This window comes from Struthio camelus, chromosome 1 (genome assembly GCF_040807025.1).
Source record: "Struthio camelus isolate bStrCam1 chromosome 1, bStrCam1.hap1, whole genome shotgun sequence".
Taxonomy (NCBI): domain Eukaryota; kingdom Metazoa; phylum Chordata; class Aves; order Struthioniformes; family Struthionidae; genus Struthio; species Struthio camelus.
The window spans coordinates 55,109,318-55,396,598 of NC_090942.1; the positions used below are offsets into that span (position 1 = coordinate 55,109,318).

At 46.5% G+C, this 287,281-nt stretch overlaps 7 protein-coding genes and 1 long non-coding RNA gene across 14 annotated transcripts in view; 4 read left to right on the forward strand and 4 right to left on the reverse strand.

Moving 5' to 3' along the window:
- The window catches only part of DDX47 (DEAD-box helicase 47), a 10,832-nt gene extending 6,864 nt beyond the window's left edge, over nucleotides 1-3,968 (forward strand). The window contains exons 10-12 of the mRNA XM_068939858.1: nucleotides 1-28; nucleotides 556-685; nucleotides 778-3,968. The exon at nucleotides 1-28 is cut by the window's left edge and continues 43 nt beyond it. Of these exons, the coding sequence (XP_068795959.1) occupies nucleotides 1-28; nucleotides 556-685; nucleotides 778-900 (281 nt within the window). The 3' untranslated portion in view covers nucleotides 901-3,968. The remainder of the gene's footprint in view (nucleotides 29-555; nucleotides 686-777) is intronic.
- A 17,551-nt stretch (nucleotides 3,969-21,519) lies between these two features.
- On the forward strand, nucleotides 21,520-28,134 carry LOC104137937 (retinoic acid-induced protein 3). The gene is made up of 4 exons (XM_009665315.2): nucleotides 21,520-21,679; nucleotides 24,245-25,215; nucleotides 26,191-26,243; nucleotides 26,902-28,134. The coding sequence occupies exons 2-4, from the start codon at nucleotides 24,291-24,293 to the stop codon at nucleotides 26,992-26,994; spliced, it is 1,071 nt and encodes a 356-aa protein (XP_009663610.1). The 5' UTR covers nucleotides 21,520-21,679; nucleotides 24,245-24,290; the 3' UTR covers nucleotides 26,995-28,134.
- Nucleotides 28,135-43,123: 14,989 nt separating this feature from the next.
- HEBP1 (heme binding protein 1) lies at nucleotides 43,124-49,195 on the reverse strand. The gene is made up of 4 exons (XM_068939882.1): nucleotides 49,009-49,195; nucleotides 48,738-48,876; nucleotides 46,992-47,172; nucleotides 43,124-45,721 (listed from the first exon to the last, which is right to left on the reverse strand). The coding sequence occupies exons 1-4, from the start codon at nucleotides 49,084-49,086 to the stop codon at nucleotides 45,550-45,552; spliced, it is 570 nt and encodes a 189-aa protein (XP_068795983.1). The 5' UTR covers nucleotides 49,087-49,195; the 3' UTR covers nucleotides 43,124-45,549.
- An 18,746-nt stretch (nucleotides 49,196-67,941) lies between these two features.
- LOC104137936 (uncharacterized) lies at nucleotides 67,942-69,837 on the reverse strand. Its single transcript, XR_692842.2, has 3 exons — nucleotides 69,499-69,837; nucleotides 69,211-69,271; nucleotides 67,942-69,105 (listed from the first exon to the last, which is right to left on the reverse strand). It is a non-coding gene; the product is annotated as an uncharacterized lncRNA (long non-coding RNA).
- Nucleotides 69,838-69,883: 46 nt separating this feature from the next.
- On the forward strand, nucleotides 69,884-92,925 carry FAM234B (family with sequence similarity 234 member B). Its single transcript, XM_068939909.1, has 13 exons — nucleotides 69,884-69,957; nucleotides 75,300-75,692; nucleotides 76,655-76,753; nucleotides 79,153-79,341; nucleotides 80,870-81,000; nucleotides 81,706-81,853; nucleotides 82,197-82,338; nucleotides 82,999-83,142; nucleotides 87,181-87,262; nucleotides 87,491-87,646; nucleotides 88,261-88,378; nucleotides 90,074-90,300; nucleotides 90,709-92,925. The coding sequence occupies exons 1-13, from the start codon at nucleotides 69,921-69,923 to the stop codon at nucleotides 90,712-90,714; spliced, it is 1,872 nt and encodes a 623-aa protein (XP_068796010.1). The 5' UTR covers nucleotides 69,884-69,920; the 3' UTR covers nucleotides 90,715-92,925.
- Nucleotides 92,926-93,064: 139 nt separating this feature from the next.
- GSG1 (germ cell associated 1) lies at nucleotides 93,065-141,191 on the reverse strand. 6 transcript variants are annotated; one of them, XM_068939948.1, is made up of 10 exons: nucleotides 133,005-141,191; nucleotides 107,959-109,761; nucleotides 106,757-106,894; nucleotides 106,012-106,064; nucleotides 104,689-104,751; nucleotides 101,284-101,602; nucleotides 98,680-98,727; nucleotides 95,660-95,812; nucleotides 95,188-95,299; nucleotides 93,065-94,091 (listed from the first exon to the last, which is right to left on the reverse strand). In XM_068939948.1, exons 6-10 carry the CDS (start codon nucleotides 101,600-101,602, stop codon nucleotides 93,776-93,778), a joined length of 948 nt encoding a protein of 315 aa, XP_068796049.1. In that variant the 5' UTR covers nucleotides 104,689-104,751; nucleotides 106,012-106,064; nucleotides 106,757-106,894; nucleotides 107,959-109,761; nucleotides 133,005-141,191; the 3' UTR covers nucleotides 93,065-93,775. The 6 variants fall into 6 exon arrangements, with proteins under 6 accessions (XP_068796049.1, XP_068796035.1, XP_068796024.1 ...); XM_068939934.1 differs by having other exon boundaries at nucleotides 102,243-104,751; XM_068939923.1 differs by lacking the exon at nucleotides 106,012-106,064 and having other exon boundaries at nucleotides 102,243-104,751; nucleotides 107,959-108,027.
- EMP1 (epithelial membrane protein 1) lies at nucleotides 131,382-147,438 on the forward strand. Its single transcript, XM_009665314.2, has 5 exons — nucleotides 131,382-131,858; nucleotides 143,236-143,353; nucleotides 144,752-144,854; nucleotides 144,959-145,099; nucleotides 145,724-147,438. Exons 2-5 carry the CDS (start codon nucleotides 143,276-143,278, stop codon nucleotides 145,882-145,884), a joined length of 483 nt encoding a protein of 160 aa, XP_009663609.1. The 5' UTR covers nucleotides 131,382-131,858; nucleotides 143,236-143,275; the 3' UTR covers nucleotides 145,885-147,438.
- A 138,478-nt stretch (nucleotides 147,439-285,916) lies between these two features.
- Nucleotides 285,917-287,281, reverse strand: part of GRIN2B (glutamate ionotropic receptor NMDA type subunit 2B) — a 214,028-nt gene continuing 212,663 nt past the window's right edge. For both annotated transcript variants that reach the window (XM_068939985.1, XM_009665303.2), the window contains one exon: nucleotides 285,917-287,281. This exon is cut by the window's right edge and continues 4,106 nt beyond it. The gene's annotated coding sequence lies outside the window, so the exon portion shown is untranslated.

Genomic DNA, 287,281 nt, shown 5'->3' on the forward strand with positions numbered 1-287,281 from the left:
CCGGCAAATCTATCACCTTTGTCACACAGTAAGTGTTAGAACATGGTGGATTTATCTTTTCCTGCTGTGTTTCAGAGCAGACTGTATCTGATCGTCATCCTAGATGAGAAGAAAATTTTCAGGCAGCAGGTAGATTTACTTAAAGGGGAGAGCATTCAAAGCCTAGGGAGAGGAGAGAAAGATCTAGGATAAATTCTAGAAGCAGGCATGTAACTAGCAGAATTAATTGTTTATAACTGGATTATGTATTATATGTACATTTTTACAAGGCATGGTGCAGATTACATCAGAAATCTGTTTTCTTTATATATAAGTTTTTATGAATACTTTAAAGGAAGTCTTTGCCAAATAATTCTGAAAGGAGATGAGTTAAGTCAGTGAAATACCTGCCAAGGATGGCACCTTTTGGATGCAGATAGGGTTGTTTCTGAGACCATCAGCACAAACTAACGCTATCTATGGGCTGGAGACGAGGGGCGATGTCTGTGGGTAGAAACAGCTGAAGTGTTCTTGGGAAGACTGATTCAAGCTAGTGTTTGTCTTGTCTTTTCACAGGTATGATGTAGAGCTGTTCCAGCGCATTGAACACCTAATTGGCAAGAAGCTGCCAGCATTCCCCATGCAAGAGGAGGAGGTCATGATGTTGACAGAGCGGGTGGCTGAGGCCCAGAGATTTGCTCGAATGGTGGGTGGTGGCTTTTGTCCCTGTACTCACAGTTACAGTTTGGATTTCTTTGTCTAGCAGAACTCTTGGTCAATCTCCTGTTTGCATTGCAGGAGCTGCGAGAGCAGGGAGAGAAGAAGCGATCTCGGGATGGGGATGATGACGACACAGAAGAAGCTATTGGTATCAGGAATAGAGTGGCAGGCGGGAAAAAGAAGAAAAGGAAAGCCTTCTAGCTTGTGTTTGGACAAAACTTAACCTTCCTTTTATGGCTCTGTGAGGTTGGAAAAAGAAAAAAAGTCTACCAAGCCCTATCCAGTGGATTTTTTTTTTCCAGAACTGCATATCATAAATTGGGGGATCCAGCTGGAAAACAATTTCCCCTTCTCTGCTTCACCAGAGCCTGGTCTGTTGTGGTACCACTGGATCAGTCTTCCTTTCAGAGATGCCATACCATCCCCTCTGGGTTCGGAAGTAGCTGTGGTCTGGCCCAGCTCATTCCGAAAGAGGTGTTGAAGGGAAGTACGCGTGTATGCGGTGTGGGTGCAGCTTTCCCATTGTTTGCAGCTTCTGTCTCACTGTCCAGCTTGCTTGGAGCATCTGGTATCAGAAGAAGCAAGAGAGGAAAAAGTTAAAAGAAGCAACAGTTTCCATAGCACAGCTGTGATGTCCTTGCCTTAGTGAGGAGGACATGTGCTATGGAGAACTCCAAATATATTTTGCTTAATTTTCAAGCTACCTCATTTTCCTTGTCTTATCGCTGAGCTGTTCTCACTTTGAGTGTTTATCAGCTCTGCTAGAAAGTTGTCGTCTTAGATCACTCTTCTCAGCAGTTCAAACATGACATCAGTACTTTCTGTATCGGCTGAAGAGTGGCCCAGAACAGAGTAAGTCTGTTCCAGCTCGACTGGGCCATTCACTATCTGGCATTGGATCCAGAATCTGGCGTGATTGGCAAAGTTAAAAAGTGGTCAGGGCTTGGGAGCTTCTTGTGTGTGTGTGTGTGTGTTTTTTTTTTTTTTTGGGGGGGGGGGGGGGGCGGGCATTTGTTTATTTTTTGCTGATTTCTTGTAGTACCTGAAAACTAACGCAAGAGGGTGGTATTCACATAGTCAAGCAGCCTGCAGGCTGGAACTTGAGAGAAAAACAGACAACAAGTATATGTTGTCCTACTTATTCCCCCCGGCGGTTTTCTCTACATCTTATGCTGAATTTAGTGTCATATAAGTAGATTTTTGCAAGAATGGGAGAAACGTATTTTTCTTCATATCAGACCAGGAGTTTAGTGCTAGTTCCCCCAGCAATATAAGCTTTTATATTGGCCACTTTTCTTTGTGGGCACAGAAGGGTGAGAAGCTGCATATTGATCATGTAACATGAAAATTGACCATTAGAACTACTCACTGGTAGTAGTACTGGACTTTCTGCTCTATGAAAAATTGGATGTTCAGAAGTTTGGTGCTTTTTTAATGCGAATGAAAAGCAAAAATTTCTGCAATAGTCAAGACCAGCAGAATGGTTGCTTTCATAGTGTTGACAAATATAATGTATACACACATACACCAGTTTTTGTTTCAGGCCACACATTTTGCAAAATACATGTTTTAACAAAACTGCTGCTTTTTTTTTTTTTAATGAGTACAACATATGCATTTACTTTAAATAGCCTCTGTTTTCTACATGAGGGACAAATGTAGTCCCTGGTGTGAGAAGAGTGCCAGTGTCGTAAGCTTTTTGACCCTTTTTTTTTTTTTTTGTGGTAGTTTACTTAAATCTCTCAAATGCTGACCTTCAAGTCTGATACCTCCAAAGCAAGCTAAAGAAGGGAGGAGCAGTGGCAGATGAGTAAGGGTACATCCCTTGGACATGTTAAATACTGAAAGCATCTTTATAATGCAGGAAGACAATGTGTATCTTTTGTGAACATCTGCATCTTTATGCAGAGAGACAGGGGTGGAAACTCAGTAACGAGAATATGTTAATTCTGCAAGGTTATTCGATGACATTCCCCTGGGGTAGGAGGAAATGTCTGTTGAAAGAGGAATAAAACGAGCAAGTGTATGGTGGGGACATGTGAACACTTGTTCCCGAAAGAGCAGCAGTGTTCCTGACTGCTTTTCCTGCCTTCTGGATGCTTGAGCTTCCTTACATTTCACAGTCTAGACAGGGTTGGGCCTGCTATCAGCAAATGAAGATAAACCCCTCTAAAGCTCTGCGTCTATGGGAAAATCTGTCAGCACTGCTCCCAGCTACATAACTTGGGTGATACACATGTGAATCAGTCCTGAGTCAACCTCGTAAAGTGATGTGAAGGACAGCTATACTGCTGGGGAAGGTGGGGCAGGGTTATTTCTTTTAGAGTTAGTATGGGGGATCTAATGGAGTCTTCAGCATCTCTCCATGCTCTTCTGCGTGGATGGCTGCAACAGCTGTGGAGGTCTGTCTTCCCCCTTGATGGGATGAAAGATTCTCGGTCTCCTGTGCAGCTGCAAGAATAATACAGGAGAAATAGTAAAGCCTCTCCTTGTAAAAAGGGTGCAGAGCGTCCTTAAGAGGAGTGACTCCTAGACAGAGTTGGTCATCTCCCTTTAGTTGGAATGACAAGCTGTGGAAACCCTTAGCCCTAGAAAAGCAAACGTCTTTCCACACCCACATTCTCACTGGTGCCTCACCTGCCACAGGTATGTGTGTTCAGTTTCAGCTAAAAATATCTCAACAAGTTGGAGTGGCAGGAAATAGTTTCTTACTGTGGTTACACCATGCGAGCTAGATTGGAGAATGTTTACATAACTGAAGTGAAATAGGGAGTGTCTGAAGATGTATTTGGTTGTCAAAACAGAATTTGTAGTCAGACTAAAGCAAAGTTTGTAGCTGATCTAATGAAAAAGGAGGGGAAAAATATGAAGCGAGACCTGTTTCAGGGAAGGAAGTTCAGTAAATACCAGTACCAATAGATGTGTGAGTGCGTGCTTTTGTATGGCATCTGATGCCAATGTGTTCAGTCAGGAGGACTCTCGAGCAGCAATTCTGAAGCACGCCTCTCCATGCGTCTCTTGAGTCTCTGTACAGCAGGGAGCTGAGGTGGAGGATTAGCCTTAGTGATGTGAGGCTAAAACAACTTGCCGGTTTTTGTGGGTGAAATTCAAGTGAGGTTTCAGCAAAAGCTGTATTCCTCAGAGATGTTTAACGGGGATGTTCGCAGTTTGAAATAATTCTGCGCTTCACAAAGTCCATAGTGAAAAGGGAATTGTTCATGTACTTGCAATACATATTTAAAATAAACTTTTGTAGTTTTGTTTTCTAATGCTGCACAGGCATGTAGTATTTCCTTAAGCAGGGAAGAATGGGGATACAGTATATTTTGTTTACATATTGTGTGGCTAGCAGGGGGAGGGAGAGAAATAAAAGTAGAGTGCTAGTGCAAGTGATGAAAAAGAGACTGTGCGCAGGCCCTAGCAGTAGGAAACCAAAATTTGAGATTTCATTGTATCGTCATGCCAGATTACGGTCAATGAGGATAACTGCAAAAAGTAGCCCTCCTTGCAACCATATGGTGATCCAGGGCACAAGCTGAGCTGAACTGACCTGACCTGTCTGACCTGTCCTGGGAATGGATTTGGCCAGATACCAGTGTGGGACATCCTTTACCCAGGGGCTAGAAGGGGTGTGGGCAAGAGAGTGCAGCTGGGTACCAGGGCTCTTTTCTGTGGTTAAACCTGCTTAAAATAATCCCAGGACTGCAGCCTGAGATGTGTCAGCCTGACTTCAGGGCTACCTGAGGGATGCCCCAAGGACCAGACAACCTATTTCTCTCCCCCCACCCCCCCCTAAGATGACCAAAAGAGTGAGCTAAATATGCTGACTTTCTAGCAACTCCATGAACTTCTGCTGAGAAAAGGCTCAGTTTCTGAGTGAACTCTCAGAATACCAAATGATTGAGATTCAGGAAGGACTTAGTTTATGAAGTTAGGCTGGAATTAGTAAATTTTCCTTCTTCAGGGCTTGGCTAAACTAGGAACAAGTTTTAAATACTTAAAAGGCCTTGGAAGTACTTAAGAAGGAATGGCATTGACTGAATGACCTGTGAAAGACGCAGGCATGTACCAAGCATTTTGATCTTGCACGAATGTGAAGTTGTGGTTTGCCTGCAGTGGCATGTGAGGAGCTTCTGTAAACACTGAAGTGAGCAATTAAGTCTTGTAAATGTTGCAGAGCAAATGCTGTAAAAAATTTGTCTTTCGTGCCAGATGTACTCATGTAGTCATTCTGAATTCTCACTGTCTCCTGTTTAATCACTTGCCAGTTGATTTTGGGGAAAGGGGGGGGGGGACTTTTCACTATGTGAATTTGGAGATTGGAATATTACTTTCTGACATAAAATTCCAAAGTTTGGGGTTAACCCTCTGAGCTTCAGGGAAAAAAGTAGTTACAAGAAACTTTCTTAGTCTTCAGATAACTTATTTCTTGTCCAACTATGAAAGGTCCTTCTGAATAACGGTATTTGAAAGGGAGAGCTGAAGATGCTTCATTCCTCTGGCACTTAGGAAATGGCCTAGGGGCAGATACAGCCGTGCCCACAGCACGTTCCTTGCTGCATCCCTTCCTGAGGGCCGTTCAGATACAGGAACTTAGCATGATGATAACAGTGCTTTTTTACTGCTTCCAAAGCACCTTGGGACACAGGTACGTGACTTCCCGAACACGATAATGTCATGTTTCATGATGGGAAGTATGTTGGGCTGTGCTAAGGGCATGCCTAGTTGTCTAGTGGGAGACAGCAGCACTGTGCAGCCTTCAGGTGTTAACACTGTAGGCCCTGTTGGCCCCTCAGGAAGGGGTGGATGCTCTTGAAGCTCAACTATTTTTTTCAGGGAAGTGTCTAGAAGCCTAGAGCGGTGTTGACAAGCAACTGACATAGGGCCATTACGCGTGTCCAGGGGGAAGAGGACTGATTTGGCTTTACCACCTTTGTTGGAGCATCTGCCTCCGTGTGGAGGCTCTGTTGCCTGACTCTGAAATAAACTCTCTGGGTAGGACTCTGTCAAAAGCTTGTCTTCCACTATGCATTGGACTTGATGTTTGCATAAGGGTTTCTAAGGAAAGGAATATACAATTTAGGCTTTCTATGTAGAAAGTGGGAAAAGTTTTGTCTTCCGTTCAAATCCTAGTGAGGGAAGAAAAAGAACCTTTTTGCAGGCCACCTTACAGAGATTATTCCTTCTGTCCACCGCTTTTATATTCTCCTCAGGAAAGGCAGCTTTTGGCACATGCTGCTCATTTGAATTGATTTAAATCCCTCCCCTTTTCCTCCCTAAGATTTTCTTCTACAACCATTTCTCTGTGTAAAGAAAGGAGGAGCAAGTTTTTCTATTTGTAAGTCATCTGTGTGAGGTAGAGGCAGGGTGTGGCATGATAAGTGTGAATTGCATTGGTTATGCTGGCTTTCCTGAAAGTAACAATTCCTTTGTGTGTTTTTCTTGTACCTCTGACCCATCCCATAAGTAGGGCTAAAAAATTAAATCTCTTGGCTTTGACACAGAAAAAGGACTTTTGAAGAATGAAAGTTGGATTCACAAAAGTAACTTCTCTGGAATAGCAGTGGAATGGGGTGCAGGATTCATGGAGCAAGCCTGGCTGAGAATGTGTGGAGGCTCATTCAGTTCTATTTAAAGCAACAAAAATCAAGGTGCCCCAGTCAAGCATGTAATTGAATATACTTGGTCTTCTATTGTCATTATTGCAGCCCAGTTGAGGTGAATTTATAACAGGAGATGCCCAGCCTGATCTGTCCTTGCAGGCTTCTGTATTTAATGTATCATCAGCAGGGAAGTAATACTTACTCTCCCTCAGTATGTGTTCAGAATGATACATTTGCCACTGGGAACAGATTTCCTATTACTGCTGCTCACGTGCGTACTTGCAGGTGCATCAAACCGTTGGTGCATGCCAGAGAGGCTTTTTGGTTATTCTGGACTGATCTTCCCCAAACACAGTCAACAGTATGAAGCAGGCACCTGAAAGGTCTCCTTTGACAGAGCCTAGACAGAATCAGCTTTCCTTTCCTGACCTCTGCAATTGCTGGTCTCAAGATGCTTCATAGAGATTCTGCAGAACTATGGATCATTTTCCATTAGATATGCTCAAGTAATGTGTTGGGAAGCTGAGTACTTGTATCTCAGTTTAAAGCTGTCTGCATGCTTCAGAATTAGCCAGATATCTTGGAGTCACCTTTCCAAACTCCAAGACAAGTTCAGGTAAAAATGCAAACTAAAAGTACTAGCTGTGCTGCCCAAAAGAGACAATACAGCGAAGAATGTTTGTAAGAGGTCTATGTGAAGAAATGTCAAAAATGGATTTGCTAGTCTACTCACACTAAGATCCAAGCTTAAAGATAGTCTCCTCTCTGCCTGGGTTTAGCTGAGTGGCTGCAGCCAGTCTTGCTGGTCTCAGGTTGAGTTTGTTACACAAAGCCCCCTTCTTGTGAAGCCTGCTAGTGTTTTGTGACCCTTTGGTTCTTCCAAGGCTCCCACTCAGGTGTTACTTTTTTTACCCTAGCTACATTATTTCTGTCTAATTCAGAGGATGATTTTTTTGAAGGTCCTTGAAAGTCTCCCCAGTGAATTTCAGGCTACCTCTCCTCTTTGAAAATTGCAGTGCTGCTTTCACAGGCCAGGTGCTGTTGGCTGGTCTGGCCTAGAAACAGCTCCCTGTGTCAGGGCCTTCATCAAGTGGCTCAGCTGCACGTTTCAGAGAGAAATCTCCATCTACTCAGCCATAAATAAATACACAAATGCATGCGCACACAAACACTTGTATATGTGTGTGTATATGCCTCTATACACACATGTACACACACATATACATATGGATATTTGCATACATATTTTTAATGTCAACTCATAGGTTGACATGTGTACCTGATCAAAATAGTTATATGGTGTTAATAGAGGTCACTCATTCCTGGCTCTTGACCAAGACCAGAGTGATTCCTTTGAGCTGCTAATGAATTGGGAACAAGTCTTCCCTAACTTCTTCCATATCAGCCTTCGTGGTTACTGAGCAATCTCCCTCTCTGTCACGATTTAGTTACGCTTATGGAAGGGGAACTGCGGTAATTGCTATGATCTGTGGTCTGGCTGATCTTGTCTTTGTGTGGACTGTTTGAGAGCAGGTGATTGCTGTGTTCCTTTGAAAGTCCTATACTACACAGTCGAGGCTCTTCTGAATTCAGCAGAAGAAGCAAAAGCAGAAGAAGGCACAGCTAGTGCAGGGCCCTCTTAGCTTCCTGTTGATAAACCAGTTGTGCAAAGAGAAGGCAGTTTGCTGGAGGGCATAGTCTCAGTGAAATCCTTGGTGAGTGTCATTATCTCTTTATCTTTCACACGCAAAGAAGCCTTTTTTTAACGAGCCATTTGGGGAACTAATTACTGTGTTGAACCAGCAGTATTTGCCTGTCCTGTGCCAAGTAGTTAAGGACTGAGAGATGTCTCCTCTCTTGCCATGTTCGTTAGCCTTACTTGCCTGGGCCAGGGCAGCCTCCCAGGTGGAAGTGTTCAGTTTTACTGGCCGTGTCAGACTTTTGCATTGCGGAGCAGCCTGAGCTCTACAGGACTATGTATTACTGATTTACAAGCACAGAAAATGCGGTGGGGGAGGAGTGCTTTTCTCCTTCAGAGTGCTCATAGAGTGAAGACTTAAATATGCAGAAGTCTACAAAGAGGACTGTGCAGTTGTTATTGACATGTGAAGATACCAGCTTAAAGAGCAGGACTGATAGAGAAGTCCCTATTTTCAAGCTGGTTGGTGAGTTGAATGGAGCTGTTATCCTCTGGTGGGGAAAGACCTTTGACAGGCAGGTATCTGAAGCCAACCATAGCTGAGTGACCTAGCAATGAAGAGATCTAGTTTTCATGATTTGGACGCTGTCCTCCTTGGCAGCCTTCGCAGTGACAAAACAAATACGTCGTCATCTGCCTGCTTTGCTAAAGCCAAGGTAAGTCTCTGCACCAAAAGCCATGCTGAGCCTTAAAATGAATCCTGGGCACAAGGAAAGAGCCAGTGGCTTGGGCACTGCTTGAGTTCCAGCTTCAACTGTCACAGTCATCTTTTCTCCATGACTGAAATGGGCATTGGGCTGGGCCCTGAGGCAGGAGCAAAGGTTGCATGATGTATGAGCCTGTACTGACATATGAGAGCAGGTTAACCTGCCTGCTCAGCGCTTCAAGGAAATCTTACTGGCCAGAGAAGCAGAATTTACGTGTTTACTCTTCTGCACTTATCTGCAGGATCGCATTATTACCCCATCCCCTCCCATGTCTGGTCAGATAAAGCTGACCAGGGGCCTCCCTGAACTCGTGGAAGGGGTCAACAGCAAAGATCCTGGGACAGCAGTGCCTGCAAGGGAATACAGCCAGGGAGCCACCTGTCCCACTGCTGAGGGAGAGGGAATCTGCTGGTGTGGGCTGGGGTGGGGGACCCTGTCCACCCATGAGTGCCTGGGTGCAGCCTCCCTCCCTGTCTTCAGGCCTCTCCACAAGGACTGACTTATTCCTCTGAAAGCATCAGCTGAAGCCTCCCTTCCCATAACTAACCAGCACTCGAGTGCTTGGTTCAGCTGGCACAGGCCTCCTGAGCATTGCTGAGGTTCTTCCTGAGCAGGCTTCCTGGTGCTTGACCTGCCCCATAATATGTTGCCTATTGAGCTTCCATTTTTCGGTGCCTTTTGGTGACCTTCCATCTCCTCCCCCTAAGCCACGCCACATCTGTCTCTGTGCTGTCTCCCGAATGGCCTGATGTGTCCACCCCCCTGTCTATGTTCCTTCTGTGCCCTGTCTTGCCCCTCCAAGCAGCTCGTGACCATGTCTGCAGGCTGCCCTGGCACCAGTTCTCTGCTTTGGCTCTCCCACTGCCCTTTGGAATGGTCCTGCAGGCTGCTGTCCCAGCAAGCAGGCAGGTGCCTGCCCAGAGTGTTTGCCTCCAGCACTGCCTTCCTCTTCTTCTCCAGGTGGTGGGAAAGATGGGAGTTGTGCCAGCAGGTCCTGCATGGCTCTCCCCATCTTGCTAGGGCTTTAGGAAGCTCCTCTCTACCCGCTTTGAACCCTCTTGCCAGAGAAACCTGCTTCAGCCCCTGTGCAGGTGGAGTCACTCTGCTGCACACCTGCAGGCATGTCCTGTCTCATCCAGTCAGGAACCAACAAGGATCTGTGTTCACAGATGCCTTAGAAGATGGGTGGTAAATGATAAAGCAATTGAGATCCTGCTGAATCATTAATTGTGTTAGTCTTAAATCTATTTAGTGCATAAAGAAGAGTTTGGTTAGATTTAGGGCAAGCCTATCAATTTTGTGTTTTTTTTTCTGGAAGGTCAGAATATGTCCTAACCACTAACAGACTCCGTAGCACCTGTTCTGTGCTTAGTGATTATAAATGAGTAGTTGGGAAAGTCAGATTTTAATTGGCTAGCAGAGGTTTTAAGCATGTGTATGCCTATATTAACCACTCTGAAGACGGGGGATTATCAACTGTTATGCAATAGGAAACATTTTTGAACTGCAACAAGACTGCAACAGATGCTGGGATTGCTAAAGAAGCCCGACTGTCATGTATGGATATATTTATCCAGAACGTGTGGTTTGTTTGTTATGAGCACATGCATGGATTACCGCTTTCCTTTGTCTTTACTTGCGGTAAAGACATGCTGCTGATGAGAGAGGTGAATCATTTTAGGCTGAATTTTGTTTTTGTTTGGGTTTAGCTGAGACCTGAAGTTGGCCTAGTACAGTTGCAGTTCAACAAAGCTTCGAATCAACTGTGCAAGTTCAGTTCTTGGCTGGAGGAAAGCTATTACCACCGACTGGCTGGTAGGGTTGCAGATAGCAATGAAAGCCTAAAATGCTATGTCACAGGGCTGGTGATGGAGATGGAGAAATTCCTTTAGCTAACCCAACCTGGAATACTGTCCAAGCCCTAAACCCATGTAATACAAACTCTCGTGGTAACTTCTGCTCTTACATTCATTGTGTCCCTGTAACCTGGTAAAGCCCTTGGGGATCAGGGATAATCTTGTTCAAATCCACAGTATATATGAAATCCCTTCACTGAAATACAGCGCAGGCTTTTTTCCAAGTGTATACCTTAGTTCATCCCACACATGATAGGGTGTGTCATGTGTGAAGTAGACCAGAGCCACAATTTATTATGATCTCATTTACCTTTCAAAACCTAAAACAGAAAGGCAATGAATTTTCTGTCTAATAAAACAAACCCTCACTGCAGGTCACAGAGACAGGGGTATCGTGTGCTCCCTGAAGTCGGGTGGCACCGCTTGGTGCCCAGCAGCTGCTAGGTTTTACCCCAGGTTTTACCGTGAGGTCCCTTCTGTGACCAAGGATCCTTGGAAAAGCATTTTACAGCTCTTTCCAGGAGAGCGGCTCATGTGCAGGTTGATTGGTTGTTATGCCGTTAATAGTGTAGGAGGAAGGGACTACCAGGCAATGTCATAGCACTAGGTGGAGCAGCACCTGCTATGGGGTGGCTGCAGCTTCTTCCCTTTGCCCATCTCACACACACCACCAGAGAGGGCCCTCCTCTCTGCTGCTTCCCCAGGCTGCTCCTGCTGCTTGCCTCTGGTATTGTTAGTTGGAGATACACTTACATTTCTGAGGAGCTTAATGAGCAATTAAACATTCATTAAACCCTCTCCTGGGACATGGCTATCATTTAGGGGTGTCATTCTCGTTTACCAAGCAAAACAGCCTAGGGCTGCTGGCTCTAGAGACAGCAGCGGGCCCCAGGGCTAGCAGGTCTCCTGGGCAGAGTTTCTGGGGTCCTGCCCATCTGTGGGCAAGGGCAGAGGGAGGAAAGGAGCACAAAAAGGTAATTTCTAGCTTAAGAGGTTTTCTTTACTTGAAGCTATTAGTCCAAATCCAACCAAAATCCCCTAGCACGTGCTCTCTATTTCTATGCTGCAAATCAGAAGCTCTTTAAACCTTGCAGCTAGCACATCCTACCCGTTTTGCTACTAACAGCTGAGTATTGACGTTCTTTCCCCCTGGGTTAGGGGAGCTCCTGTCTGGTCAGGAAGGTTGGAGGAAAAATAGTCAGCGCCAGAGACTTGGCAAACAGCCCTTTTTTCTGTGTAGTTCGGACATCTTCCTGTTTTCCTTCATCTCCCCCTGGCCCCGGGCACAACACCCAGACTGGTAGTTCCTGGAGTATGACAGTTTTCATTTTACATTCAGCAGCGTAATGTTCTTTCCTAACCTGGCATTGCTGGTTGTTTTGATCCATGTAAACCTGGCACACTTACAACACAAAATCTTGAGTGACCCCAAAGCGAGGGAGGGGAACACAGCCAGCCAGCCAGCCAGACCCACAGTCTTATCTGAGAGCAGGAGGGAAGTTGAACAGAAGCTTGAAGTGAGACAGAAACTATCCCAGCAGCAGCTCAGGAGGCACTTTGAGTCCTGCCAGCTAGTCTGAATCACCAATGGAAATTACCATTCAAACTTTTGATGGCATGATGGCTTTTTGATTAAAAGAATGAGGGGGAATGTGTGTGTGTTCATCTGTATATGTGTGACTCTGTGTCTAAGGCTATGTATGCTAAAAGTTATTTTTTGATTGCCTTTATCAGAAAACTTAGGACAGTAGGAGTAGGAATTTTATGCACAGACTGCACTTTCCAGTTAGCTCTCCCCTTGAGATCTCCACTCTTTATTATAATGGAATTAAAAGGAGAATAATGAAATGGATTACATTGGGGGCCTCAGCGTCAGCTCTCAAATACTTAATCTGTCTGGCTAGGATTCACATCTATGGCATTAAGTGTTCCATCTTTACAAAGCGCATCCCCTGAATTTAGCGGCATTTAAAGAATGCAGATCTGTCAGACCTGGCTTCAGAAAGCAAATGAGCAGGTCCTGTCAGAGCGGAGCACTTGCTAAACACCCCGGGGGCTTGTTTTTTTTAGGGGAAGCTATTTTTGGTGGTGCTCCTGGCACATGTTTGCCCTCTGGCTTAGTCTGCCTGGCTGCCACTTTCAGCAACAGCACCCTTGCACCTTGCAAATCCTACATTTGTATCTATTTTTAATATGTATTACCACAACAGAAAGGCAAAAGTGCTGCAGGTGGTGTGAGGCTGGGTGCAGCCAAGCTGTTGTGTGTGTGCGTGCTTTCGTGCAAGTCTGCATGTTTGTGTGCAGCTTCATGCCCACTGAGATTAGCTGGAAACTGCAATGAAAGGCATAATTTTACAGAAGCAAGCATTTAGAGCAGGAATGTTATCAGGCCTCTTAAACACACCCTTTTGCATTTCTGCCTCTGTTAAGCAGATACAATAGAGCACTGTTTCGCCCCTCATCTTCCCCAAGTACAGCTATTTGAATGTGTATCATTACATCATAAATGTTTATGCTATTTAACCACCATGAGCAGCAGGCAAACTTTGTCCCTTGGGGAGCTTAATGTCACCAGTGATACTAGGAGGTTTAGAGGTCTCATAAGGCATCAGTTGTGATTAGCAGGTAGGACAGGAGAGCCTGTGTTGACGCAGCAGCTGATCACTCCCGGCAAATATTGGGGGTTTGGGTTTTTTTTGGTGAATTTTGTTGAATGAGGAAGGTCATTCAGGAAAGGATTTTGGAGGGAGGAGCAAAGTGCTGAACTCCAGTTTCAGGCCTCTAGCAAGGCACTGTCTGGGGATACTGAAGTGCCTGTGGTATCCTGGAGGTCAGAAGAGCGATCCACTGTCTTTAACTACAGCTTCATGGAAGGAGCAGTGGCAGGAGGCCTGCAGCTGGGAGTGAAACCTTTGCATCTTAATCTATCGAGCAAAAGGAAGGCACCCAGCACCATGCTGCCTTTTAACCTGGGGATGCCGGGCACTAATGATCAGCAGACTCCATCATCTCCACCCAGCATGAACAACCTGAGCCATGACCTGCACCCACCGTGCCATGCTGGGACCTGCCACCCACACTCCATAGGATCCATCAGTGTACAGCTGAGAAGCACTAGACCTCCAGACCCCCAAGAGGGTGGCTTGTGCCAGAAAGCAAGGTGCTTGTGCCAGAAACTAAGTGCTTCTAGGCCACTGCTGCCTTCAGAGCAATTCACTGCCTCCCACCTGACTCCTGAGTTGCTAAAGGGAGGGGGAGTCTCCAGGATTTAAGTGAAAAGGCATTTTGTGCACCCTGGAAACGTGGCCCTAGCCTTACCCTGACTGCGCTCATTACTCATTTAATTAGATTCTTCCTCTATCTTGCCACGGGCTTATTCTGTGAGCTCCACCCCCTGCAGTCACTGAACGTTCCCTTCTGGGACAGCTACTGCTAGCAGGTGGCATGGGGAGACCTACATCAGAGCAAAGGGCTTGCGGGACCCAGTGCCAATCTGAGCACGCAACAAAACGTGCAGGTGGCCAAGCAGCACCAGAGCCAGGATAGTGCGTGGGGAGGGGGCATACAGATGTGTGACTGCAGCCCCTCCAACATGATGGGTGGCTCTGCACTGTGCCAACAGGAGCTAATAGGAGGAGGAAGGGATAGGGAAAGAGAGAGGGCTGCTCTTCCCTGAAATCCTCGTCCTTATCCCTCCCCTCCAAGAACGCACACTTGTGTGCGCAGGTACATGCATGCATGCGTAAGCACATAGAGAAACATACACTCCACTTTCCTCTCTGTCTCAGCTCTCTGCATGCCTGTGAGGCTGCGGGGGCCCCTTTTGCACATCTGCTGTGCTGAGGAAGGACTGCAGCACAGGCTGAGCTAGCCTCCCTCCCACCTCCTGACACGAGTGCTTGACCTGCCCTGAGATGCACCTCAGGTGCTTTATGGCCAGATACTGTGCCCTCATATCCTGTGACTCAAGCAGTGAATTTTACCCTGGATGAATTAGGAAGCAGAACTGAGGTGTTGGCTTTATAATCTATTTATCTATATAACCTAGCACCTATTACTCACTGGCATTTCTGCTGGGTCTGCACTGGTATGGCACTGCCAGCAGCCTCCAGCTCAAGCCCAGAGGAATACAGACCAGCTCCTCTCAGAACAAGAGGACCCACAGACTAAAATGCTCCCAGCTGCTGGGAGCTGGCTGTATCTGTGGAGCAAAGCAGTGCTAGGAGCTCCCTCCTCCACCGACCTAGGCTTTACCATCCCAGCGCCACATACTCTAGAAGACTAAACTAAACAGAAGAGAAATTCCTCCTCCGCAGGCCACAATACGGTATTTTGCACCAGGGCTGACACCAAGGCCTTGCTTGTGATCAAGTCCCTTGGTAACATTTCCCTGAAACCATCATGGGTTGCCCATGGGCCTACATGGCTCCTCAGCAGCTCTCCAGCTCTGATGGGTGACATTGAGACTTCTGGCGCCCAGAGGTCAAGAACTGCCTGCCCTTAGGACCTGCTCTAGCATCAGGGCTCCCTCCCCTCATCAGAGAGAAATTCACAGTCTGGGAAGCTTTGTTGCCTGCTGCAGAGAAGCTACATTTAAAATACAGAAGTTTGCTGGAAGGCTTCCTTGAACTGGGCAAGGGGATGCACCTAAAGCCATGGGGAAAGAGCAAAGAGACAGGCACACAAGCTGGGATACGCTGTGCAACCTCAGGAGGGTCAATTGTGGGACGGCACACCTACCTCCACATTGGAGCACAGACAGCAATTCAGAACAGACTGCAAGGACATCTTCAGGAGCAATGGTCTGCAAACACAATTATTCTCCACCTTACATTTGTTGTCTTACATTTCTTTCTTTCTCTCCCCCCCGTTTCCTCCCAGAGAAATCACAGCACTTGATTAATGATTAGCCTTGGCTGGATAACACACGCAAAGCCAAACAACTGGCTGATTCCAAGCTGTGGTTCTGTGATCAACAGCAGATCTGTGCAGAGCTGTATCACTCAGGAGGATGCTTCTGATTCAGATTGAAAGTGCAAATACGATTTTGTTTCTGATAATTTAGCCAAGACACATGATATGGAGTTTATGCCAGATTTTGTGCTGGCTGTGTGCAGACAGACAAGATCAGTACCAGCACGAAGACTGCTGATTAAAAAAAGCAAAATCTATCAACCCTCTATTGCCTATAAAACGGAGGAGTGATTCATGTTACATCTCAGCTTTGCATTGTATCATTGCGGTGGTGTTTGATCTGCTACCAGGAGTTTCTAAAGCAGGATTTTCTGTATCATTGAGCAAAGACTTCATGTGCAACTTGACTACCAGAAATGCTTGTTGTGCAGAAGCAATGCTCTGCAGAACCTCTTATTAAAGAGGTCGACTGCTAGCAGGACAAATCGGTCTCAAACTCCAAGGCAGACTGGCTGTCTCAGAAAATCTATTGCCAACAGCCGTCCATGTCAGGGAGGCCCTGACTGCCTCTCAGCGAGCATCTCAGCCGCTTATCTCTTCCCATCAATGTGGAACAGAAAAGGAAAAATACTCAAAGCACGGTGGGCAAGGAATAACAAAAGGAACGGCATTAAATGCCAGGCAAGGGTACACAAAGAATGAGGATTGGCACACAAGAAAAGCGAAGGCCATCTCCTCTTGGAGTGCTTTGCTGAGGTCCTGTCAGGCTGCACCAGCTAAGGATGCGGCCAGACATCCCTTCTCTCCTAAACGATTTCCCCAGCCTCAGGATCAGCCTTTCTGGGAAAGGAAAAGCACAGGTTCTTCTGGGTCCGCCTTGACATGTCTTCCTTCCAGGGAGTATCAGACAACATCCACATGAGTTAATATGTTTAAAGATCCTGTTCCCTAGGAGTTATGCACTTCTCCCCAAACATATGTGTAATATAATACCCAGCCATGCATCCATACCAGTGCAGCTTAGCTGCTTTTGGAACACACGTGGTACCAGCACAAAGGCAGATGGGGCTAACAGAGTAAAGAAGGAATGGAGCCTTCTTAACTCCCTCGGTAAGTGGGGGGCAGAGAATGCCTCCAGCATACTCCATCTAGAGGAATGACTTTGTTGTCACCATTGAAACGTTGATCTGCCTATGGCTGAAAGTCCAAAAGGAAGGGATAAATCTATTTTTCATGGAACTTGCTCACAGTCATTGAGGGCTTTGCCACCAGTCCTGTTATATGAGAAAGCTCTTCCTAGCCAAAGTGATCACAACCATAGATACTCTTAATTCCTCTCTACTTATTTCTTCCTGTTCTTGTTCAGGCTTCCACAGTTGTGGAGAACGGAAGATAATGCAACATCTGACCCTCTAGGGTAGGGAGCAAGTCTAAGTCATGGAGCCAGGGCAGTTTCCTTTGGGTGCTCCAGGAGCCATCCCTTACCCCTGGGTTTCCAGGTACTAGGTTGTAAGCACCTGTGATTACACAGGGAAGTCATCGCTTTTGTAACATAGCAGAGCGTTATGTTTCTAGTGGAGAACAAGGCAGTCTGTTGCCATTGCATTTCCAGAAGTAGTGTCATCTCACCAGTTAGGGATGCTCAGGAAGAGAATTCACAGGTTTATATGCTTATATGCTTATACGACATACTCAGTAGTGTGGGTCTGAATATTTTAACAAGTCTCCTTGCCTTCTTCCTGCCAAAATCTCTCCCCCTCCCAGTAGGTGAACTCCCTGAACCAGGAATCTGGGTGTTTAGAAGCCAGAAGAAGAAAGGGGCTGACCAAAACCTACTTCTTCAAAGAAAAAAGCTTGTCTGAGAAGCAGGAAGCAATCAGTGTTCCCTGGCAAAGAGTCACATCACTGTTATATACTGAAAAAATGTTTATTTTGTTCCTGAGATTGAAAAAGGCAGGGAGCACAGCATACAATTTGGAAGAGCTGATGGCTGCAGAGACAAATGGAAGCTCTTAAGGACAGCCGTATGAGATTCTTCTGGAAACTTCTTTGGAAACATTCACTTTTTGGTGCCACATTTCATTCCCAAAGGAAAAGGATTTAACTCCTTAGATGGGGTTTTTTGGTAGTCTCTGGACTAACTTTCAGAGCCAGAGCGCAGGGAATTCAGAGACAAGACCCTGCCTCTCCCAGGACAATGCCAAGTGTTATGGAGAGGTGCCACATGTCCCCTTCCAGAATGACAGCCCCTGCCCTTGTCTTCACTCCTTTCTAAGTCAGAGGTACTCTGAGCTGGCTGCCTGGACTGAAGGCCCATCACCTGTGTCAGTCCTCTTCCTCATGATCGTTTCAAGGGTGTCATAATGTTTATACCTGAACTGATTTAAAACTGAAGGAAATGGAAGGAAAGGGTAGAGGCTGCTGTAATGTTAGCTCAGTGTGACTCTGCTGGCGAGAGGATCTTTCAAGGAGAGAGGTGGTTTCTGTGATGTCAATGTACTGTACAGGTAGCTAAACAAAAGGAATGACACAACATACTCAAGATGCAGACAATATCGCTGGCCAGAAATAAACACATTATCTAGATTCATTCCAGAGCACTAAGTGCCATCTCTCCCTAGACATCTTCTTACTTTATGAATGAGCCTAATAAAAAATATTAACTCACTCTCTGAACCTCTTAGTCATGCTCTCTCCTCCGGACCTGGCTGAGCTGAAATGGATTGCAGCTCTTTGCCCACTGCTGGCAATTCAGTCCTGCAACACTGCAGCCAGTGGAGCAGGGTTGGCCTGAGGCTCCTTTGCACCATGAGCAGCATTGAACATTGGCACCCCAATGATGAGGGAGCAGGGTTTGGTAATGCCTGCAGTGAGAAGGAGAAGGGCAGGGAAAGGAGTGAAGCCAAGACAGAGGGAGAGCCCAGCCCTCCTCCTGATGACGGAGGACGGGAAGTGGAGGTGTGAGCACATGCTGCCCAAAGGGTCGGTCCCTGCCACTATCCCTTCCTCTCCTTATCTGCAGTATCCGCTGCTCCTCCCCACTCACCAGCAGCCAGCTTGCCTGTCCAGGGCTGCAGTATGGCCAAAGCAAGCCATTTTGCTACCCACAGCCTCCCTTCAAGGGACCTGCCAACATTGCCAGCATTTTGCTACTGGATTGTGTTGTAATGATTTTGGAGACTTGCCATGCAATTGCCAAGCTGACAAATATAGCGATCTGTATCTGAATTCGTTACCTTATCTCCCTTCACTTCTGATGGAAAGAAAAGATACTTCTTGGGCATGATATGGGTTCATTCTCATTAGTCAACTGAAACTCCCCTGGGAAGTGCCTCTTTCTCTCCATCGACTGTTGTGGGAGTCTGGACAACCGGCTCAGCTGAAGATGTCTGCTCTGTAGACAGCTAGGATTCGGTTCAGTTGCCAACACATAGGTGCCTAGGACTGTCTGAGATCCCCTGGGCTCTTCAGTGTGAGCTGATGCTGCAGAGGGACAGTCTCCCGTAGCTCTTGTATGCAATATGTCAGCCCTGTGCTGATGTCTTCGTAACCCTAGAGCACCTTGAATGGACTATCCGCCTATGCTTGTGCACCAGAACAGAGCCCGCAATCATGTGGACATCTACATCTAGGTGCCTATATATATATAAGCTGGGCATCTCAGCTCCGAAATGGCCAGTGGAGACCCAGGCCACAAATGCATTTGCTCAAACAAAAGCCTCTAGAGCCTTTCAAGATGTTCAAGGTTATCTAAGACATCTGCATAGGGCTGGCGGGTCTGACATAAGAGATGGGTATGGTAGACCCATGTGATCCCAGAGCAGCCATTGGAAGCCAGGCAGGATACCCTGTGGCATCTTAAATAACACTAGATGCTGATGTACTAGCAATTGAACTAAGGCCCCAGGCAATTCAGCCAACCACACCTGGGAGCATTTCAGTACATGCAGAAATAGTCACCTGCATCCTATCAACTGGGCCTCTCCTTATGGCCTTCTGGCCATAATGGGAGCTCAGACACTCAGCTCATGTTTAGATGATAACCTGCAGACATCTAAATTTAGATGTCTGCATCTGCAAGTTATATCCCATCCCTAAAGCGAGGTGACAGTCATCTCACCCTTCCAGTGTGACAACTGTGTTGTTTGCATTCGTTCATGTAGACCAGCAACGTTTCTCCACCCTCCTCGGCACAATGGGAAGGCCATGGGCACCCATTTTCTGACTATCGTGAGTCAGCAGAACCTGGCATCCTAGGCAGCTTGGGATGTTTTTAAAAATATATCCCCATGTATTTGTGTCTTGAAAATACAGGGAGTGTTTGATGACTGACTCAAGGATTTCTCAGGCATTCTGGAAAATGTCAGTATTAATCTTCTTATCTTTATTCTTTTTCCCAAAAAACCTGATATAACTTGACACACTGCCTTCCATGGTGTTTTGTGTGTCTTTGTAAGTGTAGATACGTGCATGGTGGTTCATAATGTGCTCTGACAAGATGTAAGTGGGCTGGGGGGGGGGGAGGTGGGACTGGAGACCATTGAAAGGTTCTTGGGCTTTCTTTCCAGACCAGTTGAACCCTGCTGAGCTGCTGCTAAACTCCTTTCTTCCTCTCATTTTTCACAGCTGCCTCCCTCTTGGCTAGCTCACCAAACCTGGGACCTACTTTAAAGTTGAGTTTAGTGTAAACTCAACTTTAAAGATTAGTTTACTGTAAAGAAACCTGATATGCTCTTTCCTAAGAAGCCTCAGGATTTTACACTGAAATGAAAGTATGAGGGATGTAAGGAATTGTCCTGGGACTCAGCATGGCCTTTCCTGCAGTGATTGAACCAAGCATTGACTTTCACTTGGTGAGCCATGTGGCCCTGGAGTCCCTTGTGTATTTCTAGGGAATGTGCAAAAGAGAACTAAGAAAAGCACATTTATTTGTGTCTCATGGCTATCTCCACATGTGACGTTCAAAAGCGATCAGCACCTGAAATAAACTAGGGGCCCACAAACCTAATAATAATAATAATAATAATAATAATAATAATAATAATAATAATAATAATAATAATAATAATAATAGACAACTGCTGGGAGTCAGAACTCAGCATGAGATTGTACAGCTGCCCTCCCTGTGTCAGGAAGGAGCACATCCTCCACGAGGCAGGAGGACTTTCCAAATTTAGGGGCTGTGGGTAGGGACTTAGTGCTTGGCATGGGTGGGCCTTCATGTTAATCCCTGTACTCACAATAATAGAATATTCCCAGTGAGCAACATCTGAATTAAGCAGATGAAGCCACGAAGGCATTGAACATTTCCCTGGTGCTGGATGGGATTGCACTAATAGGCATATCAGGCCAGAGGCACAATGTAGAGCAAGAGGGGTTTGTCACTGCCTTCATTCACTAGCCGTTTGGGCCAGCAATTTGAACAAAGTGACTCAGTACCAGCGAGCAGACGGGACTGTGCAGCCAGAGAGCAGAGCCAGGGCAGAGATAGCAACCAGGAAAGGGAAACTGCCCTTTTCAGGAAAGGAGCACACAGCTCTCACGGGCATAGATGGAGCAATGAGAGAGGAGAGAAGGCAAGACACATCCTCGCATGTAGACGCAGCTCCCAGCAAGAACCCCTGCTTTCCTCTGCCTTCAGGGCAGGGCTCGCAGCCGGTCTCCCTCCAGAAGCTGCAGGACAGTTTGCCTCCCAAGACCTCCTCCACTTCTACCTTCCTCAGCAAGCAGTTACCTGGCAAGAAAGTATGCAGAGAGGCAAAGGGCTCAGAGCTGGGAGGGAACAAGCTGATATTCATAGCCCCCACCCACAGGTGCCAGGACTCAGACAGAAGAGCACCTTATCAGACGCTTGGCTGAGCCACATTCGGTTCAGTCGCAGGGCTGGGGCAGACGGAGGCTCCATCCCCACCCTGATGCGGGGTGAATGCCTTGCTGACGTCAGGAGGTTTTACTTCACTTCCTGGCACGGGAACCGTATTTTCATAACAGCATTGGTGAGGCAGTGTAACTGGAATAGGTGTGCTCAGCCACACCTCCCCAGCCCTCCAGCTTTTAAAGCTCCCTAGGAGCACAAGCACAGAGCTGCTGCTGCACTGTGGTGACAAGAGCGGAGGTGACTGTGTTACTGGAGCACTGGGAATTTGCCTCTTCCAGCCGCAGCCTCCTTGGGACTACAGGCTCTGGGCAGGACCCAGGAAGGTAATTCCAGGAAACGTCTTATAGGATACAGGGTGGATCAGCATCATCCAGCTGGCGTGGGATGGTCATGCAAGACTGTGGCTCTAAGGGGTGGGAAAGCAAGGAGCATGGGGCACCGTGGCAAATCCAGAGATTGCCTCCTACCCACAATTATAACTTAGGAGGGTCAGCTGGAGGCTGCGGAGTTGTGACAGACCATCATGGGAAAATGATTTGAAATTTGGGTCTGGATTGGCATAGATTATGCATGAGGACCAGTGAGAAAGGAGGCTCAGACCAGAGGGAAAAGCCTCAGCACAACTGCCAGAACCATGCTCCAGAGTAAGCTGTAATGTAGACCCGGTAGACCAGAAGGTAGTGAAGTTACCACAGCACAAGCTGCCTTGCACAGGCTGCAGAGCCCCTTGGAAATCCTGGATGCTGGTGTAGGTGTTAGATGGGCAGACTCAGCTCTGAGAGGCATCACTCAGCAAGGAGACAGGGCACAGACTTGTCGTGCCTAGTGGCACATCCACCCTGGGGGAAAAAAAAAGGGAGTAAAAAACAGAGCAAGTGACCCACCTCTCCAAAATAATGAGGTTCTTTCCATCCTGTTTGTTCCATGCATTGTGACAACTGATTGTGCGGCAAGTTTCACTTGTGGTCCAGTCAGGACCTAATGCTGTGAGTGCATTTGGTGCTGGCCTGGGGTCTCATGCAGGCCCTCTTGGCTCTCCAGCTGCCCAGAGAGTGGGTACAAGTCTGTATCTGCCAGAGCTTGTGAACAGGTAAACTAACCCGATCAGCAGTAACTTTCTGTGGATAGAAATGTAGCATTTGCACTCTGGATTTTCAGAGGCTATTATTCATTACTCACAGATGTCTGGATAACTCTCAGCTATTTGTGCAAGTGATCATGAGTCCCCAAAATTCTGTGAATGATGATTCATTAAAACTCCCCCAAGCATTATTCACTGATTCCATTCTCTGCACGAGATTCTAGAGTACCTGCATATTTTATGGCAGGCAACTTTTTCAAGAGCCCCACATCTCCTTTAACATAGTGAGGTTACCAGCTGGAGATACATTGCACCATTCACAAGCAGGTCACATCAAGTCATGTGTGGGGCTGAGTGTGAGTCAGTGATATTTCCCCCCTTCTCCCCTCATTCCTTGATTAGATCATGTACCATTTATTGAAGACTCCCCTTCCTGAAATCTGTGGTAAGGGTTTCAGAACAAGCCTCATAATTACAGTATGTTGTTCTAGAGGGGGAAAGTCAAGGCAAACGGCACAGAGAGAAGCAATAAGGGGCTTTTGCAAGATCAGCTAATTCTCTTTATATGTCAGAAAAGAAGATCTTTGGTTTTCCTATGCGATTCACAATTAAGGCCAGATTTTTTCTCATTTTTCCATGCCCATATTGTATCTAAGCTCCTGATCTGACAGACTGTAGAAACCTGAGTTTCACTGAGCAATCCTGGCACCAAGAAAGCAGTATCTAGCCCCCAGGATCTAAACTCAGTCAGTGCCTGCACAGTGGACCACAAAATGCCCAGCATCCCCATGCAGTGGTTTCTGCATACACTTCAAGCACCAGAGAAAGCAGACAACTTAATTCCACTCAGTGATGGGCAAAGCTCACCTAAACTGCCCTTTCACCCCCTGGCGAGACAGGCTCAGACCAGGCTTACTCAGACAATACTGAACTCCTTGTGATAAGACAGCAGGAACATGCAAGGCAGACTCTTGTCCTTCCTTGACTCATAGACTGCAGATACTCAAGCAGGAACTTACTGTTTACCTCTCATGCAATGCCAGCACTAGCTCTGACATCCTGTCAGGTCTCCAGCCACTTCATGGCAATAGTTTTGGGAGGGAACTGAGATCTTTGAGGTAGTTCTTACTGCTATGCTACCTTAAAGAAGGAGAAATGTGAGTTTGGGGCCTATGGTTGGTGGCCTATATCTGCTATTTAATTTGGAGTAAGAAGAGCCGTGCTGGAGGCATCCAGGATAATTATTTGCAGGTTAAAGGCAGTTAAAGTTTCCCTTCACTCTTACCCATAAAGCAAAGCCAAGAGTGTTTCAGAGAAGGTAACAGAGAAAAGAAATGGAGAAAAGAGCTTCCTGTTCTCTATCGCCCATCTCTGAACCTCCCTGGTACAAGGTACTGCATTGTTTGAATATGTCAAAAGAGCGTAAACTGTCTTATGACTAACATCTGCTCTTGTATTACCTGGGACAAAAGTGACAAGGCAGCTCAGTCTCTGTGCTTCAGGGCACCAAGGTAACACCTGCGAAAGAGCCTCACCTTCCGCCTCTCCCCATGCTCCTCGACATTGCGCAAACCAGGGACTGTGCAGAGGACTTATAAGGTGAATTGCTGCCTGCTGAGGAGCCTGGCTTGCCCCTGTGAGGGGGCCCACGCCAAACAAGGGGGCAGCTTTGCTCCCATAGTCCCCATGTCCTTAGCACTGTGGTCTACCTGCCCATTGAAGTGGGGGTGGACATCTGTCCTTCCTCTCCTGCAGCTGCAGTGCTCAGGTGGTTGATACAACAGTGTGTGTTTTATTTCTTCTGCAGCTTTTGGGAAACATACCCCTGGGAGGTCATCTGAGAAGGCACAAGGATGGCAACGGCACCTCCCCGAGGCTGCGGCAGCATCGCTGCTGACTATTACCTGCTCTGTGACATGGAGCAGGCCTGGGGGATCGTCCTGGAATCACTGGCTGCAGCTGGAGTTGTCGTCACCATCTTCCTCATCTGCTCACTCTTCTTCTTCATCTGTAAAGTCCAAGACAACAGCAAACGGCACATGATCGCCATCTATTTCTTCTTCCTCTTAGGCACACTCGGCATTTTTGGTCTCACTTTTGCCTTCATCATTAAACTCAATGACAGTACTCGCTCCACTCGCTTCTTCCTTTTTGGAGTCCTCTTCGCTGTCTGCTTCTCCTGTCTCCTCACCCACGCCTACAACCTCAACAAACTAGTGAAAGGAAGAAAGCCCTTCTCCTGGCTGGTGTTGCTGCTCCTCATCATTGCCTTTTCTCTGGTGCAAATTGTGATCAGCATTGAGTACCTAGTCACTATGCTAGTAAACCAGAGAGATATATTTCTGAATATGCCTGCAGAGAAGACCAACAAGGACTTTGTCATGCTTCTGATCTATGTGCTCTTCTTGATGGCTCTGACTTTCCTGGTTTCCATGTTCACATTCTGTGGGTCATATAAAAGCTGGAAGAGGCACGGAGCACACATCTTTGTCACTATCCTGTTCTCCATTGCCATTTGGGTGGTGTGGATCACTATGCTTATAAGAGGCAACAGAATTTTAAACAAACCGAGCTGGGATGATCCTGTTCTGGCCATTGCTCTGGTGTCCAATGGATGGATCTTCCTGATAATGTACATAGTCCCTGAAATTTGTTTCCTCACCGCTCCTCTGAAGCTGGAAGACTATCCCCCAGAAAATGATTTCTGCCAGCCCAGACTGATAAAGCAGACCTCTGGAGTGGACAACCATGCCTACACCCAAGATGAAATTCTGCAAGGTATGATGAAGTGATTGACTGCTCTGTCTCCCAGCCCTAAGCACACATGCACCGCTCATGAGCTGAAAGGGATAGGAGGGCTGCAAGAAAAGTTTTGAAGATAATGAACAATTTAGAGGTAGGAAAAGGAAAAGTTTCAGCATGATGAAGAAATGCAAGTGAGTAAGAATTTCCCAATCAAAGAAGGAAAAGAGTAAGAACCAAGGCAAAAGCCACACATGTGTAGGAGAAAGGAGCGAGTAGGAGATTTACTGGGTGTCGGGGCAGAAACAAAATTCTTTGTGACTCTGTTGTGTCCGGAAAGTCTGGGTAAAAATTCAGGAGAGTTTTTTGTTTGCCTTTTACTGATGTTTCAACACTTGAGACCCCTCCAGGTTATACCCTGGAGATTATTTCTTCCAGTTCTGAACTGGTTTCCATTATCCACTTAAAAATAAACCCATCATCCAAAAAGGAATCAGGAGGACTTACTTTTCTGTAGAAGTCCTACTTTGAGCAGGCAAAAACGTTTGCCAATTGAAGCTCCCCAAGGCTATGGTTAGGAGGTGTGACCACATTCCCCATGAATCTGCACATTTGTCCCCTGGAGTCACACCTCCAGCTTTCTAAAAGAATAGCAAAGAAAAGATGTGTCCCAGGAACGCCACAGAAGGGGTCTTATGCGTGGAAGTGGGGGGATTTAGCCTGTGAGTAGGATAGTAATTGAGAGGTAATAGGAGATGGTCTATACTCTAAGGTCACCTGTCCTGCTTTTTACAATACCATACGTTCCTGCTTTCATAAGGAAATATTTAATAAGAAAGTCACCTGTGGATTTCAACCCATTCCTGCCTGCAGGTTGCATAGTTTTTGGTCAGTCTAAAAGCAGCCGCTAAAGTAGCTGCAGACCCTTTGGGTCTTCTGTGACATAGTGTTTCCAAGCTACCATATAATGCTAACTCATTAACTTTTCCCCCCTCTTGTTTTGTACCTCAGGAGGCAAAGGAGACCCCAGGGACTCCCCGTACTCTCCTCAATTTCAGATGAAGGTAAATCCACACTTCTCTTCATCTGTTCTACAAGATATAGGCTATTCTTCAGGGACTGACTAGAAAGGAAGGAGAAGGGACAAAGCTAGATGGGCCTACAGAAGGCTCTGTGGAGGGGGATGGATGCCTCACCCAGAGCCAGACAACGCAGTGACATGCACCCATGGCTGGGGGGAGGGAGTCGTGGCATGTTCATGGTCATGGGAGGCAAAAGGGGCCCAAGGCAAAATCTGAGGCTGTGGTTTTCAATATTTCTGGACATAACATCTCATAGTAAGTCCTCCCTTTGAGCACAGTTCCTGCTGCAGACTGTGCTCCTTTCCCCAGACCATGCCCTGGCTGTATTTCCATCCACAGTTGCTACAAATTGTAGTGCAGATCCAGAGCAGGTGAGCTGCATGTCCTAGCGTACAGTCACCAGTCCTGCTTCAGATCACAGCCTGGCTGGGTCTAGTAGCTCGTGCCATATCCCCACAAGTCCTCTGGAGACACCATCTCCATTATTGGTTTGTTCTGCCAGGATCCCCTTCCACAGCTCCACCAATCATATTCTCAGGAAACCCACAGTTCTGTTTCTCTCCCCCCTGTTTTGTCTTAATCTTATTCTATTACTTTTCTCCAGCTTTGAAAGGTGAAGATGTTTTTGCTTCTTTTTCAGGCCATCGAACCCCAGAATGATTTTTCCATCCCTCGGCCTAAGGCCCGGACCAGCCCTTACCATGACTACACTGGTGGGAAAGGCCCCATGTAGCCGCTCTTTGGGGACCAAAGACACTAAGCACCTGTCAGCAGAGGCTTGGGGAATGGGCCACATGGTGACAATTGTTTCAGTCCTGCAGAAGAGAGACAGATTCAGCCCCTACATTGTTGATGCTGATGACAAGGGGAGGTGTCCTCTTTCCCCACCCCCTTCACCCCCCAGCTCTCCATAGGCACCCTGGTAGCTCCCTTATTCCTCGAAGAGGACTTCCAGACACTGTGGGCAATCCTGTCCCTGCTCACCCAGTTTCCCTGTGGGACGGAGCTTGTCTCTTCTGCTACGGGAACGTCCTGGGAAGAGCCTATCCTGGCCTATTTTCAGCAGGAATGCTGCAGGGCTGGAGCAGCAGGAAGATCGTCTGGACAGTGACCTGCTCTGCCCCAGCCAGGATGCAGCTTTGATCAGCCCACGCCACTGCCGCTGTGCCCACGTCTGACTGGAGAGCGGGAAGGAGCAGGAGCATCAGCCTTACACGTCTCCACTCCTGCCCCCCTGTGAGCACATCTCGGATACTAGCAAGGACGCCCATGATCCTGCCAAGTGAAGGCATGTTATTTCTCTTGCCTCCCACTCCCAGCTCTGCCTTGCTCCCCTCCACAGCTCAGTAGGAGAGAGAGGGAAAGAAGATTCTTTTTTTCTTCTTCATTTCCACTTCCAATGCCTTCCTCATTTAGATCCAGCAGCTAGAGAACACGATGGAAAGGGGGAAGAAAATTTAAAGACATAAAAACATCTACAGCTATTTCCCTGACCCATTTTCCTTCATTTCCTGATTTGCTCTCTAGCATCAGCCTCCCTCCTAACCGACTCCTGGGTGCTAACCCCCCTCCTTTATTGCCCTCTTATGTGTCCCCTCACACGAGCGAGCGTGCATGTGTGTGCGTGTGTGTTGTGTGGACTGCACCCTGGCAATGAGCAATGAGTCTGCAGAGTTGAATCATTCTGGAGTCTGCTTTGCATTTGGTAAATAGCTTTCCATTATATTTTATATATAAATATATATATATTTTATATATAAATACACTGAGCTCTCCACATGGGTGCGTATGATACATTGGTATCTGTCACAGTTATATATTTATTTAGTACTTTGTATATGTAATATTTAATTAAAAAACCTGAACAGCCTGACTAATGGAAACTCGTGTTCTTCCTTGGAGACGTGAACGCTGCAATGGTTGGTGGGGTGAGAATCAGCAACAACCCTCCATGGATCAGAGTGAGTGATGCAGGAGGCTGCAGTGGGGGGCCAAATGGGAAAGCGATGCTGGCTTCTTCAGAGCTGTCCCTGTGGGCCAGAGATCAGCTCCTGGAAGGTAGAGCGTACACAGCTGCAGAAGAGGGTTAGTAGCTTCTCCATGCTACTTTTCCTGAGAAGGGAAAGGTGATTCCATGTTAGTACTGCTTAAAAAAATGAAGCAATCTAAACTGAGGCCACACCAAACAACTGCAGGGAAGGATGTGATCTTTTGGGTACTGCATGTGCCTGTGTCTGCTGGGGTCTATATTCCTCTCTTTATTTGCTTGTGTCTTTCGGGGCACTTGCGTACTCAAGAATAGGAAAGAAGCTCATATGTATTTAATTCAGCTTGTAAAAACACAGCCTTCTGATGCTCTGAGCATATGTAATTTTTTATTTGAAAGTAGACACAATATCAATACAAAATGGTAAAAGAAACTCCTGATGATATGAGGCTATAATCTCCCAATTCACAGAGACTTCCACGCCCATGAGTATTTACATGGCATGTCATGCTCCCACATACCCATATGCTCCTGGCAAGCACACCCCCTTCCTCAAGCATAGTGTTTGGTCTAGAATAGGCCAGACCCAGGCCTTCCCCACTGTCAGATGTCACTGCCTCCAAAACTGTTCAGCTGCCAGTGCTGCGAGCTTGGTAGAAGCTTGCTGCCACCTGAGTAAGAGAAACAAAACTAAGCGGTATGTTTTCCACCTGTGTGGATCCCAGACACTTCCCATCTCCTTAACCGACTGGCACAGCGGGAAAGTGCTTTCCAAATGCACCTTGGCCCCAGAGGCAGCAGAGCTGGGAGGGATAAGGGATACGACATGCACTCCCGTCTGTGGAGGGCACGGTGATTTACATGATGAATTGATTGTTAATGTGTATGCTGCTTGGCCAAGAGTGACATTCTCCTTCCCCATACCACAGATTTACAGTGCCACTTATAGTAATTTTCTAAACTGCTGTAATGAGACAAATACTGATCTGTACAGAGTTATTATTTTGCACTTGTTTAATTTTAAGGCAGCTTTGGGTGAGGGCTGATTTAATTGCCAAATTAAACACAAATTTCATTGGAACTCAGGTCTGGCTGCCTGGTAAGGGGTGGTGCTGTTCTTTCAAGCAGCACAGATAGCCTGCTGGTTTCTTACCTCAGGAGATACTTTTGGAAAAGCAGCAGTTTCCTGTTTCCTTGTAACAATGTGCTTAACCCAACAGGGAGTGCTACTTAATCACACACATCTGGGGGAAATCCTAAACTAGTGCAGCCTCACCTGAAAGAAACAAGTGAGTGGAGGGAGCAGGGAGGTTGGCTGATTTTTCATGCCGTTTTTTCTTCACATCTTCCCCTCAGCAGAAGGCCAGTATACCCAGTAAGGTATACTTCTTCTCTCCTAAAAACAGCTCCTTTGGTGGTAGGGCTGGCTACAAGTCCACTGCCTGCAGGGCCCTCTGATTCCTCATCCCACTTCTCCTTGTGCAAGGAGCTCAGGGCTGTCCAGGGGGGCAGAAAAGCACAGGCACAGGAGAAGGGACTGCACAGAGCACACCACGGTGATGAGACTAGCCAGGATTATTATTAGGAACCAGGATAAACTCAGCCTAACTCCAGGTCAGAGGTGTCATAAGATGGAGACACAGAGGGGCAGAGTCACCACTTGGATGGGAGCACGAGCAGGACCTTCAGTCTTGCAGGCACGTGTGCTGTGAGTCTGCCAGGGCTGTGAGCAGAGCAGTGCAGGGCATCCCTCACTCTGAATCCACTGATCCGCCGCTACACATTTCCATCACCCACCTCCACTCTTTAAAAATAAATAAATGTCTTCAGAGCAGCTAGCAAAGGGGACAGGCCTACTGGGAATGAAACAAGGCCATGACCTTGAGGGAGAAGACAGAGAGAGAAATAGGAGACACAGGCTAACAAGGACACCACAATCTTCCCTTACTATCCTTACTGTATGCCTGAGGTTGAGGGGTGGGAGCCCTGCTTGAGAAAAACTGTCAATCCGCACAGGCATCACTGGCCTTTTCAGAAACCTGTGCTGAAAAACTGCATCTCCCCTGGACTGCCCTGGTACAAGTGATGGGTTGCTGGGAGCCGGTCCCCGGCCTCCCTCCCTGCCTCAGACATTTCCTCCACTGCCATCCATTTCCCTCCCTGTTTTGCTATTCAACACACAGCAGTGTCAAACTGTGACTCCAGCTGTGCATGAATAACTGGGGCTGGAGGAGAGGCTGGGGCAACCCTGTGCACCCAGTCAATGCAGGGGATGGCTCCCAGTTCTTATCATTCCCTTATTGCAGGGTGTCCTCCCACAGCTCTGCACACTCAAGGGCTACTCTGAGTAGCCCTTGATCAATATCTCTGTTGTAGTGGGAGGCTGAAACTAGGCATATTACAACAGATAGGGCCTCACGAGTGCTGAGTAAAGGGGAAAAACCACTTCCCTCACCTTGCTGGCTACACTCTTACTCATACAGCCCGGTATGTGGTTGGCTTCATTGCCACAAGGGTGCACCACTGGGCAGCGCCTTCTTCAGGTTCATTTCCCCAGGACCAATTGCCCCCTTTGCCCTGGACAAGCTCGTGTGGTTATGAATAGGAGGAGGGACTGTACAGACCTGTAGGCCTGTCTTTAAGGCAGGTGCACAGGAGCCAGAAATGGTGCCTAAGGCCACTTCAGAGGGAAATGTGGCCTAGCCCAGAGCCAAGGTCCCTTAGATGTGATCATCTCCCTCCCTTAAAGTCAACACGCCATCATGCCTGAGGGAGGTTTCTAAGGAAACTGCTGTTTGCTTTGCCTTCGCTATGGTGACGAATGAAGCACTGTGCTGTGCTACAGGGAGTGCTCGCTCCTTCGCAGCCCCATTTTCTTTGTAAGGCTTTCTGAGCCACTGCGCACCTCTGGCAGAGGAGCGGCAGAGGCACGGGGCAGGAGCTGCTGTCGCGGCAGGCTGAGGTAGGCCTTGTCCGGAGGCATGAGCATGTCTCCAGAGTCAGCCGGGGCCCTGCCTGGTGAGTTTATCTATCTGAGCCGACCACCAAGAAGTGCACTTTAAGAGAAAGCAAAAGCTGTGGCTTGCACAATGGGTACCTCGCTCTCTCGTGACTTATCCAGGAGCGGAAACAGATCACTGTGTCTCTAGCATATGGAAAAGTCTGGCATCTCACCCCGAATGGTCTGCAGTGGGGCTAAAACGCTGGAGGCCGGAGTGTGAAGAAGGGCTGGTAACGCTGGGCAGAAGGTCTTATAGCCAAGGGCAGAGAGAAACCCAGGCGCTACCCGTGACTCCAGTGCTGCTCCTTGCCCTGCCTAGAAGAGAGCACGTCTTCCTGGCGTCGCCGCCCTACTGAGCGTGACAGCACGGCTGAACCTCGGAGATCCGGCACCCCAGCTGCCCCAGTTGCCCCGTGTCACCAACTCACCCCCATGCTCCCGGGCCCGGGAGGAGCCCGCGGTGCTCCGCAAGCGCCCGCCGGGTGGCGCCGTTGCTCCGCGCAGCGCGGCTCGGTGCGGCGCCCCCCCGCGGACAGCGCGGAGCAGCGCGGGCGGGCTGTTGGCTGCGGGCTGCCCCCGCGGCGCGCAGGGTGTTTTGCTGGGCTGCGCCTGGTGTCTCGCTGCTTGGGCTCCTTCGGAGCAGCCCCTGGGGAGGCCCCTGCCTGCCTGCGGGGTCTTCTGCCTTCCAGGGAAGGAGCGCGGCGAGCGGTGCGGGGAAACTTCCTGCCCCTAAGGCGAGTCAACGCTTCTGATCAAAACCAACGTGCTGTATGCCTTGTTTTAATTGGGGGGAGGGGATGGGGACGGGGACGGGGACGGGGGGGGGGGGGAAGAAAACAGAGATCTTCTCATGAGATAGTCAGAGCATCTCATTAAAGCTGTAATACCAAAGCTGTAAAAAAGTGATTTCATGGCCTTTCATTGAACTTTGGTGAAATTTGCAATTTTGTTCCCAATGAAATGATTTAATTCATTTGACTCAGCATTTTCTAATGAAAAACCTTAAACCTAAAGCCTAATGCCTAAAAAAGAAGCTCTTCCACTTTGACATTCAGCTTGTTTATAAAGCAACATAGAAGGCCTGTCTGTGAACTCATTTTATTTTAGGCACTGTTTGGTTTGATTTCGACAAGCCTTCCTGACTGACAGCACTTCAGCTGCTGGAGAGAAATGACTGCCTACAGAGCCTTTTGCACAGATGTGATAAAGTGTCTATGAAAAAAGGAGGCTCAGTTATTCCCCAAACGCTGGGCCACAGTCTCTTGGTGTTTCACAAGGCTTGATGAGATATTTTCCGTACTCCTCGTACATCTCTTACCATGCAGTAGCGAGTGGCAAAAAGGCCGGCTCCACATCTGGACCACTCTTGGCAGCACCAGCCCCAGAGTCTACATGTAACAGCCACGCAGCAAGCACATGACTCTGATCTATACAATCATCTGTGCTGCTTTTAAACAGTCTGAGGTGTATTTTCAATCTGGGCAACACAGAGCTGGACCCAAGGGGTAAATCTGAAAGATAAGATTTCAGCCAGGAAAGAGGGAGGCTATCAGAGGAGAACCACAGCCAGAAAGGGGCAGGATGTTTCAATTGCTGAGGCACAACTGCAAACTCAGTGTTAACTCCTTGGGACAAAGCCCTCAGAGGCCCTGAAAGAGCGCACAGCACTTTTTCAGCACTGGCCAGCTCTGCTGCAGCAGCTGAACAAGTTATTTAACCTCTCCTGGTCTCTGTTTCTGATGAGTCTCACTCAAGGATGGTGGTGGAGAACATTTCCTCCGCCTTTTACTGCTTAGACTGCAAATTCTCCAAGGCATGGACTGTTGCTAGGCTCCTATAAGGAGTGTGGGGGCTGTTATAAGACTTCTTCAAATGAGCTGGGCTCCTGCTGCCCTGGCCCTCGCCTGCACAGCTCTCACAGTGCCTCGCTGCTGGGGTTACCCCTCCCTGCTCCCCCCACTACTCATCTTAGGAAGCAACAGGCTCCACAGCCCAACTGTATCTTAATATTTTTCTCTAAAAGACAAGATAAACCCTGCTCTGTGTGAGGAGCTGAAAGCCAGAACAACCTCAGTTTTCTTGTCATGTCAGGCTGTTGCTCTTTGGTCTTCTGTACCAGATGGGGGCACTGCAGGATCCTTGCACCCACCATCAGTTTAATCTCCATCCGGTGTGAACACATGCTCTCATTTCTGCTGAATTACCCAGAATATGTAATGGTAGTTTATGAAACATTTTTAACCTATTTAAAGTGTTAGAGTGAGTTCACATCAGATCAGTGCTTTGTATCTTGTGGCTCTTGCACTTTCAATCCAACAGGAGGAGTCCTAAAGCCAGATTTACCACACAGCCAACCCAGGCTCTAGCTGCAAGTGAGTCTTTCCAACTCTTGCAAACGAGTGGGGTGGGAGGAGAGAGAAGGTCTTCCCTCTGCAAGTTTCATTATGCATCTGCCTATTTTGAATATCATTTGTTTTTATTGTCTGGTTATAATCTCCAAAACTGGAAGAAACTTGCTCTACATTGAATGAATGGGAAAATGCTGAAAGAAGCTGCATGCTCCTTTAAAGGATCCCAAAAAGATGAAACCATTGACACCATCTCTCCTGATTTTTCATTCACAGTGCACTCTTCAAATATAATCAGTTTAGGGGGGGCATGTTCTGCCTCCGACTGTGCACTGAAATCAATGGAAGCATTATGATACATTTGAAGAGAGAATCTGGGACAAAAAGTCAAGTTCTTGCTGGTAAAATCAATGACAAGTTTCTTTGGCTTTGGTTCTCACATTGAAGACATTTGTGTATCTAAGGCTGGAAAGAATCTTTTTTATGGGTATATGTGTCTTAGCAACATTCTAAGAAATAAAAACATTAACTTTGATTACATTTTATACGAGGAGTTTGGAAACATATTATCTTGGCCCCCTTTTAGCAGCTATGTTTGTCACCGCTGCCTCAAACCCTGTTCTATTTGGGGGATGAGGGGTTATTTGCAATGATATATTTTGATGGGATCATCATCATACATACGTACAAGGTGTTGGACTTGAATTAATATTGGCAACCTCAGATCTGGCATTTAGTAATGCTTTAGTTGTATTTTTGATCTGGCTGTTGTATTGCTAAGACCCTCCATGATATCTTTTATGTGCGTATCCTTCCCACGTATGCGTGGGCTGGGCCTGTGACTGAGCCCACAGCCCACTATTACTCCGGCGGTGGTGATGACCAGTTCCAACCAACACATACGCTATCTAACCTGGGACCAGAGGGCTAATCACGGCACTGAGTTCCTGGTTTCTTTTTCATTTTCCCTTAGGATTAGCTGTTGTCATTAAACAATGAAAGATCTCAGTCCTGAAACTGCCTCAACCTCTTTGTAAGGGCAAAACAGAGATGGAGCCCAGCAGAGCAGCAGGGAGCCAGGCAGGGCGAGCGCGTGCCCCTGCTTGTGTCACCCCTTCATACTGGCAGGGATTGACACAGATCTGAGTGACTTCAGCCACCTTCCGTGGTGCACAAGGCCTGCACCCACGCAAAGCTCTCACTCTGGTGGCTGGTTAATAGGCAGAGAGAGGACTAACTGGAGGTGGACAGCTCTGCTCGTGGGCAGCATCCTTATGCAGAAGGGGCTCTACTATCAAGGGGAAGTCAGTGGGGTTTAAACCCCCTTCCTACAGCAGGATGCGCTTTCAGTTGGCACTGTACATCTGCCATAGGAAGAAAAGAGGAGGGCTGAGATGCCAGGAAGCAGGGGGTGGCAAGTGCTTTCACGGAGTGAAACAAGGGGATGTTCGGGTTAGGCCTCCACTGCCGGACTGGCCTGTTGTCCCTGGCAATGACTGAATCACAGCCCAAACATGGAAACCAGGCTTCAGCCCACGCTTGCAGCTGGACTCCATGCTCTCTGCGGACTCTCTGCCCCGGTCCTGATGACTGACCCTGCTAGCTCTGATGACTGTCCACTCCTGCTAGCTGGATGAAGCAAGCACAGGTCTGCCAGAAAAAGCTGCATGCATGCCACTTCTGCTTTGTAAAATCAGCCAGCAGCTGCTTGCTGCAGAGATTTCATAAGAGGGAGGAAGCTCTTGGTCAAAGCTGTCTCTGGCCACAGCTCTGCCTGGAAGATGCTCCTGTCCCCTGTCCCGTGGGCTGGCTCAGCCCTGCAGCCCTGGCCAGAGACCAGGGGAGGGGAATATCGCCCAGTCAGGCAGTGCGACGTCCTCCAGGCTGACATAGGAGCGGCTCAGCAAGGCAGGACAGCCGAGATACAGCTACCTGCACACCTCCATCACCCACCCTCCCGCAGCACCGCAGCCTCCTGCTCAGCCTCCAGCTGGCACCCCAGCCAGGGGAAGGAGAAAGTGGGCTGGGACCCACCTCCGTCACCTCGTCCAGACAGCGAGCGGTCATCCTGTGCGGCTTCCTCTGAGCATTTGTAGCACTGACTTTCTTGGCTCTGCTCTGTCCATCCCTGCAGATAAATTCCTAAATGCACTGTGAACTCGCTGTGTTTCCTAAAGGTCTGAAGAACTGGGGCACTGTTTACTTTATGCTGACAATGGGCATCAAATGGCATGAAAGAAATACGTTCCTCAGCTCCCTCACTGCCAGGGACTAAAATAACAGATAAAAGAAGAAAATCAGTGGGAGTTATCGTTCTGTAGAGTTGCCATGGAAACAGCATGAGAGAACTTGGAGAAGAGCTAGCACACCATGTCTCCAGGAGGGCATAAATCCCCTGCTACCCTCACTCCCTTTTTAGCATATTAACAGGTCATATTTCCTGCAAGAGGTGGGAAAATATAAAACCACAGTCCTGACAATCTTTTGTATACCTTGATTGGTGTCTCTGGCCAAGACTTCCCTCACCCCTCAAGAAGTAGAAATGTGAACGTTAGAGCTGTTAGAAAGTTGTCCTGGAAACCATTGGATAATTTCAGTAAGATGGCAAGAGGAAGGTACTCGTTCCCAGAAAATATTTATTGGCTTTTTTGAAATCAGCTGAGAAAACAGAAAAAAAAATTAAAATGTACTATTTTAAGACCTTTTGTCAAAGAAACACGTCATAGTTCCTTTAAAAAGTTTTAATGTCGATTTCCAGAGGAAAATCTTTACAATTTAGTCTCAGAATTTCAGAAAAGTTGCTCTCCTGTGCTGTCACGGCGTATCTGGGAAGCCCGTTTTATTCTTTCTCAGTCACTGAATTTTGCTTTTTCACTGCCTCAGCCTCTCCGTCCAGGGCAGGACAACCGTGCCCACTCACACGCCGTACCCTGAGACTGCACAGACACAAACATAGCTCTGAGGCGAGGTGTCCCACAGGGACGACCCCCACCAGCGCGGGCACCCAACTCTCCGTCCCGCGCTTCGCGAGGGGCCAGCGGCCACGGGGGTCTCTGCCAGAGGGGGTCCCCAGCCGGGCACGGTGCCGTGCAAAGGGGCATCTCGCAGATCACACCGACGCCACCAAAGCAGCGCTCGCGGTGAGGTCAGCAGGTCCGAACACACTGTCCTCGTTCCCAGTGCTTTTTTACAGGCTGCTGGTCCACCAGGCCGTGACGATTGCGGAGGACGCAGCGGTGATACAGTTATGTGCACGTGGGGGACATCTCTTTGACATCTGCATTTCTAATTGTTACAGAAAATTGCTACTGTTGCCTAAGGTGTTTCAAGCAACTGGGATTTCTCCTTAGAACAAAACTTGTGTGATAAGTTCTTGCTGGTTGTTTTGTCTGTTTGCGCCACATCAATTTAAGATAAAATTATAAACATAATTTTATAAACTCTATTTATAAAACTCTGAATGCATATGCATATTTTGTGACAAAATGGATCCATTTTTACCCCTATGAAATAACATCCCCCAAACACTGAATAATTCCAGAGAGGTTATTTTTATGGCACTTGGTGTTAATTTGTTGCTGAGTAGCAGCTCTCTGTCTATAACCATGGGAATATACATCATTTTCAGTTTGTCATAACCTAGTGCTGGATTTGTTCCAGAAGAGTTTGTCATAAGAGTGGGCTGTGCAATGGCTATTTATGATAACATGGGTGTGCAGGTTATGGGACAAAACACTGTGGAAAGCAACTGTGTTTATCTTTGCATCAGAACTATCAGGAGAGACCCCTTTTATTCCCCTTCCTGCATCTCCCAGGACAGGGAGCTGCAGTCACAAGTGAACTCTCTGGCTTTGATGCAGTTCCCAGGACAGTCTCCTCCTCTCCTGGGTGTGCCTGGTTATATCTTGTTGCTGTCAGTAAAGTTATCCGAAAGCAGCTGCCTCCAACGATTCTTCAGAATTTTTAGTTCCATAGATTTTTTTTCCAAGGAAAGGGAAACCTCCGGAGGCTATTCAAACGCTACTGCCTTAGCGTCAGGTGTGGGAGTAACTTGGAAGGTAAAATAAAAATTCCTGTTGGTGTCTATGCATTTTTTGCTACATTCTGTAAAGCCTGGGCTTCCATTAAAAATAAACAAATTTTCAATAGCCAAAAACTAAATCACACACTCTAGAAAAAAACTTGCATTTTTCTCTCTCGTTTTTTTCCAAAGATAACACCATCACAATATAAATAAATGAACCTCTGCTTCCCGTTAATGAAACAGCTCTGTGGAGAGCTGTTTCGAGTCAAATGACTCCTCTGGTTCAACATCTGGAGGGCATTTCCGGAGCCAAGCAGATCTCCTGGGTAACCTTTAGGAAAGAGATACTGCCTGTGACTCGGGCGCGCATCAGAGGGGCGAAGCTAAGGGTGCACGGCTACCTCTGCGGGGAGTAGCGCTACCACTGCGCCCAGGGTGATGGGTGAGACAAGGCTGGGAGTGAGAGCTGCCGTGCGCCAGCAGCCAACAAATACACTGAGGAGGAAGAGAAGCACCTCTGGGCACCTCTGCCTGCTTTTTCCAGCTGTATGTGTTAGCCTAACAGAAGGGACGACGTCCCGCTGCAAACCCTGCCTGCCCATTCAGATGAAGAAAGCACTCCAAAATCTGCAGGATTGCCTCAACCGTTTTGAAATCAGCTGGGCAGGTTCCCAATGGGAGAGTGTTTGAGTCCAGATTCCCAAGATACAATATCTCATAAAATCAGCGTTTCTGTTTTTCCCCTCCCCAGGGCAGGGAGGGGTGCTCAGAGCCGCTCTCCGCAGCTCAGGATTTATCCCTTCCCAGGAGGCAGCGCAGAGGATGTTCTCAGAGGAAGAGTATTGCTCCCAGCAAAGGCATGTACCAAAGGCTTGAGCAAAGCAGATGGCAGCAGGGCAGGAGCAAAAGAATAGTTCTGGGGATTTCCAGGGAGATCTTTGCACCCTGGGCCCTGGTGCAGGGAGGAGACGAGGTCTGGCTCCCGCACGCAGTCCTTGCGACACAGCCACGGGCCAGCCTGACCCGGGGTTAAACTGCTGCCAGGTGGAAACAAGGCTTCGGAGAATGAGAGCAATGGTTTTACATGGACTTAATTACCCCAAATAAACACTGTTGCAGTAACTAGTCCCCACTACCATACCCTCTCAGGTACCTTGATTAAATAATACTACAGTTTGTAGAAGGGATTTCAACGAGCAAGCCCATGTTGCTTTGGAAAAATGTTCCCTTACAAAGCTGAGTCATAGAGAGGATTGAGAAATTCTGCAACCCGTGATTAAAGAGCTAGAGAGATCTGCCAGTAGAAAAGTCTGCCCAAACTTGTCACACTGTACACTATCTTCTGTTTCAATACTTTGCCTTGGGTAAAAGTTCATGTTTGTCTCTTGGCCTTATAATTTTGAGTACTATGCATTTCAGATCCTCTTGTCTCTTACTAACAACAACGTTTAATTCTGCTAATCTTGCACTTCGTCAGCCGCGTGGGAAGGTGATTGAACTTTTTGTCTAATGGCAAAAGACACTTCCATAGCTTCTTCAGACTCCAATTAGGAATAATCTTAAATTAAACAGTAGGGATATTGTAAATCTTGGGCTGAACTGGAAAGCTCAGGAAAAATACTCAAGGGAGAGTAGTTCCCATGGCAATGCTTTTCTATTTCCTCTTGAGAGGAGAGAAGAACGTGATGAAGAAGGCTTTTCCCTAACTGCGCACCACACCTAGACCCAAGCATCAGCGTGCGCCGCCCAGCGCTCCCAGGCAGTTTCCCTCCAATTACTCACCAGGCCCAAACCTACACAGCCTCCGAGCTCAGGCACGGGCAGGCTGGTGCAGCTGCTCCACCTGGGACAGGGACCAGACTCTGCTGTCCCAGCACAGGGACCTCAGGTGCCAGCTCATGCTGCCAACGTTGCACTGCACACCAAGCACCCAGCGAGCCACGGGATGGGTCAGGGCCCTGTAGCACATGGCTGAGGAACTACTTTTCCAGCCTGGTCACCTCTCAGTGCCCCACAGCTCCAGAGCTACTCTGTTGTTTCTTGGTCCCTCAAGACAATTGGGGCTGGTCAAGGGATTACAGGTTAAGCTGCCCAGCTGCATCAGCTCTTGGGCTCCTGGAGGGGGGAAAGGACCGTGATGCTTGTAAGTCCATACTGCAGGCCAGGCTGCAGAGGGATGTAAAACAGGAGGCACAGGCCTGAATCCTGTGCTAGGTACATGGCACTGAGTTGATCTCTGGGCATGAGGATCTCAATCCTCAGAGATACTGAAGCACATAAATCCCAGTGGTGCCCTGGGATGTGATTTCTGGGATGTTTCACTTCCATTTGTACTTTTGAAAAAATCTCCACCTAAAATTCAGGTACCTGAAGCTAGTCTTCTCACTTGGATTGCACAGTGGATGTGGCTGAGGCTGCTCTGGGGCCTTGGACTTCTGATCAGTCAGATCCCAATCCCAGTCTAAGACTAGCATGGCTCCATCCAGCCCCTACACTCAAGCTTCTTCCCACAGAAACGAGGATGGGTGGAGATGAAGGGGGGTGGCATGCCCCCAATTCCCACCTAGGCACAGACTCAAGATGTGGACTTAGACAGACACTCTCTGGAAATCAAGCCAGCATCTGCACTGGCCCATCTCCTGCAGCAGCTCCAATGGAGGACCAGGAAACAAGCATCTGCCATGACTGAAACCCACCTAGTGCAATAGCCTCTATTGAGCGTGAAGCAGAAAGATTATGAATGAGCTGACAAAACCAGCTTGCTGTTGGCATAGGCACTGAGCAGAGACGAAGTAGATAGGCTGGAAGTGTTTCATCCATTACTGTCAGAGAAGTCACTTTTACCACTGATCCTGCTCCGATAAATCAAGTTGCCAAGCAATTCTACAGAGGCATTATATATCCAAGGCTACTTATGGTCCCATTAAAAGAGATGCATTTCTTTTTTAGCTCAGCGTGGCTGAAATGCTGTCATAGAAGAATGAAAGTCACTGTTTAGAGTACTATTGTAAAAAGAGGTATTATTGTAATTATAGTAAAAGGGACGATGTGAGCTAGGAGTCACCGTCTTCCTCCCCCTCCCATCGCCTTCAGGCAGCCTTGCAAAGCTGCAAATTTGCTACTACAAGCATAAGAGCTGCTCATGCACCCTTTGCCATGGTGATTGATGAGAATGGGGAAATAATGATGCTACTTCCCCATTCACCATAAATCACCCATCCCCTCAAAGTGACTAGAGTATTGTAAGTCTGCCCAGATTTATATGGACAACTTAACCAATTAGCTCTTTTATAAAGGCTGTCTTCTTCTTAACACAGTGTTAGATATATTTAGGCATGCGTCTACAACAGCAAATCTTTCTTTCGGAAGCTAACAAAGCTCTGACTCTAGCAGACTTAAAACCTCACTCTGCAAATGTTCACAATGTGACTACCTTTGCATTAGCAACTTCCTTTGTGACAGCAGAAGCCGATCAGCAGATCAAAGCAGTGGGTGTTGAGGCCTCTACACCTACTTTACATATATGCATATTTATTTATTTATTTGTTTATTTATTTTTATTTATATGTGGTTTGGGAGTTCAGGCTAGAGTGAGCCTGCTCCGCTGGATCAACCAGCCCCATCACAGAGGTTGGCCCAAAGCTGCCCAGTCCCTCCTGCTGGCTCTGGCACATCAGCGCATGTGAAAGCTGGAGGGAGCACAGAACTCGGTGTCTAGTTTGTGAGCACCGAATCTGCACCAAATCTGCCCAGCAAAGCAAACCAATGCACACTAACCAGGGCCCGTCAGGGGATTCACTCCAAAATCACTCCTGCTCCAAACCACAGTGGTAACACTGATGTAGCCAGTACTACCACTGCAGCCAGCAAGAAAACTCTCACCAGGTACATTACGAAGGACAGCGCCAGCTTAGGAAGCTGCTAGCTAAATCCAGCATGGCTAAATCCACATAGCGTATATATAATTGCCATTAATACTAGGCTTTTGAATTTGGCTCTGTTTAAACGCAGTCCTTCCTATGGCTGGTCGTACCGCTGGCACACCGCTGCTCCGCACCGAGCTGGGACGTGCTCAGCCGCTGTGGCAGTCCCTGCCACACGCCTCACTGAAACACCACGGGGTTCATTTATCACCGCTAATTTGAGAGGAAAGGAAGGAAAGTACTTCTGCAGCATGGGGCTGAGCGCTGAAGAGGAGATTAGAGCAGCTATCAATTAATTAACAGCAAGCCTCTCCTTTCTTTAAAACACAGAGATATTCCCACTTTGGCTGCCCCTGCGCAGCCCAGGACGCCGCAAGGCCAGCCGCGGAGCACATCGCTCTTCCCAGCCGCGTGGGAGAGGCCACAGGCAGTGCCGTGGCCTTCGCTCACGCGCTCCCACCGCGCTCCCAGTGCCCTGCAAGGCAGCTGTCTAGCCAAGAGAAACAGCCTCCTTCCCATTTCCCCCCATTGTCTTCTCAAATCCAGACACAATAGTTAGCACTGTGACTCTCTGCTGAATATCAGAAAAGCATTACAACGTCTCAGTTTCAGTGTTTGCTTGTGAGTCTGCATAAGCACAGAAGAGAAGAAAGGAGATCTTTAGGCAATGTGCCACATTATTCTCCTTTGGAGAACAAATACTAGAGGGTGCAGAGAACCCCTTGAGGCTTTTTTTACACCCATTCAGGAGTGAATTGCATGGGATGAAGCTCCTCTGACCATGCTGGCCTTGGGTCAAAACCCAGAGCACGTCTCTGACTCACTTACACTTTGCCCCGGCAAAATGACTGAAGCAAAATGAGGGTACTAAGGACCTTCTAATGTCAACAAAAAGAGGCTGGCTATGCAAACTGACATTCACAGCGATGGAGGTCTATCAGAAAGGTGACTGAACCAGCTGCCTGCTGGAAACCCTCAGCCAAAGAGCATTTCTGCCCTTGTGCCAGCACACAGCAGGCCTGGGGCCTGGGAGCTGGAGGAAGCTGCTGCAGGGACCAGTGTGGGGGCTTGGCCTTTCATCCTTGCAGAGACTGAAAGGAGGCCATGGATAGGTAGTTTGCCTGCTCTAAAAAGCAACTGGACAAACACATCCCTGATCCACAATGTACTAGACACTGCAGTAATATTTGCAGCAGATATCAGTACACAGTTGCCCTGATGCTATAATTTGAGGCGTCCACTAATGTCCATCACCAGCAGCAGCACACTGGGCTAGGTGGATCTTGAATGTGACAATAAGGCTACCATTTTGGGGCAATAGATCATGCTGAAGATCACAATCCATTAATATATGCTTAAACACTGTCTGTGAATCCCAAAACGTCTTTGGGCCCCACTCCCTGCCCTAGGAACATAAAAGTGAACATACGATTTTATTCAGGTGAGTAGGCCGCCCAGTTCCCACATTAGTACAAAAACAAGAGTCAAAGCCTTTCAGTAGCTGAAATCAATGAAGAAACAGATTACTGCATCAGGTCCTATCTCACATACAGTCACATAACATAAGGCCAAACCCAGATACATAAAATAGCAATTTATTGGAAAAAGCATGATGATTATTTATAGATATTGACTATTTATAGATATTGTGCCATGATTAGTACCCCAAACAGAAAGAATAAGACAGATGTTGATGAATTGACAACCTAAGGTCTTTCAAATCAACAACTTCCACTGAGCTCACAGAGTCAATGATAAGCACAAAAACTGTAATTCACAATATTAATGCATTTTTTAATTTATTTAAAGCTCTAGAAAGTGCAGACAGAACATAGGCATCTTTGCTCGTGGAGAAAAGGCAATTCAGCACGCATAAACTTTTGACATCAGTAACACTGCCTATGAAACAATACCCTATTTACTGCATGCAAAAGCACAGACCACTTGGCATGTAGTAGGACTGCACAGGCAGAGCCTAGAGACTCGACTGCTCTCACTATTGGGTCAGCAGCTCTTGCTCTCTGTTCAGGAAGAGGGTATTCCTGTGAAAACGCTGTTTTCCTCCTGTACTGTTCTGATGAGATGTGGTGCTCTGCTCATACCAGATTTATTATCAACCTTCCTAACATTTGAAGATTTCACAAGAGAAATTTTGAGACACTTGGAGAAATTTTGAAGCGTTGAGATTTCGATCATTGCAGAACATTCACCACCCAAAGCCAGAAAGGACCATATCTATAGAAAGGCTATGCAAGAGTCCCCAAATCAATCCATGAATATATAAAGCAGGCAGCACTGCATCCCTCCATTCCTCACCCATGCAGGTAAAAATAAGCCAGGATATGCCTAAGTTCCTTTGGCTTTGGGGACAGCCTTAGAAGAACTTTTGCTCCTCAGAAAAGTGCTTCCTGGTTGCATCTCCTGAACTCTAACTCTTTGTCTACCTTGATTTCCTTTTGATTCCTCCTTCCCTGTGCAGCAATCAATAACTGCAGACAATAGTCTTCCCTTTGCTTTTGTTTTTGAAAATTAAACTAATGTGCTCTTTTTTCTCAGTCTGACCAGCTGCTTTTACACATAGGGAACTGAAACTCTCTTGTGAGGCCCACAACAAAGTTCTTTCTCCTTTTACTGCTGAGATTTGCTTTCAGAAAAAGGAAACATGTCAAAAAGCTCCTGACTAGTCAGAACTTGGCTTCCATCTGAAAAAAATCTCTCTCCACTCTAGAGAGAAAGCACCTGGACTTTGAGGCGCTTTAGCACCACAGGAAAACACCTTTTAGTTGAACTTAACAATTACACAGGCACCCACTGTAACATGGTGCGCGTGCGTGTTCCCATTACACGCCTCCTGCTGCCTGCCTGGTAGAGAGCCGGCAGCTAAAATGCTGGTTTAATGCATAACAGTTAAAACAATCATAGTGTTCCTAAAACAAGACTTATCCTTACTATTTTACTTGAAATTTCAGAAACGGCTACTCATTATTTGATAAGTAAATCCCTGTTCTCGAGAACAACCAGTTTTCGTCCTTTAAAGACAGCTGCTCAAAGTAGCCCCTCTGGAAATGACACCAATAAAGGGAGCTTTTCAAAGGAGCTGCACCCACAGTTGCTCCCACGACTAGATGCTCACCATTCTTGAAATTCACACTCAGATCATAAGTAACAGGTACCCGCTTCTTTCACAGTTTGTATTCTTCTAATCCAATTAGATTAACATGCACATTTCAACTGTGGTCCCTGTGTAAGCTAGTTTTAGAGAAGAATACTGCACACAATAGGAAGGTGAGGAAAATGCTCCTGGACATCACACTGTCCAGCACCTAGCTAAGATCAGGACATATCATACCCCAAAACGTCCCACCTCTCAAACAGAAGAGATTTCATAAACAGAAACTGGGATCTTTCTCTAAATGACATTTCTCAGTCAGATGGCAAAAGTGCTGCTTCTACTTCACACTATGAGAAAATGAAGAGGACGCTCATTTTCACTGGACGGCGTTGGTAGCAAACATCCATGCCCCTTTAGACTGCTTTTTGGAATGGCACAGATAAAAGCAGCATTTAAAGCTGCAGTAAGCTCAAGAAGATAAAAAAGTCCCCGTATGCACTTTGGTCACATCCTCCTGCCTGCCTGAGGTAAGCCTAGCAGTCTGCCAGCATTTGGACATGACTCCTGTCAGGCACCAGTCTTGCTAATTAAGTACTTCGGCTGTCTCAGCTCCCTCTGGGAGCATAAGGGAAGATAAGAGCAAGCCACTGAGAGATCATGAGAGGCTGTGTGGCTGAGGACTCTGGAGGGAAGGAGAAGCCAGGCCTGGGAAGGAGGCATTGTCAGGGCTTTGTGCTGTTCTTCTGAAAAGGTTGGTCTGTTAAAGGACCAAGGCATGGGTGCGAAGGGAAGGGATGATGGTTTTCTGCCTCTGCCAAATTGTTAGTTTCTTTTGAAGAGGACAGGGACATAGGGTGAGGAGGCTCTCAGTGCCAGGGGCTAGCACCAGATGCTCACTCTTTCACAAACCAGACCTCATTGCGTCGCCAATAAGGCTTCATAGGGGGGTCGTAGCCATTGCAGAAGTAGAAATCCTTGCGGTACACTGCTTCAGTCCCCAGAGCAGACTTCAGCTTGGCAGCATAATTCACATAATCGCCCTCTTTGGCGTAGCCACCAAACTGCCTGCAAAGAAACCGAACACGGAGAGGTGAGCAGACAGTCCTGCAAGAGGAAACGAAGAGAGCGAGAAAGACAGCCACACGTTTTGATCCAGTCAAAACCCGCAGCATTGCACTTGTGCTGGCCCTGTTCTTCATGAACCAGCACATTTTGTCTGTGACAGATTAACGGTCTCAAAGATTACACAGCCTATGTGCAGTCAGCCACTGACTGACCCCGAATGGCCCCACGCGTATCAGTCAGCAGCATGGCCTAGCCCTTTGAATGAGTGCCGTATCAGAGGAACGCAAGGAGCACAAGGTTATTTCCAAGTCTGCTCAACCCTCAGTCCTTCCACCAATGCTGTCAACAATCGTGTTCACTGTGGTGCGAACAACCGTCTGACAGAAGCCAGACTGGGAGGGGAAGCCAAACCCTGGCTAGCCCAAGGAAAAGGGGGTTGGGGGAAAAGCAGGAGATGTTAGCAATTACAGCCCACAACGCTATTCAAAAGGGCTGGAATTGGTCTGGTTTATGTTGACCTCTCACCAGCAGAAACTGTTTCCACATCAGCCTGCACCTCACTGCCCTGCCTTTGGGCCAAGGTTTGAGATAAAACAGCCTGTCCTTGCAACACAGCCTGCAGCACAGGCCAAGCAGCAGTCACAGGCAGGAGGAGCCAGCAGCCTGGGACTGTCTGGAGCCAGCCAAAACAGTTCAAACAATGAGGTAGCGGAGCATCCAAGGGGCTAAAAACAGGAAAAAAGAGTTTTTTGCTGCATTACAATGCTTGTCTGAGTCCAGCATGACATCAGTCGACACTGTATGAAGCAATGCTGCTCATTACCCTGATGAACACTGGCATTTAGGCTTCAGGTGACCCCTGTAGTTTGATGTCAAACACCCCAAAGGACATCCTTGATGACTAAAAAGCTAGCTTGATCCCCAAAACTGAAGACAACAATGGTTTTCAGAGATCAGGAATGACTCAGTCCTTTCATTTTCACCCTTCCCTGCCCTTCCCCTCCCCAGGTGAGAAAAAGCCTTGCAGGGCTAACTCCAGCACTTGTTTTGCCAATGAAAAAAAAAATCTATGTTCCAGATCTGTGCAATATGAACCATAATAAAAAGGGACATAAAACACCTTTGTCTTCAGTCTTTAACGGTCCCTCTTTCTCCTTCTACCACATGCACCCCTTGTTCAGCAAGTCACCTAGTAAAACAAACACTGCTTTTTAGTGCACCCAAGAGATCTCAGCACTGGGGACTGGAAATCCCTGGACATACTCCTTACGTGGAATAAATGGTCATCTCCTGTCTCTCTTCAATCTTAATGCTGTCATCGCTAGGACAGGGAGGGCTGGCTTGAAACTGGCTTGGGATCCGCAGAAAGACCTTCACTTTCTGCTCTAAGGAGCCATCTTCAGCAGGAAAAGCGGTGATGGAGACAGGGGCAGTCATGCCCATTCCAACCCCTGGAAGAGGAACACAGGAATTACTAAAGATGGCTACGTCCTTGGGAACTCGTGGCATTAACAGGGGGATTCGCTAAAGCTAATTTTAGCCTAGGAAGGCTCCTCACTTCAATCTCTTTGCGTACTCAGTGGAAACAGAAGGGGCCTTTGGGGCATGCAGAACAGCCCTGCTAGGTGTCTGCTTTGACCAAACCTCTCTCTCTCTGCTGACTACACAGGACCCTGGGAGATAAGGCCCTTGGGTGAACTCTAAACGGCTCCTCATTAACGGCCCTATTTTTGTGGCTCTCCGCTATTATAGCTCATGCCACCGAGATACTCGGTTCCTCTGACAAATCACCTCTAACAGAACAGGACCTACAGTTCTGGAGCAGGCCAGTGGCACGTTTATATCTACACATCAGTGTTTAAAACGTAATCATCTGCATTCAGTGGCGAGCCAATAGTGGATGACGGGAGCTTCTTCCCTAAACCCTTCCAAATGCTCCCAGAGGTGCTGCAAGTTCCAGTGCCCCAAAACTCAGAGCTGCTCTGGCTTCCAGCAGGGCTGCCCAGGCTCACCCCCACCCCACAAACAGCACACTGCTTTTCTACTCGTTACTTCCAAAGGGTACCACAGGGCACTACGGGACATTTTCCTTCCCTCTCCCTCTTTCAGTAGCTGGGAACACGCAACTCTTGGCATCAGGCAGCCGCAGAACTGGCTGAGATCAGAGATGACTTTCTCAGCTAGTTGTGCAACTTGATACCACATCTGTCTCTGTGCCCCATGTTACAAAAGGTACCCCTTCTCCTACAGCAACAGTGATCATCACCTCTCCACAATACACTGCTGTAACTGCCATTTCCCTCTTCCAGCTCCTATTCCCATATAGACCATATAACTCTCTCTGCCAGAGGTCTGAGGAAGGTAGGAGAGCAAATATATATGCCTCCAAACTACTCTGTGGTCTTTCTCTTCCCGTTAGAGGTGATTACTGATGCACATACTTTAGTTAAAGTGGAGAATTAGAAGCAATCACTTGGAAGCACCCTTATAAAGCAAGCTCATTCTTCATTACCTTTTTCCATGAATAAAAACGGCCAGAGCAAATGATAAAAAGTCAAGGTCATAAAAGCTATTTCACTGCCTAAACGGGCAGGTCTTACAGGTGCAATCACAGGACTAAAGTGTCCCAGTTACCCTGCATTCATGAGTTACCACTCATCCAGTGAGCTGTGGTAAATATATGTGTGCCTGTTCTCGTGCTGTCCCCACTGTAAGGTAACGCATTCCTGCTTAAACAACCCACCTGCATGATTTTACCCTGGAAAAGGGACAGGCTAAGAGTAGACTCATAGCATGACTCGGCTGACAGCTGTGTCATGCTCTATCCTGTGGCAACTTTATTATTTTCAGTGAGGGATCGACCCCTTGCAAAGACCCCCAGTGGACCAGAGGTGCAAGCCAGGGTGCGGGCGGGGAACGCCGCGGCACTGTCCCCTGTCCATCCAGCTTTAGGGAAGCGCCTGTAACGACACAGAAACAACAGAGCCGCCGAGCCGAGCAAGTGAGTTTCCCTCACCCTTGTCATTGCTTCCTCCGACGTATTTCAGGAGCTTGAGCACCGCTTCCTTCGAGGCTTCATCAAACGGCTTCCCGGTCACCTCCACGGCGGCGAACTTCCCGCCTTCGCACGCCCTCTCCTCATAGGCCACCTCCCCCTGCAGCCGAGGGCGCCGCCGTCAGCGCCCACCGACAGCAAAGCCGCCGCCGCCGCCGCCCGCCGGGACCCCGCGCCGCCGCCGCCGCCGCCCGCCCCGCCGGGGCCGCCGCCGCCGCCCGCCCGGACCTACCGCTGCCCCCTGGCTGAGCACGCGGTGGGGCCAGGCCTCCACCCTGCTCAGCAGGGAGTTCTTGATCATGCCCAGCATGCTGCCGCCCGCTCCGATCCGCTCCGCTCAGCCCGGGACGGTCCCGGGGAGGTGGGAGGGGCCCGCGGGGGCGCCCAAGGGCGCCTGCGCCGCGGCCACGGGTGGTTCCGGGGGGGGGGGGGAGGGAGGCGCGTGTGCGTGTGTATGGGGGCGTGCATGGGCATGGGCGTGCATGTGTGCTCAGGCATGCGCTTCCATGTGCGTGCGTGCACACGTGTGTGTGCGCGCGTAGGAGGGCGTGTGGGAATGTGTGTGTGCATGTATGTGTGTGCACGCATATGTGTGTGCTGTGCACATGCGCGTGCGTGTGCACGTTTGTGTGCATGTTGTGTGGGAGTGGGGGGGTTGTGTGTGCAGGTTGTGCGTGCGTGAGTGTCTCTGTGTGCCTGTGGGGGCGGGGGGCGCACGCACGGGTGTGTCTGTGTGCACGCGTGCAGGGGTGTGTGTGCCTCTGTGTGTGTGTGCGTGCATGTGTGTGTGTGCACGTGTGCACATGCCTCTGTGTGTACACGTGCGTGTTCATGCGTGTGTTTGCCCCCCGACGCTGGCCTCCACGCCTGCCTGGGCAGCAGCATGGGTGCGGGGGGGCCCGTGTGGGCCGGGGCAGCAGCGCCCCGGCTGCTCCCCCTGCCTCCCTTGTGGCTCCCGCCTGGCGTCCCAAGAGCCTTCTGTCCCCACAGCGTCCCGGCGGCGTCCCCGCAGCGCTGGGGAACCCAAGGGACAAGCCCTGGGGCAGCGAGCAGCCGGGGCTGGGCCGTTGCATTGGGCCTTTTCGGTAGGGGGGGATCGAACCCGCACGGGCGGTGGAAGTGGAAACGCTGACGTTGCCGCCGATGAAGTCATGGAGGAAGTTGCAAAGCGTAAAGTGTAATAAAGCACGGGACCAGATGGGTACTTGGCTGGGAGAGAGAAGAAATCTGAAGGAAATAAAACATAAAAGGAGGGGGAAAACTGCTAAAAATGTGTAATATACAGTCTGGAAAGACACAGCTCTCCTAAAGGTTGCAAAATCATAAATGTTACTGATTTTTTTAAAAAAAGAAGCTAAGGGGGACACTGAGGATCATAATTGCTTTCTTTCAAGACACTGAAATTAAATAGTACTCCATGTCTTTTCGTGATTTCCTCAGCTTGAGGTAAGGAGTAGGTCTTCAAAGCTGCTGGTGATAGTTACTGTCTCTCCGCTGACTCCTCGCGTGTTCACAGCCTGACTGATGAGCCCCGTTTATCACCGCAGCAGGTCCCTTACCAGAAATGTATGAAAACGAACATGATAAGGGACTTAAACAGCCTTACATAGCTGGGTATCTTTATGTGCATGAAGGACTCGAATTCCTCATGATCACAAGTGGATTTTAGTTGCAGAAGACATCTCAGAGGACAAGTGCTAGGTAGAGTGAGTGACTTGCCCAGGGTCACTGAGGAAGTCAGTAGCTGGAGCCGGATCATGTGCAGGTCCCTGGAGCAGCCATCAGCTAGGTGAGCCCACCTGGGTGGGCAAACAGGGTAGAGGCACCTGCTCACCTGCACTTCTGCCAGCTCCTAACACGGGAGGCGAGAGGCAAGGAAACTGGCTGGTGCATGACTTCCCTATGCTCTTCAAGAGCAAAAAAAGAAAATGATAAGGATATGTGACTTTACGGTGTTTCCCTCTAGAGAGAGATACTAGCGCAAAGCCAAATAAAGTAGCTGGGCAAGATCAAGTGATCAAATCTGCTAGTTTGCTGCCTGAAGCGGAGGGTAAGTTTTGTAACAGGCTGTGTTTAGATCTGGAAGCAGATGGGGCTGGAGTCTGACATGGGATTTCAAGGAGTGAATGAGAGGGGCTGCTGTCAGTGATGACAAGGCCACAGATTTAGTCATTTATTAGCCATTTATATTGTTCGGTTTATTTGCCATTGTGTCAGAAATTGCAAAACTGTAATGCACATTGTGTGTTGCAGTTTATTTGTTCTATTTTAAAACAAACTGAGTTTCTCTGTTGAGCTAAGGAGTTTTGCCAAAAATAGCAAATATATCAGTGTATGAATAGCTGGACTAGGTCAGACCAGAGGTCCATCTTGTCCAGTCCTCTGTCTGTGGCAGAGGCTGGTAGTGGACATCTAAGTAAGGAGTAAAAGCATGCAGGGATCTAGTCTAGCCCCTCACCTCCAGCGGTCTCTGACTGAGGGTCTTCCCTGAGCCAGAAGTCTTATCTTTGTGTTCAGTAGTGCTTGATGGATTTTACACAACTTCAAGTTGCCTGATAAAAAGATCTCATGTCTAAAGCAGGAACAAGTAATGAAAGCTGTCATTTGTGTTGTGTTATTTATCAAGATAGGCCAAAGTGACCAGCAGCCCCAGAGCCCCAAGCAAATTGCAAAAAGCATCCCCTGGAGGGACCAGCAGCCTATGCAAGCAGACGGCGGATGCTGCAGCACAGCCTAGTAGCTCTGAATACTGAGTAACAAGGAAGAGGCTGATGGGGACTTTCTCTCCTGTTACTTCTTGTCCTTTCGGTAAATATATTCTAGAATCAAAATACTCTACATTTCCTGAGAAATTATGATGGCGGATTTGCCAAAGGCACAACTGTATCTTTTTATCAGCCTTTTCACAGGCTCGATTCTTCCCTGATCTAGTTAAGGAGTGTTTCAAATTCCCAGGCAAAAGCCAAGGGGAGACCTGCCAACTTAGGGTTTTGTTATTTTCTGAAAACCTAAACTCAAAGAATTTACACCCAGGAAATATTTATCAGTTTGTCTCATACTCCTCATACCTCCACCACCCAACTCCCAGGCCCTAGCCAAAATGTTCACTCTGTAACTTCTTCTGTGTCATTTTCAGAGGTTTCATACAAAGCCAGTAGTCTCCCTTTCCTCTTACTGTAGTGTCAGTAGTGAACTTCTTTCCATATGCTCAGGCCTTGGGAATCCTTCAATAGCTAGTCTGCGTCCTCACTATTTATGCCTGGAGAGTGTTTGCAAAACAACTGTCATGCCAAACTCCCCCACAACCATTTAGACATAATCCATTCTTTATTTTTGTTCTCATAAATTCTCATAAATTGCTCTATCCAGACCTTTAACAAATAGTTACATTTATTCTCTTCTCTGACTCTCCCTACCTGTATTTTAGTAGATTCCAGGTATGCAGTTGGCTGCAACACTGGATGAGAATCTCTGTATTGGATTCACCTGTAGGGACCTGAAAGGCAAGCCCACACAATCCTGCATTAAGTGCATCGTTTTTCTGCATTGTTTTTTATTACCAGTTTTATCACCATTTTTTTTTTTCATAACCAGAAATCCACAGCCAAAGAGAAGCTGAAGGTAAGGTGTTCTGGATACTCCCTGAGCCATAAACATCCCTGGGGTGCCTGCATATTATTTTTCTACAGATCATAAACATGCTAAAGGATGCTGGTACATGTATGGAGGTCTGTGTTTGCATGCGCAGAAGATACTCTGTGAGTTAAATACTGATTGAGTTGTTACTTGTGATTCTGGGGACTAAACTGTCTCCTAAGCTATTTTGGAAAATCCCTCTGGACACCTATCTATGCCATTAGATACCTAAATAGCTTTGAAAAAATGTACCCTGGTTTCCAGGGGTCTTGACAGAAGTCAGTGTGAAATTTTTCAGCGTGTTGGAAAGGTCTGGACATATTTGTTGGATAACAGGGTTTTGAGTGCCCAACTCAAGGTAACTAGCAGAAAGCTCTCTGTAGAAGGTAGGTATTCAAATCCGATCCCTGGACTCTCACATCTTCACTCTTGAGACATTATGCACAGACCACGGTTAATCAACTTGCCCACCGTCTGAACATGTGAACAAAGCATTCTTTGTACTAACGGTGAATAGGTTAAGGACATATTTTAAAACAGACCTTCCTTTCCCCCTCCCCTCCCAGCTGGAAGTGCCAAGCATTGATCTATCTTTCTGCATTCATCATGAGTTCAACACTTTTGAAATTCAAATTCCCCAGCCGTTTCAGGTGGAGTGCTATGAAAATAAGACAGAAATTAATCTGATCTTTATAGAAAGAGCTTTGCCTCATAAACAAAAAGAAGGATGGTGCAGTATAAAGATACTCACACTCAGCTAGATTGAGCTTGTCAGCTCATTTTGCGTGGAACACAAAACAGCCATCACTGAAGAACACGGCTGGATTTGACCCACTGACCTGGGCTTGAAAGACAGCAACAAAATGCAGAAGTTCTGGTCTCCTCCATAAGGTCGGCTATCGTATACACTTTATTCTGTCTAAGGATGTCCCATCAAGAAAGGCTTAAGCAGGTGAAAAAAGGGAAGATTTCCCCTTTTTTCTGGCAGAGAGTTAACTCCTCTGAGGTCTCCTGCGAACATACAGCCTTCTCCTATGCAACGGAAGTCTCCGCAGCTGAGTATTTCCACGCCTCTGGCTCTGCAGGGCATTAATTCGGGTGGGAAGGATAGTCTTGCTGATGACATCGAGCCGTTCATTCAGTTCTTCTAGCCTTTTCCTTATTGACCGGACTTCCCTCACGAGGTTGTCCACAGCCGCAGAGACGGGACGGAGACTACAGAGAGAGTAACATAGGAGAATAACTCAGGCTGGGGACTGTTCCTTAGCAAACAAAATAAATCACTATAACCTTGAGTTTTGGCAGGGGGGACTTCATGCTGAGAGAATCACAAGCAAGCCACTAAAAGATGCCCTTAGGTTGTGAGAACTCATCCGAGATGTCCCAGTGTGGGGGAACTGTGGGGCCAGCGGGTGCAACACGCTCTTCCATCACCACTGAAGGACAGCTGGCTCCCTGCAGAACAACAGCAGGTTTATGAGCTCCCACGAGCCCTTCACAGCACTCCAGTTTTAAGGGAGAAGACAAGAACCATTCCACTCAACTGGAAGGGGCAGAGGTGGAGAAGGAGCGAGAGGCCATGTGCAGGGTCTCCTCCTAGCCCTGCCTGACGAAGGGCAGGCTGCTGCCTGCCGTGATACATCGGCGCCTGCATAGCCCTCCTGGTCACACCAGCCTGCGCCCCCTCTGAGCTAGGAGATAAGGAGAGTGAGGGTTTCTGTAACAGGACACTGTCCCTCCCCTTGGACCACTTCCTCCCAGGCTGCCTTTGTGTCTTAGGAAGTGCTGACAATCACTCCAGTGATCACTCCTAATATTAATTAGTATCAATTAGCTTCACTGTTAATCAGGAGCAGCCATGCAGGCTGGGCCAGTGATTCCCATGGATTACTGTCAATTCACACCATTTCTAATGGACCAGTCTGTGTCCTTACCAGCAAACCCTTAACTCGAAGTGCTACATGGGAAATATGGCTGAAGAGCCTCCTTAAATCTCCCCGGACTGTAGTTGAGGAGTCGCTGAGATCTTTCCAAATATATAAGACTTAACATCTGCCCTCAGGATCTTAGGCACAAACTAATCTCAGCACTGGCAGTATGCAAGCAGTGACAAAATCTGCACTAATAACAATACCCATCAGGTAGTCAGGGAGAAATCGACTCAATGCCAAAGGCCAGCATATAATCTATCAACTGCATCCTCTTTAAACCCTAATTTGTAAGATATTGTGTAACTTTCTGACCATGCTATTTTATCCTTCTAACCTTTCCTCTTCATGGGTTCAATGCACAGCATTCATGGACAGATTCTTTTTTTTTTCTTTTTCCTAAAATGAAAGCTGAGTTACAGAAGAGAACCACTTGCTTTGGGAGCAACTCTGACTTAAGCAATGTTAGGTTTCTAGTCCTCACTCTATTCCCTTTCCTCTCTCTCTTCCATTGCTTCTTCCGCTCTGTTTCTGGAAACATCAGATTAAGGTAAATTTTGTGACTGTGTTAAATAGTTAATATTTCCTGTAATGTAAAGTAGGAAATATGAGGAGATGGATACTACAGAATAGCTTTGCCTGGGAAAGTTACAGAGATCCAAATCAAAAACTATCACAGGCCAGCTCAGCTTCCTCCCCCTGCCATGGGGACAATTCCATGGGTGGACTTGTCACACCGGTAATTTTTGCAGCCTACTTTCAGAGAACTGAGGTGATGGGGATAGCCTAAATTTCCTTTAGGATAATTCTTATAATCTAGTCATGGCAACCTGGAGAAATGAATAGTGAGAAGAACATTCAGTTTACGAAGGTGTTCAGAGTGCGTGTTGACAGTCTACAGAAAGAGAAAGGTGTTAGCGCTACAGATACGGCTTACCAGGATGATGGCCTTCATCTCCCTGCACTTGAGCAATCTGAAAGTTAAATAAGATGAATCTTGCTCAAGGAAGGACACCCAGGTGAGGACTGAACCCTATCTTCAGAGGACAGGAATTACCTGGAGAACTCAGGCAGTAAAGCATTTGGGTTGTTCAGCAAGGTGTGTTTCATTTGCCAGAAGATGCTGTTTCCCCATTTCTCAAGTGTTCGAGTAATGCTGTTCACGCCCTCAATGTTGACCTTGTCAGCTATTTTAGCAGAATTTCCATGGAAACGAGAAGAAGAGATTTGACAAAACAAGAAAACATGAGCCAGTGGTCTGAATTTGATTCCACTCCCCTTCACCTCAACTGAGTTGCAATGAAATACCAAACACCAAACATAAAGAGGATTTAAATTATAAAGCAAATAACTTTCCGTACAGCTTAATTCTCTGCCACCTGTTGCCAGACTTCTCTGGTGTCTCTAGACACCCCTGCTGATTATTTCTTAAAATGCTCATGGATGGGCATGGATGCGTGTCTTACCCCCAGGACAAAATAATGCAGATGTTCAGCCCTGTGTGAGCAAGCACCTCCCTCAGGCTGACCCGCCACCACCACCACCTCTTACCACCTTCTCTGTAGTTCCATTTCTGATGCCGATCCACAAAATCCTTTTGGCATTTACTGCAGGGCAAGAGGACAAAGAAGAGGAAAAGAGGAAGAGTCACCATGATGGGGGAAAGTGGGGCCTTGCCCTTCCCCTGCTCTGTGGAGAGACAGAAAATTTTGTTAATTGCTGTATGACTCTCTTTCCTCTCTGTATCTGTCTGCCACCTGCCTCCCAAACACCATATTTCTCTCTGATGATTTATTTCTTTAAAATGTTGTTCAAGGAACTCAGTCTAGCTTTTACAGAAGCACGGGGACTTTTTTTTCACAAGTACGATCCTTCCCACTTTTTTTTTCAGGCCATTGAGTGGTACAGAGATGCTTCATCAACTGGCAGCAGCTAGGAAAGTTGCTTTGCTTCATATGTTGCCATGCTGGGATAGCACCTTTTAGCAAAAAATGTTTCATGAATGTCGGTGAGGAGGTACTAGGAAGAACAGAAATAGCTGCATCCCCACATTGCAATCAGGGAAATCAAGGTACACATTAATGAAGCAAATGTTCAAGGATTTAATAGTATCAAGAACAGAAATTTGATCTCTTTGGTCTGATCCAGTACCCGCTGACATAACTGAAATGCTGCCCGGTGATGGAGCCTCAAAGGAAAAAAAATACCTGCTGTCCACCTTGGACTGGTGCTGGGAGGGTCAGTTCCTCCTGAGCAAATCTGCAGAGTAGGTACATAGGTGGTAGGCAGACAGGTAGATAAACCAACATAAGCACTGACCTAAGCTCCTCATCTTCTTTCAAGCTTACTATCACTCCCAAGCCAATGGATGTCAACTCTAACGTACAGGCCCTCCTGGACAAGTGCTGTCCCTAAACACAAGGGAACAGATCAGTCTCTACGGCTTACTCATACTAATTTGTTGTTCTATCTTAAGTAGTCCCTCAGCACTGGATCTGGTATTTTTTTCTTGTGTCATGGACAACTATTCTGGTAAGAATTGGCTGGAAATACCAATATGCACATATTGCGCATACAAAACAGAAATCATGTATTGCAAAGTTCATGGTTTTTAGTGATGATTCCAGTCATCGGTAGTCTAATTCTTAATTACAGTGATGGAGGGGCTCATATGAGAAGTAGGCACATTCAGAAAACCCAAATTATTGCTCTGTTCAGGTCATAAATCAGAAATCTAAGATTTTACTGAAAAATATGAGGACATTAATTAGCTTTTGCAATATCATATAACCCTCATCTCCTAACCATCTGGAAAGACTTCAGCCACCTCAGAACCTACTAGCAGCTGTACCAAATAAGGGAGAACATAAATAGCATCTCCTTGCTTTGTGCTTTTCTTTATATTTAATCACTAGTGTGTTTTCAATTGAAAGTGTACTTTTTTAACATATTTTTAAAATAGCAGTATGAATACAGCCATGCTGATGGAAAATGTCATGCTGCTTTAAAAATATTACTTTCCACCTGTTGGGATGTATTTTCTACTCAATATTCTTCTTCTAATTACAGCATTCATTTAAAGGAAAAAAATAAATTACCTTCCTCCTATCTCACACGTACACATACTTCTTCTTCCTCCTAACACACTAAAAGCTGCCAAAATGCATATCTCTAAGAAAGCTGGATGATATCACTGGGGCACACAATGAAAACGTCTCCATGGACCTTCTTGAAACTATACGCATTGACAGCATGGCTCCTCTGGCTCTCTGCATTTCCAGATAAAATACTCCAGACTTTAGAGCTTTTTTTTTTTTTTTTCCTCTCTTGATGACTATGCACTGCACATGCTTTTTTAATCTTCCCCGATGAGAAAGGACTTATCAGACGCCAACATCTCTAATTGCAAATAGTTTTAAAATGCTGCCAACATCAAGGAGGCGGTGTGGCTTTCCAGCTCATTTTAAAACATCCTGAAGAGATTGTCCATTCCTTACCCTTTCCATGTCCCACCTGCTTCAATACCCCAGAGCTGGGATACTTTGATCTTTCTGTATTTCTTAAAAGAAGCATGCTGATAAATTTCACCTACATCTGGTACTGAAAATCCACCCTATTTGATCTCAAACTTTTTACAACCTCAGGTGTTCAGATGAATCACAAAATCCACATGCTCTAGTTGTAGGGTCCCTGATGGACTCGTTTCTTTGTAGCTTTGCTCCCTGAACTCCTGAGTGCCCATCATTATTTCTTATCATGGTAAATATCATGTTATAACCATCTTGAAAATAGGTTCCCGTAACTCAAACACTTCCCATAAATTAAGCAATTTTCCCCTTCTTAGGTGGAACCACAGAAGGCAACCAGACCATTCACTAAAAGGTTTTTATAACAGGAAGAGTCTGCAGGCTCATCTGTAGTAGGAACCGGATCCCAAGCCCATTGCAAACATGTGTTTGGATCCGTCGCAGTGTTGCACTGGAAAAGGCTGCTACGGCAAAATGCAGATTCATAAACAGGGGAAATGCTCTCAGATCCTTGCAGGAAAGCTCTTTTGAAGTACAAAGAATAGTGATAATAATATAGTTCCTTTATTATTGTTGTTATTCATTACAATCTTACAGCATGTTCTCTGTCAGAAAATCACATCACATTCTGCCCTTGGAGCAGGGTAGGCTCAGTGATTCATTGGTCAGTCCCTTCATCTGAAAGCATGGGAACAGACATTTTCATCTCATTATTACACAATTTTTTTCATCTTTTGGCCTCTCAATTTCTTGCTCCGACAAGATAAAAGAGCTCTGTGAGCTCAATACCCTGAGCACAGCACAGCCAGGATTGACAGTTCTGCTATCCAAGCCTGAATCCCTGCCCCAAAGCTAACGCATGCTGCCAGAATTTTAATTCCCACCTCTATGTCCCTCTCTAGTTCACCCTCCTGTTTCTTCCTGGTCCAGTATACTCCATTTCCAGCATTTATCCCCTCTGCATAGACCAGGGAACAATCACACAGCACTGATACCTGCCCCAGGGTCTGATACACACAAAGAAAACAGGTGATGACTGAGTTTGCTGCTGCCCATAACTTGTGCTGTCTACTAGTGCCTCTGGGAATTGCCTAGGTTCTCCCATCCCCGTGCCGAGCACAGCCTTATTTCAGCGAGTACGTGCTGCTCCTATCACAGACATGTAAGAAGCCACATTAAGATTCAGAGCTCGCCTGCCCCTTGTCTATTGAGAGGCTTGAAACCTTTGCCTGCTCTTCTAACTGCTCTAAGCACATATATTCTCTTGAGACGGTGTATGAGTATCCCAGTGTATTAGCTCATGCTCAGGTTTGTTCTGAGATAAGATTTTGCTGATTAGAGGTAGCAATCGCCATAGTGATGCCTAAAATGAAGGACCTGATTTTTTGCTGCATTATTGGACTGCAAGTGAATTAGCTTTGCAGCTTTCATTTGAAACTCGTTCTCCTTTGGTAATTTTCCCAAGTTCCTTTTGAGCTCAAATGGGCTCTACTTTCAATCTAAAATTGAAGAGTGATATTAGGTTTGGGGTTATTTGCAGAGAAATAAAATATACTCTTAAATGAATCAGGAAAATTGATCTCAGGTAGATAATAAATACATAAAATGTAGCTCTCGATCCAATGGTAATGGACGTTTAAACATCAAAGTAAGTTTAAGATCCTCAATTTTGTAAAGGATCTCAATATATGATAGAGATATTTTTGCAGGCTGCTGATATTTTTCTATCTTTATTTCCAAATGCAATATTTTGAGAACATTTTAAGGTTATGTTACTTATACACACCCAACTGAAATGCTATGTTTTATGTATAAAGTCAAAGAAGCTTTAGATGCTATAAAGCAAACAGATTCACATTAAGGAATGGATAGGAGCTGTAAGGAATTTCACAGTTAATGCCAGTTCTGCCAGAACTCCCCAGACTGGGATCCTGAAAAGGCTCTAAGCTTTGTAAGAGAGAAAGCTGCCAAGACTGAGAGTCCAGAACAATCAAAGAATTTACAAGATCTACTTGCAAAGCAGATGGCATTTGTTAGCTCTCCAAGCAAAAAAAAAACCCAAAAACATAAAACAGAGAAATATAAACATAAGCATATGGTTGGAGTATTATGTAATGGTGGAAAGATCAAGAAAATGCCAAAAGCAATTTAAAAAGACAGATCCTACCATATTAACCCAGTCACCCTCGTGCAGCTGGAATATCACTTGATCCAAAAGTCCTTGTTAAAAATCCATTGTAATGTATTATATGTGTGTATAAGTAACACTATATGTTGAGAGACATGTGCACACACCTTCGGGTTCTGTAGGAATAACAGTATCTCGACATTTTCAACTTTGACAATATATCTGATTTAACACCGGAGTCACAATGGTACGTTTGCATATAATTAAGGATGACATTGTTCATTTTGTATCTGGATGCTCTGTGAAAGCATAGAGCGCCTGGATCCCTCAAATAGTCTGACCATCCTATTAAGCAAATGGATCTGACTGGCAGCCTTGATGACTTGACAGCTAGGGTGATGCTGCTGTCAGCCACCAGCAGGCATGCTGATGCAAAAAAAAAAAAAAACCTCTACCTAAATAAAATAAAATAAAAGTCATTGAAAGCTATCCAGGCACAATGTACAGCTCCACTGCAAACTGTAACACTGGTAAATTATTGCTGTTCCTGAGGAGGTAGGTATACACACCTTCTGCCTCTCCTCCAAGTGTGCCTGCTCTTTCAGGATATGTTTGATCTCTATCTGTCTCTCTGTCACTTAGAGAGAGCTCAGTGCTCCCTCTTAAGAAGTATCCTCTCTCTCCTTGGATAGGCACACACAGACTCTTTCAGACCTTGCCATCTTCATCTCTGCCTTCTGTCTGTCTATAAGGATTTGCTTGCTCTTCCTTTTGCTTCCTTCCCTCACTCTGCACACCTCTGTTCTCCAGAAACTTAGGTAGCATCCCTCCACCTCCAAGTCTATGCCAGTCTGCATGTAAGACACACGTTCCTTCCTCTTCTGGCTCTTCCCACTGGTGCCTTCAGAGTCCCTCAGCCTAACAAGTTTTTCCTTAGATGCACGGATGTATCTCCTCCAGAGGAAGAAACAAAATACTCTTGGGGAAGAAAGCAGAGAACTGCACACAAACATTATTACCTGCACTCTTGAGGACAGTCCTTCTGTGATAAGGCTTCCAAGCCTTGTCCCCCGTTCCTCTTCTCACCACCCCCTCTGGATTTCAGCTGGCGTTGAGTGACGTGTCCCTCTTCATTTCCCTGCTCTCCGCGTTTCCACAGTCTTTCCTCAGAGCCTCCTCTGGCCGTACCTCTCTTACCCCTCCCTCCCACTCATGCAAGCTAAACATCTCCCCACACACATGGGAGCCGTATGGGAAGGAAAGCATCAGCGATGGAGAACCTTTTGAAAGCAGCTCTGCCTGCAAGGAACCCCGGTATATCTTTGTCACTTGTTCCTTTTGGGCAGCACGCAAATGCTGGCTCTCCCACACAGCTGTACAACTTCTCTTAATATTCACAGTTTCCACTATGCAGCACTCGTCTCTGGCTGCTTGAACCCTAGAGCCATCCAGCCACGAATTTGCTCACCGAGTTGTTCCTGCCTTTTAACAAACATACCAATTAATTCCCTGCTGATTAATCCATTCCTGATGCGCCCTGCCAAATCTATTTCTGGTGGAATAAACAAGCAGAGATGAATGCAGCAGTGTTATTATTTTGTCTCCAATCTCTCTTCCCCCACACACGCCGGCCAGGTCTCTGCCTGCCAAACCAAACAGGCTCAGGTTTGGTCAGTACTTGATAAAGAGATTCCCAAAGACAGGTGAGGTGTTAAAGGGATGCCTTTTGTTAGGCAGGAGGTGGGGCCTTTGCCTCCGGTCCTGCGTCCTTGTCAAACTGACATTTGATTTGAGGATGGGCAGCAGCCCCGACCGCTGCCCTAAGCTGCACACTTGCTGGACATGGACACCCAGGCTCATGAATAGATCCATGGCGCTGCTTAATGGTGCCTTGGCCAAATCTACATTCTTCCTGATATTACTTCTCCAGTATCAGCTGGCAACAACACCCTCTCTGCTTCCTGATCAGCCTAGCCTTATTTAACTCCGTTTTCCACAGCCAAGACGTCTGCACTCAGCAGTGAGAAGAAAGATCCTTTTCACACAGGGTGAAGGACTGTCCAGCCACTCAGAATAAAAACCAGCATCCAGGAGTGAAGGAGCAAGAAGGTTCATGCAAGTGTGTACAGACCGAGCCAGACCGCCAGCCTGAGCACACTCAGTCTCTCTGCTGCAATGGAGTGATGCCCGTTCACCCCAGGTGATGAGCTGAGCAGGAGGAAAGCTGAGTGGCATCCTTCTGAGCACAGCCCATAAACATCAGCCTGTATTATCATTTAAACAACCCCTTAAATCCACTGAAGAGAGAGAGGTCCAGCCAGGACAACTATTAGGGGTATCTGCTTCTCTGACACCAGAAACATATGGTTCTGGCTGCTCCTGGCCCCGCAGCACTGCTGGCTCTGTGGCAGGGAAATTTCTGAAGAGACCAGCTTGTTTATAAAGCATTGCCACTGAAACAGCGGGACACTCATTTGCAAAGTTATAAAACACCAGTTTTATAAAGCAGCCCACGGTATACAGGCTTAATGCAGGCCAGCAGTGCCTCTGAAGGAACTGGAAACACATTTTGTCAGGGTTTAAACAAGCAAACAAAATGTCCAGGCAACAGGCAAATAACCCAGACAATCGTCTGTCTCCAGCTGTTCCCCATTCAGCACAGGGCAAACACAGTCCAGTTATGTTGTCATTGTAGCTTTCTGAGAGGAGGAAATGAATTGCTGCTTGCAAGCTTGGGACAGGAGCACGGGATGGAGTAATGCTTTTTGCAAGAAACCCTCTAAGGCAGCGTACAGAGACACTAGGGCCCAGCTGAGCTCTGAATGAACTTGATGAAAAAGCTCACACAGGTACAGGCATGCACTCTTTAAACTCTCTAAATCCAGCCTGCATGCATAAAGAGTCATAGTCTGTGCCGGATGTCCTGGTCTTGTGCTGGCAGCATGTTATCTCGGTGCAGCTCTCAACAAGCAGGAACATATATCACAGAAATTCTCCATACCCTGTGTCTCCTCAGGAATTACAGGGGGGAGGGAGGACACTAAGGAGCCCTTCTCTGTTAGCACAGCCTGCTACCATCACATTTCCAGGAACGTAAAAGAGAAGCGCTGCACAGCCCACTGTCACCACCGTGGCTGCACTCAGATGCAGACACGCAGCACCAATGTGCTGCACAATACTAAGCTAAACAGAGATCACGATCATTGTTAATACAACCAAACAGTGAAAAACTCCTATTCTTTTGCTACATCTTCATGCAACTGCAGGGTGTTCAATCTGCTCTCCTGCATAAGGGCTGCCACTTTCAATTGGTTTTCTAAACCTTAGTAGCTTCAGTACGGAGCTCACTTGTGGCGTACAAACAGGCTATTGCGTGTGTCTCCCTGTGGGCCTCTTAGGACTCAGAAGAGCTCTGAGACAGTAAAATCCCTCTGGCAAGAACAACATCTGCAGAAACCTTTGTCCTCATTTCCCCCAGCTTCTCATACACAGCCATAGCCCCTGCTCAGCCTGCAGCCTTTGGGTAGGCACAGATTGAGCAAGCTAAGGACAAAAGGGGTTTCACCCCCCTCCTAGTGCCACCCCCAGTAATCCCCTCAACACTCCACTTGCCCCAACGCTCTATATGAGCCTCTCTGAAAGAATTCATCTCTCCTCAGCCTGACCTACAGATTGGCTGCCTCTGTCGCTGCAATCTCCCTCTTCCCTCTGCTCAAACCTTCCCAGGTCTGAGGTCTCACTCACTCAGTTGTGCAGCTTACAGCAGAACAAGGCAAGTGCTGAGCATGTGTGAAACGTTGCTCTCATCCCCTGGTACTATTTCACACCTGCTTTGGACTGCTGCAAACTAATGAAGGAAATGCCTTCTCTGTATGTGATAGCTCCTGTCTTGTTTGGTCGGGATGAAGGCAATGGCTGCTTGCATTTTACTGCTCCAGGCACGTGCACCTGCAGAAGGACTTGCACCTTCCATGGCGTGACCACCAGCTCGTGCAGGGGGCCTGGGGTGTCAAAGGGTGCCACAAAGAGCAAGGCGGGGGCACAGGCATTGCACTGAGTCTGTAAAGCACTTCACAGTGCACATGGACCAGACATTATCAGTCCAGACGGTTTAGAAGAAAGAGGGTAACTGCCAAATGCACATCAAGAGGTGCATTTGGTGCTGCCAGACACAGTCTGGCCAATTGGTAGGATTTTGTAGCAGACACTGCCTCCCCTTGTACACAGCATATCTTGTTAGTATCTACCCTCTCCTTCTCTTCATTTAGTGCATCCCCAGTTCAGGTATCACTGAGTACTTCCCTCCAGGCTCACAGTCACACAATTCCCAGCATCAGCAGAATGGCACTGGGACTGGAAGAGTCTCTAGAGATGGATCCGTTAGGAGTTTAGCTGGGGCAGGCCCCCACAGTAGCTCACTCTGCTGACACACACCGTTCCTGCCTTCGTGACTGCATATGGACACGTGACACAGCCTTGGTGGCACAGCTGAGAGTTTTGCAGAGCTCTGACCATCTTTTGGCCTTTTGTTAGTGCTGGGGTGGACTCAGGCCTAGCACTACTTTTACTGCCTGGGCTCATTAGAAACTGGAGGATCATCTGCACTACTTTAACTTGCTTGAAACACACTTGATGTAAGTGCCAGAAGGCTTTGACCAGTTGGCACCCACTGGAAGTGCTAGAGTTGCCTTTCCTGTTTTCACATGCTTTTATTGTTTCTTTCCATTAGCTTTTACTGCTTGATTGCATTTGATTTCATTGTTTGAAAAAGTATTTCCTGTTTATTGCAATATCTGCTCTCATGCGAGTCCACTGTTGTGGAAGGTCTCAGTCAGCCATGGGAGCAAAGAGGTTGTTTCAGCTGCACAGAGCTCCAGGCCAAGCCATACACAGCCATAGCCAGCCCTGCAAAGCAGAAGGGTCAAAGAAGAGCAGATAAAAGCATTAGCTTAGAGAAAATAGGTGTGCATAGATATGGGCTATTACTTCCCCTGGACAGCTGGAGGAAGGGACAGCTGGGAACAGCTTCTCCAGCTATTGTGTGCACCTCCCAGCAGGTTCTCCATGCACCAGTCAGCCAGGCCTCCGTCACAGGCTTCCTGGCTCTCACAGGCAACTGAAGCAGAGATATGTGTCCTTTTTAAAGCAGAACGACTCCTCCTGCCACCATTTTCTCCCCATTCTTTCATAGGTTCTGAAGATACTACAGGCAGGGAGGATACTATCATGAAGCGGAAGCCAGCGTTCAGTCTGACCCTAACAGCTCTCCTTTCCCCTTCAAGCTGCTAAACACACATTTGCTCCCCGTGTGGTAGCTGCAGAGGGAACAGAGACTTTCCTAGTGACAGGCTGTGTCGGCAGCAAGTGACTGCATGCCTCGGGGCAGAGAGGGCTTGGCAGGCTCACTGAGTGAAAGTATGACAAGTCCATCAGTGTCAGACAGACGCAGTGCATACCAGCAGGCTGGAGCTGTGGGACATCTGGGCACCATGCACCTCTCAGAGCAGCTGACACGAAGAGCCAAAAAGTGACAAGCAGAGCTCACAGCACAGTGAGGGAGAAGCTCTTCCCATGGTGAAGAGCACTAAGTGGCTAGGGGGGCAGCCGGTAGGACATGTGTCCTGTCATTGCTTCAGTACAGTCAGAGAAGCCCACGGATGCAAAACCAGGTAGGACCTCCTGTATATCTGAGATAGGGGTCCAGCACAGAAATATCTTTAGGGCTGTTGTAACCTTGCAGGCAATGAGGGTGCCTACTGCCTTCCTACCAACAAACTGATTTGCTAAAAAAGCCTTAAGTGCCTGGGGTTGCCAACGACCAAACTTCTCCACATGTGGGGACCTGTATGCTCGTTCTCTAGGGGCATCAGACCAGGGTGAGCTAAACACAGACCTCCTTGAATGTCATCTTCCCTGCTTTGAAGTTCAATACCTGCTCAGAAATCTTCTGCACTTACTGCACAACTCACTGCTGCTAGCCCCAGCTCCCTCTTTACCTACCCTGTGGGAAGAGGACAAGCCCAGCAAAGCAGGCAGGAAGATCCCTGTTGTTGCAAAGACCCTGTGCGGACTGCATAGAGCTTTACCACTTTTTGATGGGTATGATCAGAAAAGTCTACCATGAGCTGCAAAGGGGCAAGAAAAACTCATCAGTGAGGACCTCTGCTAAAGGCACCTGATCTTGGAAGCAGAAGGCAGGATCAGCAGGGAGTCACTAGGGCTGACATCTGGCAGCCCCCACAGGAGGCAGCTTGACAGAGAGGAACGTTAACTATCCCAGTGGCCAGCTGACAAACCCAGGGCTGTGCTAACACAGAGTCACTGTGAACACAGTCTGATCGCGTATCTGTGCCAGATCCTATATTATCTCCCAGAAGGACCTGGCATAGCACCTCATGATACTACAGCTTTCAAGTGCTGCCCTCCTGCAGCCGGGGTGCAGATATGACAGGTCAGCCCCAAAGGCTCATCAAGACAGAGGCGATGTCCCTCTGACTTTACAATAGAACTACATGTGCAATCACTCTGTCATCCAGTTCTGCCACAGCTATCGGCTCTAGCTTGAGCACTTTTCATAACAGTTTTTAACATAGGTTCTTTCTGAATCAGAGAGCAACCAGAGGTGCGCCTGTGTAGGCAAGCTGGAGAATCACAAAATCACAGAATCCCAGCATGCCTGAGGTTGGAAGGGACCTCTGGAGATCTAGTCCAACCCCCCTGCTCAAGCAGGGGCACATTGCCCATGACCCTGTCCAGATGGCTTCTGAATATCTCCAGGGAAGGAGATTCCACAAGCTCTCTGGGCAACCTGTTCCAGTGCTCAGTTACCCTCGCAGTAAAGAAGTTTTTCCTCATGTTCAGACAGAACTGCCTATGTTTCAGTTTGTGCCCATTGCCTCTCATCCTATCACTGGGCACCACTGAGAAGAATCTGGCCTCATCCTCTTGACACCCTCCCTTCAGATACTTATACACATTGATAAGACCCCCCTCAGTCTTCTCTCCTCCAGGCTGAACAGCCCCAGCCCCCTCAGCCTTTCCTCGTATGAGAGATGCTCCAGTCCCTTAATCATCTTAGTAGCCCTTCACTGGACTTGCTCCTGGAGCTCCATGAGTCTCTGAAGGCTGTAATTTCTGTTAGCAGGAAGCAAAGCAGTGGCATACGGGGCAGGGGGTCACCCTGCCCCATTGCAGCCCGATAGTGCTCCTACCCAAGCCTCATTCCCCATTTGTTTGCATTAGCAGAGAACTGAACAAAATGACTGCAGGTGAGGAGGGGGACTTTGCATGGCCAGTCCCAGAAAGAAGTAAAGCTGGGACTAAAGAAACGATAGCTGCAATCTGAGATCTCAGCTAGAATGTGTTTTCTGGGATTTCTGCACAAGGCAGCTGCCTCCACACATTGTGTTCCTGCTGCTGTTCAAGGGCATCATCAGCCCTTTCCTTTCATGTGGAGTGACAACAAAAACTACTGAAAGAGGTGATAATGAAAAGATATCCTTATGCTATGTCATGCCATTCCTCAGCCAAGTGCAATATATCCTGCACCAGCCCTATTAGGTGGACCCTGGATATCGCTACAGATTGGGTAGGTCAGGTGACTATTACATTTCAATACTGTGACTCCAGCACACATGCATTTCAAAAGGCATGGTTCAGGTCAGCAACCAGGTATCCAGCCTGGCAAAACAAATTTATCTCAGGCAGGGTCTTTGCCCTGGACAGGACAGAAGGTGCCAACCTGGGGAGAGAACGCTTGCACAAGCTTAATGCAAGCGAGGGGCCCGTGGCTATGTTTCTTGGCATGTAATGTTTTTCTGAACAACCACATTGTCAATCTAAAGCTCTCAAACTTCCAAGCTTAGCTCCAAGTACATCATTTTTCAGTATCTGACTTTTCCAAACTGTTTTGAAAAAATAAATAAAATGAACAACAACATTTCACTACATTCACATAAATTAATGATTTATTTGCAACATCAGTTTTATTTTCACAGCTTTTTGATTGGTATTAGTACACTTGACAGGTCCAATTTATATGCAAATCAGCTTACATTCACATTGTAAAGTAGAAAAACTTCATTTCTCATGCTTTTTATATCACTAAACTCTCACTAAACACTCTGCTCAGTCATCCGCCTCTCAAAAGCATCGATTTTCACTACAGATCTCTTGTTCTTCCTATCCATTAGCCTCACAGAGATATCAGGGAGTGGGCAAAGAGTCGTTTTTGTAGAGTTGCATGAATTCAAGTGTGGCTACGCTGTCCCACAAACATATGAGCACTATAAACAAGGGATCTTGCAGTGTATCTGTGTGCCAGATGTTAAGAGATTGAAAATGACGACACCAGATTTTCCAGTTCCTGCTTCTGGCTGTTTTTTGCTGTATCCTTGCTCCCAGCTCTAATTGCTGCCAGAAGCGTTTTCTTAGAAAGGGCTTCTCTGCTGGACAGCTCTTGTCCTGGTATATCACATGATTTGTTAACTGAGACTTGAAAAGCAGCCAGGATCGCTCCTGTAAATATTGACATAGATACAGGATCATCACTGCTCTTAAATCAAAAAGTGGAGGAAGGTAATGGCATATGGAACAGGACTCCATATTCAGACAGACCTGGACAGGAAAGGAAAAAGAACAACTCTCTTGGCTTCTCCAGATTTTGCCATCTGGAAAATGCCCCCTTGTTCTCGTGAAAGTCCTGATCTGAACCCTGATGAAATCAGTGAAAAAATTCCCATTAGTACCAATAGGTTTTGGATCAGGGGCTAATTTTCCATCTCTTTTCAGTCCATATCTGAACAAATCTCTCTTCATCATCTAGACCACCCAGTGTCTCTTCTGCTCCTTCCTTATTGTTATTATTTAAAGAGTTTCAGACCCGGACAGGAAAGGGTAAGCACATTACTTGTGGGAACAGCGCCTGAACCAGAGGAAAGCAGTAGGAGCAGATGCTGAGAAAACATGATGCGTACTTTAGCCAGTTGGATGCTCTTTTGTTCTATTTAGCCAATGAAAGCAGCTTCTTCTGTGAGAAAGGAGTCAGCCTTGAGAGCTCTCACACAAATCATGACTTGAAGAAGTGGTGTAGTCAGATGGCTGGTGCAGACCTGGGAATAGGGAAGCTGGGGCCTTGCGGCTTTCGGGAAGCCACAAAACCCTCCTGGCTCAACTTCCCCACTGTGAAAAAGGAAGAGTGAAACTTGTTCACTTACCTCAGAAGGCTGTGGCAAAGATCAGGGAGATCTTTGGAAAACGCCCTAGCAGTCATTCATACTGCAGTGAAGAAAACAAAAAAATTCAAAATAAAACCAACAAATACGATTTCTTCCAACCAAAATCTTCTCAAGAATGAAGGCATACATTTATAACCAAGAACCATTTAAAGGCCTGGCCCTTTCTGCGCAAACCACTTAGGACAACAAGCATATTTTTGCACACGGGTGTGCCTAGCTGGTCGTGGGAGCACTAAGAAACCCGAGCGGCCCTTGGCCGTGCCTCACCGCAGCAGGGTGGATCCGCAACGACTCCACGCGGCCCCCGACCGCCCTGCGGGGATCCGCCTCTGTGAAACGGCGCCCGGAGGAGACGGCGGGCGGAGGACCGTTAGTTTGGGCGGGAATCCCAAGTTTGGGCACGACGGCGAGGGCACCACGGCCGGGAAGCAAGCGCGAGTTGCAACCGCCAACCCTGCTCCCCCACGCCATTGCAGCCCCCGGGGACGAGGACTGGCCGGCGACCCCCTCCCCCCCCCCCGCCCCTACGCCTCTGCCCGAGCCGTTAACGAAGCCCGGGAGCGAGGAGTGACGCCGCAGGCGCCCCGCGCCGCCTCGCGCCGGGGAACTACATTTCCCAGCAAGCGGCGGGAAAGCGCGGCGGAGCGGGGAGGTGCCGGCAGCGCGCATGCGCAGTGCTCCTCTCCAGCATGGCTACGGTGCTGTCCCGGGCGCTGAAGCTGCCAGGTAAGGGGGTCCGCTCCCGGCGTGAGGGAGGGGCGCGGGGGCAGCCACATCCGGGTCTTCCCCGCTGCGGCGCCGCGGCGTCCCCCCCCCCCCCGCCCCCAGCGGGCGGGAGGTGTCGAGGCCCCCGCGGGGGTTGGGGGTGGGGCGTTGCCATGGCAATGCGGCCGGCGGGCGTCGAGCCGTGCTGGGGGGCGGCGGGTGCGAGGGGTCACACGGCCGCCACCACCACCGCCACCACCACCACCGCCGCCACCCAGTGCCAAGCCGTGCTTGACCCGCTCCTGCGCGCTCTTGCCACCATTTACCCTGCAAAAGCAGGGCAGGAGCTGGGTATGTGCGGCCGCAGGTTAACGTTTAAAGCCCTGCCTCGTGCGTGAGGGTGATCGCCAGCCAGAGATCCTGCGCGAGATGAGCGGATGTTCAAGCATGAGGGACAAGCTGTTTGGGAAAAGCAGACCTCTTGCAGAGAAGGCAGCGAGCAGCAGTACAGCAGCCACCCTCTTCAGCGTGGAGGATGAGTGCAAAAGGGAACAAAAAGACCCAGGAAAACCAGATCTTGCGAGTTTGTTACTGGCTGCGGGATGGACTGGCCGGATGCTGCTGGAGATGGTTGCCGTTGCGCATGGCTGCCTTCCGCCGACCAGGAGGTGCCTCATCGCCCTTCCTCACCACTTCTTGCCTTCAGGACAACCTCGGGACGGAAGCGGCGCCCAGGTGTTGGGGTGTGGGCTCCTCCTGGCACTGCCGTCTCCCTGCAGCTGCCCTGGGGGCTTTGGAGCAGAAGCCCATGGGCAGGGACTGCTTCCCTCCTCCATCGGTCTGTGAGGATCACAGTAATGTCTGCAGGGCCCTGCCCACTAGCATTTAGCAATCCCTTTAGGTGATCCTCTACTGTCATTATTTTTTAATTTATGTAGTGTTTTAGGCTCTAAGCAGTTTTGCTTGCTATTCAATTTCTTCCTGGTTATGAAAGACTTGCTTGGCTAGTTGGAAAGGAATACGTCTTACAAGAAGTTTATTAGGAAAAGTGCAGACTGGTAGGTAAAAGTGTACATGTCTGTGTGTGAGCAAAGAAGAACAAGATTTGCGACAAGCACAAATCTCCTTCTGGATCCTTAGAGCTGGGATGATCTAGTTGGTTTCTGCAGTTGGGAGGCACTGATTTGGGAACAAGCTCAGGCCTTGTAGCTGCAGTTAAGAAGACCGTTCTGTCAATCCTTAGGTTAAACTGCATCTCCGATATCTTACTTTCGCGATTACGTCTCTAAAAATACAGCTTTCAACAACAATGAGAAGGCAGAAAGCCTATTCCTATAGCTGTTTTCCTGCTGCATCTCATTAAATTAATTACATCAATATGTGGCAACTTATCTCCCCACAGGCTTAGAGGCATGTCTGCTGTACCCAGTGACTGCTGCCTGCCAACTCCCAACCGAAAAAAAAAAAAAGAAAAAATACAGAACAAAAACCCAGAAGCCTGGAGCAAATACAAAGGATACTAGAACTAGATAGCAGAATGTCATCACTGGGATAAGGCCCTGAAAGTTGCACTTGTCTGAAGTCCAAGATTTGCTCTCTTCGCTCCAAAGAGTGCAAAGAAAAGCCTTTCCGACAAGCAAAACAATTGATGACAGTTCAATATCTTTCAAGTCATCAGCACTAGAAAAGAATATTTCATTATGAGCTGGACCTGATTCCGACACAGATCACCTCACGGATGCCTCCTTTCCAGTTCTGGATCACATGATTCATCTTTTCTTCTATGAAAGGTCACATTGTACTGCTGCAATAGTCAAAGAGCTGCCTGTGCGCAAAGTACGATTAGGCAAATGCATAGGGGATTTTCAAAGGCATAAAGCACAGTTTGGATCCAACTGCCCTTGAAAGTCAACAAGTTTGGGGCATTTTCTCTCCTTTCTGCCTTTGAAAATCTCCTTCCTCAGTATTTAAGTTTTCTTCCAGTGGCCGTCCACAAAAATCTAGGCCCACATAACCAGTAACTTGGCCACAGACCGCAAGCAAGTGTTCCTCAGATTGCTTGTAGCCCACAGGCCGCTGACTGGGAACCTGTTTTGTCACTGGAGAACTGAAAATTTCACAGAATTTTCTGACAGCTAATCATATACAACAAAAGCAGTTTCAGCTGTCTCTTGATGGAGAAACAATCTTTCCCCAGCCTGAGTCCTAGAGCTGACCTGAAAGGAACAAATTTGACTTCTGGAGTGTTTCCCAATAAATCATAGTTCTCTGCATGATGTGAGACTGCCCTTGTCTTCACACACACTTTACTGCTATTAATGTCTCTCTGTTTTTGCTTTTCTGTTTAAAAATCGTTTGGGAGTGATTAGTGGAAGCCAGGTATTGTATCCCTCCTTCCCACACCAAGTAAACTGAAACGTCAGTGGAGTTGCATTCCTTCTGCTCTCTCTCTTCAGCCAGGTGAATCATGAGTTATTTATTCTCTGCACCATCGAACAGCCTCAAGAGGCTGGATTGAGCACGCCCTTGCCAGCCCTCCAGACGTGTTCCCAGAACAGCTGCAGATTGCATGTTAGGGCACTCTCCAAACAGTGGGAGATGGAGGTTTGCGTCCACCGAGGTTAGATAGGCAATTGGATCTCCCACATCCTAGGTGAGTGCTCCAACAGCCATTATTATAGGGCATTATCTTCCCTATTTTTGATTTTAGAAAGCAGCACTGTATTTTAAGCCTGACTTTGTTGAGTAGGTGTGCCTTGTAAGGGTACACCAACTAGCCTTTTGGGAAAAGATAGGAGGCATGCCCAGTTTCTGGTTCCTGGTCAGGCTTAGATGTGAAATAAGACTGAACAGCTTAGTGCCTTATAGTTCTTATAACTGTCTGGAGTTAAAATAACTAAGTAAATCACAGTCTCTCTGAAGTGTAAGTTTGCTGTTGGGCTAACCTATTTCAAGCACTGCACTTTCCAGAACCAGGAACAATGCAATTAACATCAGAACTGTCTACCTTTGACTTTGCAGGCCGAATGGCTAAAATATCCATTTACTCTTGAGCCAGCAGCATTAACTTTTCATATAACACTGACTTGGCTTGAACTGGTGCATCTGGATCTGTAGTGAGATGCTGTAAATACCCTGCCGTCAAGTCCTCAGTGGAACTTTTTGTTTTCGCTGAATTGTCTTTCAGCAACTTGTGAGCACAGCCCACTGTATATGGACATCTAGGAAAGTCACACTTCCCTCTCACTGCAATCTCTGTGAGCAGAGAGCTGCGTGCCACTGAGGTTGGCAGACAGGATGGAGCCAAGGCAGTCTGGTTATCAAGACTCTTCCCGAAATGCCCTCACTCTGAATGCATGCTGTGATAGGACAGTGCAATGCTGGGCAGGGATACACCAGACTGTCCCGTAGGAATTAGTATCTTAGTTGGGCTCTCTCCTTCCTCCAAGCACAGCTTTTTGGAGTGTGTGTGCATTGGATTGTTTTGATGCAAGGCTTATGTAGAAGCACATAGTTAGGAAAAGGAGGGCCCAATTTAGATACGTGATCTGACTGGGTATCTTTATTTCCCTCTATTAAGTATAAGTGTGTTGCCCTACTTGGTCAAACTTATAATGGAGCATTTGGCCTTTACTGGGATTGACAGCTTTTCTTACCTTGCCTAAAGTTGACACTAAACACCATTTCCAAGTGAGACAGGAAGCAACCCCCACTCCCCATCATGAAACAGTGGGCAAAGTTCAGGTATGTGTGCTGGTTTGCTGGTCTTTTGTTTTAAGACTGCCTTTAAGGCTACTTGAGTCTTTCAGGTAAAGCAGTGAGATCCAAGTGCTGCAAAATAGATTCTAGTGTGTTGCACTACCTGGATATCACAGTACATGTGTAACTGTGATGCTACCTGCAACAGGAAAACCAGAAATAAGGTACGTGATCTAGTGTAGGAAGAATAATGAGGAGAGCCCTTTTAATTTCTGCCCTGTAAAACCTTCCCATCATCTTAATGTCTGAGAGTGGTTACAACCTATCTATCTTTGTTTGTTATTTATGCCTTGCATGCATCATTTTAAGCACCTTCAGGCACAAGTTAGCTCCTGGCTCAGGTCAGCTTTAGGCAAAGGGAAATGAAACAGATGTCTGGGGTAGCAAAGGCCCACCTTGGAGCAAGAGAGAGAGAGAAATAGACGGAGACCCTGGCAATCCTTAGAGCAGTAGCCATGGCTCCGTGCCCAGGTTGGTGGCCCAGGGCAGCGCCCTCAGACGTGATCCTCCACTCGTAGCTCAGGGCAGTGAGACTGCATGATCTTGCCTCCTCTCCCGTAAACAGATGGTGCTGGCTTTGTGCCAATGTGTACGGCCAGGCTCTGCACCTGCCCTCATCCCTGTCCCCGCCGTTGTCTAGGGCTTGGGGGAGAGGTCATCCATGTGTCATGCAGCACTGGCACCATGGCAGGAGGTGAAAAGCCACCTAGAGCTAAGCTACTTTTCCATACCACCACCTGCAGGTGTCAGTGCCCTATTATCTCAGCAAGGCTGGGCACATGCTGTCAATGCTGGTGGGAGCAGGAACAGAGCAGGGGCACTGAAGTTCCCTACTGCTGGGGCTGGAGTGCTCCCTCTCGCAGTGCTGAGTCACGTAGAGAAGGTGGCATCTTAGGGGAGCAGCGTTGATCCCTTGGGAAACCAGACTGTTACTCACCTAAAAGGGCAAAATCGCTTACTTTGCCCTCATCTTCAGGGAGGTGATACCCATTTTTACCAATGCTGCTCAGAAATGGTACACGGTGCTCAAGGCCTACTGTCACCTTTCCCTCCCTTGCGAAGCAGGACAGAAAATGCAGCAGTGCTGCTTCAACCAGGCAGGAGGAACAGTAAAAAAGTGAGTGGCAGAGGGAGGCCCCCACTGGAGGACACAGCCTAAAAGTGAAGAGGGGCTATGTCAGGATTAGAGCTTGGCAAGTGCTAAAGAAGTTCGGAGTCGGAAGTCAAGAGAGTGCTGAGGTTTAGCTTCTGAAAGGGTTAAGCATGACTTCATGTCAGCGTGTCTAGTTTCTGAACAGGAAAATATTAAAGGAAATTAAATAGATCATGAATTACATATACATATATGTGCATGTATGTATATTCATGTATGTGTATCTTTATTTTGGGGAAATAAACTGTTGGCATTGCTTCTCCTGTAGCTGCTACTCTGAAACCTACACACACCTTGTTTTTTCTCTTACACCTCTCCCTTGGATCCATTCAAAATACAGACTGCTCTGTCTTCCCTTCTTCATTGCTTTCCACCGCAGCCTTTTCTCCACTGAGACCCTGAAAAAGCAAGGGGCTAATGCTTTATTATCTTTCTCCATCTCTTTCCTCAGGAAAAAAGAGCCCGGACCTTGGGGAATACGATCCCCTCACTCAGGCCGATAGTGATGAAAGTGAAGATGACCTGGTGCTCAATATACAGAAGAACGGGGGGGTCAAGAACGGAAAGAGCCCCCCCGAGGAAATGCAGGACCCTGACTCCGATGTGGAGGTTGGGATGACAAAGCAGCACACATCAGAGAGCGCGCCTGAGGGTTATCCTGCAGAGGCAGCCGGGAGTTTGGAGCAGAAGGCTGCTCCCTCCCTCATGTCTTATCTGCGCACAGCAGTCTTTTTGCTCACTGTGGTGATCTCGATGATTCTGGTGTTGGTGTGTGCGTTTCTAATTCCATGTCCCCCTAGAGACTTGCATAACACCTGGAACCACAACCTAGGTCAGGGAGCAGGTGAGAAACCTCGAGGAGCAGCATCTGGCATGGGGGAGGTGGCAGCTGCCAGGCTGGGCATCGGCGGGAGAGACCTATCTGGGAGAGCCAGCTCAGAGCAGAGACCCTTCCTCACCACCGCAGATGCTCTGAGGTAATGCATAGGCGGCTGTGTCCTGCTCACCCTTCAAGCTGAGGCCTGTGAGATCTGGCATCAGTAGATAATAGTGCCACCAAATCTTATTTCTGTCAACACCAAAAAGCATTTTGACTTTTCTCCCATCCTGCCTTTTTGTCCGGATGGTGCTCTCTGTTCCAGATAGAGATGGCCTTGACCACTTTAAAACATACTGCCTCCCTCTCTAGTTCCTGTGTTTCACCAGCACCTCCACACTGACGTGTGTGGGTGCACTTGGAAGAAGAGGGATAGAAGTCTTTGTGTCTCCTGACTGGCTCAACTAACCTTATTTCTTTTGTCTTCTTGCCTTGCTCGAATCCATAAATCAACATTTGTGATCTTTCGTCATTCTGTACAGACCATTGGTAACATTTCTAAAGTGTCTCCCATTCTGCCCTCTGCAGCAAAGTAACAGTGGCTTGTGAAATAATTTCTGCCAGGTCTAGGTATGTCTCTCCCTCCCCTTTTTCTGCCCCCACCTTCTAAATCTGAGTCTTTGGTAAGATGTGTGGTTCCCACATCACCTTAGAGAGTAAAGTGGGAAGCAGACATCTTTATCTTATCAGCTTCTCCTTTTTTTTCCCTTTCCTTTCTCTGACCCAGATGCTGGGTCTCTGCTTTTCCATGCAATGAAAGATCTAGCTGTGGTGGGAGCTGCTGGATATTGGTAGTTATCTAGCAGACTCCATGAGGCTCGGTTATCTATGGGTCTCTTCCGTTGGGCCAGCCCTCAGCTCCTGGTGCAGCTGTTGGGCTCAGTGGCCATTTTGACAACAGCTCGGTAATCCTCTCTTGACTGTTGCAGGTGGTGTGTTGTCCCCACTGGAGCTGTGTGATGTCAATGGCGATGGGCTCCCTGACATCCTCATTGTCTTCACAGCCTTGATGAATGCTAGTGTCATGGGTAAGCACCACAGCTCCTTTCCTACAACTTGTGTTCCTACAACTTGCAAAGCCATCATGTTGTCTTTTTCAGATTTCCTTAAAATGGCTGCTGTGCTGTGCCAGTGCTTTGTCACACTGCTCATAATTTTCATTTCAAGCCTGTGCTCCCATTCCTCTCTGGTCAGAGCCATCTCTTTCCCTTCATCCATCCAGGACAAGCCCATCTCTTTGTCCTGTATTTGAGCAGCATTTGATCTGGGGCAGGGGTAAAGCCACAGGAAAAAACGTTGCACCACAAATAGCAATTAGGAATAAGTTTTGTTTATTTCCTTTGGTAGCTCTCAAAGCCCTTCACAAAGGAGCTCAGTCTCACTATCTCCATTTTACAGGCAAGGAGGTGGAGGTGTAGAGAAGGGAAGCAGCTTGACAAATGAGATCACAGATGAGATCCAGAGGCAGAGTCTGGACTCGTACCTCTCTTTTCTGATCCCTAGTCTAGTATCCTGGCCACTGCTAAGGGCAGCTGGAGATAGGAGCAGTAATGGCAGAGCTGACAGCTGGAGCACTGTGGTTCCTCTGAACTAGTCAGTTGCTTGCCAGCATGGAGGATGATGGATGTTTTCCCCTGTAGCTGCTCTGATTCCCTGTCTTCCCTGAGGCCTAAGAAGGCAGGACAAATTTCTCTTAACGTAGTGATTCTGTTATTTTTTTAGAGCAGCTGTAGGTCGGTGCTGCAGGAGACATCCTCCCCCTCCTGTCTCCTGGGCACTCGGTACCCTTGCCAGACTCCAGAGAGGAGCTGTTAATTCACAGACGATAGATTGCCTAATGGTGGGGAAGCTAGTGTGCCTGGCTTTGTAGCGGAGATCACCCTGCTACCTCCTCTGGTCTGCTTTCACTTTCTCTGCTAACTCTCACACAACAGATAATGCATCAGCAGCCTGTTGATACCCAGCATTGTCATATAGGGGCTGCTAAGTCTCGTGGCGTCCTATTGCTCATTGCTTCTGAAGTTCTGGAGCTTGCTATCTCCTCAGCCTGACTTCACCTCAGATTGCATGATATCTGTTCAGTCCTAGAGACGTGTTCAGGGAGCAAGCACACATTGCACAGCCTGAAGAGAACTCTTGTGGGAGAAAAATGGCAATACATTCGGTGCCATGGCTCTGCAAGGAGCTGGATAATGAAAATATCATTAGAGGAAATGGAAAATGCTGCTTCTCCATGGCCCAAGCAAGGCCCTGAGTATTTCACAGCAAATCCTACAGGAAGAAACCCACAGACAAAGAGGAAACTGTGTAGAATAAGTTTAAAAAGAAAAGGAAAGTGAGAGAGAGATACTGTTGACGTAAAGGCTGCATTCAGTTTGTAAAGGTTGTCCTTCTGCTCTGTGTTTTGCTGTTGCATTTTGTTTTATCTTCCATCATAGACATACGTACAGTTCTCAGCATGCTCCAGGTGTTGGAACTAACCATACATAGCTGCATCCTGGGCTATAGCTATGCTGGGAGACAAAAAGCAGACGTTGAAGCAGGCATAAGCATGTCACAGTCCTACACCCACATTACTGGACATCAGCGCTCCTGTAGCTTGTGCTCAGAACACTCATACAGTGCCTGGTAGAGATAAGCTTTGAATAGATGGACTATGGCATCATTAGCAGCTTATCCAGCCCTGACGCACAAGAGCTAGGAGCTGCATTGACGAATTAGGTGTACTTGGTCTCTACCTAGCCAATGATAAGAATTTGGGCTGAGGCATCCCCTCAGCATGAGCCAGATGATTTCCATTGTGGAGAGGATTATGGATTGCGCTATCTGGTGAATTAGGAAAAGACCCCAAGTTACCCCAATTTCTTGCAGTCAATCGGTTTTTCAAAACACTAAAAATCATTTGGAAAACAAAAGAAAAAGTACTCAGATTGCCAATCACCTTCTGCCTCCGAAACACAAATGACCCAGGCCCTTTGCAAGAGAAGGGCCCTCTGAATCACTTAAGGCTTCCCCTCAATGCTATCCATTGGCTTGAGGGAGAAAAGATCAGAAGGATCAGTAGCCTAGTGTGGTTTGACAGCAGTGCGTTTCACACCAGGAAATCAGCACAACTGAGCAGCCTGGCCCCAGGAGGCTCTTGATTCCTCTGCACCCACCTGACCACATCTCATGCTGTGAGCTCGGGTCCAACCTCCATGATTATCTGCCCTGTTGGCTCACAGCCTGACTCTTTCGCTGCTAGGCTCCACAGGCAGAATGACTCAACCATGGTGTGGGATTTGACCTTTGCTTTCAGTGTTGATGTAGCTGGCTTGAGCTGCTTAGTTCCAGGAGCTAGAGCTGGAACTCAAGCACAGGGATCAAAGGCAGTATGGACCAAGCCTTTGATGCCAAGGGATTCCACTCTCTCTCCTGTCTCTTCCAGGTGTCTCTAGACCTTCAGTAACTGTGATGGCCCTTTCTGGTATGAACGGCAGCACCCTGTGGTCCATCCACCTTCCCGAGGAGACTCTGAGTGTGCAATGCAAAGGGCTGTCACTGGGAGCACCCGCAGAGCCTGTCTGCCTTGTGACGGGAGCGTCTAAACTCCTCACCCTTCTCAGTGCCTCCACAGGTAGAGTCAAATACCAGCATGTTAGAAAGATGCGGCTTCTTTCTTTTCGTTAAAGGACTAATAAGCATGAATAATTCCGGGCTGGCACTTCATAGTGTCTGTTATGTAAGGACACACAGGAAAGGGTCTAAACACTAATGAGTTTCTAGTTACACAGGATAAGAGAGAATCCAAGCCATTACTGCTCTGTGGCAGCATCTTCATCCTACCATCTAAGACCGTTTCAAAGTGTTAATATCATCCTGTAGCATTTTCATAGCCTAAAGGTTATATAAGGGCTGTTTTCATCAATCCAGAGCTGTAACTACATCCTCAGCACCTACCTAACAACACTAAAAACTGAACGCCATTCTTGAAGAAATTGTGTAAGGGTGTGTGCTGCAGTCAACTAAACGTTCCAGAGAAATTAGTCCTGCAGAAGACTTGGTTAGATGTGAACCAGTATTGCATTTTTAATCACACTGATCATGTGCATATCCATTCTCTGATTGCTGTTTGTCCTTCCACATTAATTAACTGGAAGAAGTAATCATGGGTGAGTATAGGAGAATGTTTTTTGGAATCAGAACAGAGAATGGAGAGACATAAGAAACTTTGGATTGAAGTGGCAAACCTGGTCAATTGAGCAGCAGCACTTAATTTTCAAATGTTTTTAGGTACCAGATTACTCACGCAGCTCGGTGTTTGTATGGTCAGGACAATAGGCTGTCCCCTTTAGCAGTAGTAGTAGTGTTAACAATGTGCATAAGCATTTGCAGGTCTGGCCTTTGGTTTCCTTTGTCATGCAGAGCCAAGCTCTATCCCACACAGCAGAAGAAAAGGAAAAGCATTTTTAAATCCTGATTGAAAAAACAGAAGTCTTGGCAAAGGAATTCCCAGACTAAAAGCATCAAATTTCACTTTGCCTTCTTTGGGTGTTTAAGTTAATTTTACAATTTGTAAATCAGATTTTACTGAGTGTACATCTGGGTCCATGCTGGACCATTTCACATCATGTCTGCTAACATGTTTTCACCCTGAGGTGGAGTGAGCATGCCATGTTGGAGTGGCTATTTGCTGCTGGGAATTTAACTGAGTCACAGATTTGCACTTTGAATATCAGAACTGCCCATCTGTTCCCTTCCCTGATATCCACCAACAGGCTTTCCTGCTGGCTGAGGAAAACAACTGCTGTCCTGCAGAGCAGCACTCTTATATAGGTTTTCCTCCCAAGAGTGAACATGAAATATTCTCTGCTCCTTCAGGAAGTGTGGTAGGCTTAGGTCTGTCTAGAGTGATACCAGGAGGGAACCACAGTGGTACTGAGGCAAGACTCAAAGGCAGTCTGAAGAAATGCTGGGGGAAAAACTGGGTTTCCTACCTTGAGAGAGTGCAGCTTGCCCTGGTGTGTAGGCTCCTCTTTCCTGTTCTCAGGGAACTGAGAGAATCTCTCTTTTTCCCTCCTTCGAGAAGGTTTTATGAAACCCTCTGGGGATGTCCACCGGTTCCCCAAATGCTGCAGGTCTCTCTCATCCTGTTCCTCCTGCAGGCAAGACCATCTGGACGCTGAACTCCATCCACCTTTCAAATGGGATCCTCGCTGCACCAGCTGCCACTCTTCCGGATGTAGATGGAGATGGGGTTGGGGATATTGTTGTTCTGGCCCTCAAAGAGACACAGGTACAGCATATCCCTGGGCAGGGTCTGAAAGGACCATGACTATCTAGAGGAAGAACAGGGAGCCTGATGTGGAAAGGCTGTAATAGGGGATGCAAGAGCCCCTAGGCAGGTAATTTTTCTTCCCTTAGGTTTCCCTGAAAAGCACTCTCCTCCTTTCAGTGGATCAGAGCAGTGGATCAAGCAATAGTGTTAATATCCGCATTTCTTTTCAGCTGGGGATGGAAAGAAGCGTCATTATTTTTGTCTGACTGAGATTTGAGAATTATTTGTTTTCCTTCAGCAGATAACTTGGTTTCAAGTGAATGTTTAGCAGCAGTACTGGAAGCCTTGTTGAGATCCTTGGAGAAAAGAGCATTCAGTTTATCTGTAGGAAAGAAGCACTTGTGTGATTAATACTGATGTAGATTTCCTCTATGCTCATCCCTCCCCACAGTTCTGGCATTAATGTTGTTAGAAGAGTTTAGTTTTTGAAGTTCCTTCTATCTTTGATGCTTTCACAGCCAAGAGAAAAGCATGAATGTAAGGCTCCCAGGAAGCCAGACTGAGCCAAGAGGAAGACACCACTTGCTAGACCTGTCTGTGGAGGGAGAGAGCAGTGGCGCTTCATGCTATGGGGCCAGGGAATCTTCTGAGAGCTCAAATGCTGAAAGCACTGCCAGAAATCTCTTCATCTCTCTCTCTCTCTCTCTCTCTCTCTCTTTGCAGCCCGATGTGTTTTTTATCTTGGTGTCGGGAAAGACTGGGACTGCTTTGGGTGGGCCTGTGAAGTACAGCACCAATGGAGAAGGGAAAGTGATTGGTCCCCAAGTCCACATCACCAGCCGGGGAGCTATCTACATCCTATTTGGTTTTGGTAAGATGCACCGTGGCTCTCCATTAATTCTACCTAAAGTAGCCCAAAACATCCCTGGGATGTCTCTACCATGCCTTCCACTGTAAAAGCTGGGAGTAGACAGTATGGGAAAGAGTCTCACTGCCATTATAAGGGAGAGTACAGGAGCACCGGTACAGGCTAGCCTGGAATACCTTGGAGTTTCCCAAAGCCTGCTTTGCCCACGGCACATCATGCCAGGGAAGTTCCAGCTCTGGGTTTTTCTTTGCCCTTGGCCATAAGCTCAGTGATCTCAAGGACTCTCTGTGCTATTAGGGCATTCACCATTACAGGCAAGACTCTCCATCTTTACTCTTCCTGACAGGTAATGTTCAAGCAGTTGCCCTGAGGGATATCTTTACCCAAGCCAGAAACCGGGACAGCTTCCCCGCAATGCTGCAGCAGGAGGAGCCAGAGTGGGAAAAGCGCAGATCTGTCAACCTGTCAGAGCTCATTGACATTTACAGGTAGGAGATGAACTCGTCATCCTGCTTCTGCTGGGAGAGGAAGGGAAGAGTGGGCACTTTTTAGTACTCCTAGAGATGGTCCCTTCTACTTTAATACTGCCCTTCTTTTCATTGCCTGGTTGATATCAGTACTCCAGAGAGCCTGTTATTCCCTCCCTGTCCTGGTGGTTGTCCTACTGAGAGAAGTGCAGTGGATGTTAAAAGGGAGTCTTTTGCTTCTCTAGCTCCTTGTTCCTTTCTTCCGCCCCGTATGCATACTTTGAGGAAAAAAAGGTGTTCCTAGCTAAAGGAGTCTCTTTGGGAAGTTCAGTCTGTGTACAGCATTGTGGGCCTGGATTTCCCAGCCCCTTCTCCTTTACCACCAAGTTGTTGTCAATGTCAGCCTGGATAAGAATAAAGGGATCAAATGTGAACCCCTAAACTCCATGCTTTTTACAATAACTTAGATATTCAGAAGAACCCAGACCTGGATATAGCCCACTTAACTGAGGAACACACGTTAGGAAGCTCAGCTCTATCACTGGGGAAAGACAGTTGTCTCCAAGAATGATTCAAACCTTAGGTAGGATGAGTTGCCATGTGGAAAGGCAGCTAGTGCTGAGATGTGCAAATACAAGCCTAGGAGTACAGAGTCTCCTCTCTCTTTTCCATTTCTGCCAGTGGGGGTGTTGACTTCCTGCAGACAACGAAGGCATCTGACACAAACTGCAGCAACCTGCTTATCACCACCAAAGATGGCCTGATCCTGCTGCGGGGACAGGACCTGGAGCCCCACTGGACCGTGGAAATGCAGAACATTAGCAGGTTACATACTGGGGGCTTTTTTCTTTCCTATTTCTTTCCATGTCTCCATTTTCTATCTTTCACTGTTAATTAGAAAGCAATCGAGAAGAATTCTCCAAGGCTACAGAGAAATCTAAGAACTGGAGGTGTGCAGGTGCATCGCTGTGCTAGCAATGAGGGCAAGGGAGAGGGGGAGCAAGGAACAGATGGCTGGAAACCCTCTGAACTGTGTGCTTGTGAGTGATCACAGAAAAGGGGCTCCAGTCAGACACCAGTGTTAATGTCATGGCTACTGTAGCATCTAAGTTCAGGAGACTATTGGTAAATGATTCAGCCGGCCTGCTGTCCACGGCTGCCAATTGCCAGCTCAGTGGAGAGGAGCAGTTAGCAGTTAGCAATGTTAATAAGTGTTTAGAGAAGGTGTCCGAGTATTGCCCACAGATCTTAATGTTCCCAGAAAGTTGAAAGTCAGCGCCCTGATGCCAGTCAGCACACAGTCTATATACTAAATGTAAACCTTTAAATAGTATTGCTAGGCCTTGTCCTCAACCTCTGATTTCACACATAGAAATTAAGTAATTTGCTAGATCTCATGGGTTGATGCAGCTTGCCCAGTATGAAGTATTTGCAAAAGGCATTTGGGCACACTTGAGGGAAATTATGTGGGAAACAAGATGCTTGCTTTGCTATCTACAGGGAAGGAAACATCTCTCAGCTCAGTATTACCTAACTGGCAAGAGCCTCTAGAGAAGGAAGATATGGGATCTTCACTAAGCAAAAGAAATCATTGTCAAGTTAGGCCTGATATTCAAATAGATGTCCACTCTAATATTAGAGTCCCCACTTGAGAACTCTGATAGATGTCCTCAAAGAGTGTTCCCCACTCTTTAGGGTTAGGGGGTGGGAGACATAAGTAGTGGCCTTAGGAATGACTTATGGCTAATTGATCTTATTATGGGTCAAGGAGATGGACTAAATGTGGTTTTGGCCCAGAGTCTGCAGATTTCTGGAGTGTCTCGGGTCTAGTTTAAAAGGTAAGTGTATGCTGACTAAGCCAAGCCAGTGCATACATACTGTAAAATCAGTTATATGCATGAAATTTCTAAAGCGGCCCACTAATTAATTGGAAAATTTCTAGGGGTTCAAATCAAGAAGGGTTGAAAAGTGCTTTTTCTGTTCCATTTATAGACTCACAGAATCACAGAACAGCTGAGGTTGGAAGGTACCTCTGGAGATCATCATGTACCACCCTTCTGTTCAAGGCAGGGTCAACTTGTGCAGTTTGCCCAGGACCATGGCTAGTCAGATTTTGAATATCTCCAAGGATGGAGACTCCACAACCTCTCTGGGCAACCTGTATTCCAGGTTCCTGCATGCTAGCCCTGTTTTCTCTGATTCCATGACCTCCCAAGGGACAGAGTACAACATGTGTACAGGAGGTGCCAGACAGGGATTGAAAAGTAATTTAAAAAAAAAAACCTGTTCAAGGCCGCTGTGCTGAAGTCCTCTACTGTCTGTTTTTTCTGAGTTAGGAGAGACAAAATCTGGTAGACTGAGATCAGTGTAGAGAAGCAGAGTGAGTTGAGCATTTATTTTAGGATTTAGAGAAGTTCTGCTTAAGCAACACAGGCTAGGGGACAAATTCAGCTCAGGGTCGTCACCACAGAGTCAAACAACAACATGGAGACTTGATGGTGCCTTACCGAATTGGTCTCTGCAATTTCTCCAAAGGGACAAAAATGCCAGAGGCATTTTCAAGTCACCAATGTGGCATTTAGTATTTGAAAGGGTAGCAAGCTAGACTGCAAGAGTGGGGAGCCTGAGCTGGCATTGGTGATGGAGTCAGGAACCTTGAGGCCTTTTTTCACTGAGGTTGGCCCTACTTAGGCTAGTCATGTAATCATGTCTGCACGGATGCGTGGGGGAAAGGGCTAAGCTACAGTTCCTGGAAAGGCAGCTGGTTCCCCCAGATTTCCAAGCAGGTCTGTCCTTATTATGCACGCAGCAGATTTTAGTGCTCAACTTGTTTACACTAACTAAACTAAACTACAAACTAAACATGTTTAGTTTGCAGTCGTACCAGGGAATGGAATCAGGCCAAGACCCCGGCACTTCCAAGGGAGTTCAGGCACTGCCACAGCTTCTTCCTATTCAAGAGGCCCAATCCGAGGTCATCATCAGACAGAACTTACAGAGCCAGCTGAGAGCTTCCTCCTTCCCTGGGTAAACCTGTCCCAACTACACTGCTCCAGCCAGACAGAGCCCAGCCCTTTGGGAACAGTCTCCAGTAAAAACAACCTGACTGCTGCAGGTGTGCTGCATTTCCAGATAGCTTTTGACAAGATCCCTGAAAGACGATAAAGGAGAGTAGTCACAAAACAAGGGCAAAGTTCAGAGACCATGAAATTGGGTAAGCAGTTGAAAATGTATGTTGTTAATGGATGTTTCAGATGAGAGAGGATTAATAGCAGGTTGTTACTGTGGGGATTACAGTTGGGCAGGAAGTATTATTAGCTTTCTGGTTAATTTGAGGAAAGTGCACAGGGGATCTGTCAGCTGGTTGGTAGTATCTAAAATAAAACGCTTTTCTGCGTTCAGCTGATGGGATCTGCCACTGCATGTAACCCCTAAGGGACTTGAGAAATGTTACCTTAAGAGAGGTGTTTAAGTTAGCATCCATAGTATAGAGCTCTCCACTTCCTTTTACTAGTGGAACACTTTCAAGCTATGAGAGTGTATCATGATATTGCCTTGAAAGCATTGTTACTGGTTACCAAATGGGTCTGTAAAGCAAATAGCATTGTTTGATGCATTAAACGTAAATAGTCAAGCCAATACTGTACTGTGGCGTTGCTGTTCTTGAGCTGTTCTGGTGTATGCAGTTTTAAGTGGAAGCTGGAAAAACTGGAGGAAAGGGCTGGAAAAAATGCTTTAGCATGGGAGATTTAAGTCATTGGGTTTAGATGATCAAAGAGAAGCCTGAAAGGTGAGTTCATAAGCGTGTATAAGTAATGGGAGCTAACAGACATTTTAATCTTGCCATAGCAAGAACAAGTGCCTTTGAGTGAAATCCATTCATGTTCAAGAAACTAAAAAGGCAGCCATGTTTCTGTGGCTGAGATTAATCATTAGAACTGGCTGTCAGGAGATTAATTCATCTCATCTTTATATTTCCACAGCAAAACTCATTCCTTTCTGGTTGATAGATCTAGTCAAACTCAGCATACTGATACTTGGCTAATTGGGTGAAATACACCAGTCTGTCATAAACAAGAGGAGGGAGGACATGGTCTGATGAGCCCATCTTGGCCTAAAGTTTCTGATTCTGTGAACTTTGAAGAATCATCTGTGATTATTTAGAACCTTATGTCCAGCTGCAGTGAACTTAAGGAAGACAGAGATGAGATTCAGAAAGCCAAAGGCAAGCAAGATGGTTAGAAAACAGTTATAATGAGAGATGTTCAAGGAATAGTATTATGTTATCCAGAAGTGGAAGAATGAGAGGGGACTTGATTAATACTGCTTAAGATTATGTAAAGTCTTGTAAAACCACCAACAGTAAGAAAACAAAGAATCATGGGCTGACATTAGCACTAGGTATATTAAGAGCCACCTCACACAGCTATGGCAGCCTGGGAAATACAATTCCAGCAGGAGGTTAAATCTGCTGATGAATTTTGAAAGGATTGAGTATTTTTTTTATGACCATAGCACAACTGTACAGATTCTCATGCTGCAGAAAGAATAACACAGACCCATGTCACAGGATGATAAACAGATGTCTACTCAAGCCAGCAAGGGATGCCCCCTGCACAGAGAACTCTGAAGAATGGCTAACAATCGTTATGGGCTGCTTGATCATTTTTCACCTCTGCAGTCCACCAACAAATGGCTCCTACCAGTAAGAACAGTTCTTAGTGGATGAAATATCTTATTCAATATGGCAAATCCTGACTTTGTAACAGGCATAATGGAAGATGAAAGCAAGTGTGCTGTCTCAGTCTGAAATCCTTGCTTTTCTGCAAGGGGGGCTGAGTGTTTCTTTGTCCAAATTTGCAGCCAGCCTGCCCCGGGTTACTTCGGTACCGACCAAACCCTGGACTTCATGCTACAAGCACAGACTGGAGATGGGAAGAAAAAGGTAAAACAAGAGGAGACAAAAAGGGCTGTGGTGATAGAGGAGCGAGGGAGGTTGGGTTGAATGGGGCAGTCATTCCCTACTCCTGTCTTCCCATTTCTGTGGCTGACACTGGTCACCGTTTGGCCACAAGTGTGACGGATAACGGCACAGACAATGCCAATGCAAGGGGGCTTTCTGTACGCCCACGCTTGAACTCCTGTTAATGCTATATCTCTTCCCTGCTTTGAGGTGGTGGTGATAGATGGAAAATCAGGCCTCCCTGTTTGGAATCAAGAATTCCCATGGCAGAAGCAAAATCTCGATGCACTGTCAGTGATGACTTTGAACAAGAAATCTGTTTTTCTCTTCTGGGCTGATGAAGCACAATCTGTATTACAAAGTTTGGTGAGCAAGTGTCCTTTCTTCCCTTTGAGATTCCTCTGTGAGGCATGTGCTATCTCTGTCTTTTATTCCTAACATAACTGAACTTGAAACCTGCCATATGAGAGTACTGTCAGGGACATCTTGTCCTCTTGCTTTGACTCTCTGACTTGTCTGAGTCTGCACATGTGTATTTGTATGTGAATTCTCCCCCAGAAAGCTTTATTGACAGAAAGTTTGCTTCCACAAAACTAAACTTCTGCAGGAATTTCATGGTTTTTTATGGAACTCAGATTTTCCTATTGTAAACTTTTTGTCTATACCCAGAGCGTTCCTTCTTCTCAGAACACACGCACACAAGTCACTGTGGATACCCAAACTTCCAGACTCCAGCTTGGCCCATCAAGCTGGCTTTCACAGAGCCAGATCTCAACCTTGTCAGGCAGAGGCTGGGAAATAAATTCTGATTCAGAAAGAAAAGTTTGCAGGATTTCAGGTCTGTAAAACTGTTGATCTTTTGATTGTCTGATCCATGTTAAGGCAGCACAGTGTCAGAAAGCTCCTTTATTTCTTTGGCAGAGGTGGAATCCTGTTTGCTAGCCTACTCTAACATTTCTATCTCCTCTTCATTCCAAAAGCAACCTGGTCCCAGAACTGAGCGCCCAAGGTTGCACCACCTCTATCTCCTACATCCGGTTTTTCCTACAGTCCTATTGGACCTCACCAATGCAACAGACAAAGTCATTGCATCAGCGGGTGAGTACAAATGGAGGAGAGACTACATAGGCTCAAAGAAACATGGAGGGAGGGAGAGGTAGCTGTGAGAGACTGTGGAGTGTAGCTATGCCTTCAAATGTTGTACGGAAATAGTTCGACCCTAGGTTTCCTAAGAGCAGAGTCTCACGTACGTCTAACAGTGAATTTAGTAATTTATTTGAATGACGGTACAGCAAAGTAACAGCTCGAGCTGGGTGCCTCTGGGGAGGGACCCCGAACAAAGAAATTTTGGGGTAATTATACTCTCCTTTACAGTCAAATTTCCCCGCCTGCTAATGACAATCTCTTCCAATCTTCTTTACTGAGTCGGAGGTCTCTTTCCTCTTGATTGGTTCACGTCTACATCCCAGGACAGTTGGCTATGTTCCTGCTTCATACTTCATAGTGTCTTATCTTATCCGAAGGTTAACCGTTACCTCTCTCCATTGTGTGCTGTATCTTTGAGGGCTGGTTCTAGCTGGTTTTACAGTCACATCCTCAGCAATGTCTCTCGAGCTCATTTACAATTCTGGCCTGCGGCCTGCAGGGTTCATCTACTTTAGGCACTAGTGCTAAGCTGGGCTAGAGCTAAATTAGCTCCCTTTTCTAACACAAAGGTAGCACCCTGAGGTCCACCAAGCAGAGGCCAGCAATAGAAAATCAGTTTCTTCTTCCTCCTGACTTGTCCAGCCCCGAGGTTGTAGTTTTGCAAATAGAAAACTCGCCAAGTGTCTTGCACATGTTTAAACACAGGAAGGTCTGAGCTTGATCTCGTGCATGTTTTACACTGGAGAAATTCCAATGCTTTCCATGGAGCTATCTGTGATTTAACACAGTGCATGAAGAATCACTATTCAACTTTTCTCATTCACCTCACATACACTTCTGCCTTTGTTGGCCATCCTTTCCTGCTCTCTAGGGCAGCAGCTGTGCCGCTTCTTTCTCTCCCTTTTTGAAAGGGGGGAGGAGGCATCCAAAATATTTAATATATGTATTTTTAAGAAAAACTAGATCTGGCTTTAACACCTATACAAAATTGTGCACTCCCAGTTGGATTCCTGTGCTCCTCCTAAAGCAGTTCAACCAACAGCCAGCCTATTTAGCATGGCAGGATGTGAGATAAAAGGTAAGTTCATCTAGTACTGAGTCCAATAGGCCAGGAGGCAGGGACATGCTGCTAGATAGTGACACACCTAATCAAAATTGTATCAAAACCACAGTTCAGTCAAGAGCAAATAAAAGATCGTTATTAGAGGGACTTATTAGAAACTGGGATTTCTGAGGTTTGTACAGCTCATTCTGCTGTGGCTGGGATGAATTGACTTCCCCATACTTTGCCAGTTTTCCCTTCTATCAAGGTAATATAGCACCTGCTAACAGGAAAGGGAAGGGAAGCTCTCTGTAAGTGAACTGTATTACCAAAGTATATGTCTCTCCTATGTGAGACTCAAAAATCTCACCTGGCACCACAAACTTCTATTTCTGATCTACATTTCAGTTTATTTCCATTGACAAAAAAATTACCTAAAAACTGTTTTCCCTGATGAATGAAAGTACATACAACTGGAGAATCAAACTGAACTCACCCCCTCAGTCCAGTGGGTGTTTTGGCTGAGTAGGGATTGAGATTTCTTTTGGAAGAAAGAAATCATTCACTCCTCACCAATATTTTCTCTCCTTTTTCTGATGGACCAGTTGGAATTAATGATCTCCAGAAGGATGCATTTTACATCACTGTGACAACAACTGCAACCTCTGAAAAACAGCCAGGATTTTTCTCAGTCAGCAAGCTAGGCCTGAAGTGGGCCATGATGGCTCAAGGCCGAATGGTATGGTTAAAGGACAACGCCACCCCCAAAATCAGCCGTGGGGAAGTGAGACGATTTCTTGCCCGGCTGAAATTTGTTGACTTTCCTCACAAGGTGAGATTGTACAGGAATCTCTGGTGAAATCTAGGTGTGTAAAGAGATCAAATCTCTTCCCTGTAGACACAGTTAAATGCTCTTTATGGGGTGGGATACACAAACACTGTGTGCAAGATGACCACCCCTTTGGGCATAAGCTGGATGGAGGCCTCGCTGTAATTTGGCAGTTGAACAAGGAGGGGACCTTAGAAAGAACCAGAGATGATGATCACAGGGGACTGAGAGACTCATAGAGGGAACAGAGAGGTGGGACGGGGATTCCTTGTTTTGACCATGGGCAAACAAGGGTCCCCCATGTGGTGGTGTCCAAGTTCAGTTGCTGACCTCTGAAGTACCACTTTTCTCTACCAGGCTGGATGATAGTAGGTTTTGGCTTTGTTTTTTTGTTTCCCTTTCCTTCTCCAGCTCTAGCCTGGTGATTCCTCAGGTTTCAGCTGGACATGTGGCCTGCATGGTGGAATAGAGGAAGCTGCTCCGTGGGTCTTCATGAAAACTGCTGTGTAGAGGGAATGGGGGCTAAAAGCACTTCCACTTTCTTCAGCTCTCTGGGGAATGCTGATGGGGGCAGATTTGTCCTAGGCAGACCTGTCCTTTACCAGAGGAACCTTGTTCAGCATCTCCCCCTCTGTATGCCCTTCTTGCATGCTCCCTTCCAGGTAACATGGAAATGTGAATTTAGAATTTATATATATGTATACACATATATACACACACATATATATATATATATAAAAGAACAGTTTGTATATGTGTGTGTATATATGTATATAACAATTTATACAATATATGTATATTTTTTGTATGTTTAATTTATGAACAAGATTTAGGAAACTCCTTTTTATGTCCAAACAGTATTCCCTGGCAGTCAAATAAGCTCTAGGCCTGAAGTGGGCCATGATGGCTCAAGGCAGATGGTATGGCTAAAGGACACCACCTGCTTTAATCTTTATATTGTTTGAGAGAAGCCTCTACCTGGCCGCTGCAGGGCTCATCTTGTCCACAGCCTCTTCTGAGCGCTCATCCCTCTTCTCCATTCTGTTCCCAAATTCACAAACTAGCTAGCTCTCTGGCTGAGTTATCTGATCTAGGAAAGAAGGTCACCACACCATTTCCCAGGCCTTGCACTTGTGTATTTCTCTTCCCAGTCCCAAGTTCAAGACACGTTCATGTGGGTGATGTAGAAGCAAAGGTTCACATCTCATTTCTATCTCCTCTTCTTCCACCCCTAAGCTTTTTATGAGCCCAGAGTGTCAGTGTAACATCACACTGCCTCTCTCCCACTGCAGCCCAGTGGGCTGAGTCCCCCTTTGCAATGCACCGTAGCCCTTTTCTGCTAGATTCCCAGCAGATCCCAGCTAGTGAGTGTCGCACTTAAAAAATCACACTAGATCCAGGCACAGAAAGGCTGTTTCTTCTCACACCACTGCTTCAGGGTATGGAGGCTCAAACAAAGAGGCAGAGCTGGAAAACTTTCCTGTACGTTTTGATCCCAAAGTTATACCAGCCTGAGGGATTCCCTGCTGTAACAGTGAGGAACAACACTGCACAGACTAGCACTGGAATAGTGGGCTTACTATAGTAAGTGGGCACACTATAGTGGGCTTAACTATCATTCCCCTACCAGCCTGGCCCGGTGTGCAGTTCCAGCAGGAACAGACTACCCTCAGGGCATGTTTGCTCTTGATATGTTTTGTGCTTTGAACTGTGCCTCTTAGTGTGCTGTCAGTTTCCTGTGTTGTACTTGCAGAGCATCTACATGAAGTTTCTTGTAATAGACATGACCATACATAAACCAGGCACTCTGGTGCCCCAGTGGCTCCCCATACTGCAGGGCAACACTAGAAAGTGCTTTCTCAATATGCCTTTCTAGGCCTGACCTTTTACATTAGGCAGAGCCAGGCTGAGGTCAGGATAGCAAACGGCTCTTCTGTCCTCCTGCTGACATGACTCCCTTCCTGACTCTGTGCACGTCCCTGTGAGTAGTGAGGCAGGATTGCAGGATTTTGAGCTTCCCTGCAGATGGGCAGATCTACCATGGGTTTGCTCTTTACACCTTTCCTTGCACCATCACCTTCTCACTTCCCCCTCCCTGCATCTCTGTAAAAAGCTTCCAGGGTAGCTCTTCAGGATTAGCTGCAAGCCCTGAGGCTGGCCCTTGGGCCCTCTTAAAGCCAGAGCCTGTTAACAGTTTGTATATGTTTAATGGTATTTTTGTGTAAATAGCTTTGTATATATTAGCACTACTGTAGCAACGGCTCTTGGCCTGTGACTTTCCTCCAGACAGGGGTAGTGTGTATAATATACAGTCAGTTAATACAGCTGCATAATGCAGACTGAAAGCGTGAGGACCAGTAGCATAGGAGGACTAAGCAGGAGTGCCTCTTCCCTCCTGTCTTAGCCACCACCTTGCTGGAAAAGGTGAGGCGGCAGTTACCTGAAGTAGCTATTCTTCTGAGGTTCTTCCTGAGAGAACTGATATTCAAGTGCAGTGACTTCAGCTCCCCCATAATGTGAATTCTGCCCCCACATCCCCACTGTGAATAAAGAGTCTGTCTGTATATTGTTGGGAAAACTTATTTGAACTGTGAACTGCAGTGGAGCAAATAAATACTGTGTACAGCATCAGTGTGTCATTTGAACCCCCGTTTCTCCTTTGAGAGCTTCCAGGTTTGCTTGATTTGGGGTTTGTTTGGGATTTTTTACAATGGGAGAGAAAGGGGTGGGGTGAAGAGAAGCAAACAATAAAGCAAAAGCTCAGACAAGGATTCTTAAAGGTTGTGGGGAAGCACAGTAGAAGACAGGTAAGAAGGTGCCTAAGAAATGGGTGTGGGGGTGAGGAGAGGCAGAAGAAGGGAGCATGTGGGAGTCATTCCAGATAGGAGAGAGGAGGGGAGAGAGATGCCTGAAAGCAACCTCTCATCCCTACTCCAGCAGCCTTTTTAAGCTGGGGGTGGGGGGAACAGGATGTTGGGTCTGGAAATGAATAAAGAGGGTGTTCTGATAGGACTACAGTAAATCGATGTGGGCACCCACACCCTACACTTTAGGGCAGATCTGAGGTTGTTGGAAGGTCCGTGTGACACCATCCAAAAAGACCCAGCACTGCGACTTGCCAGCTGGATTGCACTGAATATACCTATTCCAGCATTGCAGTTCTGTTGGGATTGAGACACTTCCCTCAGCTCTTGTCTGCCAATGCTTGGAGACAGCGGGCACCAACAAAATGCCCCATCCAATCCCACACTCCCCACCTCCCAGTTTCATTCTTCACAACTGAGGACCCCCTCAAATTGTGAGCAGAGTGGACCCATCCTGATACTGTTGGCTCTGCTGTGGCACTGGACCAGTGCCCACCTTCTCTTCCCCCAGAACATTAGAGGAACGAGCTCTCCAAGAACTTGCTAGTGTTTGATTCAGAGCTCAGCTGCCGTTGTGCCTCCCAAACCCCTCTGCTCTGCCCCTGCACACATCTCTAACAATGGTCCTCCCTGACTCTCTGTCCCAAGACCTCGTCCAGCTCCACCTCTGGTTCCCGCTGTAGCACTTTTTGCTGCAGCTCAGAGTAGAAATCGACTCCCTCAGAGACTGAATGGAGTGGCTTGTCTCGTTGCTGGTAGTAGCTGCTTATCTGCTGCTGTATGTAGCACTGGTGGTGCTGGGGCTGATCCTCGAAACTCCCATTGTAGCCCTTGATGTGGATCCGTTTGAACTCCAGCACCGTCTTGGTATAGGTATTGAGGGTAGTGACAGCAGAGGCCATGCAGCAGGTGAAGGAGGCCCAGGCCATGCTACAGGAGAGACACAAGAAAAGCACGTGCCATGAAAAGCCAGGTAGGGTAAGGAATCGAACCACATGCCCCATGACACACCCTGAGGTGCCAGGCAGAATCTGCTGACCTGGGGATGGGCATGAACTAGAAAGACCAGAGAGGTGCAGCTCATACCGTTGCAGCTCTTAGGTATTATCCCACCACCAGCTCCTCCTTAGAGCAACAGGGTAAGTACTGGCCATCTCTATCACAGGAAAGGTGGGGTACAGGGAAAAGAAAAAGGGCAGCTGGAAAGTCTAGAACTGCTCAGAGTAGGACAGCACAGCTTGGAAGCAGTTCTGTAATGCAGGGCTGTTCGGTGTCTCCCTGGGCAAGAGGCAATGTGTACTTGAGCATAACCAGATGGCCATCCCGATGTTTGATGTCCGCAGCTGGCACATCGCACAGGAGTGTTTAAGCCTTAGGGATCAATGTGGTCATCGCCAGTACAGCATTGCAAATTTAGCCTGCATCTTCCATGGGCACTTGCAAGCCTCATCCAACTGTTTTTCAAGTCAGTTATGACTTGTCAGCTGCAGTTTGGCTTCTTCGCCTTTAGAGAAGGAAATCCTGAGCAGTCTGCCTTTTGCATCTGCTCTCCCTGCTACAGCGCGCACATCTTGATGCCTGTGTCTAGGCTTGATGCTGCAGAAATAGCCCCTTCAAACCTTGCTCAGTGAAGATGCCAAACCGACATGTAACTTTAGTTAAACTGCAGAAAAGCAAGGCATGTTTGTGAGCATCATCACTGGCTTCTGCACATAGTGAAGAGCTGAGACTGAACAGCACCAACTAGCACAGGGCCAAACCAGATTAGTCAACAGGGCAGAAAGCACTTGATTAGCTGCTTTGTTTTACCAACTGTTGGTAGCTACTCATTTAAGCACTTAACTCAGCAATTATTCATTAAAGCAGGGAATGAGGCAAACAGGAGATCTAGCACAAGGAAAACCATGGTACATCTGTCTTCAGAAACAAAGAAGGTCTAGAAGGGAAAAGGAGGGCATTGGCAGAGTGTAGTGTGGTTGAAGCCCAAAAGCTTGGAGTGATGATGAGGGTTTCAGAGCACACATACTAGAAAGCCCAGCCGTAGTCCCATGAGTGTGGTCTCCAGTCCTCTGGTCCCAGACTGACTGTTGCTTGGAAGACTTGAGTGTACATCATATGTGCCACCATCCCAAGGAGACCTGACACAAGAAGATAAAGCAAGGAAGTCATGGCAGGAGCCAGAGTCACACACTTCAGCCTTGTGTGAAGAGGAGTCTCTCCTGCTGCTGCGCAAGGGCCAGCAGCTGGGACAACACCTCTCCAGGGCCCTTCCTGCACCATTATGTCTCCTTTCAGTTCCCCATCTCTCTCTCTGTTTCTCCCTGCTCACGTGGCTCTCTTTAGCCATGTGCTCTTTACTGCCTATTTTCCCTCTGGTTCCCATCAACAGAGGCAGTTGTATTTGAGAGCCTCTTGGTGTTTCTTCCTGTCTGCATGGCTCCATTTTGCTGCTGTGTAGAGATACCTTTGGGATGTCAGGCCTGCAGCGACGCACTTACCTGACAGCACGGAGGAGACAGCAGCGAAGGCATTGAGCTTCAACCCACAGACAGGATTGCCAGTATGTAGCATTTCCACCACCAGGAGGATGAAGCTGATGAGTAGCAGGCTAATATACAGCATCTCTGACCCCAGTGACAGCCACAGGATTCCTGCCAGCAACCAGAGACCCCTCAAGTCAGTACAGGCTGCCTTCTCCCAGGGACAGTACTCCCCCTTCCCAACACAATCCTGAAAGGATGTCCACTGTACAGAGGGGATAGAAGGAAAACAATAACACCCAGCAGCAATCGCCCCAGCCTGTGAGCAAGGGCTCAAAGGATGCTGAAGGGGACAGAGAGTCTGTCACACAAGATGGCTTGGCTGGTCTGGCAAAGCAAAAACTGAAAGCAACTACAAGCTGTCTGTAAATAGACCGGAATTATTCATAAACAGCAAGTAAGAAGCCATGGGACAAAAGGCCAGGGAAAATGCTATTGAGTTTGAGCACAAAAACAAGTGGTCACAAGTTGGCCACTAACACAGCTCAGCTGGACATTAGAAGGTTCTTAATCATTATTGTAGTGACATTCAGAGTAGGTTCAAGAGTGGAAGCAAATGACTTTCAAACTGCGACTCAACTGGTTAAGAAAATAATTGTTTGTTATGTCCTCTGTGATGGGTGGGACCTGGCCTCTGGAATTGAGGAGGCCTCTTGCAGGCATATATTTCTCATTGAAACCTCAATTAAATTGAAACTATATTCCCCAGTGTGGATATCCATCCAGGGCAATAACATTCATCACTCTCCCTGCTGCTTGAACAGAGTGCAGGTACCTTCATGCTGGGATTATAAGCGGGACTTAAGTGAGTAGGACTTGTAGGAAAATGAGAAAAGGCACTCTGTAATTCTGCACTGTGGAAGAGCACAGAATTCACCAAGGAAGAATATTAATCTGATAAATGAAGCAGCACTGTGAACTCTACAGTTAGCAACAGCATGGCCTAGAGGAGGCAATCAACTGGGGAAAGGAGTGTGAAGAAAACCCTCATTAATGTGGCACTGACTTGACTCCTAGACGCCATTAGTGCCATACAGTCACCCAGCTCTTCAGCAGGAATTGATGAGATGCATTCCCCACTTACAGGAGCTGGTTTACTTGCTGCAGCAATATCAGGGAGAGAATTTCAATAGACGCCAGGCTGCCGTAAGTGTCCCGGAGGCCAGAGGCACCACACGTGCAGAGGTCTCTCCATTGCTTACTCTGGGAGTCCAGGCTCACCACGTAGGCTGGTCTTGATGCCTATGTGATGTAGAGCTGCTTTGTATACCCCAGGCTCAGCCAGCCCACCTCGAAATTGCCATCACACTACCTTCTCTAGTGTTGACTAACTATACCCGGCAGCTGGCTGTGGAGGCCCAGGTCATGTTAAGGTGATGCTGTGTGCAGGAAGGGGTGAAAGCAGGTAACAGAGCTGTTAAGCTCACAATGCCACTGCTAAGCTCACAACGATCTTCTGATTAATTTGTAGGAACTCAATGTCTTACAGAATGTGGCCTTTCTTTCAAATTTGTGTTGAAAATAGACATAGGGCAGTAGCAGGAATGTGGGGGAGTTGAGGGGGGCAAACAGAAAGATTTACAAAGACCAGTTGCACAAATCTTTTAGGAAAACAGGCTTTGAGGAAGATAATGGAAGCAATAAGGACAGAGGCCTGGACAGCGAGTAGAGCACAAGAGGGCAAGAAAGAAAATGATTTACTACCCTTTGTGAACTGAACACTTCAAGGTACATGCAAGAGTGGCTCCCTTCGCTATTAAGTCATTCATTTCTGACAACGTGGAGATCTGCATGACTTCAAAATGGTCTGGTAACATCATTTGATTTGTATAAATATTGTTTACAAAAAGAATAAGCAGGAGACCTTATTCCACTCTGCTGGTCTGTCCAGAGTGACACAGCTAATCTGCATGGTGATTCCACAATACTTTACTCACATTGGACCCTTTACCTGTGAATGCAAATGGCTTTATAAAAGTTAGGTCAGTAGACTTAGCCATTGCTTTTGAAATGGAAGAAACAAGGCTGAGAAAGATTCCCAGAGAAAGAAGACTAGATCCTCAAAAGGACTAATCTCTCTGCTAGCTGTTGTGACTCCCAGGTTTGCGTTCCAGCCCTTGCTCTAGTGACTTAAACACTGATACAGGCTCTGCACCCCCAGCCCTCCCCTTCACCTATAAACATCTTCTCAATTGACATGCTTCCAGTCTCCAGCTCAGGAAACAGTTAGCAAGCTGACACCAATTGTAATGATTTCAAAAGGAAATCACCTGTCTCCATCACATGTGCACACATACACACAGGTATACTGAAGTTATTCCCAGGATAATTTGCAGGATGTGATCAGAGCATTCACTGGGAAGGGGAAACCCCTCCAAGCAAAGGAGGGGACTAACTATAGGCAAACAATCCAAGCCTCAGCTCCCAGAAATGGCAGGACAGCTGTATTCATAATAGATGGCTGTTTTCTAGCACCATGTTTTCTGGATGACTATTGTGAGCTCTCCAGCCTAAAGGAAGCTTTACATGTAATGAGGCTAGGGTTTCACCCAGAAGGTTGAACTTTCCGATGTCTTGATCACTTACTGCAAAGTAAGAGACAGTTCAGCACCCAGAGGCAACACATTAAACCCCAAAAATCAAGCATTGAGTCAATACCCAGCATGTGTGGGAAGAACTGCCTTTGGGTGGTTTCTGTCCCCTTCCCACTGACAACAGCCAGGTGACAAGCATATACTGGGCACCTATTAGATGGGGCAAATCCCACTTCATGGGAGGGGACCTGAGGTTTCTAGCAGTGACCTTATGGATGGCAGCAGTTTAGGCAAATATCTGGGAGCAATTTGTTCTTTTAGCATCTATGAGACCAGGATTTCACCCTGACTCTTCAGGGACCCACTCTGCTGTCCCCACACAGGTCGCCCATTCCAAGAAGGCACACTGGGCAGCTATGCTGAGATAAAGAGACTTGCTCTTACCTCTCTCTGCTGGTGGAGAAAGCTCAATAAAGCTACGGCATTTCTCCTCTGAAACACAAACAGAAGGGTATTAGTTTGTAAAACAAGGCAGAGAACGGAAGGAAAGAAAATCTCTCCCCCCCCTCTTTCTCTCTTCACTGTGTATCTCTAGTCAAATGAGCATACTCATCAGATCTTCTCGCCTCTGCTCTCTTTCTGACCTCCTTTCCGGACCTTCATTGGGGCAAGGCAAGCAAAGATAATGCCTGCCTGGAAAACTAGAGGTAGCCTTTCCAGAAAAACTTCAGCAATTTGCAAACACTAGGAGCCCCTGGTGAAGATTTAAATCCACTCCTATTCACACACTGCTACAAGTATCTGAGGACTGCTGCTCAGGCCTATTACGGATGTAGCACACAACAGACTACCGACTCACCACTTCTGCTGAGGATGTGAATTCTCACTCACCCCCATCCCAGGCAGAGCAGTGCTCAGCACTGCTTTCCAAAGAAAGAAAAGGACCTCTTCCCAAATGAAATACTGCATGAGATGTGAGTCCCTTTCTGTGACAGAGAATCACATAGAAAGGCGGTCTTCTGTCCTCACATTTTAGGCATTTTAGGCATTTTTAGTTCATATTTGTTTTGGTTATTTATGGTGGCCAGATTATGACACACACTATTATCTCAAATGAGTATCCATTATTATGTGCAAGTCTTCCTGAGCATTACTGCATTTGAGGGTTCTCTTTCCTGCATGTCTACTTGGTAGATTATTTTCTCCTAGAAGAATCAGCCAGCAGTTTTTCTTGTAAGAATCTCATTTTGTTAATTTCTATCCCCAGTTCTAATCTTTCCCAATCCCCTGTATTACTTCTGTCATCCATGGCACTTAGGATTCTACCCAGTTTAGTTCCTTCTGCAGTCTTCATTAACTTGCTGTTTGCTACTTCACCTATAACTTCATTGAGGTTATTCAGTAATGGTTCATCTAAAGCTGATCCTGAGATCAGCCTGAATTAACTCCTTTCTCCATCTCTCCAGCTCAGGCTCTCAGGCTTCTTTTGCTGATCACAGACATTTTTCCTTTTTCTTTCTTTCTTTCTTTTTTTTTTTTTTTTTGCCTCTGCACTTCCTTCAGCGACCCATAGCAGTGGCTGGATTCTACTCAACGTATACAAAGTAGGGGTAAGACTGACCATGAATGTGCATTCTGCCCTGTGCTGTACTGCAGTCCAGATGCAACACGCTCCCTGCACTCCCTTCAGGCATCAGGGTTAGTTCAGGATTGCCCAGTGGCCAGACAACTCTTTCAGAGAAAGTTGTCAAATGATGTAGTCCCATTCGCACAAGCCCCATGGAAACACACCCCAGCCCAAACCAGGCCCAAATAAACACATCTCCTTCTGCAGCATATTTGGAAACACTCACAATGAACCTGCCCTCTCATTAGCACTCAAGTATTTCAAGCACATTCCCTCCTGCTCCCGCTCCCCTGCTGTCTGGTTGTATTCACTAGCTCTTTATTTTCAACCTTGATTCTAGCAGATAAGAAAATGAGAAACATCATATTAAAATGGTCAGTTAGTTAAAGAAGGTAATATGTTTGTGCTTGAGGAGAATTGCAAGGATGGCGATAGGCTCAGAGAAATGGGCTTGATGAAAGAGCCTTTCATCACACTATCTTTAGCTACAAATCTCACTGCTGGCCACCTTGTGGGTCAGTTCTGATCCATGATGTGTCTGCCAGGCCATAAGGAGCTGCAGAGCATCCACCAGAGCTGGCGTGGCACAAGTTCCAGCAGAAGGACTTGAGCAGCGCTGGCCAGAAGCAAATCGGGTAAAAGTAGACACACCAAAAGGGTCTAGTACAGCCTGCGTGACCAGCCCCTGGCACTCCAATATGCCCTGTGGGCTTATAGTGCCGATCCCATGTGGTCAAAATTCACAAGTCAACCTTCCACAATATCACAGAAACACCTAACAATTACAACACTTCAGCTCTACTCCTCCAGCCAATTTCCCTACTAGCTTTGGGTCCTCCAGGATCAGATCCTCAAGGTTTTCTTAGCATCTATAAGGTAATACTGTTTTCTTTATTTACCTTTTTTTTTTTTTTTTAAAGAAAAGCCCAGCTCCCGTTCAATTCACACAGCACCTTAGTTTGGTGATTTAGGGAAAAAATCAACTATTCCAGTTCTCACATGAGTTGGCAGCACTGAACATTTGATTTCTCAGAGGGCATACCCAGATGTGCCCTGCAGAGCATGACGTGAGCTGTGTGTATGAATGGAGATATGGAGAAAGGGAAAGGAGGCTCACTCCAGGTCATATCAGGATGAACAGAGCTATTACAAAGTCACTGCCACCACCACTACCTGTACTCCACACTCCCTGTTCCAGACAGAAGGGGACACCAGGGACAACCATCCTCCTTTGCCGCCTCTGAAAAGATCCTTCCCAATGAAGGACAGAATATAATGACCACAGCAGTGTACAGGGCAGATGCTATCTAGGAATATGAAGAAGGCTTTTCTGCTAAGTGCTGCCAGCCTCCTGCCTTTCACTTCCAAATTCTTGTGAAGTAAAAACAAGGGAAGCTGTGGCTGGTTGGGTAAGACACTACCTGGCCCTTCCATGCTCTCTTCACAGGAAAGCCACATGCCCGTGTGGAAGTATCTGAAGGCAAAGCGGTCATCCCCCGTCTCCCAGCTGTAGTGCACCACGTCCTGGGATGAAGAATTGCTAGCACCCGCGTCAGGCGGCAGGGGGACACCGATGCACTTGCTGGCTTTACTCTTCCCACACAAAGGCTTGGGCACCTTCTGGGTCCCGGTACACCAGTAGCTGCCAAGTAAGGCAGTGGTGGAAAGGCTGAGAGCCAGCAGGTTCAGGATGACTGCCAGGAAAGCACGGCGCCATGGCAACCCCTTCAGCAGCTCCATCTACAACAAACAAACAGGAAGAACTTTCACACCTGCCAGTTGTCCCTTCTTATGTTATGAATCCCAGCGCTTCCCAGGGGGCATCTGTGGGGAGGGGATATGCGAAGGAGAAGCATTCTCCCCCTCGCAACATCCCAAAATCTTACCCGGTAAGGAAGAACCATTTCCTGAAAGCCATGCCTGTGGAACAGTAGCTCAGCTTCAACCATTTCAAAATACACTGAACATCTGTACTGGGGAAAGGGCTGAGTAGCAACCCTGTGGACCTATGGGGCTGAGTGCGCTGGTGTGTGTGTGAGCACATGAGCATAATTAAAGAGACAAGCATATTCACTCTGTCTCAGAGATGGCATGAAAAAGCTGTTAACCAACTTCCTCAAAATACCAAGCATTGTCATTAGATGGGACACGAATACTTTGCGCAACTAAATGAGATTTCTTGCCATTAGGTGTCCCAAAACACTTTTTAAACACAGCTAGGGAGGCTGGTAGCGTGTTGATTTCATAGTGGGAAAAGCAAGGCAGGAAATATTCCAGGACTGCCGAAGGTCACACGTCAAACCAGTGACCTGGTCAAGAGGGGCACCCACCTATCCAGACCTGGCAGCTTGAGTTCAAACCACCAAGCAGCACCTCCCACCTGAGCAAGCACTGCTCTGCACATTAGAAATCTGGTACGGTGTCTGCACATTAGAAATTTGGTACGGTGGTGGGATGACAGTGTCTCTGCTCTCACACAAAGCGTCAAGGGGATTTCTTCAGTGCAAACTTTCCCACAGACACTCTTGGCAGTTTCATCTCATCTGAAAAAGTAATTCTGAAAGCAATTTGTGAACTAAGCTCCTGTGGTCTTTTTCACTCAGAGGGAAGCTTAAGATTTTAAGGTTCCTGCAAAACCCTGCACTGACTTCTGAGAAGCCTCTTATCACTCCATAGATTGATTAGATGTCATCTACCCACGCATCAACTTTCATGTAATCAACGCAAGCATCTTCCCACATGGCACTCCCTATGTTTGGCACAACTTCATCCAGATACTCCCACCCTTTCCTATTTATGACTCTCAAAAGCTATTTGGCCATGAGTAGATTCAGTTTGCACATACATTGCCTGCTGCTGGTCCTCTTCCCATAACTCCTGTTGATTCACCCAATGTTGAAAGTGTGAGAAAGGCCCAGCATATTGTGGACGCTACTATAAATAAATGACACTAGACTGAACATGGCATTGTTTGTATCAAGCTAACAGGATACAGCGACAAGTGATGTGGTTAAGAAGCATTTGTTGTGTTAAGCAGCAAGCTCAGAAATGTGGTCAATAACAATGGTGCTGAAGCTCCTCTTGGGGGACAGAATTTGACTAGCATCTCATCGCACTGAGAAAACAGTGCCTGATCCAGAACACTCTGAGCAGAGGCAAGAAAATACCCAGCTCCTGAAAATGCCCTAAATTGTCTAATGTCCTGGCTTCTTTTGTCTCTTCTTCTAAGCATTTCTTTTTCTCAGTAATGTCCCCGTAGAAGGACACTGGAGATGTACCATCTTAATGTTACCATAACTAATGAGTTCCATGATTTGAAAGCACGTTTGATATCACAACCTTCACAGAGTAGATATTTGTTAGGAATATACTATTATGTAAAGGTTTCTGGCGAAGACTGGTGACAAATTCTTTCCCTAAAACTTTCTCTAATGGAAAATCAGCTTACAACTAAAATGGAAATTATAGATAAAATTACTTTCCTCAAAGAATTTAATTTTTCATCTCAAAATAGAAACCCTCAGCACACAAAGTTTTTCAGTTTTTCATCAACTCTGGATTATAACATTTTCTGCCATCAGGTTTTGGGTTGCTCCTATTGTTATTTTTAAAAAAATCCTTCCACTCACAATATTGACAAAATTCATTTTTCTGATTTAAATGTTCAGTAATGGGAAAAATATTCTCTCTAGTTGATTTGTGATATTCGTTCAAAAGGCGTTATCATTTCAGAATAAACAACAAGAAAAAAGGCAAAGAAAAAGAAAGCAAGAGAGTCAGAAGAACGAATTGGATCAAAGATGCAGAGAAAATACGGAATGAGAAGCTAATCTAAACCGCTCCCTCATGAGAACATTGTCAGAAAAGTTTCCCTGTATAAAAGCAAAGCACTTACCACCAATAACTGACCAGAAGTCGCCTAGTGTATAGATAGACCCCCCAAGGAAAAAAAAAAAAAAAAGAATTTACCTTGCCAGTAGGTCCTTGAAGTCCTGTTAATTTAGGGGAGCACTACAGAAATTGGACTCAGACTTTGCCTTCTCTATTTTGATCACCTCTTGATCTTCCAAGAAACCAAACTGCTTCAAAACCCTTTTCTTTTGTCTCCTCCCCTCCTCCCTTGCTCACTCCCCTTACCCAGCGCTTATTAAATGCTATCCTTCCGCCAGCAGCTGTTTTGTGGAAACTGGTCATTTTATAATCCACAATGCAATCACAGCACAGCTGTTCTGGGAGATTATATAGGAAGCGACTGGTGCTGCGGGCTGGGATTAAGTGCAAAAGGGTGACCTGTATTCACGGAGTAAAAAGTTCCAATAAAGCACGGGAAGATCGCAGATGTTTCCATGCAACGGCTGTTTGGGAGCTAGTACGGAATGAGTTAGTGGCTCTCTGGTCAATGCTTGAGGGGACAAGCGACTTTAGCTCAGAAACTACCAAGGCCCTTGGCATCAATTAACCCCCAGTCTCAGCAGAATGGCAAAGGCCACAAGTCTCCCAGCTCTGTGGTATCTTCTTGGCCAGACCTGCCAATCACAGAAAGGGGAGAGGAAAAACGGGGAAGGGAAAGTTTATGCGAGTGAATCTGCTCTGAGCACTGAGGATTTGAGAGACTAAAGGGATGTCAGTCCCACTCTTCCCACCAGCACTAGAGATTTTAATGAAAAAAGGAAGCCCTCAGCAGAATCGCTGCTGAATGACAGACTGTCACCATGGCATCACAATGGTAGAGGCATATGAAACAGTAATGAGTCAGAGAAGTCCAGTACTCAAAGGATGAGAGCACAGGGAAGACTTTTAGCGTCCCTCGTAGTGGCAGCTTTTACCAAGGCATGGAGTTCACCAGGAATTCCAGCTCCAGCAGGATCACATCAGATGAATTTGGGAAGCTAGTAAGGAGAGACAGAAAGATTCACACTCACCCCAAGTCCCCTCTGATCTCTTGTCCTAAAGGCTTAAAGGCCCCACAACACTTGCACCTTGTTTGGCATCAGAATAGGACTGTAAAGAGGGTATCACCTCTCACGAGGAAGAACTTTGCCCGACAGCCACTAGAGGGCATGGAGCAGCTCTTCCGAGCCCATTAAATCAAACTGCAAGGGAGAGAAGCAACCCAAAGATACACACCTCATCTCACCCACCAAGGACCCCTTTGCTTTGTTCAGTGCCAAGTGGGAGAGGCTCCTACCACTGCTTGGAGGAAGCACGGCATTTATACCCCGCTATTCTGCCAGGAATGACAGAAGGAAACAGTGCTCTGTATATCCTCATCTCCTAGTTTTAATATGAGAGCACAGAGATTGAGAGCTAGGTATACAAATAGCTCTGGTGACAGCATAACCTGTGACAGGCCCACAGAGCTGACAGGTTTGCAGGCCTGTACACGGGCAGTGCTATCAGAGACTCCTGACCCCTTTTGCCCTGAAGCCCAACAGTTGATAGCTGTGCAGTTATTTTAATCCTAGACACTACATAAGCTCCTCTAATGTAGATAATCATTTCTAAGACAGGCTAACTGGAAGCAGTGCCGAGTGCATCCATGCTTCATAGGCTGACTGTTCTGTTTGACAGAGATGTACTTTACAGCTGACATTGTTTACAAGGGAGAGTTGCAATCTTTTTCATTGGTCAGCATTTCCACATCTGAACACCTTAAGTCTGGCTTCTAAACTCTCAATAAAAATAGCCTGGTGCTCAAGCTCAAGAATAGATAAAGTCCATATTATTTCTGATAATCCTTGATGCAAGACTGTTCTTTAACATTTTCTAATTTTAAGCATGTTGAGAGTTTCATTAAGATCCAGAATGCTATGTGGGTTTCTAAAGCTAGGATCATATGCATGTTTATTGATGAAATGAGACCTAATTTAGCTATCTACAGATAGGAATACACGCTTAAAAATAAATTTATCAGAAATATGTTAAGGTTTCAAAAATAAATATATATCAGACTCAGTATTCTGAATAATGGCAGATATTTATCCTTCCAGAAGATGGCAATCTTTCTCTAGTCTTTTCTTTGGGAGTCTCTGTTGCTCACGTGTATGTTGGGATGAAGCAACACCCAAGTTGAGATTTCTATTCCTTCCCATTTTTTTGCTCTGTCTTCCTCTTTTTTTCCATTAGTACGAACATTCTCTTTCCCTCACCTGAGAGAGTCCTTCTCTTTGAGTTGCCTGAGCCCCAGAGACTTTTGAAATGACTGGGGAAGAAAAAAAGAGGAATGAATGGAAAAACTTAGTAGGTCATTTGTTCCACCTTCTGCCCTGTACAGAACTGATCTTTCTAATATATTTTCCAGTATTTTGTCAAGAATCATATTAACTTTCTCAAGCAACAGTGTTCCATCCACAGATTATTGTGCACAGCTCATAGGACGTCAACGCCAGAGCACATTTCCTGACATTTCTATCCTAGTTCTTTTAAAATCTTCATTTCCAGCATTGCCTTAATCTGACCAATTTGGACAGGAAAACAAAGGTCGATCTATCTTTCACCACACTGCTCCTTGCAGTTTTCTCCTCTCAGCTTCTGGCTTTTCCCACCATAGCTCAGGCTTCACTAGAGGTTTTAGATGCCTCTCTCTCTTTGAACTCTACAGCAGCTGGTCCCTGGTGACTCGTTTAAAGATCACCCATTGAAGTAAATGCCCATAGTATGTTGATTTCCTGTGCAACCAGCCAAGTGCTTTGCTTATATAAACAAATGAAATGCAAAACAATCTTAGCACAACACCTCTAAGAAGATTGCCATCTCTACAAAAGCCGGCCTGTTTAGCAGTGGTGCATTTTTATCCTGGCTGTATCACATCAACACTTAGGGTGTATCCTGCCCAAAAGTGACCCTGTCAGCTCTCAAGAACATCAGTGGAAAAGAAGGATGAGAAGCCCTTACCAGAACAGGGCCCAAGAACGGTAATATTTAACTGGTAGATCTCAAGAGGCACACGGCTCTTCATAACTCTGCATGCAGCTCTCCTCTCCAGGGAAACCAGGTATCACACACTGTTCTGACACTGGTTCGTCAGCTGTCCTGAAGAGGAAGAGAGAGCAGGAAGAATGGTAATTTACAACTATAAAGTCACTCTGTGAAACTTGGACAAAAGATACATTCATACTCACCCATCATACTGCAGATTTTTCACACATGACCCTTCCGTGTTCCCTTCCACCCACAACTCCTGTTTTTGCTGTTTTTATAGGAAGACAGTCCAGACCTGCAGATCCCTCCTTTAGAGCCACATAGAAAGCAGCATATCTCTGGGTGGCAGTGACACTAAGAGAGCCAGACTTCTCAAAACCAGTGACAGACTGCAAATGCCAGATTTCTCCCTGAGCTCTGAATAATTCCACTCAGATTGTAACCTTTATTTAGCTGTTTGCATGATGCATTAACTCTTACTCTGCAAATGACCTCATCAGGCATATTTTTTTTACTCAAAGCACATTTAAAGGTGAATTCTGGTTTTAAACACACACAGCTTACATTGCTAGACACAGTCTGTGGCAGAACAGATATGTAAATTTAAATGGGACAAGAAAATGCATCTTAAGGGTAAACAAACAAGCTTTCCATCAATTTGGACGTAAATTTACATTTCTTTTTATTTTCTTCCAAAACAAGTCTTAGTTGGGTGGGTTTTCTTTTTCAACTTAATATTCCTTGTTATGGTCCATTTAAAAAAAAAAAAAAAACATTGACTTAGAAAGTAGACATATAAACTAAAAAAAGGGAAAAAAATCAAATGCAGTAACACAGTCTTTCAGGACTCACCAGAGATTCCAGATGTCTAATTTTCTACATATGCCACACAAGACTATTTAAAGGGGGTTGCTTTTCACAGGTATGTAAATGCTGGTACTTCTAAGATGCTTTTAACTGAGCACACAGAAAAAATATTATTTATGAAATTTAGCCAACCATAAACTGTAAGTAGACAAAAAAGACAACTTTTTAATGTAGATCTATAAGGATATTAATAAGATGCAATACAGAAAAGGGGGCATGCAAATTCCCAATGCTTATCCACTGCTCTCTGTCTCCATCAGCTCTTCTGAGGCAGCCAATGAAATAATACAAGATAGGAATGGACTCACCTGATTCTTTCTTTCTCTCTGACTGAACATGTATCCATTCAGAAACTCCACGAGATCTGATCAGATGCTCTGAAATGTACCAGGTTTGTCATTTTATTGATGGGTTCATACTTTCTGAGCATGCTAATTTATCACAGTACATTATGTCAGCTGCAGAATCAGCAGGGCTTCCAATTCTGCAGAATACGTCTTTATAATTTGGTAGCCGTCTTAATGAAAATTCTTGCCAGTTTTAAATGAGGGCTCACTCTCATACTTCACAGAATCACAAACACCCAGAGTCAATAGCTGTCATGGGCTCATATTTTTTTAATGTCAAGAGCAACCATTATGACAATGTACTTTGATCTCCTGTGTAACAGAAACCCAAGAACTGCAGACAATCATTTCTAATGAAATACAGAGCTTCTGCTGGAACTATAGCATATATTTTGTATGACTAACTAGTATTGACTGTGCAACCAGATATGATGGAAAACCCATCACACCACCAGAAAAGTTGTTCCAATGGTTAATTAACCTCATTCTTAAAACTTTGCTCTTGATTTGTAATCACAATGTGTCTGCTTTAGCTTTCCCACTTCATCAGGCTGTTCCAACACACAAGTAAATAGCCAGTGAAGTGATTTCCTAAAAATGTTATTGTAAGAGTCACAAATCAATGCATTTCATTAAAGGCATACAGTGTGATCTAATATGCTGGCTGACAGCCCAAATTCCTGGTTCTGTTCTTGGCTCTGACACATAATTTTCCCCTCCTATTGGCCAAGTCATTAGCGGTGCGTTTACACTGCAGTCAAAGCAGTGGCAGTAATGGGGAGTAAACATTCAGCGCTTGTTTTAATTGGGTGTTGCTAGCAATTTCGCTTCAGCAATATGGAGCACAACACAGGATGCAAACCTCACTCCAGAAACAGGGTAAATTAGTCTGTGCTGAACTCCACATTGCCATGGCTAGGCTGATAGATCAAAAATAGCTCGTTTCCCTACACTATAAAGCTGTGTCTCCATAATCATTCCCACAGACACAAATCTACAGCACAGCTGACCCTTGTTGATATTGGAATCACCATAAAGCCAGCGGGAAAGAGACACTGTGTTTTGCTAGCAACAAATCTTGAGGCTATAAAATTAATACGTGCACAGAATACATTACATATGCAGATGACCTTGGAATCAAAGTAGCATTTAATATCAATTTTAAAGCAAAAAAAAAAAAAACCCAGAAACAATACAGTTGAAATATAACGCATTTTGATTTCACATATGGAAATGAGTAAGTCAAAGCAATTTTTGATTTGTCTTTTCCTCCATTGCATTGTAGTGGATCAGAGTAAACAGAGCTGGAAGAGACTTCCAAAAATTATCTAGTCAGTCTGCGTGTATCAACATAACTTAGGCACCCTGAAGACCTTCTAGCCTCCTGTTAAAATTCCCTGAGGCAAACACTACTACATCCTGGACTGAAGTCAGTATATTCCCTTGTAAAATCTTGATGTCAACCAAGTCACATTAGCACAGAAAGCTGTCCTCTCTCTGCTAAATACCTCAGGTCTCCATCCCACATCTGAATAATTTACTTACGTGGATCATCCCCTTGAGGTCATTGGAACTACATAGTTTACTAAAGTTATACTCACACGCTAGTATTGTAGGAACCAATGCTCCAAAGGAAGACTCTAAGTTAGCAGGAGAGGTTTGGAAATCAAAAAGAGTGAGTAAGACAGAGACTTAGCTTTTTTGAGGTGAGGCGTGGGAGGTGTTTTCGTTCTTTAGCTATTAAAAACTCCTTGCTTTGGTATTCTAGAAGAAAAAAAGAGAGAACTGGGAAGGGAAGGCTTTAGGCACGAGGAGGCAACATGGTAGGAGGTACAGCCACCAGGGTGGCCAAAAGACACAAGAGTTTCTCAGACTGGCTTCACTAATGAAATAGAGATGATAGTGAGCACAGGTCAGGGGAGCCAAGGTCTAATACGCTGGTCCAAAGGGAAAAATAAAACCAGCTTTCTTTACAGCGCTGAACAGAGGTTATATTACAGTGGGTGCTCTGAAAACAACAGTGCTAAATATGATAATTGCACATTTTATCTTTCTGGATATCCAGGTAATTATCCAGGATTAGGGCCTGAGGGCATCTCTTTTTTTCCCAATTTAATGAGGATTTCACACTCCCCTTCCCTCCCTTCGTGGCGCTCTGAAGTTGTCTCGTCACGGCCAGTCGCGTGCAAGAGCTGGCGCGCCCCATCCCCTGCACTCGCCGCGTCCCGGCCCACCTCCCGCCACGGGAGCCTTAAACGTCGCCACGGGGGAGTGTGGTGGGGCTGTGCTCGCGCCCCGGAGCGGGCAGCGAGGAGCTTGGACGCCTGCCTCGGGCGCGTGCTGGGAAGGGGCTCCTCTGGGCAGCGCTGACGCAAGCGGGGGCCCCCTGCCCCACGTCTTGGCAGGCCACGAGGGCGTGCGAGGCCTCCTCCGTTTTTTGAAGCGCCCTGCTCCGGGGGTGATGGCTCACCGCCCAGTTGTCCGGGACTCGTTTTCTCTCTGCTTCCCAAACAGCTGGAGTGAATCAGAGCCCGCGCCTGCACCGGCTGCGCGCGCGGGTGAGCGCGGCGCCGAGGCAGCACGCGCCAGCGGGGCAGCGCAGAGGCTTTTCCTGATGCCCCAGGGGAAGGGAGAGGCCCCGGCTGGTGGAAACGGAAACGAGAAGTATTTTGGACATGGCCAGCAAAGAAGCTGGGCGTCTCCCTCTGTTTTCTCTCCTCCCGGAGCGTTTCTCTCTCTCTCTCTCTCTATCTCTCTCTGTTTACCGCCCTGTTCCCAAGTTTCCGGTTGTCTGGGCAACCCCGGTACCACACACACCACACGTGTTTCCCGTCCCCGGCACGGCCGGGGCCCAGCACGCGAGGGGGCTGCGGACAGGACGGGTCTGGAAGAGGGAGCGCGAAGCGGCGCGCCAACGCGTTCGCCGAGCCGCTTCCTCGCTCCCGCCCTCCGCTTCCTGTGCGGGGTGGGAACAGCCTCCCTCCGGCGCCGGCAGAGCTCGGAGGCGCGGGGGACGGGACAGAAACCTCCCGAAGGAAGGAGGAGGCTGCTGCTACAAGCGGACGCGAGTGCAGGGGAGGGATGGCACGGGGGTAGCCCCGAAGCCACACGTGCTCTCCCCCCGGATGCACCCGCTTCCTGCCTTGCGCTCATCAGGGATATGTCCGAATCGCGCCTCGGCCACAGGCTGAGCCCCCTCCCCCCCGCCTTTAGACCCCCGCTTCGGGCTGAGCCGACTGCACGGCTGGCCCTGCCTCCCCGTCCTGCCCCTCCGCCGCGAGCGCCCAAGCTGGAGAGGCTGGGATGAAGGCAGCCGCAAGGCCGTAACCCGGCCTGTTTTGTGCTAACGCGTTATATAGTCCAGTCCTGAATTACGAAAGCACGGGCTATTATTTCCATCAGGACCGCAGTTTAAAAAAATTAACAGATGGCCTTCCTTCTCGGCCCCCATATTTCTTCTGAACAGGCACAATTATGCAAAGGCTCATTATTTAGCCAAATTTTGGGGGGGGGGGGGGGAAAGGGGGTTGTCATAGATGGCAAAAGGCACCTTCCTCACATAAAAAAATACACCCTCCAGAAAAAGGTTATGATTTATTTCAAAGCAAGACAGTGCTAACAGGATCCTTTGTTTTTTAAGAAAAATGTCATCAAGATTTTTTTAATGTGGATAAAACAAAATATTCCCCTGCCAGCCTTGTTCTGAGAAACAGCTAAGTGGTTTTGACTGAAATTAAAAACAAAACCCAAAAAGAACCCATTGAAACAGCTGAAGCAGACGTGAGCTAGAAGATGTTGGCTCTAACTTTGGCAAAGTCGAAAGCAACCAAAGCCAAAGCTTGTGATGGGATGTGTCAAGTGACTATAACAAAGAGGCATTGCTACTAGCAATGTCTTACATGTTCTGAACACCTATTAATATATTAATCACAACACTAGTCTTTCCCAGGTAGCCAAGGATTATAATTGCCAAGCTTTAAGGTTAAGTATTAAAATGCTTGGCTAAACAGCTTGGCTAAGCAATAATTATTTGCCGTCACCTGAACAGGGTAAGCATGAAAGAAGGAGAACATTTGGCTTAGTATGCTACCGAGGGCAGAGTTTAAGAGAAATTAGGTCAGGCAGAATGGAAAGAAAACTTCAGGAGCCTCTTCCAAACAGGGAAATGTAGTCGTCTGTGGAACAGTCTCTACTGGGAAGTAATGGATGCCCCATTGCTTAAACCATACAAAAACAGATTGTACAAGGCACTGGAAAATGTACTGTAGACAAGAATCTTGCAGGAGCTGGGCTGGGCTAGAATGTGAGGAGATGGACTGGGATGAGCTAGCAAGATTTTTCCCATCTCTAATTCCTATGATTTTTTTTTCTTTTTTTTAAGAATTAACTGCAGTTGCTATTGCTTGAAATTCCTTCATATGCACTATAGAACCTTCAAGAGAGGCAGAAAATGGGGCTGGAAAGAGAGAGAGAGGTATGTTTATTTGATGATACAAAACCCAGAAGCCTGCAGCCTCGCAAAGGCCGTGGAACTAGAAAGGCTGGCTGAAGAGAACAGGAGGGAAAACAGCTCAGAGGGGTTGCTCCCACTTGGCTGATGCCTGAGGAGGTGAGCTATGCTAAGGACACAGTGGATGAGGATTAGGTGTTAGGGGAATGTTGATGAGGGCAGTGCTGAAAGAGCTGTGACCCTAGTTAAGCATGTTGTGGTCACTCATGGTCAGTCTCCAGCACTAGGCAAGAAGTGGGGAGGCTCAAATCTGGCTCTCTGCATGACTCTCCCCTGGCAGTTTTCACTAGAGGATTTTTGAGTTAACATTTGATTACGGGCTTCTCTTCCACCCTCCTTCCTTTTAAAGCAAGAAAGTTTTCTGTTTTGCTTTATTTCTAAATCAGCTTTTAATCAAAAAAAAAAAAAAACTGATTAAACTGAGATTTCAGAACTGGTCTTTCCCTCCTTCATTAACACAGCCCTGGACACAACAAACATCCGCAATTACTCCCATCTATCCTGAGGCCTCACACACAGCTCTGCCAATGCATCACAATCCTGACTTTCAAAATCCCTAACATTTCACTCCATGGCTGGATGCAGTCACAGCTCACTTGCTTCCCCTTTCATGAGATTCCAAGCAGGCCACTGGCCTAAAGCCCCTTGAAGCGCAGTATTTCTAAGATTCTCAACAAAACCATTCTGGAATTTACTGGTGTTTCTTTCTGCCCCCAGTCTATTATGGACTTTAAATGTGTGTTTCACAGCTTTGCTGGAGCAGATCCTCTGTTCCCACCCTTCCATTCACAAATTAAAATACACTTAATAATTATTAAATGAAAATGAAACTCTGGAGTGATTGAAATTCCCTGCAATTCTTCATAGCCACTTTTACAGCTAGCTTAATCTCAGCACTGGAGAACTGGAGACTGTTCTTCTAAAAGTTCAAATGGAGTCCTCAAGGGTCTTTGAGATCCTTTGGGACAGAAGAGTTACTGAAGTCTTTTTGCTGTTCCTACAGAAAAAAGTGTGGGTTGCAGACCAAACCTGGTAAGGCACAAGGTGTCCCAGACAACACCGATTGCTGTTTTGGGGATTAATCTTGGCGAGCTGAGGCAGGGACATTAAAGGAGCCAGACCTCTTATCTGGCCTCCTTTACTGTATTTCATAATGAGAAGACTCCTGCACTATTCCTTATCCACCTCCTCACTCCCAGGCTTTCACTGAGGCCCTGACTCAGGCACTCAGTTCGCTAGCACACAGCTGAGATGTACATCCAAGGAAAGTGATTTCACTTCAGGCTTTTAGCCAGCTATTCAACCACTGCTTGGAAAATGATCATGGCTTGCAGTGGCTTTCTCCACCCCGAGAAAGTTTCTCTCTCTTTTTCTAAGCCCCCACAGCCCCTCTTTACTACTAGGTTATGTCTAGTTGCTGAAACTTCCCACAGAAGAGAGCAGCAGAGGAGTGCAGCTTCCATCTACCCTGGAGGTGGGGAGATTTAACCAAGTGCTTTCCACAGAGCATTAGAGCTCTTAGCAATGACAATGGAGAGTAATAAGCCTCCTTCTGATCCTTAGGACTTTCTCACCGAGGCCTTCCCAGTAGCGATTACACCCTTCAGGAATACAGGTGCATCTCCTGGACACTGCCTCCAGCTCTCATCAAGGCCACAGTTTCCATTGCATCTCCGTCTTCTTAGAATGACATCTAAACTGGACTGAAAGACTTCAAATGATGAGGAACTTATGTCCCTAAACTGTTCCACTGGCTAACAAGCTTCACAAGTCCAACTGCACACCTTATTTCTAGGCTGCTTTCAACTGCTAGCCACTGAGGTGGCGTCTATGCTGGTAAGCAAGGCAGTTCAGGCCATGGACTCGAGCACTGGCATGCAATTTTCTGTTTGCATGCAATTTTTAAATTGTTAGTGTGCTTCCTGGCAAGTTTTGGCTTGTGCCAGCTAGCACTCTCCTAACAGCAGCGGGCCAGAGTCCACCTGATGCCCCAGGTCAGGGCATGCACGGTTCCTAGAGGTGGTTTGGACAAGGTCACCTGCTTTGGGGGAGAAGAAATTTTATTCAGAGGGATGCTGTCCCACTCACCCTCAGGTTCAGAGCACTGGACCGTTTTATTTACTAGTGTAGGTGTAACCCAGATTTCAGCAAGACCTTTTCTGCTAGAGTTGTTTACTATTAGAAATCTCTCTCCCAGCTAAAGTATTTGTAGACTGTGATTAAGTCAATTCTTAACTTTCTCTTGTATAAACTACATTTTGAGTCCCTTCCAGTTTTCAGCATCCTTTGATAAATACAAGCAGAAAAACAGAAGACAGTACTCTAGGATGATCTCACTGGTTATATCTGTAATCTGAGTCCTTCCTAGTTTCCCTTTCCATATGACCATAGCACCAAGGCACAAAGTCCCCCTTCTTTCACCTGTGTACTTAATTTCTAGGGTCAGGAATCCTAGGGGTGTGGGCCAACGGGGCAACACACTAATCAGGTACCCGACCCGAGTGCTCAGGAGATCAAAACCTTAATGGGTACCAAACTTAAACATTTCTGCTTCTCAGGTTGGACATAGATAGTAAGACTGAAAAAAAAGGGAAAAATCTCCCATTTGCTATTCCCTTCATATATTTAGAGGCAATGTCTTTCTTAGACTGTTGGGACTTTCAGCCTAAAGATTATTTTCCATAGTCCCCATTCCTCTACAGTGGCAATGTGTTCCAGAGTACTGTCTCTCATCTCCTTGGCGCATCCTACATACACACTTTTTTCCAAGAAAGAAGCCCTGGTATTTCGTTGTTGAAAAGCGCTCAAGTGATCCAGCTCTATCTGTATAATTTGAGCTGACTTTGCTGTCGTTTCCCTCTCCACTATTATCTATGTGATATACAAATGTTGTCAGCAATAACCTAAAATTTTTTTGATAAATACATTCAGTAGCATCAGGTTAAGCATTTATCTCTGTGGACACCCTCACTAGAAGTGCTTGCTGATAACCACGACTGCCCAGTGGGTACTTTTTGAAGTCTAACCACTGATTAGCTTTCAAGCTATATAATACAGGTGGTGTTGATTATCTTTGCTTCTAAAGCTGTCATCCACAATAAAGTTTCTCTATGATAACCTGTTGATGCTTACATGTCACTGTCTTGATCATTATGTCAAAAAGCAAAAATAATATTGCAAGTGAAAAGATAGTTTTGTATGTGAGGCATTGCTCTTGAACTCAGTTCCACACTCAGCTATACAGATCTAAAGAAATGTCACTCAAGCACTTTACCTCTGATCTGTATGAGTAAAGTAAGGCTAAGTCATTTCTGTTCAAGGGGTGCTGAGAAAATAGAGCCAGGGAATCACTGTAAGGAAGTCAGTGACACAAGTGATGTGAGCATGTAGACAGAATGTCACCATGTCATTACACCCGCACTCATGACTTGAGGACACAATGATGCAAGCATTGCAATGTTGCAAAGCAAATATTACAGAGTTTCAGCCTCATTAGCCCTCTGGTGTAACACAGCTGTCACTATGCCTCAGCGTAATTGTCACTAGCTTGCTAGGCAACCATTACAAAGTGGTAAAACCCTGACATTATACTTCAGGACAGTCACAAGGCTAAATTTTTCATCAGCAGTCTTCAGGTCTTCTTTTGTAGAGTTCCCCCCCCCCCCCTTGGCTGAGTAGCAGAGGAAATGGAGACTTTTTTCCCCCCCGCAAGCAGTATTTGCATGAATGATTAAAAAAAAAAAAAAAGCCTCATTCTGCTCTGCAAGCACAAGTGCAGCTTGCAACTATGAAGCTGAATTTCCCCACCATCAAAATCTTGGATGAATTTTCCTGCATGTCTGTCCCTTTTCTCTCTTCCCCCAGACAAATCCTGCACTCTGTATGTCAAGGGAAAAGTTTTAGAGGGCGCTTATTGTCAGCGTTGAAATACGACTGGGGCACCAATTCTGGTTAGAGGGACAACTTCCTTTCAGCAAAGAGTTAAGTGGCATTAAGCGGTGTGCATTCGACAAAGTTAAGAAAGCAAGAAATTTATTGTGCTAGCTCTTATCTCCAGAAACACCTTTGACATGCAGAACGGTTTATTCACCGTGATTACCTGGGTGGAGAGGTTACTGTTGCTTAAATTATTTACTTTTAAAACCACAGCTATTTGCCTCCACCCTTCTCATGCTGCCCTATGCACCCAAGCACAAACACACCTTAACATAACTGAGAAACACCAGGAAGGACTATAAAGAGCACTAGGAGGGTGGTTCTTCAGGGATACATCTGGCAAGAGACAAAGACTTCCACTGGGGCTAGTCATCAGAACTGGAGAGCAAAAAAAGTGTCACTTGCCTTTTGCTGTATGGGCTGCTGGACAGAGAAGTATGAGGGGAGCAGAAGACATCAATGAAGTAAGAGTAGGCCTGGCAGAAAAGAATCATTCCTTCCCATTTCCCTGCCCCACTGCCAGATCAGAGGCAGGAATGAGTTTTTCAGTTAACTGAATAAATACAGCTGCAAAGGCCTCTCACATAGTCAATAGGATGGATAAGCTCTCTCCCGCCCTCCTTGCAGCAGGTAGATCCAGCTTCTGCTTCCCACTGCCCTCTGCATCTCCAAGACTCTTGCATCTTTCCTTAACAACTGCCCCAAGGGAACAAGAAGCAGGATTGAATGGAAGAGCTGGGTTTCATTTGGCCTTAGGACTGTGCCCCCATTAGTGCACTGAAAAGAACCACATTCAAGTGTAGAAAACAGATGGAAAATCAGCACTGGATTAGTGTTTGGAAGGAATCTGTGTTCCCTGAGGTCACTGGCAACACTCCTGTTGGTTTTTTATGGCACAGGGTTACACCCAAAGTCTTTGCCCCAGCCAAAGCAAGTTCATTTTCTGGCCTGCAGTAGGTTCTCCTGTGTCCAGTCCAGTTTTGAAGACTAAAACTGATAGGCTGGGCTTCCATTACGGGTCTTCCCTTGGGAAGCTATTCTGCACACTAACAAAAGTTAGCTGCTAGCAAAGATTTCCTGATATCCAACTGAAAGTTTCCTTTCACTCAAACTCTTTCCATTACTCTAGCTATTTTCATTCAGAGTTTCTCCCTTAAGCAGCATATTCCACCCGCCTCCATCCTTCCAAGACTAAGTTTTGTCAGTGAATAAAACCCCAGCTTTTCAGAAGAACTGCCTATCCCCACCCTGTCCTACCCTGGTTCACTCTCCTGTCAAAAGGAAGCACATCCCATGCTGTTCTGAGAGAAAGAGCCTAATTTTAAGAAGTGAAAAGAAAACACAGTTCCAGCTGCAGTCACTGAGAGCAACAGGGGTGAAGAGGTTATAATCCCAGCATGACAGAACTGGTTACCTCCAGAGGCAGATCCCATTGCTTTTGAAGAGAGCCATGCAGTCACAGCTAATTAAGTAACCAAGGTGGGAAGGTCAATATCACATGCCTAGAAATATCCCCAGAAGTATCCAAACCAACAAGTATGTGAAAATGAAAATGGCTTCCTGCTAGATAAGACTCCTCTATTCTTGAATAGTGACCGAGATCTCTGTGGTGGCCACCTTAATGATTGCTACTGCATGTCAGCATGTAGGGGTGGTTCATTATATCTCTGACCAGCACCTAGCACCATGGGGCCCTGGCCTCTAGGCACTGCCATACTGCAGATAACAATAATAATAATTAGATAATACTGATTTGTTTCCTCAAGTTTTTCAAATCGGGTATCAGTAAGAGTAATAAGCACAAGCACTGCACTTCTCTTTTCTACCAGTGCGAATTTAATCCCAGTGCTACAAAGATATCCTTTTGCGTATATGAAGTCATAGGGATATATTAGCTTTAGGCACAAGGAGCCATATTCCCCAAAATATATGAGAGAATACTATTCCAGGCACATAAGGAACAATTCTGGTACGATCCAAAACAGGGTGCTTATTCCCCAGAGCTATCAATCCCTAGTTCCCTCTGCAGTCTGCTCAGGGAAGTAGTCAACGTGTAAGTCAAACTCAGGTGGTAGATAGGCTGAAAATGGCCCAGATACATGCAGACCACTACATGGGGCACCCTAGAAAGACAGAGTCAGACAAGTCCTTATGAAATGTGTCATGGTTTAAGTAACTCTTGTTCAGCATTTTATTACTATCCTCTCAGCTAAGATGTGCTAGCAAAACTGCCTGTGGTAACATGAAGTAAAACAGGACAGCATAAACCATATCCAGCAATAGATAATGTTCAAAGAGGTAAATGCATGCATTTATACTCTCAGGGGTTGAGAATCACAAAATGCATACTGCTTTTTATAGTATATTCCCTCACTTCTCAAGTGCATGTGCATACACGTACATATATTCTTCCCATAATAAGGCTCACTTGCTTTAAGAGTAAAAATTCACCAACCAACCAAGAAGAGAATGGCTCCCAAATCATACTGATGTAGAAGAATATAGACTTTCTAATCTACTCAAATTTGCTGTGCAAGCAGCAACATCCAGAGGGATGTTTCCAGGCAAGCAGCTATCCAATATGAGTGCAACAATTACTTCAGTGTGATGACAGAAGGTAAGGCAGTTGGGCTGATTCAGGTCCCAGAAACACCCATGGCTATTGTACAGCTGGAACAGTGAGTACCCCCAGGAAAAGGCCCTGTTACCAGGAGCAGGAAGCAGCTGATGTTTATCAGAAGCTGATGAGATCCCAGGATCCCATTAGGAAACCAACAGGACACCCTCTCACTTTTTTTTAGGGAAGATACACCTGCTTTCCTTGTGACAGGCCCTAAAGACCAGTAAGTCAATGATGTTTGTCCTCTTAGTCATGACAAGGGCATTTAAGACAATGATGAGAGTCCTACTAGTCATTTTAAACACTTAACAAGGCAGTCATAGATGAGGGCACATATAGGCTAAGAAATTGCAGCTATAACAAGCCAGTCTCTGTTCCAAAAATTTCAAAACATAATTCCAAATTGTCCGCCTTCCTGGCAGTCAGACTATATTACAGCAGTTCACTCTGACTGGGGGGGCAGAGGGGGATCAAAAATCTTAAATGCTATTCTTCAGTGGCAGAAAAATCACTCGGGGCGTGGATGAGCTGTTCCACCAACAAAATGCAGCCCACAGGTCACATCGGCTGGACAATTCTGACAAAATCAATTGTGGATCTTGGAACCCACACAATGCTTGAGACAGTTTTATTTAACTGGTGCTGTGTATGTATAGCACCAAGAAAGACTAAAGTCCCCGAGCTTTATGTTACTTTTTAACAGCTTTCAAAGTGGGAATTTGGAGACCTTAAGGCTAAGAAGCCCTAAACCCAAATAACAACTTTCTTGTGGGAAAAGTCTGTAATCCTGGCGTGTGGCACTTCCAAAAGGATGTAGGGGTCACAGGCTTCTCCACAAAGCTCCTTTCTGCCATGCATGCACAGAGTATTTAGACAGAAGGTTACATGGGTTGAATTTCAAAGCAAGGAATGTCAAAAGAGCTCTTCCAGCCCTGAATGGCCTCCAGATGTGGGCTTTTCTTCTCCAGCCATGGGGGAGGGGATGCAAATGCTTTGTATTTGTCTCACAAAATTAAATGGAAAAACATTGTCTACCGAGAAGGATGGGCAGGGAGAGAAGGTGGAGTCAGAAACTAGGCAGAAGGAAAAAGAAAAGCAGAAGCACAGCTTAAACAGTTCAGGACACATATCATCTTAAAAGCTATAGGCTCTGGGTATAGCTTTTCTGGGTATAATATTGGTTATTAAACTAATGGCAGACATCAGCAATCAAGACATTTGAAATGGGAAGGGCCCAATAAACCAAAATGTAGCTTTGCTTGCAAAAAGTGTATTCTCTCCCTCCCAGAGACAGTTTTTTATGTTGTGAAACACCCCCGCAGAGGCTGCTCAGGAGACTGTGGCCAGGACCGCCTGGTGGTTGAAACTGCGCTAAGCCACAACCGACATGTTTCTATCACCAGCACCCCACAACCCTGGACTTGTAGCTGGTTATCTTTTCCTCTACAAAGATTGCCAGTGCACAGCTTAGACCTCCTTCCAGCTGATTCATGCAAAATTATTCTTCTCAATTGAAATTCGGCCCCAAGCAATGAATCTGTGCAAGCTGGAAAGACCAGAGTCCCTGGGGATAAGTTTTGCTCTCAGTTATTTCTGTAAATGTTCTACTTACTCTTGCAAATATGCAGAATCTAAATTTCATTGCTGATATGGAACTTGGCATTTCCTACTTGGACAGGTGTAACTATTTGGATCAGTCAGCCAGAGCATATTTACTGCTCCTTCAGCATGGGAAGACTATGTCCCCCTCTTCTATTTTCTAAATCTCTAAGGACATCTACTGCCCTGGCAAAGGTAATAGGGAAAACCATGCTTCTCTCATTTTAAAAACATGAGCACAATGTTTGCTCAGTTTCACTCACATGTCCCCATTTCTGGATCGTGACATGGCCAAGCATACCAATGCAAAGAACATTAGGAATGTACATAAAAGATGTCAGCTGTCTGTCTGGAAGTTTAGTCTTCTCCAAGCTTACTGGTTTACTTTCCACTTCTCCTATAATATTTGATCAGGTGTCAGAGAATAATTTAGGAATGACTATAGCAAAAACAAAAAAAAAAAAGGAGTTTTAATAAAAATGCAAGAAGACCTATACTAGGCCAGACTGAAGATCTAGTATCTTTTCTCTAGCAGTGACCAGGTATTGAGGGAAGTATAAGAAACAGAGTAAGTGTAGTATATATCTCAGTATGCTTGCTCACCTTCCAGCAGCCAGCTGTTTAGGATACTTCTGATGCAAAGATAGCCTCTGTGCCATTGCATTCATCAGTCACCAATGGAAACATGCTCCATGGATGTGCCTACCCTATTCCTGCGTTTGGCGTCTACAACATTCTATGTCAATGAGCTCCATTATTCCCTGATGCCTACGTGGAAAAGCATGTTCTTTGTTTGCTTTAAACCTGCTCCCTGATCAGTTTACCAGGTGCCATTGGCTTTTGTGATAGGAGATTGCGTGAATGTTAGCTCTCTATTGACATTCCCTTTCAGCCATCTCTTTTCCAAGATAAGCAATCTGTGCTGGCCTAGAAACTATCTCCTACTTCTGACCCTTGTTGATGTCCTCCCTATTCTTGCTAGTGCTTCTCTATGTTTTTCAGAGGAGTGATCAGAACCACTCACAACATTCAAACTTCGAGCAAATCATGCAGTACACGGAAGCATAATCATGTTCTTTGTTTCTTCTGTACTCATCCTTAACATTTTTGTTTGTCTTTTTGACCTCCACAGACCACTGAGGGAGTATTTTCAGAGAACTGTCCACAACAATTCCAGGATCTCTTTCCATGCTGGCAGTAGCTGACTTGCAGCCTTTCAGTGTGTCTGTACTGTCAGATTGTTTTCTTCCTCGTGGAATTCCCTTGCATTTGCTGCCATTGAATTACAGCTGTCATGGACTGCCCAGTCAATCAGTGCCAGGAGACTTTCTGCAGCCCTTTGCAGTCAGGTTTATATTGCCTCTCTGGAATAATTCTGGACCACAAGTAAACTCTGTTAACTCGCTGTTCACTTTGCTCTCCATATCACTACATGTTGAACAGCACAAGTGTTAGTAAAGAGCCCTGTGAGGTCCTTCTGATGAGCTCCTTGTTGAGACTGACCATTTGTAGTGCCTTGGCTGAGGCGTGTTTTCTCACTCTCTTTTGGCAGAGCTTTTCACAGCCAAGGCTCACCTTTGAGAGTGATCCAGCACACATAATTGTCTGGCACCAACCTTTGACAGATGCAGGGTGTTCACATGGCAGGTATGTGAGGACACTCTCTGTGATATCTAGATCCTAATCCCTTTAATGTCCTGGTCCTTAAACCTAGCAAAGCCAGGCACTGCAGAACTGGACACAGGCACTTGCTTGCTTATGTGTTACTGAGTTCTAGGGTGCATGAATGCTATACAGGAAGAACTGAGTTACTGCTTAGGACAAGTTGTGACTTTTCATATCACTGGAGGATAGGGTATAGATCTGCTCCATTCCTCCACATCTCCTCCCCTCCTTCAACCTACATCATTCCTGATGTGCCCCTTCCCTTTCTCTAAGGCTGGTGGTGGCAAACAAGGAGGCCTTGGGCAGGTTTCCACCAATTGTGAACAAGCCTGCACACAGAAAGGCCCTCTTGGAGCCATCCATCAAGAGTGGGATGGGTCAGAAATCAGATTAGTGGGTCAAGTGCTGGCACAGCATACCCTCCAACCTCCTGTGCCAAACCACAGGCTTTGTCTCTGAGCCAGACTCACTCAGAGGTCTGTCACCTTAATGTTTCCTTTTGAAATACCCCAGCTCTTCCACATCCAGCCCCTCAAACTCTCCCAGCTGCAATTCTGACCAGCAAAATGTGTTTTCTCCCCCTGATTTTGCAGCTGTAAATAACCTCCTGGTCACGTGGCCTGTGGTTTCAGGTGCAACACTGTCTCCAAGGTGAGAGGGGCTACCTTGGGGGAGAGCAAATACAAAAGTATCCCAGGCATGAAAATACTTCTGTGGCTCTTGAGATAGGAATTTTCTCACACCCATCCCATCTCCTCCACTCCTCCCCTCTGTTCAATGCAGCTGAAACCCAACAGCAACACCAGCAGACGAGTTCAGTCACTCTACCAGCTTGGTATCAATTACACCTGCAGGTGGAAATCAAGTGATCAAAACCAAGATGTCAGCTTTGCCAGGAGATTCTCCCTGACTCCCAGTTTGCCAGGGGATTCTCCCTGACTCCCAGGTGCCAGTCCCCACCCTGCTGCATTTCAGCATCCCAGCTCTTCCCATGACAGGCTGGCAGGTGTTTATTTAGGCAGAGGCATTTCACTCCACGTGTCTTTTGCTTTCTTGGAAGGGAGAGAAATTCCAGAGCTGCTTTCCTCAGCCACTGACATTAGGCAACCCAACACCACTGACAGCCGGGACAGGCAGAAAACAACAGCTTCTTTGTGTCTGGGTCAGACCCTCCAGTTACTTGTTACTGCCTGTTGACATTTCCCTACACAGCAAAAGAAATTTTAAATTACAATGGCAACCCACTTTTTTTGTATTAAAGGCTCAGTTCTGCAGATAACATATGGTGTCCAGCAAGGCTGCTGAGCAGTAGCCTGCCTTCAGAAATTGCTCTCCGGAGAGAAGAATCCCCCATAGATCTCCTGCTCAGTTCAGTGACTCTCTCCAGGCATTTTGGGAGGGACACAGCATATACTCAGTGACCCATTCTGGTGAGCAGCACTAGCTACTGCTGGGACAGAATCAGCCCTTGGCCAACGCTGGGAGTGGGACAACCAGCAGTTGGCACTTGTGCCAGCTGTTCCCAAATGACAGAGAAATGGATGTGATCAGTTTCCAGGAAATGGAAAGACTGGGAATTCATGTGCCCGATACACCCATGTAACCTGCTCCCCCAAAAAGGAGACAGCAGAGACAGCAGTAAACCCCGAGGAGAGACTGAGACACAGGTCAGCTAGAAAAGATCTTTCAGCTTCCTTTCTTGCTGATGATTCTGCCCTGCTTTCACTCTGTTACCACTTGTTTAGGTCACCATAGCATGCAGAAGCCTCTGTTAACTTTCAGAGCTCCGTCATGCCCAATGCTCTGCACAGGGATCATCATTATTTTGAGCAATGAAGGTGACAACATGGGACTGGAATGAGCAGATAGGAGGCAGCACAGGGAACCTGCATAAGCACCAGTGCAACACACAAACATTCATTGCCTGATCAGAGCTGGTCTGTCCAGAGACACTGCTCTTTCTGAGTCATGCAGAGTCCATTCTTGCCGTGAAATTTGGCGAGCTCTAAGGAGATTGCAACCTCTCTCCCCCTATGCTATGATCGCTTTTCTTGCAGCAAAAAGGACTCCAGAGACAGACAGCTGTTGACGGTGCCTGCTGGGAATAGCTGTTCTGCAGGCCGTTCATGAGGCAGAAGAGCTTCCTTCCCCCATCACCTGTGACAAACGTCACTGGCTATAACAACTCCATCAAGCTGTGCTCTCTCTTTGGTCCTTGATAAATTATATCTACAGTACTTCACAGGGGTTCCTAGCACGTAGCTTATTGCCCCTTTAAGTCACAATGATAGAAGTGGGATGCTGAAGTGACCTCTGTCTACTCATTGCTCACTCCAGCACGCACACACACACCAGCATTGTGGAAAGGATCAGACCTCGCATTTGGAAGGCTTTTGCCCCATTCTTTTGGAAGTGATGGAGACGATGGGGCCCCTCGCCCCTCTGTGTTTCACCCTGCCTCAGTACAATCATCATTGATCCCCAACCTGACCATAGCAAAACTGCCATTGCAGATTATTCAGTCTGTGCCTCATGTTACTCAGTTTCAGCCTCTAGTCCAGTTTGGACCAGTGTTACAAAGTAGACTCATCCTCTCGCATATCAGAGAAAGATGTAACATTTGTTCTCAGCATTTGTTCTCTGTTGGCTGTCTCCATTAAGATGCTTCCAGTTTACTTCTTTTGCAAGTTCCAAAGGCTCCCACCCTTTGAATAGCTAAGTTTGGGTTTATTTTTCCCCAGATAATAGGTTTGAATTTTTCCAGTTCACATCTTGTGTTATTATTTCCTGCCCGTGTCCTGCCTTCAACACAAGGGAGCCACGAATGTGGTGACTGTATATTATAAAAGGAGAAGGAATGGAGTCATGAAAATTTGTGTGTTCGTGAGTGTATATGGCACAGAAAGGGGACATGTATGTATGACGGGAAGCAAAGCATAATTTACGTTTCCTTTCAAAAGACAAATGGACAGCTGGCAAGAAGCAGAGAAGCAGTTAGCAAGAAGGGGAAGAGAGCTTAGCTCAATGCTCAGTCTCTCTACTGAGGTGAGGGGTTTTTCTCCTCCCAAATTCTTTCTTTACCACCAGTTTCATGACAAGATGGCACTGATTCAATCCCAGATTCAAAACCAGAAAGATTGCCATTAAGCCAACGTGAGTCATTCCAGCACTGCACTGCATAGCATTATACGTGTGGATGTTTCCTCTCTCAGAAGAGAACCATGCCTCTGCAGTCACAGGAATCGTTTCCCTCTGTGTCAAGGAATGTAAAAGCAACCGTAGAGAAAGAGAGATCCTCCCCTCCCTTCTGCCATGCAGCAGCAGCAGAAGGGAGAGGCCTTCCCACCTCCTGCCAGCCCTCTTCGCTCTGCTCCGGGACTTGGAGCTTGGAGGCATTTTCCTTATTGGCTGCATCACCCTTGGTGTTCAATCCACTCTGCCTTGCCCTGGCCCTGTCAATGCCCAGCATCTCTTTTCTTCTCAGCTACACTTCTCTGTTTTCCTTCTCTTCCCACCCCATCACGCATGCAGCTTCTTGCTTTCCTTCTCCATCATTCCTTCCCCTCACTGGAAGACCATTAGGGATACCACCATCCTCCCTAGAAAGCCTTTCCTGGGCGTTTCATTCCACTTATTTGAGCATGCAATCTGCCTGCTTGCTTTGCTCCTATGCAAGGTCCCTTGCAGCCTCTGCTTTTCTTACTTTCCAGGCTAGCGCGGTCCCTTCCAGTATTCATGCAGTTCCCTTGACGCTTCAATGTTACTAAAATAGATGCATCCTGAGATTTAAAAAAAAAAAAAAAAGGTATTGCAGAGATTGAGAGGCAAGTACAGTTAATTTTGATGCACCCTCCAAGATCTTATCTCCTGCTGCAGAGGAAGACTCTTACAACTTCCTAGGACACCAACATCAATTCTGAAAAGAAAGCCTTAAGTAGATGTACTTAAAAGTGTAAAAGTAAACCTTAAGTAGAGCTGATACCTGCCAATAGCCCATGGGAGCAGCAGGTGAGAAGAAAAATGTCCCATTCTCAAACCTCAACTGCAGCACAAATGGCATTTTTTCTTGTCTTGGCCTCTTAGTCAAAGCCTATTTCTGCAGCCGATGACACAGTCACAGTCCAGGCTGGTCATGCAGCTAATTCCCTTTGTCAGCACCAAATGAAAGAAGAACAATAAGGCATTCTCAACTCGTGCCATTTCTTGGTGCTTGCAGGATAATTTTTGTTTCACTAACATGGCAAAACCTGTCGATGTAGCAATCGGTAGTGTGTACTGCACAACAGAGCAGCCGCAGAGGGCAGAAGTAGAAATGAGCTAGGAGCAAAAGAAACCAATAAAGAAAATCTCCTTGTCTGCCAGAATGGATGAGAGTGAGACCTTCATGAGTAGGTAGCAAATACCACCAGCCACCATTTCTTTTATGTGGAATGGGAGAGGTTCTTGTGGAAAGTGACAGCTCAGATGAGGCAGCCAGGTCAGAGGTATCATTTGCACATTACAAGCAAATGTCTTCAGCTGGGGTGTTGCCAGAGATTGAGGCAAAAGTTAAAGTAAGGGAAAGTGAGATGCGTGTGCAGTTCCCCCAGTCAAAAGCAGAGGAAGAGCTCCTCATTTGAGAGAGCTCTCCTGCCCCACCACAGCCTCTCCTTTTGCTCCAGAGCATGGAAGAAGGTCAAATTTTCCCTGGTTCAGGTCTACATTCCCAGCACCAGCCAATTCACTTTGCCTCTTGCAGGGGTTAAAAATTTCAGCCGGAGAATCACATTCAGTACATCTAACAGTCCTTGGGAAGGCAAACACTTCTGGTCTAACTCACCTGCTGAGAACTAGTGCACACTTCTCAGCCAGCTATGAATGAACTACCATTTACCCAGACTGGCAAAATCTCCTATCTGCTGCAGAGACCACAATGGGCTTTGACCAGAATCAACAACCTAAGCAAGGCGATCAAATACATTTCAATTCTCCAAGACAGTGTGAGATGCCATTCCACTCATTGCACAGAGGAATTACAGTCCATCCTCATCTTCCTCTTCAATATAAGGAAAGTATATGGTTCTTTTCATTCACTGGGACAAAACTGAATTCTAACGACTGCAAAAATTATGGCGGGAATGGTCTCCTTATCTCACGTCCATATTCATTTTTTGTTCTTATTAAGAAATAAGGAAAGCTTTGGGACTTCCCAGATGGGTAGGTGGGATGTGGGGATGCGGTGTGGGGAATGCTGCCTGGCATAGACTTCACTCTTAATGCTGAAGTCCTGGAGGGGAGCTATTGCAAGTCCTGCCTTCTAAAGCTTTGTGCCACACTACTCCTACATAAACACTATAAACCTGGGGCATTTTTAAACTCTGCACCCATCACCCACTTTCAAAAGGTCAGTCAGACTGACTGTCCTAAGTGATTTTGGAAAAAAACAGACGTAGACGCTTCTATGGATTTTGTTCTTCATGTAGTTTACCAAGGCACTTTAGCATCTCGGGCTAGAGATGCCCCTGCTACGAAAAAGAAATAAAACAGGATGTGCACAGGGAGAGTTACCTCTTGCAGTGTTGGCTGTGATCCATTTTTTCGTACCACAGAGCTTGTAAAGTCAACTTCCCTAAGTACCGGGAGTCTAACAGTCCTTGGGGGGACAGGAACATGATGACACATATTTAGAGAAATGACCAAAACCATAAAGGTGTGACTTCCAATATGTTTCCTCAGAACTGAAGGAAGCTATAAATAAGGGAACCCCTGGCCTCTCCTCTCCAGTGGATGAATGCTCCCACTTAAAGCCCTACAGGTTCATGCATGACAAATGCACTTTATCATATGGCTCTGAGACATATCATATGTCTCTGCAAATTACTGTATCACATGGATAACCCTAGGATACACATGCAAACACATCAGTTAGTTACACTACTACAAAACAGCATGAATCTTGTTGGTTTCTGCTTTTTAAACTCACACATTAGCTTAGACTCAACTCTACCTCCTCCATGTCATGACTAGCAGAGAAGCAGTGAACAGCATGGAGCATATCACCTCTGCTGTGCCCTGCAACAAACAAGCACAATGTGGCACACGGTAAATAACATATTCGGGAGAGAGGGAAAGGGTCAAGTATCTTTAGGTGGAATGACATGATGTTTAGACTGGGGGCGCTTAATATACAACACGTGTTTGCAACTAGTTATCCAAAAAAGCTCACTTGAATACCACATGTATGTCCTGTTGAATTTATACTTGAACGCACCCCAGAGAACATGGGAACTCAGATACAAACCTCTCCCAGGCACAGATTCTGAAATCAAAGAAAGAATGGGGTAAAAACCAGCCTATTTCCTCTGGTACCCCCTTTCTAGAAGAGATTCATTCCAGATGCTTCCAGCTGAGTCTAACCATGTCTCCCCCTCTCCTAAATCCACACTTCATCTCCCCTCTTTATAGTCCATTACTCCTTTGAACAGGGCTTATCAAAGCTTAACATTTGTCTGTCTTATCCAATGTCACTGCTGATGCTCTTCTTGTTACACCAAGGACTACTGTTCATATACTAATGATGTCTGCAAATGTATGGGGCATGGCAAAACAAGCAGACATTAAGCAGCTGCAAGCAGCTTGTTTGGGAAGAACTTCAGCAAAGGCATGGCACGCGTGGGAAAGCTTCACCCTCTCATTGCCCGCGGAAATGCCAATCCAGATTCCCACAGCTTAAATTCTCCTCATGGCTTTGACCTGACCGCCTCCTATTAGCTGGCTGTAGGCATTCAGAAAAGCCTGTGAAATGGGTGATGCTTAGGCCAAGGGACAAGATGAATTTTGGTGTGAGGATCTTAGGCAATTCAACCTAGCGTGTCAAACCGGCAAACATGCTTTAGACTTTTGATCCCATGATGAGACGTTTCAAGTCATGGGATTTCTGTTGCAACCTGTGTTGTAAAAACCATGCACCCTAAAGGGAGAAGTTGCCAGAGGCACACAGAAAAACTAGCCTGTTCTCTAGATGGGTGGATATGGCTGGTTCTCCCTCATGCGCACATAAAGGCCTATTAAGCTAATGCTTCATCCACAGATGAACAGCTATGAAAAACACAGCAACTCTCACCAACTTAAAACATTCTCCTATCTTTTCCTATAGGTAGGAGGAAGCTGTGCATTCTCTCACTTCTACCCTGTCTCCCTTCCCAGAAGGACAGATGGATGCAAGGATAGAAATATTCAAAAAAAAAAAAAAAAGCGATCAATTTTCTCAGTGGAACTTGTGCTCTCTCTTGACTCATAGTACCCTGACGTTAGGGGGACTCCCTCACTTGCTTAACCATCATTTTGGCTGCATGCAGCATTGCTCCCAAACAGGAGCAGCTCTCTGCACTAGTGTTCACTTGGCACTCGCTGTTACTCACTGTCACATCCAGTTTGACAGGTATAGCAACAGAAATGAAGCCAATTGCTGGCAGGATACCAGCGCTCCTCTGGTGCCACAGTCACAGCTTTTGTGGTCTGTCCAGTGATTTTTGTTTACTCTGCTGGCTGGGCATCAACATTTCCAGATGAAGAGCTAGGAAGAAACATCCCTGTGGGCAAGTTGTTGCTGACGCTGCAGAAGCCTGGTACTTCCCTGTGAAGCGTCTGATGCTGGCCATTGCTTGACATGGCCTCCCCAGCTAGAGAGCAATTTGTACAAAATGAATTTGCTTTCTCTTGACAAACAATGCTTTGCCGGTTACAGGTCATTTCATATTCAACTTCTTAGCCGACTCCACCATAGTTGCCCCATGTCACTGTGCTTTGGACTCAGCTGTTATTGCTGGTTAGTCCCAAACCAGCAATTCTGCGTGTGAGTGTGCAGGCAGTGCCCTGTGGCAGGTGGCCAGTCACTTGTGAACAGATCTGGGGCAAAGAGGATGCTCCACCGCAGCTGAACTCTGTTCCAGAGAGCCCTTCTTTACAGCTTTGCACTCCAGTATTTCATGCTGAGCTGAACATCCCTCACTCCAATAAACTGTGCTGGTGGAATGGGGAAGGGTAGATGGGCTGTGCAGCACAATGCAAATGCCAGTTCCTTCTGCAGGCTAAGCAAACATATTTTCCTGGACATCCTATTGATGGATATCACCCAAAAAAGCACATTCTAACCCGTATGTACTATACTCTATCCTTGAGGAACAAAATCCTGTCTTTATTTGCCATCAGTGGCAAAATTCCCACAGGATTGCCTAGGCATGGTGTCTTTGTGCACCTTACGTATGTCATCTTTTCTGCTGTTTTATCCGCAGCTCCATTTTTAGGCTGGATGCTATACTCTAAGATTAGCCTGGGACCAGATCCATATCAATAAAACCACACAGAGGGAATAATCTGAAAAACAACAAGGTCTTTTAATCTGTGCAGACTTCAAAGAGCAGCAGCTTTCTCTTTTGAATAAAAGCAATCCAATGTCCTCCTCGTTAAAGAAGAAAAGGCCTCAGCCAGGTATTTTATTAGTATCTGCTGATCTCTTCCTGGGCCTCTCTGCAAGGGCAGGCTTGATTTCTTACAGTAGCAGATCACCAACTCTATGACAATATGGATCTCATTTTAACCCAGATGCTCTCTCATGGACTGCTTCCCCCCACACCCACATCGCAGGCACGTCCCCACTCAATCTTGCCTGTAACATCCACGAGACTGCTACACCAGCCACTTCTCTGCAAACGTAAAGTATCTATTTTTAGAGGGCTTTAAATTGACAAGAAATGCTGACCTCATAAAACTGTGAATCACAGTCTCCCTATTTCATCTTCCCTGCCTTGCACTCTCTCTGTGGAAGCAAACCACCACCATCTGGCTAACAAGATGCTCCAGAGTCACAACCAGGCCCAACTGCTGCATTTTGAGCACCTCTGTTCTTTGTTATATTCCAAAAAGTCCTGCCCAAGCCCATCCCACAGGTCAGATTTGCATTCCCTCACACTGCCAGCCTCGGCAATTTCTCCTCCATGCAGCATAGGGGCGGGGGATGTGGTGACTCACCCAGCCTCCCTAGGCCCCTTACCAACCGTTTTTTGTTTGTTTGTTTGAGTGAATTGTATTGTTGGAGTCTCGTTGCCACATGTGTAACTATACATTTTTTTTTATGGCAACCAGAAGTTCAGTTTTATAAACAGATGCTGTTGTGGCCTCTATTACTCAGCTGGATCAGCGTCAGTCTTTTTTCCAGGCTGCGGTCTCTGTACTGCACACTGAGTCAGACGCAACCCTACAACAGTTTTCTTTGAATCGCTGGTTTCCTCCCAGAGACTCCTGACGCCCTGCCAACAAAACAGGGCGAGGCTTATTAATTTTTTTTCTTCTCCCTCTCTTTAAAGGCAGACTGATTCATAGTAACTCCTTTAAAACAGAGTGGAAAGACACCACCCTTGCACACCACCAGAGGAAACTTAAACCACCACCAGGTCACTCCCCTTCACTACAGCTCTGCACTGCAGGACAACAGCACTGCAGCCCAGCACGCTCCTGCTTCCAGAGGTGCCAGGACCGGCCCCAGTCCACACGGTAAGAGCTTCTCCTGAAAATCCTCAGCGACTTTACTCACTTACTGGCAGCTGATCCTCTAACCCAGCAGCTCCAGCCTGCCTTTCTCCTTTCTGCCTTGCTCCGCCGGCTCTCTGCAACTTAGCATTTGCTCTTGCGAAGGGACGCACCTTATCCTTTCAGTTTTTGCTTTGAAATCCAGCTTCATCACAGGGCAAAGCAATACTGCAAGGTGCTACGGTTGCAATCACAGAGCACAGGCTACTGCAATGTTATTCTTGCCTCCAGGGCATGTGCAGCCTGGGAGACAGGCACCGAAAGCCCAACCTGAGCCAGCTGTGCTGTAGGAGTTGCTACACTCTTTTTCAACGGCATTGTTTATAAAAGTGGGAAAATGTCTCGTTGAAATTAGGGATGCAGGTTCATCATTTCTGGCTTTCGCCTCATATTTTTCTGCACATCTGTTTTTTTTCTCCCCCTCCATCAGCAGTTTGCCAAGCTCTAATTTCAAATAACAGTGATCGTTCGAAGAGAAGTCTGAGCAGCCCTACAGGTGCAGGCATTGGGGTACAACAGAGAGGAGCTCTCTTTTTCTCTTTCCACTGGGGTTCCAGCTCCTGAGGCTGAAGCCAAGCCCCAGTTCTTACTTAACCAATGACATGCAATCACTAGAAATGCATGTGATGCCTTCCTTGGCAGCACAGACCCTGGAGTGGGGAGCACTGAGTTGCGAAGTGAGGGAGAGGGTGGAATTGCTAAGAGCACCATGGGCTGAGGGATTGGGTGTGGGGGAAGGCTCTGATGGAAAGTGTAGGATTGCAGGGACTGGCAATTTTCTCTATTCACCTGCCTTTCTCCATGCAATCTCCCCCTTCCTCCTTCCCCTTTTTCACCAATTCTCTAACTTCATCTGTCTGCTGTGGTTTTTCTCCTGTGGTCATATCCCTGAACTATTTTTCAGGTGTGAGAACGGGAGTGGAGCAAAGCCACTTTATTGACAATAGGCTTTGGCTCCTTTTGCAGAAATCCAGCTCTCCCCTTCACAGTTTCATGGGTCTGAAAGAGATTGTAGAAGTATTGAGCTCAGTCCCACTGGGAATCACTGGGGCTTGAGTTGGTGCTGCGGACAGTTCTATACAAATGGCTGAGAAGCTGAACCGATCTTACCTTGTGGAAGCAGGATGGACTTAGTGACTTCTTGAGGTCCCTTCTGGCCCCTCGGTCATGCAGAGGTGCCTCCTGCCTGAGAAACAGATGTGTTTCAGTGGTAAGGAAGCTGGCTGAGGCAGTGGGCGTTTCCAGGCTAGTTAGCAATAGTTCTGGGCGGAATGCATTTTCGGAAGCTGACTTTTACCATGATTAATAATGAAATCAGTTTCTAAAAAAATTTCTGTGTCCAAGAGCAACTTTCACTCAAAAGCTTTGAATTCCTCAAGGCACCTCTGAGAGCAACTTTGCCCAGGGACTGCCCACTTGACATTTCAGGATGGAGTGGGATTCTTTTCTGAGTAAACATAGAAGAGGGACCTGTGCATGAAAAATGTGAAAACGTGGAGCCCATGAGCTATTGTTCCTATGATAACAGTGTTTTAAGTCAGCTGAATTGCCTCCACTTCCCCCACCCAGCTCACCTCATATAACTGCCAAACCTGGGGACAGTGTGTGCACTGAGAGAGGGTGGGCTTAAAGGCAGCTTATTTCCAGTCACTCCGCTAGGGATCAGCATATGAAAAGCATCAAAACTACAGGGCCTAGAAGCACACCGTGAAACAGGGCTCCTTCATGCTAGGCGAAGCACATGCACATATGGCAGGCTCCCGGGGAAGGCTCCCCCCACAGCTATGACTAACCTCTTAAACATTCAGCATATAGTCTAAGCCATCCACCTAGGCTACCCTCATGTGGGAGCTGGGCATCTTCACCGGGCACGTGCCATCCTGAGGCAGACATCTGAGAGAGATGGAGTTGAGCCGCACCCAAGGAAACACTAAAGGACTAGGGATTTGGGGACCCAGGGAGAAAAACCCAGTTCTAGAGCTGCTGTCTCAAGAGTTGCAGGGTTGCAGTGCTCCCCGCTACCCTCCTGAGGATAGAGAGTGCTGGGCTTGGAAAACCGGCCCTGCTGGCCTAGCTGGTGGTCTTTCAATTTTGCGGCGTGTGAGCAATGCGAGTGCATGCAGGAATTACTGTTTGCTAGCCTGGGGTGGAGCAGAGGTGGTGTTTTGAAACAGCTCTGAGAGATTTGCTGATAATAGCCAGCATTGTTTGGCAAAAGACCCGCCTTGGGGGCCTAGATTATAATGGGGGGGGGGGAAGGATTTGCTACAAACATGAATCCTTTTCTCTATTCATAACCTCTCTCCTGCCGGGCTGGCCCATGGCACTCAGCCTGTGCTTGCTTGAGTTTCCTCAGAGCAAAAGTAGGAGGAGTAGTGGGGGTACAGCCTGCTTCCTTAGCTCTGCCTTCTCCCACCGGGCTTCATAAGCCCCATCAGTCCCAGATCACAGACCCATGACACATGTCCCCTCTTGCCCTAGTCCCCTTCGGCTGCAGACCGGTGCTCTCTTCACTGAGCGCTGCAGCTGATGGCAAACAGGGATGGACTTGACTAGTGCCAGATTGGCCTTTGCCCTCAGACCCTCAAGTGCTCCACGAGGCAAAAAGTATCGCTGTTAGACCGCTTGGATCTCAAAGGCATGCCTTTACCCTTCTTCTTTACCCTATGCCTTTACCCTTCAACAGGGAGGTGACAGGACTGCCACCCAATACAGTGCAGGGCAGGCCGCAGGGTGTGGCACTCCAGTGTTTTCCTTCCTCCTGTTCTCATGCAAAATACTAATGAAAACTGACTAAAAAATGAGATTTCTTTACCCTTCCTTCAAGATGAGGAGAACTAAGAGCCCAGAGGCGTTCTTTTACACCTCCAAAGGGAGGATGAGGAAGGGGATTTCCTATCTCCACATAGAGAGATGGATTCCTTGTACTTCACCAGCGTTTTCTGCAGGCGTAAGCTCTCGCTGACACAAAGCAGCATGCACAGAAAAGGAAGCTATTCTCCATGGCCCTGCTCATTTGACAACTCCTGCTAGGACTGATAAGTGACTGATGGCTAACTGATAGCCACAGCGCTGCAATACTGGCCCTGAATAAATGCGCCTAGCCACCATTTGTCAGCACAAATGTGACTACACTGATCCTTTGTCAGAGCCAGTTCACACCCAGCCATCCCACAGCATGACAAAGGCTCCAGCAGCAATTCCCCAGATAAACTTTCCAGAGGGAAACCTAGAATGCCTCATTTCTTATACTGCTCTCTGCTATTACACTCCCAGAGAGGGCAGCAAAGAAGCACATCTGGGGGCTGCAATGTGGAGCATAATTTCTGCAAACCCTGCCAGGAATGTTTTGGAAAGCACCTCCTGAGTTAGAACAGCTGGACAATGCACAAAGGAAATCCTGGCCAAATCTGCAGCTCCATGCACCCTCCTCCTCTTGAACTGTTTGCAGCAGGCAGAGAGTACATGGAAGCTGCTTTCTCAATAGGACCAAACGCGACCCATGCCTTGTCATGGTAGGGAGGAACAGGCTAGGACAGCTCAGCTCCAAAACTCGCCTTCCCCAAGGGTGTGACGAGCTTGCCAAGCTCATGGTTAAGATTTACCCCCTTTCCTCCATGAAAACCAGGCTGTTCAGCAGGCATGGGGAGACGCCCATGGAGAGAGCCCAGTGATCCTAGGCTAGGTCATCCCCAGCCATGCAGAGAAACGCAGTGAGTTGTGAGCATCGGAGTGGCTGAAGGCAGGTGAGCAGTGACTCATACCTAGGGCTTAGCTATCGCTATGTGAGGCCACCTGGCAATACCTTCAGATTAGAGGAAATCCAGGGTGAGGGCCTTTGCTGCCCTTTTGCTCTTGCAGGGCAGAGTCTGCTCAAGGAGGGGAGTTGTAAAAGCAGCTGCCATGATCCAGTCTAGCGTCCACACTCCTCTCGTTCCTGAGCGACACCTGCTCTAAGGGCCTGAACAAGCCTCTGGAAAAGGCAGGGGGAGCAAGGGGAGCTGTAAGTGAGCAGCAAAACCTTCAGAGCAGGGTGCAGGCAGGTCAGGGCGTTGCTGAAGGCCAGCTGCAGGAACTGGGCCCACTGCTGAAGGGAAGAAACCCAGCTGTGCAGCTGGCGCAGCTGCTGGCCATGCCTACTTAGAGGGCTGAGGCAGCCCGCCTGCTAGCTGGCCTCCAGCAGCTGCAGCCAGGCCAGCACAGTCTGCCCCATGAGGGGGAATTCTCTGACGTCTTGTGGAAGCCATTTCTGCATATAATGTGAGCTGGAATAACCTTGTTTTACACAGTTCTGCCAGCCCATACTAATCACCGATGTAAACAGCCGTTTCAAAGCCAGATGGAGCATTTTACTACATGACTGCAAAGAGCACAGACCAACTCCAGGCTGCGCAGCACCCTCTTGCTTTTGCTTTACACATAGGAATTAGTCTTTTACTCATGCCCCCTGCCCACCACTCCTGCACTGTGGGTTGAGAGAAGGAACCATCAAACAATTTTGCAATTTAGTCCTGCACAGTCTTTCCCAAGCTGGTTTGCAGGAATGGGACACCCTGGAGGCACAGTGACCCAAAACATCAGACTCTTCATATGCCTAAGTCACGCTGATCTCAGTGTAGCTTGACATGATACAGGCAGGTTGGCAGGTTTTCCAGTCTCTGGGGAAAGGGAGGCTATCTGATGAGGAGCCATTTCTTTTTCAGAATCATCCTCCATTGGAAAAAAGGGAAGATCTGTAGGAAACTGTCTATGCAAATCAGTGATCTGCAGTTTTAATTCACAAATGAAGCTAAAAGCACAGCAAATGTGGGTTCCACAGACCTTCCACCTCTGTCTAAAGGCTAGTGAAAGCGGAAAAAAAGAGTCCCAGCAGAAATGATATGTGAACTTTTGCTCACAGCCCCTTTAACTTTCCTGTCAGAGCTGTCAGCTGGTTTCTCTCATGTGGGCATTGACAGTGTCAAACTCACACAGAGAAATACATGCACCCAGAAAGAAATCATAGGCGAGGAAACGCACACACAAAGGCACTCACACAGAGTTCAGTTCTGCTCACAGAGAAACCACAAACACACTCCCATTCACAGAGGGAACCATACTGAGCTGCAGACACACACCCCTACACAATCCACATCAGCTCCCAGACCATCAGTTCTCCTGTAAGTGTTTCTCATATATCCTAGCATTTTTTTCAGAACCACTACAAGTCTCAGCAGCTCCCAGCCTTTCCCTATGTCTAAGTAACCCATCCAGGGAGCTGGAATACTATTCTTAAGGGGGTGGGGATGCTCCCCAATGCACCTCAATAGGTGCACAGGGACACTTCTGTGCTTCCTGTTAGCTTTGAACTCCCCTTCCCCACCCTCATCAGTCCCAGCCCTTCTTTGGTGTGCCAAAGTGTAAGGAGTGACAGTGTTTTCCTCCAGCAGTGGCTGTTGGCTGCCTGCCAGACCCCAGGCAGCTGTCTCTTCCCCTTCCTACTACAGAGCGAGCTTTGGAGTTTCTGTTGACGTTGTCACATGGCTGAGTGCTGCAGGGTGGTTTCTTCCTGAGAAAACGCCAATTTCTCAGTGTTTGCCCTAGGAGCTGTGACATTTCCCCACTCTCAGATGAATCATGAGCTGGAGCTGGAAAACCCTTGTGTGTCATCTTTTCTGATTCCCTCTTGCGTCTCACAGCAAGAGGAGGTACATTCCTAAGGGTGCGTTCTTGGGGGCTTTGTCTGGTCCCATAAGAAATGATTCACATACTGAGCTTCACCATTATCTTGGGAAGGCAATTCCCTTGATCCCTTGGAGAACATACCACCAGGAAATGCTTCCGAAGAACCAGACAAAACCTTCCATTTGCGTAAGCTTATTTTCTTATTTTCAATTGTAACCCCTTGGGCTACTCTACACTTTCGTTCATGTTTGCATTCATGTGCTACATCCTTGCTGTACCCTATCTGGTCAGCATAGGTAGCACCTATGCATGTGCAAAATCTTCTTAACTTATTGCCACAAACCAGAGGCTCCAAAGGTTGCTGCTGTGTGCTCACAAACACCTCCCACCCAACCTTTTTCCCAGACACGTGAAATCTCCTTCCAAAGGTATGTGCCTACTCATCCACATCTCTATTAAAAGCATCTGACTTGTAAACTGAGTCAAGCCAGTGTGTCAAACCAAGTTCTCAATAGTAGTGCTGGCATACAAGGGTCTGTAAAAGTCCAGAATCAGTGAGGACTCTGGTTTCAGCTGGATCTGAAGTTAGAAGCAGAGAAAAGGGCAAAAACAAAAAGACCATTGCCTGTGGTTGTTTAAAGTTAACATGAGCTTTCTGATACCAATGTGATGGGTCTGAAATAACCACGCCACCATCCATGCAGCCTGCCAAATGAGCCTGGGCATGATGAGAACTCACACTCACTTCACACAGGAAGGCATGTAATTGTAGCAGGACTAAGATGCAGTCAAGGCTTCAGCTTACTCAAAGGCAGATGTCTCTGCAGAGACTCTGAGATTTCCCCTACTGATCACAGCAGTATTCCTGTTTGTAGGTTGGCTTTGCACTGAGGAATGCACCAGTGATAGAGCTGGTCATTTCTGTTGTCTTAAGTAGCATCAAATAATTTTTCTTTTTTGTCCCTTCCTCGCAAATTTTCCCCTTCCTTTCCAAATGGCCTTGGCCCCGATTTGAACCATCAGCATTCCTGTACCTATGCAGTGTGCTACCATGCTCTCCCTAAATATCGGACCTCCTAGTGCCACCATCAGAGACAACGTACTGGATGAAGTGGACCACTGATCTGACATAGTTAGCTATGCAGTAACTGCATTACTTATATTCAATAGTGGCAGCCTGGAGTGGCAGAAGTTCTTTCATCTCAACTGCTTTCAATCTACAATGATTTTTAATGACATTCTTGCCAAAAGTGTATGCGTCTTTACCCAAAATTGCTATCTTTCCTTTTTTCGTCTCAGACCCAAAGGACTTCAGCTGAAAACCTGATTTTTAGGGAAGTCAAAGGTCACCACAGTGCTCACAGGAGGTGCATTTAGATGTCCTGTCCTCCTAGCCTCTATAGGCTGAGCTCTCCCCTCAGACAGCATCTCCCACAGTACACCTCTCAAAGTCACCCAGGGAGAAGTAGTCCCAAGCAGGAACTCCAGTTCAGAGAGAGCTGGAATGGAAGTCAGATGAGCTACATCCTTTAGGGACATTTCAAAGCTAAAATATTTCAGATTTAGTTGAAAGTGCTTGGATTTTTCACCCCAAACAACCCAATCTTTCCTGGGAAAGGAGGCAAGGGAGAGAGGAGGGAAAGAAACCTCTAAATGGGGAAACATCCTGTATACCTTCCCTCTACTCCTTTCACTGCAATGTGCCTTCTGTCATAAGCAAAGACCACCACCTAATCTAGTTTGTCCTCTTGAGTAACCCACTCCCTGTATTTGAGGAACCATATCACAGGCCTCTGTTGTATCTCCAAGTGGCACTTTGCATTCCACTCTGATGCTATGCTAAGCGGTAAACCAAGGGCTCGCTTCTCACTTCTCCAGACTGCCCTCCAGATACAAGGATCCAGAACGCTTAACTAACTTAACCGGACAGCAAGCCTATACAGGGGACTGTATTTTGCCTGCATGCAAAGATTTTGTCTTTGTTTTTAATGGACAATATTTGCCTGCTTGAACTTGAACTGGGGTGCAGCAGAGCTGTGTGTTGTTTCCCAGTATGTGCACTCCTCCATGGATAGAGAAATAGTCTCTACATAGACAGAATCTGAGTTTGTGCTGAAGGCTGCTACAGCAACTGTAATTCATGGTTACTGTTGGTGGGGCTTGTCGTTTCTCCTCATCAGTCAGCCCAGGGAAAGGAAACTCAGTCCATTGTCATCAGTGCACAGATCTTCTCTCTTGACTCACCCAGGCTGGTCAACAGGTGCATGACCTTGGCCCTTTCCTCCCCACCAGTCTATCCTACCTCAGTGGTCATTCTACTCTTATGTCTCAGTCTTGTTTTTCTTTGTGTAATATGGGTCTCTCCACAGGAAGATGTGTCGGGAGGCTCACTGCAGGATTAACTGCCTGGTTGCTTGACTGGTTCTTGAGAAGCAGCCCTAGAAAGGACAGATCGTCCTGAACGCTTGCAGGGTTAAATAATTGTAGTTTTGAGAGCTTTGGGGTGAGTCAGTGGAAAAAACTGGCAGCTCCAGGAAGGCTAAGACTGACTCATAGCCCAAGAAGAGCCTGAGGATCTCCAAATCCAGCTGCAGTTTAGGTAGGGGAATGGAAGAAAAGGCATTTGCATGCAATTGTGTCCTATTGCTCCAGCAATGTGACTCCACCCTGTAGCGGAGAAAGATGTCTCACAATTAACAAATGGAAAGAATATCCTGTCAGTCACCACGGCTCCGTCAGCGTCAGCTTCTGTTTAACGGGAAGAAAAGTCCATGCCGTACAGTCAGAGATAGCAATGCTCTATTTAAATGCCATTCTTTCACCCACTGCTTCTTCAGGATTATTATCTAGTGTTGTATTTAAAAGGTAGGGAGAGATGAAGGAAGAGGAAAGTGAATGGATAGAGAGGGAGGCTTGTGCTCTAAATCACAAAGAACCAAAACTAAGCTGTGAACATATATCCCCTGGGGAGTTTGCATTTGATAGCATGTGTATTCAGGGAGAGGTGCTGACGTTCTCAGGAAGTGGGTACACTGAAAGCAACCTGAACTAACAGTGCTCTCAAGTAGTGTAAGAACTGGGCAGAAAAAACAAAGGGAAAAGGGCTTCTGTTTTGGGTTTGTTTGGTTTTTTTACTGTACCGGTCAAAGTTCTTTTTTTTCTTTACATTGAAAGGTAACATTTTCCCTCATTTTCCTCTCTGAAGGCAAACAGAAGATGCATTTAAAAATGACTGTTCTAGTCCTTTAGGATGTCAGGAAAGTCGGTTTTTAGTCTTTCAAGTACAGGGCTTTTTTGAAGGTCAAAAATAATAAGCAAAAAAACCTGCTAAATTCTTTTTTTAAAGAGACTTGGAAAAATATGTCCATTCAGAAAAGGAAGAAAGTTCAGCCACTGCTGGCAAAGGCACAGGCAGGCAAATTGCCACAATTTGATGTATACATACCAACACACCATACCAGCAATAGCACTCCTTACAGCCTGCGTAAGAACAAAGGTAATTAGAAACAAGGATGACTAGTAGTTAAAGGAATGGGAGGATTCGACTCAGAGCCTCTACTCAAGGCACTTGCTAGAGATACATAATTTAGTCACGGTAACAGCAATAGCTTCTCATTTCAAGGTACAGTAGCACAGTGGAGGTACCAGAGCAGATGCCATCCAGTATTTTGAAACCCTGGTTCCTTTTGCAGTCAGTGGAGAGAAAGGGTTTGATGCTTATGTCAGATGGGTTTATAAGGCAGCCTGTGCGTAGTCCTGAGAGCCTGTTTTTTAGCATAGCTGAACACCCAAATGACTCTCACTACAATGAGAGAGGATCTCCTAAGAAGGCTGTACTTCCCTCAAGATCAAAACTAAGGGAGACACATGCTCCAGTTCCTGTGACAAGAGAAGCTGCCATCAGTGTCCAGGCCAGCTAGGAACATTAAGCCCTACAGTATGAGGAGTTTGCTAGGACATCCCAAAGCAGACAAGCAAGCCAGGCCCGCATTCAGCAAGCCAGGGCTACTCAGCTCTAGAGAGATCTCCCAAGTGAAGGAAACCTTATGGTTGCCAAGTTCTTGCTGAAGAGATGGGACCAAGCACCAGACCTAATCTGTGCTTTAAAGAATGATTTTACCTGAGGAGGAGGAAGTGACCTAACAAGAGTTGTTTCCCAGGGCTCCTGAACTCTAGGAATTTCACTTGCTTATTAGCTAATGATGAATTCGGACAAAGAACCACTGATGGAGAAGCCTGCCTACACCCTGAGGTTTGGGAAATATGCATCCAGAGCAGGGAAAGGAACAGCAACAGCAATTTACAGGAATATGCCCCCATACATGGCCACAATGAGAGGAAAGAGAGTGGAGAAGGTGGAGTCAGTGAGTAAGAGAAAAAACATTTATGGGATTTCACAAAGCTTTTTGTCACAGGCTTCATGAAAGACATCATAAAATGTAATTGTGCTGTTCCATGACAATGTCACCACACCCTATAAAAAAGGTGACAGCATCAAACTCTATCTGAGTCACCCGGAACAAAATAACTTGACAGGCAACATTAATCAAACATTTGATATTGCTCTTCAGTTCTACCAAGAGATAGGGCAAAGCAGTGTTTTGAACTTTCTAGGAAGCAGTCTTTCACTGGCCACAGAGCGGACCTTGAAATCTTTTCTGCTTTATTTCTGTGGTTCTATTGCCCAGACACTACTAAATGCCTGGAAGGAGGGGAAACACGTTCTCTCACTTTGTGTGAAGTGCCTGCACTCATTCTCACACCTTAGACTTTGTTCCTTGTAGTTCGTAGCTTCAGGGGAGAGCTCAACAGCCCTGATGAACAGTGTCATAAAAGCTATGCAAAATGCATTCCCCTCCCCCAGATGCCTTGTCTTTCCAATCACGTGCTCATAAGTGACAGGAAATCTTACAAAAAGCTTTACCCTGTAAAAGCTTGCAGGGTACAGAGGCAAAAACCAAAAAAGAATTTGCATTACAAGAGAATCTTATTGCAGTAATAAAGTGATCTGAATGCCTCAAGTTTTAAAAGGGAAGCTGAGGCAGTTTTCATTACAAACCTTAGCAATCATCTTCCTCTACCCCAGAACACCTCAGTGGCTTTTCTGTTCTGGTTATTCTTCTCATCACATACCAGAGCAGGCTGTTGTGTATGGGTAGTCCCCTAATCCATTCTCCATCACTACTCAGCACCTGATGTACCCAAGAAACAAGCATTCTTCCACTTTACAACCCCACCAATGTCCCAGATCAGCTGGAGGAAGGAAAGGGAGAGTAGGAAGAGAAAATCTTGCCTGACCTCTGTGAGTCCTGTGGGCAAACAACTCCATTTCCTGGAGTGTAGGCCTGGAGTATGTCATTTTTTACATAACCACACACCAATTTAAGCAACCTATCTATATACTCAGGCTATTTTTAAAATGTCCCCAAGCTAACTACCCCTGTTCTATATCTCCTCCCAGACTGGTTCCTTTACCTCCAAGCTTTCTTTAACCATTTGAGCAATTCCCTTGCAGATTTTGACAAAGGTTTTTGTTATGTATTTTTCGTGACTGCATGCTTCCAGAATGGATTTGAGACCAACCTGTTTTCTCACATGTAAATAAAGCTTATAGTAATGCTATTCTTCAGTCCAGCCCTTCCCTTCATCTTCTCCCTCTGTACTTGTTCTCCTCCAGAACTCCCTGCCTGTGTGATACCACCTAGGAAGGACCCAAGATGTTGGTGCTACTGGCTGGTATCTTTGTGGTCCACATTGCCACTGTCATCATGCTCTTCGTCTCCACCATTGCCAATGTAAGTAATGACTACCTTGAACGAGACAGTGGGAGCCACTGTAGCTTCCTGTAGCAATAGCTCTTTATACCGTGGGCTGTTAGGTGCTGCTAATTACAGACTAGGGACAACCACTTACAACAAAGAATAAATAAAAAGTGGTGAGTCAAGGGCATGCTTGGAGAGCAAAAAGGGGCAGAATTCACCAGGACCTTGTACCAACCCGATCTAGGCTGCCCCCCCACCAGCCCAGGCGCTTCTGATGAGACGACTTGGTTTAAGCCTTCAGCTTCGGGAGCCCGCGTGTGGACGCTGTGGCGGGGAAGGGCAAGCATGAGTGCGTGCAGCTCGGCCACTGCGCCCAGGCAGAAAGGCAGCTCCTGCCTGCCGTTCCTACCCCCCTATCCCAGGATCGGCAGCACCTGAGCACTCCTTGCACAAGAGAGAGATGAGCACAGAAGATTAGCAGATGATAGTTTTGAACTGATATTTATCACTCCATCTGGCAGCCAGTCTGTTACATAATTATACAGTCTCCTATGCCTGTCTGCTTTTGTGGTAGTAGTTTGCTCGCAGGAGCTACTCAGGCAGCCATAAGCACACCTCTTAATATTATTCCTTGCCATTACTTAGGAAAACCCTGCAGCCAAAACAAGAGAGGGACGGCTGAGGAATCGGGCCGCCCCGCCTGGGCCCTAGGGGCGGCGACCCCGCGGCGCCAGCCCGCAGCGGCCCGTTCAGCCGGGAGGGCGATCAGCCGCGGGCGGTGGCCGGCGCCGGGGCCGGGACCGGGGCCGGGCGAGGCTCCCCGCGGGGCCGAGGCGGGCGCCGCCGCCATTTCCCGCCGCGCCGCCGTGCCCGGGCCGAGGGGGACCCCTGGCGGCGGCCGGCGACGGGGGCCGCGCTTGAGGAGAGGCGGCCGGCGACGGGCTTTCTGCCCCTCGGTGCCGGCGGCGGGCAGGCTCGCTCGTGCCCGCGGAGCTGGCCGGGCCCGGCGGCCTTCGCGGGCGGCTCCGGCGGCTTCCCCTGCTCGCCACGGAGTGCCGTGGCGGGAGCGCTGCGGTGCCCGCCTGCCCTGCGTTTATCGCTGTCCCTTTCCCGGGCGTTCTCCTGCCCTCCCGCACCAGGAAGGGCAGGGGATAATCCGAGCAATTTTCACTGTACTATGGCGGGAAGAGATTTCCCCTGTATTTTTGTCCGGATGAAACGCCTCTTGGCTTTCCAAGCCGGCATCATCTCCCACCCACTTTGGATGTTCATCTGTTGCTGACACATCCTGCTTGTGTTCAGCTCTCCATCTCGTGGCACTTGGGCAACTATTGTTCCCCCTCGTGGTTTAACCTGACAAGAGGCCAGGACGATCCTGGTCAGCAGACCAGGGAAGCCCCCCCATGACATGTCTGTTTTGTCCTCTTGCAGGTCTGGATGGTGGGCTCTTACAACACAGAAAAAGCCTCTTCAGGACTCTGGCTGCTGTGTAACAGGAGCTGCAGACAACTGCCGGTGGCCACCAGTGATGACGGTAAGTTACATTTTCATTTTCACGCTGATGATTTGCAAGACACGGGTATGCAATGCCAAGGCTGAGTCCTCACCCTCTCAACCCTACTCCCTCTATGTTCATAGCTTCCCTCAAAGCAGCACAAGCCTTTATGATCCTCTCAATCATCTTCTCCGTCATCGCGCTTGTCATGTTCATCGTCCAGCTGTTCACCCTGGAGAAAGGCAAACGTTTCTACATCACTGGAGCCGTCATGCTGGTTTGCTGTAAGTATGGACTCCTTGTGATGGCTCTGCAGGCCTCCCAATGCCTCTCTGAGCACAAGCAGCAGCACATGTCAGCTACATGTGGCCATCAGGGGGAGGCTGTCAGCCAGCTGAAAGTTTCCAGTGGCCCAATTTTTTTGCTAAAGCATTGAGGAATTGGAGAGTGATTTTATTTTAATTTAATTTAAATAATGAAAATATTTCTGGATCTTCATTAGAAAACCCCAGTGGGTTTTGCAAAATACCTTTGAAGGACAACAAAAAAGAAACATACAAGTATTTATTGGGAGGAGGGGGCAGGGGGAATAAGTAGTTACATAGCTACTGCTCGTGGGAGTCAACATGTAGCATCAAAATGTGTACAGACAGTATTACTGATTCCCTCCTAACAAAGGTTTATTCCCCGTGGCACCCACTAAACAAATCCCAAGTGTCTTATGTCATCATGTCTCCAAGATAAACATCATGCCTCCAAAAATAAACCTAATGGGCAGCAGCCCATCTCTCAGATGGCACAATATATACATTATGATCTCGAGGGGCACCAATATTTCAGATGTCCTGCAGCAATGCTGGCTTCTATGTGTTTTCCAACTCTTTCTTTCCCTGCCTTCTTTCCTACAGGGATGTGCATTCTGATTGGAGCCTCCATTTACACGGCTCGGTTCACAAGGATGCCTGGGTTCACAAACGTTCACCATGGCTACTGCTTCATATTGGCCTGGATCTGCTTTTGCTTCAGTTTCATCATTAGCATACTTTACCTTGTTCTTAGGAAAAAATAAGGCTGATGGGAGCGCAGGGAGAGGGTTGCTACTGGGGGATGGGGAATAAGAATTGCTCTGCTGAGAGAACTGTTGGGCCAATTGAAAAACTGGAAACAGCCACCATCGCAACCACTGCCACCGCCACAGAAAAATAACTAACAAAACTAAAATCTTCTCAGAACACATTCACCAACGTGAGGGAGAAGCAGCTCCAATTGATCAGTTACTCCTGGGGCTGTTGGGCCAGAAATCTGCAAGTGACCCAGACAGCTGTTCTGCTTTTCTGCAAAGTTACGTCGTACCTTTACAAACTGTCAAGCTCAGCAGTGATGACTGAAGGGCACCATGAAAATGAGGGCTACATTTTTTTCCCTTCCTAGTGCCCTTCCCACTTATCTCTCAGTGTGCCTTGTGGGTTGGACTGCGAGGCTTACAACCCTTTTTTTGTCCATTGAAACAAATGGGATGGGTCTTTTGTTACATTTTTTTATAGATTATATATATATATATATATATGCATATATATGAAAGTTAAAGACATTAAATTGAGAAACAGCCCACTAGAAATCAAGAGGAAATTGGTGTTAAAAATATCTACAGAACTGAGACAGAAAATTTTGGCTATTTTTTCCTATTTGACATTCCCATGGTTGAATCAGGTATAGATAGGATGGACAAATATACAGGCATGGGAGAGAGAGAGAGAGAAGGAGAGAGAGGGAAGGTGCACAAGGGTTCCTGATTGCAGAGGATGTAGTTGCTCAAAGACGCAAATGCAGGGAGTCATTTGGGTATGTGTCTGCACTAAAACCTCCTGATTGGCTCTATAACATGGCAACAGCACTGCAACATCGCACATCTTTTGTAGGCAGTCTTTTTTCACACTGTCACCCAGGACATGGCATTAATTGATTGTCCCACCTTGTGACACAGCTAATCTCAAAGGCAGATGCTACTGGTTAAGCGAAAATGTATTCCCAAATGAGAGACTTGGAGAAATGAGACAGAACCCGAGTTCTGTTCCTTGCTGCACGACCTTAGGCCAGTCACTTAACCTGGTGCTTTTCCATCTGCCAAATTCTTCCATAAAGCTCTACCTACCTCCCAGGGTTGCTGAGAGATTTTAAGTCCACCCTGTAAGACAAGGTCCCCACGTGAAAGGCTGCATGGGAAAGTCAGGCCCTGCTACTGCTGCAACTCACACATTTCTGCCACTTTGAAGAATCTCAGTTGCAAATGGAATTTATAAGGGACAAGAGGTCAAAACTTGCTGTTACTCCATCTACAATTAAAAGGCAGAGAACATCAAAAAACATATGGGTGCAGACTGTGCATGAATGCTATTTACTTTTCTCTCTCTCCCTCCCTCTCTCCCTCTCTCTCTCTTTCTCTCTTTCTCTCTATTTCATTCTCTTCCTATGTAGACTGTCAATTTGGTGGGTATATTCTAGTACTGTATGTTGCTGTTTCATTAACAAAGGTTATTTCATACACAGTCATTGTAAATATTTTGAAATGCATATTTTTAATTGTGGGGGTATAAAAATACAATCTGATTCCCTTTATTATAAAGAGTTTTGCCTTGGTGTTTTTTTCATTAGTGTTTCAGATATTTGTTAACAGAGACATTTGCACTGCCCACCAAATCAAAGCTCACTCCCTTAGGATGATACAGAACTACCATGTTCTCCTGGCTTGTCAGTATATGAGACTTCCTATTTTGGAGGGGAAGAGGAAGCAGAACAACTCTCTGAGCCCTTGTTTCAGGCTTTCTGCAAGCTTAGGCAAATACTGTGGCCTTGGTAAAAGTCAGTCCCAGAGCCAAGCTTTGCTTCGCATCCAGGAGAGCTGGAAAAGTACTTTCTTGTTCACACTGACACTCTGGCAGAATCTCCTGTCTGTAGAAGCTGGTGCCTAAGAACCCACAATATTTATGTCTTAGATCAACCCAAAGAGTCCCAAAGTGAAATCGCCAAGGTGTTTGTCTCAGCCACTCAACCTAGTAGAGCTCCTTCCTCCTTAGATTTGTCTTACCAAACACATCATCAGAGCTGGAGCTTGAGCAAAGAGCCTAAAAGCCCAGGACACATGCCGATCTCAGCAAACTTGGGGTGCAATCCTGTAAGCTGTGATACATCCTTTAGATGAGGTCTAGGGGGAATCAGGCTTGGTAGGAAACTTTTCCTTATCAACTAGGCCACTTTAGGGAAAGCTAAGAGACATGCTAATCATGGGCAGAACTGTGACAGGAATCTAGCAGCTGACGTTTTACCAATGAAGCTCCTCACACACTGCAGCAGGGTGTGGGAAGGCTCGTGGTGTGTGACGGGTGGGCACTTGTCTTGGTCCCAGGAACCAAGCTGTGCCTCATCCTCTTTGACACTCCTAGCAGCACAGGCTAATCAAAGACCATTCAAGCACCGTGCAGCTAGGCTCCTCTAGCTACAGCCTGACATTGGTAGCTGAGACGCAAGCTAGCAGATGGGGAATACTGGGAGATGTTAACCAGGGAGCTCTGGGGGAACACTCCCACTGCTTGGCTGGTGTCCGTGGCCTGTTTCTAGCATGGCATGGATCACATATGACAATATGACACGTTACAGTCTGACAAGACAATCCCAGCTGTGTTGAGATGCCCAGGATAGCTCACAAACAATGGTCACAATTTTTGAACAATGTTCTCCAATAGCCCTTGCATCACTACATACTGTTGTCACTGGCTGCTGAGTAAGGATATGAAGGCTACTTGACCCTCCAAGCATCTTTGTTTGCCTGAATAACTACTGGGACTTTCTAAAGAGCTGATGCTCTAATGTATAGTCTGGAAAAATCACTGGGAAAAATCACTCTGGCATCTGGCAACCCTAGTCAATCCAGTCCCTGAAGTATAACCAGCCCAAATGGGACAGCCTTTGCTCAACACTTGGTAGTTCTCACCACAAGCTTCTGGGTCCTTTACATTAGGAAACGGCAGCTGGGGAATTACACTAGGCACCAGCAGGACAAAACATACCAAATAGAAAAGCACATGTCCACAGAGATCAATAAGTTACATAAAACAAAAGGAAATGGAAAAGGATAGGAGCAAACGATGCCATCAATTGCGTCATATGACTAGCGTTTGCTTGAAAAGCATCTTCAACCTGAAAGGACACTGCTCCACTGCTTCACAGACTATATCTGGAGAGACATAGAGTCAAGGCACCCAAGGAGAGCCATTCCAGAGATTTCAGGGACCAGGCCTCACAAGGGCCAGGAATAAAACTGGCTCCATTACTTCAGGGACAAATCACAGAAGGACTCTTACACTAGCAAGAGGAACCTATGGAAGAGGAGAAGCAGATAAACAAAATGATTTCCACTGCCTGAGGTTCCACTACAGAGCAAAGGAGGACCCCGCACCCCCACCTTGGTCCTCTGCTGCAGGTCACAGAGCTGACACAGTGCAAGGAGGCAGGGATTTTCCACAGACAACTGACTAATTCAGGGCATTTAACTGCCATAAATCACCCAGACCACATAAAAGGTCCATGTGCTAGCGCTGATTAACATCACACCAGGAGCTAGCAAAAGCTATACAGAGAGGAAAGCCCTGCCTGACCCCACTTTTCTAAGAGTTTCTAAGGAATGAAGCTAAATAAAAATTCTCCTGACAGGTGCTTGGTATGATGAGGCATTTCAGCACAGACCATTAGGTTTTGTTAGCCACGCTCAGAAGGAATTGGTAAAGGATATTTCCTTACTCACCACGAGGTAAGTAGAGCAGGGAGCTGCTGGAAGATCTAAATGAGGGATAGCCAAGGGGGCAAGAGCAAAACACAGTCTTGCTCTGACAGAAGTGTCAGGCCATGCAGGCTGGGAAGAAACAGTCCAATAACTGTTCACATTAACGGGTTGGAAATTATTTGTAAATGTTCACAGGAGTGTTACAAAAGCTGCTACAGACAGCTCAGGGGAGACTTCTGCTTTGTGAATGGCAAAAGCCAAAATCGGCCGAGCAAAGCAGCTGACTCCTAGGCTGATCACGGGGTGATGATAGCACTGAAAACACAAATGCAACAGCACTATTACAGAATGCAGCTGCCTGCCAGCACACCCAGAACGGGAGAAAGGCTCAACTCCTTGCTGCAAAGACAACAGATTAAAAAACAAAACAAAACCAACAAAAACCACACAACAAGTATGCAACGAATGGGGAAATGATGGGAGGCATAAAAGGTTGTGCTAGGAGATTACGGGTAAAACAGTATAGGTCACTTCCACCACTGGGGTAACTCTCCACTGCTGATATCCAAGATGCAGTTAGCCCAAGAATCATTTAACAGAGGAAAGTAAGAAGAGATCAACATGAAATATAGCCCCACACAAAACATATCCAGCCCAAGGGGCAGCTGCAATTGCACTAGTTCTCTTTAGAAGGCTGCTTAATCTTGGGATCATTTACATTTGCAGCTCTGCCAGCTCAGATAATAAGAGCAGTCAGGGTACCAGTTGATTGCCAGAGGAATTGAGAGGGAATTTTAATCCCGGGCCCTCTGTTTCCACATTGCATAGTTGGCAAGGTGTAGCACTGCAGGCGGCTCAGCTCTCTTGATATTGTCAGAGCCATGGTATTGGATTCCATACACCAGTGATCTGATGCATGATGACAAATCTCATGTTGCACAATTCACCCAAAGTATGTGGGTACCTATCTGGTATAAATATACACCTTGTCATCTGTTACGCTGCTTAGGAAACTTGATTGCCTTTCTGCTCAACCTAGTGTGGAAGGCTGTAGCTGGCAGCCTTCCTCCTTTCCACCCCCTCTTAGGCTTCTCATGTGGATCAGGCTAGCCAGGAACCAGAAGGTCCAATACATAGGGTGAGGGGTCTCCAGCCAACCTTTTCCTAGGGGTAAGAATAAGAGGCATGCTCTTCAGAGGAGATATATGAGGACCCAAGATGCTTTGTCTGACCTCCCAGGCTGATCCCAGTATCAGTATTTGGGCAACAGAGCCTGACATATCTGCGGTAAGGCTAGAGAAAGAGGCGATGCTGTGGAGCTCTGCCCTGTGCATACTCATACACTCATACAGATGGCCTGGAGAGTACACACAGCCAGAGGTGCTAAAGGGAGAAGTGTTGGGGGTGCTCTTGCCCCTCTCTACCTTCCAGATAAAACTGCAGGACAGAAGCCTGACTTTCAGGGTTCACAGATGGATTTGACATTTCCCCCTGAGATTTGTGGGACATCATAGAGAATTTCTTCCTCTGGAAGCAACTCCCAAAATGAAAGGTTCATTTCACTCCTATGCTCAGTGAGGTGCTTTTGGGGCCTTGCTCTGATGTTAATCCAGAGCTGAGGGGGCTGAGCTGTAATTCAGTGAGTAAAAAAGCACTTCCTAGGGCTTTGAGGGAATGTGTGGCTCTGAGAGACAGGGGAATATCAACTGAATCAGGCAGTATCTTGTTACCAGTTCCCAGAAGGCATACACTTGTAAACACATCAGGGCAGCTCAGCCTAGCAAGAAAAAGGTGGTGCTGAAGGCACAGCCTGTGAAAGCTCGCAGAGTAGAGGCCAGCACGCACAGAGGAGGGAGCCTGGGAAAGAGGTCTCCATTGCACTCCTCACACTGAAGCTGATGGCAGGTCTCCTCACCCCTGGGCAGTGCAGGGTCCCCTCAGAGCCCTCGAGTCCTACTGATGTCCCTAAAAGCTAAGGCTGCTCAGCACTTTGGGAGGGGGGAGGGCTAGTTAGCAGCTCCTGGGACCGGGCCAAAAGGTCACACTAATTTTGGTTTGCAGACTCAGGGAGATAAAAGATGGCCTCCACACAGCTTGAATATATTTTTTTAAAAGGCTTTCTGTTTTTAAATGGCTTTCTGAAGGAGGAGAGGCTTCCTGTGCAACACATAGAGGAGGTTTGTCCAACTGTGCAGAACAGCAAGCTACTTTGTGGTAAAGAAAGCAGAAACCTCAGAGCTCCATATCCCAGCTCTGGAAAGGGCTCACAGGGCCTGCAAGAGAGCCAGGGTGTGGGGAGGAGGAGGTAGAGGTGAGTCAAGTACTCAGGACCATCCCAGAAACAAGGAGCAAGTGCTGCCAAACACTCAGTCCAGCACAGATCTCAATCTCAAGTCACTACCTAGACAAGAGTGTGGACTGGCAGTCAGTCCTCAGGTGCTACACAGGAACAGGGCAGCAGAAAGAAATGGGGGATCAGATGTATAAATGAGCGGGAAAGAGATGGGCAGGAAGAGCAAACACTGTTGAAGACCTGAACACCATCACAGTCCTGAAAACTTGGGGAAGGACCAGCAGGTCAGCAGGAAAGTGTATGGAGGAAGGAGTTTGACAGCCTGACACCTGTTGCAATCGACCACCAACCAGATGGAGCAGCTAAAACAGATAGAGCCCGATCAGGAAGTAGGACTGCTCCTCCAAGGCAGTACCAGATGTTCATGTGCACAACCCCACCAAAAGCTGGATCAAGCAAAGGCGAACCATTGTAACCAGTAACCAGTGTGGAGGACCTGCATATTCCCTCTCAGTCCCTGGATGGCCAAAGCCCCCGGGGCCCCAGGCTGGCCGGGGGCAGCTGTCCCCACACTGTCACTAGAGGTCAGTGCAAGCCCAGTAATGCCTCTCCTGAATAATCTTATGATCCTTCCATTTGATTTGACGTATGGGCAAGACCAGTGCCACTTTATCACAGGATAATTCAGAAAGGGGAGCACGGCCCAGCCTCGCTCGGCAGCCCTGAGCCAGGCTCCCTGTTGGCCTACAGCACGCCACATAGAAGGAGGAGAGGGCACATCGGGACCTCACCTCCTTCCAATACCTGCAGCTGCCCCACTTCAGAGGTAACACGATGGGAGTACTTATCACCAATGGGAAACCCACAGGGGGGACGGAGATGGAAAAAAGAAACCTTGCTTTATGGCTATGGGGGACTGAGTGTATCTTTACTAGCTGTCAGGCCTCAGCAGATGACTGGCTCAATTCCCTTAGGCCGCCGAAAGCTGTTTTGGGCTCAAGGAGATACATGGGGGTGTCCTTGGCTTCTACAGTTCATGCCACCCCTTCCCTCTGCTCTATACTATCAGAGAAACTGAGGCAGAGAAATTACATCGACTTGGAGCAAGCAGGCTGCAAGGAGAGAATGGAGGGGACATTAGGGAGGCTTGAAAAGGGAGGGACTGCAATCATTTAGGATTTTCACAGTTTGTAGTTTAGGGGCACCCTTTCCAGCCCTTTCACCTCTACTCCCAGTGGATGTTAACAAAACAGGGTCTTTTCTCAGTTTCCCAAAAAGCAAGCCCCATGTTCTTAAAAACAAATTGCAATAGCTAAATCTGTACTAAGGTAACCTGCTTTCAGGGATGTTTTTTAATACTTTTGAACTGCCACTGGAATCCAGGGGAGCTGTAGAGACTCAGAAAAGTCCATCACTTTAAGTACTTCACTTCAAACACCCAAGGCAGAAAAAATAAGCCCAGACACCCAGTAGAGACCTTGAAAATCCACAGCAGGGAGACAAAGAAATCAGAGCAGTCAGCGCTTTTTTGCCACATGCCTACCAGATTTCCAATAACCTTGCTGCAATAAAGGCAAAGTTTGTATTTGCAATGCAGTAAACCTAGTAGCCCCTGCTGTATAATTGCATGCAAATAGAGAGGGATGACTGCTCTCTTGCTGGGGAAAAGGGAATCATGGGGTGGAAGCATGTTAGAGCCAAGCAACAGGAGACAGATGAAGCTGAGAAAGGGAAAAGGTGAGCAGAGAAGAAAAATCTATTTTTTCCTCTCAAATTCAGATTCTGTAAAATGTAAAGCACTTGTTAGATCCAGTCACTGAAGCTCTAGCAGAGGTGAGAAGGGTCCAGGAAAGGGGAATGGCCTCTGGGAACTCCAAGAGCTTTTGTGGGGCTTTGGACAAGTGTCTCCTTTTGCCCCCTCAGCCTAACTCCTCAGGTGGACCCAGAGACCTCCCTTTCCCTCCAGCCACTTGCACCCTTTGCACACAGCTCCCTTAGCTGTCACCTCTGGAGCTGCTACTGTAGGAGTGGGGAATTGGAGGGCACCTGACAAGCTGTTTCTGCCATGCACAAGGGTTGGGACAGGAAGGGGAAAGGTTGTGAGTGCAACAGGCAGTTCGGAGGAGATCAGGGGGCAGGACTGTAGGGCCTGGTCCAGCTACCCTGCAGCCTTCCCCAGGCTCCACTGGAAACAGAGGGCTCTGAGGGCAAGAAGGGGATATCCTATCCTCCAGGCAGGAGAGGGGATCCGCTCTTTAGACCATGTTTGCTGCATGCTAGCACAGGTAAAGTGGGCAGTGTGCTTATCTCTAGCTCCTGTCCTAGGCAGCTGCCTGATTCACCTGTACCTGCAGCTAACCAGCAGCAATGAGTAGTGAAAGTAGACAGGCCTCCATGGAGAACCTTTCCATACTACTTTCAGAACGTGACTAGCAAGCAATGGCATTTGGGTTGGGATTCATAAACTCTCAAGCATATATCAGTCATGAAAATTCAATCACAGTCACATCCAGGTCCAGCGTCCTTTGGAGCAGAACCAGTGAAGCACTGGGAATGACATTGGGCTGATCTGTAGCGCCAAAGGAGCAGTTATTGCACAGTGGCCACTATGAACATTCACATTAGGATGACTCTGGCTTTGACACACACTAAGCACCTAAGCTGAACTTCTTCTGTCCTTTTTTTTTTTTTCCTGCTTACAGGGAAAAACAGATTTTTGCAATATCTGCTTCTAAGGAAAAGCTTAATGAAAAGCAGATGCTTTTTATCATGACTCTTTCCTTTCATCCTTCCCTAGAATGACTTCTACCCTCTCCCTGCTGTGGAGCAGGAAGCAAAACTTGGCAGAGCAGCAAGCTGCAAGTCGTGCAAGAGCCCTTTATTGGCCATGGGAAAATCAATGCCGCTTAAGCCAACACACATGCTATAGATAAAAGCACTACTTGCTCAGAGAAGACATGATAGGAAAGTTAGCCCATTCCTAACTTTCTGACCATTCTAGCTGTGTTGTATAGGCCTCCAAGTGTCAGCAAAGCTTTTGTGCCATAGCAGAGTCAGATGTAGATGTAACTCAGATGGAAGAGATTGTGCAGTCATGTATGCACCACCCCAGGTGGTGCTAACAGAACAAATCTATGTGCCTGCATTGTAACCTTACCCCTATCCTCAGGATCACTGTGCTGAATGGGCTCCAAGCAAGACAAAGCTCTTCCTTCATCAAAGTACTCTTTCTTTGAGAAGGTGCCATGGAGGGGAAAACACAGATTCCAAGCTCTTGCTTCTTTTTCACTATCTGGAATTGCTCTGTTTATAACACCGCCCTTCATATGCATTGCTTCCTCTCAACTTTCACAGCTTCACACACCCTATTTTACAAACATTGAGAGCATAGCTACAAAGTCACCTCCAGCAGGTCTGTGAGGTGCCTTCTGAGTCTACCAAAAGCTTATGCCTGGCTGTTCCCAATATGTAAAACAGGGCTACTATCTGCCTTCCCACCTTCAAGACCCTCAGATGAACAATTACTGTGTAAGCACCCCTTGTCATTAACTAACTGAAAGCACCTTTCTCCCAGTCTGAGCGCTAACCTATGCCTTCTAGGGCTGAGCTGGGTGACACATGCCATGTCACCCCTCCAGGAGGGAGAGCACCACACCACTTCCTTGGAGACTGCCCTCCTCCTTGTTTCCCCGCTGCTACAGATGCTCAAAGCACAAAGGTCTCTGCTTTAATCCTCAAAGCCATCAGCAATTAAACTGCATCACATTTGCCACTCTTCTCTATCACATGTGTGTTCTTCATTCCCACCAGCGTTGAAAGCTTCCAACAGCCCTTACCTTTTCAAAGGGCACTGCAGACAGCCATTTACACTTTAAATAGATATTAAAATGAAGCCACCTGCATGCCTTCCAGTTCCTGAACTGCAGAACAGAGTGATGGATAATGGAAGTGTACCAACACATCAACAGTTTCCACTAGCAACTGCAGCAGAATAGCATGATACCAACTTCAAACATGGACAGGAAATGCCTTTTGATATATAATGTAAGTTTAAACTCCACAAAAGGCTCTAAAAATAAGGGTTTTATTTCCCCCACACCTTGGTTTGATACCAAATGGATTGTGGAGAAGGACCAAAGCCTAGAAACAGAATTAATAATAGAGATACAGTTTTAATTGCCTGATCTTACATTGTTCCCTTTTCCACTGGACCTGCTGCCTCATTCAGCACGCACAAGTGATTCAGGGATGAGGCTGTCTTCCTTGTTCACTCTGTGGCTGTATTTATCTGCATGCCAGCAGTGCGCGACACAGGATAGCAGAATTCTGCTTCCCTCCTGGGTTTTTCTTGCTGGCTTATTATTACTGCCTTTGAGCAGTTCCCAAACACAAAAGGACTTTTGTCTTCCAGGCCCCCCTACAAAACCAAACCGTTATTACAACCATTTTAGAGACAGAGACGTTGCATCTTAGGCAGATCACAGGCAAAAACCTGCGATGCTGACCATTAATTTTGGGCACCACAGTGGCTGGCTGCCCCAATGCACAGAAGGGAACAGGTCATGGGCATTACTGAAAAGTTGGGTCTGTGTGATTTGCTCAGCATCACATTCAGAATATCCATGTTAAAGGCAGAGAGAGAAGCCAGCATTTCTACAACCCACTGTAATGTTCTCAATATGGCTGACTTTATTCATCTTGATGCCTGAGCACAGAGGTAGAAAGAAGGCTGCACACATCTTAAGCCAACAGTCACCTCAGGCCAGGACACTTGACTTGGGAAACACCAGGGAGCTTCCTGCCAATGTGGGAAACGCAAACACACAGAGATAAATGTCAAAAGGATCAGCTAATGCTAGGTGCCAGTATCAAGACACCAAGGAGACGTGTAGAAATCTCCATGCACTCAAAGTACAACACCTATGCATTTTCAGCTGTAGTGGTGATTTCTGCAAAGTAGACCCCACGGGCTCCCATCAGCCCTTTCCTCCCCTGCAGTAAGTGGTATCTGCATAGATCTGCTTTTAAACAATTGAGCACATACTCTGTCTTGGCTGAGAACCAAGTGCTGCACATTTGCATCCCAACTTTACGCCTTCTTGCGCATTGAGCCCGTCCAGATGGCAGGCTGTATTTGAGGCTTAATGATCTGCTTCCCCTCCCCCCTGTATCAGCACAGTAAATCACTGGCAAATCTTCCTGATGGTCTTTTAGAGGGAAGAGAGATCAAATACATACAGCATGCTTTAAAATACCAAGTCCTTAGGAAAATTATGGTCTGCAACATTGGTGCAGAGCATGGATTCAACTGGATAAATAACATGCTTGCAAGTAACCTTCCCCTGCCACCCCACCCTTACTCAGGTCCCCAGGCCTGGGACTGTCTCCTTCTCTGACTTTGCTAAAGGCTTTCGCTCTAGCCTTTGTCACTGCAGTCCCCTGCCTCCTCCAAAGAATGGCCTTTAAGCAGAGACAGGCAGACCAAACATTTTTTGAAAGATCTCTGGAAGACAAGCTAGAGTTTGGCCTTGGTTGGGCACAGCTAGCAAAGGTTGTTGGAGTCTGGCTTCCGGGGCAGAATTTTACATGTCCCAGTCATGATCAGGAGAGGAACATGTCCAAGACATGGGTCCTGGCTGCAATTTCTGTCCACAAAGCTCTATGTGGAACATAGGAATCTGCTCACAAGGCCAGACCTCAAACACTGCAGAGAAGTTTTAAGATGCCTTTATGTATGGGCACATAAGATACCTTTTTCATTTGAGGGGAAGGCAAAGTGACATGTACAAACAGAGCCTCAGTCAATGGCCACAGCAGCCTGCACTCTGACTGCTTTAACCGACTCCCCACAACATGACACAGAAATCTCTGGCAGAGGCAGGCACTGACTCCAAGTTACCCTGACTGCATTTAGCAGCCTCCTTAGCCTGGAGATCCCTCCCTAGCCTAGAGATCCCTCTGTGTCCAGCCTGGGGACCTCCATCTCATTCTCTTCAGACCTGACATCTGCCGTGAATAAGGCAAAGGCTTTGTGCTCTACAGTCCTTATTGCTACAGAGCTCTGACATGTCCCAAAAGCTCCTCCCACTGCGCCTGCTCAGTGAGGCCTGGTCCTATGGAGAAACACCATGTGCTCATGTATTTAAAGACTGGTGAGTGGTTTGGGATGCCAAAGCCATGAATTCAGGTTCACACTACACTGAATGGTGACATTTCCTGGGTACTTGATTTTGTTCCTCAAATTAAGTCTTTTTATCATCACAGGATTTGTTTTCCAGTGCGTGTAGTATTCTTACAAGGAAAAAATCCCTCCTGTGGAGTTCAATGCATTTCTATCCACTTAAGTTGGATCTGACAATAAATTTAAGTGATTTGTATGCCTTGAGCTAGCCATCTGCACAGGAGTAAGCATCAGCTATAGGTTACATGTAATATATTGCACAAAATAGAAATATATTCACATGTGCGTTCAAACAAAACATCAGTGCTATTTCACAAAGAATATGGGAGCAAGGGCTGGGGGCCAATGAAATATTTTTCAGCTTTTAAGTGACAGACAATGGAAGTGATCCAGTCTTGCATCTCATAAGTACTGGCAGATTGGCCAAGATTTGAAAGCTAACAAAGAGATTCTGTACACGGGCCTGGTTTCAATTAATGAGCATGTGTCCATATGGCTGTGTGTGTGTATGTGTTTATACTGAGTGTTCTTTCCTGTTAGGGGATGTTGCATAAGTATGAAAGTGTGTGTGTGTGTGTGTGTGTGTGTGTGTGTGTTTGTGTGTGTCTGTGTCTGTGTGTCTGTGTGTCTGTGTGTCTGTGCGCGCGCACGCACGTGCATGAAAGCAGGTTCAGAGCCAGCTCAAAGATTCCCAGCAGCAGAGGCGAAATTTAGTGCTGATGAGGACAAAAGTTCTTGCACATTAGCTATGACAAGACCCTGCAAATACCATATTTTAAACAGAACACCTCTCTTCTCTGACAGAAAACCAAATCCAAACTATAGCAGTGAAAGCACTGAATCCTAGCCACTAAGAACATGACAAATCTGCCACCGCGTTAAGGTAAGGTAGCGACAGTTAGTGCTAAGACAAATCCCACCCAGGGAGAAGGACAAACTACTGCCCCACACCATCAAACCTGTTCCTGGCAGACAGCACCAGCCAGGCTCTCTGGGCCTGCCTGTAGGGCCAGAAGGCAGAGACTGACAATACTCGCTGCTCAAGCAGCTGGTAGCAGTCTCCTCTTGCATGGACAGAGTCACAGCTACCCCTCAGCTGGGCCACTCTCCTACTCTAGGCAGCCTGCTAACTCACAAAACTTCCCACTTTGCCCATGCCTGCAGCTGACGCACATGTGTGCACGTCAGACCACACGCATGCCTGAGATTTGGCAGTGAACAGTATGGCTTTGTGTCTTGTCTGAAGCACTTGTTTTCCCTCCGGCTTCTTTTTTAAAACAATGAAGACCAATAGAAGGAGGAATTGACAAATGAGATAAAACACTTCATACACCATATAAAATACAGACCTAGCAATTTTTAAACAAGTTTTGTGTTCTTAAGCTTAATTTAATTATTAATACCCCCCCCCCAATTTCTTAAGTTATAATTGCTTCTGCAAATGATAGGCTAATTCATAATTAAGATGTGATAAGGATGTTGACCACGGACCATAGAGAACCTTAAGAGTCTGATAAGGCACTTGCCTGCTATTTTCAGGTTATCTTGCATTTCCAGCCCTACGTTGCTTCCCCCAAAGATGCACTAACTTTGCATAGTTCTAACTAATATTTAATCTAGGCTGATGCCCTTCCATCTCTATCAATATTGGTGCCTAACTGTTTGTTTTACATATCCCTTAAGTTCTTCCCTTGTTTTGTTCCCACCAGCCACACACACAGTGCTCAGGGGCAGACAACCCTGATATATTTGTATATTCTAGAGATTGAGATGGAGGCCTGATAGCACCAGTGTGAGACTGATGGCTATTTGGGAAGGAGGGAGTTAGGACAGGATATGCATTGGGATCAGGCTGAGGTTATGGCTCAGTTTAGGGACAGCTCAATTGCTTGGAAAGAAGTCTGGGCCCAGAGACCTAAACAGCTTTGGGATTATGTGTAAAACAGTCACCGCTGACATGCCAGACCCCTGCTAGCAGTACAGGTATTACCTAGACCAATTTTAATCTTGGCTGTAGCCATAACAGAGTTAACTGGTTTCTGCCTTAGCACTATGCAAAAGCCATTCCCTCCTGCCAGCACCATCCCTTCTCCATCCTGGAGAGTGTACTGGATACAACAACAATATGAGCACTTCAGCATGTACTGCTTCAAACCATAGCCTTAATCCACATCTTTCCCTCACCTGCTGTGCACACTGTACCTATGTGGACCCTTTACAAGAGGAGAGATTCTCCATCTTCTAAATTGAACAGTTATTTGATGCATTCTTTCAATGCAGAGATAGAATTAACAATGGAGGCCACAAACCATTATTCCAGATTTTCCTTAGAGAAGCACTTACAGTATGTGAGCAATTCAGAAAATCTCTGCACTTCATGTGAATTTTCCTGTCCAACTCCATTGCCACTCCGCTTCCCCACAGGTTCAACTATATTCTGAACGATTCTTTTCCCCTCAGTAATTCCACGAGGTAGGAAAGCCTGCTTCAGAGCACTCAAACACAACTTTAAGGGCCTTCATAAATCAGGATCCCTGTAGGTCAATGATAGAACTAAGTATGAATGACATCCCTTCAGTGAACTGGTACCTGAGAAAGCATCTACACTGCCCCCAGCAGTGCTTCTGAGGCCAAACCCCCAGGCCACACACACTGACTCAACCTAGGGGCCCACTCGGAGGGCTCCCAGCTTTACCCCAGCTGGCGCTGGTGAGAAGTAAAGGGGGATCTCCAGACTGCCTGGTCCTTCCAGGACCCCGGGGCTCTCCATACCTGCAGTCCAAATGACTCAAGCTTCAGGGCATTCCCTGGAGCACTCTCAACCTGCCAACATGCCATCACTAGTCCCTGCTGCCTCCACACAACGCCTGAGAGCCTCTGTGGATAACTTAACTCTTCAAGTCCTCACTGTACAAACAAGTCACTCAGTCCTCTCATCAATGACAGCATGGTGCCTCAAGGTAAAGCAATTTCCGTCATCTTCCAGACAGCTTGGAGGAGGGGTAATTGCCCACTCCTCTCTATATACTCTTCTTCCTCAGCACTGTGAAAGCCATTCCAAAGAATCACACTGGCAAGCAAGTCACTGACAGGATGGTTAACTGCACTACAGCTAGATGATAAAGGTGACCATCTCCCCACCCAAAAGAAACCCCAGAGACCTGCAAGCGTTCAAGGACAGTAACTTCACGAGGGTCACTTGCGTCAGAAGCAAGGTGATATAAGAGGCCCCCAGGAGGAAGGCCATTGCATGGGTCGGGGGAGATCATGGGGGTGAAGGAGGGAAGCACTGAGTGAGGGAAGAGCAGCAAAACAACAGACATCTCACCATTGACTGAAAAAAAAAAACCCACAAAAATATAGAAACTCTTGCCTGCTTGCTTCCCTTCAACAGGAGCATGTCAGCAGTCCAAAGAAACCTCCATGAACAAAAGCCCCAACACAGGCCCCGTTAGGGTACTCTCAAGGGACCCTGAGGTCCTGGTTCTGCTCAGGAGTCCTCCAGGCAGTGCATAACTGGTGAGATGAGATTTGTGGGCAGGGGAAACAGAAGCAGAGACAGCAAAGACATAGCAGCGTGGACTACTGAAGCGTGAAATGCAGGGAGGTTTATCTGCCTGGCAGGCAAGGCCAGGACTGGGATTAGGGGCCAGAGCTGAGGGAGGGCACAAGGACTGGGGTACTTATGCATGAGGAGGGGTTAAATTCCAACACTCATTTATTTTAAAAGGCTTTTTTTCCCCCTCCTCCTCTGATGATAGGATCCAGTAACAAGCTTAAATTAATATGCTAAGACAAGAGACAGCAGATGGATACCAACCAGGAGGGGAATAAGAAGAGAGAGGCAATTCTGGTCAGTCTGACAGACCATGAGCTCAGTAGCCTCCTAAAAACCCCTATCCATTCATAGGCATGTCGATTTTTGCCCTTCAGACTCCAGCTTCAATGTTTCCAGAAGAATTTTATTACCATCTTTGTTCTCATCACCATTTTTACTATTTATTTACTCCAAATCTGTTAAACACTAAGTATCTGAGGTCTCACAGTAATGGAATTCCTGGCCAGGAAAGAGGCCTGAAGTCTTGCAGACGAAGCAAAGGAGAGGGCAGAAAACATGTTCAGAATTCATGAACGGCTGCATCTTTGTACTGACAGCAGCCCACACAAGGCACTCCAGGCCCGGGTCTAATCTGTAAGGGAACATGGAATCCATGTGGCAGCTACATATCCAGAGCTGGTTTGAAGCCATAAATTTACAGGTTCCTGCCTGACACCATGCTGCTGCTGCTGCAAAGGCAAAAAAAGCAAGCAATTCCTCCACCTTGGTGATTCATTCTTCAATGGTTCAGACATTACAGAGCTAAAGTCAACCTTATCTTTTCAAGAATTTGCTTCCTCAATTAAATACAGACCTAGATACCTATAGCAAAGACTACCATCCTGTAAGAAACAGCTAACAAAGCTAACTACCAGATTGCATCCTTGTAAAATCTCTGACGCCAACACCAAGCTTGTGATAGATTTAACTCAAGCTTGTGATAGATTTAACTCTTTGGAGAGCACAAAGGACTTTGGGGCTAACACAAAGAAATCACTTAGTTGATTTGAAATCATTATCTGTATGAAAAGTGATGCAAGCTGATATTTTCGATATGGATGATGAATTCACTTCTTTCTTTCAGCATAATTCATCCTAGAAAACCAGAGTGCTTTTTCTGGATGGCAAACAGTAGACACTATTAAATCTTTACAAATGGCTTGACACGCAGTTAAAATTGTCACAGCACTTAGGTATTTCTTCTGCTAAGAGTATGGAATAACCTGAATACCTGGAAGCATCAGTAACTTGCAAAAGTGGGTGTACCAACTTTAGGTGCATATAAGAATAGGATGGAGAATAAAGAAGATAAAAACTGCGATGTGCCTTCACTTGAAATCACACTTTTCCTCCAAGTTTTTCATGTGAAACCCTGGCACTAACAAGGTCATCCACTTATTTTGCCTCTGACTTCACCGGGAACAGGATCTCAAGAATGATGTCACAGAAAGAAAACTGATCCAGAGACAGACAGGCAAAAAAACAGAGGAACAGAAAGATTATGGCACAAAGAGAAAAGAGAAAGATTAGTTTTACTTGTTTTCAAGAGGCAATAAATAAGTGAGGGCTGCAACAGATAAAAATATCAAAGGATGGAGAAGGCAAAATTACTGCCTTGTGCAGGAAATGGAAGGGCATTCAATTACAATAAAAGGCAAGTACAGTGAAATGTATTCCATACAGCATCTAAATAACTTGTGGAACTTATTGCTGGAAGATATCATTCAGTCTAAGAATTTAGTAAAATGTAGAGCAGGATTCATACATCTTTCAAAGGATGGCATTTTTTTCAGGGATTTTTCTGTACTGCAGCACATAAAAGCTTCCAAGTGCCAGGGATTAGGCAGAAAGTATCCCTCTAGGAAGGTTATCCTAAAACAATGTCCTGTGAGATGTACCCATTTCCTTTAAAATGCTACAGGTAAGCCAGAGGTAGCCTGTTTCATCCTGATCTTATCTACAAGATAATTCCAGAGAGGTGCTTTCACAGCTGAATGGAGAAATTGTATGCTGTTTAATCTGAGCCCATTGGAAATGCTTAGCAGCATCTCTGGCTGCAGTCAGAAGATCAATTATTAAATCAATAAAAGGAATTAAGAGCATTGTCAGAAAAACATTAGGAAAGCAACAGCCCTAAAAGACACAGAGACCAAATTCTCATGCTTTCATGGCTGAGAAGGAAGAGAGCCCTCCCTCCTGGCCCTGCCCCAATCCAGTAGCAGGAGGGAAGCACACTACAAAGGGCAATTGCCCCCAGGTGAAAGTACCACTTTCTCCCAGTTCACAGTATTAGTGGAAAAATTCCTCCTAACCTGGAGTGCATTGACCTACAGTATCACAGATGTGAATACAGCAAGTGTTGTCCTCACATACCTCAATGCCACAAAATAAGAGTAGCAGCCACAGCTTTTTGGCTTAAGGCTATTGCATAGTTTTTGAACACAGAGAGGCTCTGCTTTCCTTGTGGGAGCTAAGCTGATGGGGCAACAGTGGTTCAAGCAGCCCTCGGCCACACAACAGCTGGAAGAAGAGAGCAGAGCTAAACAGGACAGACACCACTTTGGAGGTAGGTTCCCCTGCTCTTTTTATCGGCAGGTGTGTGAAAAAAATGCCTTCATGCCTATCTATGAGGGAAGAGAGGGAGGGACTGGAGCTTTTTTGTTGAGTTTGATACTGCCATTTTAATTCATGGAAAAGCAATAGACATTCTGGGGATGAGGCCACAACCTTCAAATATAAGGCCTTTTGCCACCAGCATGTAAATCACTATACTTCTATAGACTCCAGTCAAAAAACTCAGTTGCATATCAGCCCGTAATTCCAGACAACAGAGGAGTGGAAAATTGTTTCTATATTAGAAGGAGTTCAGAACTGACCTTTTTACAATGTTCAGAAGCAACAGTAAAATCATATTATTTCTCTGGAGCAAAATAACCTCTCTTTCCTCCCAGTTCCTTCCCACCCCAAAAATCTAAAAGATGATCAGGAGGGGGAAGAACAGCAAACTGCCTGAGATTGTAACAGAGAAAGGACAGTCAGGCAAACTAATTACCTGCTAGAGGACTTGCACAGGCCTGCTCTGCACCTCATAAACCAGCAAACCTAACTCATTGCATTCTGCTCCTGAGAGCAACCTGTGGTGCTGTACCAGCCTCGTTTCTCCCCTCCCTTGCTTGCCTCTCTCACACGTGCATCCATGCAGGAGGACAAGTTTCTACCTCCGAGTGAAAGGTGACATCTCTTCTCTTCAGGAGGGTCGTTCAGCAAGTTTGCAATTTAATCCAGGCTTTCAAAGCTCTCATGCTGTCCAGTGGCTTGATTTGGCTTCCTACTGCTCCATAGTGCTTTGAGGATCTTTGTTCTGTAGCAATTTGATTTTTATTCTCTCTGAGAAAGGAAAAAAATAATCTTATTTTAGCATGTAATAGCAGCTGGCTTAGGAGACTAAAGAAAGGCAAGGTCATTGGTTCAAACCAAACCATATCACTGTGAAAATGTTAACGAGCCCGTGATACGATAAGAAGAGAACTGACTCTCTTTCTTGATACAAGCTATTGGACCACAGAAGGGCGATCAAGCCCATCACCTCTGTGCTATGTTACAGTGAGTATCCTACTGTCATCTACTGTATCACCCAGATCTCTCCGCCAAGGGCCGATCAGACCCAGACCTGCTTGGCTTGCAGTATCGTAATATCTTCAAATTGATTACCTATTCCATTTTCTCAGTAGCCCGGAAGGGCAGGTAATGACTATTATTACTGTTCAATGTAAGAGAGAATTGTGGCTGAGAGATTATGTAGTCTACAACCAGGACAGCGATCTGAGAACAACTTGGCTCCCAGGTCTCTCCCTGACCCCTATAGCTCCCACTCAGCTCAGCAACAAGATGAAGACTCAACCCATGTCCTGAGGAAATTTATGCAAACTGCCTAGGCCCCCTGGATTATTCTGCAGACACACTGCACTGACAGAACAATGTTTCACTAGTGACTGCAAACATTCTTTTACCCATTAAGTGCAAATAGGCACTGTTTTAGTCATCAGCCCAGGGTACAGCCTACCCAGAAAGCTAGAACCCTCAAATCTATGACAGCTCCCCATACGATGGCAGGAGCAGCAACATCAGGTTGGCCACCAGCTCTGCACCAGAGCTCCCCTCCAGCTGCTCCTTGGCTGACCTCTGCACACATCACAGCATTCATAACTCTGTTCCACAGCCACTGAGCAGTGAGCTCAGCAGGGAGGGTCTTTACAACACACTGGTACCAGGACATTGTACAATTACTGCTTCTCCTTGCACAACCCTTGTGAGTAGCCTCCACAGCATCTGCTCACTGCTAGCATCCCAAAACCAGCTGCCTTGTCCCCAAAGGTAAGAGGCATAGGTTTATTTGAGCCTTTTTGGGAATAGGATTTCAAGTTCCCTGGGTGTGCATGCACATAAACACACACACACACACACACACACAAAAGCTTTCTGCACACTGAATATCACAGAGGTCACATGTGCCCTCTCAAGCAATATTTACTCTTCTGCTGCTATCAGTCAGTCTCCCTCCTTACAAACCCACCCTGTCTCTTCCTCCCAAGGGGCAGCTGCCTCCTCCTCAGCTGCTGAAAACTGCACAGGGATTGGCATAAAATGAAATATCTCACTGTTCCCTGCTGGATTTCCACTGCAACATCCTTTAACTGGGTAGCCCAGCACACAGATCACAGCCCCACTCATTCAGAACAAGGCAGATCGCTCCAGAAGTCTCGTACTGGTCCGTGCTGGGGTGAACCAGGAGCACAAGGGCAAGGGACCTTGCATGATAGACACGGGCTGGGGAGCAATCACAAGTTAGTTGACAAGTTAGTTGAGTGTCTCCTGTGATTTCTTAAGGAGCAGCTCCTGTTCTCTAGATAAATCTGCAAAGATGACCCCCATCCTATCCCGTAGACCCTGGGAGGATCAAAGTCTAGCAATAGCACAAACAGAAAGGTGCGGTTTTCAGAGCCAGAGAGGAGTTATCCCCACTACAGCTAATACCATCCCCTGCCACAGCATGCTACTGGCTATAATGAGGACAGGAAAAGAAACCCACTCTGGACACCCAGAACTAAATCCAGCTTAGGGAGTAGCTGAACTTGGGGGAGCTTTAGGAAGGAACAGATCTTGCCCTATTGTACTCTTCCCTACACATCTGCTTATGGCTACTAATTGCTTTGTTTTCGCTCTACCATCAGGAACGACAGAGTCAAGCTACCCACACTGAGGGTAATATTACAGGAATCAGCACGCTTGGAGTGCAAAATGTGAGTCTACCCAGGGAAAACCACCTTCTGATTATGATGTCTCTTGGAAGCAGGTCACCAGGAGAGATGGCTCTCTGGCCTAACTGAGCTTTGCGAATTTTAGGTTTTTATGAGGCTGGAGTAACCACCCAGCCAGTGATGCTGCTTCAGTTAAATTGCTTAAGAATAGAAGGCTGAAGGAAGGGTAACACCTAGCAAACTGAGCTTCACGTGCCCTTCTGCTCCTCTTCTTCCACTATTCTCCCTCTTCTCCTCCACAGAGTCAGCCATACTCGGAGAATACTTAACAATCTGCTTCTGAGCTGGAGGGTTACAAGGAAATATTATGGCAAAGTCAGACTTTCAATACATGCTAATTTGAAATGACTTCCAACTCCAAAACACTCCCTGAATTTTCTTTAACTGCACAGCTACAGCTTCCATTGCCTGCAGAGTAAATATGGCACTTTTCAGGGCAAGCCAATTTTTTGAGTCAACATTGCTGGGCAACAGAACAATACCATTTTTAGTAGACAGAGCTGGTGAAACCATATGGGAAAATAATGAAAAAAAAAGTTTGCAAACTTCCCCCTTGAAAAACACAGACACACAAAGTAAGTCTTACAAAAGGCCATACACATTTGGATAAAACTCAAAAATGGGAATTTAAAATCCTCAGTCACCACCAGAGGGCTCTGGGTACATGTGAGAAACAATCAGCTGAAGTTAACTCCTTAATTCTTATCAAAACGTCTGTGTATGCAAAATGCCAGGCAAGTCTCCCCATCCATTGCGTTTCCTCCTATGCAATAAAGAACAAGAGGAAGAATCTCTCCCCAGGTTCTCCAGAGAAACTGCCCATGAACATGGCTCCAGTAAAATGACTGCTGTATACGTGTCTTTGCATGCAGGACTACAAGCCACCCTGCATCTTCACAAACAGAATAACACAAAACAAAAGGAGGCTTCAGAAAACATGAAGAGAGAGAGGAAGAAAACAAAGAAAAGAAAGGGAAAAGAGAATGTTTCCTTGGGACAGCATCATTCACAAAGCACTCAGGGCATCAGTCTAACAGCTCTCAAGGGTGCTGCATATAGACCCAATAATTTACCAGCCATTTAGGGAGAGAATGTAATCATAGACCCTCTAAAGCTGGGTGAAGACATAAAGAGAGATCCTTTTTCCAGCACAGCACCTTTCAGACCCCACCCTGGATGCCAGCAGCAATAACTAAGCTGCATGGCATGCACAGTTCCATTAGAGACAGTGGAATTGGGCTGATTTCAGCAGAACCAACAGAAACAGTTGTTTTCCAGGCCCAGGAGATACCCGCACTTCTCTGGGGCAAGTAATGCTCTTTGGTATGATTTAGAGTAGCTCTTATTTGACTTTTACTTCCTTCCAAGAACATGAGTTTCCCCCCTCACAAGTCCAAGGGATGTGTAATTAAATCAACGAATCTGGAGAAATGGATAGTCCTGCGTTCAGAACCACTCGCTGCTCGGGAACCATGGGGGGATCAATGGAGATGCTCCTAAGGGATTACATCTCTTACCTCTCAGTGATTTTTGTGGCAATTCTGACACTCATTTAAAGACAGGAGGCATTTAATCTTTAAACTGCTGACAGAACTGAGGTCTCAAGGTGAAATTCAGCCATATGCTGAGTTGAGCAAATATCTTTACTGGTGCACATCCTACCAGCTGCTACCACTGAAGATGATGAAGGCAGAACAAAAGCACTGTGGGAATGTTCTGTACCCAGGAGTCTCCACTATATCCGATTCATAAATGGTTAATGCTGTGCTTCCTCACAGCTTTCCCAGGCAGAGCTATATCCTTGTATCAGCTGGTCAGGCCCAAAAATATAGAGAAGATACAGGGAAAGTAGAGGTAGTTTGCATCATCTAATGTTCATCCGGGTCAGCCTGCAGTGCATAAACTGAGACAACAATGAAGACATAATTCTTATCTGGATTGAACTGCCCCAGCATTTCTCCATATTAGAAGCAAACCTCAGCCAGAACCACGGGAAAATAGAATGGATACTTGCTTACACCAAGAAGGGTTTTCCAAAGAGAGCTGGAATGAGAGAAATGAAAGCAGGTCAAAAGTGCCAAAGTATTCTACAATAGTATTCCGAAACCTTAGAATACATATAGAGGCATTAAAAAAAAAAATGTGTAAGAGAGCTAGGCATCTCCTCATCTGTCTTCATTAACTAACCTACTTGAGGGCTTCTCATAGATCTTATGAGAAGCCAATCTTAGGCATACATAACTTTTCTAAATCTGGCTTGGTATCTAAGTACAGATGCTGACCCTTAAGCATCCAGCAATCTGGGGGAGGTGAGAATACTTCCATTCCATAACTACCACTCACATGGGTTGTCCCGTCTATCGGAGATACAGACTGTAGTAACCTTGGCTGGAAAGCCTGCCAGAAGCCAGCAACGGGGAATCTCAAGGTGCATATCCCGCTACAAGTCTAAAGCCTACAGGCTACATGAAACAGCTAGCACAAGAGTCTTCCAGGTTCATCTAACTCAAAGAGAGTGCCTACCTATACTTCCAAGAAAGGATCCAAGAACCCACAAGGCAATAAGTCCAGGAGACTTCTTGCATAGATATCCAGAGGATTTCTATTCTTAGAATGATTCTAGCATAAAATGTTCCCCAGTTTGTCTTGCTGATGAAGATAGTTCTTAAAACTGGACATGATGAAAGATGCCATCATAGAGAAAGCGCTATCTAGGATGCCCAAGGGGGGCACAATCAGCGTGTGCGAACACAGCATGTGTCACAGTGTATAAGCAAACATTATGCTCATGAGCAATATCTCTCTGAGAAGCCAAGCAATATCTCTTGAAGAAGCTAGGCTTGAGTTATGCACACATGGAGGGTACTGATGATTTCATTTACCAGTGGGGACATTTTCCAAAATGTCCAAATGACATAAGTATCTAAATCCCATTTTCAAACTTGAATTAAGCCTGTGGGGTAGGATTTATCATGCTAATTTTAGCCATCTAAAAATTAGGCATCTGGGCAAAACTAATCATTTGGGTTCTCTCTATAGTCAAGAGGGAGAAAAGCAACATTCAGAAGGCAATTCAGTTGGTCTAAACACAAGACAGACATTAACTGGGCAGCACCACCTGTTCAGTACACTGTGAGACGGAGGTATATCCTCTCTTGCTCAAATCAGAGCATGTATCTCCGTGGGGCATGTTACTGGTTCATGTTTCTCTCTCAGGATATGAAAGGAGCCCAGACAACAAGCTGTGCTTAAATGCTTAACTTTTATATGAGCAAAGTTGGATGAGATGAATCCATCCTCCCTTTTTGTTAGTGTGTTAAAATGTTTCAACTATAAAGCAAATAGAAGGTGCTGTCCTAGAAAAGGGGTTTTAGGAGAAACTAAGAAGAATCTTCCCTTTAACAGTTTTGAAAACTAAATAAGAATAATAGATATTTCAACTATACTGTCATGAAAAGATGTTAACTATGGAAAACTGTACGGCAGTTTTAAAGAACTCTGAGATGGCAAAACTGATCTTCAGGTTTCATTCTGAAAATTTCCCACAGAGGAAGCACCAGAAATATCGTTTTTCATTCCCACTCACCAGGAAAAATGCCAAGCTGCCATTGTCTTTGGCAAAACCAGAGGTTCCAAGCCCTGGCAAACTCCAAACCTCATATCTACAATCAACACTGTGGCTCCTTACAGCATCCATAGGAGGAATTAGTCTGCACTGTGGACTAGACAGTTCATTTACATTTGGGCCATAGCAGAAATCTTGCAACAAGCAAAAAATTCTAACGCTAGCCATCTATCCCTGAGACGCTGAAAGCAGTGGTCAGCAGGCTGAATTCAGCCACGTGGTACTGGAGATGTCACAAGCTGAATAGAAGCAGACACTGGATGACCATGTATGTCCAAGCACAACTAGCCTAGAGTTGCTAAGTCCTCCAGAGTGTACCCATCCATCTCCCATAACACTCTGAAGAAAGCCAGAAAGCCCTACTTTGCCTTTGTTTTGTAGGAAAGGGGCTATTTGCTGGGAACAGCAAGGCTAGTCTTGGTGACTAACAGCAGGACCAGTTTGAAGAATGGCTGTTTGAAAATCTGAGTGCAAAATGCCTCTCCACAAGAAGGAAGACCTATCTCAGTGTGGAGGAACGGGAAGCAACTAAGCTCTGGATGTTCCATTTGCCACCACAGTCATATAGTGGCTGTTGAAAGAAACCCCGTTGCTTTGGATGCTAGATATTGCCCCAGGAGGGATGGCTGGGGACTCAGAGGGCAGAGAGCAGGTGAGGGGAGCACTTATATTGCCACCTATCCAGACTCCCAAACAACCTGCTCTGAGACCTGGGCTATTCTGATCTCTTGCCTCCTGCCTGTGCCTCCTGACAGCAAGTTAGCTAAGGGACACAATAAATGCAGTGCTGTAGTTGGCGTTGAAGTCTATCCCACGCTATCACCACCTCCTGTGGGGTAAGGTTTGGCTGTCTCCCCAAAGGCTCGTACCCAGGTACATAACAATGATGAAATGCCACAGATAAAGCCTTCCAAAAATCTCATGTTACTGTAACGGGAGAAGAGAGTGGTTATAGGTTCCTTTAGCCCTGGATTTTCTTGGGGATGACCTGAATTTTTAATGAGAAGTAAATGCTCACTTCAGCCAAGATCACTCACACTCTTACCCTCCCTGTGCATCTTCCTCCACTCACCCGTATGGATCCACTATGCTACACGTCTCCAGTCAAAACCCATGTTCCCTCCTGCTCCTGTACAGGCACAAAGGCAAATAAGTGCATCAGAAACATCCTAAGTGATGGCCTATCCCTTGCCAGGACTGTCTTCACAAAAAAGCCAAAGGGTGAAGTTCCCCTTAAATATTTCTCTTCCAAATGGTGTCCAGGACCTCTCCAGCGTCCCTGTCCAGGCATAGCCCATCATACGACACAGTGCAGCTGAGTCTCCTTCAGAATGGGCATGATCCGAAGGATGGGTGAAAACGCCCTTCTGCACTATGTATTTCAACACAAGAGACTACTGTCTATACCAAACAGCAAGTACAACTAACTTCTCTCTTCTGTTTCCTTCCTAGTGAAAAGTCCCATACATTACTGTAAAATCAGGACTAATTTTACACAGAAGAAAGAGATAGAGTGATAAAACACATGGTCAAACACAAGTACTGGTACACTGCTCTAACACAAAATGAGCGCTATGTCAAACCACAAGAAAACAGCCACAATGACCAAGAGCCAGCATCTCACAGCACAGACTTCCCGCTCTGCTCTCACTGCAGTGTCCTGCTGACCACAACACTATCTCCAGTTTCTCCCACTGGATGCAATGAAAGGCAGGAAAAATTATAGATTGCCATGTCTCCCCTCTGTCGCTGTCCCCTCCTGCCTGAAATCAAACCTGGAGCATCCTGGGGGAAGCCCCATCTGCTTCTCTTTCCAGACCATGTCATGTCATAATTATTCCTAATTATGCCTCATTTAACTTGATATGTACCAGATTGGGAAAGATGCCCTAGCGAGAACGAACATTTTGGACAGCTGTAACAGAGAGGCGCGGAGAGAGAAAGTGTGAAGCAGAAATTAATAAGGGACACGAGCTGTGTTGCCAGGCAAGGGCTGCCTGAGGAAGAAGCGTGAGGAAGGCCCTGCCGCACGGCAAGCCGGGACAAAGCCGTTCAAGGGCGACGTTCTCCCCTGCAGCAAGGTCTCCACAGACGCGGTAGGCACACCTCCACGCCGCGCAATGAAGTGAAATGCAGAGGCCTTCCAACTCAACACCACGGCAGCTAGCTCCACAGCCGGAAGGAGAATGGGTTGGGTTATGTTAGCTTTCAGGGTGGGAGGCAGATCTCCCTGCCCTGCGTGCGGGGACGCCCCAGGGACTTGCCCTCCACCAGAAAGGGATCGCACGAAACCCACAGGAAGGAAAGCCGGCAGCCAGAGCGAGCTGCGCCAGGCCACAGGTGGCAGAGGAAGGCAGGGTTGTTGCGTGGGAAGGTGTCGGGTTGTGCTATTACGAAGAGAAAGTCCTAAAGGTGTGCAGGAGGAGGAGACGCAGCGAGGCGTGCGGCCCAGACGCCAAGGGCCCCGGGCCCAACTCCGCCGTGGGCCGGCCGCCCGGCTTTGGCCGCCCGCTCGCACCCGCTGTGCGTGCAGCGGGGCTATGTGACACCGCTCCCGGAGGGGCTGCACTGCGGGGAGGAGGGGGCACTGATCCTCCGCGGCCACGGCTGTGGGGTGCACAGCCGGCTGCGAGCACCGAGCGAGCCGAGGAGCCGCGGCGGGGAGGCACGGTGCAGCCAGCGCCGGCCCAGGCCGCCCGCCGACCGCCACCGCCGCCCACAAGATGGCGCCCGCCGAGTCCCTACGGCGCTGCGGCCGCCGCCCAGCCCGGTCCGGCCCGGACCGGCCGGCACAGCCCTGGCCGACCCCCCCCTCCCGCCCTCGGCCTGCCCTGCCGCAGGGCAGGCATGTGAGGGGGGAGCCGCACCTCGCGCCTCCCCAAGAGCCTCGTTTCCCCAGTTTCTCTCTACCTCGTGCTGGCTTAGCCCTGCTGAAAGAGAGGGCTCGCCCTTCCCCCCAAACCGCGTGGGCCCCAGGACGCTGGTTCAGGAGCCTGCCCAGGTCTTTTCTCCCTGCAGCGCTCAGCGTCGACAAAAGCGGCAGCTCGGGAGGCGGTTGCGGGCTCACACCTGTCCCTTGTGCCGGGACCCGGCCCCGCCACGCTATGGCTCGGTGTCAGGACGCTCCCCGGGACGAGGGGCCTCGAGTGAGGCCACAGGTGACATAAGCTGCGCTGAAAGCGCGTGTCCTCCGCCCGGCCTGGGCCACCATGGCCGCAGAGACGCTCTCCTGGCCTGCATGGACAGCAGCTCGCTCCAAGGATTTCAAGGAAGAGTAACGCTGCCTAGAAACTGGTTAAGAGCATGATGCTTTCCTCTTTTTTGATTAAAGAGCCACATAACTGCTTTCATACATAAAGGGTGCTATGTACATACGGGCTATGCACACTGTTCTGTAGGAACACTCCAGCCCACACTGACACACTCCCCATTTTTCCACAGAATGACGTTATCTGGGGATATTTGGGTCTGTGTAGCTGATAAACCAGAGCACACCCGAAACGTGAGGCAGCTGGACCTCTGCGGCCGGGGGCTGGGACGTGAACTGCTCCACCGCTTACCCTGGCCACTGCATCTCTTCCCCTTGCTCCTTTGCCATAGCTTGAAGCTGAAATGCCACATGCTGACATGCAGGGTCCTGCTAAACACAAACCCTAGGTCTGTGCAAAACTGTGAGGGTTGTCATCAGCAGAGCCCGCTCAGTGCACTCTGCTCACACGTCCAGGACCCACACTGCAAAACCCACTTAGGAGCCCCTCTTTAGTGAGAGTTAAAGGCAGCTGTTGTAACAACAGTATCACCACAGCCAGGGCAAAGAGACATTTTACAAATGGAGCAGGGAAAAAATAGCAAGGATACAAAACATAAAGAACCAGTGTCTTCAAGCACACTGCTCCCTTCCTGGAAAAAAGAAAAAAATCCTGGTTTTCTTTGGGCCTCAGCCCCTGCGACTAAACGGCTGTTGAGAGAGCCAGTGCTCCACTGCTGTCAGCGGCAAGCTTCATATCTGAGCTGATGCAGGCATTGCATCTGCAGAGCCACTAAGCCTCCCCTCTGCCTCCTCTTCATCCTCAGGATCTACCTTCCAACAGCCCACCCAGCAGACCGGCGTCCTCTTCCCAGGGTGGGGTCACTCGACCTGTCCCTTTCTGAACTAACTGCTCCTTTGTTGTAGAGGAGTGGGTCAAATTTCAGGGGCAGAGAGGGAGGCAAAGCCACTGCAATACAATCAGAGTCGCTGTGGGAAGAAGCTGTAGCAACTGGGCAGCCAAGGAAGGATGATTTACTGACGCAAGCTAAGCCAATGTGAACACTTAAACTAATACAGGTGCCTGTTCTATAGGAGATTGCACTGACTTAATTCAATTGTTTTGTAAACTGATTTTGTTAAATCAGTATAACACCTGTGTTTGAACAAGCCCCGAACAGTGTTTAAAAAGTTATTAATAAAACATATGATCGTAAAACAAATACCTATTATCAAGGTATCCTTTTTGCTGACAAGGTATCTCCTTTTTCCCTGTATTTCTTCTTCCCTCTGTTCTTTTCTTTTGAGGTTGTATATTCCGCTAAGTGGTGACTGTCTTTTGCTTTCTGTACCATATAAAAATAGGGTTGTCTCCATCTAAAAGTGTGTAAGTCCACCTCTAGTGTTTCTCATTGTTGTATAAACTAGAGCTGGAGAGAAGATATTTATTTATTTTTACGTGACCAAAAGCCCCCAATAACATTCAACTCAAACCCATATTTTTAAGCAGATTTTAAACAGTGATTTATGCTGGATCCAGTCTGACCACTTCTTTCATTCCTTCCAAGGTGACTGTTACAGTTTGGAGTTACTTAACAGTTCTGAAAAATGTTTCTATTTTTCTTGTTTTCAGTGAGGTCACCTTTTTAAAACAAAAATTGTCTTGGTTTTTTAAATCTTATTTCAAAATCACCCACATTAAATCTTCAGTTGTGTCCAAAATTAACTGTTTCAAAATGCCAAGATCTTTTCACAAATTTGCCCCAAATTCTCAAGTAATTTGGTTATCCTCTACCCAACCCCTTCCTTTTCCAAACAAATACATAATGTAGTTGGAAAAAAAAAAAAAAACACAAGGCGTTCCTATCAGAAGTCAACCACAACAGGACTAGCATTGGTCCACTCTTTCACAGACATGTTCCTTTGTGATCTTTGATTCATCAGAGGAGGTATTTTGACAACACTTCCGATGTGCAGCTGCTTGCATGCTTGCAGCAGGAGCTGGGGTTGTCATTCCTTGGGGGAGGCAGGCAAGGGGATGGCTGGGCCAGCCACATTAACCAAGCAGAAATTGCAGCTGACAAGAATGAAGATAGGAGGGACACATTTGCAAAAGGCATCGAGGGAGTCGTGGTGGACTTAATTTATTAGCTGGACAGCTCTGGATGAGAAACTTGAGACAGGAAGAATTTGTGAGAGGAAGCGCTTAAGGGCAGAGAAACAGAGTGGTCTGGGGCTGGTTTGCAAGGAAGGGATAGGAAGCAGTCGCAGGACTGATAGGGAAACTGGAAGCATTTGAGCCCTGAGACAGCAGCATGACAACTGTAGGCTCTGCGGTGCGAGGGGTCAGTAGTGCAGAGATGGAGAGGTGGCTAGGGGATGCCCTCAGGCACCTCTAAGACTCTCTTTAGGTGAGCAGAGGCATATCCTCATCTGTAGTCTGCTCCTACACTGGTTGTGCCACCCTCACAGCAGCCTCCCTCTTCCCCAGAACCAGACTGGCTTCCTACCCAATCTGATACGGCTTTGATGGGCACATACCACTCTTTCATACCCCTGAAGCAAAGCGTCCCAACCCAAAGCACAAAGGCACATCAGGGAGCCCAGCCAGGCCCCTGCAGCCTTATGTTGGTGCTCTTTAAAGAACACAGACTCTCATTTGGGGAACTGTGCACAAAAAAACTCCTGGGAGAGGTTGTCACCCACTCACTCCCAACAGTCCCAAATTCTCTTCTGTTCTTTTTCAGCCTCACAGCCCTTTTCCACTGCAAGATCAGGCCACAGACTGGAAAAGGAAAGTGGAACCTCACCCATTTTGGGTGCCAGTGCATGAGTTAGCTCCTAAAAGCTATGTTTGGAAGACAATCTCTCCCCCAAGTTACATATTCAGAGCAAGCCTTGTATACATTTGGCAGGGAGCACAATCCCAGCTGTCCCAGCTGTCCACAGATAGCCACCCAGCCTGGTGACATCACTGGAGACCTCAAGGGTAGACAGTCAAAGCCAGGATTTGTGATTGTTTACTTTGACATCCATTTGGCTACGTTCCAAGTGTAGACAGGGGATTTAGATGTCCAGATTACTCTCCCTCATGGGACCGACGCACAAACACAACTACTAGGAAGATTAGAGATATCCCATCTGCTTAAACTGCTCCCCTTTTCCTGCCAGCACTGATCACTCCCTGATAACCCTAACAAAGGGGATTTAAGCTCCAGTTCCACTAGCTGTGACTGTCATCCACATGATGATTACGTGTCCCATTGGACCACTCCATCTAGCTCTGCGTGGACCACCTCTGCTTAGCTTATGGCACGGTAGTCTCCTCTACTGGTGGGGCTGCACACCTCAACTCCCAGCAGTGGTACCCAACCACTCTTGTGCAAGGCACTAGACAAAACTGGAGCAGAAACATGGTTCTTGCCTTTCTATTTGGTTGTTTAACCAAACTCAGATGGTCCAGATCATGAGAAAAGACAGCAGACAACAGAAGGGATTACTGGAAATGTAGATCTTGGTTGTCCTTGCACGATTCCAAGTTGTTATGCTGGTTTTAGTCATACTTTAAAATGTCACCTCTTTGGGCTGCAGCCAGAATATTAAGTTCTAGTCCACACTGGAAAATAGAGGCTTTGACCAAAAGTATCTTTACTAAGCTTTAACTAAAAACCATTTGTTATCAGTAATTGCTACAATAAAAGAGACGCTCTGTTCAGGCCTGCATCTTTGGAAGGAAACACAATAAGTAATTATGAGTTTACAGTGCAGTTACATAATCGTTTAGTCTCAAACGCTTTCCTAGGCAGCAGGCAATTCTGTTGTTAGGCTGTGATCTCAGAGTGGGGTTTAGTAGAAGCTGGTCCCTCCTTTTGTCTCCCTGTGCCATTTGGACTTGCAGAGCAAAGTGTCACATGACTCCAAGTACTTCCTATAGTGGTTCCGCTCCTCCGAAAAAGAGCACCTCCTAAAGCCAAATGCACACCTCTGACTTCTGAACACTTCTTTCCCATGGACTCTGCAGGAATTTCACCAATGCAGAATCCATCCAAACCCTTTTCTTGCCCGAGTCACGGGTCTCCTAACCAAATAATGACTTAGCTCAGCCTGACTCCATTTGATAGCACAGATAAGAACACAGTACAGACTAATTTTCCTGGGCGTCATTCACACATATACACTGTGTTATTGCAGGCTTAGTCCTTCTTTCAGTGCACACATCAGGACCTGATAATGTCCCCTTCTGACCCCTTTCCTGGAGTAGGCCAAGAGGGAATTGCTGTAGATGATGGGAAATTAGTGATGATGGTTGATGACTGCTTTAGGGCATATGTTCCAGGCCTACTGAAGAGGAGCATGTTGAATCACAAAAATCCCCTCCTTTCATTTTTGTCTCTACAGCAAGCCCAACACCCATTAAGACTGGAGGTGGTTTATCTGCTCTCCTGTCATCCCATCTCAAATATCTCAGCTATGAAAGTGAAATCCAGCTCACTTATTCTTATTCTTGGCAGGTAAACATAGTAGCCCTTTGCCTTCTCTAGCACTTTTAGATGTCCTACTTTTTTATTTATTTGTTTATTGGGGAGTCAGAGGATGCCTTCTGTGCTGTCCAGGTTAAAAAAAAATCCAGTCAGACCCCTGCTACATTAAAATAAATTGCTTTTATTTTTAATCTTCCAGAAAACACTGTTAGCTCTCTAGAGGTGACCAGTATTCCCATCGCTCTGAAGCCAAAAAACCCAAACCCATTTACATCCTTCATAGTCAAATTAGCAGGTAAGAGCAAAAGGTATCCAAAGTTGTGCTTGTGGAGAGCCACACAAAGAGTGGAAGGGAAGCAGTTAGGAGGGGATGTGCTCATAACATCTGTCTGCAGTGCAGTCCTGGAGATGTACCATGATGGCCACCTGTAAAGACCCCTTTCTAGACATTTTACAAAGGTTTCATGAGCAGGGAGGAACCTGTGGACCACATGGGAGGAGTTCCTGCTGCAGTGGAATTAAGTGCATTGCTTAGAGAGAGCTACAGGGCTTGTTAGAGGAATGGACTATGCAAGGAAACAGGCAGCTACATAGCACAGGACCATCTGGAAAGCTCAGGGTCATTTTAACAAACAGGGTCTTTTTGTTCCTAATCTCTTCTGAATTATATCTGCTGTGCTACTCAGACAACAAGACCCTAATAAGTAGGTACACCCAGGTCTGTGCATCGAAGCAGGAAGTCTCATATTGTAGGCTACGCAGTTAAGGCTCTAAGACATTGAAACCGTGGTGATGGAGATCATCGCTGTGAGAACACATTTCATCACTTTATTCCCATGACTAGAAAACCTTACACTTCCTGTTTCCTCTCCCCCCAGTACCCCAGAAGACCTGTACCTGCATTATGTAACAGGCAAAACCTTTTTTTTTTTTTTCAAGACAGTTCCATGGTAGGAGGATTTCTCCCTCATCCTTTGGAAGAATTTTTGGGAAGGGGCAAAGGAACTTTGTATCATACAAAGCAAATTGCCATTTCTGGGTTAGTTTGCCATAGAAAGCCTAAGCCATCAAATGACAGACACAAAGAATAAGAGGGAAAGATAATAATAATAAGATAATAAGAGAGAGAGAGGGTAAATTGAGGTGGAAGAACATTTTTGTGCGTTTTTTTGTTTTGTTTTTAAAGAATAGAAGCATTGCATATCATCATATGACGCAGAGTGAATGCTGAAAGGCCAAGCAGAGGAAAAGGGGAAAAGGCCCTGAAAATCTTCAATATATTACTAAAATATGAGGGAAAAAAAAAGATGTTGTTTCCATGGTAACGGGGCCTATGGTGCTTCTGCTTGAACAATCTACCAGAGAAAGAGAGCTTTTCCTGTTAGGGATGCCAATGAATAGAAAAATAATTATAGAGACCTCTTCCCTCAGCTGGGTGCATTTGTAAATATCTACTTGATTTTTTTAAGTGCTCAGATCTTATACCTCCCCCAGAACAAGGTTTCTCCACAAATGAAAGAGAATAAGCTCCTGGGCATGCATAGGTGAGCGCTGCAGGCCAGATATCTGTGAACGCTTGGGTGCATGGTGCTTTTTTGGCTTTCTGCTGTGTTTGTTTTGTGAATGAGTACAGCCTGAGATGTCAACAGCCACTTAAAGAGTTAAAATTCTTACCGACTGCAGATTTTAGTTTATGAATTTCCAATTCTCCTACACGGTAAGAGGACTTTATTCCCATTTCCCATATAAATATGTCAGGTCTGAGGTAGTCTGTGGTAGCTATTTTGCCCCAGTAGCACAGCATGAAAGAATTCAAAGGAAGAATGGAGTATGAAACAGTAGGGGGATCTTAGAGATACAAAAGATACATCTTGCTGATACAAGAAGAATTGGAGCAGTACTCCAAGCATAGCTTCCATCCTCTTGCAAAGAGCATCGTTAGATCATCAGTTACTAGCAGCGAATAGGCCATCAGCTTTAAAACTAACTGAGACTATGTGTCTATGGCACAGTGATGCTTAGAAGCCCACAGAGAGATTGTCATGCTTGTTGTAAAAGAAAACCTTTGCTCCAAAGAATTTAAAATCCAAGTGGATAAGACAGAAAAGATTTAGGTATCTATATTTGGCAGATGAAGGGTATAAGGTGTAAGAGGTTAAAACATCTTGTCTAAAGTTACGCAGAAAAGTTATCATAGAATTGATTGAACCTACAGCTCCTATACGCCACTGAAATGTCTAATTATATTAATGTCTCCAGAATAATATCGCCAGGTGTCCAGTTGAAGGATTCAGCAGATGCAGCTCAGCTACTGAGACCCAGCATAACTGTACAGATGGAGTAAACACAGGTAGCACAGCCACTGCATGGCCACGGAAAACTGACAGGCATTCCTCTGCCTACCGTGGTTTCAGCACGGTTTGGGTTTTCTTCCCGAACCAGAAACGTTACCATCTAAAATAAAAAAAAACTCCAGCATTCCTCAGCCATAGTAACAAGTTACACAGAAGAAACAGGAGAGCTTTTACTAGCTGGAAGGAGGATATTCTCTGCACTGGTCAGCTGCAATATAGCTACTTAAAGCAGCAACAGCCACTCTCCCCATATTTTAAGGGTCAGACCCTGAAAGGACGCTCCAGGAAAAATTTGTATTGCACATGTCTATCTGATTATCCTTCCTCCTCTTTTTGCTTCTGCCTATCTAACCTTTGGGAAAGGAACCGTGGAGGGGAGCCAAGTAGAGACTAAAATGTGCCAATAACCACAGAAAGCAAGTACATGTGCTCTCAGGTACCGGTGCCAGGATCAGCAGCAGGCAAGCAGGTTGCAAAATGGTGCTCCAAATGAGCTGTCTTAGCACCTCTGGATCCTGAAGGGAATAGCGTACGCAGGCACTAGGACACACATGGCAGCCCCCTTTCCTTCCTCTGGGAAAGGAGCAGACATTAAATGCCAGTCAGAGCCTGAAGCTGTCAAAGCAGTTACAGAAAGCAGACCAGACAGAGACGGATGGCCATAGGTAACATCTTCCCACTGCTCTTAGTAATTTTCCCTCACAAAGCTTTTCCTCCTTATGCTACAGGTTGGCCTCCACCCCTCTTTCCTCTCACCTAGCTGAGTGCCACTCACTCACCCCTACCACCACCACCAGCAATGACAACAAAGTGACAAACTGTAAGAGCAAAGCTCACGTGGCACCTTGTTCATCCTGTTTGCACGTTCTCCCTGGTCCTCTGTCATAGGTTTCTCTTGTCTGTAAACTCTTGGGGCAGACAAAATCTACACTTCTACAAAGGTCTCTGGCTTTGTATCACTACCGTAATTAAGAAGATCATCACATTACCAAAGAGGTAGATTATTTACCTTTCTCTGAGTCAGGCATCAGAACAGTGTGGTGGTCATTTCAAGAGATGGAGACTAGGTTTTGAGCCAACCATGTCTTTTTTATTTCTTTTCATTGCAATATTCTCCATGCAGAGTCAAAGAAAACCTGCGTGGGTTTTCTGCAGGGTTCCTCTCTAACCATGCAAAACTGCTAGAAGGTAATACTGCAGTAGCATTTTCACTAGCCCTTGCAGAGAAAGGCAGTGACATTGGGATGCTCACAGCAAGGCATAGCATGCTGGACTTAAGGCAAGTGAGCCAGGACTGAGTGTCCTGCACGCAACACAAAGGTCCTGCAGATGATCTTCCTCAGAGCTCACCTCAGATCTCCATGTTTAGGTATAGGTATCAGATCCTCCTGGGCCCAACACTGGGAGTTCATGAGTTGGAGTTCAACATCTCCTCCCCCTGGAATGAGAGACCCAGCAGCTGCAAAAGGTCTGCAAAGCCTCTAAGCACAGCTTCTCTGTGAACATCCCTGGGCGTGGAGTCTCTCCTGGCCCAGCATCAAGAGCATCCCAAATGGCTGGCTTCAAGCCACCTTAGCGCTATAATTCTCATCTGCTCCACACCATCCTGTCTCCTTCCATTTCCCCCTTTTCCCTGCAAGAATTAGGGAAGCATAGAGGCTATCTGTATTTCTGGTAGAATTACATAGCCCACAGGCAGCTCTGAACGTAGGACTGGTTTTCTAGGTCCATCATGCCAGAGATGCCCCTAAGCTGCAGACTATATCAGGAGTGAGAGTTGAGTGTATAGCCTTGCCCACACCCTGCACAAGGGGAAATAGGGTTTTCATAAGCCCCTCTCTGCCACTGGAGCTGCACCCAGCCCATAAGCTCTCCTGGTACATGCTAACAAGTGGCCAGAGAGCTGAGTGCCTTCTCCCTTCTGTAAGGACACCCCACCTGCAGCTGTGCACCTAGATAAAGTGCCAACAAATTATGGAAGCGAGGCAGAAAATCATTCCTACAGCTCCATTTGTTAGATAATTTATAGCATCTGCTTCTGAATTCAAACAAAAGCAATGCTGCAGCCTTTCTAACCTGCTGCTCTTGCTGCAGTCATCTCCATCTTCTGGCTATTTGGGGAGCCTCTGTGAAAGGGAAATGCATTAATGGACCTCAGGCTGGCTATTAGCAGATACTTGTCCAAATTGTAATAGAGATCATATCTGGTTTGGCTGACTGTGGCCTCAGCAAAGGGTCAAGGACTAAAATAGGAGGGTGACTGAGATGGTATTCCAGCTCTCTCCCAGCAGTGCTGAGAAGTGCTGAAAGGATCAGCAGTCAGATATAAGAGGCAAAACAGGGCACCACGGTCTCTCCTGTCTCACACTAGCAATCATAGCAGAAGTCGTACTAATGCGTCAAGGAAAGGTGACTCAGATCTGGTTTGCCTGTGTCATGTTCTCAAGCTGGGAAATCCACTTTTTGTGCATTGCTGGGCTACACCAGACCACCCTTGTTTTTAAATCACAAAATCCTTATTAAACCTTAGCGGTGTGGGCTGGGATTAGACTCTTCACTTGCCTGTACTTGGTTGACAGAGGCACAGATTAGCGTCTCCCCTTTGCAGGATGTGCCTCCGTCTCTTCCTCTTTATTTTGCATGCTCCTTACTCAACTACAACACAGCTGCCTGTGAGACCTGAGTTTTTCACCTGCAGAAGGTCCCCAGTCCATACTGGCAAAAAACAGAGAGCAAGATGCTCATCCCCCTCAGAGCAGGATATTAACCCCAAGGCTGTGTGCCTGGTGATATGTGGTGCCAGCTCAGGGGAGAGAGAAGTCAAAACTCAATCCAGCCTGCTACAGTAAAGCCCTGACACCAGGGCTCCCCCATGGTCAGTACTGAGGTGTCAGCCCCAGCCCCCTGTAGAATCAAAGAGCAATACGCACTTTGAGAGTCTTCAATCTCTGCTCTAACATGGACATCTCTCCAAGAACCAGGTGAATTGTCCTTTGGAGGTCCACATGTCCATGTCCGGGCTACTGAAGTTAGAGCAGACATCCTCTTCCTCTGTAAAGGACTGGATTAACTTCTCTGATGCCCTGCCTTCAAGGGCTACAAGACCTGCCATGTGGGCTGAGGCATGTTGTGATAAGTCTTGGTTCCCATCACAACAACATTCATGCCTGAGCTGGTCGGGGAGAGCTGCCTAGTGCTTGTTCTCCTCCGCTGTGGTCAGTGCCTCTTGCTGGTGAAGGGGGTACAGGGACAACAGCAAGCACTGACACTCTGTAAGGCATTCCTCATGATGCTCCTGCTGCAACTAGCCTTCCCTCCAGGAGCCTGTCTGCTCTTCTTCCTCCCTCCCACTCAGCTTATGCAAAGCAGCTCATTAGTCCCATTACCAGCTGATCACCATCTCTGATTGTTCATCAGTGATTCCTTTATAGCCTTCCATCACTCCTGTTGAGCCTCATTAGGGCTGCTAGGAAGCAGGGGAGCTGGAGTGATATTTATAGGAAGGGTGGGGTGTTCTTTGTATTTTACTGCTGTTGAGTATCCATTCTCCACCCATCACCTCTTCCCTCACCCCAGGCAGCCTCCTCTCAATGTGGGAATTGTCTAATGGCTACACTGAGGCAAGACTGACCTAGACTGGTGGCTTTGAGTTAGGAAAATGAGAAAGGGATCAGAGAAAAGGGTGCGCTGGAGGTCTGGGGAGGCTCCACACTTAGGTAGGTGTACTGGCCTGTGTAGGGCTGGGTGTGTACCTCCATGTTTACACATATCGACTGGGATATCTGCAGCAGCCCACAAGTGAATGCAGAGATCGTGAAGCGCGTGCATCTATCTTGGGGATATATACACCTTACCTACAAGCATTGCAGCTAGCGCATGTGGTGTCTGCATCAGAGGCTGGGTGTGAATACTTGTCAACACAAGGCACCCACCAACCTGTGTGTAAGTACATACGATGGCCAGCTGTGTGTGCTCTCTAGTGGAGAGCTGTACCATGCTCCCAGGGGCAATTTCTGCTCTCAGGACACTGCTCATCTGAAAACAGCACACCAAACTCAGCCACTTCCTTGAACCCAGCAGCAGGGACAGAAGAGCCCAGGAAATAGGACTGATTTTGGATGAGCAGGCACCTGCAGGCAGAGAGGAACATGGAGTGCAAGGCCAGCCAGCAGGGTTGGTATCACAGGGGACATCCCAGCAGCCCCAGAGGGAATGACCTCCTCGGCTACTTACAAGAATGTTCTTTCATGCACCACTTAATTATGGAGGCAACCAGATAGAGACTAATCATTCATCCTAATACAGGGGGGAATAATCATTCTGAAAGCAGGAGATATTTAGCTTCACTGGGAGAAGAGACTGAAGGGGAGGAGGAGTCTGAAGAAAAACCACAGGACAAGGAGAGGAGGATGAAAGAGGAACAAAATCCTAAATCAGTTACCTAGAACAGACACCTTTATGACTTCATAAATGGAATATGCTTAGTGTCAGCAATCTTTGCCTTATGGTATCAAAAAGATACCTCTCCATAGTCAGAGGCACAGGCCCTGATCATGCCAGCAGTCAAAACAGGTGACATTTTAATACCATTTTACATCTCAAGATTGCATCTTCCTTCCAAAGGGTCCCAAGGAGTTTTTATAACCCTGCCAGATGCATAATTCATGTCTTCTGGCACTGAAATGGAGCCTGCTCCTGAGAAGAAAGAGGCAATTCCACCACTGTGCAGAAGTTTTGGACAGAAAACAATGACAGCTTCTGTATGCCTCTGAAACCATGGGGTACGCATGTGCATGTGTGTGAGGAGGGGGATTTCAGGGCAACAGAATACACTTGCAGAGGATGGAAGCCAGCTGGAAGCTGTAGCAAAGTCCTCCACTAATATGTAGGTTAGCACAGGGAAGCTATAAGAAATAGCGTCAGTGATTCAGAGTGTGGCTTTCTTCCCTCTGCCTATCTAGTGAATCACGCCCCTCTAGAGGGTCAGACCTCTGCCTTGTTGGGGACATCTCTTGAAAGAGGCTACAAGTCAAGTTCCTGACATTGGTAATCATTCCAGATCAATTGCCAAAAAACCAGAGTGTTGATCCAAGTGTCTTGGGTCAACTTGTTGGGAAGTGGCATCACATAGTCCTAAATCCCCCTTTTGGGTTTCAACCAAGTCCCACTACTTTTCTTTCCCCTTCAGAGCTGTGCTTTGCCAGGAACAGAATGACTCTACCCAGGGAGAGACCACTCCATTCTCACCATGCTTCACCTGTGCTCTCCCTACGTATCTGCTCCTTGGCTGCAGCAGGTATGAAGGCCTTGGGTGAGATGGCTCTCTTGTTGGAGCCAGCATACCTCCCAGGCTGCGTTATGCCCAGAGCTGCCTTGCACTGTGGCTGGTGAAACGCTGCCATGATCAACCCCTAGTGACAATCTTTCCTTGCTCCCTGCTGTGGACAGTGCTAACTGATGGACTTGAGGCAGGGTTGCCCTTCACTCTATGGGAAGTGCTACTCAGGTTTGTCCCATAGCTCAGCCAATCATCTGCTACAATTTCTGTTTGATTTACAAGCAAAAGACCATTGCTCCCTTGGCCTGCAACTTGTTGAAGAGTCTTATTCCTAGGGGCTTTAACTGAAGAGGCCTTACAGGGAATCAGCAATCTACACAGAAAATGAGCAAGGCCCATGTGAGACCTGAGCAGCGTCCTTGACCCTAGAAATACATCTGTAAGGAACTGCTCCTTCCTTTTGTCAGCCTGTGGCCTGCTGCAGCGACAGCCGAGGCTGCTGGGGAGTGTCTGCCCACTTATGCAAACAGCGGCCTCTCTCTCCAGCTCCCTAAATAGCAGGAGCAAAGCTTTCTCTGCCCTCTGCAGCTGCAGGCCATCATGCAAAATGCATACAGTATTATGTTTGTATATCTTCTCCGCCTTCCTGATTCCTGCATCTCTTGTCTTTCAGCTAATTTCATTGACTGCTCTGGTTATGAAGAATCATTGTATCTAAGCACCAGGAATAATACTTAGCCTGATATTGCTGCTTTCACATCACAGAGCTATGCAAACATTAACTAATGCTAACTCTCCTTAGCAGCAACTCACTGGAAAGTAGGTAAGCTTGATATTAACTTCATTTTTTAGCTGACGACACAGAAGGCCCAAGTCACTTATCTCAGTTGTGGAGCTGAGTTCAGCAGAAGGACCACAATGCAAATATGGGCAAATATGTTTTCTAGGCCACTTCACCATCTTAGGTGAACCTGAGGTCTGAGTGGAGCTGTCCCTGCATTTGCAGAAAGAGAGGTCCAAGACCATCTGGCCTCCCACACAGTGTTTGCCCCAGCCATGCTTCAGGAGCCAAGGACAGGAGGGCTCTGTCTTGCTGTGCCACAGCCCCCAGAAATGCCAATACTGTGCTTGACCAGCTGGGAGCACCTTCTGAGGCTAGTGCTGCCCTCATCCACTGACCCTCTCTCCCAGAGCATCCAACAGGCAATGCCACCAGGACCCAAGGAGTTTTCCAGGAGCCACACAGTCTAGCAATATTAGGCACAGCCTGCTCCCTTTCTCACATTTTCTTATCTGTTCCAGGGCCTCAAAGATGTCAATGAAATGGACAAAGTCCACACTGAGTGTGTTAGAAGCCATGTTATAATCAGAAAGTGATGCTCTGAAGCCCAGCCATGGTCAGGTTATCAATTGCTGGGGAATATATGCAGTTTCTATGTGCTGCAATCCTTTTTTAGACAGAGTGAGGCCTTCCTGTAGGGACATTTCAGTTTTAGACATTGTAAGCCACTGATGAGTTCTTCTGTTACTAGAAACCATGTGTGCTTTCTTTGCTTTCTTTCTTGGTTATTCTTCTCCATCTAAATTCTAAGCTATCTGGAAGTTCAGCATTTTGCACACAGGAAAATATCCAGGAAAATCCTTTCTCCTTCCTTCATTGTCGCTCTTCTCTCTCACAGCAGACCTGCCAGCATGGTCATCAGAAATAGTGGCTGATGTACGCTCTGCAAGATTGGTTTAGGAGATGTTATTCACTAGATGGCTGCTAACTCAGGCAGTTAGAGCCTGCCTCAAAATTCCCTCAAACCTTTTCCGTCAGCAATAGCTCTCATCTTCACTAACTCTTTTCTACCTTTCACATTTCTACCAGCTCTCCTGTTCCTACCCAGAGGTGGCTGCATTTCTATAATTAGCCAATTCATTGCTGCACACCTGAACTGCTGGGTCCAGTAACTGAAGGGTATTATCTGTGTGCCACAAATTAGTTATCTGTCTTCTTGGTTAGATATAACAGTGAAGGTTAAGGGCTAGCCAAAAGTTGTTCCCATAGCCAGTCTCCTAATATATGCAGAGATAGAGCACTGCAAAAGAGCAACCACACTGTGGAGTGCACCAAAGCAGCCAGTACAGCAACCAACTGACTGAAGGACAGGTAAGAGGTGAAGCCCACTCTGTTCCCAGATGCTCCAGAGGTGATGCATTCAAAGCCATGTAATCCTAGTCACAAGGATGCTCCTAGCAGTGCTTCCTTCACTGCCTTCCTTGCAAGTAAGCTTGAGCTCTGAGTTGAGCTGTCCCCACGTTTGCAGAAAGAGAGGTCTAAGTATCTCTCTTTTACCAATACCCCGTGAAAGTCTCTCTGCTTTGTGTCATATTTGCAAGGACAGAACAGGTTGGGAAATATCACAGCTAAATTGATTGGTGAAATGGCTTTGTTGAATACCAGGAATAGATGGGAGGAGAGGTCACAAGCAGTGTTTTTCAAAGTTAACAACTCCTGAGTGCAACAGGGTGCCACTGTTCAGTCTCCTTCCTGTGTATCATTTTGCTGCTATATAACACCTGGGTGCGCTCACCTTTAGGGAACAGCGTGCAGTTCTGGTCTCTGCCTCTCCAGGAAGGCACAGTGGAGGTAGAGAAGGCACAAAGAAGAGCAACTAAAATGGCCAGGGAGATAGAGCAGCTTCCTTGGGAGAAGATACCAAAACAGCTGAGACTCTTCACTTTGGAGAGGAGGAGATTGAGGAAGGAAGTGAGGGGGCTTTACAGACTCACCAAGGCAGCAGATAAGGTGAAAGCAGAACTGCTACTCACCAAATCCCATGCTGCTAGAACAAGGGTCACTCTATGAAACCAACAGGAGATTTGTTGAAAAAAGGCAAAATACAGTACTTCTTCACACCATGGGTAACTGGGAACTTCTGGACTTTGCTGTCCTAGGAGGTTGCGGCAGCAGCTGGTGGCAGCAGGTTCAAAAGAGATGAGATAAATTCATGTGCAAAGGGCCATACTATTAAAGGGGAGGGAAACAGGGATGTAGCTCTGCCTTAAGCTTGTGGGTGCTGTTGGGGTACCAAGGGATGAGATTGCAGAGGGGGGTCAGGCTCCCATCCTTTTCCTCTATAGCCTCTCCTACTGCCACCGTGGGATGCCAAGTGCTGGGCTACACTGACCACTGGGCCGTGGGCTGTTACAGTGTCATAGTCACGTATTCACCCAGTGACCCTATAACTACCTGTATCACATACAGCTTGTGTTCTTTCACGCAAGCCCGGTCTGTACAGAGACATATTTTACAAATGAAAACCTGCACCCCTCCAGTCCCAGCAGACATACAAGCACCAGCCACTCCCCGTCTCTCACCCAGTCACACCTCACTGGAAATGACAGGCAGACAGCTGGACAGGCAGACCCCAGACACCCCTCCAAGCACCAAGTCCTCTACACATCCACAAAATGGCTCCCATAGCCTCTCATAGCAGGACTTGTGCTTGAAGTCAGAGGGGCTGTGACTGAGCAGAAGAAATAAAGAAGCCATTTTGCATTTAGGCAGCGAGCATGTGCCCCCACAGTCTGTGAGAGAAAATGGGAGCGGGGGAGAGGATGTGTAAGAACTGCAGACGCTTGTGTTATCTGAGCACCTCAGGGTCTAGCTGGTCGCTTAGAGACAGAGAGAAGGACAACTAATCTCAGTCACTTCCAGTCTTCCTGGAAGGATGAGCAGAGGGTCCAACCAGGAGCCAGACTGTTTCCCATATGCTAACTGGGATGAAAAGTTTGCTTGTCCTCATTGCACTAGCGAAACCCTCATTTCCTGGCTAGATGTATTCAATAAGCAGTGCTCAATCTGACGGCTCTCTTGCAGCTCACGCATGAGCTAGAGCCAGAGCTATGCAGAGGAAGAAGATGAGGAAGAACATGTATAATCCATAGAGTTTCTCTTCCCTCATTCACAGCCTGCCTTTTTAATATTCCCAACACACCTTTGCCTCAGGACCACAGCTATGCATCAGGGTCTGTTCATTCAAGATAGCACATATAGTCTCTGGTGGCAGAAGACATCATATGTGTGAACAGGTGGTAGAGAAAGGAAGAAGCAGAGGAGGAGAGAAATTTATCCTTCCTTCAGTTACATCCTGTATGGAGAAGCAAAGCTATGTCAAACTGAAGAGCTTTGAGAATTAATTTAGCCACACACTTTGGAGCACACATAGGGATGTATGTAAATATTCCACACGATGCAGAAAATTGTCCTTTAAGGTTTGTTGCACTTTGACTCCTTGGCTAGGAGCAGGCTGTTGCACAAACCTCAACTAATGCAGCAAAATTCAGTGAGAGACCTTATAGGAGGAGATGATGATTTTATTCTAAACCACACTGGTCTCATTCATGCTCATTCTTTCATGCCCACCTGTTCTCGGGCACCAAGGTGTATGTGCTCAAGTGCTGTAGCCAGAACTACTTGCAAAGACAGTAGGACAAGGGACAGTAGCTAGTGAGTCATCATATCTCTTGAGTTCTTCTTAGGTGGGTAACAATGAGCTACTTTTGGATCTGCCTTCTGTACACTTACACAAGGGTTCACAGGGGTTGTGAGCCTTTCCCCACTCCAGTCCACCTTTCAGACATATTAGGAAACACTGTTGATTTACTCATTATCTTCAGTCTCCTTACCTGAATGTTTCTTAATGGCTTCAGGTCTCTTCTTTATCTTCCCACCATTATCTCTTAATGGCTTCACTCTATCTTTTACTTTGTTTTCCAAATCTAGGTGTTCTGAGAAGCTGGAAGATGTGCTGTGATCTTGATGACTTTCTAGTGTAGGTGCCATCAACACCTGCCACTCTTATCCTTCTGCTATTTCTTCTGATGCCTTTCATGCCCATTCATACCACTGTCAACATTTCTGTTACAAATCTCTACGATATCTCTGGCTAAAGAACAGCCCCAGCCTGCACACCATCCATCATTATCCCTGGAAGATCTTGTCACGGAGGACAGACTTCTCAAATGTATGACATATTTAGCTAAAGAAAAGCTATTTCACTCACTGGTGATTCTTGTGTCTATAGCAAGCACATTCTGACTAGACAGTAACCTGACACAGAGAGTTCATCAACAAGACTTTGGTCGCAAAAAGACGTGTGGATGCATAGAAAATTCATCACTTGGTTGATCACTGTCAATTCTGAACCATAGGCCGGGGTAATTAGGGGGAAAAACACATCTGAGTGAGGAAAAAACTATCTGACAGGCTGATTTCTTTCTTTTTTAAAGATGTCTGCTTGTAGCTAGTTGACTGGTTAGAAAGTTAGGCTGAGTCCTGGCAGAGGGGGACAGTAAGACAGCTTGCTAGTGAGGCTGGGAAAGGTTTCTGGCGAGTTCGATTTCCCAGCACTGCATCATTTCTGCCATTTGTCATTCAGCTCTCCCAAGCTCAAGCAGAGCCCCATTCCCCAGGCCACCTTGCGTTCAGTGACTTGAATGAAAGTGAAGAGTGCTTGCTATGTTGCAAGATCACAGTCCCAGCAACAGGCTGCCTGTACCTCTCTGTATAAATATGCATCCCAAAGCCTGGGCTTCATTAAAATACATCAACTACTGTGTAACCACTTCTGCTATCAAACAATGTAAGAAAAGCCAGGCAGGCACTGGAAACAGCCTCACATCTTACAGCCATGTTGTGAACTTCCTGGACCCTAAAGGATCATTTTCTCCATCTAGCCCAGCCTTCTTCCCACCTACAGATTACCTCCTCTACTGACAAATCCAGGATCCTGCCTATAGGCACTGAACCAGGTGCTGATTTACTGATGTACTTGGGTGCCTTGGAGTTTCTGAAGATCCCAGTAGGACCTGCCCTGAAGGCACCTGCATGGTGTTCTAAATCTTCTCCCAAGGACTGTGGGGCTTACCCTGCTCATGCAAGCGGCCAAGAACAGGGCTGAGATCACCACAACCTCCTTCTAGGTCTAGATTCCATCAAATAGAGAGTCTGTAGTCTCCACTGGCACCAGCATAATAATGCTGAGATGAGAACACTCACTTCAGAAAAGCTGACTTTTTTCCTCCACCCCTTAGGGTTGCTGCCTACAATGTCAGGATATCTGGCCAAATTTACTTTTGTTGGATTTGGGACCTAAAGGCTCAAGTACAGTCTCACCTCTGTGTCTATGCTACCTCACCCAGAACTGTCATCTGCTGCACACAGCCACCCTCCCTGAACACAGAGCTGACTGTATTCAGCCCCTAGCACTTCCTAGCAACTCAGAACGCAGAAGCAGCTCTATATTGAAACCAGTGGCAGTTGTGCATGACAGATTTCTAAGGAATTGTTCTGTCAAATGGAGCTGTTGAGGTTGACTGTTAGCTGAAGAGATTGCTTATATAGTAGGAGGAAAAAAAAGTTAGTATTTGGAGCTGTGCTTCATAATGCTATATAATGTTGCTGTTGTTTTTTCTCCAGTACTTGACATCTGCATTCAGAGTTAAGTTTATAATGCTCTTGTGTAAGACAGCAAGAGGAGGTAAGTCAAGACACTGGCTCTGCTTTGAGTCCTGTCCAAATGACCTCATGAGGTTTCTTTCAAACTGAATCTATGATTTTGCCCCAAAAACACAATAGAGATTTCCAATTCTGGAAAACCCTTGCAATGCTGGGCTGTAAATTTACTGCAAGTATGGAAAAGGGATTTCTTTCTTTGCCCTAGTAATCCCTCCAAAAAACTTTCAAAGGTATTAAAATGCTATTTAATCTGAAGACATGTAGCAGAATACACATGAATATAAAAAAGCTTGGATTTACAAGCAAAAATAAATGAAAAACAACATCAACCAGGAACATAACCTGTCTTTGAATATTTTAAGGGTTTTGAATGAATTACCTCCCTTGGGATCACTAGAATAGCAGGAAGCAGATGAAATGGCTCAGATGAAATGCAGTCATTCTGGAGGCAGTGAGACTTTCACCCCTCCACCAGCCGGTCATGCATTTCTCTCCATTCCCTATCACTGAGAGAAAATTGCTGGATTTTCTCCAGTGAAGGAGAGGTAACATTAGTAAACAGAGCATATGCATGAAAACCCTGAGGTAATACATTTAAGGCTAATCTCTCCTGGAATATATGGCAATGAAGAACTGATCTTACTCTGAACACCCTAACCTCTCTCCATGTCTCTCTGCATGTGAGGAGCTTTGTGCCATTATCTCACTCTACAGGAGTAAACCAGTCACACCACTGAGGTTGCTGCCTTGGTTGTCATATGTAACCATACAAGAAATGCTTAGTTTAGGGGCTACAGGACACTTCCAACAGCCTTCTACAAACTTAAAACTCATTGTACACCACCACCATTATAATGTGCCATTGGAAGAAGGTTAGATAGATCATAAGTGCTGTCAGCATTGCAAGTTTCTGCATTAAGAGAAAATTTGTTAAATAAAATTCCCAGATGATCCTAGGAAGCAGGATTCCTGCTCCTTCACAGGAGGGCTAAAAAGGGTTGAGAGCCTTCCAGCCTGACCTAGCAGGATAATTCATAAGCTCAGCAAACCCTTAAGCATGTGAGAAGGACACACCAAAGGTACTTAGGAATCTACCACTACTCTCTGATCTACATCCTGTCCTGAACTGTGACTGTCTCCAGCACTGAAGAGAAAACTGGAAGAAAAATAAAATTCAGAAGGCGGAAGGGAGTAAAGCTTTTCTAAGCCCTGACAATTGCAGAAACATTGAACTATAAGCCAGATACAAGATAAATATAGCAGAAACAAACAGAGATTGTTTCCTTCCTAACCCATTGGATATGCCAACCCAACGGATACTTAAGTGCTCATATCTCAAACTTATTTCCTCTCTGCAGAAATCCATCAAACCGTGCTTATCAAGCTCCTAACATAATTCAGTGCTGGGTGGGGTTCTTTGTGGTGAAGGTAACATTAGAAATCAGAGATAAATTGAGCACTGGAGCTGGCTGCGATACCTTGCCAGAGGCCCATACGGCTAGACGTGGTTTAAACACTTTAAAATCAGCACATTGCATGCAGATGCAGCTACTTTCAGTCATCCCCACCTTGATTACAGAACATATCATACAGTTACAGGGAGAGCTCACTTTTATGGCATGCACAGCTGCAGAATCCACACAAATCCATCTCAAAGGCATATTGCAAATGGTGTCTCCAACCCTACAGCAATGACCTGTAGGGTATCTCCAACCCTACACAGGCTGGCAGCCTGTCGTGCATTGTAAGGCAAAGAGATGAGATCTTAGACACTGGGAAGGAAGCAAGCTCTTCCTGAAACAACAGATTCTGAGAGCTCCTCGATATCCATGCAGAACAGACCAGCTCCGCATTTACGCTTGGAGGGTGGAATATGTAACCTGAAAATGAAAGCCAAGCGCACCTGAGACTCCAGCAAAAACTTTTTTTTCAAGTGTATCCTGCTATTTGCTAATTGCTCTCTTACTCACCTCATGATGAAATTTGAACAAGTCCGATAATGAGGCCGAAAAGAGGGTGAAAATTGGGATGGGGAGGAGAACTACTTTCTTTCCCCAGCTGGGTTTCTCTGCCCATATTTGGACAGCACTGGCACTGCAGGACTCTAATTTGGATGGTTAGACTTTGCTGCCCAAATCTTTATCCATTAGCATTCCAATAAAAATCCTGAACAACAGAACAATATCCAAGTGCCATTTCAAAAACAAGCTTAGATAAGCAGTATTTAATAACCTCACCTGAAATTTGGCTTGGGAGCTAGAATTAACCTCTGCAGCTCTGGAAAAAGCGCCTGCGTCTCTTTTCATGCCTTTTCCAGAAGTGCAGTGACCCAAGCACAGGTGATTTGGTACATGCCCATGGTAAGGTGGCTGCGTCTGCCTCAATTATATACACAAACAAAAGTCACAAAGGTACAGGTTAGTGCCAGGGACACCAGAAGTTTCAAAATATATGGGAACACAGATGTGGGAGAAATGCTGAAAAAGTGAAGGGCAAAGTAGGCAAAGAAGGGAAAAGGGCAAGTAGTTGCAGCATCTAAATACTTGCTGTCGGGGGCAGAACGAGGGAGAGATGAGAGATGAGAGATTTGTTGTCATCTCAAAGTAAAAATGTAGTGTATGGCAAGGATGGAATAGGTCATGGCTTATTGAAGCACTTGTGTACTTAATGGCCAACTGTGGAGAAAAATTAATGGCACAACAAGGGGATTCTTCATTGTCTGTGGATCCTATGAGGTCCAGACATCTCTGAAAAATGAGAACAGCCAAACGGAATTGGACATCAAAGCTGAACAGGAACAGATTTTGACTCACATGAAGTATCTATCATCTTTAGATTTACACAGCAGCCTCTTGAGCTCTTTGGGAGCACAGCTTGGCAAGGAGAGAAAATTCCATTCTGGAGAGGATTTCAGCATTTGGAATTATGCTTTTCCCCCTAGTTTGGAACAAACGCTCCATTTTCACAAGCAGGGATGTCTTCCTCACTTGGGCAGTCCAACTGGTGGGCTGCCTAAAGACCAAGAAAGCCTGTCTCTGCTCAGGTTAAAGGCGATTTGCCAGTCAGATGGGCTGAGGAGGAGACGGGGGCATTTCCCGGAGCAGCCAGGAACTAGGTAGTCTGTGAGTCCTACACAACAGATGACCTCCATCAGGGCACCCTTGAAGATCAAAACTGTGCTGTGATCACCTGAACTGGAAGATCCTGAAAGGAGAAAAAACAGTCTGTTTGAATTCTTCCAATTCTCCCCAAACAGGATGCTTTCACCAATCAGGCCCTATCTCTAAGCTCACCCACTGGCTGCAACAGGACTTCTCACAATGTGCAATAAGCAACTGCTCAGTGGAAAAGTGTCATAACCCTCACTGAAATTTGCGGAAGACCTCCTAGGGTGTGAGGAGTGCAGCCTTTTCCATGGAAAGCTAAATGTTCTCTCTGACACAGAAAGTTTGTTCAATCCAGTTTGAAATGGCTCAAGCAACTGAATGTCTCTGCTTGTCCATTTATATGACCTATTTTCTAATGGTGGCCAAGGGATTCAGACAGCACTGTAAACTGCAGTAAAATTTAAGGGCCTCCCTACCCTCAGCCTCTTCATGGCCATAAGCACTCTATAAAATCCTGGATAGATTAAATTAGATAGACAGTATGAGGAACAAGTTAATTGGTGGTGTCACCCGGATTGGTACATATCATTGCTTAATTAACCAGTAAGTCACCACAAGCCGCAGAGCTGTCCCTTGCAATATTTGTAATACATGGGGAAAAGTTGCCTGAGGGGCTACCATGCATGGAGTGCATGCAAGTACTAACACAGCCGCTCTCCCTTGTGATGCCGCTTTTGCCTCCTACTGGCCTGGGAAGTGGGCGAGACCAAGAGCTAAATCCTCTCTCCCGCACAGCACAGGGCTAAGCACTACCCAGTCAAGGGGGAGGCATAGAGACAAAACCAGGTGAGGCTGGGTCTACCTTGATACCTCACAGAGCTGGGGAGGGATCCTGCGGCTCCACAGATGGTCCTACTATGTGGCATTCAGCAGGTAGCTGCAGGCCTGTTCTTCCCACACAGGGAGATGGTGGGAAGCTAATCCCATGCTGATCCCCAAAAGGGCTCTGCTGGGAGGCAGAGGAGCTCCATCCGTATTCAGTACCGCTATCCCAGGCTCAGTACTGCACTGACTACATTCATGTGCTTCCCATTTGGGGAAGAAGATGGGAAAAGCAAACATTTTAACCCACAAAATCCTGTATATCAATTACCTACAGACATGCAGGTAGCCTAGGCAGGGGAACCACCCCCTTTCAAGGACCAATGTGATGGATGCAAGGTAGCACTGCCCATCACAGCAATGGAGCCTCTCTCCTGCCAGCCAGCAGCAAATCTCCCATCTTGCCTGCAGGCGGGAGCATGGCACCTGCAGTTAGGCCACAGAAAGTCTTTGCTGATCAAGCCTAATAGCTTCCCTTGTTTGGCAAGGCAGAAAAGGTCCCCCCTTCCTTCCCCCCCCACACACTTTTTCAGGGGCTTTTAACACCTAATTAATTAGTACTCAAGGCAGAGTTTTATGTAAATTTTATTTAAATCCTAATCAGTGCTCTCATTTCCGTGCAGAGATATTTTTACCATAGCATCAGCACTCAGGTGGGCAAGGAACAAAACTACCCAGGGGAGCAGAGCCTGACGTGCCCAGCCTGATAAAGAGACTGGGAGCACTGGGACCTCAGAAATTGCTGCCAGGTGGCATGGAGCCGTTCCCAGCCTGCAGGCCAGCGCAGAGAGGAAGGCGTAAGAGCAGTTCCATTTGCAAGGCACAGATACAGCTCTTGTAAGATCAGAAGCAAGCAAATCTTGGCTGTGGAGCGGACAGTAAAGGACTGTCTTGTGAGGACTAAGTCCCTCTCAGGTGGCAAATAGCCTAGCACATAAGGATGCTAATGCAATATCCACCGAAACAATGCTCACAGCAAGCTTTGAACCCAGTCTGGATCCAGGAGCAGTGTTTTTAGCCTATCCACAAAAGCAGGGAGTGTTAACAGCAGGAACCCCAGGGACCTCTTCTCAGTGGAGTCTTCCCAGTCAAGATCAGCTTCCTACTCACTGGAGCTGTCTTAATAGGCACCCTGGGGATCTTCCAACTCTTCCCTCTCAGATCCAAAGCTTGTGACCTTCCCATTTGCCTTGATTCTGTCTTTTGAGACATTTTCAGGAATGGGAGTGCTTGTGGAAATGTCTGGCAGAGAGCAGCACCCAGGTCCTGTGAGAGGAGGAAAGAAACCCACATCTCCCTGGGAACTAGATATCCAAAGAGGGCAAGTGGATCATCAAGCACCTCATAATGGTAACTATGCAACCTGCAGGGTCCCCTAGCAACAGCATGCCAAGAGTCAGCGAGTACTGCTTCATTGTGCTCAGTTGCTAAGGGAGTTGGGTATGGGACTGAGCCTGCTGGGTGTCCCTCCACTCCCAGGCTTGGTGGAGAGCCAAAGCTGGGGAAGGAGCGTTTCCTTCTCTGCTCAGGAGAAAGCAAAGACTGTTCAACATTTCCCCTCAGACTGTTGGACTGAGACAAGATGCTTGGGACCACAAAGAGGAAACAGCACAAGTAACCAACCACTAACCCTAGGACATGACCATCCAGAACAGATTGGAGGACCTAGCAAGGAAGTCCCAGCCTGCTGGAGATGTGGAAAGTGAGTTTCCCCTGCAGGTTTGTTTCGCCCTAACCTCCACAAGAAAACAAAGGTCTTAGTTTGTAGCCAAGTGTTTCTGAAACGCACTACAGACCTTGGTGTTGTCTTACAGCTACATATGCCAACTCTAACCACTGTAAATGTGGCTCTAACCACATTTTGTGGACTTAAGGAGAGATGGACACTTTGAAATGCAACCAAAAGAGACCTGAACCACATATTTTAAACATATAGCTGATAGTACTTGTAATGACAGCCAGGTCAGTGGATGGTTACAGCGCAGAACACCAAACCCCAAGCCTTTCCCCAAGCTCCCTCATCCCTTCCCAGAGGCCTGTCCATATTCCTGGAATGGCCCTTCTTCATGCCCAGTCTTGGCGCATCCAGGCGATTCGGAAGCATCAGATGAGTTAAGGCAGTAGGATTCCCTGTTCAGCACAGGACAGCTTCTTCTCCCTGAATGATGCTTCACCATTGCCCTGTGAGTGCTTCCTCCTCATAGCACTTATATTCCCTTCTTCCCTGAGGCAACCATGGTTCACCTAGATCAGAAAATAATAAAAGCCTGGTCTACAGTGCAGTCCATTGGAGAGCAGATTCCCAGCCACCATGTCTGACTCTCCACAGGGGAGGTAGCTCTGGGAAGGCATTTTAACCCTGCTTGTTATGAGAGATTTTCTAGCAAGTCAGGAGGCTGAATCAATGCAAGTGGCCTTACCTCACACTGGAAGGATTCATATGGTTGACCTTCCACAGTGGTCCATTAAGAGCTCTCACTGTACTAATCAACTCTTCAGAAATCCACTGATTTGCTAAAAACACCTTCATCTTTGGTTTCCTCCTTATGAAACCTTCTCCACCTTCAGCCTGGATAATTATAGTTCACTTTCTCGGGGAAGAAGGGAGGAAAGGGTATCTGGTAGGGGCACAGTTAGCATCTGCTACCCAGAAAAACAATAAGGGTTCTGCCACTGATGGCAGAAGTTTCAAATGGCAACATATACCCTTACTGAAACAAAAACCATGTCCACGATCAATTTCTACATGTTCATTATTATCCTCATTGGAGTCCTTTAAAAGAAGAGGGTGCAATAACGGAGCAAGAACTTTATACTAGTGCCATCAACTGTGAATATTTGAGACTTGGCACATTCAAAACAAGCCAGCCCCAGGATCCCTCACTGTCATGGTCCGTGCAGAGAAAAAGTCCATGCAACAGCTTTGGGGGCTCTGGAGGAATTCCAAAGTGGTATTATTCAATACCTAATACTGCTTAACAACTAATTAGTTTTATTAACTCTCCCTGGAACCCACAGTCCTTTGTGTGATGGCACACAGATGTTCCCCAGATGTTCCCAGACTGGCTTAGCTAATAGTTCTGATAGCCTGAACCTGCACAGCAAATGCATTAACAGATTTTGACATGATGCCATTAGTTTTGCAGCTGATGGCAGGGAGGGATGAGGGGGAAGAGAGACAAGAACAAATAAATAAACATTAAAATAGAGAAAAGAGAGACTAATTTGTAGGTTTCCTTCTCCCTCCCAGAACAGGAAGTCCAGGTGCTGGCAGACGGGCACTTCCCATCTGTGCCATTCCTAGGGCAAGAGGGCAGTTTCCACCACCCGCTCCATCCTGCCAAAATCCCCTCCTTCCCCCTTCACCTGTCCTCCTTTCTTTGAAGTGCAATAGCACAGACTCCCATCTGGCAAGGAGGCCTGTGCTTCACGAACACACACACACTCAAAGACCACAGCAAGGAGGGTATGTAAGGTACAGAGACAGAGAAAGTGCATCGCACAAGGCAGATAGATAGTGGGTAAATACACGAACACTCCCTTCTCTATTCCCTGCAATGAGTCAACATGATGAGTCTGTTGTGTAAAACATACGCCGCTTGTACATCTGCATAAAATGAGGCAGTGAGATCTAGGAGCACTCATTAAGGGGCTGAATTTGAACCTTATTTTTAATCTCAAGCCTACTCTCAACCCATAATTAGGCCCCCAGTCAGTCACTGAAAATCTCTCTGCGTGCCTTTCCTCACCCTTAAGAGAGGATTATACCTTCTACCCAAGTACTTATAAAGAGCTGATTTTACACCCATAAAGCCTTGTGTTTTACATCTGTGCAGAGATAAACAGTTTACATCTGAACAGATCTGAAACAGACACAATAAGCCTTCCAAATGAAGGCAGAAAAATCCCAAGTCAAAAGATCTCTTCACCTCTCTAACTGGGAGTTAACATCACAGGCAAAATAGGGGAGACAGAAGAGAGAGAAATGCCACTGCCTTTGCCAAAAACCACTTGTTCCACATGCTGGAGACAAGTTCAGGGAGCTGGTGAGAGCTGCCCTTTTCCCAGAGAAGTTCAGCAAATGCAGCAGCGTGGCTTCAATTTTCAGCCTTTTTATTGCCTCTGGTAACATGTACATATGGATCCATGAGATCTATGGAGTCATTACTGGCTCTCGAACACAATTCCCTTTGGATAAAGTATGACCATTTGTGCACAGACAGTGGGTAGAAAACTGTAGCATCTCTGCCCATGTATCATTTGGCCAGATGTTCATCACCCCAGTTAATATTCCCCTGAACCCATACACCAACAGATTTCCAATCCATCCCTTTAGAGGATTGTCACTGTGCCATGGTTCAGCAAGTTTGGCTGCTTCCCAGACCCTGCACACACATCTCCTCCAAGCCAGCAGGGCTGCAGTCATCACTCCAAAAAACGCTCTTCTTCTACCTGAAGGCTGTTCTGTAACCAAAACCAATATCAGGGGCATCAGTTAAGCCTCTGCAAAGCACGTGTTCAGACTTTCTCTGTGCCTTCCATGAGAATGTTGCCTGCACCATTTTCCCCCTGCCTCAGAAATTAAGTTCCCTCATTTATCAAGAAATCATTATTTCCAGCTTGCACAACTTTGCCCAGGCTTTTAGGAAAACAGAGTGGTAGTTTAAGGTACATCTGATTTATACATTATCAAAGAGGAAGTCACTTAGTCAGGAAAATTATGTAAGCCTGTATGTGTCTAAATGCTCCATCTCCATTAAACAAGAGTGACAGACAGCGTCCTTCCCAGTGAGATTTCTAGCCACTTCGGATTAATACACAGTTTGCCTGAGTAAGACATTATTAGTACAGAAATGCGAAAGCAAAGATCTTATGGCTGTAGCCCCCTCCGTCATATATTAGGCAACTCAGTTTGTCTGTTTTATCTTATTCCAGCAGCAATCCTAAAATCAGGGCAACAATTACTTAAGGCAGAGTTATTTCAGACGCAGGGGAATCTTGCATGGCAAAAGCCTGCATTCCTATAGGCCATGAATCCAGAGCCTTTCCATCTCTAGCATTAATTATATGAAATCACCAATATTAGATGGAAGAGATAATTTAGGAGAACAGAAGATTATTCAGAAGGGAATAGCTGATTGCTGATTTATTAGCATCTAGTTCCACTACTTCAGTCAACCAGGAGCACTGGGGGAGAGGGAGTAGAAAGGGCATGACCTTGTTTTCTCCCCTGCATTCAGCCAACTCCGAGGCTTAACATTCACAGCAACAATTATTCTCCCAGAGAGATGTGCACGGGGAACACGGGGAGCTTTGTGAGTTTTGCTTTGTTCACAGAAGGGGGCTGATCCGAGGAAAGGGAGGCTTTATACAAGTCTTCAGAGACATGGTGCATCACAGCCACTGTGAATTAGAGCTCTTGGCTCCAGCTCTTCCCTGATATATTGCACTGGGTTGGTTTGTCTGGCACAGCACAGACACTCTGTTGCCTCTTGGCTCCATATACCCTGTTATTTCCCTTTTATGCTACCCCTGGCAGAAACATCACTACAGAGAGGGAAAGCAAATTATTTTTTCCTGCATTGGAGAGTATCTGGAGCGGAAAGTGGTGGCAAATAATTACTTCTCCCCAGCTGACAAGTCAAAATTATCTTCCCTGTCCAGAAGCATGGACTTTGTTCTCATCTTTGGGATAGCACAAGACATCTCTTGCTACCATATACTGAACTTCAAGAAGTGCCACTCTAAGATAACCAAGACACCATCACAGGACTGGAAGATTGGCTGTAGAATAGTCAAGCTATCCTAGAGTGGTAGCTTGAGATTAACCCAACTCAGGCATCTCAAATGAAGGAGCTGAGTGATGGTCCCAGGAAGAACTCCAGCAAAGCCAGTTACTGGGGCAACAGATCTTCAAAAGGCTAGAACAAAAGCTTTGGAGAAAGGGAGTGCACTGGAGTGCAAGTGGTCACCTACTTGTCCGTATCACGTCAGGAGGGCTAAGACAAGTGGTCTGCATGGAAAGCTATACTTCATCCAGCCATTATGGAACAAACAGCAGAGCATCAAGGTGCGTTCTGCATACAGTGCTAAATAGAAAGCACTTTTTTTTTTCTGCAGATTAGGTACATTTAGGTCTAAGCTCTTCTTGTATAGCTGACTTTATGGGTCTAGTGTCAAATAAGACCAGAACCACTTGCATTAACTCTATTTGTAATTCATCTGAAGTATGGCTCTCAGTTCACAAGGAATATGGAGTGCAGCAACAGAAGGCCTCCTGGGGAGCTCTATGAGATGAGAGTTTTAGCTCACAGTGGGGAATGCACTTACAGTATAATCAGTTACTAGGGATGTTACTACCTAGCTGTATTTGTTGTGAAGGCAAAAGATGGCCTTGGCAATGAAAAGCTCCATTCCCACACAGGAAAGACCATAGTCTGTTTGCATCAGTGCAGCTCCTATACAAATTGTGTCTCAATAACTGCTATGTTGATGGAGGGAAAGGGAAGAGATTTGAGCCCAAATGAAGGCTTAGGAAGATCAGAAGAAAGAAATCTTATAGTAAAAGATTTTCCCTGTGTAGTTAAACAAGCAATTGAAAAAAAAATCTATCAGCTGGATAAAAGGAAAATGAAGCCCCTTGGATCAGATCTATGTGTAAGAAGTTATGAATGCAGATTTCTTCAGTTTCTGTTCACTCACCTATATGACCAAGTGGTCTCTGTCTGTGGCTTGCTACTATGTACTTCTATTGACTTCAACCCATCTTGTGTTGAGATTTATTCCAGGACTGCAGGCAAACATCAAGGCATTTCACTATCTTTTGGGAGAAGACATCTGCCTACCCTTTCAGGCAATATTAGAGTATACAAGAGCAGCAAGGCTGCAGCCTCCTTGAGTGGCACAGGCAAGATATGAAGTAACCCTGGGTCTTTACAGAAGTGTCCCCCATGGATCATTTTTTTCCAAAAAGATTCTGTGTGAATAGAAAGAGCACCTGAACTTCAAAGGTATGTGCACCCCTTGTTTTGGCAGATCAGTTTGTGAGGCAAGGGAATCAAGCCTCAGGAGCAGAGGAATCAGGGAGCAGTGACTTTTACGAAAGCATCCCAGCCCCAACCAGACAAGGAAGAAACATTGTTGAGAAGCACTGTAGGAAAATGGATTAATTAAGAAGATTTGTTTAATTTGATCACTCCCCCATACCAACAGCTTTTACAACTTCCATCTTCCTCATTTCTCCATCTCAAATGGTAGCATGCTCAGACCATCAAAACAAGCATTGCCAGAAGCTTGTACAGCTCTATATGTCTGAGGCATGCAAGGATAGACAGGCTAGCAAGCCAGAAAGCATTCACCTGCTGGCAGTGTTTCCCTTGCACACAGCTTAGAGGGAGACAGAAGAGTCTCTGCTGTCCTAGTCCTCCCCCAGGTGGAATATCTTACAGTAAACACTGTCAGCAAGTCACCCACACAGATCGCTGGAATTGTGTTCCAACAAGCGTTCATCTCATCCTCCTACTCCGCAGGAGAAAAACATGTGTCTCCCTCCAACCCTTTCCTGATTATAGACACATCTGCACTGCAACATACAGGTGCAATTGCCACCCATGCAGAAAGATCTTTACTAATTTTAAACCAGGTTATGTGGGTGACTGTCTAACCCCAACAGCAAATGCTACTCCATCAGCAGCTGAAGGCCGCTAGCCCACCACAGCTAGGACCTAGGCCAAGTTTGATACAGACAGACAGAAAATGAACTTACTTATCTGATAAGTGACATAGATTGCTATCAAATCTCATCCAAACTCTGCACCCTTTGTGCTGAGGTTTTGCCTCTAATTGTGTGCCTACTTTGACTTGCTACTTTCTGTTATGACACAATCACATTATGATTGGTATGATTGTGGATCACACTTGTTTGGTATTGGTATCTTCTTGCTAGGCCCTATTACTCACTGTACTAATTTGCAAGGACTCTGAGGGTTTGACCAAGAAAGCCTGATTTGCTATTGCCTGTCTATTACAGGTGGATCGCATTCAGCTATATTTGATTCATTATTAGCCATAGCAGCAGCTGTTGTGAGTCAGAAAGCAGATGACCAGTAGTTTAGGAGACTCAATTACAGCTACAATCAAGAGTTGCACAAAGAGACATAATCCTGTCAACCAGCTGGATGCAAGTGACTTTTAGACTGTACAGCCTCAAATTTAGGGCTTAGTCTTACTATTATTAGCTCTAAGAACCTACTAATTACAGAGGTCTGTTTTACCAGTTTCTCCATTTTCTGTAAGCTTTTTCCATAGCTAAAATATCAAGTTTTTTACCAATGAAATCCTTACTTATGCCAGGAAGGTGGAGACCTTCCAAGTTCATAGCTGGTAGCATGAGGAGTTAATGGGGAAAACAAGAAATATGTGACAGGAAGATTCCATAAACCTTAAAATATCCAATATTTGTAATTATGAAAATTGTAGGTTTCACAGTGATTACACACATGACTTTGAAAAGTGATCAGGAGTCACTCAAAGAGTATGAACTCTACCCATTACGATGCAGTCAAACCATACCTATTTTAGATCCTTTACAGCCAAGCAATGTTCAGCTTGGAAGCCATCGTAATAACTATGTGGTACAGTATACATAATCATAACATAATGTTAAGTATGACCTCATCAAAACCATACCGCTCTTTCAAGTTCCATTGTATTGGAAGACTTACTGCATTTTCCATTAATCATATACCAAAACAGCAGGTGAAGAATCAACAAAGTATCTCCCATCTCTGGCATCCCACAGTCTCTGACTATCAGCTATGGCTGTCATCTTTGATTTGGCAAGGGGAAAAAGTCACATGTCTTACTGTGATTCTGTCTATTCTCAACTCTTAAAGGTCTGGATTTTCAAAGGAATCTGGCAGGTTTTTGTGAGAAATATTACTCAGAACTTAATCAATTGTGCTAAGTACAAAACTGACAAACCTCAAATTGCTAAGCTCACAAAAAAAAACAGGGCCTGAAGATTCCCAGCATTTTTTTTAGTTAAGCTATTTGGGCTGCAGCAGGAAGTTATAGTTGATCTTTTAATAGGTGACATTTCTGGGAGCATTTGCTCCAATTTGAAAGGTAATTTGTATCAGCTATTCTGGTTCCTGTTCCATGACTCTTTCCCCCTCCCCTGCAGCAGGCACTTGAGCCAGCAGCTTTTGTACTTGTTCTGAGGAAGTAAGAGAGTGAAAAGGGTCATCTTTTATGTAGGATAAGAAGAATGTTTAACACAACAGGATCCTGAAAATGTCTTTACCTAGGCCTTTACCTTTACAGAGGCAAAGAGCCAGACCTTAGCCCACCTTTTGCAGAGAGGTCTACCTAAGTACATCTCCATTTTTACTGTAAGACTGATGAAAGCATTTTAAACTTGCAACAGTTTAACCTTCTGTCCCCTAAAATGATATTCATCTGGATGGCCTACAATATAATTCATTCAATTTTCCTTAGTACTTTGCATGTAACAGTTTTGACGGTTTTCAAGTCCTGGTGCTCCCAATGCTTTTAATAAACACACAACTTGCAACGTGAATGCCAAGGTTAACTCTACGTCTAAAGAATTAACTCTATGCTAAAGCAGAAGATCTTGGAGGTTTGGTTATTTCAAGTCAGCATTCTTTCCTGAAAAACAAAAGGATTCATGTGCATTCAGATTATGATTAAAGGAATTGCTCCCTGCATCCCCTCCCTTGTGCTGAGCTACCACCCAGGACCCCAGGAGCTTGCTTCTCTTCAGGATCTGACCGGAGCCTAAGCAGCCTCAATATCCAGAGTGATTCACCTCATTTCAACAGAACATCTGCTGGCAAGACAGGCCGGAAGAGACATCTCAGAACAAGAAGCAGACTGGAACCTGTGGATAAACTCTACCCATGGGCATCACAGTTGTATGACAGAATTGCAGGACACATTTAAGTCAGGGAGCATAACATCCTCTAAGGACAAGAGGGTCAGCTTAGTGCAAGTCCTTCCTGAAGAAGTCTCACTGGTCTAATCCAGATCATCTCTGTTCAGGGAGAGCAGCATTTAAAGCAGCTGTGAGCATCCTGTAGATGTCAGAGTGACCTTACAGCAGTAAGGCAGTGCTTGGAAGAGGACTCCCTGGGAGGTCTCCCTGGGAAGTTAGGTCCCACAGTCACCCTTGCCTCAGCTGTGAGGGAGCCAGGCTGGGCTCCATTCAGAACACAACTGGCAGAGGTGGCCCATGGCAGTAGAAATTTGAGCAAGACAAGAGTTATGCTCCTGCTTTCTCTGCAAAGCAGCCAGCCTTCCCCAGAGTTGTTGTAATGCCAAATATTTATTTTCATCTATTTAAGGTCAATCTAGAAGTCAGCCCTTGGGAGAGATTTCTCTGCCAAAATGCCCTTTTATGAGGTAAGGATGGGGATTCAGGATTGGCATTCAGATGCGTAGTAAATGCACAGCAGGTTTTTGGCATTCTTAAGAAGTGTCTGGGTTTCATACATATAGGATCTGCTGGATGAATCACTGCAGTTGGCAGAGGAGCCATACGTGAGCTAAACATCCCAAGATTATTTGCATGTAAGAAAATCATGAAATTCCTTTCAGTTTAACATTCTCCCTCTTTAGGCCTTTAAACTAGTTAAGCTCGGCTTTTGTTAGTGGCATAGCGAGGGCACAGCATGTTCCCATACTCACTAACTCCTGTGCGCTCCCTTAGTTTCTCACACAACTCTTGCCTCTCACAACAAGGCTCAGGCATGGACCAACAGCAATAGCCAACCTCACCAGATAAATCTATGCTCCCCAAGAGTACAGAGGAACCGCAGCTACCAGCAGGTACCCAAAGGCTGCTCAGACGTGCCCTTCTGGGTATAGCTCAGGGAGACTAAGAAATCACCACTCCTAGCCCTGCCAGCAGACCAGCATCATGCTCCCTCCCTAACTCAGCTCTGCTAAAATAACCCAGTTTAGCCAAATAATTCCTGTAGAATTACCAGAGATTTGTTTCCCTGGCCCAGGAGCAGGCTAGGCAGTGAACGCACATACAGTTTCAGCAGCAGATGGCAGGGAGCAGTGCTCCAGAGAAGGGGCAGATAGCTACGAGCAGCATTTTCTTCATCCAGACCGGCAGCAGCCTGCTACTCTCACCAAGTCGCAAGCCCCGAGCTGCTGGAGGATGGCCCTGCGAGCCTGTGTGCCCTTCTCATGCTCCAGCCCTCCCTGCCACCTCTGCCCCATGCCAGGCACTCCAATGGAGGGCTGCCATCCCCACCGGATGAAGCAAGTGGGAGCAGCTGAGCTGCTCGCATAGCCCAGCGCTCAGAGCAGCCTCCCAGCACCAAGCGCAGCCCCACCAGCAATAGTCCCCTGAACTGGGGGTGCTGGGCTAGAGCGGCAAAGAACAGACTCCAGAGCAGGCCAGTTTCAGACAAACATGAGCTGAAGGAGCACATGCTGATGTACAGCTTACCTTTATACCTTCTTCTCTCAGACCGCCTCTCTGAGATGATTAATACCCCCCACTCCCCTTATTTTTGCAGAGGAATTCCCAAGCAGAACCAGATAGAGAAACAATGTGGATTTGTCTCACCTGTAAATCAGTTTATCTTTCAGGGCCTGAAAAGGGCTGGAAGGGCTTTAGGTGATCGCATGGTTTAAATGCCTTTCACCAGGAGGACAAATATCTTCTGTAGTTGTTGCTATGATGATAAAGAATCCCAGAAGGGTTTTTTGTACACTCTGTGGGTTGTACAGTTGGTATTGAAAAGTTAACAGCATTAAGTGTGATGGATTATCTGAGTATGAAATATTCTTAGTCATAGTCAGAAGAAGAGCTGAGCAAACATTTGCCATGAAATAATATAAGGGTGGGTTTTTTTCTTCCCCTATCTCTATGAAATTTGCCTGTTCAGGAACCAGGAATAGTTTTTTCAGAGTTTAGACATGAAATGAGAGGCTGTGTGCGTGTATGTAGGGAAGGAAGCTGGAGAAAAATCAGAGCACAGAGCTCAAAAGCAGCAGTTCCTGCTGAGTGCTGCTGCTAGCTCTGCCCTTGATCTGCTGAAATAGTGGACCTCCCAGCTAGGTCCAGAATCAGCCCTGAGGACGGGTCCCATCCCAATGGCCTGGGTTCAACTCCCAGGTCTGCAACAGACCTCCCATGAGACCTTACATGAGACAATTGCATCAAGTACTCATGCTGAGCACATGTTCAAGCAATTTTTCAGGGAAAGTGTTGCTGAAGAACGTTGCAATATATGGACTTGTTTTAAAAAGCTCCTAAATTATGCCAGATGTGGATATACCAGAGGATGGGGAGCTTCAGCCCACTGAGACCTGGCTGCAGGGAGTACACGTGTGGAGAGATGTTTCCAGCCTGTGTTGCCACTTCACGGAGGTCAGAACTGCATCTGCCCTTGGCTGTTGCTGTCAGGTGGGAATAGCTAAAGCAAAGCTATTGTCTACAGGACTGTGTATGTTCAACATCTCATAGTAAGATTTGCCAGCTGAGATGCCTATAACTGATTATAAGTTATGCAAGCAAAATGCCAGAGATGATACTTTCAAACCTCCATCTTGCATGGATACAAGCATTTCAACATGCATAAATAGACCTATGGAAGAGATTGGAGATGGGAACATCTTTGCCAGATGATGCTAAAGTGTTCTGCAAATTAGTCTGTGCGCATTAGGGCCATATCAAGAAGTGGACAGAGTTTGCTAGTGGCACATACTGCTGCATGTTTTATTAGGTCATTTATCAATCAAGTGAAATGTAGCGAGATGTACATCGTGTATGTTTTTTCCTGAGAAAAATCCATATTTTCTTAAAAGGTCTGTTTTCATTTCTCTGCTGTTTCTATAACAGCTATGATCCAGACTAGCTAATTTTGTACTGTCAGTGACTGTTCAGTTCTCCCACCTCCAGCTAATTTGTTTTTTTCACAGTTCACTATGTATAAGGGTCTCTCTGTTCTTGTTTAAGGTGATCTCCTCATTGTTATGCAAATGGAACAGCTTCAGGCAGAGTGGTATCTTTCTTCAATTAATTTAGAAATTACATTCACCACCACAAATCAATATTTTCCTGCTTGTGGCCGGCTTCAAGATGTATGGACCAAAGGCCTTTCACTTGTTTAGCATCTCTGATGACGCAGAGCCAGTATGATGCTGTGAGCTGTGTAGTCCTGTGCCCTGGGACAGAGGTGCCATCCAGAATAACATTATCTAGTGCCACTGTAATGCAGCCTCACATCATGCTCTTGTATCTTCTCCACAGTCCATTGTGGCGTATCCTCCTTCTCAGTGCAGCCAGTGGCCTTTCCTTTGTCAGCTGGAGAATCTGTCAACCCACTGTCAGAGCTGATACAAGCTGGAATTCAATCAAGTAGCTTCAACTTGGGTTACTTCTTCCAAAACTGCACAGAGGGAATAATTAAGAGTTCTAATTCAAGTATCATTCTGGGCTGGCAGAACCTAGATCTGAAGATAAAGGGGCCTCTGCTGAGCTGGGCACATTGGCTCTCCCTGACCACTCTTCTTCTCTGTTATCCCGAAATTAGAAGAGAGATTCCTTTCTGGACCTTGCATAATAGAGGAAACAATCATTTTCCCTGCTTATAGGGAGAGAGTCCAGCTGTCACCAACTTGGGCAACAGATAATGTCCTCCTGGTTCTGCTTCACTAGATCATGTTTTATGTTCCTGGGTTATTTTATCCAGTGAAGCTTTAAAAGAAAAAAAAAGGACAGCTAGACTAGTCCAGGCCTTTTGAAGCAAAAAGAGAAAAAATGTCCAAATGCATTGAAAAATGAAGTAGATTCAAATCCAAAAACAAGATCAGAGAGACATATATTTTGATGGAAGAAATCCAAGGAAGAAGAAGTGATATAGATGAACTGTAGCCGGAGCTCTCCCCTCCCTCTTACCACTTGGCCAGGCAACAGCAACCTTCATTTGCTGTCAGCCACCCAGGCCATTTCCCATTCTTTTGCTCCTTGAAAAGACACTTGGTCTGTCTATGGAGGGGACCACGTAAAGCAGCAGAGGGGAACTGAGATGCCACCACCCCCTTAGTCCTTGGACTCTGACAGCAAATAGGTGAATTGGCAGACAGGGGTTGTTAGGAATGCACATAAAATTTGGAGCAGAATGCAGGGTCCCTAACAGCCCTGATCTTTGTTTTTTTGGGTTGTGCATCCCACCATATCTTCTTTTATTTGCTTGAAAAATAGAACACGGGAACAGCATCTACTGAAGGTGCACCGCCTGGCCTGGGTACTTCCATATAATCCTGTCTGAGACAGCATGTCTCATCGCTGGAGGCAGGCCCAGAGAAAGCCAGGATTACTAAAGATTTTAGTGTGCTCTTTCACCCCAGGCATGCTATTGCTGGGAGCCATGCAGTTACCTAGCATTTTCTATTACATGATCTTAAAGCACTGTTTTTTTGGAGCTCACCTCATTAAGTTTCAGATCACCCACCCCTCCATGTGAAGACGAAAAGCATTATTGTCCCCATTTCATAGCTGAGGAAACTCAGGCATGAAGGGCTAAGCTTAAAGCAGCCTTTCTAAATGGAGACAGGGAGGCTTTGGCAGAGTCCTAGGAAGAACTTGGCTTTCCCTGATTGCAGGGCTTATGATTTTAGCCTAGGACCATTTTTTCTCCCCTGTACAGGTCCCTGACAGTCCTGTGAGGAATACTGTGTAAATACAGGTTGTAGCTTTTGATATAAATCGCTGTAAATCAGTAGCTGACATCAAAAGCATAAAGCTGCTGCTTCTTTCCTAATGGATGGGCATTTCGTATACCTGACAGTACTGGGAATCACATCTCCCTGCAAGTCTGCTCCTGTAGCTTGCTCTCAGCATAACCGAGAGGCAGAGGCATCTTCAGCGCTGCCATGTCCCTGCATCCAGCCATGCCTGCTGCTCTCAGCCCTGCTGCAGGGAAATATCCTTTTTAAAACTGCTCCTTCTTGTTCACCCATCTCAGCTTCACTGCAGCGAAAAGGGCTTTTCTGTATTGTGTCCACCCTTCCACCCATCCATATGCTGTTCTCAGCCCCATGGCAGGGTGAAATCCTTTGGTCCTGTCCCTCCACCCTTTTCCACCCCTCTCTTCGCCATCCCCCTTGCATCAGTCCAAAATCCTGGAGTAAAGGCCTCATCCCCCACATAGCCAGGAGCTCCTCTGAGCCCACCCCAGGCTTACCATGAGACGGTGGTGCCCTGAGCCCTGTCTGCATGGGCAGGGAGACAGGCAAACCAGGGTTAGCCACCTTGGCAGCCGCAGCACAGACAGTCCAGGGGCTGATGTTGCTGTGTTTCCAGCAATGCACCTCTAAGCCGGCTAAAGGCAATAGGAAAGTCTCCATTGACTTGAAGGCTCTCTGAGCCAGGCCCCACCATCAGCTACATTTGTGCCCAGCAACTTTTGACAAAGGCCAAAAATAGGGTGTCAAGAGACAGCATCAGATCTAACATTACCAGTGCCAGTATGGCTGAGCAGGTGACAACAGACAAGGCCCTAGGAGTTTTTCCTGTCCATCCATCCATGTGAGCAGTTCCCAGCATGTCAGTGACTGAAAGCTGGCACTGTTTTTTTACATCCAGCCCCCTCAGCTGTTCATAACCCCATCCCAGAGGCCAGAAAACACCCTCAAGCTTCTCTCACCTTTTGCATCCACCCATCCATCTCTGTGATTCTCAGCCCCTGTGGTCTCCTGTGGTTTGGTCCTTGGTCAACAGCCAGGCTTTGTGTAGATATGACCCCCAACAGCAGGGCATTAATGAAAACATTACTGCCAGGTGTGGGGATGAGTGCAGTTGGATCCTGCAGGTAAGGTCCTAGGTAGGCTATAACTTAGTGGCTGTGAAACTGGCAGCTGAATCTACCCTTCAAGCACAGCTGTTTTCTGAATATACATTGCAATATAAGGAAAAAGACACCCTTTTCCCAGGGGAACATACAATGATGATGAGATATGGGCAACTGGTGTCACAGCAATAACCCACATGGCTCACTGAGTGGTACTGATGGAAGTTTTCCAACCCTTTGAGCTCCTCCGTCTCCCAAATAGACCTCTTCTGCAGGTGAAGAAACAGTGAAAAACAGCAACCATGCATAGAGCATTGCTGGGTCTACAGGCAGGCTGGGAGAGTTGGGCTTTATTTCTCTCCCTGAAAAGTTAATGCTCAAATGCAAGGATATACCCTACACCACACACTGCCTGAAATATTTTGTTGCTGAACATGTCTCTTTCTGAGGAAAGTGCTCATACCACCAAGCCAGACTGCTTTCTAAAACACTTCTGGTGCCATCAGCCCCCTTCATTCTTTAACCTCTTCCCAACCCTAAAGCATTTCCTCCTGGGGATCTCTGAGCAGTATCAAGACGGGACTATGCCATGAACTAATGTTAAAAATGGTGAAGCGGTGCCTGCAGACAAATGGAGGTCGGTATAACATAGAGCACATCCTGGGCAAGGAGTCTCCATATATTTTGCTATTGCAGCCCTGCTTAATGGGGTACCACAGAGCAGCACATTTTTGTCAGGTAAATCATATCAAACTCAAGTATTGCACAGACATCCCCTCGCACTCACAAAGCTGAGTATCCCAACCAGCTGGGTTGATATTTCAGCACAGACACAGCCAGCCTTGTGGCAGCACTGACTGGAAGAGTGGTTAGCTGATGTGAAACCTCTCCATCCCTTCCTGATGCAGAATTCAGAGCCTGCTCCTCAACAAGAAGCAAGGGGAGGCAGAGCAGAGGGGAGACATCATATACAGCCTGGGAGAAAACACAGCTCAGGTCCCAGACAGCTGAGTTGCCGTGGCTGAATAAGGTGAGCATAAATGCATTAGTACCAGTAGAACAGGAAACCTATCCAGGTAGATCTCCATTCCTTTTTCAGGCTGGACTACATAGGTTTGCTCTATTTGCTTGCAGGACAAAACTCTTTGATTTTGGAGCTTATTATTCAGCTAAAAGATGATAGGGAATAGAGGAGCAGTAGCTCTCAGCCCCCAGTAACTTATCTAGGGAGTGAATGAAAGTGACAAAAACCTGCCAGCACGCTGCCTACACAGAAAGAAATTCTGTTTCCAGTCCCCCAAGGGAGAGTTGAAAATCCCTTTCCTGCCCAGAAAAAAAACCCAAAAAATCACACTGTGTATGTGTCTGTATGTGACTTTTCCACCTGACTTAGACCTATACAAACAATAGCTCTATGACAATCATTACAGTTGTCAAAAGACTAGGGCAGCCTTGAAGCTTAGGGCTGTAACAGATTCATACTTGTGGTGATCCTGGTTCAATGTGAGACAAGTGGTACAGACCAGCCAGTGTGCTATGGGCACAAAGAAAGATTATAGCCTTGCTTGATAACCTGAGTGAAACCACTCAGTCAGAGGGACTGCAGGAGGAGGCCACATGCAGGATCTTCCCATCGGGTCTGCAAGTACTGTCTGTCTCCTTTTTCAGAGACTGGGGATAGGAGCTGAACTTGGAGTGGAATATGAAATGGAGGAGGATGTCATATATTTCTTCTTCAGATACACTCCCCCTTGCAGTGCTCTGTGTAATTTACATATGAATGCTGTGGTTTTCTTCATAAGCAAGAATTAAGAGAACAAAAGGATACAGGAAGTAAGGGAAAGGGAAAGGGAAAAAAAGACAAGACAGAACCTGGAGGTGGTGACAGGCACCCAGAGGCAAGGTTACCACTCAGAGTCATTTGGTGTTGTCCCTGCTGACATGCACTCCAAGGGTATAATTTAAGAAAGAGATACCTCCTCATGCTTTGCCTCTTCCTCCCTGGCCCTCTGAACCATTCTGGCCTGACTTATGCAGCAACCAAACCATCTTTCTGGGGTGGACCCAGCAGACTGAATTTTTCCAACTTCCTTCAGTGCTCCAGCCCTCCCTCCTGTGGCTCTGGGCTCCCACTGTGTTTGCTGAGCTCTGAGTCTTGGTTTCTGTGACGTGCATTCACAGGGTGTTGTGAATGAAGTCTGAAGGTGAATCAGGAGGTTGTAGAACCCTAGGAAGCGTGGAAAAAAAAAAATAGAGGCAAAAATAATCATCTGGAAACATTCATTTCAATTATAAAACCATTTTGCACGTTAGTAGCCCATCTATGGTCATTTTCACCAGGTTTCTAGGAAATGAGTTCACTCATGCATGTGTTTGCAGAAGGAGCAACGTTTAAATGAATCCTACAGGAGATGTGAGAAGAGAGATTTCAGGCTCTCTGTAGTCAGGATTTGCATGAGAAACTTGATTCCACGAATTACACACATCCAACCAGAGAACAAATGCTTATTATGTGACCTACCTGTCCAGTCTAATCAGCTCAAACACTGAAAGAAATTAATTACAACAATTAGAAATTAAAATGAATACGTCAGTGTTTCTCAAGAACTAGACCTTGGAAATGTTTCAATTATTTCAACATTTCAGAATTATGTTTTCAATTCTGATATTTCATTTTGACTTAATTTTCCAGTTTTATGTTATTTTTTATAGCTCTTAAATTTGTTATGATGATGTCAGCAATGGTAATGCATTATTATTGTTCACAACATAAAATAATGTGAAAAATGAAGTGAGGAAGAATTTGAAGGAAAGTATTTTAAAATGCAATTAACATTTTCTGAAATGAAATCTTCTTCATATTGCAGTTTTATTTTCCTGAACCCTCTCAAAAAGTATTTCAAAAAATTCATTCAGATTTAATCCAAGGAACAGCAAAACAAAAAGAAACAAACCCAACAGACCTTCAAGATGAAGCCCTTTTCAATGAAACACTTCTGCTTAGGCTTGCTCACAGCAAAGTCTTTCTGGATGAGTGACAGGTCACAAATTATCTATAGAAATTACCTGCCAAATCATTTCAAATTAAGCGTGCAAGGAAACCATGATGTGCTTCTTGAATTATTCACGGAGTCACCTCAGCTATCCACCATATATGATTGCCCAGCTGTAACAAAGGGAACTACCAGCCAGTACCGAGACTCGCTGCGCCAGCAAGGGGGGATGAAGCCTTGCGAAGGAATAGAAGGGACTGACGGAGGTCAATACAGAAGTGCTTTAGTGTATCTGGAGGGGATGCTGAGACAAGTCACTGTGGATTTAGGCAAATGGAAACCCATGGCTGAAAGAGAAAGGCCAGGGTGTCAGGGATATTAGAGCCTGACCCTGTGTGGCTGCTTAGCTTGCGGATAGGATGGGAGGAAGTATGTGGGGTTTGTGTAGGAATCATAAGCTCTCCTGCCGTCTTCCTTGAGCGCCCCACACAGGCTCACTCACCAGCGAGCCTCTGCCAGGGTTTCCAAGAAAGTCGGTCAGTCCATTGCAGTCAATTAATCAGAGCCAGTAGTACGCCCCGTGTACTGTCACAAGCCATTGGAAGAGTTTCCGTAATCCTGCCTTTGAACTCCATCATTATTGCGGTTTACAATGGGTTTATTAGAGGCTTAATTGAATTGGTCCTGCTCACAGTGCTCATCGCTAACACGCTGGCCATTAGCAGCTGTTAATGAGGGAATCCAGAGGATTACTGCATCAATTATCAGGTTTGGTTTGGACTGGAGGAGCAGCCAGCAGCAGGCTCCTGTGAATTCAGCTGAGAAGCGTGACACAGAGCACGCACTGGGAATAGGCACGCTCACTGATTTGTGACCTCTCAAAGAGGCACGCAGCACCACATCCCTGCACACGCAGCACCACATCCCTGCACACGATGCCTTTGTGCAGGTGTGCACATAGCCACAGTGGGGGCTGAGCTATCCTGATGCTCAGCCTCATCCATCAGCGGTGGTGTAGTAGAGGCAAAAAGCCAGCATCCCCATGCTGCCTCTGGAGAAGGAGCTGCTTGTTTTGGGGGAAACCACTAAGCAAAAGAGCAAGCAAAGCTGTACTCTTTCCAAAGGAAGACAAACTATTTGTTAGCCAGCAACTTTGCTAGAAATGGCTGGCAGGGCCTTCCATTCAGTAATTCAGTTACACCAGAGAGGCAGAAAAGATGGTGTGCATCTCAAATATGAAAACATCTTATACAGGAGGGAAAACTGCACTGCAGTGGGTAGGTCTTTACATGTACTCAGGGCAGGTGAACGTACCCACTGCCAGGAGAAGGAGAGAGTTCAGCAGTCAGGTCACAGCTTTGCTCTCTAAGTATACGAAGGTGTGTAAAATGACACTGCAAGGAACATAAATCAGTTCCTCTCACCTCTATGCTGAGCTACACCAGGGCTCCTTCTTCCTAGCCATGGGAGTGAATGAATAACCCTTCCTGAAAGAGAGTGCAGTCCAGGAAAGCTGAGGGCAGACATGCACCCATGACTGCAATGAACTGGAGGCAGCACCCTGACAAAGTTCACAGATGCCTGGAGAGGGGGAAGAAGCCCAGCTTTGCAAGGGTGGGATGAGGGGCAACCAGGCCCCTGCTTCCACAGGGCTGTGGAGACTAGCAAAGGCATGGAGGTGCTAGGGAAAGGAGGAGAATGGGAACAGGAAAGGGGAGGAAGGGGGAAATAAGGGTTTGGGGAGGTAGGAGAGGCAAAAAAGACCCCAGGAGAGAACCAGGTTAGTCTATCTTACCATAGCATGTAGCCTCGGCTGCCAGGAGCACCAAAGGTCTCTCAAGCCTGATGACTTGTATCTTCCTCTCTCTGCAGTTATATTCCATTTTTGTAGCTGAGGAGCTTTGGGCCCAGAGAGAGAGAACAATTCCTTTCAAGTCCCACACAGTATCTGTGGTGGAGCTGGAAACTGGCCCAGCTTGTCCTAGTCCAAACATGTCCATGAAAGGTCTTACTGTGTCCTACACTAAGGATAGCTTAAAGTCCCCCTGGAAAACAAATGCATATGAGGGACAACACATGGAAATACAAATAAAAAACAACCCAAAGGCTCAAAACAAAAGGGAAAACACCCACCAAAGCAACTCCTCCAATGCCTAGCATTGCCTGAAAGCACCTAAGAGCCAGTAGGCATTGCCAAGAGATGCTCTGTCCAAAGATGTGACTACCAAAATGGCCAGAAATAGCCAAACAGGAGGCATCACAGCTGCTAAGCCTCCCCTCCCTCACCCCGCTCACCTGTTGTGCCGTACAGGAGCCAAGCCGTGAACCTCTTCATGCCCACTGCTCCACAGAAAACTGTCCAACTCATGTCCACCATGAAATGGCTCATGGCCACTAACTGGCCTTCCTCTCCTGGGAGCAAGGAGGCTATCCTGGGACCAGAGAGAGGCAGGGAGGGTCTCCCATGGAGGAGGGAGAGACCACACAGGTCCAGGACCTCCCAGTAGGAAGGAGGCTGCAGCCACAATGTGTTTCATAGAATAGCAGCCCTCTCTCCAAGCCTGACCTTGCTCCCCCAAGGGGGAAAAGGGGAGGCCAGATCCTGCCTGGATGTGAGCAAGCATGGGGGATACAGCATGGGGCAGCTGGGCTGCACTTGCCAGGAGCAGGGGCTGCTGATTTGCCAGTCTGCTACCTCACCTCAGTGACAAATGTTCTCTTGAAAACCCAGCAGAGGGAATTTTTTTTTCTCCCTCTCCTGTCTCCCTTCTCACTGCTCATTTTTCTTCTGTGTTTCAGATAAGAGAGCAAGCATGAGCAGCTTTAATTATGTTCTGTGTGAGGTGAATAGGAGGCTGCTCGGCTGCGGCAGCCAGGGCCTTTCTATCTCAATGCTTGGGGCAGCCAGTGCCTCTGCTGCTCTCCCATACTGGTATGGAGGTCATGCAGGGAGCGGAGCACTCCAAACTCATGTTAGCCACTCAGAAAACCTGCCCTCCCAGCACATCTCTCACACAGGACCTGCTGCAGAGGTTGGGGCAGGCCCCACGCCTTGGTGGGGGACACCGCAATGGAGGAGACCTGCTTCTTGCACTTCTGGTGGGAGTCGGAGGGAAACCCTCAAGGAGTCGAGGACTGAGCCTTTGCACTTCATTCCACAGCAGCACTGGGCACCTGGGACCCAGTCCCCAGCCTTCCACACCATGAGGAGCTGTCAGTGCTGCAGAAGATGGCTCCAGTAGCCTAATGGTCAGTGCAGGGTGTCAGTATGAGCAGAAAGGAAGGGAAGATGGGATTTAGTGAGGGACAAAGCAAAGGGATGATCAGGGCGTGAGAAAGGAGATGATCATGGGGGAAAAAAGGAGTGGGGAACCCTTCAGAAGCAGAGAAAGTGATAGTTCTTTTCACATTAGACATTTTCAAAAGTTGTGGCAGTTTTATTTTTTTACGTTAATAGGAGAAATGGAATTCTTTTTCCTCCCCATCCCCTGGCCCCTGCTCCCTGCTCTCTCCCCATTTTGCAATTGTGGCACAGTTGAAAGACTGCCTGAATGTAAGAGATTAACACAGAAATGTATCTTCTCCATGCTCCTGAGTTAGAGGAATACAATAATTGGCCTGTCCTGTCTTCAGGGAGTGCGGGGGTGCCAATTTCTCGTTGCAAGACAGAAAGGCAGTAAAGAAGATGAGCAACCAAACACCACCAAAAAGGACCACCTTCAACCATCCCAGCAGAAAGGGACCAGAAGAGTGACTGTGCCTGGTGACAACAGCTGTTCAGTGAAGTCCATGATGGCAAATGAAGGGCAGGAACCAAAGGTCTGTGCAAAGGGAGGAGAGCTACCCTTGGGCAGTCCCAGCTGGAGAGGCTCTCTGTGCGGCCACACAACAGGATGGGCAGAGGAGACATGGATAGCACAAGCTCTCAGGCAGGGCCCTGGGGCTTACAGGGTTTCTCCATGTGCTTCCCATCTCTCTGGCTGCAGTACAAACGTGTTTGCACATTTCTGGAGTGCAAACACTCGCAAGGCCGGCCTGGCTTCAGAGGGTTGCGAGATGAGAGCAGGGCACACAACAAGGACAGGTCAGCACCTCCTGCTGCAGGGTCTCTCAAGGGAAGACTTTCTTGGTGGGGTGGCGTTGGAACTGAAAATGAGTTTCTCATTTCTCCACGGGATGCACTGGAAGGAGAAGCGGGGATGTGAGACACTGTGGACTGGATGCCAGGTTGGAGTAGCCACCCTGGACACTCTATCCACTCTATCAAGTCTTGAGACCTGGGATGCGGATGTGGACTTGATGAAGTCCAGACTTCAAACATTTATCTCCATTTGTCTGCTTTAGCTTTATTTTCCTGGAATTAACAAAATACCCCGGTGTCCCCATGTACTAATACCCTCTACCCATTCTCACTTCCCCATGACCGATCTCTGCCACAGCCTCACTGGTTCCCTTCCTGATGGCTTTGCTGACTAACCGTCCCACCTACATGATGTACAGGGAAGGGGGAGTGAACTTCCAGGTGATTTCTTATTTATTCACTCACCCTTTAGGAGGAGTCACAACCTAAAGGAAGGAAATTGTGTGCTCTTCTTCTGAGGGGTGCCAAAGTTAAGCCAAGCTCTGACGGCCAGAAGGAGGGAGAAAGAGGAGGAGAAGGGATCATTGAGAAGAGGATCTCAATTCCAATAGGAAGAACAAGAAACTATCAAACATGAATCAAAATGACACCAGGAAAAAGGAAAAAAAGCCTCTTGCTGGGGTGGAGGAGTGTGGAGTGGGCTGGTCATTAGCTCTCCCAAGCAGCAGAGGGGGAGGGAGGCTGCTGGAGGATCTAGTGGGACGATTACTTGGGGACCTGACAAACTGACAAATGCAGCTATTTCCATTTCAAATGGAAAGGGGAGAGGAGATCAAACACATTTCACAGTAATGATTCGGAGCCTTTTCCTGCACACTGAGCCGCACAAACACTCGGTGTAATTGGAGCCACACGCAGCTAAGATGGAGAAGCAGAAATCTGCTCAGGGGGTTGAGGGAACAACACCCACAAAGCAAACATAAAATCCCAACCTGCAACAAACAAGCAGCCTGGCTGTATCCATATAGCATCTGAGAAAAAGCCATTCTCTAGCATAGTGCTCCCCTCCCTGCAGGTTGCCTACCATAAGCTGTCCATGCACATCAGGAGGTGCTCTGCAAAGTGGCACCACCCACACTCTCCTTTTACTCCCCAAAGTCCACAGACACTCATTCCCAAGCCCACGGCCAAGTGAGACAATGGGGGAAAAAAAGTAATACATGTTTGGTATTAAGCCTTGGTTTTAAATGCTTGTGAATGAAGATCAAAGTGTTAGTACAGCACAAGATGAACCTGAACTCTCTTTGGTTATTTATTCATCCATTTTCAGAAAAGGTAGGGTGGCTTCAGATAAGTGAGGAATATTAACAAGATCTCACAGCATTTCATTCCTTGATCTCCTGCTGAGACTGCCTGTCTATGTTCAAAAGCACCATGATCCAGACCCGTTCCTCCTGCCTAGAAACCGGTCTGAGATCAACTGACCTGCTTCAGAGGGAGGGACCTGTTGCCATTGCCCCCATTACCTCAGGGTTTAAGAAACTGGCTGTCCCAAGGTAATAATGATTGAATACCTTATCCAGGCTCTGATTTCCAAATGCCATCTAGAGAGCATAATCCCACCTAATCCCAGCCTTCCAACCTAGGTGCTGTCAGACAAGTGAGGAAACTGTTTCCATGTTGCAGAAAGTATGACAGAATCAAGTTTATTTAATGTAAAGTGTAATGCATGTATTTATTCAGTGAATCTAAACTTGGTTAAAACTGCCAATCCCAGGCTAGAAACATTCACACAATTGCCTGTGGAAATAGAAATGGTCACATGATGTTATATCACTCGTCCCAAAGGCTCTTGGCCCATACCCTCCACACCAGGCCCGTTGTCACCTATCACAATGTATAACAGAAAACCAGGGCTGGTCATGCATTCAGCAGAGCCCGGAGCCCCCTCACAGCGGGAGGGAAGAGCCCTCTGCAGAAGACATCCCTTTGGCTCTTCAGTCTGAGGCAGAAGCCTGCATGCCTCTCATTATCCCTCACTTCACTTCTGCACAGCCACAGAAAGAAGAGAAAAAGCAGTTTCTAAGGTAACCGCAGTGCCCAGTGCTTAAGGCTATATAGGACAAAGCCAGCCACAGCGAACAGGCAGAAGACAGCCGGCGAAGCACAGGTGAGTGCTGTCCCCAGCAAACAGCCCCACCAAACACAGGGCAGGCACAGCGGCACGCTGAGCGGACTGAAGGAAAAGCCCTGTGTAGGCTGTGCTCCAGCAATCCCATCTGGCAATGACCAGGACGTGAGTCACTGAGCAGGCAGGGCTCCCCGCTGGGGCGACGCGGTGCAGTTTGCTCCCCACATGCAGGTGCAACAAAGCCCTTGTGGGAAGCGCCAACATGGAGGCTCTCTGTAAATCCCTCAGCATTTCCTCCCTCCTCCACCCAGTTCAAAAGGCTGCCTGTCACCCCAGCTGCCTCTCTCATTCCCTTACAGGTACACCCCACAGCTTTTGCCCCCAAGAGATATTTTCAACCCCACGCAGCCTGGCCTTCTCTGGATGGCTGCCAGGTACTCCCTAGTTCAAGGAATTGCTCAGCTACTGTGGTGGTGGGAGGCAAGGAGGAGTCTGCACAGATGAAGCAGTTATGTCACAGGATTGAGATGGGACAGCCCGGTTACAACATGGCTGAGAGGTCTCCAGTTCTAGCCAAGGGTCTTACTTTCCTGCTAGGTGAAATAGCCAGTGCCTAATAAGAGTTAATCATAGGAGGAAGTTCAAACCCTCCAGGGTTGAAATAAGAGAACTGAGGTTGCTGGAGGTGGGGATCATCTGGCCTGAATTTGCTGTATGAGCTGACACATGGGTCTGCAGTGCCAGCATCAGATCTGCAGGGCTCTGCACTGGGTATGCTGGAGGCCAGACTGTGCCGCACCTGTGTTTTGAAGTGCGTTAGAGACAAAGCAGTTAGCACCAACAGCCCAAAGGAGCCTGGCCACCCCCAGCTATGGCCGTTTCTCTTAGCCCAGAATGGATGCAGTTTGTTGCCATCTCCAGGGAAGGTCACCCAAACTACAGCCTGCCCAGGCTTGAAGGGGTCTTGGTCCCAGCTCCAGGGCTGTCTTCCACTTCTTGCCGTCCTGGGAGTATCGCAGAGTTTGGTCTAAGTCCAGCTGAAAAAAATCTTTGTGTTGAAACATGAAGCAATGCTTAGGTGAGCATGGAGCCAGGACTGCAAAGGATGGCATGGGGAGAGAGAGCCTGTGAGCAGGGTCTGGCCAAGGATGGAGAGCCAAGCATGTGTATGCACATGTTTTTGTGCTGTAACACTGCATGTAAGGGGATAGGCAAGTGCCCAATGCATGAAGGAGAGCTGGAAACTAGCATATGGGTGAGAGAGCGTGCCCAGAACAAAAGAGAGGGTGTAACGGCCACAGCGGATCTCCAACTGAAGCAGGTGCAGGAGGTAGCCCTCCCTCGCACGCATGCATGGCACATCTGGCCCCACAGAAAACATTTTTGCAATGCACAGCCCTGGGCATCAGCAATCCTGGCTGGAAGAGTCTCTTTTAGCATCTGTAGCATGTACATGCGTGTGCGAATGTGTGCAAGCTAGACACTGGTGTGACCTCTGTGTGTGTGTGTGTGAGAGAGAGAGCGAAAGAAAGAGAGATACTGGGCATATGTGGGTGTGTGTCTTTGTTCATGTAATACATGTATACAGCTGTGCAATTGATACAGATATGTAGCATTGCATGCATGGGGTATGTAGCATGGGGGCTAGAACAGCATCCATGTATATTGTGTGTGCACACAGGGTAGGAACAGGTACACAATGCACACTGCTATTTTGTAATATTATGTACGAGTGAAAGCCCAGGCGCTTATTTCTGAGTACATCCTCTAAAAAGTTGGTAGCAGAACCTCCTTCCATGCATTACATGTGAGCACCTCAGCCAGCTGGCAGCCCCACCTTGTGCTGTGGCCAGCATCAAGGCAGCCTTTCCTGATATTGAAACCATTACTCTTCACCAGTCCCTCACCCTGTGCTGCCTCTTCGTCCCCAAGAAGCTTGGAGCTAAAATTATATACCCGAATAATTACTCCGTGGCTTGAAAACAATCTCCCTCCCTCCTCACCCTTTTTTCTTTGACGTGTGTGTTTAATATCAAATTATTTATAACCCAGCCTTGCGGTCAAGCTTTTAATGAAAGAGCTGCCAGAGCTTTTAAAAGCATCGTATTCACTCGACTGGCCACATTATGCTGAGTAAGGGCTGCAGGGTCTTTAGCAAAAGGAGTCTTGCTACTGAAAATCCCCCCAGTCCATGTGTGCATGTTTTACTCACTCGCTCTGCATCTTGTTCTCTCCATGTCATTTGTTCTGTCCCCCCTTCTCCCCCTCCCCTATCTAGAGCTGCAGTCTCAGCCTGGCTATCGTGAAATTACTGCCAGTGCTGATGTCTACAAATAAAAGAATGATTAAACAGGAATTCTTCAATGCCACATGGATTTTTTTCTTCCCTAGGATTATGCATAACCTAAGAGAGGTCAAATAAATGAAGGAACGGTTCCTCTAACCCTCCATCCCTCTTTCTTTCCTCAGCTTTATCTGCTGCTTTTCACTGCACTAACCTTTTCTTTCTCTAAGTATATATGCCTATATATATATTTTTTTTTTTCTCTCCCCTTTCAGCGTGAAATATTGATGAATTCTGCTCCCCTAAATGAAGGTCTGTTGGAGAAGCAGCCTGCAGTTCATCTTCAGAGCAGGAGGAATGCAAATTTGTTGAAATCCTGAGAGGGATGGGACAGTGAAATGCAAGGGCTGCTGCAGCAGCTGCCAAATCACGTTTGATTCTGCGCACAGGCATAGACACTAGTAGGGCAGGAAAGCTGCCGACCCTCCTTGTTCCCCAAATAAGAGGCAGAAAAGTGGTGTCTAAGTAGAAAGCTTGTTTGCACAGAAGATATTCCTTGAATTATAAGGGCGGGGGGAGGGGGAAGTTACTCATAGCACAGATGTAAATCTGTGGCTACTGAAGCTAAAAGGGAGTTATTCCAGATTTGTGCTGCCATCAGGGGGGTTTGTAAGTGTAGTTCTCTGTGGTGCCTTCTGCCATCCCAGTCACCACTGCATATGTCCAATTTTCACCAGTGCTGACAGGAATAGTGCATGCATAACAACTTGGTAATCAATCCCTTCAGGGTCTAACGTAAAAAAAAAAAAAAACCCTGTACCCAGGGGATGTGACCACTTGGAAGAAAGAAACAAACAACCAATAACATTTAGGGAGCTATGCTTTTCTTTTCATTCTCTAGGGAATAAACTGACGTCTGTTTGCCTCAGTATCTAATTGGGCTCTGAGCATGGTGTGGGGAACATCAGAGAGGTGAGGTTTGCATGCAGACTTCCAAGTGGAAGTGGTGTGGTCATTCCTGATCATTCAGCATTCAAATAGGAAAAGATGGATCTAGAAAAGCTGTTGAGCCCCTGTGTACAGATGTCCAAGGCCGCACCCTTAGCCTAAGAAAGCCACTGACCTCCCTGTCTGTACTCTTTGTAACCCTTGCATCTGAGCAGGCAACCTTTGTTGCCAGGCTCCAGCAAGGGCGCAGGGAGGTGAAGCACAAGGGAGAAGGGATCAGGTGCTGAAACACTTTCCCCAGTCCTCCAAGTCAACAAGGTCTCTGGTTTTCCCCAGATATGAAGGCCTCTCCAAATGTGGCAAGGAACATAACAAGAATTCCCAAAGCTCTAATGCTATCAACCCCTTTGAAATTAATGTTGCATTAGCACCACTAAAACTAACCGTCCTTTGCACTGTCTCCATCCTTAAATGATTAAAGACCTCAGATAATCACCCCACAACTCCCTCAGCCAGAAGCCAAACTTACAGAAGCCAAATGCTGACTATAGTCGGTAATCTGACTCTTCTCTGTGTGCTGCTGCAGGCCACAAGCAACCTATTGAACCCACTGCAGTATTGCCCTGTCCCAAGGAGCCACCCGCATCTCTACTAGTCTCAGAGCCACCTACCAAAGCCAGCCAAACTGGGGATTTATGGGGGCTCCCATTAGCTCTGCTCAGTGTCACACGCTCCCTGGCTGCAGCCAGCCTGGGGAAAGAATCATAAATCCCATTTTATAGATGAGAGAAGTGAAACACCGAGAAGTGGATGATTTCACAGTCCAATCCCCCATTCGGACACCTACTACTCTGGCTCTCCGGTCCCTCCCAAATACCTGTGAGCTGCCCAGAGCATATTGCACCAGCACTATGGCCTGCGGTGAGGGAGGGTGCCCGTGCTTCTTCTCTGCTGTGTACTGTGAGCTGAACGCTTTATTTTTTCACCAGTTCAGAAGGCAGCTTTGTGCTTCCCACTGTGTGGCTTATCGTCTGCAATTAGCACTTCCCGCCATATCTGATAGGAGAGAAGGGCTCAGCCACCCCTGATTAATTGCTGAGTATTTGCTTTCTTTTCCACTTCTCTGGCCTGGAATTAATTAGTTTATCCCTCTTATTCCTTTCATGGGCCAGAGTGTTCTCCTTTTTTGTGTGATTATATATAATAGCAATGCTTGAAATCCCCTGGGGAACAGTTGAGAGAGGCTCTCAATGGGGAGGAAAGGAGCCTGAAAGCAGGGAGATTACTAAAGGTCATACGCCCTACAGCTTCCCTGTGGTCTTAAAATATATACTATCCTCTGACTTCAGCAAAAATCCCTTCCCCTCACCACCTGCCTTGCTGCCTTCTCCAGGCTTTTCAGAGAGTAAATGTCCAAACAGCAGGAAAATCTTACAGACCTAAACCCCAAGCGTGAGCAAGACATTCAAAGCAAGGGGCCCCATTGGCCAAACACCTTCAGTTTTTCCAGAAAATGCAAATTTGACAGCCCAGCAGAGATGATCTAGCAATACTTACTGGGTCCTATACGCTACACAGCAATAGGAACATGGGCTCTAATTTAAAGGAGATGCTACAGAAGAAGGAGCTAAACACACATTTCTCCTGCTGAGGAGGATTGTTCCTGTGCTCCCCTCAAAAGCCAACCAGCAGCACCTTCCTGGTTTGAAGAGCAGGTAGAGCAGGTAGAGAGGCTTTCTGAGAGCAAAGCCAGCTGACCATGCTCAGGCTCCTCCCTTATGAACATGGGATGCAGTGGAACCAGTGTTCACATCTTGATTCTGCTTTCCTGGACAGTAGCATAAATCAGGACTAAATGAGTATAAAAACACTGTTACCGAAAGCAGCTCTGGTCCTTGGCCAAAAGAAGGTTTTTCTCCTATTCTTTAGTAAATCTCTCCAAGCCAGGCCTGGGTTAGAAACTACTGCTCCCAGGGGAACAGTCCGTGGGGCAGCCCTCCAGCTAGCCATGGGGGAGAAGGGGAGCATCTAGGAAGGGATGAGACAAGACTTGTCTAATTCCCTAATTCGTCTAAATGAGCAATTAGCAGCAGCTCCATTTAGACCTTTATTGAAGTTTATAGACCCATAATTGTCATCTTCCTTCTTATCTTATTCACAGCCCTCGTTAGGCAATTTGATCTTCATGGTCTAAAGTGCCTGGGCCACCTCACTTACTACCATTCTCTTCAAACTGGGATTTGATGTGCCAGATGGCTGTGTTTGACCTCGAGCAGTCTGAGTTTCAGAGTGTTTAATCACTTGTCTGGGGTCCTGTGTGTGATCAGTTCAGAGATACCTAAATCACAGACTAGCAACACAGCTCAGCCAGGACACTGCCACCAGCTCTCAGGTAGTGAATATGACACCGACTGCCCCCAAACCAGCAAGGGAGGGATTTCAGGATACTTACAGCCAAAACTTTGGCAAGATCTTTTCTCCCCACAGCGCTACGTACAAAGCTAAAGCTGTTCAGCTTCAAGTCAGAAAACAGACAGCAGGTTGACTCTTCATGGGTGTTTGCAGGAAGACAGGGTGAGGGGACAAGACAGTCTGCCTAACGAGACCCTGGCACCCTGCTCTTTGGAGTGACCTTTATCTAGCCTCCTAAAAGTCCTCCTATTCCTACTTGGCTGCACCTTCATTTGGCTTTCTTAATTGCTAGCAGTGCCCAATTGTCTCCCCGAAATCATTTTGAATAGACTAATGAATAAAGGTAATAAATATGTGGAAGGTGAAGCCTGTGCATTACCCAGGCCGCAAATCAAGAAGTGGCTGAGGACTGCAGCTGGGGCTGCTAGGCCTGCTCTCCTGCAGCTCTCCTCCCCCTCCTTTCTCTCCTTTTTTCCTCTCCTGACTTGCAACTCTGCCTGTTCTGCATCACGGACCCCTCTGAACTTCTTATGCAGGCAGTGTGCAAATGGAGCTCAGCCATGCTCCCAGAGTCTGTAAGGACATGCAGGTGGGGGGCAGGGGGGAAGGGATCAGAGGCTGGCCACACACACAGCATGAAGCTGGGAAATGCAAGCATGCTAGATATACTACACACACACATACACTCCTATTATTTGAATTGCCGTCTGCACTCTTCAGTATACTGCATGCTCCAGAGACCATTTGCTGAGCAAAAGGCATTAACACACAAGAAGGAGGGAACTTACTTTAAAAGAGCTATATGTATCCATCCAGAGCGTGTGCCACAGCAGGAGAGCTATTTCATGGGAAATAGATGCATCTCTCCTTGGGAAGGCATCTAACTTGGCATTGGTGGACCCTCCCTTGACTCAGTGTGGTGTTGGGAGAACAGCCTTTTCTCCAGTCTCAGAATTAGAAGGCAAAAAACATTGGCATTGCAGAACTGTTTTCCTAATCCATTTTCCTAGGAGAGGATGAGGTGGGGTAGTTTCCTGCCTAAACTCTAGATGGAGTATTTCCTGAGGCTGGCTCTATGGAGGACTGCTGGAGAAGACAAGTCTCTATTTGGGGAGAGCAAGTTGTGCCAGTGGTCTGCTTGGGGTCAATTCAGCCAGCCCCTAGTGCGGGGAGAAGTAAAAAGCCCTCTGCCCATCTCCTAAAGCAAAGCCTCTCTTCCACCGTCACCTGCATGCTCTAGTCCCCAGCAACAGACACAAGAGAGTCCCTTTTACCTCTCTGCACCAATCTCTATTTATCCTTGAAGTTCTTGAGCTGGTGTCCTGATTCTGCTCCTTGTACACCTTTATCCTCCAGCCACGCTGCATTGGTGTAAAATGGCCAATCTCCTTTCACTTGGGCAGTGCTACAGTCATTGACAGCTCCTGGACCATCCTCTCTTTCATAATTAGGGGCCTAAGTAGCTTCATATGAACAGCTCTGAATAGCCTTAAGTGACAGGACTGCTAAACTGAGAGGGCTTTCTATCCCAATACCTACAGTGCAATTAATGCACATGCGCCAAGCATCATCCTTCATTTAACCTTGCAATAATCTATAGCTTTACTAAGATGATGCTCGCAAAGGTGACTTGAAAGCAAACCAGTAAGCATCCCTTTTAAATTACTTGGTAAAGCCTTTAGTTTCCTATCACTTTGCTTCACAGCTCTGAGTAATAGCAAACAGGGAAGATATGCAACTTACTGGCTTTGATTGACATGGAAAGCCAAGTGCCTACCCATGCCAGATGATTCCAATTTGCAGAAATAACCCTGAGATGCATCCATTTCTGCATGCCCAGTTCTGCCCTAGCATTTGCAAAGGCAGAGCTGCCTGTACAAACCAAGTATTTTATGCAGGCAAACTGGTATTTATTTAGCCTTGTTTGTATGCAAAGGTGCCATCATTACATGCATAAGGCAAGCATGTAATTCTTCACAAGCACACAAGCTACTCACAGCGGAAATGCATTATACTCCCCAACTTCCTAACAGCCAAGTCCTTGGATTTCAGTGCCAGGCGCTGCTCATAAATGAATCTTAGTATCCCATCAGATTCCAGTTCGTTGTTACACACCGCCTACCTCAAATTCTCCCTACTGGTTTCCTGCAAAGTGTTATTTTTACTTCCTTCTGTATATGGCTTTGCTGTATATACAGACATTATTAAGCATCTGTCGCCTTCCACCCCAGAGGTAGCTGCATTTCAGCTGCAGCTGAATGATTGCTGTATATGTAGTCTGCAAAGCAGTTAGTGATTCTTCAAGATGACAGGCGCTGGGGATGTCAGTCATTTTCATTAACATAAATAAGATATGTTTCATTTTAGTCACTCTGAAATCATTGAGTCATTTATTGATGTCTCAGTAATTTATGAGCTCTGTGTCTTGGCTGGAAATCTACCAGCGTGACTGTTTGCAGTAAGAAATGGGCACAGTACAGGGAAGGATCTCTGTTTAGCTGAAGCTCAACTATTTCTACCCTAGGTCAAAGTGTAAACAGACTAGGGTGACAAGGCATGTGAGCCCTTCACCTTCACTTCCATCAAGTTAGTGACAAAATGCCTTTACTACAATGCCCAGTGAGAAATATGTTCATCATTTCTCTAGTCTTCCTGTCAGTGCCATGGCTTATCACATGCATGCACCACAAACTGGATCTAATTCTTCTTTTTGCTGGCAACCCTAGTGCAAAAAGCAAAGGACCCATCAGAATGAGGAGACTGAATTTCCTTCCTGCTCCTAGAAATGGTCAGCCAGGAGGAGAGATGCGCATAGGATGTTTGCTCTGCTGCAGCCAGTGCTGTATCTGTCTAGGAGATGAAAGGGAAGTGTAAGTCTCCCAGGGTGTCAGTCAAGTGCTCTCATCAGACTAATTTCGGTCAGAAATTTTATCATGCCAAAGAGAACTGAGCAGGTTCAGATGAGCTCCGGAGAGGCCTCCACAGATTTTCTGCTGATGAGACAAACCAAAACAGAACACCAGCTTGCTGCAGTCCAGAGGAAAGAGAAACCCTCCATCTTCAACATCACCCCTTGCAGCCCCCAGCCCTGTGGTGGGAGAGCAGATTTGTCCCCAACCCATGCTCAGGCTCAGCATCTCCTGCTGAGACCCCTGCCACTGCCTGCAGCCTGCTGCCCTGAGTACCACCTAGGCATGGCTTCCTGGGGACTCTGGAGTACAAGCCATCCCTGGCACTGCCGGCATCCTTCCTTTGAAAGGGGGTGGCGGGTTCAGCACTGGCTGCCCCTCTTTCCTTCAGGCATGCTGGGGTTTTATTAGGAGATCTTGTAGGGCTACTTACCACGTATGAGGGGTGGGCACAGCCTGCACAGCTGTACAACTGTACAGCAAGCAAAGGGAGCCGAGGGCCTTCTCTTGCATTTCAGACCCCCTCTGCTCTCAGAAACACCCAATGAGGGCAACAGTGAAGTCAATGGGGAGAAGTGTGGGGAGGGCTGCAACTTGTACGAGCCAAGCAAAATAAGAGGCTGAGGGCTGCCTGAGGAGACAGACCCCCGGGGTCAGGGGATACAGGGACATGCACACAACTGCTCCAGCTCTAGCCATGAATTTTTCATGGAGTAGGGAAAAGAGGACAAGGAGCACATGGCACTGGTGGAGTATGCCCAGAGCCCCCACTGACATTTCTCTGACAATCTCACCTCTCTGACATCTCACTGCTTGGAGAGAGGTAGCTTTAAAGAGAAGATTTTATCAAGCCCAGCAAGGGTAGGAAAAAGCAACCCAAAGCTCAAATGAACTTATGTATCTCCTCTTTTCTCCTTCTCTCCTCCCTGTTCTTTTCTTTCTCTCCTGTTTTCTGTCATGTTCCCTTTTCTCCTCCTTCTCTTAGTTTCCTTCCCCATCCCTCCTGCCTCTTCCTAACACTTCTTCCCCTCCTTTTCTCTTAGGCATCCCCATAGAAGGGATCCTTCTCTCTTCACAGGCTTGCAAAAGCATTCAGCTCCCTTAAACTCCACTTTTAAATCAACTGCGGTGTTTCAGTGGCCAGTAAGAGGGACTTTGTCATCGCAACTTTGCCACCGGACTGCTCTGTGCTACTGCATCTTTTCCAAATGCTACATGAGAGGTGTAAGCATGTTAATGCTTACACAGAATCACAGAATCACAGAATCGTTTAGGTTGGAAGGGACCTCTGGAGATCATCTAGTCCAACCTCCCTGCTCGAGCAGGGTCACCTAGAGCATATTTCCCAGGATCACATCCAGACGGGTTTTGAATATCTCCAGCGAAGGAGACTCCACTACCTCTCTGGGCAACCTGTTCCAATGCTCTGTCACCCTCACAGTGAAGAAGTTTTTTCTCAGGTTCAGATGGAACCTCCTGTGGTTAAGTTTCTGCCCATTGCCTCTTGTCCTGTTGCTGGGCACCACGGAGAAGAGGCTGGCCTCATCCTCTTGACACTCCCCCTTCAGATACTTGTACACATTTATGAGATCGCCTCTCAATCTTCTAAACCCCCAACCCATGCTCCCCTCGGGATCCCTTCACCTCGGAGCAGATGAACGAGCCGGTCCTACCTTCACTACAGGGCCACAAAAACCCTGGGGCTGGCCCTGGAGATGTGAGAGCAGGATCAGGCCCTACATCTCAGGACGTGGAAGCAGTGTGACTACCAGCTGAGGAGGCAGCACTGAGAGGGAGTCTCTGCCTGCAATGTCAGTGGGGATGGGGCCATTCAAACCCCAGGCAGTCTTTGATAACTTTTAGAAAGCATCGCCAAGGCCTGCTGATCACACAGGGTCATCCTCAGGGCTCTCCACTGAGCATTGAGCCCATGCGGGTGACCCAAGTGCAAGCTAGAGATGCTCGGGGCTGCTCCATCTTACAGCCAGGCACCATCCAGAGCCTTGACTTTCCACCGAGGAGACATACCCCAAAGCACACAGTCCTGCTCCTCCCTGCTCCCACCTGGATGTCATTCCCTGGGTATGCAGAACCAAGCTTCAGGGCTGGAATTTGTCGATTCTGTATTTGTTGAATTGTCACCCAGGAATGTTAATGATCCCTGCGCATGGCCTGTAGCCTTCGGAGGTAAAATAGCTTCACCCAGAACATTCGTACTTCCATTGATTTATTTTTAGTGCTTCTTGGCAGTAAAGTTCTGTTGTTTTTGACTAGCTAATTGTATTTTTCAAAGGGATTTTATCTATCTATCTATTATGTGCCAGTGGAACAGTGAAGCCATACCCCAGATCGGCTCACACACAGGTAGGCAGATGGGCAGATGGGTAAACATCAGTTAGGGATCTTTAAGACAGGCTATGGGAGACATTTGATTTCAGCAAATGGCACAGCTTTCAACCCAGTTGAAGGCAAGTGGCATGGAGGTGCCAGGTGGCTGCAGAGGATTGTTCTGCAAAGCTACCCCATCTCCTAAGTCTAGCAGAAATGCAGTTAACATCTGGTGGCACTTGAGCAATAATGCAGCAAGTTTTTCTTGCCTGTATCAAGTTTCTGTGGCCAGTTAAAAGTCACAGCTCTGCAGACACACCTTCATGCTGATGACAACTGAGATGTTTTATTTCTCATTCACGATGAGCTATTAACATGCACACAATCAGCTGCCATGGCCCAGCTTTGAGCGGTAACAGAAGGTGCTGTGGTGACTCTACAGCACATTAACATCTGCCCTTAGTCAAATAAAGCAGCACCTCTGAGTGAAAGTGATATATGATAAATAACACTGCCAGATGAGTTTTCTCTGGCATCTGCAAGGCAGAAATGCAAGCAGAGCACAAACATACAACCCATCACATGAACACACATCACTAAATTGTTAAAGGCACGTCTAAACTTGGCATAGATGGGACATTTCTCTAAACCAGGACATTACTGCTTTCTGAATTTTTTTACCCTCTCCTAAACCTTACTAAAAGTATTCCTCATCAAGCAAAGGACAGGAGCCAGGGCTGACATTCAACATTGGAGGCAGCTGTCAAAAAGCAAAAAGCAATAAATCTTTACCATGCCAAACACCAGAACAGTCTTAGGATAGGTGGAAAAGGGTTATCTCTAGCCTGATCTCCAGAAGGGAATCCAGAACAATCCAACAACCTGTAGTTGCTTGGCACTTCAGACTTTTTATTTTTTGAATTTACTCTTAATGTAGTTTTTCTCAGCCCCTTTGAAGATGTTTCACTGAAATTTTTCAGAGTTCTTAATGCTTTCTGGAGCTGAGCCTAGGCTCATAGGACAACAACGTGCGAGTCAGAGCTCCAAAGCCCTGGCCTTCAGGAGAAGCCCCCTTTAGCTCTCATGCTGTGCCCAGTACCCAGAGGCATGGTTACTCTCCCACCACTGCCACTTACGAGAACTAAGGTCCTGGCCCCAGTGCTGTGGCCTCTTCCCTCCCTCTGGACCATGTGCCGATGTATTTGGGGGTGGAGAGGAGAGGAGAGGGATCCCCACTGTCCATTTGAACAAGGACTCAGTATGTTATTTCTGGCAGCTATTCTGCATGATCTTTTTCTACATTAAAATTCAAGAGCCCAGGTAGGCAGCTCAGGGCTAGACTCCAGGACATTAAAACCTGTTACTCGGAGCAATGCACAGCTCTGTAACGAAATGAAAGAAAGAGAAAGAAAGAAAGAAAGAGAAAAAGAAAGAATAGAAAGAAAGAGAGAAAGAAAGAAAGAGAGAAAGAAAGAGAGAAAGAAAGAAAGAAAGAAAGATCAACCCCCTCCCCCACCCCAGGTGTCAGGTGAAAACCCTGACAGCCTCCAGGAAACTATTTAAAAGAACAATAACCCACATCTCCGAGGATCACGCAGTCCCAGGTTGCGCTAGTGCACCCACCTCTCAAGTTGCCTCCCCACACTGCTGCCCAAGCCAGCAGTGGCCCTGCTGCTACCAGCCCTGCTGAGCTGCATTCCCCTCTCCTGCTACCCAGGGCTATGCTGCACTCCTGGAGAGAGGAGTGGGCACTGGAGAGGACAAACTCCTCTCTGAGTTGCAGCCCTACGCAAGGTGCTATCATGAGAGCTGTGGGTGACTCAGTGAGGGTGCGCAAATTCTTTTTTTTCTTGCAGCCATCTTTCAGGTGAGCCACCAAGCACCACAGCTGCACAAACATCAAAGCCTGGGTCAGGTTCAAACCTGGGGGGACAGAAGGGCGAGTTACACTCAACTCATGACACGTGCTGGGTCCCTGATGGCCAACAAGGAGGCTGTGTGGATCCCATACAATCCCTGGGGACTGAAGGCACTATGGAAACATAAGGCATTGCTGGCCCTATTCCACCTTTCTGTGCCCAAGTTGCTCTGTTCTGCCTTTACATATTGCAAAAGGGAAAGTCCACTTCTCAAGGCCTTTACTGCATCCCCCACCCCATATTAGTCTTAGATTAACAGAGATTAGCTTGTGAAGGGGTTTACTTGCATCTCCCTCCCATCAGGCAAGCCGGCCTCTTTACCCATTCCTCTCCCAGCAGTCCGCATAGCCCTGTGATTGCTCTTGCCACTGCGTGCCAGTCAGCAGGTCCACGGGGCACACCGTGCACCTCACTGCACAGTCCTCAGGCATCTCCCTTCCAACAACTTTGAGATGTTCTTGTCTTCTCTGAACGGGCCCTCCCTCCTCCTCTCGCTCACCCTGTGCACACATGCATCTCATATGCACGCAAGCACACATGCACAGGGCCCTGCACTGCAGCTCAGCTTGGAGAGGGCTTCCCCTACATTACCAGGTAAAGTCGAAGTCCTTCAGCCTGTTACAGGCAAAGCACAGCATTTGGTGGCTGCAAAGGGCAAAGGAAGGATGAGAGAGACAGAGGGAGAACAAGAAGCATCTGGAAGCCAGAAAAGAAACCCTTCGTTCCCCAGGCAAGTGCAAAACCTCATGTCCACAATTGGGCCTTTAACTGTGTTCTGCACACAGGAAGAAAATGCATCCAGAGGCCCCAAATCTAACATCAAGCTGAATGTATGAATTCCCCAGAAAAGTCCGTGTCTTTACACTGTGCTCTCTGGGCTGGTGAGGTTGGCTCGCCTGCTGTCAGCAAGGACACACTGCTTCTGCCACCCTGAACTGGGGCTGCGGGGAGACCTTGTGGTCAGAGAGGTCAGCAGGCAACACCGGGACTGTTGAGCGGGCTGAAGCAGAGGCTTGAATGTTCCACCATGTTTGCCCAGCCACGTTACACAGGTAAGCCCAGTCCATGATCTAGACGGTCACATATGGGAGGCAGCATGCACAGTGTTGCTGCAGGGAAAGCAATGTACGTGTCTGAAGCCTGAAAGCTCGGCAAATCTGGATTTGGCAAACAGCCTCCAGGCTTCAGTGCTTTACCGCACGGGTCCTTGCCGCAGTCCCTTCCGTCTGCTCACTTCTGTGCCCAAGCTTTGCTCTCTCTCACTTTTGTGCTTTTCTGATCGAGTAGGAGCTTCACTTTGGATTGGCCATGGTTTGAGAAACCAGCTGGGAGAACAGGGGGAAGGAGCAGGAAACACAGTGGTGGAGCAAAGGCAGAGAGACAGGTGGTGGTTACAGATGGCAGGGAGGGGACTCCACGGCATGGGGGAAGGGGAAGGCAAAGGAAAAAGCTGGAGGGAAGCATGGGATAACGAGATGAGGTGGAAGGAGTGGAAGGCAAAAATGCAGGAGAAAGGCCATTCGGCTGGGGGTCACACACCTCTCACTGGAAGCGACTCCTCTCTGTCTGCAATCATTTTATTAATGCTTAGAAAGGGAATAAAATGTATGCATGCCAGATATATATATAAATATTTCATTTTTTCCTGGTTAATAATGGTAATCTATTTATAGGTTGTAAATTATACACCATGAGTGTTGCTCAGAGACAAGGCGTTATTTTGCTGCCAACAGGGAAAAAGGAAAGAAAGAAAAAAGAGAAAGCAAGAGAAATAGAGAGAGAGAGAGAAAGTGAGAGAGAAAAAGAGAGAGAGGGGAAGAGAGAGAAGAAGAGGGAAAGAGTGAAGGAAAGAGATGGACGCAGAGAGAGAGAGAAAGAGAGAAAGAAAGAAAGTGAGGAAGTGAGGAAGTGAGGAAGTGAGGAAGCTGTTAGCTTCTGCAGTCCCCCTGCATCCACACACATTTACAGCATATTGTGTACCAGAGTGGCCACAACGACAGGATGAAGCATTTAGAGTCACCTCCAGGAGTCTATTCCAGTCCCATTTTCCTCCTGCCAAGCAGGGAACGTGGTGGGGATGTTTCTGAATGAGTCGTGGCATTTTCTAGATCGCTTCTCTAAGAGTCAGAACAAGGCACCTGGAAAACTATCTCGCAAGAGCTGACGGTCCATCGCATCTGGCATCCTCCTGTCTGCTGCAAAGACACAGGTACCTAGGCAGCCTGGCAGATTTTCCTGGCTCTGCAGCAAGTAATTTCTGAGTGCTTCAGAAAAGGCTTTATTGTCCTTTGTCTTTTTCAGTGCCTACTGCCCAACAACCCTCTCCCCACTTTTGCTCACATATGTGCACAGAGAAGGCATTTGAATGCAAACGCTTCTTTGCTTTGAGAAAGAAAATTCATCTCACAGAGTTAGAAACCAAGTCACATTGCCTTCCTCTGTAGTTGATAGGAAAAGGAGAAAGGCAATTCACCTATCTGATCTCTCTATTAACTATGAAGTGCGCCTACAGTATTTATTTGTTTTTTATATGCTGGGAAAGGAAATAAGAGATCTTGACCCAGCTTGCCTATACAATTTAAAACTCCTTTATCATCCCTGGGGCTTCCCTATATCTATTTGTATGATCAAAATGGAAACACAGAATGTGAAAGTCACTCATTCTACAGACTCGGTGTCGATAGCACCATATATCCATCCTACTGGAACATACTCTTGTACACTTACCCACTGCAAAACATCTGTAACACCCTCTGAGGGATGTCACAATCCAGATATGGACCAGAATCAGATCATTCTCTCTACACAATCTGAAATGCAAAGAGGACATTTGTGGAGGTATGCAGCACTGAGATCCAAATACAATCCACCTCTGTTTTCTCTAATACTTAGTAATTAGCTGAGACTGGAGTCCCCAGGGTCAAACGTGTTCTAAAGACAGGACTTCTCTGCATTGCAGTGAGGACAACAAGGTATGCCAATATGCAGAATTGGAAAAGATGAGAGAGATTTGTTTGATAAGCTATTGATTCATGACTAGTTGAGTAACTGACAGGGTACTGCTTGACATCATTGTTTCAAAGCATGTGTTGCTCAAGAAGAAGGAGCAATGTAAACCAGTTATCCTTGGGGTGGAGCAAAAGTGAGATCATGAGGCTGGATTTGAGTTTTCAGGGCAAAAAGCCAAAAGCAATTCTCTGAGCTGCTTGTGAGGAAGGATAGCACACAGGTGTAAGATGATGCTATATTCAATGCTAGGTTGTGAAAATTAGTAAGGGGTGGAAAGAAATACACTATGAAGCAAGACTGAAAGAACTGTATCTAACTCAGCCAAACAGCCTCCAAGAACAAACTGGAAGGTGGATATGTTTTCTGTCTAGAAATATTTGAAAAGTGAGAACATCAAAAACTGAGGGGAAGTATGAGTGACTGAAGCAATCAAAGACTAAAATATAGGTGAAGTTTCCTACTTGTGGCACCTCTTAGACTCTGGAGATTCATGCAAGGGTGAATCTGGTCCAGATGACTTCTACTTTCTCCCTCTTTATACATGTACACACAAAAGCACACTGATATGCACATAATTATCCTTTTGGTGAGAAGGATACACCTGTCAAGCACTGTCCTTCCTTTTTTTACCCCCCGTTGTCCTTCATGAGGCAGCATTCTAAAAATCTGTTGCTGTAGCTCAAACCTGAACAGAGGGTAGAGAACCAGGATGGGTATTGCTGCTCCTCCATGAGCTATCTAGCAGGAGGAATTCCCATACTTGAATTCCCATTCAAGTAACTCACTGACCCTTCCTCCTCACCCCTTGGGAATTTCCTGTGAGCTCCCTGGAAGCTCCAGCAAACAGGAAAGGTGGCATTACAGCACTTGACACCAAAGTCTGCCCTTTGGAACTGCTGCTACAAGCCAGTCTAGGACACTGTCACGTAGAGCAACCATTTTCATGATGAGGGTCTGTTTGGTGACCTATGTGCCAAGGCCTCTCTTGTTCCATGTCAAGGGCATGTACATCACAGAAACACCATCCCAGATGGATCTAAAGTAATTTTCGTGCAGTGCTATAGAGACATATCTGAGCAGACTCTTAACAAGATGCTACATCTTACAGAGACCCATAAGAGTGTTGTTCAGACCTCCATCCTGGAAGTATTGCACGTTATAGAGCCTTCAGCAGAGATACCATGTCACCCAACTGCCTCTGCACTCCAGTCATTGGCTCGCTCCATGGCTAGGTGAGACTAATCCCTGCAGGCAATAATGTGTGGGAGGGGAACTGGCATGGCAAATGCTGCTGCCAAATAAATAGGAACTTTGAACTCCAGGGTTTTCAGTTTGGCCTGCAGTCAACCACCAGAATGAATCAGCCCAGCTACCCCTCGTTCGAGCTCTAGGTAACAGCCCTGCCTAGGAGCAATGCAACCTTTCCTTTCAAGCTCTGACCTTGCCAGAGTTCAAATACAAGCAACAAGAAAGAAAATTTCACAGTTCCTAGTGATTTCGTACTGCTGCCTTCTCTCCAAGTCACTGCTAAAGCAAAGTGTCTGCATCAGATTAGAGACCTACATTCCCCTTCCAAATCCTGGCATCTGAAACCCTGGATCAGTCCTATCACCTGAAGCTCAGAACCAATTACTGGATCAGTGCTCCCAGCAAGCAGAAAGGCAGCCCATACCTTTGACAGAACCCTGCAGCCAACCTGTATTTCATCTATTTTATTATATGCACTGGTGCTTCAAATCACAACCAGTCTCCTGGTCTGAGTCTTGCAGGACGCAGCAATCTCTAAAGGTACTGTCTGTAGCATTCCCTTCTCCTACCCTTCCCACACCAGACACCCCTCTCATCTCTGTACCATACCAGCTGTTCCAGGGGCAGACGCCTGTTAGAGATACCCAGCAGGGCTGAAGTTCTGCAGAATCACATCTTTGCCTTTGTCCTGGTTTCCCCCAGCTCATCTATGATTTCATTCAACTGAAATCACTACAGCTTTTCCAATCCTACGTAGGCAGGGTAGATCCCTTTTTTTTTTTTTTTTTGTTTAAATGAGTATAATTTTGTGGTGGAGGTGGAAGGGAGGGTGCTTAAATGCAAAAGTCTGAACCTATAGAATAAAATCCCCAATCAGCCTAAAGGAAGAAGCTGCCTGACTGATGGAGAACATCACTGTAGAGGGAAGGAATAGATAGGGAGAAGAAGATGCTACCAGCTGGGAGACTGAATCTCCTCCTTGGCTCAGTGAGAATAGATACAGTTGTTTGTATACCTACTCTGGCATATTCTGTAAAGAAACATTGGTCCCATCTGTAGCTACCACCAAGTTCTGCCCTTGTCTATAAGCAGTGGCAAAATATCATATCCAAGCGATCCAAGGGCTTGGAAAAAACTTTCCTTGTCCTGCTCAGCAGATTTCAGATTCACATCTCAGTCCTCATGCCAGTGACTTCAGCAGCCACCAGTAAAGGAGGCTGGAAGGATATCTTCCTTGTGTACACCCCTTCCATCTCCTTCTTCTCCTCTAACAGCTGGAACCTCCTTGCAGTGAGAGACCCAGGAGGGGTAGCTCTTGGCAGAAGGCGAGATGGTTTCTACGTGGGTGAGATTGTTGTTGTGAGGGCTCTAGAGAAGGAGAAAAATCTCTTCTGTTACTAAGCAGGGATCTGAAGGCCGTTGTCGGGGGAGAAGCAGAAGAATTCCATAAAAGGAAGAATTATTCTGCCTGCAGCCATACCATCTCGACTCTAATCTTGTCAGATCTCACAGCCGCATGGCTGGTCAGCACTGGGAGGCAAGTCCCTGGAGGGGTAAATGGTGTTGCAGGAAACAGGGCTGCAGTGATGCAGGGAAGGATGGAAGGAGCTCTTCTTTCTGGGTAGACAGTAAACACATGCCCCCAGGGTACTTTTTAAGGTTTTATTTTCTGACCAAAAGAAGAAGAGTCCTTTATGATCTGGAGGGTGCTAAGTGCACATCACATGGAGTGTCTAATCTGGCTTTCTCATCTAATTCCAACAGGAGTAATGATGTAATGCCTAAACACAGTCCCTTTCTTTCCACCTGCTTTCTTACTTCACCTAAACTGCTCCAAGTGGTTGCCAGCCCCAGCACTGTTTGAGGATCTGCATGCATAAAATGTTCTTCTGTTATAAGCAATGTAACGCCCTTGGGAACGAAGCAACCTGTTGCAAAGTGACCCACTGGGAACAAAGTGACCCATTACCTGATCATCAGGAGGATTCCCAGGACACTAAAGCAGGAACAGATATGGCAGAGGAGAGAGATGTTGGTGCAAATGGCCTTCATCCATTGATCCAACACTGAATTCAATATGAATTAACTGTGAAGTCCAAAGAAGAAGAGGTGCCTCCACAGTTCCCAGCCCTCTTTTTTTCTGCGAGTACCCAGGGATTATCTTGGGCAGTTTGTCTCCCTGCTTCACCTTTGAACCCTGCACTGGCAGCGGAGCTGCAGAAGTTGACACATTGGCAGCATCCTCCAACATCCTTGAAAACCCTGGGACGGAGCTGACAGCAGGGTTAAGTGTACCCACAGCTACATTCACTTGGCTCAAAAAAGCTAGTGTTGATTTCCCTCCGCATGCCAGGTGGTTAAATTCACCATAAGACAAGTAAGAGGAAAAGGATAGATCAGGGAAGGAAAGAGCCAACTCTTGTCCTGTTGCTCTTTGGCCAGTAAAGCGATAAGGCAGAAAAGAGAGAAGAGGCTTTTCCCCCCACTGCGTTAAGAAGCTGAAAATTGAAGAGCAAATGAAGAGTATATTTGAAGATAGCACAAATCCTTGATAAAGCCTCTCTGAAACTTGATGAAAAATTTCAAAGTGTATCAGGAAAGCCGGGATTCTCTGAAGGATAAATCCATCAGGCCAAATTGAGGGGAGGAGAGAGACACAGGCAGCTGGGCTGGGCTCTCCAAAGTAAGGCAGGTGTGTAGAGTGAGCTTTAACCTCTTCAGAGCCTTCTGGCTCAAGGTCAGAGATGGAGCGCTCGCCTAGAAATGTGGCACCCAGGGCCTTCAGCCACTGCTAAGCCTCTCCTACCCTTTCAGGAGACAGTCCCAGAGTGCTGGCAGTGCACATGCAGAGGCTGCTGGGGCAGCCACAAGCATGGCATGCTTCATATCCTGTGTTGCTCTTTACCCACTTCCCTCCTTTGGGGGCAAGTGGTGGGCAACCACGCGAGCAGCAGACATGATGGCTCACCCTCTCACCAGGAAAGGATCATGGTGTTCCCTGGGCAGGGAAAAGGCCATGGCGGGGGTGGTTGCAAGTGTGGTGTTGAGGCCTTTGGATGAAGAGCTGTAGAAATAGCCACTACCCTCAGATCTTTTTTTTTCCAGTGTGTCCTGTAGGAGGGAATCAGAGACAGAACCTGCCTAGCTTTCCATATCTTTACCAATCCTAACTCCCCTAACACAAAAGAATTTGGCCTAAATTTCCTACTCTCTCTTCAAAGATTTCTCTTTCCCCCTTCCTATCTCCAACAAATTAATTCCCTTTAAACAAGTCTGTAATTAAGAAACTGTACGAGGGACTTTGTCATCAGGTAAATACAGAACATGCTGTCTGGAGACAGAAATTCTTTCAATGAAAATTAATTAGGCACAGTTGCTGCCCCAGTCTGTCTGGCAGTGGGGATAATGTGGGTTGAACATGGGAGATGAGCAGGGCCCTCCTACCCTGCACATCCTGCACTATCTTACACAGCAAGCATTGCAGGAAGGCTTTTCAGAGGATACATACAGTTTCTCAATTTACAAGCTTTTTGTTGAGGAAGAGCTGCTGCTAAGACCAGCTCATGCAGCACCAAGGAAAAGGGCCAGAGGAAATATGTTTATTCTTGATAGGAAGGATGGGAGACAGCCAAGTTTATTTGCCCCATGTGCATCTGCTTCCCAAAGGGGATGTGGACAACAGCTGATGTCTGTGATGCTCTCAGTGCTTGGTGGGAAGGCAGGTCTCAGAGACATAGCTATGCTTCTTCCTGGCAGACCATTTGGCAACAGATGTTTTGCCTTAGGAGTTTGTGCTCTTCAGTGCCCACCAGGGCAACTTGACTGCAAAGGCCTGAATGAGGGAAGGGAGCAGGAAACGTGCAGAGATAGAGAGACTGCTTTACCTCTTGAGAGGAAAAAGAGAACATCCCACATGAAGACCAAAAAAAATAGAGGCCACAGCATGCACAGCAAAGAAATCTATGGAGAGATGATGCAGATGCAGACTTCAGCTCAGCCTAGAAGCTGCATCGTAGCAGCAAGGAGAAAAAAAGCTGAGGAAAGACATACTAAGTACCCACCACTATAATTAAAGATAGCCAAAGGAGAAAAAACTCAAAATAAGAGACGGGAAAACAGGAGCAGATCCTGGTGGGGAACAAGAGGAACTGGTGTGGGAGAGAGGGCTCACCCTTTCACCAGGAGACTCACACAAGTAGCTCCTGGCAAAGGACGGATGCAGGAAGGGTTGGATTACCCCAAATGAGGAGGTGCCTCTGACTCCATCTTGCACATCTACACATCAGCATATCCCCTATGACCAAGTTTCATGTGCCTGACACCACTGGCAGCACTGGCACAGGGGATGACAAGACAGAAGCTACTGCAGTGCCAGTGGTGTCTGCTGGAGACACACACTACTGGGAGATCCAGCTACAGCCTCCTCCTAATGCACATCTCACAGCATGAGGTCTCGCACCAGGGAAGAAAGACTTGAGTGGAAGGATAAGCAAGAGGTCCGTGTCACCTCCAGCCAGCCACCAGCAGGCAAGGGTCTTTGCAACATGTGGGCAACGTGTTCAAGTAGCTATGCCCCAGGGAAAACTTTGCAAGCCATTGTAGGCTCCCACAGGTGGGTTATTCACTGTGGTCCCTTCCCCATCATCACTCCCAGGTAGATCGCACGGGCTTTGTGGCTACTAGCAATTGAAGATTTTGACCTAAGATGCATGGCTTAGGCAGACCAGCCACCTCTGATCAGCCAGCCCTCCCACAGGAAGACAATAACAGGAGCACACTGCTCTAGATAATGATGTTAGAAAAGCTCTTGCTTATGCATAATAACCTATTCTTTTAATAAGTGACAGTACCTGTGCTCTCTGTAACAAGTTCAGCCATTGGGACATTTAATGGTAGAGACCCAGAAAGCTGGATTAGCTGGCTGGGAAAGCATGGGCATTTCAGGGAACAGCAGTCTCATCTGGGGAGGCATATGGCTTCCAAGTAAGCTCCTGGCCCAAGGTAGTGACACTGAAATGCTGCTGACATTCCTAGGAAGGAAGGAAGACAAAAGATATTACGAGAAGGTGAAGAAAGCCTTTGATGCTCAATTTATTGGGAGATACAATGTGATATATGAGAGGTTTAGCCAGCATTATCAAGAACTGGAGGAGACTGCCAAGTCCTTCAGAACAGCCTGCACAGAGAATTCAGGACGTTTCCAAAGAATTTCTAAGAGGCAGCATCATTATAGGCCTAAGAGACAAGGAACTATTGGGCTCCTTCCTCCAGCTCAACCCCACACTGACATTGGCAAAGAACAAAAAGGCCACTAAAGTAGGAAAGAAGTAGGAAGACTCAGAGGGTACAGGGTGCAGAGTAGAAAAAAGCCAATGGGTTGGGCCAGCCCACGATGACTTCCAGGCAGGTTAAAAGGACCAGACACACTGAAAAAAAAAAAAACAAATCAGGGACAAGGAAAGAAACAACAGAAGACAGTCCAAATCTGCCTGTGGTTTCAGGACCTGTATTTTCATGCCCCAAACAAGGTTGGAGGATCCCAAAAGAAAGAAGCAGCTCAAGAAAGGTCTGCCCAACAAGCAAGGACATAATTAAGGCAAGCTGCATTTGACACAAGAAGTCACTAAAGCATGCAAAGCAGGGAAACCCCAGAGATGCATCGGCTGGGGGCTGGCCACATCTTCCAGAGCTGGGGAGGCAACAGACAAGATGCTACTACTTACCCTTTTAAATTGCTCTTCACACTGCTTTCCAAATACTGACTTGACACTAATTACACCTCAGAAAGTTCTTATGAGCCAAAATGGGTGGATAAATGTGACTATGGCCCTTTTAGAGATAAGGAAACAAAAAAGGGGAGGGGGTCTTTGCATGGCTGCATAATGAGTCAATCACAGAACTAGGAGAGCGGCTCCAGGTTGTTGCGTTCCCAAATCTTAATTCCCCACTGTGCACACATTGTTCTTGTTGTCATTACACTTGTTGTCATTAGTGTCCATGAAAGCAATTATACACCTGACAATACCGTAAGCCACAGGTAGATATTATTTAGCTTTGTTTTGCAAGAAAATCATATCGGAGACCTTAAAGCTCAGGATTTCAAAGTTGGCCATTGAGTTCATGTGCCAAGAGCTTCCAGCAGAGGCAGGCAAAAACCCTACAACCTGCAAACCACAGCCTGGTCCAGCCTTCAGAAAAAAAAACCTTTTTTTTTTCTTCCCCCCATTTCCCTGCATTTCCCTTTCTTGTCAGCTGCTTCAGGCTCTGTACCATCTTGCAGTGGCTTGTTCAATCTGGAATATTTGAGCCACAAGGTTTGCCTTAGTAAGCAAAGATCATGCTCTCATTTGGAGATGAGAGCGATAGAGATAGTAGGGGATGCAACTCTGATGGGAGGAAGGAGAAAGATACCCTGGTGGGATTAATGTCCTACAATTTTCAATATTTAAGCACAAATATAAGCGTAACATAGGAAACAGAGCTAGGGCTGCTTGCAGTCAAGGGAGAGACAGATACTTTTAGGTTGTGGTTCTTCCAATCTATTTCAGATAGATACCTTAGGATGAGAGGAATCATACTTTAGAAGTGCCTCTTCCTCTCCTGTGGCTATAAGGAGAGCCTGGCTCCGTGGCAGGTATCTACCCTTAGAGAAAGAAAACCACTACCAGCACCTTGAGGCTCCGGTCACCCAGGCCAAGGTACGATTAACCTGGTTATAATAAGCAGTGTCATGCATCCTCTCTGGGACACCAGTGACATGGGCCTTGCATTTAAACTGATATATCTCATGACTGGTGAGGAGCTGTCTGCACGCTTCCCTTGCTGCTGGTGCAGGACTGCTCCTGCTGCCTGGCTGAAATCCAGGGCTCCGCGTGCAAGCCCAAGCGCTCCCCTCCCACAGCCCAGAGGGACCCTGGCACATGGGCAGCTGTGGAAACTGGAAGGCTCATCCACCTCACCCTGCAGACACATCCCGGGAGACTTTGGGCCCCACAAGCTTCAGTAGAAGAGGAAAAAAGTCAGGAAGCTGCCATGTCCTCCACAACACAACCAAGCTCGTTTAGCCTATCAATTAAGGCAGCCTCAGCACCAGACAGGAGAGCTACCTTTCCTCTCTTCCCAGACCCATCTTTCTTATTTCCCCATTCCTCAGGGTCTGCTGGCCTTGGCCCAGGAAGGCCTCAGCAGAATATGTCTCTGGGGAAAACAGCCAACCTGGAGAAAGGACAATTAAAGTGACCGATTGCCTTTCCTCTGTTTGATTGGCAGCTAGATGCAGGCAGAGGAGAGCTGTGCCACCATACAGTGCCCAAGAGGTACTTCACAGAGTAACTGAGAAGACGCTGTCAAAAAAAAAAATCTACTTTTCTTGGGAATTCAAAGACAGATCTCTGTTTAACAGGCACCACACGCAAGTGAACAGTGACAGCTCTGGAGCCCCCTCCCTCCGTGACATATGAATGATTCTGGCTGATTTCCAGAGGGGAATATTTGCGTCTTGATGTTGGATAATGATATCCTGTTTTGCAGATAAACAGAGGTACAGAGCAGCATCCTCCTCTCAGTCTTCAGCATCCCTGTCTGAGGGAAGAAGCTGGCTTGCTCCATCTCTGGCATCTCCTCAGAGACTGCTGAGAAGAACACAATTAGTTCCAGTTGCAGAAGGCGGTTAGTTTTGTGCGTGCATGTGAGCGCGTGTGTGCTGACCACACAGAAATGAGCTTACAAAGCTGGAAAAGAAAAACTATCCTCTTGCATAAATTTCTTCTTCACCTCATGTGCAGATGTAGTAGTTCGGGCAATGGCAAAAAGCAAGTCAGAGAATCCAGGTGGGACCTGGGGAGCACCCTGGAAGTCCTTCAGGGATGAGGAGGAGGGTGGGGGGGCTGGGTTGCCTTTCAGGAGAAGAGCTACAACTCAGGTTTCTTTGCATGAAGGCGTCTGCATGGATTCTCTGCAAATGGCACAACACCTACTGAGCTCTGGCCACGTGCCTGGCTGATTCATTGCATCTGAGCTCCCCTTCCAGTTCACTTATTCTTACTTATGCAGAGACACACATGTGCTAGGGGCAGTTTATAGGTGCCCTGTTTCTGCCCCTGAATCATTGGGGAAAAAGTCATGGTCCCACATGAATGGGCTGCTGTCACTGTAATCACAACAGCCATCCATTGAGCCAAGACAAACTGGGGCCATTCATTTAGGATTTGCCTAGGGAAATTTTCTTTCTTGTTTCACAACCACCAGATTTAGATACTTACTTTCTAAAAGACCCTTGAGATGTCATGAAATCACCAGTGTCCAAGCCTGGCACTTCAATAAAATCCTACACAAGGCTAGTAAACTTACTTCTACAACTGGCAGCAGTCTCCGGGTTACTGCCTAGCCATAAGGTCCTAGTTGCAGTCTCTAACTAACTTCTCCTGCAAATAAATTATAAAACTAGGTATTCTGCAAAGTGAAACATAGACCAAATGGGGCTATCTGTTTACCATCCCCATCATCTTTCAGCTGTTGGCTTCTGTGAACAGAAGTTGTATTTGGAGGCACATTACCTACAACACCTGGATTAAGAACTCAAGCACAACACAAGTAATTCAGATTGGCCCCACAAATCAGCTCCATCCCCCAAAGGGACCGCAGGCAATGGCAGCAGAGATGGAGATGATGACTAAAGCTAAACCTCAGATACATTGCTTTGCAACATCCAAGGGACTGGGGTTCAGAGCAGAGGAATTAGAGAGACTAATTTGGAAGTAAGAGGCAGAAGACTTAGTGCCAGACTGCCTGAAGGATGCTGAGTACATTCATCTTGTCCACAGATGAATGAAATGTTATCACTAGAGCCAGAGAGGGTAGTTTGACCTTTCTGTCTCTCTCCCTGCAGCTCAGAGAGAAAAAGAAATCACTACTTCTATCGATAAGCTTCAGTTCCTTTTTTTGTTCCCTGGGGCCTGAGATTACAGGACATGCCAGAACGCCTCTTGCACACAGGAGAGGCTCCAGATACTGCCGAGGGAGAGGTGGAGGACCAGGAAATGGCAGAGTGTGGAGCCGACCAGAGCCCACAGCAAGAAGGGAATTTTGCTGGCAGAGATTGTGGGATATCTATGGAGGGGTCAAAGGGACTGCAGTGCTCACTGAAGAGCTTGTGCATGCAAAGGTTGGGGGGGGTGGTATCAGGGGCACCTGGGAGTCAGGGGTCCTCATATTCAAGCACCTCCTCTCACACTGAGAGGCTTCCAGAATTGGAGACGTGCCAGTGACGTGCTGCAGAAAGCATGGCACTGAGGGCTGCATCAACCCGGAAGAGCAGGGAAACCAGAGGGCCATTGGGACTGGTTGTTCTCAAGCATTAGGAACCCTGTTTGGAGAGGCTGCTCCACTCCCAGTGGAGATCAGGCATCCTTTGAAATACTGGAAAGAAGAGTGTACAGTGCACACAATAAAATGAGGAGCCTGTCGTTGGACTGAAGAGCAAGGAGCCCTAAGGGCAGTAATGATGGCCAGGCACAGAGAACTACACCTTGCAAAGTCCTGCAAGGGCCTGGCAAGCAGATTGTCCCACCTCTGCCCCATCTTGCTGCAAACCTGACAGAAATGCAGCTTTCTCCCTCACTCACAGCTTGTCCCCACATCTCCCTCCCATCCTCAGAAGTTCTCTACCAGACATAGCTGATGGCTTGGGCTGAGACCTGTCTTGGGGCCCACAAAACAGGAACAAGGCTGCAAGGCTGTGCTATAGCAAAGGCACCCCCCCCCGCCTCCCAGGCCCCCAAGCTCCAAAGCTGTCCCATTTTGCAGTTGCAGCTCTGTGCCCTGGCTCCTCCCTGCTACAGGCAGTGCATGCAGTCTCCTGTTCAGTGGGGATGTCACTTCTGTAAGCACAAAGATAAGCTAGTAAAAGCAGCAAACACAGGGTATAATCCTTCTCTGCCCCTGGCTTTTTTTCTGCCTTGCAATTCTTTTCCCTCACACAACCAAGTACCCTAATGGCAGCCCCTGCCACAGAAGTACTAAGAAGGAGCGCATTTCTGGCTATACACTGCAACCTGCCTGGGTGTAGACCTGCCTACAGGCACCACAGCAGATCACCTGCTCCCTCCGCATCAACACAGGGCTTCTGGATGATGCCTGGCTCAACATCCTTCCCTCTGTCTGACACACAACTCCCTGCAGACCTAGCCACTGCCTTCACAAATCAGGGATGTGGCAGCAATGCCAGATGCTGGAGGGGAAGCCATTCCTTAGCGGGCTGGTGAAGTACTGTTTAGATGAGCTCTGCACTAGCTTAACAACCTGCTCAATGAATTTGCAACACAACCTTGCCTGGGGAGTGTGGAAAAAGAGGCAAACTCTCCCCTAGCTATAGGCACTGCTCACTTGCAAAGCACTCTTGATCTGGCCTGAGGAACATATGGCAGTGGCTCCATCCTTATGGGTCCTGGTATCACCTTCCCTGAGACATGCCCTGTCCTGCTTCAGGGCACAACACGCCCACAGCGTGGAAATGGCCTTCCTCCTGCCTTACTGTTTCTCCTAGTTGCATGCAGCAGTCCCTCATTGCAGGGCCCAGCCAGGCCTCTGGCTTCTTATCTCAGCTCTGCCACTTTTTCATCCTGTGAACTCAAGCCATAAATCAGCCTCTTCTGTCTCTAATATGAAAGCTCACAAACCTTTGGAAAATGCAAGCCTTTACCCCGGTGTACACAGTAACCCCCCCCACATTGGAAGGCCCTATAGCGATATATGCCATTGTGCGTGGCGTAAGGTAAAGGTGGGACTTCTCTCATTACAGACCACCTGAGTCTGAATTTTAGAAGATTCTGCCACTTGAGTGCTCAGCCAGTTCTTCTGGTGAAAGTTTTATTCTAAAAGTTATGGATTCATTTTTTCATTCATTCATTCACTCCAAAAGGCAAAGAAAGAGAAGAAAATTGCAAAGCTTCAGTGAAGCCAAAGAGTGGGAAATCATGTTCAGCAGGAACAGTACAAGCGCCTCATGAGTGTGTCCCAGGAGCACTGGGGGAAAAGAAAGAAAAACCCAACACATCATCTGTTCCGTCAAGATCCAATGCACCATTCCTCCAGTGCTGCCACTGAAAGCAAAAGCCGTTTTTTCTCCAAAAAGCAGTCTAATTGATGCATGGGAGCGTGAGCACATTATCAGGAGGGGAAGCACTGTGGGTCTGCGTGTGCACCTGGACAGAAATATAGCCATATTTGAACAGGAGCAGGAGGTGGCAGGACAGGGATCCATGCCCCAACAGGGTGCTGGAGGGGAGCAGAGGGCAGCGGGGGTAGCACAGGAGCTGCAGAGAGAGGTGCCTGCAAGGCAGCTGCCCAGACAGCTCTCAAGTTTCCTGGTGCTCAGACAAGCGCACAAGCCAAAGCACTTGATGGGAGCTGCTATTTAAACAAGCCAGTTGTTAATAAATGGAGCCTTTTAGCCCTAATTGGGGAAACCACAAGCCTGCAAACCTCCCAGAGCTCTTCAATTATAGATAGTGCCCCAGAACTGCTGGGAACAGCTAAGCCATTTCCTGAGACGCCACAGAGCTGCTCCTGCTCATCACTGTGTGCACAGCCCTGACGCTGCTCTGGCATGTCAAGGCTGGGAATGACTGACATGGAGCTTGCATGTTATAAACCCCTACTAGGCAGAAACACCTACAGCTAGCCAAAGGCACTGGACTCTTAATGAAGAGCTTTCAGTATAGCTGTTTGTATCTATTCTGCATCCTTTTCACTGCTGCCTTCCTCCCCAGCTCCCCAGCTCTGACAGGGCCTGACTCACACAGATTTTGCAGCCACTCACCAACTGTTTCCAGCAACAGCTCTTTTGCTTGTTACCTACATCTCCCATGACTTCCCAGGACCTCTCCAGCCTGAATGCTGGATGAGCCCAGAGGTGCTTGGTTTCCACACTGAAGCTGAGGCAGCTCAGCATGGTCAGAGCTCAGTTACTGCCTTCCTAAATTATTGCCATTTCCAGGCCTTCAGTCAGGCTAAGGAATCTTTTCCCCCCTTGGTTTTTCTCTCTTCTGCAAGATACCATCAGTTTTAACTGCCTTCCCTTGTGTAACCCTGAATACAAAGCATGCCAACGGGGACCACTGACAGAGGTGTGAATGAAGCCCTCCTATGGTGCATCAGATCAGACTAGGTGCCAGCACGCAGGTAGTTACTGGGACTCAGCTAAGAGGCAGCAACATCCTCTGAAGACTGTAATAAGCTCTGAAACCCCTCTGGCTCCATAATTTGCCCCTCATGTCCATCATACTGGACATGAGAGTCATTGCTTCCTAGTCCCAACTCAGCTGGCTGAGGGACCGCAGAGAGGAAGAAAACAAGTAACATGAAGCTTAACACAGGACAGAACTAAAAAAGCTTTTCAAACAACTCCCAGGCTGTTTTGTTCACTCTCTCTTCCAGCTTCACTGTCATGTTTGCTTCCTAAATGACCAAAGAAAGCACCCTGGTCTGGGCTCTGACTGTGTCCCACACTCCTTATTCTAGAGGAACAAGGACGTGCAAGCGTAGGAAGGAAGTTTTGTATCTAGGAGCAAAACATGAGCAGAAAAAAGAGCAGAAGAGAAGAGAGACAGTTAGGTCCCTATCACCTATGAAAAAAACACTCCTTGATTCAGGGTATTTCATGTATGGATGAGGTATGTGTAGAGACACTATCAGTGGTAAGGTCTACATAATCAGCTAAAGATGAAGGCTAGATTTGGAAAGTTAAGATTAAATAGAAACAAGCCATGTCAGTATCTGCAGTGAGAAGTGAGAAAGTGAAGCAAACAGGACCCTTGGCTCAGGGCAACTGGACAACATGAGCAAACACCGCCCCTTCCTTGCATCCAGATGAGTTGTCAGGATATGTCTAAAGCTATATTCCTTGCCTTTCCACCAGGGCTGGGAAAACTATCCTCAGAAAGAGGTAAATAGGGGCTACTCCTCCCTCATAAGGTGCAATATGAAATTACTGGAGGTAGGTATAAAATAATCAAGATGTTTCATTTTGAAAATGCCATAGTGATAATTACCTGGCGAAGCCAAAGAAAGAAGTTGCCTGGCCCAGCTACAGCTCCTGGGCACTGTGGCAGGAGGCTGGTGGCCAGGTGAGGAGCAGCACAGGGGCTGTTTTCCTGCTAACTCTCCCACCAAACAAATGTTTACTATGCCCAAGCCCCATCCGTGGATTAATCCAAATCAATACACTGCTGCTAAACAACAAAAGCCCCATGAGTCAGCATTTTCTAAAGGAAAACACACTGTCAAAAAATGCTTCACCAAGCCCTACAAACCCTGGGAGACCCTACAATACAAGCAGAAACCATGCAATAGTTTTAGATCCAGGACCTGGGCACACTTCTTTCCCCAAAGGAATGAAGTTTTCTGCCTTCTGGTATAGCTGTGTGCCTTTGTTTTCAGAGCCCTCAGTCGTAACTCATGAAGATGAATGAGGGAGTAGAGGGAGGAGGGAGCTCTGAGGTGCTACCAGAGAATCTGGGCTGCTTCTCTGCAGCCAACCTATTTGTCCTGTTGCCAGTGTCTTTTAAGAGCTTTAATTGGCTGCTCCTGAAGGCACCTCAATGCTAATAAACAGAGTGAGGAAGGTAGAGCTATTTATTCGTGTTTAGTTATTCATTTTTAGACTCAAAAGTGAGCCATGCTCTGGGTGGGAGCCAAGATCCCTCTTCCAGAGCAATCGCTATGTATATGAGCTGCCTGCCTGACCTGATTGGTAAGCCCCCCTCAAGGCAAAAGCATGCTGGTGGGAAGCATCATTTGAGCCATGGCACTAGGCAGGGCTGTGGCTCTGCAGGTTGCAGCCACTGCAGGTACAGAGGGCAAAGGGGTGCTAAGTGCTGCCAGTCACCTCCAGTTCCTGCTCCTAAGACTGTGGAGAGCAGCTCACCTCTGAGACATATTGAAATGGCATATGGACACACACAGGAACTACGGGTAGAATTATCCCCTAGTCCTTGCTCTGCCAGTCCCATACCTTTTTGCCACAGCCATACCTGGTTTACCTCCTCCAATCTCTGTTCATAACTCTTCACTAAAGCCTTTTGCTTTCCTAAGGCCCCTTTCCTCCTAGGCCTGGGCTCTCTTCCCTGACTTTCAAGCTTTGTTTTCTGCTTTGTTCAGCAGTCTGTGAGATCTGTTCAGGATATGACAATGGCACTATTAGTGGCTTCAACAGACTTAATCAATCACTAACAGTATTCGGGGCAGATTGCAAAAGCCTCTTGCATGTGTTCATGCCAGGACCCTCACAGTGTTTTCCATATGTAAGGCATATTCCATAACATGCTCTTACTTGTAAAGCAGGGAACATGCCAAACTGAATCCACACACGTCCCCCCATGGAGTGAGGTTTACCTCTTGGCTCCAGGTACAACATGCGCCCTCAATGCCCCTTACATTTGTGGGCCATGGAAACTCCAGGCTGGAGAATGCAGAGTTTTGTTCCCTCCTACCAACAGACTGTCTGCATCTTAGCATCCCTCAGGTTGGGCTTCTCCATAGCTGCTCTTTCCTAGCCAGGAATCAGCCTTTGTAGCTAAGCAGCACTGGAGATTGAAAAAGCCAAAACAAAACAAAAAACAAAACAAAACACAGAGTACCTTTGGATCAAATATTTTATTTTTAATTAAGAAGACTTTCAGGCTGCTTCAAAGCAGTTGTGCCAGAAAATTGCATCCTGTAGCTCTTTGCCCTTGGGCTGTCACCTTAACCAACCTCCAGACAAAGCAGGGAGTTCAGAGAGGAGACCATATGAAAATGCTTGGGTACTGCAGAAGGCAGGAAGCTAGGACATGAGACATGGACCTGTCTTACATGACTCCCCTGCAGAATTTGCCCCATACCTACTGCTGCAGGATGAAACTGTAGACGCCCCACAGAATTCAGTATTACTGGTGAGGTAATAAACTGGAGAATAAGGCTAGCCCTCCAATCTGTGGTTGAGATAGGGCAGCAAAAGCCACCAGGGCCTAGGCTGAAAGAGTGTGGTGGCTGGGGGCCAAAAGAAGTTTTTCCTCAGATAGCCTTCCATTCAGAAAAGGATATATAGAAAGCACAAGTACTGCTGCATTAGAAAGTTAGTGGCACCACAGAGGGGAGACCAGGGCAGGCCCTTGGCACTGTGGTGTCCAGGTAAGGGCTCCAGTAGCCCAAGTGTTTGTCCACAACTCTACTCCCCAGAAACATCTGTGCCGACTTTGTGTTCAGCCTCTCCACAGATGGTTCATCCTGCCTGGGATTTTTACTTCCCACCCTGCAAGCATTCCCTTTCCTGCTGAGAGACCATGAAATTCTTCTCCTTTTTTATGACTGAGCTCTCATTTCTGTTTCCACTCCCTTTTTCACTGCCTTTACCATGACAGGAGCTCCTCTCTGCAAACAGCACTGACCAGCTCAGCAGGCTCAGGCTTCAGTGCAGGGATAGGGCAACCACAGTATGGGGAGAACCTCAAGCCTCATATTCCTGGTAATCAATCCAACCTAAATAAAAGCCTCTGCTCCCTTGCACCACCTCCATCAGCATTGACCCAGTGTTCCCATGGGCCAGGCTGTAGAGCAATATAAGAACCGAGCTGGTCAGGTCAGCTAGGGACTTTCTTCCTTCAGAGGCTGCATCTGTCTTCCCCCCTTTCATCTTGCTAAGGAATCGCTCACCTTCATGCTCAGAGCCTCTGGCACTGCTCACATTGCCGCTGACAGCACAAAGAGCGCTGCAACACAGCACAGCAGTGATGTCCAAAACTTGTCCACACAGCTGCAGCATGCAAAGCTGCAGACAGCAAAGCTGCCCTTACTTGATGCTTTGCGGCTTTGAAATCTGCCAGTAGAGGAGAACTGCGTCATGTCGCAACTACAGCAGCTTTTTATGCAGTCAGATTACATTCTGCCTTCTCCATCTCTGATCCCCACAGCCAGCCACAGAGACTACAGCCTACCAACTGCCCTGAGTAGCTTCAGAGAGGGGAGTAGGACACACACTGTTGGGGGGTACAGATCCACATGGTTGCTTGAAGGGCTCAGAACCTGGGAAGACAAGATTATAGCTGAGTCCAGGAAAGCAGTGGGCTTTTAGAAGGTTTAAACTCTAGGGGTGGATTGTTGTGAGGAAGGCAATTTGGCAGCAAGACAGGTGTGTTAGCTGGGTGCGGAAGCAGGTCAGAGCCTAAGGGGTTATAGGAGCATGCAGCAGTGAGGAGAAAAGAGAGAAATTCTGTGTTTACCTGGGGAACTCCAGATGCTTGTGAGGCACAGGGAGGGAAGAAAGAAGGTGAAGAAACTGCGTGCACAGTGGTAAGTCTGGTTCCCAGTGCAGCCAGCCATTCACAGTGCTCCTAAAGTCAATCAGCTTTCCTGTCACTTTTTGATCTAGGAAGTGAGTGGTGAGTGATTTCCCACGCCCAAAGAGCATCTGGAAGGAGAGGCAGATCACTGTCTTCTGCCTCTGTCACAAACATTCATTTCCCTGAGGAAAGGCAGACATGGAGGTTTGTAATACTCTTGTGCCTTCACAATTTGCAATTCTGTTTCTAGAGACTGAAGTGTGCTCTGGGTACTCAGCGGGAATGTTAGTGACATGAGACCCTGGGCTGCGAGTAACCCACAACAGGGAACAATACATGTTCAGCAAGGGATGCATAAGGCTGCCGAGGAAGTGAGAGGAAACCGATCCGTCAGTTTTTCAAATGGGACTTACACATCTGTATTCCCAATTCACATCATGTGAGTGGGACCAGTTCAAAATATACACTGGCAGTGACACAGAGGTGCTTTAGACATCGCCATGCTACATAAGAGACCACCAGTCTCTGCTGCTGTGCAGAAGATATTATATACTTCAACCCACTACAACTCTCCAGCTTGTGACAGTGGTTCTGGAGGGCCTGCATTTGATTCCTGGACTGCTGATAGGAAAGTTGTCCCATCTCCAGTTTTTCCTTGTGTCGTGAAGATTACATGTATGTAACTATAGGGGTAAATGTGAGATCCAGCAGGTCCAGAGGTAGCAGAGGCCTGTGATACAGACCTTGTCTAAAAACACATAGGCCCTTAGCTAAAGAGATGATTGTAAAATATACTGTACCTAGATCAATGCAAGTGTGTGCATGTAGGCAGGACTACAATTCAGCAGTGATTGCAAGCATCCTACAACATTCTGATCTGGGCAAGAATGCCATTTGGGAAAGATGTCCTATTCCTACAAAAAACTATCTGGCAGACTGTAACATTGATCATCCTGTTAAAAAGTATAGCAGGGAAATAAAACATTGTACAGATTTGAGATATTAAAAAAAGTGGATTATTTGTGATATAATTAATACTTCAAAATTATACTTATTTCAAGAAGTGGATTTAACCTTGGAATGACCATGAGTACTTGTAACAGCAGTGAGGACTGTGCTTTCTATGGACAAGATCAGATAACTGCCAGGGCCTGACTTGGCTTGTTTTTTAATGTTGCCTCTCTCAGCTAAGATGCACTTGTTGCAGTGACCACAAGCGCACTTGTGAAAAATAAATGTTTACAATGCGTTAGCTGAAAACTGCTTACAATTGCTTACTGCCCGAACAGAAGCATGAGTGAACATGGCAGGAACAAACATGCATCTAATTAAAAAAGCCATGGTATAAAGGCAGAATATTAGGGCAGACAAACAACAGTGACTGGACTGACTTGCAATAAAGCGGAGACAATCTCAACACAACAAAAACGCATACAGGCACGAGGACTCTGTGTCATGCATGCTAGAAGGGCATTGGAGAGAAGTGTTGAGAATGTGTGGAAAGAAATGTAAAATGAATTAATGAAATGTCTCTGAAGGACACAGCCCCGCTGACGATTTAAATAACTATTTTGGAACCAGATTTTACCACAAACTGGTCTGAAGGAAATAAAAAGGGAAAGGAAACATAGCAGAGATGGAGCCAAGCACAGCTACATCACAGCAAGCACTGATTGCAATAAAAATCATTTCTGAAATAGCTACTGAGGAGGCCCATGTGGCAAAAATTGAGCCTAAAATCTTTGCATTAAGACTAATTACATAAGTAGAGCTTGTAGCAGAAAAACCTCACCTGGGTCTAGTTTAAGGAATGATGTGCCAGTGAAGAGGTTGCTGCTTGACCTGGGATATTACCCAGGGGAACAGAGGCCTGGCACCCACCAAAAGCATCTCTGCTTTGTTCTCTCAGAACTCAGTTTTCCCCCTTTTTTTCCATCAACAAAAGATCACAAATTCTTCTGTGCTGCATGCCAGGAAAAGAATAGAGCATAAGCAAACAGCTGAATAAGATTAGTTAAATAGAACATGTACTCCGTGAAAAAAAGGAGTTGATAAAAATCCAGGAAAGTTTTTACTAATGGAAAAAAAATCTGCTAAAAATGCAGGACTTGGATGGAATACACTAATGGAATACATGGAATAATGGATACACTAATACTTAAGATGCTGCAATGGAGTTTAAGGAACTTAACTGCCAAGAGAAAAAGCTTTAGGGGAGCTAAATAAATTGTTAAATGACTTACTTTTTCATGAATAACAGTTCAAGGTCTTCGCTAGCTTGAGATCGCAGAGAAGAGGTTGTTGGAAGGGCTGTCAAACTATGTGATTTACAAAAAGTCCAAAGACAGACTTACAAAGGATTTCCTAAAGACTACTGGTTGTCTATGGTCCAGGCGTTGTTCAGATATGTTTGAATGAAACAAGAAAGATTGCTTCCAATTACTATTGAGTGAGCTGTTGCACAGCAAGGAATGCAGGTAATAAAAATTATAAATTGTGGGGTTTTTAACCAGGAAATTCTAGATGCGTTACTAGTAAGTAGTGATTCATTTGGGTGTTCCTTTTGGATGAGTCTTTTGAAGCATACCCATCAATGCAGAGTCAAACAGGCTAAAAAAGAGGTCTGTACAAACAAACAGAGTACTGGAGAGATGAAGCTCCACCTGATTTAAGCGGTCTGTCTTAGTATTCTTAACATAAACCAAAATATCAGGCAGCACTTATCAGATTCACCATTTCAGAAATTCTTGAGCAGGAACTCTGCCATCATCTAAAAAGTTTCTGGGTCAAAACTTAACTAATACTGAAGTCACTACAGAACTCCTATGTGCCAGGAGACACAGCAGAACTCTCTAAAAAGAGGGTCAACGTGCTACTTCTTAGAGAAATGAGAGAATTAGATGCGTCATAACCACTAAATAAGACATGTGGCAAAAGTGACCATGGCATGTTTGTATAAAGACAAATTGCATCAATAGACTCTGAAATAGAAGGCTGAGCATGAATATGGGTTAAAGCACAATCTGCCAGTGGAGAAATCACAGCTTGATCAAGGGTCCACTGGCAGTGCAACTAGCTTTGGGATGAAACTGGAAAAGCTGGTTATAAAACACCCATCACCACCCACATCACAGAATCACAGAATAGTTGAGGTTGGCAGGGAGCTCTAGCAATCATCTAGTCCAAGCCCCCTGCTCAAGCAGGGTGAGCTAGAGCAGGTTGCCCAGGACTGTGCCCCGTTGGGTTTTGAATATCTCGAAGGATGGAGACTCCACAAGCTCTCTAGGCAACCTGCCCAGTTCAACCACCTTCACAGTGAAGACGTGTTTTCTTTGTCCAGGTGGAATTTCTTGTGTTTCAGTTTGTGCTCATTGCCTCTCGTCCTGCCACTGGGTACCACTGAAAAGAGTATGGCTCCATCTTCTTTACACTTTTCCATCAAATATTTATAAATATTGATTAGATCCTCCCTGAGCCTTCTCTTCTCCAAGCTGAACTATCCTGGCTCTCTCAGTCTCTCCTTGTATGAAAGATACTAAAGACCGTTAATCATCTTTGTGGTCTCTTCTCTGGAGGTGCATCCAGGTGATGTGTTTGTGATGCCCCTTGGAGGTAGCCACCCAAGAGAAACAGACGATTGCATCTTCTTTTCCAGGACATCCACAATGTTGCTGATGCTATTCTGTGTCTGTAGAAATAACTCAAGCCCTTAGGGCATTTTCCATCTAGTGGAACCAGCACAGTGGCTAAAGTGACCAGAAAGGATATTGTGAACCAAGACTGATTTGGTGATAAGAAAAACCATGTTTTCTCACTGTCAAGGGACCTTTGTTTGTTAGTCTGACCTTACTTCTAGACGTATTTCTGTTCACAGGTTTGATATGCTTGTAACTCTTTTAATAAATAAATAGAATATCATATTAACAAAGAGGAACTGCAATATGTGGTCACTGAGGAGTCACCCATACTTCCACATTACAGTGCCCTCTTCTCTGGTAAAAACAGATTTTCAGGCACACAAGTACTTCTTTGGGTTGAAATCAACAATCCTGAAGAATTCATGTGCCTCAAAGCCTTTCTGCTCACCCACCCCTACAAAATTAAGAAAAGATGAGAGCCAGTTTTGCCTCCTGCACATCCATAGGTTTATTACTTTTACAGCTGAGACACCAGTGAGATCACCCATGTACATGGCAAATAAAAACCGGTTATCAAGCTGAATCTGTTTGCACCGGACCTGTTGCAGCTGTTCTGGAGCAGGACATCCTTTAGCATCTTTGCAGCCACAAGGATACACAAGATTATGGAAATGGCTCGTATTCCCTCAATGTCTGCCACAAGAAAAGCAGTGCAGTGGGACACATTGCCTAGTGAATTCCCTGTGGAATAGTCTTCCCTCTCAGTGTTTCCATTCAAGATGTCTCAGCAAGGTAGCACTTAACAAAGCAAAGCAGTTCAACTCTAGAAGTAGGAACAGTAAAGCACTCTCAGCAGCCAAGTTTCTAACTCCAGAAAAACAGTTTTGGTGCTCACCAGCTGATCACACTTATTTCCTGCCAGCAGGATGGATCCCATGTTACTCCCAAGAGCAGGGAGCCCTATGTAGAAGTGTCTCTAGTTGCTCGCCTGCTCCTTGCACTTGCTTTTGATTTGGGATTAATTTCTAAGAGCGCCCACATGATTTTGCATGGCTGTTCATTCCTAAAAGCATTTAGCCTACATTTTTGTGTTCTGCTCTTCTTCCACTGAAAACTAGAAGCCTCAAGAGAGACTGAGTTGCTGCTCAAATACTTACGAATATGATATAGGAGTTTAACATGCACTCCTTTTTTTGAGAGGCTCACATTGTGGAGTTGGGTGGGACCTTTGGAGGGGACCTTACTATGGACCAAAGTCACCACCTGGTAGATCCTGCACAAACACAGACAACAGCTAGTCCCTGCCCTGTAAAGGCTGCATACTAGACAGCAGGCAGGTACAGCAGCACACCCAATGAGAAGGTGCTGGCCAGAGAAGCCATGGCCCACTAAATAGAAAAGAAGCAGGGCAGCTGACTTAGGAGGCCCAGAGTGGAGATCCCCTTCTGAGGCCTTGCACCCATGCCCCTGGCAGCCACTCTGTCACCCTGACCACTCAGCTATCTGAGTGGGATAGCTGTAGTCATTGCATTCACACTGCCTAGTCAAATACTTGTTTAACCATCACAGTGAGGAGAAGTCTGAGCATAGAGAGACTCTGGCAGTGAGATGGAGGAGAGAAGGAGCAGGCACATACCCCTGCTCCAGCTACCTTTCCTCCCTCTTCATAGCTGACATAGCCAAGATGCATGGAGGGTCCTTGCTGGATGCTCCAGCACTTGAGGGTCCGGAGAGCATCTTCTTGCTAACATCAACTGTGACGAACTTCAGCACAGCTACTGGCTGGCTCCACTCAAGGTCTTTGCAGTGAAAAAAGATGTGAGAGAAATGCTGTGGTTCACCAAGTCACCCTGCCTTAGCCAGGCCCATCCACCTCACCTTGATGCATGTGAGAGACCCCTCAGAGCAGTGACCCTCCTGCTCCTGCAATCTGCCTTCGCCATAGGCTTGGGTGCATCAGGAGGAGATGTAATAGTTTCTCTCTCCTGCTCGAGCCTTAGGCTATGCATTATTGTGTAATCCTCTAATGTCTTCCTGCCCCTGCCAGTGACTAATTTATGCTTTTAACAACGCTCTTGGTAAATTTCAGCCTGCTTCAAACTACCTGTTGGGCCACAGCACTCCTGTATAAATGTCTAATCCTTAAATTTACTAGCCCTTGTGCTCGTCTGTGACAGTGGTTGAGTTCTGGACAGGGGGGGATTGATGAATTTGTTCCTCTCTGAGGGGTATTTTGAGCAATGAGAACTCCAGCCAGCTGGAGCTACAAGGAGAAGAGCTGTAAGTCTCTGTAAGGGCATTGCCCAGGAGTCTTGCTGTGAATAAATGCCCTGCCTGCATTTCCACAAAAGCTGTTGCATTATATATATTTGATGTATGCATCAAGAGCAAATCCCAGGGACTGATTAATCGCAGGGTGAGAAATGTAAGTCCCTTTAATCTATAAAAAGGGAAAGCATGTTGCCTTTAAGACTTCTTCTCTCTTACCAGGCTGCCTTGGAGTGTCTGTTGGCCTGTTCTTGATCATTCATCATCTACCTGTTTATTACCTTCACTTCAGGTCTTCAGCATCCCTAGTCTCTCCACGCATCAGATCCTTGCTCACCCCTGACAGCTCCCCAGCCCCTCTTGCTTCGGATCATTTGAGTTGCCCTTCACTGGACCTCTGTGATTTCTACACTCCTCATTAATTATACTATTCCTGTTTTCCCTCCTCTTGTTTATCCTTCTGTTTGTACCGGCACACCTCTGCTTGTTTTACAACCACCTAGCAACACATGATGACAGAGTGTTGAAACAGCTTAGCTGGTAAGGGCTGGATAGCCGTCAAAATGCCATGTTAGTTACACAGGTGCTGCTGACTGAGGAATTGGCTCAGACACCCAGTCACCTAGAGCAACACAGATTTGGCTTACCATATCACTGGGCTGAGGGAATAGGGAGACCTGCCTGGCCAAAACTGCCTTACCTCCCATCTGCGTGGGTGACAGCAGAGCAGCAGAAACACTGGGGAAGTGAGGAGGAGAGCTACAGCCCAGCCTCCTTTGCAAAATGATGTATACAGAGGAGGAGACAGAGCTTGGAAGAGGTGCTTACAGATGTTTGCTCCCAGCACAAGCAATGACATCACCATGGTCACTATGATCATCACTGTGATCTCATTGTCATTTACATGCTGAGGAAGCCTAGGCCTGATGAGCATTTGGAGTAGAGGCTATTTCTGCACCCTGCAGTGTTACTGAACAAACCTCCCACTCACCACGGCCCAGTGGCACCAGCCACTGGACTGTTGGAAATACCATCCCTACAGCTGTGCTTGCGGAAGAGCCATTGGCAATTCTGCAGGCTCAAAGCCTATGAAACAGGGCATATATGCAGGGACTACTTCCCTTGCTGGAGAAGTCCAGAGACCCCCCACAGTCAGTGGCACCCAGGTACTCAGGATAGCACAGCCTAGTAGGAAACAAAGGTGGAAAAGGGATGTACAGGAGGACACAGCTAATTGCTCTGGGAGAGCAGTCTCAAGGCTAAAGCAAACACTGTTTTCTGAGCATGTGTCATTTGCAGTCAAAGCAAGCTTCTCTTCACTAAAAAATATTTAACACGACCGCTCATGAAGCAAATGTGCTAATGTAAACAGTTTCAGTAGCTGCCTAGATCGACTATACAGCACATTGCTGAACTGATATGGGCAGAGCACCTTGGCCATGTCTGGGCAGCTGAGTTCATCCACAATTACAAAATGGACTACAAGCAAGCAGTTCCCCAGGCTAGGCTTTAACTAATAAAATCAGAACTGCAGCCCTTCAGTCAGGTCCTAAAACAAGGATTGTGCAGTAACTTTTCTGTGCTTTTGAGATAGACATTTTCTTCCACATTTTTAGAGAATATATCTGCAAAGAAAAGGTATCATCTCACAGAATAATGTTTCGCTGATTGCATCTTCTGAGCTCAGACATATCCAAATGCATATGCAGTATTGCGTATGTGGCTGATTATTGAATAGAGACCAGCATTCAAATAGTTGCTGTAAGGAACACTATGCAATAATAAGCAATCAGTTCATGGGGGGTCTGGATAGTTCAGGGTGTTTTCAATTATGTATGTGCATTCTTTCTTTTATATTTTCTTAGCAGAATATTATTGCATATAGGCCTATATAGTACAATGCAGAATCATGATTTAACAAAAGTGAATTTCAGCATTTGTTGCTGTAACAACACAAAAGCTAAAAAGAGGAATATAGATATGCATGCACACATGTATATAAAGGAGCCACAAGATATTTAAGGAGACGAGGAGAAAAAAAAAGGAAGTTGGTGGTTTGAAGTCTTAGCTGGGAAGAGATTATAAAATCCAGTCATATCCATTCAAAATTACAGGTAGAATTTTTAGATAAGAAGAAATTAATTACACAAGCTGGAAATGGGCCAGGACATTGGCCTTTTCTATAGCATACAACGTTATCATGTTTGAACATGCTTGTAGCTAATTGAGTCAGAGGACACAATGCTGAGCGCAACTTACCTCTGAGAGCAGGAGCAAAACCAGCACTGCCCCTTCCGGGTGATACTGGTGCTATTATCACAGGACATCATGCTTTTGAATGCAATTTTTCTAGGGCCCCACTGACCACTAAATCAGTCAAGATCCACTCTGTGACTGAACACATCTATGTTCAAACACAAGGCACAACTATCTTTCCTGCTTTTGCAGCCATTTATGTCAATATTACATCAAGAAATGGCTCACCAGAATCTGGGTTTGGAAAACACCCTTGTGCAGCTGACGCTGCTGAACAATGCACTGGGACCTGTAATCCCTTCACTTGTACAGTACTTTATTTACATCTCATGTGGCAGAAGATGGGGAAAAGGGAGGGGAAACACAACAGCACAAGGGTCTGCCAAGCTTCATTCAACTTTTTTGTTCCTAACTCAAAGCACTGAATACATCTTACACCAACAGACCTTCCTACAGAATCGCTGTCTCCCACTCCCATTAAGGTTTTGTCCTATGCAAGGCACCACGGCAATGACTTTTGCTTTAGGGTCCTCTGATAAGCCTTCCTAATGCAAGGGTAATGAAGACTGAAGGGTTCACATCCCACAGGCCAGTCAAGGAAGAGGGCAGCCCAGGACAGTAGAGTTTGGGGAGGACACTAATATGTTTTAATTGCTTGCTAAGCTCTTGCTTGTCCTCCTGGGACCGAGTGGGGCCCTCTTGCTCCGTGAACGTTGCTGATGGCACATGATGGAGTTGCTTCATCCCCCACGTCCCGCACAGGAGAACGTGCAATCTGGCACAGGACCTTTACCAGTGCAAGCAGATTTCTGTGTATCTTTGAGTTTAATGTTGAAATGATCTGAGTAACTAGTGTGTATGGAAACGGAGGCCAGTGTTAGTCCCAGGGCACTAACCTTTACCAGTGCAAGCAGATTTCTGTGTATCTTTGAGTTTAATGTTGAAATGATCTGAGTAACTAGTGTGTATGGAAACGGAGGCCAGTGTTAGTCCCAGGGCACTAAGCTGCAGCGAGGGAAGGAGTAGGGAAAGCTGTAGGTCCGTTTGCCAGCATTTTCTGAGGGACACCCCTCAAGAGGTGGTGCACCTGCCACTAGCAGACGAGTGCTGGTCCCCAAGGCAGGCACAGGAGCAAAGCTGCCTCCCAGCCCAAGCTGCTTTGAAGCACAGCAGGGTGGCTGTGTTTTGGGGCACACATGCACGTATCTCCTTGCTGTATTTAAGATGATGTCAGCCACTGCATTCATATATACCTTTGCTTCCAGCTACCTTTTTTCCCCAAACACATACCTTCTTTTCTGACTCCTTTTACTGCCTCTTTATCTGCCATTGCATGCCAGCTGCCAAGAGATGTCTCAGACAATAGAAATTACATTTTCCTCTGCTTCTTTTTTATATCACTCAGCCCTCCTCTTCCCTCTGCCTGACACTTTCAGTTCCTCCACAGCACTGAACTTGGTCCAAAAGGAAATCTCATCCCACCCCAGTCCTCAGAGCTTGGCACTCAGTGAAACTCATCTGTAAGGGGGAGCATTTCTCCTTCATCATCTCGGTCACCTTAAGACAGCAATCTTAAGTGGGCTTTGATTCACCTACCTTTAGGTGTTTTCAGCAAATACGTCCATGGGTTCAGATTCCCTGGCAATGCCCAGGCAATGAGCTAGGGTGAGATTCATCTGAGCCAAAAGAGGTGTCTATCTGGAGATGATACAAATCCCTCTCTAGAGTACATTGACTGGACTAAGTCTAGATCCCAAATGATTTCAGTGAAAATCTAAGCATATAGCTGAGAATTCAGTCCCTAAAGCTTAGGTGAGCCCCTACACGCACGTATGCACACACACACTGCCACCCCCAGTCTCACTAATCATCTGGGCAATTAGCAAGAGAGAGGCACCTCCAGGGGCAGTTTTGCCCCAGACATCAGCTTTAGGCCAGTGTGGCTTATGCTCAAGAAATCTCTCTCTCTCTCCCTCTCCCCTGACCATTCAAAGAGATTTAGAGAGATCCTCTGCAAGACACCTAATGTCAGGGAGATGTATCCCTGCCTGCATGCCAAGGGTAGCAGCTCCTTGATGTACAAGTGAATAGTTCTTTTCTATCATAGTCATACTGTGCTATGTTTAAAAATGTTTCTGTAAACCTTGACTTGAAGAACCAAAGAGGGTAGTGAGTGCTGATACCATCAGAACAAACCTATACTTATCAAACCTGAGTATCATATGGCTGGTGATAATTTGATTATTTTCCCACATATTTTTTCATGTTTTTTCATAGCTACTCCCAAACCACCAGATTCTACCTGAAGTTAAAGTCAAAATATCTACAAAGGAAAACTAATCAATCGCTTTTCAGTTCCAGCCCATTATTATGCATCTAAGAAATTCAAAGAATCTGAATTTTTTTGGTGGCTATCTCAGTCACTGAAAGCATCTCCAGACTTCTTAAAGCTCATCCAGTTCATCTAAAGAGCTGTCAGTTGAGCTGTTTGAAAATTTCTGATTGGATATTATTTCAATGGAATTTACAAAAATAATAATTCCATGAGAAATTTTATTCTATTGCTTGAATATTTTTTCAATTCCTTTTGATTATTATCTTTGCTTTCCATTTATCACACACTCTATTTATTTTAGTTTTTTTTTTATTCTTTTATTCTATTAGTGGTTTTTAAGTGAGCAGCTTCATCAAAATGTGAAGTATTTCAAACCTGAAACTGTAAATTGGCAGACATTTCCTATTCCAAAGTGGAACAGGTCAATTTTTAATTTCAGTAACAAAAAAGAGGAGAAAATACAATGAATGGTTTTAAAAAGATGGGAAATTGTTCTATTTTGAAAAAGTAACAGAATGAAACTAATTTAAACATTCCAATTGTTCACATTTCCCCTGCACCTTCAGCCAGAACTTGGTTATAGCTTGCAAGTGAAATGTAGTGAAATATGCCCCCACCTCCTTTGGCAGCTGAACCTGGGGCATGAGCTAGAGCTTGAATGATCTATACAATATTTAAGCTATATGTTGGAGGTTAGCCATTTTTTTTGCTAACAGTGTCCTGTATTTGAGTGGGAATTAATGCAACTTTGTCCCAGATCTGGAAGAAGAGATATTTGTTTTCTTAACAAAAATATCAGGCTCCATATGAATTGGCCCAAAACCATCACACTGCGTTTCACACTACCTAAGCCACTGTCAAAAGAAAATAAACTTGATTCCCCATCAGGCTGGTGCTGCTTTGAACTCAGATATACAGGGCTGAGCACCTCTACCTTAATAGCTAGGACACATGGGTTGAGATCGGAAAAAAAAGCAAGATTCACTTACTCTTTTGCACATTTCTACAGCCATGGACTGACAGCATCCACTACTAGCCATAGATTTTTTTTTTTTCGGTTCATAATTTGCTCCCCTTATCTGCATTTACTAATATTTAATTTCTATCAGCTGTTATGAGCTTCCCCTGCTCTCTGTTGGCTGAACACTGCTTTCTTATTCTGGGCCTGACCTGTCACGTCTGAGTGTTTCTGCTGTGTTCAACCCTTTTAATTGCACCTCACAGGTAGTCTAGCATCCTTCTGACTAACTCAGCTAGTGCATTTTATTTATTTATAGTTCTCCTAAAAATAGCTAAAGGCTGACTACCTTCTCACCATTAAAGGTGACCCTCTGCTCTGTGTTTCCAAAACCTGCAACTTCTTAGCACCTCATTATAGATAGCCTCTTTGGCCCATTGGCTGGACCAGAACATCCTCTCTCAAGATTTGCTCTTACATCTTCCCCCAACTTCCCTGTAGTCTTTGGGGCTATGATTCATGTGCTCAGTGCCAAGATGACCTGACAGCATTGGAGATTTTCCTACCTTCTTTGCAATCCTGTCCTCCTCCACAGCCCAAAACTTGGCTTTGCTTTACGAAGACAACACTTACGAAGTGCCTTGTCACTTGCTAACCTGATAGAAGGGGTTGAAGACAGCTGCAAAATCCCACAGGTGGTTTAGGGTTTAGCAGAGTTACTGGCAACTCCCTGCTCCCCTTCAGCATACAGTCCCCAGCCAACCTATGGAGAGAGTCTCCCACTCATGCCTTTGCCTTAGCACGTGTTTGCACTTCTTGAATACGGGCTGATACTTCAGCTAGGAGCTCAGGAGAAAGCTCTAGCAGATACCCTAAAAGCAGAACAGTTCAGATGATATAACACTGCTGATAGATGAGACTGGCCAGCAGCGTCAGGATTTCTGGAGAGATGGAGCACAGAAAGATAACACCTTTCCAGAAATGGTGTTACAGGGAATGAATCCTGCTATGAAGTTCAAGGGGTTCTTTTGCATACAAGCATAGCCGCAGCATGGGATAGCATGCAAACTTTAAAAAGGGCTTTTCAGTTTTGGGAACCTAATGAGTCATGAAAGGAAAGCAAGAGAGAGCAAGGTTATACTTGAGCATGACTGTCTCAAATGATTGAGTAAAACTAGACAACATACACATACAAACAGAAGGGAAAGACACCCACATACAGTGTATGGCTCATCAGTACATGCTTGTTCCCACCTTGATTTGCTATAAAGAAGACATCCACCTTCATCCTTTTCTTGCCCCAAATTATTCTCTCTGTATTCAGGCATACCAGTAAAGAAAATGTGGGGAGGCAAAAGGAGCCTGACCTGAGGAGGAAGAAATATAAAGGTAGCCAAAGGATTAGTGTTGCCAGAAATGAAGTGTTCATGTCATTTCATTTCTGGAGTAAAACTAGTGTTTTACAAGCCAGAGCTTTATAATTCTCCTCTAAGTGCCCTTGAGATCCATCCATCAAGTGTGAAGCAAGGAGTAAAAGGTGCTAGACAATATTACTTCATCTACTCTCGCCAAGTAACTCCAAGACACCAGGCCCAATCTACAGCTACTAGCAAACACAAGAGGAATGGCCTCTCTCAAGTGAAACTGAGTCTTAATTTTAACTTATCCCAGTCTCCAGGCTTTTTAAACATCATAGATACAGGGCAAAATTCCCAGGCATTCTCCAAGTTAAGCGCAAAATGAACAAAGACAACCAAGAAATTGTTCCGATTATGGGTTCAGATTTTTTTTTAACCCTGATATTCTGTGGTAAGTTTCTTTATTTTTGAATATAAAGTGACAGAAATAATTTGTTGTTAGAAAAGAGAAAGTATCTTTGACTATTTACAGATTTTTGTACATCACAAAGGTTTTCATATTTTGTGTTAGTTTTTCTTTTTTTTTTTTTTTCATTTTTTCCTCCACATTCTTTAAACAATGCTGAACTGGAAATCTCAACAGTTCACAAAAAACCCTCTTCCCCAGAAAACAAACCCCAATGAGAAACAAGAGAAATCAAAGGGGAAAAAAAAATTCCTTTCTTCGTTTTCCAAGAAATCCATTTGCTTAAACATATATATATTTTTATATATTTTTTTTCAAGTTCAAGAGAGAAAGGAAAATTCAAGAGAGAAAGGAAAAAAACCCCAGCAAAACAAGTGTCTTTCCCACCCCCTCCAGAATCTATTGATCCCTGCTTGTCCAAAATCAGAAATAGTTATTTACAGAAAGAACTGGAGTGGGAGAAGGGTGTAGGGAAGCAAAAGATGAGGGGGTGACTGGTGGTGGAAGGATAGTAGGATTAGGGCCTCGGAGAGATGAGGAAAGCCTGAGTTCGAGTGCGCTTTCCCTTAGGAAGACGCTAGACGCTACACTGGGAAAGTATCCACAGTGTCCCGTTGCCCCTGTGTTCAGTGCAAGGGTGATGCCTTTCTGGGTCCCTGACTCAGCCCCCCCACCAGGTGCTCAGGCATCATCACTGCCCCTCTCCCTGCACCCTCTGCTGGTCCTCCCCATACGGTCGTTCTGTTGCCTTGCCCTGTGCATTCCCTGGCCCCACACGCTCCAGGGAGCTGAATGCCTCAGAGGTCTCCACTGCACCAGCGAAGTCCCTTCACGAGCATCAAGGCCAAGGTAACATAGCCATGACTTGCAGCACTGCTTGTTTGTACTCCCACCACCTCCTTTCACCACTCGCTGGTTTCCCTCCAAGCTTCAAGTCATTGAGCACACAACTAAACTGTGTGTTCAATGGCAGCCTGACCCTGAGCTCCAGCTTTACAAGAAACTCATCCTGTTTGCCAGCTATTCTCGGCATCACTGTCTTCTGTTCTATGACTGCAGGATATCAACAACTAACAGATGCTAAGTAAAGACTTCTCCACAGAAAAGCCACCTCTGATCCTTGCCCTCTTCCTTTACTCTCTGCCATATCCTGAGTCCAGCCACAAATTGCTAGAAAAGTTCTACCAAACAAGTCAAAAATTACATTGCACAAAAAGAAGTTTATGTTGCAGATGTGAGTCTGCAATATACACAATTTGTGTGTATTATAATGTATTAATCAGGAAACACTATGTAAATGTGTGTAAATGCTAACCATGATCTTAAATCAGTTTTGCATAATACAAGTAAACACATTAATCTCCCAGTGCACTTGTAAAATGTTAATAAAAACTTAATATTAACCATTAAGTTTAGATAATGTTATTGGATGAGAAAACAGTATAATAAGTCACCTGTGCCCTGTAAACACAAATGAGAAAAATTTACATGTCCAAGACATGCATGTTCTTGAGAACTCAAATTGCTGCTTGTTGCAAATCATGTAAGCTCCACTTTCTCCATCAGCAATTTCTTTTTAAAACATTGCCTGCTCCCTGTAGAGAGCAAACCATTCAAAATTAAATGTAAGGAACCCTTGAATATTTGAAGAGAGACAGTGAATCTCTAAATAAGAGTATGCATAATTTAAAGGGTTACTGCCAAGATAGACCTAAAATTTAGGTGGAATTAAGAGACTCAGATCTGAACTAAGCTGAATTGTAACCCAGGGAAAACTGATTCTATCATTCTAGCCTTTTCAAGAGGAAAGAAGGCTTGGTCAGCCTCTGTCCAGTTACATGTTTGTTTTCATTTCAAAGCATTCTGCAGGGTTTGGAAGCAAAGCCACAGAAGAAGCTGGCCAAGAAGTTCAGTGACTATTCAAACAGAGCAGTCTGTCTTGGATGAACTACATTGAGAGAAGCCAAGCTGGATGAGCAGCATGCACAGTGCAAAGAGGTTCTTGATGAATCCTCTCCGATGTGACAGCCTGAGGTGTTATTGCACACTGATGGAACGGGAAAAGAAATTATTTTCTGTATGATGTTTTGACCGCCTCCCCGTAAAAGCTGAAAGTCTGTAACATCCTGACAAAAGCAGCAGAGAGAAACACTGAAGACTATTTGTGAGCAGTACACTAAGATCTTGATATGCAGGTTACCAAGGAAGGGAAATTAGTTGCTCTTTAAGTCCTAGCACAGCCTCCGTGATCACCTTGGAGAAGTCAGGTCGGGATAGCAGAAGAGGCTGAGCCCCATCCACCACATGCATCTTTAAAGAGTCTCTACTGGCCGGCACCTCTCCAGCTCAGGTCCAGGCACATACTTCCCAGCCCTACCTTTAAAAGCAAAGCTAAAAATGCAGAAAAAAACCACAGCAACTAATGAAACCTCTGTCTGAGCAAGACTGGAATGAGGCAGAGCATCTTCATGGCTCTGCCCAAAGGAAGAAGTGAAGAGAAGCTGGAAAACCAGATTGTGGCCTAAATAGGGAGATTTCTTGTCAAACTTGCTTGAAGCAGAAGCCCATCACTCTGGCCACGGCTTTGCAAATGGCATTGTCATCCCTTCATTATCTCCACAGAGGTAAAAGGAAGAAGAAGAAGACATCCTGCCAGGTACTGAACTGGTGTTTAAGGGACTGCTCTTCATAACAGGGGGGACTAATGTGGCTGGAGGAGCCTTGAGTGCCATTAGGAGGACTTCATTAGAGAAAGCACCTAAAAGCCACCTTCTCTCTGGGCAGTATGGTGCAAATGGGCAAGTCTCCAGGGTCTAGAGGCTAAGATTGCTCTGGCCTGGTGCTCCTGTATAGCTCATACATTGGCCTTCACAGTGTTCCCCTACCCAGCAAAAAATTATCATCTCCTCACTTGGTGTGGGGAGCTCAATTAGGTGATGTTTGCACAGTACTACAGAGAGGGGAAGCACACCAAAGTTCTGGGAATGTGCAGGAGTAGACTACTTTTTCTCAGTTCTCAAAAAAAATCCCAGACTGAAACTCTGAGCAGCCCTTCAGGTAGAGGTTCCCCGGTGCTCTGCCCCAGTACACGGGTTACAAGGTGCTGAGAAATCATGTCTCCCAGCACAAGTTTCCTACACTGCTTCTGAGCACATCCCCAAAAGATTCCTGCACATCTTTCTCCAAACTGCAGCAACCACAAACATATATTTTTTTGCATATGAAACCACTAGAATTCCTTTCCCCCTGCCCCTTGACTTTATCACAGCTCATACAGCAGGCTACATCAAGTCACTTAGCTTATCAGATGTCTGGGTACCTCAGTTATTTCCCCAATAATGTGTACATGTCTCATTTAATCTCAAGAAAATTAGATGGAAAATGCATGCAAGATTTCTGGATATTTGCATAATATATGTAAACTATGGCATCTGGCAATTCACTTGTTAATGTAAATGCTAATATCAATGTATTTCAGTTTAGCATCAAAATTGGAAACTCTTTGAAGTATGGACTGTGGCAGTACGAGGCATCGAAGGGACAAATCTTGCTTGAAAACAGCATCTAGATGTTTTTGATAGATTTTATATCAGGGTTTCACCTTGCTGGGAAAGCATCTCACTTTACTAGCTACTTCACAGAGCAACAACTGAGACTGACACTGTGGGGTTCCACGACAATAGCAGCATTGTCAGGAGAGGTGGAGCCATTCTGATCAAAACAAAATTGCCCCAGAAACCACCACTCACTTCTTGTATGGAATGTGCATTCCCAAACATACCTGTGTCTGAAGAAATCTGCCTGGTGTGCTACCCAAGTCCCCCTCTGCAGCAGGCATTATCAAGGAGGGAGCTCCCACACTCTCTCAGGGACAACTCCACATCTTCAACACAGCCTGGGGTATCCTGGAACTCTATTTGAGATTATTACTCTAATTTTTTAAGTTCAGGAGAGCTCAGCTAGCTCAGCTGGCTATTAAATAGTCCATCCCTTTCATAGTGGGGTGTTTAAAAAGAATAAATATTCTTAAGTTTTGTGGTAGAAATTTCTAAAAGCATCTGAGCAGCTAAGTACCATTGGCTTTCAATGACATGGTTTTCCTAAATCTCTCAGGTGCTTCTAAAGATACCTCCCTGCTTGCTGAAAATATGGCAAAAGCATTACATAATGATTTATTCCCAACCCTCGGTGTTGCTGGCTCCCCAGGTGCGCCTAGCTATCCAGGAAGTGTAGTAAGATGACTTGTACAGAGCCATGCAAGCACAAAGTATCTGAGATTCTGGACTCATGGCTTATCCCTCAGACCATGTTAGCAGAGGAAGCGGCACGCCCCTTTATAGCAGAAGTTACACTGCTCCCTCAGCAAAGGGATGTAGAAACACATCCAGTGCATGTGTGTGTGAACCAGCCAAAGATATGCCTTATTCTACTGCTGCAAAACAATATTCTAGTTTGCACAGAGGTGGTGACTGTCTGAGTTTGGAGTGAGGGAAGAGCACCCCTTTTTCCCTTTTTCAGGAAGTTTACCCTGAGAGGTGGGGGAAATAGACAAAACAAGAATCAATCCCCTCTTTTCTGCTTATACGCAAGTCTATGCACAAATCTTGAAAGAGCTGCAAGAGCATGGTGGAAGTCACTTAGCATTCCAGTGCATGTCCCCTCTGCTAATAGCACAGCAGCAACCCGCAGCCGAAGGACGATCGCTTACCCAATGCTTAACCTTGCAGCTGGCAGGCCTCGGTCTCTTGCCTCCTAAGCGAGGATAACTAATCAGAGAGCCACAGAGACAGGTCCAAAACGTCATGCTTCTCCAATTTTAATCTAACAGCTCAGATAAGCAGCCACAAAGCCCTTACTCTCTGCATATAAAGAAGTGGAAGGTCAGCAGGGACGCCAACCAGGCTGTCACTGCAGCAAACGGCAAGCCCTGAAGTGGCTTCAGGAGGAAGGAGGGACATCTGAATGGTTATTCCCCAAGTAATATGAAGGTTCAAAGTTAGCAAAAGTGGCTCCCTCTCTTTGATCCCAAATGAGATGGTTCTCCTTTTATCTTAAAACAGCAAGGTTCAGCTTCCATAGCTGAAGAATGAACATCTATGCCTAGAAAAAGATAACCAGACCCAAAGGAAGTGCATTTTATCATTTGAAAAAGCTCTTGGGCATAGGAGTCCAAAGAGGAACCCTAAAATTGTTTGTTGCAGTAGGTGAAGTACATCAGAGAATCTTCCTCCAGGTATGGGAGCTATTTTATGCAGATACGTTTTCTGTAACTACTTTTCTAGGTCTCTCATTCTAATGCAGAAGAGCCACATTGAAAAGCTCTTCTTCGCTGACAGAATCTTGGCTTCATGATGCCCCATTCAGATCATCTGTGACAGCAAACAAACCTAGCAGCGCTCACATTAACAAAGACATAAAGACATTTCAGAGAGAGCTTTTGGGGCTGGGGCCCTCAAAAACTCCAGACTCCTGCCCTTGCTGTATATGTGTGTATTGAAAGAAAATCTGCCCTCCCTCTGGCCTGACTGAACTTCTAGAGTAAAAGCCCTGGGATCTGAGCAATGAGGTGCAGAGATAGGGTGGACAAAATGCAAGCCCTTCACAGCTTGAAGGGAGGGTGAAAGCATCCACTAGATCACTCCTGGCACAGCCAGCCCTTTGAGTATAAGAGGCTGAGCCTGCCACTTCACTCCGGGGAAAGAAAGGCGAGTGAGTGCAGAGGCTGGAGTGCAGGAATGGACTCTGGCTGAACTTCCAGTTAGCAGAGGGTCAAAGTGCCTCTTCCAGACTGAGACATTACACTTGGAAATATGAATTTACAGAGAATTTCCCAATGTGATTCTTTAGCTCTGTCCCCTTCAACTTCTAGGGAGTTGCTTTCAAATTTATTCCACACAGACCCACATCTCCACGCCAGGTTTTACCTCCTCCTAACACCTCAGTGACAAAGGTGTCTATTTTTCTCCACTACACTCATTACTCTGCAGACATTTCCTGACAAGAGGAAATGATCCCAAAGTTGAGGTTTGCTGTGACTTTTCCTTGCCTCCTCCCAGAGGCAGCACTTCTGCTGGTAGGCCTGCAGTATGGGGTCTGAAGTGCAGCAGTTCCATGCCCTGTCCCCTGACTCGCATCCTCTATGGGTCATCCTCCTGCCCAGGGAACAGAGAAGTCCTCTCAGACAGAGGACGTAAGAAGGCCTGGGGGTCATAAAGCCACAGTGCTGCTCTCACCCCATACCATGTTCTCTAGCTGGTGACCACACACTACACACCAGCCCAGCATTACGCAGTCACCCTTACATCACTATTTCCCTGGCTCCCTTTTTCATACACTTCCTTGCTGCTACTGTTCTGTTCTCCAGCTCTGCTAAGGGGACAATAAGCATGCACAGCTGAGGCTGCTGGTAGAGCACTAGCCACTGGGGGATTGTCCAGGCTAAAAATAAGAGGCTCCTTGTGATTCCCTTTTCATCTTTGAGGGTGCAAACACCAGTTGATAACACAAACACAGAGATACTTCACATTGGGCACAGACATAAGATACCATGTCCCTCCTAAAGAAGGCAACCAGAACATGGGGGTCAGTGGAGGACAGTAAGGTCATCAATATCCCTAAGCTCTGAGTAATGACTTATCAACCTTCACGGTTCATATAAGGAAGTGGAACAGTGTTAGCTTCCTTTCTTAAGAGATAAACAGCCCTTTTCCTTCTCATGCAAGGGCAGAAGGCCACAAAGGCATAGTGTTCCTCACAGGAGGGCAATCTTACTGGCAAGATTTGATGGCAAGAAGATGGGACTAGAAGACAGGACAAGAGAGAAGAAGGGTAAATAGCCAGATACTCACTGGAGAAACAACCTAAATTTATAACTAATAACAACAAAAGCTTCATAAGGTAGAGGAAAGTCACTCTCTCCATCCCCATAGGAGTCAGTAAGCAAAAGCAGGTACTGTGCAGGATGGGGATTAACAAAAGGCAGAGAAAGGCTATCTCAGACCTAAATAAGCCAAGAAGTTTCTCCAGGATTTGAAGGACTCTCCCCCTCTTTCCTCCACCAAGGGGCAGTGTCTCCATGGATCATCTTTCACTCTTCTGTCATGGACTCAGAATTCAAGACTCCACCAGCAGAGCCAGTCTGCACCACCACTGCCTCCAGCTTCTCTCTGCCCATTCCACCCAAGAATCTTGACTTGAACAGAAGGTAGGATTTTGATTCATGCTTCTTTTTCTCCGTGGTGCCAGAGGAGTAGCCTAGGCTGACCTTGAGGGATCACTTGTTTTTGCTGACTTTCAGACATCTCTGTCAGTGTTGAACCGGTATTTTAAGTTATACGGTGTGCTGCCTCCTCTCCTTCAGCCCATGGGGTAGAAGACACTCAGATAGAATGGGACAGGAGGTAACAGAGAAAGTTCTATGCCAGCTGATGGGGTGCAGTTTAATGATTCAGTGGGAAGATGAAGGAGGGAAGATGAAATTCATATGCAGAAGGTCTGATTCACTTTGGCCCAAGGAATACTTTCAAGTTGGAATGGATAGAGCACAAGTTTCCCTGGGACAGTCAGAAAACCAGCATCTTCTGTCCTTTGATAGTTCAAGGGACCATCCCTTTGCTGCACTGTAGGGTGGGATGGCTGCTACCACCTCCTTGAAGACAATCTAGTGGTCCATTGCCTTGCATAAGAGTTCACCAAGAGGCAAAGAGCACTAACATCCCGCTTCTTTCAGGAGAGCAGAGAACCACCACCACCGTTTCTGAAAGAGATTGGAGTGCTGAGAGGACATACTGTTCTGTTTGGGATTTGGATAGGCAGATTACTTCCTTTAAGACACCTGTAATTTTTTGTTTAAGAACGAGGAGCAATATATCCTGCGAAAGGACAGTGCCTTGTTTCCTTACTTGGGAGGAGAGATGAAGATACTCCAGTTTAACTCCTGTGCCTCACGTAACAAAAATCAGAACTTGTCAGCCCTCTCTTAATCTTTCACCTCCTTCACACCTGCATCACCCAAACTGCAAAATCAGCTATTCAAAAAGAATAAATTGAGCAGAACAAATTCACAAGAACTGTTAACACTTAAAAGCAATTAATGGTCATTTTAATTTGCCTCTTGTCTATTTTGAGTCTTTGGGATTCATTCCATTCATATTTTCAAGATTTTCTCCACGGCAGTTGGAGATAAAAATGCCTTTTCTTATAAAATATGAGTTGTGATTTTTTTTCTTTTACATAATCACAAGACTCCAGTAACCAAGACTAAAGAAAAATATCACATATTATGAAACTTGCAGTAAAGACCATGGCAGTAGCATCCCTCTCTCACACACCACTGTTTATCTCTCCCTCCTTTTCCCTCAACAACTAAACAAAAACACCCTCTGCACAGCTTTTATTCTCGATCATTTTATTTTGGTGGTTTTCATGCTACATAAAAATTAGTTTTTATATCAAAAAATTATTCACAATATTTCCAAAATAGTTCAAGTTTTTTTTTTCCTTTTTGTATTTTTTAAATATTTTTAATGTATTTTTATTTCTTTTTTTTTACTGCAGCTAGGGTTACAAAACATCCCATTTCCTCTCGCCACCACCAATTCGCTGTCAGTTCCCTTTTAACATTTGCATATGTAAAAAAAAAAAAAAGAACAAAACCTTTTTTTAATCATTTACTTGAGAAATAAAAGTCTTTTGGCACTCATGTCTCTGTGGGTCTGATTTTCACCAGTGGAGTGGCTGGAGGTGGGCACATGTGTGCGTATGTGCGTGCGCATGTGTGTGCGTAAAGGGGATGAGGAGGAGGCAAAAATTTAGGCAAAGATGGTCTCAGAAGTGGATAGGGAAACATTTGCTGTGTGCAACAGCCTGACGTGTGGCCATGTTCACCACAAGATACCAACAGCTCAAGAGAAGAGGAGGTAGCAGTGTTGGGCAGTAGAAGACTTACACTGGAGACGAGTGTTTCTTTTTTCTTTTGGTTGATAGACTGAGCTCATCAAACGTGCTCTCAAAGCAAATGTACATTAGTTAGAAATCAAATGCAGCAGAAGCTGGCCTGTGCCAGCTCTAGAGACGCTATCTGCCCCAATCCTAGTCAATGCGACAGCCCTCCATCGCTGCTCTCAGCCACATCCAAGTGCCAAAGAATGAAGGTGCTAGGCTTTCTCTCAGGTGTCGCAATATTAGGATCTGGCCAGATGCCCAGACCCAAACATTTAACCCCTGCTTAGTGATCTGTGAGGCTCTGCTCGGCTTCGGATGGCCTTGTCCAAGCCGAGGGTCAGCCCTATCCACTAATGGCTCAGAGACAGCAACAAAAAGCAGCTCCAGCCCATAAGGGGGTCATGCATTTGTCCCCTTCCTTCATGGGCCTCAGCGCCCCGCTTACATTTCGGGTTGGGAAGGGTTGTGGAGGGTCACTCGTACAAGGAGGAAGGTAAAAGGGGCACTGAGAGGACAGCGTAGGCCTTTCCAGCCACACGCTCCAGCTCAGCCAGCCTCCCTCCCTCTTTTCCGTTCTTCCTCCTTTCCCCCACCTCCCACCCACGCACAGGTTGGTCAGTTTTCTTTCCCTGCCAAACATACAGTCCGACCCGGCACCCACCGAGGTTGGAGGACAGTCTCCCTTGAGCACCCGCCACCTTCGCGTCCGGCCTGCCAATAGCCTCAAGGCCCCTGCTCCAGGAATCACCATGGAAACCAGCAGGCCAAAAAAAAACAAAAAAAAACCCCTTTCTCCCTCCTCACTGAGGGCGACCCACATGGTGGGAGTGGGAAGGCCTTGAGGGCCTCAGGGCTCAGACCCTCCCCCCCCCCCAAATGTCACGGCTCCTCACTCAGCAAAACACCTCTGGATTTTGCACTTGTTTTTGGGACAGGTGGTGACTGGGGCCGGGGCTCTGGCCATTGCCTGGGCTCCTCCTCGTGTTATGGCCGGGGACGGCGCGGGGAGGGGGGGGATTGCTCCAGGGGGCCAGGTCTGAAAGGAGACAGCAGTGAGGCGAGCCCCGGTGGATCCACCGCCTGAAAAGTCACCGTTGCCTGAGGGAGGGGACGGAGGGAGGGCTGTTACCGCCTGGCACGGTCATCTCTGCCCTCCGCATCACAGCAGCCTTTAGGGCAACCGCGAAGGTCACTGGAGTAATATTTACCTTTTAGGGGGGAAAGGGGGAAAAAAAAAAAGAAGGAAAAAAGAGGGAGTGCGAAAAAAACCCAAACACCTGTGCAACTGTTAAACAGTTTGCCTTCTGTGACTCCACAGGGAAGCCCATTAAAACCTACTTCCCAAAAGGCTGCTGCCTCTTCTATATACCAGCCCTTGCCTCCAATTACAGATGGTGCTTTGGTCACTGGCAAAGAGACGTTTCAAGATAGCCCTGCCATTCAGAAAACACATTTACAAAGGAAAGACCCCAAACACAGCTGAATCATATAAACAATAACTGCACAGAACTGAGGTCTCGGAAAGTTGTATTGCTGAAAACACCTCCCTGCTCCCACTAAAAGGACTGCTTAAAACAAACAAACGAAAAAAACCCAACAACTAATCAACAAACATTTTTTTCCACATCAGAAATTTTGAAAATGCAAAGCTAAAAAGAGCAGTTTGCTGCACTTCTGACCACATGTGAGAGAGAGCCTGCTCCAAAGATAAGAAAAGCAACCAGACAGGCAAAGAGGCCTCTGAAGCTAGCAGCTTTCTGTGCTAACCTCCACACTTATGAGCATCTAGTGGGAAGGTCGTTTCCTACAGCACCTCTTGAAGGCTCCAGCTTGCTAGGAGCTTTTAGGTGTATAGCATGATAATAGTAATAATAATTAAAATACACACACACATACACACACACTCACTCATATAGCTCCTCTTCCATAAAAGACAAGCCTGGCAGAGCACAGGATACAATCTGATGGAGAGGAAACAGTGGCTGAACATGGAAGAAAGCAGAGGAGGTGGATGTATATGCTCTGATGGAAGGAGTCACTGGAAGCCATAGATGCATTCTCTGTTACATGTTATATATATAAATTGAAAAACAAAAAAATCAAAGATGCCCAGCGACACCAACACTAGTGGGTTGGCTAAACAGACTTAAGGTAGTGTAAATGATGAGGGCACTAGCCCCTGAGTGCTGTTCCTTCCTCATCTGACTAGTAATGGTTTCTCTTCATGAGGTCCTGATTGTCTTTTCTGGCTGCTGGCAGAAGACAGCAGTGTTGCAGTTCAGCAGTGTTGCAGTTCAGCCAGTTAAAGTGCTGTGCTGGTTGGCACTGTAGGGCCCTCCCAACAGGTCAGCTTCTGTGATGCTACTGGTGTAGTGATCTCCCCTGGAAATGAATGGGATTGAGGATGGCTGCAGAAAGTTCACTGCTTCCCACCCTTCCTCGCCACATAACTCCATGCTTACAGTCTCCTCTGATGAAATTTTACTCTCCCAAGAGCTTGGGATTTTCAAGCTCCCTACCCAACTCCAGGCAGGAATGTGAGGTTCTTCCAGGTAGCGGGCATGGGAGATCAGTCCACCACAGCTCAGATTTCTCCCATGTCTATCTGACCCAAGAACAAGGGAGGACAGGCTAGTGCTTGCTTGCAAGTAGAAATACAGTACTTCCATTGCCCTGGTAGGCAAAAGAAAAGCACCGAGGAGCCTCTTGTTTCAGTCCTGGGACAGGATTTAACAGCTCTCTCCTGAAATACTTTACAGGTCAGCGAAGGATTGTCTTCCTGCTCCACCTACCAGTTAAGGCCTAAGTAGGTAATGAGTGTGGCACAATGGTTTGAAAATATGGCACAGTGGGTTCAGCACAGAATTGAGTGAACGCATGGGATGGGTTTCTGGTGCTGTATTCAAACCAACTGCAGGAGGAGTCTGTGTCCCAGCCTGGTCACTGATTCAGAGCTGGTCCTCCAGAGTCCTAACCACAGCAGCCATGCCAGGGCCTACCAGCTAAGCAAGAGCAACAGAAGGGCCGCCAGGGTACCTATGGGTATCCATCACCTGGCTTTAGCAGCATACAGCTTCATATACTTTTCATTCGGCTCAAATACATGCGTACACACACATCTAAGCACACATACAGACAGTGGCACCATACAGACAAAATGTGCGCAGGCTGCATAAATACACATGCCAATATGAACCCACCCCTCCCCTCCCACAAGTAGACACGTGCAAGAAATACAGACAAGTAGCAACAGGCATGCAACATACACATGGTGGTACCAAGCAGAAGGAACCCCTCAAAGCTATGTTCAAGCATAGTGAGTTCCTGGGAGATGAAACCTGGCAAAATGCATTACAGGAAGAGGCCCACGCAAGCACGTGTATCCACATCGGGCATTTTAGGCATCTAAACCCCTAAGTAGTTGCCCAGAAGTCATTGAAATTCACAGGAGTTTAGCTGCCTAACTATGTGTATGGATCTAGTTCCAAGGCCTGGAGGAGGAGTAGAAGAAGAAAGCACAAGCCCAAGACTTCCATCTTATCCCCTTGACTAATTTTTGTCTGTTCTGAGACAGCTATAAAGGTGTCATGGGACTTACCAGCTAGTGCCCAGGGCCTTGATAAAATTCTTATGGGATAGATGTGCTTTCTCTAGATGCCCTGCAAATGCCGCAGGTACGTCATGCTTATGGCACATTGATTAAGCAGAGGAAAAACAGCAAGGAGTTTGGCGACACTAAGGTGACCCACCAGTTCAGCCAAAAACTAATCTATGGGCTGTCGTCCCAAGGAGATAGCTAGGATACAGATGCGTATGGTCAGGGTAGCGCCGGATGGGCCCGGTAGCTTCTGATTTCACTTATGCTTAGCGTTCTGCCAGAAGTCACTGAAATGAACAATCTCATGTGTACACTTGCTCCCAGATTGACAGATATTTGCAGCCATGTATTCACAAGTACAGAGGCCACTGTGCAACATACTGAGAAAGCCATGCCAAGGTCATAACAAGGGTTCATGAGAGGGATGTCAACCCTATTCACTCCTTTGGGGGGAGCACCATTTTCATGTGGCTTTGGTGGTTTCTCCCACCACAGGAATTGGAGATGCAGGCCTGCAATGGCAGCGTGAGCAAGAGCTGTTAGCAGAGCAGATAGGAGAAGGCTGCTGCTCTTGATAACAGGGCTCAGGGCATGCTGACCCTTTCCATTGCTGCCTGCATGGCTCATATGCTTTCATACAGTATAGCTTAAACCTTCAGAGACTATGGCACATGGCAATACATATGCGTACACAGGGAGGCTGACTTGCCCTTTCTCCGACTGTGACGAGCAGACCCAGATGTCTTCAGGGATGAGCAGCCAGGGCAATTGCTAGCAGTCCCAACCTGTGTGGAGGATGATGGGTTGATGAGGTTCCTCTGAGATTCAGAGGAGCAATGATCCAAAAGGGACAAGGAAGGAAGGAGGTGCCCTGGCATCTGTCTACAATCTTTACCAGTTTTACACTGTCTCTGCCTCCACGCATTCACCAGGTCACACTCAAGTCACTCTCCTCTCTTACTAACACCAAGCTGGACTACAGAGCCTGCTCTGTCAGCTAGGGCCAATCACCACCTCGTACTGACTCATCAGACAGAAAGGGATTGAATCCTACCAGACACTCATTCCCAGCTTTCCAACACCGCAGAACATTATGCAGGTATTTACAAACCAGTGGCCTCCAGGAGATTAAGGAAGGTAGCCCTGTGCTTCTAAAAGATAGCTTGCTTCTTTCCAGCAGCCTTACTTGGTTCACATAGAGTAAAAGCAGAGAGATTCTACTCAATCTGACATGATTCAACTGGAAGTGGATTAAAAGTATATCTGACCCTACTCTGCATTCACTAGTAAGCTCCCCAGGAAGGAAATAATATTATCTCTCTTGGCCTTCTTAGAAAAGTCAGTTTTGCTGCTTCCTTGCACTAACCAGTGTTAATTTGCCAGACTGATTATTTCATTTTCCTTGAGTGGGCAAGAGCAGAACACCACCTCAGTGAAAGCATCAGAAAAGCCAAAAATAGCTACCAAATATCATATAAAAAACTGGTCAGGGCTAGAATTTTCCAGGAGAAGAGAAACAGAGGCCTGCCCTCCATGACTCTTCTGCATAGCACTGCAGAGTCTGGTGAAGACAACAGAGCAACAAGACAATAATAAGAGGAGCAGAGTGGGCAAACAACCAGCATAAGTCATTCTGAGGGAAGAGGTGTAGAGATGATACTGAAGAATCACGTGAGCAAGATGGGAAATAAGTATATAAGAGGCCAGGGAGATGAGGCGGTAAACTGCTGGAGAGACTAGAACACCTGAAAATGAGGTCATTCTTAGAGATTGGACAGAAAGGAAGGAAAGGAATTAAAATGGACAAGAAAAGCACAGAGGGTTCAAGACAATGCGGTCTCCCCACCCACTGGTACTGGCAAGGTCATGAAAAGATGGGAGAGCTGGTCAGGAGGAGATGAAGGCCTAGAAAAAGATCCCTGTAGTCCACATTAACAAAGGTTTTCTGCTGAGGTTCCAGAGAACAGACAATAGGGACCAGAGAAGAGAAATTAATCAAAGAGTAAAGCACATAGAGAAGGAAACAGCCCTGTGCCTCACACGAACAGTCCCTAGCAATCAACACAGCTTTTATTACAGGAAATTATTAACACCCTCTGCTACCCACCACCCCTCACCAATCCCAAACCTCCCCTGTTTGGGGACCCTTTCTTGGCACACACATATAACATCCAGATAAACTTTCCGAACCAGCAAAAGCAACCACTGAAACAACTTCAAACACCACAGACCAATAAAACCACAATTTAGAAGTTAACTTTCCCAACCCTCCCCCCATGCCATTATTTAATAAGGAAATACTGTACAGATATAAAAACCACCCTTTTCCCAACCTGAATATAATTGTTTGAATTAATTTCTGTACATATATACACATATATTTACACAATAATGCTGCAGTCAAGAAAGCAGATGATGTAAAAGTCACAAAGTGAATGCATAAATTAAATAACTACCAGCAGAACATTAGGAAAGGTCACGTTCCTACTTGGCAAAACTGCATTGTGGGACAGAGTTGCTAAGCGTACTGCAACGTATCGTTTGTGTGTGTGGTTTTGTGTGTTTTTGTGTGTGTGTGTGTGTGTGTGTGTGTGTGTGTGTGTGTGTGTGTACAGGCACGCAAGCCTCACAGCTTCCTGCTGCATCAGGCTTGTTCACATGTATGTCACTTCCCCAGCATGTCTCAAATGTGTGCGTGTGCCCAGAGGAACCCCTGTCCCATCACATGGAATTCGTCTGACCTGTTCGAGTGCATACTGGTGTTTGCTGTGTCAACCTTTAATGGCAGGAGGCCAGAAGATTAAGAGATCTGTAACTACTAACACATCACAGAGATCCTCCTTTACCTCAGCAGTCAGAGGACTGTACCCTTGACGTCGCGAGACATGAGTCCTGCTCTCTGTGATGCGGCTTCACAGTCATTTTCTACACACAAGCAGATTCATCCTGCGTCGGTTCTGTTGTTAGTAATGACAGAAGAGTGCCAGAATTCACTCAAATGGCATGGCTAGGAGAGCAATTTGGGGATGCTCAAGAGATGAAGAAAGAATTTAAAGCCAATTGCAAAGTGATTTTTTGTTGTTGTCACTGTTGTCGTTCTAATGCCAGACACCGAGGTCTGTCTGCAGTCAGCCCCAGGGAGTTCCAGGGGGCCCGTGATGAAAGTGGAGCTATAGCATTAGTATTGCCAGGGAGACAGTCAGCACCCCAGCTTGCCTCTGAGGAGGGAGAAGGGAGGGAGGGAGGCACAGGGAAGTGTAGGTGGGTGAATGCAGCGAGGGTCTATGGCTTGGAAATCTATTTGGCTGCAAATTGAAAATAAGCCCTTGTGGGGACGACAGTCGGGTCCCACTAGTTACTATCTCGATGTGCCCTGCAGCATCCAGCAGCATGGTAGGTGTGTTCCACGTGGACACGCCAGGTGTGTTCAGCAGCAGGGAAGCACTTATGGGAAAGAGTGGATGCGTACAGGGATCGTGGCTTGGAGTCCATCCTCATGTGTTGTCAGCAATCCAATTCCTTTCTCGCACACAGCTCCCGTGGACTCCTGTAGTGAGCCAGGCATATGCCACGGAGAGGCAGCATAATCGGACCCTACACTTTGCCAGCTTGGATTGAGCAGGAAAGGTGAAGTATAATTCCTTAGAGCAATGGTGCAGACAGTCAGCACAAAGTCCCTTCATCAGCACTTCTCATCATTTTCCCCTCCCCTTTTTCTTTTCTTTTTGGCAACCAAAAATACATGGGGAAATGCAGCCTCCTACCCTTCTCCATGGGAAGGGCTCATCAAAGGTTGCTTGACTGGAGTGGAGGATGTGTGAAAGGCCTAAGTCTGATCATTGGCTGTGTTCCCAGGCTTGCTTCCATCTGTTGATAAGCAATGGAGGTGGGAGGATATGCCACATTTGATAGAAAGCTCTAAAGCAAAGACTTGCCTATAAAGATCCCTGAGGTATCTCTGATCACTGTAACCTGTCACCATCGTCATATATGTTTTCTGTCTCACTCCCTCTCTTTTGCTGGCAATGTTGCTGTGAGGAACAACCCTGATTTGAAGGTACAAAGGGGCTTTATTCAAGATGGATGCTAGTGTCTTCTTGGAGCGAGGAGCTCAACATCAGCATGCGTTGCTGAAGAAGTCAGAAGCAAAGAGGCCCATTCTAGCAACTCTAACTCCTCCACCAACTCCTTCAGGACATCACAGAGGAATCTTCCTCTCCTCATGCAATGGAAATTGAAATATCAATTTCCGGTGGGAAAAGTTCATACTTGCATATTGCTGAGCTGTTTGAACCCACTAGGGTTCTTGCTTGAAGAATTCTGATGGAACATGCTGGATATCAGAACAGGATGGTTTTTTGCTGAGGCGATGGGGCCGGTGTGCTTCATTGTCTCGACTGACAAGTCCTGACTGCAGCTTTTCTTCCCTATTTATGATGTGACATGACAAGTTCTGATATTGCCCTCGCTGGAAGGCGCGGTAGGAGAGAAGTGCTACACCAGCCTGTGTTGTATCATGCTACGGTAAAAAGCTGGTGTGAGTACTTCAAGAAGGTTTATTATATGGAGATCCATGGCTGCAAGTTCTACCTGCTGGCTGCCTTCCACTGTGCATGGCACATTTCTGATATTTTTGGAATATTTCTTCCTCCATCTCCTTCTCCTCACATCCTCCTTCAGCTCAGTACATACAACCCAATGCTACTTCAGAAGAGCACGGCTCATGCAAATACCTCCCAGAGAGCCATGCCTGGGGCTACAGTGAGGAGGTAAATGTCAGAAACATTGCCAAAGGTGCCTAATCCTTCCCAGGAGGCTGGCTGCAAATATATAGTAGAGGTCACCAAACTGTAAAGGATGCAATGGTTTTTGCTCATTTTTCTTGTGTGCAGAAACTTTCAGAGAGGGAAAATGTTTCCAGCCACTGCCCCAGAAAATACTGGTGTTTCTACAGGAGAGAGAGAGAAATGGCAAGGAAGGAATATGGAATTTTGTCAGGCTCTGGTATGAAATCCCATTCTTTTTTGGACAGGTAATAAACAGCACATGGGTGGTACTCTAGTATAGACAACACCTGCTGCTAATATTACCTGATTGATTCACTTGAATACTTAGAATGAAAGTACACCAAATCTAAAATTCTAAATATATAATCAGAGTTTAATAACATCATTGATTTATTTCTGGATTATGAATTACACCCTCCCCCTCCCACCCCCTCCCCTTCACCTCTGTCCCAAAACTTCTTGACCTGTCAGAACTAAAATAAACAAAGCAACCAGAAAAGATCGCTTATAGGAGAAAGGATTAACCTGATGGACACATGGCCTAATCTATTATGGGAGAAGGCAAAACACCAGACTCCTGTAGTTAGTCCAGTAGTTCAGTCCAGAATTTCCAGTCCTTCTTTTCTGGTTGCCCTAGAGCATTCATTTGAGTGGTTTGTGGCACAGTTAATATTTGCAGAGCACTCAGAGTGTTAACAGTGCTACACAGTATCAACACTAGATAATGATTTTGGCAAACTATCATTTGCCAATCAGTGGAACAAGGGACAGACCAGTTCGGAGAAAATACGAACCAACTTTCACCCCAAAACACAAAAATCAGAACCTTTAAGAAGAGATTTGAAAAAAGTTCCATTAACTTCTTTTTGGTTTGTTTTCGGCTTAATTTCCCTGCAGAGCCACCCTCCAGGTTTCCTCGTTCCAGGTGGGGAGGGACGGAAAGTATTGAAATAACCGCCAAAGAGATTAGCTGCCCTTGCCAGCTGTCAAGCTCCCCCCCCAAGCCCTTAGGAAATACCAGAAATTCTCACGAGCTTTCCCAGGTCCAAGATTTCTAAACCAAAGTAGCATTGGAGAAGTCTCTTAATGTCAAGTGATGGTCCAACCTGAGCGGCCAACTTGATGGTTCACCCCACCACTATCAAGACAGCATAATGCCTTGAGGCCCAAACTCCACAGAGAGATGCTGGTACAGAGAGTTTATACGCAAAAAGGATTTGGGGGTGTTCCCATCATAACATGAAACCCTGCTGGCAAGGCTTGAAGTGACGTTCCGGCGTCTTCCATTCATGAAGATAAAGGTGACAGGGCGATACGGGGGGCCTTGGGGGAACACAACACACATGATTTTCTCTCTCTCTCTCTCTCTTTTTTTTTCCTCATTCATACGGCCTCGACCCGCGTAAACCGCTTCCAAAAACGCAGCCTGAAAAGTCGTAGAAAACAAACAGAACGGAAACAAACTCCCCCCCTCCCACCCCACGACCTGAATATTCACGAGAAGAGAAACACCAATTTATACAAAAACGCATTAAAAAAGAAATATTTACAAATGAAAGGAACGTCTTCTTGGTAGCCGCTGTCAGAGGCATCTGACAAGCTGCCATGTGTTCCGGATTGCAGATCGCTCTGTTAATTTGTTTGGTTTCTTTTTTTTTTTTCCTTTTTGTCTTTGTAATGAGAGAAGAGGGAAAGAATAAGAAGTTCCCTTACCTCAAAGACTAAGGGGCGGCATTACAAAGACTCTCCCCCCTCTTCTCTCCTTAATTTCCTCTGTGAAATCTAAGGAAATATCCCCCTCA

Bases quoted from the DNA above. Each gene is read 5' to 3' on its own strand.
- FAM234B (XM_068939909.1), top strand. From the start codon at position 69,921: ATGGCTACGGTGCTGTCCCGGGCGCTGAAGCTGCCAG. The intron at 82,339-82,998 runs GTAGGAGATGAA...CATTTCTGCCAG, and splicing joins GAGCTCATTGACATTTACAG to TGGGGGTGTTGACTTCCTGC. The intron at 83,143-87,180 runs GTTACATACTGG...CCAAATTTGCAG, and splicing joins GAAATGCAGAACATTAGCAG to CCAGCCTGCCCCGGGTTACT.
- EMP1 (XM_009665314.2), top strand. From the start codon at position 143,276: ATGTTGGTGCTACTGGCTGGTATCTTTGTGGTCCACATTGCCACTGTC. The intron at 143,354-144,751 runs GTAAGTAATGAC...GTCCTCTTGCAG, and splicing joins TCGTCTCCACCATTGCCAAT to GTCTGGATGGTGGGCTCTTA. The intron at 145,100-145,723 runs GTAAGTATGGAC...TCTTTCCTACAG, and splicing joins AGCCGTCATGCTGGTTTGCT to GGATGTGCATTCTGATTGGA.
- GSG1 (XM_068939923.1), bottom strand. From the start codon at position 102,293: ATGTGCAGACACCGTACCAGATTTCTAATGTGCAGAGCAGTGCTTGCT. The intron at 98,728-101,283 runs GTAGTGTCTTAC...TTTGTGTTTCAG, and splicing joins AGAGAGCATGGAAGGGCCAG to AGGAGAAATGCCGTAGCTTT. The intron at 94,092-95,187 runs GTATGTGTGCTC...TCTCTCCTGTAG, and splicing joins GACTACGGCTGGGCTTTCTA to CATGGCCTGGGCCTCCTTCA.
- LOC104137937 (XM_009665315.2), top strand. From the start codon at position 24,291: ATGGCAACGGCACCTCCCCGAGGCTGCGGCAGCATCGCTGCTGACTAT. The intron at 25,216-26,190 runs GTATGATGAAGT...TTTGTACCTCAG, and splicing joins CCAAGATGAAATTCTGCAAG to GAGGCAAAGGAGACCCCAGG. The intron at 26,244-26,901 runs GTAAATCCACAC...CTTCTTTTTCAG, and splicing joins CTCCTCAATTTCAGATGAAG to GCCATCGAACCCCAGAATGA.
- HEBP1 (XM_068939882.1), bottom strand. From the start codon at position 49,086: ATGCTGGGCATGATCAAGAACTCCCTGCTGAGCAGGGTGGAGGCCTGG. The intron at 47,173-48,737 runs GTGAGGGAAACT...TTCCTCTTCCAG, and splicing joins CGGAGGAAGCAATGACAAGG to GGGTTGGAATGGGCATGACT. The intron at 45,722-46,991 runs GTAAGGAGTATG...GTTTCTTTGCAG, and splicing joins GAGATGACCATTTATTCCAC to GCAGTTTGGTGGCTACGCCA.